At 34.6% G+C, this 239,665-nt stretch overlaps 3 protein-coding genes across 13 annotated transcripts; all 3 read left to right on the top strand.

Moving 5' to 3' along the window:
* Positions 1–30,085: 30,085 nt before the first annotated feature.
* Positions 30,086–35,726, top strand: LOC128550207 (uncharacterized). Its single transcript, XM_053528738.1, has 2 exons — positions 30,086–30,305; positions 30,886–35,726. Exons 1-2 carry the CDS (start codon positions 30,086–30,088, stop codon positions 35,724–35,726), a joined length of 5,061 nt encoding a protein of 1,686 aa, XP_053384713.1.
* A 2,396-nt stretch (positions 35,727–38,122) lies between these two features.
* Positions 38,123–57,652, top strand: LOC123536758 (uncharacterized). Its single transcript, XM_053528994.1, has 6 exons — positions 38,123–38,227; positions 44,058–44,182; positions 44,723–44,837; positions 49,449–49,582; positions 51,810–51,886; positions 55,134–57,652. The coding sequence occupies exons 1-6, from the start codon at positions 38,162–38,164 to the stop codon at positions 55,232–55,234; spliced, it is 618 nt and encodes a 205-aa protein (XP_053384969.1). The 5' UTR covers positions 38,123–38,161; the 3' UTR covers positions 55,235–57,652.
* Positions 57,653–67,855: 10,203 nt separating this feature from the next.
* LOC123537036 (transcription factor Sox-5-like) lies at positions 67,856–232,326 on the top strand. 11 transcript variants are annotated; one of them, XM_053528988.1, is made up of 11 exons: positions 67,856–67,932; positions 81,031–81,174; positions 118,340–118,384; positions 199,811–200,387; positions 205,435–205,480; positions 224,933–225,618; positions 225,793–225,973; positions 226,990–227,160; positions 227,544–227,649; positions 228,146–228,288; positions 228,868–232,326. In XM_053528988.1, the coding sequence occupies exons 4-11, from the start codon at positions 199,815–199,817 to the stop codon at positions 229,209–229,211; spliced, it is 2,250 nt and encodes a 749-aa protein (XP_053384963.1). In that variant the 5' UTR covers positions 67,856–67,932; positions 81,031–81,174; positions 118,340–118,384; positions 199,811–199,814; the 3' UTR covers positions 229,212–232,326. The 11 variants fall into 11 exon arrangements, with proteins under 11 accessions (XP_053384963.1, XP_053384964.1, XP_045176511.2 ...); XM_053528989.1 differs by lacking the exon at positions 67,856–67,932 and adding an exon at positions 72,936–73,063; XM_045320576.2 differs by lacking the exons at positions 67,856–67,932; positions 81,031–81,174 and adding an exon at positions 106,216–106,234.
* The last annotated feature ends 7,339 nt before the right edge of the window (positions 232,327–239,665 follow it).

The raw sequence follows: 239,665 nt of genomic DNA, 5'->3' as shown, positions 1-239,665 counted from the left end.
TTAAGTTTACATGCTTAAAGCTGTCATTTTGCTGACATTGTCTTTACTGAGGACTCATCTGTTGTAAGTTAAAACATAGTTATATTTTTCTTCATTGAAAACATAGTTATAAAAAAACTAAAGCTAGTATGTCTGATGTTTTCTCTCTGGAAACCTAACCAAAAGCCATTGTTACCATTCTGCTTCAGCTATGATGAAGGCGAGTGACATCACTTAACAACAAGAACCAATCTTGCCATTGTCAATTTCAAAATTGTATTTGGAAATAAACCAATCATTTGCAAGGGATACTAGACTGGTTCCCAGTCTTTAATTTTATTGCCATAAACCAAGTGCTATATCATTAAACCAGACTGCCTCATTGTAGGTATGTGGGTTGTAACAAGAGTGCTCAGAGACGTTGGTAAAAGGCAAATTGTTGAGTTCTGATTGGGTATTTCCTCGATCTCTTTTAAAAAAAAATATTTTACAGTTTTGGAGTTACTAATTTGTTAAATATTTTATTCCCAGTATCAGCCAGAGATTCTGTAGGTTAGTATTGATATTGTTAAGAAAAGCTTTGTGAATATCGCAGTATTGGTATGTTCAGGAATGGTGCTGGTATCGCCACCTGAGAAAATTAATTTTCAATTTATTGTGCACAAGTAGTTTGTTCATACTTCAGTAATAAGATTTGCTACTCTTGGTTGATCAATAGAATATTATTTTTATGACCCTGCTTAAACATTTTGTTGCATTTGTCAGTGTGATCGGAAACTTTTTCTTTTAAATAGGTAAATTCTTTTTACAGTGACACATTTACAAAGTTTTTGGTAAAAATGAAATTATTAATGAATTTTTTTTATTATTTGATAAAAATTGTTGACAAATAATTGTTTGTACAACTAATTCTGAAGTCTTGCAATGTTTTTGAGTAGTGAACAAATTCTGCTTGAGTACTGACACATCTTTCGTATTGCTTTTCCACCTCATTTCTCATATGTAAATTGACACAAATTTTTTTAATTCATAAGGAAAGTAGGATGTTGAAAGATTTCTCTCCAGCTGTAGCTCTGTTTAAATTGGTTAATGCTGTTTTATGATTATACTTATATAACAGGAGTAAACCTTTTTTTTCTTCATATAATCAAAGTCTTTTTCAAAGATATATTTTTACTTTATAGATTTGGTCAGTGTTGGTTGAATCTCTGTTACATTACCTAACAGATTCCGGATGAGTGTAAAACATTTTAATGTTGTAATCATGTATAACTGCTCTGTTACAGTTGATATGCTGCTTAACATGATGTAAAACAAGTTAGATATTTTTAGCTCATCTGATTTTTTGAAAAAAAATGATGAGTTATTGTCATCACTTGAGTGGTTGTCGCGCGCGTCGGTGTCGCGTCGGCGTCTGCGTCGGCGTTGCTGTTAAGTTTATGTTTAGGTCAGCTTTCTCTAACTATCAAGCTATGCTTTGAACTGGAATACTTGTTCACCATCATAAGCTGACCTGTATAGCAAGAACATAACTCCATCTGCTTTTGCAAGATTATGCCCTTTGTACTTAGAAAATATCAATTTCTTGTTAAGTTTTATGTTTAGGTCAACTTTTCTCCTAAAGTATCAAAGCTATTGCTTTGAAACTTGAATACTTGTTCACCTCATAAGCAGACCTGTACATCAAGAACATAACCCATCTTGCTTTTTGCAAGATTTATTGCCCCTTTTGGACTTAAAAATCAGTTTCTTGGTTAAGTTTTATGTTTAGGTCAGCTTTTATCCTAAACTATCAAAGCTATTGCTTTAAAACTTGCAACACTTGTTCACCATCATAAGTTGACCTGTATAGCAAGAAACATAACTCTGTCCTGCTTTTTGGCAAGATTTATGGCCCCTTTTGGACTTAGAAAATATCAGATTTCTTGGGTTAATTTTATGTTTAGGTCAAACTTTTTCTCTTAAACTATCAAAGCTATTGCTTTGAAACTTGCAACACTTGTTCACCATCATAAGCAGACCCTGTACAGCAAGCAACATAACTCCATCCTGCTTTTTGCAATAATTATTGCCCCTTTTGGACTTAGAAAATCATTTTCTTGGTTGAGTATTATGTTTAAGTCAACTTTTCTCATAAACTATCAAAGCTATTGCTTTAAAACTTGCAACAGTTTTTCACCATCAGAAGTGGACACTGTACATCAAGAAACATAACTCTATCCTGCTTTTTGCAAGAATGATGGCCCTTTTTAGACTTAGAAAATCATGGGTAGGACAATATTTCTATTACACAAAAAAAATCAGATGAGCGTCAGCACCCGCAAGGCGGTGCTCTTGTTTATATATACTCTTTGTTCAAGTTATAAGGCTTAATACTAGATAAGATTGAAGGAATGTTTCTTCCACCACATTTTAAATGTATTTTACTCATTTTGCAAGACAGTTTTATTAGAAAGAGACATCTTTTTTATAAACTGTTGTAATTTATGTCTTCTTTGGATCTTATGCGGCAACTCATTTATATTTAATTTCATAATTATTTCCAGTAAAGAATGCAAGGTAAAGTTATTCTTGTTAAAAATTTGGAGAACGCAAGGCAAAGTTATTCTTGTTAAAAATTTGAAGAAGTCGAGGCAAAGTTATTATCAAAGTCAAGCAAAGTTATTCTCATTAAAAATTTGGAGAACTGAAGGCAAAGTTATTGTCGTTAAAAAAATTGGAAAAGTCAAGGCAAAGTTATTCCCCTTAGAAATTAGGAGAAGTCAAGGCAAAGTTATTATTGTTAAAAATTTAGAAAAGTCAGTGCTGAATGAATCTGGTATAAAAGTTTGTTTTTTTTTAAAAACTAATAAATTCAAAATGTGGCTTAAGAAACCATTCTCTAAATCTTCTTTAACATTTGATAACTATTATTATGAACTATAATAAGCTCTTATGCAATGTAATTTTGTGATAGAACAATAGATGTATTGTCCCGTATGTTGTTATGTCTGTTATTAAAGTAGGAATGGAGAAATTGTAGAAGAAATACTTATTGTAAAAGCTGTCTTTATAGTATGATCTAAAATGAACCAAGCGTTTGACTGAACATGTTAAACAGGTTTTTTTTTGTTGCAGATCTGTAAATATAAAGTGCTGAACTGTTTTATGAAATCATACTAATTAGGTGTATTTTGATTTATTTGTATCAAAAAGGTAAACTTAAATATGTTTACAAAACTGTAAGATGAAGGACATACAAATGAAGGAAGTTATGATTCTCAGTATGAAGATTAAATTATTAAAGTTGAATTGCCCTTGGTCGAAGAATGTGATTTGAGGCTGCTGTGATAAATAAACTTTTCTATACCAGTGACCAGAAAATAAAGTTTTGTACATCATCTTTCATCATTCATTGCAGCTTGTTCAAATATTTTTGGTCTCATTTTTATGTCTTCCAAAATTGCTAATTTCAGTTACGTTTTAAAAGAACTGCAGTTTTGTTATGACTTAATTCATTGTGTTTAGCTTGTCATATGATTGAAAATATTTAGTTACATCTTGGTTAACACAAACAGCATATTTTGTTGTGATATCTCATGCAACACAGATTTGAAATATGGTAGCAGTGCACCACAAATTTATTTGAAGTAGCAGTACACATGGCAGTAGTACACCACATAACTGACATATAGTAGGAGTGCACCACGTGTTTGAAATGATGTCACATTAAATAGTAGGGGTGCACTTTTTTTATATTTATATTTAGAATGCTGCACATTTGCAGTTATGTGAGTGTGAACCAAATACTTTATATGAAGTTACAGTGCACCATATATACATACTGCTGCAGCAAAGCACTTCTTGGGTTTGCACCAAATATTTTTTTTTTTAAAGCAATAAGAATGTATTGAACTGTTCTTAAATGTGGCTGCAAGTTACCATATTTTTTTAGTTAAAGCAACAGAGCATTTTGTGAGCAAAATGTTTATGACACAAATACACATCGTGCTTTGTTAACTTACCTGATTACCCTGCAGACAAGAATGAACAAATCCCGTAGTGGTGCCATTCGTTTTTTATGAAGTTGATAAAGTCTATGATTCATGCAGATTTTTTGTAAAATCTCGTCCCCATGTCTTATATGCTGTGAGTTATTGTTAATGTTGTATATAGCCATAACCTTGGGATTATAGATTATATAAGTTATTCATTTATTCAGCAAATTATTGCATAAATAATAAATATCAGTGAAAATATATATTCAGTTTGTTTAGTTGTGTTTTAGCTTGACTAATGAAGTATATAGAGAGCGATCCGATTCACCCGGGCGTGCAAACATCTACATCTGTGTCCTCGCCTAGGATAAAGTTTTGATGCACTTAATCTCTCTTATAACTTGACAGATTTGCTTCAAACTTAAAATTGTTATTCCTCATTGTCACCCACACCATATGACACAACGGCTGTAACCCCGCAACAATATGTTTTGTATTATGCCCCCTTTTTAACTTATCTAAACCAAAGGTTCAGGGTGAGCTATTAGGATAGATGGCTGGTCTGTTAACCACAGTTTACATAAACAGCTTATTCTTTGAAACTACTGGTCAGAATTACACCAAACTTGGTTCGAGCCTCTTTTACATCAATGTTTATGCTTTACAGTTGGCGTTTGCAATATGACTTCTTCTCGGCGATATATGACCATTTTGTGTCGATTCGCCTTAAAACCCAACTCACTGGTTCGAGCCTCACTTGGGGCGTTGAATTCATTTAAGGAAGCCATCCAGCCAACTTAAGGAAGGTCAGTGGTTCTACCAAAGTGCCTGCCCGTGATGAAATAATGCATGGAGGGGCACCGAGGATTTTCCTCTATCAAAGCTGAAAAGTCACCATATGACCTATAATTGTGTCGGTGCAACGTTAAACCGAACAAAAACAAAAGGGCCATTGACAACTATCCTGTTAAATTTCTACAATGGACTGGTTCATCATTCAGTCTGGGCAATACCATTTATTATTCGAAGGGATGTTCACTGAACATTTACGGACTGAACAGCGAAAAGTGCAGACCATGATCAGCCTGCACGGACATGCTGGCTGATCTTTGTCTGCATTGGTGGCTTGCTAACGGCAGGCTAAAGGCTAAAGCAGTCACCTTTGTAAAATTCAAGTGTGCTTGTATAATGTAATGGTTTAAGTACAGGGTTAGGTTTATATAAATATCAAGGCACTAACTATTATGGATACAGAATGGTAGGTAATCGAAGTTTCTTTTATATTAGCTCCTATTATATACATGTCTTACACATCGGCATGGACATTTTGAACCTAGGGCAAAATTTTGAACAATTACGGTAGCTGGTCGACCCTGATTTTATACACTCTAGGCTATATACCAATAAAAGAAATTGTTCTTTGTTTCATCTAAAATTCAGCTACTTCAGAACAATTTTGTTACAGTTTCTAGATTTTCACTCCGTCGTAGACCTATTTTCCACAAGATATCCATACATTCGCTTCAAGAAAACGAAAAGAAAAAGGGGTGTTGAATAGTATACAGTGAAATGCAAGTCAACTGAAGTCAGGTACCCTCATATTGCCGCATTTCAGAAAGCGGTCCGCAGAATAAACACCCTACTTTCGTTTTCAAATAAACAACTCGAAAACATGCCAATATTAGCATGAAAAGTGTCCTATTTTATGTAAAATTCATTCCACGAGTGAAATAATGCCCATTTGGCCCCCGATTTACGCGCAAATGCGCGAAAAATGGAAAAATTCGGATCTATTTATTAGGTACTTCTTTCGACTACAGCACATTTTTGACCGAATTACTGCATTATAACCTCTAGCTATTTTGGATTCAGAGAAGATTTTCAAAGTGTCTTATATATAAGCCTATAGTAAGTACATGTCGCACAAGGGCGTGGCCATTTTTGAACCTAGAGCAATAATTTTAATTTGAACAATTATGGTAGAAGGCTTGAACATTATACAGTAGAATTACATTATGAATAAAACTGAATACATAGCACGACGTGCTACGGCAGAAGACATCAAAAGAGCCAACAATGGCGAAAACGCAATACGGAAACCGACTTCGACAAGAAAAGGCAGTGCAAATATTTCAAAATTATGTGCCATTTGTGGGACAATTTACAAACATCAGAAAACGCACTCCAGCACAAAGGTGCTTTTACGAATAAGACCTTCATCGCGCTATAATCACTGAAACACCATGCAAAGAGATTTTACCACATTTCCGAAAATGATTTTAAATGTAATACAATAACTACTAACGCAATAGAACAAGAATCAGAAGCAGCCTACACCCCGGTATGGACTTTTAAAGGAACCCCTAAATTCAGAATCGTGAACGGAACGAAAAACTGGGTAAACAAGTTACCGGAAAAAATGAGGAAACAACAAAACTGCTTATAAATCGCAGTTAAATGTGGAAGATTGTACCTTTGAAGTTAGTGAAAGTACTGTATAACACCCATAACATCACCAAGAAGATCCATGAGTGGCAGCACTTTATGCCTGGACGAAGTAGGTCAGTGTAGTTAATTAACATTGGTAGCATCTATGGCATCTTTATTACAAACAATCTTTATAATGTAAGCAAAGATAAAATAAATAACTGGGTTACCATATGTCTAAAATTCGGACACTAAATCAAATCATAGTTGGCCTAAAGCTTGTTAGTACTCTAGAAGCCACATTTATTGTTGAAACTTTGTCAGAATGTTTGTGTCTATAATATCTAGGCCAAGTTTAAAAACTGGATTACCTGAGGTCAGATACTAGATCACCAGGTCAAATTATAGAGAGAAAAAAAACATTGTTTGTTTTATGTTCTTAAGGTTTAGGAGTATATCATCAAAACACAGAAATATTGGATAAACAAACAACATCTAAAGTTACCAACAATCTACCTGCGTACAGTTCGTTTTCGTAAACATCATGTTTGTAAACATTAAAGACTGCGTTTTGTAACCTAAACTCAGGGTTCCATACTTTAGTGTGTCTTGTATAAGAAACACGTGAGCTCAAGCTAAAACAAAACATAATCAAAAAGTAGAAAGGTCATTTTGTAATTAGAGAAATTTTGGTTTGAATACGTGTAAACACGTATGACCTAGTAATCGAACTGTATAACTGAATACTTAAAATATTCTTGAAAAGTTCCGCTTGATGAATCTTGGTCTGTAGCACTATTTTAAAGTTCTCCTTTCAAATTTATTGAAGTTGGGGCAATTTGTCCCTTTTAGAAGCCACTAAAGATAGAAATATCTCGAAACAACTTCTCAGGAACTGCTTGATGGATTTTCATCAAATTTGGTCAGTAGAATCATTGTTAAGCCCTCCAAATTTACACAAATGGGGATATATGACCTCTTTTAGGGTCCGCTAGAGCTAGAAATAGAAATGCCTTTAAACTACTTCGCTTAGCCTTCTTCAATGTAAGGTCTTCTCTTCTTCTCTTCATTTTATTCAAATTGGGTGATTTAGCCCATGGGGGGGGGGGGGGGGGTGGGGTGCTACTAGAAACTAGTAATGCCTTAAACAACGTTTTCTTATGAAGTGCTCGGTAGATGTTCAGTCATATAAAGTCCTCTGTTAGATTTCTTCAAACAGGTGCACTTGGCTTTACTATTAGCATTTTACATCGTCTGTATATGGAACGCAAAACACAACTTTGAATATTCATTCTCATTTGGCTTTGGTAAATTCTCATTTGGCATACTTGTCATTCGACAGTGCTAACTTATCATTCAGTAGTGCTAACAGGTCTTTCAGCAGTGCTAACTTGTCATTCGGCAGTGCTAATTAACTTATCATTCAACGGTGCTAACTTGTAACTTGTGGTAACTTTTTATTCTGGCATTTGGCAGTGGTACTTGTCATTCGGCAGTGGTAAATTGGCATTTGGCATTCGGCAGTGCTAGCTTGTCATTCGATAGTGATAACTTGTCATTAAGCAGTGATAATTTAATTGTCATTAGGCAATGCTAACTTGATATTCCGCTGTACTAATTTGTCCTTTGGCAGTGGTAACTTATATTCGGCATAACCAACTTGTCATTCGGCAATGCTAACTTGGTTTCAGCTGTACTTATTTGTTACTCGACAGCACTAACTAGTCATTCAGCAATGGTAACTTATCTTACGGCAGTGATTGAGAAAAAGTTAAATAATTTTTCATTAGATGACGAGAAACGAATTTTGAAAAAAAATATTCTCATTTCTCTTAATGCCATTACTTCTAATTTCCAACTCGAGGTATCGGCTTGCCTTCTGTCCTGATTGCCAATACCCTTCACTAGTGTATAAAACATATGTATTTAAATCAAACGCTTGCAAAGTGTTTAAAACAGAAAGTCTTTTTGTTATCAGTCATTCTTTTCTTCATACCACATTTAGCCTTCTATCTTTCTACCAGATTTCACAAAAATCTTGAATTTCAGGATTTTATAACTGTCGCCATAAGAACAGTATTCTTTTTACATTACAGTTAAATATTAAAGGGTCTACATGGCGTTCTCAATATTGCCCTCTCTCTATAAACCAGCTTTTATTGTTCTTTTCCAATTATTGCAAGATCAACTATTTGTCATTGATGTTTGGAGGTCCTTTACAGATGAACGTACGAACATATTTCACATTGCTCTGTATCAATGATGTAAATATCTGCGTCCTTGCCTGTGTCTTTGTACTTGATTTCATGAAATTAAAAGATCACCATTAAAAGTTATTTCTGTAACTACATGTCATAGCACCAAGATGATCGATCACCGGCTGGGTGAACGGATGGACGGACTGACGGAATGATAGAGGGTAAACCAAATTAGAACAGTTCGATGAAACACCATTTGCACGAGAATGAAAACTTAATAGTACTGTCACCAAAGAATGCAAGTGGACATAACAGAGGAAGCATGTAGATGACCACTGACAGAAACTTCATGCATTGGTGATTGTTTCTACACACACTGGGATTGCCTTAAGAAAAGTGACAGAAATATGAAAAAAAAAATAGTTTGGCGTGTTAAAATAGTAGTAGAAGCAGTAGCATGAAAATTATTTTCAGAGAGTATTCACCAAATCTTGGAATGTATTAGAGTTTCTATTTAGATATAAATACAAATAAGAAAAAAATATGAATAAATATTCTTTAGATGCAACCATTTTGGATTAATACGTTAACTCGACCAGATTAAAAACGATCATTCCCGTATTAAGACAAATCATGCTGTGACTCCACATGTTGAGGCTATAAGTTTCCAGCTTCTGGATACAGTTATCCAATGTGAATGTAACAGTAAGAAAGCTTTCAAATTATATAAATTATTTACATTAAAAAGGCAATGAATATTAATGGGAAAATAAGTGGCAGCAAAATTTGACAAACATTCTAAGTGCATATAAAGTCTACGGTGGCATAGAGGGGACATATGAAATCTTTTATTTATCACGTGCTCACGTGTTAGCTAACACGTGCGAACGTGTTAATTAACACGTGCGCACGTGATAACTATCACGATCGCACGTGTTAGCTACCACGTGCGCACGTGATAAATAAAAGATTTCCTATGTGAACGTGACAGCTATCACGTGCGCACGTGATAAATAAAATATTTCCTATGCAAACGTGATAGCTGTCACGTGCGAACGTGTTAGCTACCACGTGCGAACGTGATAGCTAACACGTGCGAACGTGATAGTTATCACGTGCGCACGTGTTAATTAACACGTTCGCACGTGTTAGCTAACACGTGCGCACGCGATAAATAAAATATTTCCTATGTCCCCTCTATGCCACCGTAGTAATGGAAGCATTTTAGTATTTATTTTTCTCGTTGAATCTGTATGTACAGTAGTTTGCTGTTGTATATATCAAAACATTTACATTCGCCCTTTTATTTTCCATTGAAAATTATGACGTTCATTTCGTATGAACAGCAAAAGGAAAGGCGCGAAAGTTACGTCATCGCTGCTTAGTGATAACCGACCGCTGTTTTGACGACGTACGTCCGCGTATAGTCAAGGAGAACGTTCCTTAGATGACGTCGCAGTTGTTCCGTCTGGTGAACAGAATGGCCGGGAAGCTGATTTTAATGTTAAATGCTACAAAATATGTGCAATTTATAATATTATCTTGTTTACAAATGGAAAGGAAATATAATGTAAATATAAGAAATGAAACTATTTTTTTCGGTGTTCATGCGAAATGAACGACAGAATAGGATCGGCAAATTAAACATGAATAGCGATTCATGGATTTGCCGATCCTATTCTGTCGTTCATTTCGCATGAACACTGAAAAAAATCATTTCATTTCTTAACACAGTATGAGTGGATAGAAATTCTAGTTTAATCAAATCTGACACTGCCGGATGTGAGTGTTCTGTTTGTTTATCAAGGATACACTTGATGTAGCGTAGCTAATATAAGCAGATTAATGGAGTTGTACCAGCGAGTATCTATCATTTTACATGCTGGCTAGTAGGATTATGTGGGAACATGACAAGGTACTGGTGTCGAGTTTTGTATCGCAGCTGAATTCTGTATTTAAAAAATTAAGGAGCTGTGTTTCCAAAACGCTCAATCATGCCCCCCAGGTGTATGACCACAGATGTTTTTTAAGGTTTTAGGTTCAAAGGTGAATATCAAATGAGGGTCAAGGTCATCTATATACAGGTTAATACAAGGTTTGTATTAACTAAATTGGGTCATTTATGTGAGCTGTAGGACCAAAAATGTTGTTTCTTCAGGTTAATACAAGATTTGTTGAGTGTGAGTATGAACTAAATTGTTCATTTATGTGGGTTGTAGGACCAAAAATGCTAAAGTTGTTTATTAAGGTTTTAAATCTGAAGGTGAAGGACATGTGATGCTCAAGGTCATCTTTATATGAGTCAGTTTGTAGGTCTTGCCATAAGGATTGTTGAATGTATGAACTAAATCGGGTCATTAATGTGGGCTGTAGGCAATCTGGTTCGTATGGACGGACAAACGTTTTAAGTTTGAAGGTGAAGGTAATATGAGGACCAAGGTCATCTATATATAGATCAGTTTGTAGGTCTTGCCACAAGGGTTGTTGAGTGTGAGTATGAACTAAATAGGATCATTAATGTGGGCTGTAGGCAATCTGGTTCGTACGGACGGACAGACAGTTCAATCGCTATATGACAGGGGGCATTATGTTTGAAGGTGAAGATCATATGAGGGTCAAGGTCATCTATATATAAGTCAGCTTGTAGGTCTTGCAAAAGTGAGTATGAACTAAATCGTGTCATTAATGTGGGTTGTAGGCAGTCTAGTGTGTACGGACGGAAAAAATGGACGGACAATTCAATCTCTAATAAAGAAATATTTTCATATATGTTTACAAAAGCACATTACATTTTTTTATTTGCTTACATACGACAATTATTAAACAACGTGTTTATGTTCTAAACATGTGTTTACAGCTTACACATGTACTCTATTCATAAACAGAAAATATGAAATCACTATGTTAGACAGAAAACGTAGGTACTTACAAAGTATCAAAAGAAATTATACAAAATTAGAGATTTGTAAGTATAACAGTGTATAGGGTGAAAAAAGCGACATTACACAATGAACTACTCTAACACAATTTCTTCTTAACTCTCATTTTTGTGGTATTTTACATTTACATAATTTAAACATCCATAAAATGTGAAATGTCTACCAATACATATGACAAAATACATTAACTATATTTTTGATTCTGTAATATTTCATTTTTGTACTCATCTGATAAGGATAACGCTTTCTGTGACCACTTCTCATACTTTAGTAAGTGGTCCGCTAGCTCAGTCCAATGCCATAGTTCAGCTTTAGTCGTGGTCTGGAGATACGAGACAAAGGCATCCTCGAAATCACTTAAGTTTTCAATTATTTTCATGTAACTGAATGCCCGATTAAATCTCAAATAAGCACACTCTTTCGATAAAACTTTCAATACATTCATTTGGGAAAAATGAAATTGTGGTATTCTTGAGGCCATATGAGATAGTTCCACAATGAATTGTAATTTCAAAGTCCACACATTGTAGCGATACGCGTTCCTTAAAAATCCCCATGCGCTTTTTTCGCCAAGTATGTCTCGTTTAAATTCCGGACATTCTCTCTCACTTGGATATTTGTCTATATCGTCTTTATATTCCATCATTGTTAGGAATCTCACAGATGATTTTGCTGAATTAACTGATGCAATCATTGTATCTAAAATGAAGTGAAGATTTTCATCCATTCGTCTTGTTACGCGACGAAACACTTTCAAATCGTCAATCCCTTCTTGAGTTTTAATACCTAAATTTCTGTGATACTTATACAAATATACACTCGGACAAAAATAAATAGACATTTTTAAGTTGTTAAGATAGGAGTATATGTTGTAGATATATTTTGACTTTTCTATCAACCCATGGTCACCAAGTCGTAAATATTTCTTCAACCTTTTTTGACAAATATACGACTTAAGAATTCTATACTTATTTTTTGGAGTATGAATGCTGTAATCGAAAATGCACATAACTTTTTCTCCATGTTTCTTCAGCATAAAGCGTGTGTATGTTTGGAACAGAAATTGCTTTTCAACAAATGCCGTAACCTTAAAGTAGTTTTGAAACCCTTTAATTGATGTAATATTTAATTCTGGTGGAAGTCGGCTTGCTATATATAATGGCGAAATTAAGTGAATATTCGGGCAAGTAATTACATCATTACCAAAATAGTGCCATATTTTCCTTAAAGTATTCTCCATACCTTGAAGAGCTGCTATATGCACGAAAGAAAATTTCCTTGCCAATTTTGAACATAAAGACGCGGGCTTGATACTTTTGTGATATTTATCGATGATAACTGATGCTATCCTATCCATGTGTTCAGATTTTAATCCAAATATTGTAAGATTGTAACCACTTCTAATAAAGCGAACAAACAAATCATAAGTATCTCCGTACCCCTTCTCTACGGCGCGGGACCATTTACTATAACTAACATTTCGTTCAATTAATTCTGCCAGTAACACTCCATTTTCATTAAGTTTAGTTAGTACAAAATATTTCTTTTTGGAAGGAGTCACTGTCATCTGTAGCAGCTCTGTTATTGGTCGTTTGCTTTCAACGCCTATATCTAGGAGATGCCTGACAAGGTTTTCGTTTTCACCCTGTATTGCTCTCTCAAGAACATTGTAACCTTCTCTGTCCTGACACGAATTGAGCATTGCTATCTTGCGTGAATCATTTGGTAAAAAGTCTTTCAACAGATACACTGTTTTGTTTAGATATAGATTAGCTAGGAAGGTTAATTGTAGATTGATGAAGGCGATTTTGTGGAAAAGACATCGGTATAGCATAGCATCGCAATTATGAAAACAGTCAACAATATCCCTAACCCATTCTTTTGAATCATACAGTTTGAGCATAAGAATTTCAAATGTTAACAGCTCGGTCGAATCAGCCAGAAGAATTTTAGAGACGAACTCTTGGTCTCGCACAATGCGCTTATTAACGAATTTAACGTAAACAGCCACTACCGAAACGTATTTTTTCTCAAGAAGTTGTACCAAATAATCGTCCATCTGGTGTCTCGGTAACAGGCTTTCGGAAAAATTCAGGGCTAATGTTATTGAGAGTTCAATAGGTGACAGGTAATGCTTACATAAATCTATTGTAAATTCTTGGTCTATATTATCAAAATCAAGGACGACCACAGTATGTGATGTTTCTTTTATTTGTGAAGTAGCCCTCTGTAATGGTGTTTCATTCATAGTATCGCTTCTCCGCATCAATCGCACCGACGTTTTGGGATGTTTTTGAAACATGTATAATACCACATGAAAGTGTCCGTTTGTTATCGCATGATGCAAAATATTTCTTTTGTTAGTGTCTATTATTTCGAAATCTTTATGTTCTTTCAAAACCGTTATAACAATCCGACGTACATTAACTTCCGATTCCTCAAAATTATTTGCAAAGGTGTCTTGAACTGAACTATCAAGAGCTGCGAAAGCAACACGTGTTAACATACTTTTTGATGGGTTATGTGTATGTTTCAGTATAAACTTGACTGCTTCAAGTGATCTACACTTGGCTGCGTATTGAAGTGGTGTCATTCCGTTTCTGCATTCTGTATCAAAGTTCGTAATATGACGGTTTATTAAAAACGAGATGATTTTCGTTTGGCCACGACAGGCAGCAGTATGCACAGGCTGACATCCGCTGCCGTCTTTTATATTCCAGTCTATAGAGATATTGGAATTATAAAGTTGATAAATGAACCATATTCGCCCAAACTGTGCCGCAACATGTATGATTGAACAATTCAAGCAACAAGAATAAAGAAGATCTATTTGTTCTCGCTCTTTTTCATTTAGCTGTGCGATGTCTTTAATTTTGGGTGCTTTAGTGCACCTAATATTTTCCCGAAAGTAGCCTTTGCTGACAAAATCTTCTGCGATTTCAATTCTGTTGTACTGAACTGCTGTGAGAAAGGGTGTTCTTCCACCTCTATCCTTGCAATTAATGGCATTGTTAGTGTAATGTGTCAGCAACTGAGAAACCTTAATGTTGTTTAACCGTACAGCAACATGAAGGGCTGTTTCACAGGTTAGATACTGCCAGTCGTCAAATAAAACATAATAACCTCTGTATTCCTGCTTGATATCAGGGACTATTTTTTCACCTTGTATTCTTGATTTGCCCTCTGGCACCCAGTTTAACTGTGAGCTACATGGCTTGCATTCATCTCTCATTCCTGATTCTAGAAGATATGATACCAGTTCATAATTTCCACTTTCTGACGCGAAGTACAGACATGTGCTGTCTGCTATGTTGTTGATATTATCATTTATATATTGAACGACTTTGGTGTGCCCCAGTTTACATGCCAAATGTACTGGCAGCAAATTTAGTCCATTCTTCCTTTCTAAAGGGTAAGGTAAAGCATTTGAATTATCCACGATAAATTTTACAACACTTAGGTGTCCGTTCTGTGCAGCTATATCTAATAATCCATAATCCCAATGTTGTAACTCGAAAGCTATTTGAACTGCTTGATCTAAGTTTATTATGTTATAAAATGATTCAGTTCTGTATGTTACATTCGCACCATATTTCAGTAGTGTTCTAAGAGTTTCAACGTGTCCAAATGTCGCAGCAATAAAAGACGCTGTTCTGTTATATTCATCATGTATGTCCACTTTAGGGAAGTGTTTTAAAAGATGTTCAGTAGCAATTGCGTTATCAAAGCGCTTGGCAAGTCTGTGCAATGGATACTCTTTGTTTTGACAATCTGCATCGGTAAGTTTGTTTTTGAGTGCATTATCAGTTTGTCTTAAATCATACTGAAATTTTGGGGATAAAGAAGCATGAATAACGAATTCAACAATATCTATGCATAAACTGAATCGTGTGTGCATAAGCCAATGGTAGGTTGCAAGTAAGTGGTGACCATCAGACGGGTGTATATGAAAGTTATGATTGTTTGAATTGAGTAACCAAGATTCCAGTGAAAAGTGAAAGAGGTGAATTTTTCCATCAACGTGTTGAAAGAATTGCTCTAAGTTAACCATGATATATTTATATGTATCGTATTCAATCTTAGTCGTGTTTTCAACAACATACCAGATATCCCAGTATGTGAAATCTTCAAAAGATGAAAGAATTATCGATACTACTGTTTTTGTCGGTCTTTTGTAATTTTTGAAATATCTAAGAAATTGTTGTTCGAATAATGCATATACGGTATAGTTTACGGTGCTTAAAATTGGATCTGACCGAAATATTGTTGCAAAAAGAAAATTTGTTTTGCTAATGTCAAAATGATACTTTTCAGACTGGTGGTTTCTATTCCTTCTCAAAAATTGTTCAATATCATGTCTATTTTCCTGTTGACTTGAATTTAGACGAAGTACTTCAAGAGTTGACTGAAATTTTCTACACGTTGGTACATCTCTGCATGATACTAAAAACTTTATCCATCTTGGAAATGTGTCTATGCGATATGCTAACAATTCTGCTAATTGATTTTCTTTATTTAAAGTATCCTCGCATTCGTCTAGACCATCTATGATGATAATTTTGGATTCATTATCGGTAAAGAAAACATCATTTAGCGGAAACCTAAGGCATTGATCGAAGCACCCATAGGGATCCTCTTCACATTCCCTTTCTTCAAAATGACGGATGCACGCCGTGTAACTAAGCTCAACTAATTCTGAAAATCCTGCAATATGATTGTGCAACATGGCGGCAATTCGTCGAATGAAGATATGTGGCCTTTTTGTTATTTCCGAGTCAAAACGACAAACATGGTATGCTATCAGTCGTTCCCGAAGAGAATAGCTGGTATCCGTAGACGTAGCACATATAATACTGGCGGCGATAGCTGATTTACCATATCCCATTTCAGCTAACATCATAACACCATGTTTCGTATTGTTCTTTATCGTCATATTTTGCAATATGTGAAACAACCATTGCCTGCCTTCGAATAATCTGTTGTCAGGGAGATATTTCAACACACGGATATTTTCAGGGAACAGTCGATGACTATCTTCAATCAGACAACCTGCAATCATTCCAATATGTATTAATTCAAGCAGTTTGACCGGTTAAGCCGAAACGTTCACACTGGGAAACCCCTTGTTTATCATATTTGTATTCATGTTCTTTATCATTGCCTCAGTACCGAATCGCATAGCAGTAACATTCGTAAAATGACTAAGTGAAACATAGCTACTAGTGTGAGTGCTCATTTTCTTAGTTAGAGACTTTTTTTCCTATCCGATAATGTTATTCAGCTTGTGAGTTATTCGACAGGGTTTACACATGCATGGACATCAGAAAAATACACATCATATAGAATTAAAGTTTTACCTTCATTTTTATACATATGTTGCAGTGAACTTCCGAACTTATCAGTATTCTTCAGATACACTAAACCTGTTAGTACAGCGATAAGTACTGCAACTGTTGCCAAGCACATTGTTTGCATCCAAACTGAAATGGTCCGTTTTTGCCCGGTTTTGTTGTTTCTAGTTTCTATTCTTTCTAATCTAGCATCTATTTTCTCCAAAGCCCTTTCGATGTTTTTGTCCATACTGTGTTTCTCGAGATATTTTATATCATTCAGAAGTTTAGGGTGGTTTTGAATAACAGATTTGATATTTGCTTGATTAACACATGTATGAAGTTTCTGAAAGTAGTCCCTCGTATCAATATCGTCGATTTTCAACGTGGTGTTGTGAGCTGAATTGTTTCGTATATTTCTTAATAACACAAGTGATTTGCCCATCAAACTCGGAACCTCAGAACATCTCTTCCATATGTGGAATTGCGTGGAAATATCTTTTAAATTGATGGGACGTTGACTCCAATTAGCAGGGAGGTATACTTCTGCAATATTGAGATATGACGTTGGCCATTTCCAGCTCTCCATACTTCTCCATTTAGGTTGGTCTTTAGGCATTTTTTGTTTAAAGAACGTTTTCAGCTCATTCTTCCAGGATATACACGTACGACACCATCTGTAAAAGTGAAAAGTTAATTGATCACATTACAACACACGGTACAATTATGATTCTGGGCTAAGTTTGTTTGTATAAATGCATGACAAATATGGTTTGCAAGAAAGCAAATGACTTGTTCTATTATTTGAATTTATTATGTTGTTTAAAATTGCCATTATTTTTTTTCAATATTGACATCCATTGTACATTTTGTGTGGAATGAAAAAAGCGTTTATTTTCGTATTAACAACATTTGCGTAATAATAGAGAGTTTGAGATTTCAACCTTCGCCTTCCCCTTCAACGTCTCTCATACAGATTTGGGGTAACACGTCACCGATATGCGGGTATTTTATTTATATCAGGCGTTGCTGCTACAGTTTTCCATGTAATATCAAGTAATCCGAAGACTTCTCTTTATTACTATGGGAAATAAAAAGCTTTGTTTCAGCATTCCTGTTTATAAAGTTATTCGATTATCCAAAATATTATAGACTAAATTTGATGCGAAACACTGTCAATAAGTATTAGAATAATGAAGTTTTGTATGGCTAATAATTTTAACTAAATACATTGAGTTGAACCTGGAAGTTTGAAGATATCAACTGATTTTGAGAAGCATTGAGATTTTGTTCAAACTTTAACTTCTACGGCATAAGTGTGTCCCCAAGCGGTATCGATTATACTAGATGGGCCTTTTTGTCGTATGAAGTGAAGTTTTGATATCACTAAAGTCAAAACTTCAGTCTTCTTTCATCTACTCTGTCCACATACTCGGCATCAAAGACTGAAATCTGGATGGAGACAGGGCAGTCATTTTACTTGAAAAATAAAGAATTACACGCGATTATCATTTGGTGGAACATTTTATTTTCACTTCCAGATAAAAACAATCCGTTTCTGTCTGGCAGAAGGGCATTGTGGGTCAGTCCCTCTTTGATTCTTACATTTTACAAAGAAACTCGGTCTTGAAACTCGGTGTAACACCCCCCCCCCCCCCCCCCCCCCTGAAAGTTGGTGTCCCCTAACCGAAATTCCCGGATCTGCACATACTTTACTTATTATTCCTTCTCTTGAGAAGGAATATTATAGTTCAATAAGTCACACTTGACTGAGCTACTGATACCGAAAGCTGTTGTCATTACAAGCTGGCCAATAAAACTCCGTGACCTTAGAAATAACCTCTGACGTTAGACTATTCTTTCCTAATTGAGGCGACTCTCTGACTGAACGCGTTCCGTGGATTACATATTACTAATCCCGAGGATATTATTTCCTCCATTCTTGAGGAAAATAACATACATTCAGTCGACCAGATAGACATGTATCAGCAAATTTAAATGTAAACAACTAAATAGTATCGTTACCTTGAAATGCATAGTTAATATATGAAAACAAACCCCATTGCGACCCTCTAATTATGCGCAACAAATTCACGCATCGAATCGTAAATGATTAACCGGGTCAATGTCTTATTGCCGTATTTACTCTACTGATGCTGTTGACTAGTTTTTCTTAAAGTTTTTTTTCACTTTGAATAGGTACTTTGAACATAGAATTCCTTAAAAGACGCATTTTACTTGTAGACACTCATAAACAATGTACCTGATGAAAATTTAACCTTTTAAAAGATATGTTGATAACATGAGCAATATACACAAGTTATGAATACATTTAACGAGCGAATTGAAACGAATGTAAGATACTCTCGTGATATCCTACGTTTTGACATCATGACACTCTGCATGACTCTGTCCTTTATATTGTATGGTCATGCCTTTTGTGTTTGCTTTATCGCATATATTTAACTTAATTTAAAAGTATTTCGACAAATGCATTTGTAATAGTTAGTGTTTCATATTTTTGTTTGAAAAATATTAACTGCATCATCTTCCAAGAACACCATCAACAATAAAATACGTTGATATGATTATCATTTTTATTTCCTCTCATGTATGGTTTATAATCGTACATTGTATACTGAGATCATTTTATATAAAATCTAAATGTTTGGAACAAAACCAACGAGTTTTTACATTGTTCACAGTGTTTCGCATTTTTATTGCACTAATATCCACGCGATAATTTTATTAACTGATATGTTTTTATTTAATTTTCATTTTTAAAACCTCTTGTAAAAGCTCTGCCCTGTTGGACAATTGAAAAGTAAAACCCCGGGAGTAAGTCCCACCAATGAAAGGTAAAACCCTGGGGTAGGGCCCTGGGGTTAGACCTTCGCATTTTAAAAAGCCACAGCTATGTCCCGGCACTGCGGTGGGAAACTGGAAAGCGATTATTTTAAGTTCAAAATATTCAGGCATTACAATACCGTTTTATACCGTTGATATCAAAATGCACGAAAAGAAAAAAACGATCATAATTACGGATAAATTGAAAGGGCGGATTAAATGAAGTAAGGTTCACTCTAAAGTTTGACATCTCAAGGAATTTTAATCGAACTTCAACTTCATACATTAAGTTCGCAAGAGACGTTAAAGGGGAAGGCGAAGGTTGAAATCTCAAACTCTCTAATATCAAGGACGGCCCTTTCCGCTGCCTTGCACGTGCATTCTAACATTCATACGCGAAAAAAAAAAAAAAAACATTTCTTTCAAAACTGGAGGCCAGACACGATTGTATGATTTTTCTCTGGATTTAACGTTATATTAACCTGACATTTATTTTATCTTACGATACTCGTCGAAAGCAAACCACTATTAAAATGCTATTATTTTTTTTTTGTGCGTTCATACGGGTATAAACCACTTCACTTTGGGACTTCTTCCAAATCATCAAAGAATCGCTAGCGCGATTCATGGATTTGCAAGAAGTCCCAAAGTTAAGTGGTTTATACCTGTATAAACGCACAAATCTTAAACAAACACAGATACATGTCCGAAAATATTTGTACGTACCTACCTGTGCTTATTGAAAATTATTGAAAGGTAGATCTGCTGTTACTTCGTTTTGCACAAATGTCACCTTATAAACAGTTGTGTAAGCTTTCCCAGGCAAATGTGGAATTTGACTTTACTTATAATCCAGATTTTTGAAATGTAGTCACATTCTTCTGTTTAATCATGTTGTTTTCAGAAAAGACAGATGGACAGGTACTCGACAGGTCTCCCCGTATTTGGATTCAGTGTTGTTATATTTTCTGGTCCTTTGGGATCATGGAGCCCATTCAACATATGTGTAATAGAGTTCCGCTTAAGCCGGTGCTAGGGGGCGTGAGAGGTGTTGCACATTTCATTACCTCTCATGAATAGACTCAATCAAACCATGTCTGCTATTATTCTTTTTGGTTGCATTCTTTGCTTCCAAAGGATCTTTTTACAGATTGTATTAAAGTATCATTATTTGTCGCTCTCATGGCTGATATCCACTGCAGAATTAAAGGCGGAAAAACACCTTGATACTTCTCTATATAAAAGCAAGTCCTTACTTGTTATGATCCAGTATTTGCTGACTACATTGTTTTGTGCAGGGTAGCAATGGTCCAAGTTTATTTGAAATCTTCTGATGAACCGAATTTAGTCTCTGCACCGTATAATTTTCTAACGAAGCCCCAACAACACATGTTGCTGCCTGAACACCTTTATGATTTTTATACTCCTTACTTTCTTTTAACTTTTTTAAGTCCTCCATTTGATTTTGAAAATGTGCACTATTTAAATCAATAACCGGTTTAATATCTCACGTAGTTTACAATATTTTGTTGGGCTTGCAAAAACGCATGATAAGCGCATTTAGGGTATTTTTGTTAAAACTTTGCAGAATACTTGTTAGAAAGGTAAACTGCAATATCACTTTGTATTTATTTCGCGTCGGACACTTTTCGAGTTCTCGCAGTTGTCACATTTGATTGTAATTTGCAACGAATGTATTGGTCTTACTTTAACTAAACTACTAGATAAACCAACAACACTGTTGTGCAATCAGCGAGATGATTTTATTACGCGATCTGCATTCATTTAGCATAGATATACTCATCTCAATGAAACATGTATGAAGCATATCACGATCAAAACTGTCATATAAAATCCAATAAATATTTTTAGAAAACAACTGTAAAAGTCTAACAAACTTTGTAACGGGTTCGATCGTATATTCGTCAAAGGAATACTGGCCGCCTGCGTAAAACCCCTTTTTATTTCTTTTTTAATTTAAGAGGAACCATAGAATCCGTGGCATGCACGGAGATCACATTTTAAGTGAATCTCCTCAGACTATTCCTCGGAATATCAAATAACGGACCGTGCTTAGACATGCTTACATACATATTTGTTATCATAAAACATACATATTTGTTATCAAAAAAATTTCATAAAACAAATTTTCGTTCCGAACTTTTGTTAACATAATATTATAACATTATGCTATGTATATCTCATATATCTTACATTATGACATATTTCAATATGCTACTTCGTTTACCTGATACTTTAAGTATTAATTTTGTCTAACATTTTAACTAAAAATGATATATTCTAATATACTCTGAATCTATTATTATGCTTTTTAAACATTGCCCGACATTTTTTTAAAAAACAGATATATTTCAATACGCTCAGTGTGTATGATTATACTTTCAAAAACATGATAAATATCATAAATTGAATTTGAATGCAGATGTTCTCGTAAGAGAAACTCGCTAGAACTGACTCTCGTATAAATACCCATAAAAACCGTAAAGACCGGTTTATGTAATCCGTTACAGTTAGACAAAGGTTCTCCGCTATACGATGTAACGCGGAGAACCAGTAAGTCTAAACTTACAACTGAGTTGTGCCTTCTGGCCAATAATGACACACCTAGTTACATAATTGCCCGAGGGCTTGGGCCATTATGAAACTAGGTGTGCCATTATGGCTAGAAGGCGCAGGTAGCCATGTGTTGACTTTTTTATTATTTACCTTCGCTTCATATTTATCTTTGCATATTTTACAAAACTTTACAGGTATCATTTGTCTCGCTTTTTTCATCAGCAATGCCATCAATTTTTGACAGTGGATCTTAAAATATTCAGCACTCTTTCACTCGCAATAATGACGTTGCTACATGAAGTCAACGTCAGAACGCGCTGACATTCCAGTTACCTGGGGCAATTATGATTATGACGCGTGAGGCACACGGCGTCATTATGGATTCGTCAACAGAGGCCGTATTGACCAATCAAAACGGATTTTTGTTACTATTTATACTAAGGTATAAATGATTAAGCATCTTTTCACCGGCCATAATGACGTTACTTCTCGACGTCAACGTCAGAACGTATTGACATTTTGCTGCTATTTATAGTAAGGTATGTAATAATAAACACCTGAAGTGGCTATTATTGCGACTAAACCTATATTTGCGCGAGGGTATAGTCAGAAAGTTAATGTAATGATAACGCATTTTTTCGTGTTAGGCCTATATAACATCTACAGAATTCCGAGGGATTGGCGGGTGGGACGAGGGTACATATCTATCCTGAGACTGGAGAGAGATTCTGCAAATGTTATAACACGAAACGAGCATGCATTGACGCTATTCACAGGAGTCTGAAATTCTATCAATAGGACTCCAGAAGTCTATCTTTAAAAATAATTTTACCCCTATATATAAAATAAACACTACATGTGGGTAAAAAAAAATTAAGATAGACTACCGGAGTCTTACTGATAGAATTTCAGACTCCCGTGATTTCTTTATATGTAGGGGTAACTGTTTTTAAAGACAGACTTCTTGAGTCTTTTTGATAGAATTTCAGACTCCTGTGCGCTATTCCAGCATAAAATTTATGACAAAAACTATAAAAAAAAAACAATGAATAGATCTACTTTGTCTATCAACGTCACTAAATATCCGTGAAATGCGCGGAAATATCAGCATTGTCTGATCACGTTTTGAATGACCGGAATACGTTTACGTTTTGCCACGTATTGTGTAAAAAGGTGTGTTAACACATAAGGGCCGTACACCACTAAATCCGACTGTTCTTTATTTCATATAAAATCCACTTACTTTATAACGGCTTTTCGACATTTTTCTAGCACATCAGAGACTTATACATGTATTCCCATAAAAAACCATATCGCTACTTTAGAAAAACTAAAAGAAATGGGCGTGTTAACTTTTATATAAAAGAACTAAAGGCCGTTAACTACAACCCGCTGAATTTACTCCTTTTCGCTTCTTTTACGTTAAATTCTTTCGCCGCTATCATGCGATAGGAACATGTTGAATTTTTGACTGCTTATTCTATCACATTCTGTACTAATTTTGATGGTGCATAACAGTGTTTGTTTTTTCCAGTGACTCTTATGTATGTTTTGTATCTGTTTAACTTACTAGTATCTGTGTGTATTTCGTCTTTTATTTGTGTACAGTTATGCATTCCGTATGCACATTCTATACTTATATGTATATGATTCATTAATTCCACGTCGAGTAATTCTTGTTGGCTCCAGTATCAGTCCACTACTGGTTTTCAGGTTAAAGGTTTGCTTGGTTCCGTCCATTCTTTCGTCCTGCCGCAAATCCTTCCCTGGGTTGTATAACTTCCATAGGTCGATTGTCTGCTCAATATCTGTTTTATAGGGCTATATACTATTACAAAAATTTTGTATCCGGATTTTTAGTTTCTACATGCATAGACCAGTTGTCAAATATCTTCACGTTATTCCATAGGTTGAATGTCCGGAGCATGACTTTGTCATTCCTTGAGGGATTTTGAAATATGTTACACAAATGTTTACATAGAAAACGATGTCCCCAGTCTCATTGCTTAAACGTTAAGGTCGCACTTTGGACTCGCCTCTTATGACCGGTTATATAGCAATAGTTCGAGTCTGGAGCAAAATTTTATTCCACATTAAAGTACGACCCAGGAAGGCCCTCAATGTTGCGTTTTGGATTTAAAGAATTGAATTTTGAAGAGGGAAAATTTTTTGTTATTTCAGAATAAGTGTTATAAGTATTCTATTCCTTTCAAACGAGATGTTACGACAGACAAAAAGAAATCTAACATTTACAGGGCTAACAACTATAAAATTCTTTAAACCAGGGCAAAATTGGCCTCTACGGCAAAATAAGCCATGGAATGTTGATTTGATGCTATATGGAGAGACATCTGGTATTTTTGCTCTGACCGTCACTAAGGACCCAGGGAAATAGTTTCATGCATTCATTTTAATTAAAATGTTTATTCTCAGGAATCCTTATAAGTATAACCATAATTAATAACAAATAACAACATACATGTACTAATTCTATTATCAAATCATCAAGGTCAAAACTGTCTTTTGTTATTAAAACAAACAGATTTCACAGGTCATATGTATTCTTGTTCTTAGAGGTTTCTATAGCATGAATAGAAGTGAGTACGAGTATATGAGGAAAAAGATGACCCGGTATTTACAATATTGTTGTTGCAAGACACAAAATATAACATACTGCCTTTTGTGTCAAAAATGAATACAAATAATGGGGTTATGCCTTTAGAGCATCAGTAAGTTGATTTCTAACATCACTGACCATGTTTAAACATAAAAAGTGCAGTCTTGCAACTTTTTGTTAAAAAGTTGAAAAAAAATCTTCAAGGTCATAAATTTAAGTGTAGGTCAAGAAACCGGAAACAAACATTTTTAGGCCTATTTGAAGTTGATACACTATGTGAATACTGATGCCATATGAATTGTGGTTGTAACCCCAGTGGTATTTGAACCGCTGATCTCCAGGTTGAGCAGCCGAAAGCTTACATACTTGACCACCACTCCCCTGGTATCAAATTACATATTTTATTTGGTTAAAACTAACTGACTTGTCTCTCAGATTAGCTTGATCAAGTTATCTGGTTGCTGATCTCCAGGTTGAGCAGCCGAAAGCTTACATACTTGACCACCACTCCCCTTGTATCAAATTACATATTTTATTTGGTTAAAACTAACTGACTTGTCTCTCAGACTAGCTTGATCAAGTTATTTGGTTGCTGCTGGGGACATATTCCAATGAAATGTTATAAGGTCAGATGAAAGATGAAACACGTATAGATTACATTGTTCATGAATTGAGACTTCATGTATCAAGAGGAGGCACATTTAAGATTAATCTGGTCTTGGAACAATATTCATACTATGGCATATCAGTTAAAGTTTCCCTGCATCGTATCTAAGAGATGTGAATACCCCAATACCTATAAAATGGTGAATTATAGATCGTTATATACTAAAAATAGTGAGAAATTAAAACCCCTTTGGAGCCTCAAAAATAACTACCTTAGAACAAATATTTACTTGCTGAAGAAAATATGCGTTAACTATTTAAGACTTCGAAATATCTAAAAAGTTATGTAAAAAAAACTTTAGGGGCCTCAATTTCCAAAATGATTAATGTGATGAACATGATTATTCATATTACAATAAATTTAATCTAACACAGATACACATTTCATCAAAGAATTTAAATCCTATAATATGGAGAAAAAACTAATTTTTTGGGGCCTCACAAAAAAAAAGCGAATTATTTGTTTGCGCCTGGTCGAAAAGAAGAAATGATTACAAATGTTTTGAGGTATGATGTCATATTGTAATAAACAATGCCACCAGGCCTCCTTTGGTAGTCAGGCAACTGTCTACTTGAAAGTGCATGTGAGGAGCTTGCCTCCGATGTTTATTTCAGCCTTAGATAGAAAATACTGTGGACATAACCTTGCTGTTTTTTTTTTTTTTTTTTTTTTTTTTTTTTCCAGAAAATATAGTCATTTATTTTTGCAAATAATAAGATTAAATCTGATACAAAAAAGAGCCCAATTAAACCTTTAGTACAAAAAAAAACTGAATATATCAGTTAACAAAATTTATGCAAACTATAAGTCATATAAAAGTGGATTTTTCCTGGGGAGGGGGGAATTTTTAAGGGTTTTTTTATGTATTAGTATTATCTTTTGTAATATGTTTACTTTAAACACAAAATCAGTCACAGGGTATCAAAGATAATAACTATGCAAGAAAAACGTTTTCTCACACCAGTTACCACGCAGAAGTTGTAAAATGCCACAAATTAAGGGCTATAAATCAAGGGAAGATCACTGAACCATATATTTAACATTCAAACAATATACACAACTAGGCTTGGTATTGGTAACTCCTGTGAAGTTTGGTGGAATTCCAACCAGTGGTATAGGAGAAGTAGACATGAAGAATTTGACAAACCGAAGTTCATGTCTCCTTTGAAAAACATTTAATCAGAACATGGTGATACATCTATGCTTCACACTAATCACTGACAAGGTTTGATAAAGTTCGGCTAAAGTAAGTAGTGTAAACACTGTAAAATGTTACAAATCAAGGGTCGTAACTCTGCTAAAATCACTGAATCGGAACATGCAGATAATATTCATAATAAAACATTTGCATTAATCACTCCTATAAGGTTTGGTGGAATTTAATTCTTTCACATTATATATAAGAGAACAGGCTGAAAGTTCACAGAGCCATAACTCTGCTGAAAAACACCGAACTGAAAGATGCCCCCGATATACACAAGTAAGCTTGGCAATGATCCCTTTTGTGAAGTTTGGTGTAATTCATCCTGGTGGAATTGGTGTAGTTGCCCGGACAAGGTAAATTGCGACAAAGCAAGGGCCATAACTCAACTGAAAACGACTTAACCGGAACATGCCGATGATGCGTATAACTAAGCTTAACACTATGGTGTACGAACTGGTTCAAAACTCTCAGAAAACGCATCTTGCGGTTTATAAAGCGCATCTTGCGGTTTTAAAACTGCAAGATGCGGTTTCTAAACCGCAAGATGCGCTTTTTATAGTTTTGAACCAGTGTGCACGTTCTATTTATAAACCGCATCATGCGGTTCTTTTATCTTCCATTTCCGCCGATGTTACGTTTTTTTAAGATCAGCCAATCAGACTGCCTTTTACATTTTTATCGCGCGAAAAAGCAGTTGGCGCCACATTCTGTTATTAAGGTTTCACAACACTATTTTTTTTTTTTTTTTTGATTTCGCTGTACTGGTATTCCTAAAATCGTATGTTAAATCCCAATCTACTAATACTACAAAGGCTCATAGTATGCAGATATGTTATGTATATCTAAATTTGGCAATTGTTTTTTGTGTAATATCCGTTCTCTTGACGGCCTCTCAATTATAATTAAAAATATATATTCAAGTTAGAATATGGGTCAGAAGTTAATTGGTATCCTTAACGTGGAGCTTACCTTTTTGGTTCAGTCTGAATAGTTTTAATTTTACCAGTATAAAAGACAATATCAGTCTGCCTTACACTAAAATGTTCCGGTCTATCATAGTCTAAATTGCTATAAAGTTAATGTTTGATAGTAATAATTGTTAATTTTTTTACAATATAACATTTTGTTTTCAAATTATAACACTGATCACTCTGGTAAGGTTTGGTGGAAATCCGCTTAATATTATAAGAGCAGTGGCCAAAACATTATAAAATTTGACGAATCAAGAGTCATAACTCCTCTAAAAATCATCAAACCCACAAAATGTTGGCGATATGCACAACCAGGCTTGACAACTATCCCTCTTGTGAAGTTTGGTGTAATTCGTACAGTGGTGTCGCAGGAGGTGCGTGAACAGTGTGTGTGTGTGTGTGTGTGTGTGTGTGTGTGTTCGGGTTAAACGTCATTTTTAACAATTTTTCAGTCGTCTACTTGTAGCAGTGAGCACAATGCCCAACTTTATAGTGCTGCCGTACTGGAATATCGCGACATAGACACGTGACATGATACCCTACCCAGTCACATTATACTGACACCGGGCTGACCAGTCCTAGTACTATCCTCTTAATGTTGAGCGCCAAGCGAGGAAGCTGCTAGTATCCTTTTTTATGTCTTTGGTATGACGCGGCCAGGGATCGAACCCACGACCTCTCGCACTCGACGCGGTCGCTCTACCACTAGGCTATCGGGGCGGTAAGTACGTGAACATACTTTGTAACATACAAACAGACAGACGAACGGACAACATTAAAATTAATCTACCGGTCATATAACACAAACTATGGACCGGGGTCATATAATAATCCGTTCTGTTGTTCCTATCACAACTGTTTGTGCAGTTTATCGAAGTTTAAAACCACACGTTGGCACTGATACCTAATTTCAGAAGGACTTTTTGAATATTTCATAAATTTCATTTTAATATTTAACATATAAAAACGGCAATGAAAGGAAATAGTTCGGATAACGCAGCACTTGTATTGAATATCCCCCTTGACAATGGATTGAACCGTTTATTGATATAGATATTGCACGTCTATAAATTAAAATGGAGGATTTAAAAACGTTAAAAGAAAGCAAGGAATATAAAAATTATAGAGGTGTTCATACAGCTACATGTGTTGTTGGGGCTTCGTTAGAGAATTATACGATGCAGAGTCTAGACTCGGTTCATCAAAAAATTTCTAATAAGCTTGGACGATTGTTACCCTGCACTAAACAATGTAGTCAGCAAATATCGGACCATAACAAGTAAGGACTTGATTTTTTCTCTCTCATTTAGATAATTAAGTATTTACAAATAGTGATTCATACTTTATTTCTGCAGTGGATATCAGCCACATAGTGGATATCAGCCACGATGGTGATAAATAATACTGTTGTATTATGTATTTTTTATTTGATTCTCTATACAAGATTACTACACACGCATGCTTGATATTTTCTTCGCTAACAGTCTTCAGTAAATCTTAGATCTAGCAACAAGTGTTAATATTTTCAGTTATAATCCACGCTCTGCGGCAAGTACGATTCTGTACATGTCAATTAGAGACATACGAAAATAAAACAAGTACCTGTCCGTCTGTCTGTTCTGAATACAGCGCGATTAAACAGAATAATGTAATTTGCTAAAATAAGATGTTTTCTTGTTTATGTATATAGTAAAAAGGAAAGGTTACGTGCCTGTTTATAATGAGATTTGTTTATATATTCTAAAACAAAGCCTAATTGTTAATCCAAATAAAATATGTCATTGAGTAATTTACTTCCTTGTAAAACATATTTTTTTCATATGCATTCATACAAACAAACTTAGCACACATCCATAAATGTGCCGCGAAAGTGATCATTAAACTTCAAAACAAACGTGGACATAATTAACTTTTCACTGTTATAGATGGTGTCATTCGTGTATATCCTGGAAGAATGAGCTGAAAACGTTCCTTAAACAAAAAATGCCTAAAGACCAACCTAAATGGAGAAATATGGAGAGCTGGAAATGGCCAACGTCATATCTCAATATAGCAGAAGTATACCTCCCTGCCAATTGGAGTCAACGTCCCATCAATTTAGCAGATATTTCCACGCAATTCTGTATATGGAAGAGATGTTCTGAGGTCCCGAGTTCGATGGGCAAATCACTTGTGTCATAAAAAAATATACGAAACTATGTAGCTCACAACACCACATTGGAAACCGAAGATAATGATACGAGGGACTACTTTCAGAAACTCTATACATATGTTAATCAAGCAAATATCAAATCTGTTATACAAAACCACCCTAAACTTCTGAATGATATAAAATATCTCGAGAAACACAGTATGGACAAAAACATCGAAAGGGCTTTGGCGAAAATAGATGCTAAATTAGAAGGAATTGAAGCTAGAAACAACACAACCAGACAAGAATGGACCATTTCAGTTTGGAAGCTAACAATATTTGTTGCAATAATAGCTGTGTCAGTAGGTTTGGTGTATATGATGTATATGAGGAAAACTGACAATTTCGGAAGTTCATTAAAACAGAATCATAAAAACGAAGGTAAAATTTTATTTCTGTATGTGGGGTTGTGTCTTGTTTTATGGAACGTCTAGGATTTCATTAAAACAAGCAGAATTGCAATGGGTTTCACACAATATAGGCCTACTATTGTAAATCTGATAAACACGTATGTACCTTTGTCCCTATGCAGACTACATGCGGACAAATATCTGTAGTTCTGTATGTTACTATGGTGTCCGTGGACTGTTGCAATGCGCTTACCCGTTTTTTCAAACAAAACATCGGCATCAGACTGAGCGACCCTGTGGAATAACGCACACTCTGAATAACACCGACAATTTTAAAAACAACCTTTTTATCAACTTCTGAATCGAAACCATGATTGTCAGATAGGAAATAGTCTAACGGAGAAAAGAAGTACTCACACTTGTATGTTTTGTTTAGAAATAAGAAAGTTATTGTCGTTTTTCGAATATTACTGCGATGTGATTCGCCATTGAGGCAAAACTAAATTACACGTATGAATATAAATATGATGGACAAGGGGTCCATCAGTGTGTGTACATTTCGGCTAAACAATTCCGTTTGCTTGAATTAATAGATAATGGCATTATTGCAGGTTGTTTGACTGAAGACAGTCATCGGTTGTTCCCTGAAAGTATCCGTGTGTTTAAATATCTCCCAGACAGCAGTTCATTCGTAGGCAGGCAATGGTTGTTTCACATTCTGCAGAATATGACGACAAAGAACAATACGAAACATGGTGTTATGATGTTAGCTGGAATGGGATATGGTAAATCAGCTATCGCTGCCAATATTATATGTGCTACGTCTAGGGATACCAGCTATAATCTTCGGGAACGACTGATAGCATACCATGTTTGCCGTTTTGACTCGGAAATAACGAAAAAGCCACATATCTTCATTCGACGAATTGCCGCCATGTTGCACAGTCATATTGCAGGATTTTCAGAATTAGTTGAACTTAGTTACACTTCGTGCATCCGTCATTTTGATGAGAGGGAATGTGAAGAGGATCCCTATGGGTGCTTCGATCAGTGCATTAGGTTTCCGCTAATCGATATGTACTTTGCCAATAATGTATCCAAAATTATTATTATAGATGGTTTAGATGAATGCGAGGATACGCTGAATAATGAAAATAAATTAGCAGAATTGTTAACAAATCGCATAAACACATTTCCGAGATGGATAAAGTTGTTGATATCCTGCAGAGATGTACCAGCGTGTAGAAAATTTCAGTCAACACTTGAAATTCTTCGTCTAAATTCGAATCAGCCGGAAAATAGACGTGATATTGAAAAATTTATGAGAAACAATAGAAAAAGTCAGTCTGAAGAATACGTTTTTGACATCAGCAACACAAATTTTCTTTTGGCAACTATATTTCGGTCAGAACAACTTTTAAGCACCGTAAACTGTTCCGTGGATGCATTATTTGAGCAACAATTTCGCAGATATTTCAAAAATTATATACGACCAACAAAAACAATATTATCGATACTTCTGTCATCCTTTAAAGATTTCACATACTGGGATATCTGGTATATTGTTGGAAACACAACTGAAATCGAATACGATACATATGAATATATCATGGGTAGCTTAGAGCAATTCTTTCAAAATGTTGATGGAAAAATTCACCTGTTCCACTACTCGCTAGAATCTTGGCTGTTCAATTCAAACAATCGTAAGTTTGGGATACACTCATCTGATGGTCACCACTTACTTGCAACCTACCATTGGCTTATGCACATACGCTTTAGTTTATGCATAGATATTGTCGAATTCGTTATCCATGCTTCCTTATCACCAAAATTTCAGCATGATTTACAACAAATTGATAATGAAATCAAAAACAAACTTACCGATGCAGATTGTCAAAACAAAGAACATCCATTGCACAGACTTGCCAAGCGCTTTGATAATGCAATCGCTACTGAACATCTTTTAAAATACTTTCCTAAAGTGGACATACTTGATGAATATAACAGAACAGCGTCCTTCATTGCTGCGACATTTGGACACCTTGAAACTCTAAGAACACTATTGAAGTGTGGTGCGAATGTAACATACAGAACTGAATCATTTTATAACATAATTAACTTAGATCAAGCAGTACAAATAGCTTTCGAGTTACACCATTGGGATTATGGATTATTAGATATAGCTGCACAGAACGGACACCTAAATGTTGTAAAATTTATCATGGATTATTCAAATGTTTTATCTTACCCTTTGGAAAGGAAGAACGGACTAAGTTTGCTGCCAGTACATTTGGCATGTAAACTGGGGCACACCCAGATCGTTCGGTATATAAATAATTATAACATGGCAGACAACGCATGTCTTTACTTCGCGTCAGAAAGTGGAAATTATGAACTAGTATCATATCTTCTAGAATCAGGAATGAGAGACGAATGCAGACCATGTAGCTCACAGCTAAACTGGGTGCCAGACGGCAAATCAAGAATCCAAGGTGAAAAAATAGTCACTGATCTAAAAAAGGAATATAGAGGTCATTACGTTTTATTTGACGACTGGCAGCATTTAACCTGTGAAACAGCCCTTCATGTTGCTGTGCGGTTAAATAAGATAAAGATTTCTCAGCTGCTCACAAATCACACTAACAATGCCATTAATTGCAAGGATAGAGGTGGAAGAACCCCCTTTCTGACAGCAGTTCAGTACGACAGAAGAAAAATCGCCGAAGATTTTATCAACAAAGGTTACTTTCGGGAAAATATTAGATGCACTGAAGTACGTAAAATTAAAGACATCGCGCAATTAAATGAAAACGAGCGAGACGAAATAGATCTTTATTCTTGTTGCTTGAATTGTTCCATTCTACATGTTGCGGCACAATTTGGGCGGATATGGTTCATTGATCAACTGTATAATTCCAATGTTTCTATAGACTGGAATATAAAAGACGGTATCGGATGTCAGCCTGTGCATACTGCTGCCTGTCGTGGCCAAACGGAATTTATCTCGTTTTTAATAAACCGTCATATTACGAACTTTGATACAGAATGTGAAAACGGACTGACACCACTTCAGTACGCAGCAAAGTGTATATCACTTGAAACAGTCAAGTTTATACTAAAACATACACATAACCCATCAAAAAGTATGTTAACACGTGTTGCATTCGCAGCTCTCGATAGTTCAGTTCAAGACACATTTGCAAATACTTTTGAGGAATCTGAACTTAATGTACGTCGGTTAGTTACAACGGTTTTGAAAGAACATAAAGATTTCGAAATAATAGACGCTAACAAAAGAAATATTTTGCATCATGCGATAACAAACGGACACTTCCATGTGGTATTATACATGTTTCAAAAAAATCCTAGAACATCGGTGCGATTGATGAAGACAAGCGATACCATGAACGAAACACCATTACAGAGGGCTATTTTACATATAAAGGAAACATCACATACTGTGGTCGTTCCTCCTTTCGATAATATAAACCAGGAATTTACAATAGATTTATGTAAGCATTATCTGTCACCTGTTGAACTCTCAATAACAATAGCCCTGAAATTTTCTGAAAGTCTGATACCGAGACAACAGATGGACAATTTATTGGTACAACTTCTTGAGAAGAATTACGTTTCAGTTGTGGCCGTTTACGTTAAATTTGTTAATAAGCACATTGTGCAAAATCAAGACTTCGTCTCTAAAATTCTTCCGGCTGATTCGACAGAGCTGTTAACATTTGAAATTATTATGCTGAAAATGTATTATTCAAAAGAATGGGTTAGTGATATTGTTGACTGTTTTTATAATTGCGATGCTATACTATACCGATGTCTTTATCACAAAATCGCCTTCATAGATCTACAATTAACCGCCCTAGCTAATATATATCTAAACGAAACAGTATCTCTGTTTAAAGACTTCTTACCACTTGATTCACGCAATTCAGCAATGCTGAGCTTGTGTCAGGACAAAGAAGGTTACAATGTTCTTGAGAGAGCAATACAGGGTGAAAACACAAACCTTGTCAAGCATCTGCTAGATATAGGCGTTGAAAGCAAACGACCAATAACTGAACTGCTACAGATGACAGTGACTCCTTCCAAAAAGAAATACTTTATTCTAACTAAACTTAATGAAAAAGGAGTGTTATTGGCAGAATTAATTGAACAAAATGTTAGTCATAGCAAATGGTTCCGCACCGTAGAGAAGGGGTACAGAGATACTTATAATTTGTTTATTCGCTTTATGGCAAGTGGTTATAATGTTACAACATTTGGATTTAAATCTGAACACATGGATAGGATAGCTTCAGTAATTATCGACAAATATCACAAACGTATAAATCCCACGTCTTTATGTTCGAAATTGGCGAGGAAGTTTTCTTTCGTGCATATAGTAGCTTTGCAAGGTATGGAGAATACTTTAAGGAAAATATGGCACTATTTTGGTGATGATGTTATTACATGTCCGAATATTCACTTAATTTCGCCATTATATATAGCAAGCCGACTTACACCTGAATTAAATCTTGCATCAGTTAAAGAGTTTCAAAACTACTTTAAAGTTACCGCATTTGTTGAAAAACAACTTCTGTTCCAAACATACACTCGCTTTATGCTGAAAAAACATGGAGGGAGAGTTCTGTGCATTTTCGATTACAGCTTGAATATTCCACGAAATATATATAAAATTCTTAAGTCGTATATTTGTCAAAAAAGGTTGAAGAAGTATTTACGCCTTGGTAGTTACTGGTTGAAGGTAAATCTAAAATTTATCTACAATATGTACTCTTATTTAAACAATTTAAAAATGTCTACTTCTTTGTGCGGGAAGGTTAAACGTCACAGAAATCAGGTTATTAGAACTCAAGATGAGGTTGACAAAGTGTTTCGTCGCGTAACAAGACAAATGGATGTAAATCTTCACATCATTTTAGATAAATTTATTGCAGATGTTAATTTAGTAAAATCATATAGAGCAGTGGTGAAAATCTTCATGATCTATAAAGATCATATAGACAAATATCCAAGCGAGAGTGAATGTCCGAAATTTAAACGAGACATACTGGACGAAAGACAAACATGGGGAATTTTAAGGAACGCGTACCGCTACAATGTATGGACGTTAAAATCACATTTCATTGTGGAATTATCTCATATGGCCTCAAGAATACCACATTTTCGTTTTTCCCGAATGGATGTTCTAGAAGCTTTATCGAAAGAGTGCGCTTACTTGAGATTTAATCGGGCATTTAGTTACATCAAAATAATTGAAAACATAAGTGTTTTCGAGGATGCATTTGTCTTATATCTCCAGACCACGACTAAAGCTGAAATATGGCATTGGACTGAGCTAACGGACCACTTAGATAAGTATGTCAGGTGGTCACAGAATGCGTTATCTTTATCAGTTGAGTACCAGTATAAAATGATGCAGAATCGGATAACGTAAACTTGACTGAAGTATGATGACGGTAGACATTACGCATTTTATGAGAGTTTACATTATGTAAATGCGAATTACCACAAAGATTAGATTTAATAAGAAATTGTGTTAGATTAGTTTATTGTGTACTGTTGCTTTTTCACCCTGTACGCTACTTACAAATCTCAAACTTTATGTTTGTTTTGATAATATGTAAATACCCTATGTTTATGTCTAACCCTGTATAGTGATTTCATATTTTCTGTTTATGACATGTGTACGTTGTAAAATAAACTTGCATTTGCAATCAACTTGATGTTTTTTGTGTTCAGTATCAGCCTTACAAACCACTGATATGACACAAATAAACAAAGAGGGTACTCACAATCAGGGATACAAGAGGAGATTGTGTACGTTTGCTTACAAAAAATGAATATGGTGAAATTTCCAAGTTCAATAGTGTATAATGAAAGAGAATTTCTTTATATTTTATCGTTTTTTTTTATTTCCAAATAAATACTCTTACACATTAAAATAGTTGGTAAATACTCTGAAAATAACTTTCATACTTCTGCTACTGATACCATTCTAACACGCCAAAAGATTTGTTTTTATATATTTTTCTCAATTGTAAAACAATATTAACTTTAAAATTATCAGTGTGTGTAGAAACAGGTTCTACACACAAAACAAAATGCATGACGTTTCTGTCAGTAGTCTCTCGACGGTTATGTTGATTTATATGCTTCCTCTGTTTTCTCCACTAAAAACAACAAACTTGCATTCTTTGAAGACATGTCGCCAGTATTATAAACTTTCCGTCCTGACTGATTAAAAGATGGTGTTTCGCCGGAGGATTATAATGGTTTAACCCTTACCGGTCCGTCAGTCCGTCCGTCCGTTCACCTAGCCGGCAATCGATCATCTACTTTCTACATTAACATCATTGTTGGTTCTGTGACAATTAGTAAAAAGGTACAACAAAAAGCGGATCCTACAAAATAACTTTAGGAGTACTATAAAGTATTTAATGAAACCAGGTTCGCAGGTATGGTAATGTGAAACATACGCAAGTTATGTTATGTTGACAATCTGTTCTTACGTTTATTTGTCAAGGACCTCCGAACAGCAACTAGAAATGGTGGATCCTGTAATAACTGTAAAAGTACAGTATATTTATTTTCAAGAAAACTAGTTTATATTTAGATAGAGGGCAATATGAAGAACACATATGCCCTTTAATACAAATGCAATATGGAAAGAATATTCTCATTTTAAACGTTACATCTTGATACATCAGAATTGCAAAATAAACAAAGTAATGAACAAAAAATATTTTGGAGGCTGTTATGGATGCTACTGAGACAAAACAAATAGTAAGTTTCGGATGTTCAAGAATATTGATGTTTTGCACGGACAAATGTGAACATTCGTGCATGTTTTGTATTATAAGATTCTTTCACTGGTTGTAGGTGCAGATGGGATATCCGGCCTCGAGGGTAACTGTTTAGGCGGTAACGAGGAAAATAGGAAGCAAAATAATCATTTTTGACTCGCTTCGTTCAAATGTCCGGTGCATAAGAATTTAATGGAATCATTAAATGAAATTTGACGTGTTACACATGGAGAAAAAATTTAGATATCAGTCGTTCAAAATTATGTTTCTAATCACCTAATTTTCTGAATTTCAAAGCCACCTGAATGGAAAAATTAACTTTCCTAACTGGGAAACTTAGACTGCGAGAAAGTCAGGCAACTAAAATATCCTCACATTATGCAGTTCTGACCAAAGAGTGATGAATTAAAAGAAAACCTAGACTCATGTATTTTGAAAGATGTAGGGAACTATCTAGAATATTATGAATTGTATATTTCAATTGCCATAACTCCAATTAATAAAATCTGTAAAAAAGACTTACAACTAATAATTATTCTTCTCTTTCTTCTTCTTCGTCTAGTTTTGTACTCGGGACACTCTTGAACATTAATGTCGTACAATTCCTACCAAATTCAAAATGATACTTTTGTTTACAATCATATGACGTCTACAATTACATTACCACTAGACCTATATACGTGTAAGTAAGCAATACATAAAATGATTTCGGGCATGTGAAATTGTGAGCAAAACAACGTTTAAAACAAAAACTGCATGTAAAACACGCAATTTAATATAACTGAGGCCCGATAGGGATAGCCGAATTCGTATTTACTAAAGTAGAGTTTATGTTATCAATGGTGCTATAGACACTACTCACTGAGTAATGTTCATGGTGCTCACTATGTTAATGTACAATAAGAAATGTTATCTAGGGTATAGTATAGTATGATTTTCTCTACACATAAAATATAAGTTGTGAAACATAAATTGTGTATTCAGTACGTGACATTCCGTACTCAGGATAACGGGATATATAGAGAGACTGACAAGCCCCTGCGTGACTCAGAAAGTTTGTTTAGACATGGCGGCCCCCACAACAGCAGGACAGGCACGAGAGATAATTGACGACGAATCTCTTGCTGAAGAGGTGACAGAAGTTTCTTTCTCATGTTGTTGTTAGGGTATTTTACTTCATGTCTGATTATGAATCTCAGAGCAGAAAAGAACCACGTAGCTAAACTGCTAATGAAACCTACTGGCTAGCGTCCTACAACCGGACACTTTTGTAATATTTTTCACGATAACTCAGGAAATAGATATATTTAATGGTTGAAATTTCACATGAATGAAGCTAGGTTCTCCTCCCAACTAAAGAGTTAATTTGTTTACTTCTAAAATTAGGTCAAGTAATTTTTCGAGGCCCGAATGAAGGGCCACCAAATCACGTTGTTTTAAGGTCTAACAGTACCATGTTTCCGGACCATATATGGACAGCGAGTCGTCACTTTATTGATTTTCAATTGACGTTCAATATTAATTAAACTTTATTATCAACCAAGGGAACGTAGTCATACTGAGCCATAGAAGTGTTTGAAATACCTCTCTTGAATCGACGATTTGATCGTATCTCTCCCGACTGAATCTTTCAAATTTCACTTTTTTGATAAGAAAATGTGTATTAAAATCATGCACTAAATTATCAAAGTTGTATTTCCCAAGTTTAAGTGTTTACTAAATGTCTCGTCTGCTTACCTCAAATTTGCATGGGTCCTTTAGATTTAATCTCGGGACCTCTCGGAAATACTGCGCATGCGCATCACGCCACTTCCGGCTTCCCCCCGACATGTAAACATGCTTCGTGAGTGCAGAGGAAATGAAATGTAGCATTTATTGTAAAATTCTTAAATTTAACTGTTGTAACTTCGCTATGTTGTTGAAAATCAAGCGTCCATTTGATCGTAAACAGATGAGCAAGGTTAAAGACCGAAATAAAGCATTTACGGGACTGTCCGGTTTGGTGGTCGTCCGGATTTGGTGGTCGCTAGCCAGTAGCCAGAAATTGTGCCAGAAATCTGTCACGATGAAATTCACCTTTTACCTTATAATATTTTTTCCCAATTTATAGAATTAATTACCTATTTTTTCTCCTTAAAATGAAGTATCCAATATGACCGAAACAATATTCACTTAAAACTTAATCTAAATCATCTATGTTAAATTAGTGGAGAAAGACTCAAGCCTCCAACTGGGCTCGAACCTCGGACCCATTGATCCTTAGACGGACACTCAACAACGAAGCAAAAGAATTAACCCAACAGCAAGGCTGTTGGAAATGGCCAAATACACAACACTCCTCCCTCTTTTACCTTTCTGGAGCTGGGCCTCAACTGTACATCCCAACAGTTTCTATCCCGTTACCGCTTCCCAGGCAGCCTAAACCTGCACACCTAATTATCCTCAAGATACAAGATACAAATTTTATTTAAAGTCGGTGTTAATATACCATCACCATTATGGTAAACTAGAGGAGATAAACTCGAGCCTCCAACAGGACTCAGACCCCTTGATCCTAAGGCAGACACTCAACCGCATTGTTGAAGGGTTAACCCAACAGCAAGGCTGTTGGAAGGGAATACCGGATGTTTCCCCCCCAAGACACTTCCCTTAAGACATTTCCCCCCCAAGATATTTCCCCCCCAAGACGTTTCCTCCCAAGACGTTTCCCCCCCAATTTTTAAATAATTTGTTTCTTAAACAATTTCACCTTAATATTAAATCTTGGATTGTATTGAAATAAAGTGTACATTTGTAATAAACTGTAGCAAGTATTTAGTGATATAATTTGGACATTCAAAGAAAAATATAGCTCTTGTTAAGTCAACCTTTTATCCCTTAATTTCATCATTTATTTTGAGATATGGCCTCAATGAATATGGTTAAAAGCTTTCATATATATTGACAAAAATTATTTTTTTACTCCAGTTCCTGTTCTTTATGATTTTTTAATCAATGTTCATAATTTGTTCAAGTCAGATGCAAATTCTCAGATACAAAAATGTGAACTCCCTTAGTTTAGCACTTAAATTATCAAAAGGTCTGATTTACTCCTTTTGATTAAATTAACGCCTGTGATTAAACACACAGGTGTTTAATGGTTACGATATTTATGGCTACAAACCAATTTGCAGGAGATATTTTTTATATTGAATGATTTAGATAAAAGTGTTGGACATTTATGATATAGTCAGCAGGGACACACAGTTAACATGACCCTTATATGTCATACAAAGCAGTGACACAGTCAGAAAATAATAAAAAAAAACATCTTGGTTTATTATTTTATTTGACTTATTTAACATTTTGGGTATGACTTTTCTACAGATGTTTTTACTTCTCTAATCAGTCAGGGATGTAATTGTTTCAAGTTATCACAGTTTATAACCCATCTGAGTTATTGCTTATTCTTTCATAACTTGTTTCAGTTATCATAAAATATTACAAAGCCCTCCTGTGCCAATTCCTCATTTTGAATGAGACTAATCCAATTATTTCCTGAACTTTTATCTTTACAGCTATGTAAAGAATTTTACGCAAGGTTGATAAAGTTTTGACTTAAATTTGCATTTAATATCAGAATGTGCATCTCATAAAAGGTCTCATTCCACCTTTGTGTCTTGTGTCGAAGGACACTACAGTATTGAACTGAGCAACTTTCTTAAAGATTGTGATGCAGAAACATTTTTAAGGAGTATACATAGTGTTCATGTGTTTGATATATATTGCATAGATGAAATGCTCCACAAAAAGCTCATACAGTGTGCTTGTAAATTTATACATGATTGTATGTCTGATGTTGACTTAGTCTAACCAACTTGTCTAATAAACAAGTAGTTTGTCAAGCTATAGACTATTAATAATATCAAAACATTATCAGTATTACCTGCCCTAAAAAGCTTATATTTCATTTCGATAAGCTTTAGGATTCCAGGTTCAATATTGAAGCATTTTCATTGTAAACCTCATATGGAAAGAAGTTCTGATAATTAATGCACTCATTATTCATCTCTATTGTGGAAAACAATACTTATTTTATTTTCTTGCCTATAAATTGTATATATAGTAAACTCTTCCTGGGTTACTTACTCAATTGAAAATATTTGTACTTTATATCATTAAGTATCCTTCATTTTGTTCCAAGATATGACTGCTTAAAATGTATACATAAATTAGTAAGTTACTCACCCTCTAGAGGCCATACTTTTGAATGGATCTTCATGAAAATTGGTCAGAATGTTCATCTTTATGATATCTAGGTCAAGTTCGAAACTCGGTTACATGCAGTCAAATAATAAAAAAACCTTGTGACCTCTCTAGAGGCCATATTTTTCATGGGATCTGTATGAAAGTTGGTCTGAATATTCATCTTGATGATATCTAGGTCAAGTTCGAAACTGGGTCAACTGTGGTTAAAAACTTGGTCAGTAGATCTAAAAATAGAAAAACCTTTTGACCTCTCTAGAGGCCATATTTTTCAATGGATCTTCATGAAAATTGGTCTGAATGTTCACCTTGATGATATCTAGATAAAGTTCGAAACTGGGTCACGTGCGGTCAAAAACTAGGTCAGTAGGTATAAAAATAGAAAAACCTTGTTACCTCTTAGAGGCCATATTTTTCATGAGATCTTCATGAAAATTGGTGAGAATGTTCACCTTGATGATATCTAGGTCAAGTTCAAAACTGGGTCACGTGCCTTCAAAAACTGGGTCATTAGGTCAAATAATAGAAAAACCTTGTGACCTCTCTAGAGGCCATATCTTCATAAAAATTGGTCAGAATTTTTATCTTGATGATATCTAGGTCAAGTTCAAAACTGGGTCACATGAGCTCAGAAACTAGGTCGCTATGTCAAATAATAGAAAAAAAACGACGTCATACTCAGTTCAAAACTGGGTTATGTGGGGACAGGTGAGCGATTCAGGACCACCATGGTCCTCTTGTTTCTTACTTGACCAACTTCCGACCAGCAACTCTAAAATATTCCTCACTGTATGTTTGAGAATGTATCCTTGTTTAACTTTTCATCTTTTACAATGAGCTTCATTGTTGTTTTTTTTAGCTCACCTGTCACATAGTGACAAGGTGAGCTTTTGTGATCGCGCAGCATCCGTTGTCCGTACGTAAACATTTGCTTGTGACCACTCTAGAGGTCACATTTCGTGGGATCTTTATGAAAGTTGGTGAGAATGTTCACCTTGATGATATCTAGGTCAAGTTCGAAACTGGGTCACGTGCGGTCCAAAACTAGGTCAGTAGGTCTAAAAATAGAAAATCCTTGTGACTCCCTAGAGGCCATATTTTTCAATGGATCTTCATGAAACTTGGTCAGAATGTTCATCTTGATGATATCTAAGCCAAGTTTGAAACTGGGTCACGTGCCATCAAAAACTAGGTCAGTAGGTCAAATAATAAAAAAACCTTGTGACCTCTCTAGAGGCCATATTTTTCTTGGGATCTGTTTGAAAGTTGGTCTGATTGTTCATCTTGGTGATATCTAGGTTAAGTTCGAAACTGGGTCAACTGCGATCTAAAACTAGGTCAGTAGGTCTAAAAATAGAAAAACCTTGTGACCTCTCTAGAGGCCATACTTTTGAATGGATCTTCATGAAAATTGGTCAGAATATTCAACTTGATGACATCTAGATCAGATTTGAAACTGGATCATGTGCCGTCAAAAAGTAGGTCAGTAGGACAAATAATAAAAAAAACCTTGTGACCTCTCTAGAGGCCATATTTTTCATGGGATCTGTATGAAAATTGGTCTGAATGTTCATCTTGATGGTATCTAAGTCAAGTTCGAAACTGGGTCAACTGCGGTAAAAAACTAGGTCAGTAGGTCTAAAAATAGAAAAACCTTTTGACCTCTCTAGAGGCCATATTTTTCAATGGATCTTATGAAAATTGGTCTGAATGTTCACCTTGATGATATCTAGATAAATTTTGAAACTGGGTCGCGTGCGGTCAAAAACTAGGTCAGTAGGTATAAAAATAGAAAAACCTTGTGACCTCTCTAAAACCTTGTGACCTCTCAAGAGGCCATATTTTTCATGAGATCTTCATGAAAATTGGTGAGAATGTTCACCTTGATGATATCTAGGTCAAGTTCAAAACTGGGTCACGTGCCTCAAAAACTAGGTCATTAGGTCAAATAATAGAAAAACCTTGTGACCTCTCTAGTGGCCATATTTTTCAATGGATCTTCATGAAAATTGATCAGAATTTTTATCTTAGTGATATCTAGGTCAAGTTCAAAACTGGGTCACATGAGCTTAAAAACTAGGTCACTATGTCAAATAATAGAAAAAACGACGTCATACTCAGTTCAAAACTGGGTCATGTGGGGACAGGTGAGCGATTCAGGACCATCATGGTCCTCTTGTTTTAATAGAAATCGCAAATATTGTAGTTACATAGGTCAGAAATTAAAATTGTTAGTGTATGCTATGGAAAGAAAACATAAGAGACTGTATTGATTAATTAATTGTCTGTTCAATTTGCATTTATTATATGCCCGAAGGGACGTATTATGTTCTGACGCCGGTGTCCCTCTGTCATTTGAGTAGCACATTTCAGACAGCTAGGCATGAATGGTGTCTTCATGGCTGTGAGGTTAAATCACTTGCCGCTAACTTCAAGCCCTGCTTGAATGTAACATTAGGAAGCTATCCAGCTGGTTTGTGGAAAGTCATTGGTTCTACACTAGGGCCTGCCTGTGCCTGACATATTGCTTGTCACTAAAGAATATTTGACACTTTTTTTATATTTTAAATATTACCACATGGGACGTGTAAATGGTACATGGGTTTCTGTGTGATATTGTGTTTATCATTATTTCAGATTCAGATTAGTTTGTTTCAAACATATGTCCCAAATGGAATGTTGATTTTTACATACATGTATTCTTAAAATTATTTCAGAAACTGTTAGAGGAGTTGGAGAATGAGGAGATTCCTGCCTACATTCGTGAAGCCAGACTTCAGACTCTTAAACAACAGGCCAGTCAGTTCAGAAATATGCACGAAAAAGGATATGGTAGATACAGGTACAGTGAAATAGGAATTGCTTAAGGTTGCACATGGATGTGCAAAATGCTTGAGATATTTGGGGTCTCAGGCAGCCTAAAGTTAGTTCAGCTCAATAAAATTGGATGGATCATAAGAATATCGCTCAAATTAGCCTAGATGCTCAAGTTATAGGTGCTCAAGCTAGCAGTATTAATTTCATTGTAGTTATAAACTACTTGTTGCAGAGCTTGTGCATATTTTATGAAAAAATGTAATCCTACATTTTAATTCAAGAAATTTAAAACATATGTATACCATTTGTTCATAAACAAGATTACAAAATTAAGGGAAAAATTACCCTCAAACTTTTCAACAGCTAAAATCATCACGAAATGTGAATATTTTGCAAATTGTTCACATAATTTGCATTAATTTATAGGCTATAGGATAGAGGTTATGAACAGAAATCTTCACCTGTAACAAACCGAAAGAAAGGGAGTATAGCAACTGACTATATAATTTTATTATAATAGAGATTATAAACATATTAATTTATTGAAATTTTTCATCTCTTTCAGTGAATTGGAAAATGAAAAAGATGTGTTGGATCTGACAACAGGTGAAGAGAAGTGTGTGGTCCATTTCTTCCATGAAGACTTTAGAAGATGTGCAATAATTGATACTCATTTAAAGGTATGGTAAAACCTGTATTAGCTTAGCCTAGGATTCAGGCGTTAATATTTTTTGCTTTTTCATTACATACATGCTATTTCATATGTATGAGCAAGTCGCTGTTACTGGTCGTTTAGTTTCTGAAAGTACCAAGTGTTGATTTGCCAAACAGCCAGCTTTGCCTTACAGTTTTTTTTTCATTTTTGAGTCGGCTAAACGATGACATCGTTTTGACGAGTCCTTGCTATCCAGCGATTCTCTAAGTCTAAATGGACCAAATAACACAGTGAAGGGATGTAGTTCCATTAGATTTCTCAAACTTCAAACAGTTCACTGCATGAATGAAGTTAAGTTGTGTGAATTACCTTTGCTATGACCAATATACGATGTAATCTGTCATATTTATGACTTGTAATTGTGCAATACTCGAATGTAACTCATTAAGCATAAATGTGCATTTTATGAATTGCGCAGGCTTACAAAGCTTGCGTAACATCCAGCGAAAGACAAAAAATAGTTCCACAGGGCTCCAGATAAGATGCGAATTAGCGTAAATTACGTATAGAAATAATGCAAATACGCATGTCTAATAATTTCTAAGCGTATAAAAACGTATATAAAATTACAGAAATGCACACAATGCTTTTTTAAAAACAAAATCTGAATCGTCTGGATGCGTTAGGTAACATAGCCGATCCAGATCAGCCTTAATTCTCCCACATTGAACGTATACACGCATCGTAATGATTTCTATAAACTTTGCGTGGGTTTCTACACACAACACATGAATTTTGCAGTCAGTAAACGGATAAATTATCGGAAGAAGAAGCTCTTACTGGTTTGTTTAGTTACTACAGATATTAAAAATGATTTTAATTCTTATTTTTCGAGAAATAAACAAATCGGCGAAACATTAAATTGTTTTTTCTTGTAGTTTTTGAAATCGAAAGTAGATCGTCTATGTTTGGCTGCTTTCACGAAACGAAACAACTTTTTTATGAAAAGATTTAAATAAGAGGTAATTTAACCGTAAACTTCAATGTCAGATACTGCCAATTGCTGCTAAATGTCTTCGTATCATCACAATTTGTAAAATATATTGTTAAAAATGGAGAAAAGTGTAATCGTATCCGGATATAATATTTTGGGTAAATATCGAGCTGTGTTATGAAATTTTAACATTCATGTAACATACATGATAGATATTATTGTAACAGAAATGATTTTAGAATTTATTTTTATTACACCTACATATAATCTATGTCAGACTGGTATTCTAGTCCTGAGGCATGATCTGAAAGTAAAAAGATGAAGTGACAGTCATACTTTGGATATTGTAATACTAGAAAGAATCTAGATCGTAACCTTTCTGGAATCTTGACTGGTTTGGATAATTTGCTTACGATTCAGGTTCGCAAAAAAATGAAACCGTCACCCATTCTGCTTTTCATGATGACACATGGCTTGATTTTTGCAGTCAGTAAGCGGATAAATTATCCCGAGAAAGAGCTCTTACTGATTTGTTTAATTACTACTGATTTTAAAAATGATTTTATTTCTTATTTTTCGAGAAATAAACAAATAGGCGAAACATTAAATTGTATTTTCTTGTAGTTTTTGAAATCGAAAGTAGATCGTCTATGTTAGAGTGCTTTTACGAAACGAAACAATTTTTTTTATGAAATGATTTAAATAATTTAACCGTAAACTTCAATGTCAGATACTGCCAATTGCTGCTAAACTGTCTTCATATCATCACAATTTGTAAAACATATTGTTGAAACTGGAGATTTTGGCGCTATAAAAGAAAGTGTAATCATATCCGGATATAATATTTTGGGTAAATATCGAGCTGTGTTATGAAATTTAAACATTAAAGTAACAGACATGATAGATATTATTGTAACAGAAATGATTCTAGAATTTATTTTTATAATACATACATAGAATCAATATCAGACTTATATTCTACTGCTGAGGCATGACCTGAAAGTAAAAATATGAAGTGACAGTCATTCATACTTTGAATATTGTAATACTAAAAAGAATCTAGAGGTAATATTTAGAAATTGAAACATAAAATTTTCAGTTAGAAATCGCACCAAAGGCTGTATCAAGGGTCTACATTTTCAAAATTTCCTTGTGGTGATACCCCAAACTCTAATTGCAGGAGGGGGTATCCTCCCACACCCCTCCCCCCATATTGCCACTTACAGTTTGATACATTTGCCTTTTTACCACCTGCCACAATGCCCATTTCAAAATCTGACTGCAGTTCAAAGCGGGAAGGAACACCCCTCCCCAAACCCACCCTGCTACCGACCACGTAAAAATGGCTCAAACATTTTTTCAGCCCAGTCTGGGCCTGTCTGTCTACATGAATCAAAATGGATAATTGAAAGTACATAGACTTGGGGACTACTGACATGGTTTTGAAGGGGTTAACAGGTCTGAAATAGAATAAATGATGGTTTTAACTAAAAAAGAACTGCATTTATTAATATTGGTTATCTTTTCCGAAATTGGTAGCTAGTCCGAGTAACTTCTCTTAGTTTCGAATGCGCAATTTTCCTGTCAGTGTAAACATTCATGACACTATATATTGACACTCAGCAACATTTACATATCTTTAAACGCAAAAGAAAGTATACTTTAAATTCACATCCCTTATAATATGATTGAACAATACCTAGCGTGTGACACGGTTATTGCCAGGCCCCTTATCTGTAAAATATCTGAACAGTTCTTTCGTCCATCCGTTACAAATTGTATGTGGCAATCCGCGCTATAAAATTTCAATATATAAATTTTCATATTCAAATTTTATCATGTGCGAATATATACCAGCCGATAATTGCCTGTTTTGGTAATGCCGGAGGCAAATGTTTACTGGAAAAATATTTATAGTCATGGGCAGTATCTTAGTGTCACCTGTCAAATTGTAGTTTGTACTTTTGTGATAGAGCTAAATGCTCAGCGACTGTTGTTGATGCGCTGATGGGGAATCAGCAAAATTGATGAATAACTCCAACTCTGTTTTAAATGTCTTGTATTGAAATCAACACAAATATAAATAACAAATAAATAATGAGTTCCTTCTACAATTAAATCTTGACTTCAAAATTAATGTCCAAACGGTTTTCCATATAAAAGTTTACTTTTTACACAACTACAGGTATTCCTGACATAAATTTCAACTCTGCAGAGATTGTCTCAGTTCTTACTTTCGAGTCCTAATATTTTCTCTTTTTTTTCTTCATTCAAAACCATGCTTTATATAGCATATTATGTTGGCAAGGAAACATATGCCAAAAACATTTCTAAACAAGTATTTAACAAGTATAGACTCTTACAGTGAGAATTAGTCAAGATAAATTTCAGTTTGTATAACAGTTAATCATACATAATCATTATACCAATCAACATTATAATGAGCATAATAGCAATGTTTTTAACACAATAAAAATATACAGTAAAAGCTAAAACATATTAGGTCCAGGTTAAAACATGTCTGTAAATAAGTTAGAAATCTTCTAAGAGGATAATAATAAGTTGTAACAAAATTGGATTTTTCTGAAAATACATATTCTGATAAGATAATTTTGAGAAAATCAAAAATCAAGTAATAATTCCTGTGTTTAACTTTTGAGAAAAATATTGTCACAGAAAACCTTGTGACACTTTCAACATTTTTATTTTTGCGAACCACTCTTCAATTTTAGAGAAATATATTGGGTTTAAATACTTGTATAATGTCAATCAAAGTTTTACTAGGCATTGATTGAATGTCCATTTCATCTATTGTAACAAAATCTCTGTTCAGTTGGGGAAAAAAACTAAAACCAACCTGAAACTGGTAGACTATACTACCAGTACATCAATCATTAGCCGACTCTCAGGCCCTTCAGGCCTTTGATTTTGCATTTGTTTTGTATTTATCTTACACTGATGGTGAAGCAAATACTTCTATCCTAGGAAAAACATTTACATCTATGTTGGTCTATTAAAACTTGATTTGTTACTTCTGTTAACCATGTCTTACAGGTACTGTACGTAAGTTAAATTGTCGTGATTTTCTAAATGCATAACAGAATTACTGAAGCATGGCAGAAAGATGTCTTTAACCCTTACCCTGCTAAATTTCTGTAATGAACTTGTCCATTTTTCAATTTGGACAGTACCATTAACTGTTAAAAGGGGTGATTACATAAAATATACTGACTGAATGGCAAACTGTGCAGATCTTGATCATGATCTACACTGATCGCAAAGGCAGAATCAATCTGTCAAGCATGATAAGGATTAAGGAAAATTACACATACATGTATTTCTTGCGTCTATCCACCAAAGTTGGGATAGTAGCCCTTTTACATCATATGTAAACAAATCTTATGTGTCATATTTCTTATTCGTTATGAGGTGGAATTGACCAACCATTTTCCATTAGTTTTAACACAGAGTTTATTTGTCGCAACCCCTTTCTTATCAAACAATTTTGTTACTTGCTCTGATGATGCTTTAAATTATACTGAAATTAGCTTTAGTCTCTGACCTTGATTAGTTAATACTCTGTCCACGTAACCACTGCTTCTTTTTGGATACTAAATGTTCACTTTTCATTTTCTCTTGCAGGTTTTAACAGAGCAGTATTTTGAGACAAAATTTGCCAAAATAAATGTTGACAAAGCAAAATTTCTTGTGGAAAAATTGAAAATTAGGGTACTTCCAGCAGTGTTATGTTTCAAGAAAGGCATTGTGGTGGACAGGTAAAAATATTGATCTAATATTATATCTTTCTGAGCTGTATTATAATGAAAAGCTTGAAATCTTTTGGGTCCTATTGAGAAATATGTCAAAGCTAAGAATTATTATCTGAGTTGATGGTACTCGTTTCAGCTAAGGGAGTTTTTTAGCTCACCTGAGCCAAAGTCTCATAGTGAGCTTTTATGACCGCTCAATGTCCGTCATCAGTCGTGCGTCATGTGTTGTGCGTCGTGTGGTGGGCAGGTAATTATATCTTCCTAAGCTGTATTATAATGAAAAGCTTGAAATCTTTTGGATCAATTTTGAGTCCTATTGAGAAATGTGTCAAAGCTAAGACCTTTCATCTGAGTTGACGGTACTCTTTTCACACCAATGAATCATAATGGAAATTGGCTTCCTTGGAATGTTGGCCATTCTTGATTATCATAAGTGGCATCTCTATTAACAGCACCTCTCTACAAAGCCAGATACTTCCTTTCCCTTTAGATGGAAATCTTGTCAAATTGAACTTTCCGTAGCAACAGCTTCTCTACAAAGACAGATACTGTGAAATCATTATTATTCGTGGGGGATTAATTTTCGTGGATTTCGTGGTTGAGCTCAACCATGAATTTAAGTCCCAACGAACAAATTATGCCCACGATAATTTTTAATTGTACGCAAAGTCGCCAAAATTGACACCATAGCTGTTCGATCTGATCCGTAGTTGTATGCATGCGGCAGTACTAACCTGCAGCTTTCGTGTAGTTTATGGAATCTCCATCAACGATAAACGTAAGTATGCGTGGAAACAAAACCGACTATTTCATTTAGAAATGTACCCGTGGTTTGTTTATGACATGTTTGTCGAAGTGAAAGTAGATACTAAAGAAAAGAAGTTTGACGTAGCGTCATGTGCCAGCTACACTATAATACGCCTGTTATATGATTTTTACGGCCCCGCTATGCAATGTTTATACACTAGCCTTTATTTTAATGACATGTAGTAAAATAATACGACTTTGGAACTATTAAATATTACATATTAATTGTAAGATTTGTATCCGATGCATTTATACCTAATTCAGATTACACGTTTCTCGGCAGGAAATAACACATGCACAAGTTCAGCAGCTTGTAATTTTAGATGCAGACGCGCATTCCTTTTGCCAAAAAAAAAAAATGGTCGGACCAGTTTATAATAGTTTATGTAAGAACTATTATGATTATACTAGCACTACATTATTTAAATCTTTAATAGTATGTTTTAATTTGCGGTAAAATAAGTAGTTCTTGTTCTTTATATTTGTTTCGATTATGCAAAGAGCTATAAAATAATCTATACTTCTTTGGATTATGAATGCTAATTGTGCAAGGTGCTACGGTTTTGACACTTCTTAATTGGCGCCGACTTTTCTCATTGAATATTTCAGTTCTAAAAAGTTTTACAAATTAGGGTTCATATAATTATAAATAATACAGTCATTAATTGGCACATGATCACTCGCTAATCTCCCGCGGTGTTGATTGCAAATTCGGTAACCATGGTAGCGCTGTTTGACACGTGTAGGTTTCACATGTAAGGACAGAAGTACTAGCAGATCTATTCCTGTGGAAATTATGATTTCTTTTTTATTTTTTATTTTTTTTTTTTTTCAAAAATTGAAAATCCACGAATTTAAGTCCCCACGAAACAGCCGTTTTGGTAAAAACCACGAAATTTCGTGCCGACGAAATTAAATGATTTCACAGTACTGTCTTTCCCCTTGGAAATTTTATCAAAGGAATGACCTCTCATCAACCATCACATTCTAGCCTTTCCTATAGTTTTAGCTGTAGAGACTAAGAGAGGTCACACTGTGATGTACTGAAGTGGTTGCTTGGCAAGAAGATACTCTACTTTTGTTAAAAAAAATTTGAATAATTTTTCATTAATTATTGATTGATAAATGTTCATTCAAGTAACAGAAACTTTTTAGATAGAATCAGTATTGGTTAGAGCAGTTCTGAAAAATGTTTAAAAAAATTCTTTAGTCTTTAGGTGGATTGCTGCAGTGACAGTGCTACAGATATTAATTGAAGACTCATATGTTTAACCCTTATCATGCAGGACACAATTGATTCTGCCTTTGCTACAAGTGTAGATCATGATCAACCTGCACATCCGTGCAGTTTGATTATGACCTGCACTGTTTGCCATTCAGTTAGTACATGTATCTTTTTGTTAATTTTATGTTAACTTTATTGCAGAGTTATTGGCTTTGATGAACTAGGTGGTTCTGACAGCTTTCCTACCTCTGTGTTAGAGAAGCGGCTCGGGTCATCAGGTATGTATTTGGATTTGAATTAACTATCATCAAGGAATTTTTTTTGTCTTGATCAGGATCTGTCTTATATAACATTAGTATCTGATTTTCTAGACAGTAACTTTGGGACTTTTAAGTAAAAGCCCTTTACTGTTTTACCAGTACAAATTTGTTCTACCCATGTCGCCAAGAAGTTCTCCAAATATACAGGGAAATATCCAGAGGTTATACCTTTTATTCGGTCATTATAGAGAAAACTTATGTGGATGGGAATTAATCATATAATCCTTTGTTTGGCATACTGAAGCAGTTTGACTAGAGATGTATTGTGTGGATGGGAATTAATCAGATAGTCCTTTGTTTGGCATACTGAAGCAGTTTGACTAGAGATGAATTGTGTGGATGGGAATTAATCAGATAATCCTTTGTTTGGCATACTGAAGCAGTTTGACTAGAGATGTGTTGTGTGGATGGGAATTAATGGTATAATCCTTTGTTTGGCATACTGAAGCAGTTTGACTAGAGATGTATTGTGTGGATGGGAATTAATGGTATAATCCTTTGTTTGGCATACTGAAGCAGTTTGACTAGAGATGTATTGTGTGGATGGGAATTAATCGTATAATCCTTTGTTTGGCATACTGAAGCTTTTTGACTAGAGGTATATTATGTGGATAAGACTTAAGCACATGACTGTTTGATTGGTATACTGAGAGATGTGTAGGCAGATTGACATTAACCTAAGTGTATTTCTTTGTTGCAGTAGGGGAAACAATCTATTGGTGAGAAAGCAAGCCAAAAAGCAATGCAACATAAATGCTGTATTTATCTTTAGTATTATTGAATGTGTTGTACACGGGCATAAATGCATATTGTCCAGTGCTGTAGCCAGACACAAATTTTAATTGAGGCAGTATAGTGGGGGTCCCCCGGAAAATGTTTTCCCCAGGACGTCTCTGGTGTGTTCTGGAGCACTCTCAGACTGTGTTATAGCACAGTAAAAATCATCCTTTAACCCTATTTATCACAGTTACTTTCATATTTTAAGAAAAAATTATACTGAAAACAAGGATAATTAGGGATTTATCCTAGTCTAATATGGTCGGATACAATCATTTTTGTAATTGAAAGGCAGTAAAATCAGAAAACCATCTGTAAAGGCATACAACAACATGCTTTTTATCAGTTTACTTGTAGTTTATTAGTTTATAGCCCGAGTTTGAGTGGGGGTAGGGGTGGGGGGGGTGGGCAATGTTGAAATACAGATACGAAATGGTGGCCGCGCCCCCTGGAAAAATTTGAAATGCAGGTATGAAATGGTGGCCTGGGGTGCATTTTTATACGCCCGTTTGAAAAACGGGACTTATTTTGGGAACGCCCCTGGCGGGCGGGCGGGCGGCGTCCACAGACCTTGTCCGGAGCATATCTTCTACATGCATGAAGGGATTTTGATGAAACTTGGCACAGTTGTTCACCATCATGAGACGGAGTGTCATGCGCAAGAACCAGGTCCCTAGGTCTAAGGTCAAGGTCACACTTAGAGGTCAAAGGTCAAATTCAAGAATGACTTTGTCCGGACCATATCTTCTTCATGCATAGAGGGATTTTGATGAAAGTTGGCACAATTGTTCATCATCATGAGAAAGAGTGTCATGCGCAAGAACCAGATCCCTAGGTCTAAGGTCAAGGTCACACTTAGAGGTCAAAGGATACAAGAATGAAAACTTTGTCCGGAGCATTTCTTCTTCATGCATAGAGGGATTTTGATATAACTTGGCACAAATGTTCACCACCATGAGGCGGAGTGTCATGCGCAAGAACCAGGTCTCTAGGTCTAAGGTCAAGGTCACACTTAGAGGTCAAAGGATACAAGAATGAAAACCTTGTCCGGAGCATTTCTTCTTCATGCATAGAGGGATTTTGATATAACTTGGCACAAATGTTCACCACCACGAGACGTAGTGTCATGCGCAAGAACCAGGTCCCTAGGTCTAAGGTCAAGGTCACACTTAGAGGCCAAAGGTCAGATACAAGAATGACTTTGTCCGAAGCATTTCTTCTTCATGCATGGAGGGATTTTGATGTAACTTGACACAATTATACACCATCATGAGACGAAGTGTCATGCGCAGTTCCCTTCTTTCGAATTACTTCCCTTTGTTGTTACTATAAATAGCTTATATTGTAACTTTTTCATTACTAGTCGTAGGGAAAAATCGAGACCACTTTTCTGTAGTACAACATGCATGCTACATCCAATTTTGAGGTGTATTTTGACCAGTCTCTACCTGGTAAAGATTTTTGTGAGGACTTACAATTTTTTTTTTTGATTTTTTTTTTTTTTTTTTTTTTTTTTTTTTAAGATTAACTTCCCTTAGTTGTTACTATAAATAACTTATATTGTAACTTTTTTATAATTGACCGTAGGGAAAAACCAAGACCACTTTTTCTGTGGTACAACATAGATGTTACTTTCCAATTTTAGGTGTATTTAAGGTATCTCTACCTGGTAAGGAGTTTTTTGTGGACTTAGAAAAACAAAACACTTAGTTATTACTAAACAACCACAAAATTAAAATTCCATTTGCAAATACAGGTGCTAGAGTAAAGAAATTTGCTGTGACGGGCGTATATTGTGACATTCTTGCACTCTTGTTTGGTCTAAATTTTCAGCTATGGGAGGGGGTTCCTCCCTCATTTTAGTGGGATCAGGGGGCTCATCCCCTGAAAAAAATTTGAATTAAAGATATGAAATGGTGGCCTATGGTTCTTTTTTGGTCTAAATTTGAGGTATGGGAGGGGGTTCCACCCTCATTTTAGTGGGTCGTGGGGCTCTCTTCCTGGAAAAATTTGAAATACAGATACAAAATAGTGGCGTCTGATGTGTTTTGGGGTTGTAATTTGACCAATTATAATAAATAATTGGGTGCAACTTTGAGTAGTATAGGTCACTTCTCAGCCAACTGGGTGGGGGGCGCACAGGCTCCCTAAGCACGGCCCTGGCCTGGCAGCGCTATCAATATGACTGCTAGGATTCCTGCCTCACCTTGCCTCATTGATGTCATGAGGCAAATGATATTCTCATATATTCTAATGATATCAATATACTTTCTTTGAACTTTTATAACTGATTTTTTCATCAGTGTGATAGGCCTACTTTTTACTTTTTTTTGGCTCCTCAAAGTTTTGCCTCAGTTTGGCTATGGCGCTGTTGTCAGTGTGCAGTATTAAACAGTTGCTATATTTTCCAAAACTTTTTATTTTCTAGGTGTCATAGAGTATACAGAGGATGAACCAGAGAAAAAGACAATATTTGGATTCAGTGACACTCGAAAAAATAATGATGACAGCAGTGATGATGATTACTGATCAGTTAATTAATAAATTTATAATTGTGACATACAACTGTGTTATTAAAGAAAACGACTAGGGATATATGTGGATGCAAAGTGTGTAGAGGGGTACATTCAGTAAATTAGTGTACCATGTATTAAAGTGGCATTAGTAAATCCCCCATACAATTCTCTTTAGTACATGAACAAACAAAATCCATTTATTACTGAGTTTTGATATTTCAGTATTGGCCTTGATTTTTCAAAAGGTAGAATTTCCTCCTTTTTGTCGAGCCCGCTTGCGGTGAGCTCGATATAGTCGTCACTTTTGGCGGGTTGGTGTATGTGTGTGCATCCTTCCCATTTTGTCTGGACCATAACTTTGACATGCATTGACCAATCTTATTTATTCCCCCGCCAAAGGCGAAGGGGATATTAGAAATGCTCTCCGTCCGTGCGTCCGTCCGTCCGCAACGATCTTTGTCCGGAGCATAACTCCAAAAGTACTGGAGGGATTTTCTTCAAACGTCATACACTGATAGAACACATTGGGAGGAAGTGCAATGTGCAAGAACAATAACTCTACCTTGCCTATTTTTTGAGTTATTTCCCTTTATCTTATTTTCTTAAAAAATTTTGTCCGGAGCATAACTCCAAAAGTGCTGGAGGGATTTTCTTCAAACTTTATACACTGATAGAACACATTGGGAGGAAGTGCAGTGTGCAAGAACAATAACTCTACCTTGCCTATTTTTTGAGTTATTCCCCTTTATCTTATTTTCTTAAAAAAATTTGTCCGGAGCATAACTCCAAAAGTACTGGAGGGATTTTCTTCAAACTTCATACACTGATAGAACACATTGGGAGGAAGTGCAGTGTGCAAGAACAATAACTCTACCTTGCCTATTTTTTGAGTTATTCCCCTTTATCATATTTTCTTAAAAAAAATTGTCCGAAGCATTTCTTCTTCATGCATGGAGGGATTTTGATGTAACTTGGCACAATTATACACCATCATGAGACGAAGTGTCATGCGCAGTTCCCTTCTTTAGAATTACCTCCCTTTGTTGTTACTTTAAATAGCTTTTATTGTAACTTTTTCATTACTAGTCGTAGGGAAAAATCGAGACCACTTTTCTGTAGTACAACATGCATGCTACATCCAATTTTGAGGTGTATTTTGACCAATCTGTACCTGGTAAAGATTTTTGTGTGGACTTACAATTTTTTTTTTTTTTAAGATTAACTTCCCTTAGTTGTTACTATAAATAACTTATATTGTAACATTTTTATAATTGACCGTATGGAAAAAACAAGACCACTTTTCTGTGGTACAACATGGATGTTACTTTCCAATTTTAGGTGTATTTTAAGATATCTCTACCTGGTAAGGAGTTTTTTGTAGACTTAGAAAAACAAAAGACTTACAATGATTACTAAACAACCACAAAATTAAAATTCCATTTGCAAATACAGCTGCTAGAGTAAAGAAATTTGCTGTGACGGGCATATATTGTGACATTCTGGCACTCGTGTTCCCTGTTAGCTTTCCATTCCTTCTTTTTACAGTAGCCATATAGAAAAACATCATAGCTTTACTGTTCATGAAAATTAATAAAATTTAGCAGTAAACCACCTCACCACTGACTTATTCTTTCTTCCACATCTTTAAAACCCCTGATGCGGACCACAACTAAATGGTTCTTCAAAGCTTTCCCCAAAATTAATACTTACAGACACTATAACTTGCCAGGAACTTTAGCCTTCAATTATAATATGCCCGGCGGGGGGATTGGCCATGTCTAACATGGCTCTTGTTATATTTGGCATGAATGTTTACCGCAATGAGAAGGAGTGTCATGCGCAAACCTCGTGTTCTATCTCAGAGGTCAAGGTAACGGAGGTCAAAGGTCAAATTGAAGTTTTTCTGTACCATAACTTTGACGTGCATGGACCAACCTTGTTTATATTTGGCATGAATGTTAACCTCAATGAGAAGTAGTGTCATGCACACACCCCGTGTTCCTATCTCAAAGGTCAAGATCACAGCTGGAGGTCAAAGGTTAAATTGAAGTTTGTCCGGAGCATTTCTTCATGCATGGTAGGATTTAGATGTAACTTGGCATAAATGTTCACCATTATATGATGGAGTGTCATGCGCAAGAACCAGGTCCCTAGGTCTAAGGTCAAGGTCACACTTACAGGCAAAAGGTGCTGACGGGCTCGACATTCTGTCCGTGGGCATGCAGAATGTATTTCTAGTTTAGAATATTTTCAGAAAGAAAAACTAGAATATTTCTATCTTTGAGTTAGGCCCCATTACTTAAACCTGAAATCTTAGACACCTTATTGAAAACTGTGTTAATGATTGTTTAACATTTGTCATTTTATTTATATTAATATACTGGTACTCATTTTTTTGTACATTTTTGAAAATAAATACAAATTGACTTAATTTTTTCAATGTTTTCTCTGAACTCAACTTACTGTGGATTGCTTTGTGATACATGGTTTATGACATATAGGTCAGTTGCCAAAACAAGGTCAGGTGAGGGATACACTTCCTTCACTCCTCATAATTATATCAGAACCGGCTTTTCCAGAAAGCAGACACAATAGTGATTTAAACTGACCCGAAGCTTTTATCACTCTACGTCAGTTACAGTAAGATGCACGATTTTTAATCCAATAAGTAAATAGCCAACCTTACACACATTCAATCCAGAATTTTATCACTACTACTTGAGTAATCAGTCACCATAAAAGTTAGCCAACACACAAAGCCCGATTTTTTCTAATTTGAAGATATCATTTTTGGGTAGTAAATTACTGTATAACAAATTACATGTAAAACAGTAAAAAAGAATAGCCTCTTTAAAGGTGTTTAAAAATGGATGCAGACCATTGGAGCAGACTGAGGGTAATTTGGAAGGTCTCTTTGTAATGGTTATCTATCTGCATCCAGTAGTTCATAAGAAGAAAATGTTCAAAAGTATTTCTATGTTTAGCTGTAGTGGCCTAAAGGGGAGCCAGATGCTGGCATTGAATAAGTTTGGGAGAGGACTTTCGAATGATGCTACAAACCAGTTGATTAGAAGTTACTTAAAAGTATTTCTATTTCTCACTCAAGTGGCCCCTACAATGGACAGGGTGCTCCCATTTGAAGAGCTTGTAATAATTGACAAACCAAGTTTAATGAAGATCCATAAAGCAGTTCATGAGAAGTTGTTTAAAGGTATTTCTATTTTTAGCATTAGTTACCCTTAAAAGAGGTCAAATGCCCCCATTTTAACAAAATTGGGAGAGGGCCTTATAATAATGCTAAAGACTTAGTTCGATGAAGACCCATCAAGCAGTAGCTGAGAAAAAGTCATTACGAGGTATTTTTTATCAGCTCTAGAGGCCCCTGAAAAAGGCTAGCTGCCCCATTTGAACAAATTTTGGAGCCTGCTGTCCCCATTTGAACACATTTTGGAGCGAGCATTACAATCCTGCTACAGACGAGGTTAAATGAAGATCCAGCTTGCATTTCATGATAAAACATTATATAAATGCCCCAATTTAAATACAACAGCGAGAGAACCTTAAAGTTATGCCACAGACCAAGATCTAGCGCTTCATCATAACAAGAGGGCCAAGATGGCCCTAGGTCGCTCACCTGAGAAACACACCATAACAGTGTAAACATGTTTGACCTAGTGATTTCATGGAAACAAATATTCTGACCATTTTTCATTAAGATTGGACCAAAAATGTGATCTCTTAAGTGTAAACAAGTATCTTCTTCAATTTGACCTAGTGACCTAGTTTTTGAGCCAAGATGACCTACATTCGAATTTGACCAAGGCAATCATTCTGAATAAATTTCATCAACCTCAATTAAAAAATACAGTCTCTATTGCATAGACAAGGTTTTTCTTTAATTTACCTAGTGACCTAGTTATTGACCACAGATGACCCATATTCTAACATGACCTAGATTTCATCAAGGCAATCATTCTGACTAAATTGTATGAATATCCAGTATAAAATGCAGCCCCTATTGCGTACACAAGGTTTTTCTTTAATTTGACCGGGTGACCTAATTTTTGACCCTAGGTGACCCATATTCAAGCTCCACCTTGATTTCATATAGACAAACATTCTGATTAAATTTCATGTAGATCCGGTGTAAAATGCAGCCCCTATTGCATATACAAGCTTTTTTCTTTGATTTGACATAGTGACCTAGTTTTTGACCCTGGATGGCCCATATTCAAATTTATCCTAGATTTTATCAATGCAATCACTCTGACCAAAATTCATGAAGATCAATTGAAAAATACAGCCTCTACCGCATACACAAGGCTTTTCTTTGATTTGACCTAGTGACCTAGTTTTTGATCCCAATGACCCCGTTTTCTAACATGGCCTAGATTTCGTCAAGGTAATCGTTCTGACAAAATTTCATGAAGATCAGTTGAAAAGTATAGCCTCTAACGCATACACAAGGTTTTTCTTTGATTTGACCTAGTGACCTACTTTTTGATCCCAGATAACCCATTTTCAAACCTGGCATAGATTTCATCAAGTTAATCATTATGACAAAATTTCATGAAGATCAGTTGAAAAATACAGCCTCTATTGCATACACAAGGTTTTTCTTTGATTTGACCTAGTGACCTACTTTTTTACCTAAGATAACCCATTTTTGAACTTGGCCTAGATTTCATCAAGCTAATTATTCTGACTAAAATTCATGAAGGTCAATTGAAAAAATGCAGCCTCTACAGCATACAAAAGGTTTTTCTTTTATTTGACCTAGTGACCTAGTTTTTGACCCAAGATGACCGATTTTCGAACTCGATCTAGATTTCATCAAGATAATTATTCTGACAAAATTTCATGAAGATCCGTTGAAAAATACAGCCTCTATCGCATACACAAGGTTTTTTTTATTAGACCTAGTGACCTAGATTTTGACCTCAGATTAATCATTTTCGAACTTGGCCTAGAATTCATCAAGGTAATCATTCTGACAAAATTTCATGAAGATCAGTTGAAAAATACAGCCTCTATCGCATATATACATGCTAAATGTTGACAGACGACAGACATAGGCCGGACATCGAGCGATCATAATATAGCTAAAATGTCATTAAAGAGTATTTCTATTCTTAATTCTACATGTTCTAGTGGCCCCTAAAGGAGACCAAACTGAAGCATTTGAACTAGTCTGGATACCAACTAGATAATCTTTTTGATTTTTTTAATCATTTCTCTTATATATTCCGACCCCGATCTTTCTTGGCTCTGATTATCTGTGTATTGAAAAATTATACAAAATCTGAATAGCCTCGGGTGTTATCTCCTGTGAACAAAACACAGGATCTGAACACAGACTACATTTGAACAAGTTTGATAGAAGACCGTGTTAGGATGCAACTGACCAAGTCTGGTTCGATTCTGACAGTAATTTCAGAAGAGAAGTCATCTCAACACAAGTGTGGACGGACGGACAGACGACGGACAGTGAGCGATCACAATAGCTCAACCCAGGCATTTCCTTTTGAGCGAAAATAAAACGTAACATACCATGTACTCATGTACTCAATGCCCAGTAACAAGAGAAACACCATTAGGGGCTTATGGAAACAGGGTAGAAGAGTAGAAGACAAGTAGGAAAACAGTAAAGTCCCAGCGGGCCTTAAGAACTGCCTACAATAGCCTTTCTCCTATTCCATCGATGATACTAAAATTAATAGAAGAACATGATAACTCTTAAAACAAGCTGAAGACTTAGTTAAAGCACAGGTGTTTGAAGCTTAATCAATAAAATATAATATGCAGGTTAGATCTCTTGAAGAGATCGTAGATGCATATATGTATTGACAAAGCTTCAAGCGCCTGTGGTTAAAGCTTTATTGAAGGTATCGTTTGGGAGATTGCCACTCTGGAACGTTCTAGGTCTGACAGAAGAGTAACACTTGAAAGTAGCCTGTTCCATTGTACGATCCCAAGTGGGGCACCTAGCATCCTTTGTCGTGTGTCTGCATCAAATTTCATTTTATTTACTAGTACAGATTGTGTGGAACACACAAGCGCGATTAGCCAAACACTGAGAGAGGCAAAGCGGGAGAAGAACCTGCCAGTGGTGTGGCTAGACCTGGCCAACGCTTACAGCTCTGTCGGCCACCAGCTGATACACAAGGCTTTGAAACACTACCACGTTCAAGAACACATCCGAGGTATAGTGAAGAGCTACTCCAGCAATATAAGTCTTCGCTTCACCGTTGACAACAACACTACGTCATGGCAGAGGTTAGAAAAGGGGATTGTCACAGGATGTACAGTTTCCTTCATTATGTTCATCATGGGCATGAACCTCGTCATTAAGGCAGGGGACTGGAAACCAGAGACCCGAAAACCTGAGCCAAAAGAGGCTTCATGGATGACCTCACGATCACAACAGAGACACACACCCAATCACAATGGGTGTTGTCGTCTGCACTAGAAGAAATGTTCCCTAGGCCAGGATGAAGTTTAAGCCAAAGAATAGAAAAAGTGGAAACTACAAAGCCCGCTCAACACAACAAATATGAAAATGCTGCAGGCTCGGTTTGATTGAGCCTGTTCACGGACGGTAGTGGAAATGCATGCTACCGTCCACGCTGTTTAGCCCCGGGTTGAGCAGAACTCAACATTTACATAAGCTACAAGTACAAAAACAATTTACGTCAACATTAAATCGCCCCTATTGGATGTACGCACGTACTGAGTGTACTGTATACTGACTAAAGGTTAGGGTAAGGTTTAACATAGGTTTAATAGTGTATATTCAATGCGTGCACGCGTACGCTCAATGCGGCAGATTCAAACAATTTAGAGACATCTGCAGACGTGTTCACACGACGGTGCACATGGAACCTTCAATGATACCCTTGTGTGTGATTCCATGAAAAGCGGCATATGGTTCCCAGTTAAGTAATGGGTTTTCTTTAAACGAGAAAAAATGGACAGAACTAAACAAACTGGAATTTAGAAAGAGGATCTGAGGTTATGGAGCCTGCATATCACAGAAACTGCCAGAAGAAAAAAATAAAAAGCAGGTACCATATCCAAGTCACGAGTGGTAAGCGTGAAGAAGGGTCAAGTATGTAATCAGTTTAAGCTTTCATTACAGGGTGAAGAAATACTATCAACTGCCGACAAACCAATCAAGTGTTTAGGCAAATGGTTTGACGATAGTGGAAGCGGCCACAACTTCACAGTACAAGCAATAAGCATGGTTGAAGACCGGCTGAAAAAGATCGGAAAGACTTGGCTCCCAGGCAAGTCCAAGGCTTGTATCTTTCAGCCTGCTGCCAAGACTCATTTGGCCCTTGTTGATCTACGAGATACCCTCGTCAATAGTGGAGACAATGGAGCGCACTGTCAACCCTCAGTTGCGGAAGTGGTTCGGCTTACCCACTTCCTTCTCCAAAAATGGACTGTACACAACAAGGACAACTGAGGCTACCAATCTTTTCTATCGTTGAAGAATACAAAGTTGGAAATGCGAGACTCATCAATACAGTTACGGAACTCCAAGGACGACAAAATTCGAAATGCAGGCATTGAAGTTTTCGACGACAGGAGATGGTCAGCCAGCAAAGCAATAGAAGATGCAACAAGCCGACTCAGGCATAGCGACGTTGTCGTTGGAACACAGTTACATCCATACAGAGAAGAAAACTTGTTCAGACTGAAGTAAGAAAGGCTGAGGATGAAGTAAGAAGAGTACGTGCAGTACAGATGGGAGGACATGGTCAAATGACCAAGTGGGAGCCCATGGAGAGAGACCTTTCATGACAAGATATCTGGAAGAAGGATACAACTCCATTTCCTCCTCCGATTTATTAATGACAGCCTACCCACTCCAGCAAACCTCTGTAGCTGGGGTTTGTCTGAAGACAGTGTCTGCACTCTCTGTGGCCGTTCTAAATGCTCCTCGGAGCTCATCTTGTCAACCTGCAAAGAAGCTCTAACTCAAGGCAAATATAGATGGCGCCATGACTACGTACTGCGCTAGATTGCCGACACGCTTGAGAAAGCAAGGAAGAAACCAAGATCCCAAACAGGACCAGTCTTTATCAACTTTGTAAGAAAGGGACGCTCAGCTAAGCTTTTATTAACGTTTACTCTTACTTGCTTAGCAGACACAAGCTAGCAAATAAAAGGCAAAGAAGAACATACAGATAGCAGAACAATTTTGTTTATTGTTGACAGGCTGAGCATTTACATAAGTCTGACATCAATTACAGGACTGGTGAATGAATTAAGAAGGCAGTTCCGGAGTACAAGGGCTGCATGTATATCTAAAAGAGCTCTTATCGGCTTTAGTTGATCCTGCAACAGATTAGAATAAAGGAATTTAAAGTAAATGCTTTGTTTTTGAATAAGATCACTCGAAACTGAGGGAGATAAACCAAAAAAGTTTTATAAGTTTCCAGTGCCATCGTTCCAATACGCCATATATGCAGAAAGGGTGATTTTGCTATCAATTAAAGTTCAGTAAAGCATGACGTATAGTCGTCATAAACAAATCTACGTTATCTTGCCTGTATATTCTCTATTTTCCTAGTGTTACTTTCTGAGCAGAAATGCCATAACAGAGGTCAAAATGCGAAAATGGACAAAACAAAGCAGAGAAAAGTAGTAGAACAAGAGGGTCATGATGACCCTGGATCGCTCACCAGAGTAATATGTTTCAAATGTCAAACTGATGATTTTAGAAATTTTTTGGAAAATTTTCCGATGTACAATCAAGTAACCCCTGGGGCGGGGCCAATTTTACCCCGGGGGTCATGATTTGAACAAATTTGTAAAAGTCGACTAGGCAATGTTACATATCGAATATCTAAGATCTAGGCCTTCTGGTTTATTTTTAAGCAAATTTATGAAGATTTCCCTATGTACAATAAAGTAACCCCTGGGGCTGGGTCAATTTGACCCTGGGGGGTCAAGATTTGAACAAATTTTGTAGAGGTCCACTAGGCAATGCTACATGTCGAATATCTAAGCTCTAGGCATTCTGGTTTATTTTTAGAAAATATTGAAGATTTTTCTATGTACAACCAAATAACCCCATGGGGCGGGGCCAATTTGACCCCGGGGGTCATGATTTGAAGAAATTTTGTAGAGGTCTACTAGGCAATGCTACATGTCAAATATCTAAGATCTAGGCCTTCTGGTTTATTTTTAGAAATTTTTTGAAGATTTTCCTATGTAAAATCAAGTGACCCCTGGGGCGGGGTCAATTTTGACCCTGGGGTCATGATTTGAATAAATGTTGTAGAGGTCCACTAGGCAATGCTACATGTGAAATATCTAAGCTCTAGGCCTTCTGGTTTATTTTAAGAAATTTTTTGAAGATTTTCATATGTAAAATCGAGCGACCCCTAGGGCGGGGTCAATTTTGACCCCGGGGGTCATGAGTTGAACAACTTTAGTAGAGGTCTACTAGGCAATGCTACATGTCAAATATCTAAGCTCTAGGGCTTCTGCTTTTTGAGAAGAAGATTTTTTAAGGTTTTCCTATGTAAAATCAAGTGACCCCTGGGGCGGGGTCAATTTGGATCCTGGGGGTCTGATTTGAAAAAATGTTGTAGAGGTCCACTAGGCAATGCTACATGTGAAATATCTAAGACCTAGGCCTTCTGCTTTATTTTTAGAAATTTTTTGAAGATTTTCCTATGTAAAATCAAGTGACCCCTGGGGTGGGGTCAATTTTGACCCCGGAGTCATGATTTGAACAACTTTAGTAGAGGTCCACTAGGCAATGCTACATGTCAAATATCTAAGGTCTAGGGCTTCTGGTTTTCGAGAAGAAGATTTTTTAAGATTTTTCTATGTAAAATCAAGTGACCCCTGGGGCGGGGGTCAATTTTGACCCCGGGGTCATGATTTGAACAAATTTGGTAGAGGTCCACTAGGCAATGCTTCACACCAAATATCTAAGCTCTAGGCTTCTGGTTTTTTAGAAGAAGATTTTTAAAGTTTTTCCTTTCGGTTGCCATGGCAACCAGAGTTCTGCATGGAATTCAATTCTTTGAACAATTTTTAGAGAAGACCATCCAAGGAACATCCCTGTGAAGTTTCATCAAAATTGGCCTGTTAGTTTAGGAGGAGATGTTGTTTAAAGGAAAGTGTGGACGGACGGACGGACGGACGCCGGACGGACGGACGGACGCCGGACGGTGAGTGATCACAATAGCTCACCCTGAGCACTTTGTGCTCTGGTGAGCTAATAAAAATGTGGAAACTCCCCAGTTCGCCAAAAGCGACAAAATTGAAAACGTGTTAGGTTTGATTTGATTGAGCCTTTTCATGGACGACAATGGACGTACATGCTACCGTCCACACCCTCTAACATTGTATTGAGCAGAACTCAAAATTTGCACTTGTTACAAGTTTCAAAAACAATAAAGTGACATCTACAGCCTCTGTAATTTACCTGCGTTTCAAGACTTTCATTTGTTTTGCAGTTTTCTTGCAAGAGCTACCAATGTAACAGTCAAAAGTAAGTTTAAAATAATGTTAACGCCAAATAACAATCTCCTCATGTGTGGGGGTTTATTTTCTAGTTATATTATCTGGCGTCATGTTACATTATTTCATAATCTGGGGAGGTAAAAAAATATTGTCACCTGCATGGTTGTACTGCTTACGTTTGTAGACAAAGCAATCTGACTACTTGATTTTCTAACCTAAGCGTAGCGTAGATATCATGATGTAGATCTAGCTCTACTTTAGTCAGATTGTAGACAAAGTTGATCATGTAGCACATCAATTGCAAATATAGGGAGCGCTTATATACCAAAACGATGGTTCTGTATCCGATTCCTACAGCAAACAGCAAATGTAGTGTGGATCATAGGAAAAAATTATCATATTTTGCAATGAGTTACCTCCCTTTGAAAAATATTCGCCATTTGTACTACGTTGGGTCTGCAGCGCGACTCTCAGTTACATGGGAGTAAATGATTAACCTTGATTATGTTAGCCGTTGTTGATGCTTTTGTCAAAATAAAGTCATTAATTCACTGTTATATCACTGCAGCAATTATATAGTAGATATAATTATGAATATTTTCCATTATAGGTGACGAAGAGTCTCGTGAGTTACCTCCCATCAGAGAAAATTCTTCTATACGCCGTAGTGATGGTCAAAGTTTCATACTACCTTTTTATCATATTTTTAGTTTTCATATACTGTGAAATCATGAATATTCGTGGGGCACTAATTTTCGTGGTTTAGTTAATCCACGAAATTTAATCTCAGTGAACAAGTAAAATTGCCATTCATTTTATGTTCAAAAGTTGGGCTAGACTTTAGAATCTGTCCGTAGCTATTCTCGTTATTTGGGCATTCTTTTATTTATCGATATGGTAGCATGGATATATTTTCCTCGCCAGGTTTAGAAAATGCGGGGGGTGTGGGGGGCAGCAGCCCCCCAATTATGAAATATACAAACTAAAAAAGCCTTACCTTTATTTAAACCATACAGGTACTGGACATTGCAAATTATGCAGATTTTACCTACGGACAGATTCTAAAAGTGCTCCAAAAGTTGAAATCCACGAATTCATATCCACACAAAATTGTCGTTTTTACTAAAATTACGAAGTTTCGTGCCCACGAAATTAAATGATTTTACAGTATCTTCTATTTGCACAAATTTGTAGGGGTGGTGTTAGAGGAATTGGCGAAGATGTAAGTTACTTTGATAGGGGCAAAAGAAACAAAATTAGGACTAAAACAAATAACTTTTGTTTGGTGATGGACTGTTGTTGCAGGGGTAAGGCAATGTGTGGATAAGGTAGGCCTGTGCTCAGTCCTTATATGAATTTTTTTATGGGGAATCCCCACCCCAACTCGCGTAACCCCTTTGCATGAAAGTGATATAACATTCATTTAGAGTCAAAGCTCAATTTTGCAATAACTATCATATCATATTTTGCGGAAATTAATTGGAAATGCAAGTTTGAAAAATTATTATTACCTACCTTCGTTTGGGTTGTGCAATGAAGACCGATTGGAAATAAATGAATTCAAAAGCTGCATGTAGTTTTAAAGTTTGCCTTTCGGTTCAGATTTTGGAAATTTCCAATGTAAACCAGATAGATCTGTTTCATTGAAATACAACAGGAAAAAAGCTTTGAATACTTTTATAATTGCAACAATTTACAAAATTACAAAATTTTATAAAAATCGATGAAACATGTTTCTAACAGTGTTCTAGGTCTATAAAATTTTTTTCATACTGTTTATAAATCTCTTTAAACCTGAAAGTGAAAAATGTCTTAACATGCTTAATGGCTTTTTTTCCCAAGATAACTCTTGAATGTTCATAAATATGTAGTATCAATATTATTCTCCCTTTGTTTTAGTTGGCATGGTTAAAAAAATTAAGCTGAAGAGGAGGGAATGGAGCATTTATTACAAAGATATCAGGTTGATTAGTTAGAAATAATGTAATTCAGTTTTAAAAAGTCTTCAGTTTGGCTGCCAAAAGAAACAGCCGTGAACATTAATCATTGATAATATCATAATGCTTGTACTTATATTTAACAGTAAGGTTTCATTACAGTGATTGTATTTCAAGAACTTAATGCACATTTGTAAATGCATTTCCAACTTCAGGTGAGGACTTCTACAAGAGTTGAGGCAGGAAGAATAACAATGGCAGGCAGACAAAAAAAAGCAGAAGTATGGTAAAATTATAGTATTAGAAAATTTGAATATAATACAAAATACAAAAGAAACTTTTTTTTTAATTGTTACACTTCAGTTTATACTTTAGAATATACATCTCTAGAAAGATCTTCACCAAATTTGGTCTGTAGCATCCTTACATGGATCTCTCTCAGATTTGTTTAAATAGTACAACAACACTCCTTTTTTAGAGGGCCGTCAGAGCTAAAAATAGAAAGAAAAAACATTTAAATGACTTCTGTTCATGAACAATTTCATTGTTATTACAAAATACAAGAAGTACCTGTTAGTAGAAACTATAATTATTTTAAAATACTAGACCTATTTAGTTTGAATGATAATGCATTCATCATACAATTTTGAAATTGAACAAGTTATAAATCTTACATTTTTTCCTGATTTTTCGACGTTGTACAAATGTAATTTTAAACGCTTTTTGATTTTATTTATCTTCATATAAATATTATCTAATATCATTTGCATGTATCAAGGGTGTATTCAGAAGCATTTATACAAATAAATAACTTAATACAATTTGAAATTGGTTGTATTTAGTGGTAGATAGGCGTAAAAAGTCTAAATTTTTTATATCAATATTTATCTAAAATATATCTGTTTGATGAGCCATTCCTAAGTAATATAATTTGATTTATGCTTCTTACTTGTTTGTTTTTTTTTCTCTGTTTTTTTTTTCTGCATACAAACACTAATAGGAAATTAGCAAAAACTAGCTCTTGTACTTAAGACCTATAAAATATATTGATTATTGATCATTTTTATTATGTCTCTCTTTTTATTTTGTCTCCCTACAAATGAGGAAATACATAAATTTTGTCTTGCTTGTCTCTGTCTGTTTGTCCTTATGTCACAAAAGTCTACTATTCTGAAATTACTAGTTAGATTTCAATCAAATTTTGTATAAAGGTTCAGTACCAAGGTATTTTCCGTTTTAATTAGTCTTGATAGTGTTAATTTGAATAAAACTTTTCTAGACTGCTTCTCCACTACTACTTATGGGATTTCAAAGAAATTAGAGAAGAATGATCAAAACCAAATAAAATCTATACGAAGACCCTTTGAAACAATAAAAACATCCACGCTTAGCTACAACTTATTGCATATATAAAAATGGAATAGACTCCATAATTCCAAATGATCAGAAAATATAACAAAGCAAGTGCTGGGAGACAAGTCTTGTATTGCATATTCTCAAGGCTTACAGTTGAATAATTTTTAGCTCGACTATTCGAAGAATATAGCTATTATACTCACCCTGGCGTCGGCATCACACCTTGGTTAAGTTTTTGCATGCAAGTACATACAGCTATCATTTAAAGGCATATAGCTTTGAAACTGATTTATTCTTTTTCTAGTCAATTACCAACCTCACTGGGTCAAGTTCCATAACTCTAACATGTATTTTGAGCAAATTATGCCCCCTTTTGGACTTAGAAAATTCTGGTTAAAGTTTTACATGCAAGTTACTATCTCCAAAACTACTACAGATATTAAATTGAAACTTCACATGTGTCTTTGGGGTTATAAAACTAGTTGATAACACCAAGTCCCATAACTCTGACATGTATTTTGGGCAAATTATGCCCCCTTTCGACTTAGAAAATCCTGGTTAAAGTTTTGCGTGCAAGTACATACAGCTATTACCAAAAGGCATATAGCTTTGAAACTTATTTATTCTTTTTCTAGATCAATTACCTACCTCACTGGGTCAAGTTCCATAACTCTGACATGTATTTTGGCCAAATTATGCCCCCTTTTGGACTTAGAAAATTCTGGTTAAAGTTTTGCGTGCAAGTACATACAGCTATTACTTAAAGGCATATAGATTTGAAACTTATTTTTTCTTTTTCTACATCAATTACCTACCTCACTGGGTCAAGTCCCATAACTCTGTCATGTATTTTGGGCAAATTATGCCCCATTTTGGACTTAGAAAATCCTGGTTAAAGTTTTACATGCAAGTAACTATCTCCAAAACTACTACAGATATTAAATTGAAACTTCACATGTGTCTTCGGGGTTATAAAACTAGTTGATAGCACCAAGTCCCATAACTCTGACATGTATTTTGGGCAAATTATGCCCCCTTTTGGACTTGGAAAATCCTGGTTAAAGTTTTGCGTGCAAGTACATACAGCTATTACCAAAAGGCATATAGCTTTGAAACTTATTTATTCTTTTTCTAGGTCAATTACCAATCTCACTGGGTCAAGTTCCATAACTCTTAACATGTATTTTGAGCAAATTATGCCCCCTTTTGGACTTAGAAAATTCTGGTTAAAGTTTTACATGCAAGTTACTATCCCCAAAACTAATGCAGATATTGAATTGAAACTTAACATGTTTCTTCGGGGTTATAAAACTAGTTGATAGCATCTCAAGTCCCATAACTCTGATATGTATTTTGGTCAAATTATGTCCCCTTTCGAACTTAAAACTCATTTGATATTTAACATTTTGGGTAATAATTTCCTGCTTCTGTGACAATATTTCGAATAGTCGAGCTTGGCTGTCTTACGGACAGCTCTTGTTAAGTTAAGTGTTTTCTCACATACATGTACATATGACAGTGTACAATATTATCTCACATACATGTACATATGAAACTGTACAGAATATTTTTACAAGCTCAAATCAAACTTATGGCATTATCTCACATGAACAAGGGGAATAGTTAAGGTGGCTGACTTTGAATCACTTGCCCCTCACTGATGTGGGTTCAAGCCTGGCTTGTAGAATTCTTTACTTGACAAAGCTATCCAGTTGGCTTACGGAAGGTCACTTGTTCTACCCAGGTGCCTGCCTGTTATCGGAGGGGCTCCTGGGGTCTTCCTCCACCATCAAAAGCTGGAATGTCACCATGTGCCCGATAATTGTGTAAGGGTGATGTTAAATGCAGCAAAAAAAAGCAACATAACATGAACATAAAACTGGACAGTATTATCTCACATACATTCAAGTATAAAACTGTACAGAGTTATCTCACATACATGCTCATTTGGACTGTACATTATTATCTCACATACACATATTAAACTGTACAGTATCACCTCACATACATGCATGATGTAAACTGTACAGTATTATCTCCTATACATGCAATCTTGATCTCACATAATCATATGTACATATAATTATACTGTACAGTATTATCTCCTATACATGCAATCTTGATCTCACATAATCATATGTACATATACTGTACAGTATTATCTCACATTAAATGATATTCTAGTATGGCTAACAATGCTTTAATCATCACAATGATGTTATGTTGACGTCACGTCAATGTGATATTTAGCGCCATGTACGCATCAAGAAATAGCGCTTTTAATTTTCATGAAATATTTTACTTAATAACATGTTTGAAACGAAATGTCACATTGCACAAATTTTTTGATCAATTTATACACATACTGAATTAGTTATTAGCTTTGCTGAATAATTCGCAATAATTTTCGCTCGAACTGAATTCTGCCGTAAGACGTATTACCGTTTCCGGTCCTGGCGTGTTTTAACAAATACCTACTACTGGCGCCATGCTTGTGCGAAGAAACAGTTCCATCATATTTGATGTACATTTTACAATAAAGAACATATTAGAATCGAAATAATTTATAGCAAAAGAGTGCTTTATCACTATTTATATACTCAGGCAGTTTTACGTCGTCCGAAATAATTTCACTTGGGCTGTGTCCTCATGAAATTATTACGCCCATCGTGTATAAATAGTGATAAAGCACTGTTTTGCTATAAATTATTTCTTAAATCAAATGATATATGAACAGGTAAAAGTCACTGTATTATCTTTCATGACTGCAAATATAAAGCTGTTCAGCATTTATAAATCTTAACAGTGCTATATTATGTATGCACATATAACTATATTATATCTCATACATGCATGGCATAAATAAAGCTGTTTGTATTACATCATAAATGTACACATGTGAATAGTTAAAATATTCCTTCATATTCATACATGGATGTAGCATGACATGTATTTCTTAGACATTCTCATATAATTATCATAGGCATTATTTCACAGTCATACACATTATTTATAGCATTATCTCATGCAGACAGAGATACAACTATAATTTTTTATCACATTATCTCACAGACCTACATATAATAATTTATGGCAACATCTCGCACTGATATACACATTTAGTAATTTATGTCATTATCTCACGACATAGACATTTAATCAATTATGGCATTATCTCACAGACGTACACATATCATTTCACAAAAATACACATATAACCATTTATGGCAATATCTTACTTTGACTTACACATATAATCATTTATGACTTACTCATAATAATCATTATAGACATATACATATAATCTTTTATGGCATTATCTCACAGACATACTCATGTAATCATTACAGACATTCACATGTAAACATTTATGACATTTTCTCACAGACACACATATACTGTATATGTTCATTTATGGCAATATCTCACGCAGACGTGCTCATATAATTTTTTTGCGATGTCACATCCACAGTAACATTTTAACATTTTTTTGAAGTGTTTCCTCACAGATATTTACCTGCGATTTTAAGATCAGTTTGAAAAATACTATCTTGTCTCAAATAAGATTTTGCTAAAACCGAAATTCCTAAAGTGGTCTTTGTCACCATATTTTTGATAAGACATCTGAAATCTGGGCTACAATTAAGTCTATTGTTGAAGTTAACAAATCTGGGGGTATTGTTTACCTTAACGTTTATAGAGACTGATATTAAGAAATGGGTCTAACAACGAAATGCCATTTCAACCATGGTGATGTTGGTCGGGCTTTTATCTTAAATGTATTGTTAAAACTTATGTTTACTTTTCAAGAGTCGCGATTCAATACTTAAAATCTTTTGTTTTGCTAAAGATAATCGTACAAAGGGCCATGTTTAGTTTTGTGATATCAGTTACGTTAATGCCATTGTGTAGTATTTATTAAAAGTGTTTGTTATAAAACGAGATATGAAATGATTTTAATTCTGGCATCGGGCTCGTTTTGAGAATGACATGTAAATCCAATTTTTAGTTTTTAAGCCAATTATTTGAGCACCGCAGGATTATCTACTCAAGATCGTGTCGTATGTACTTCTTTTTTTTGATTTACTTGTGGAATTTAAAGAAAAGAGTGCATTTTTTTAGATTATTTTAAAATGTGTTTGTCACAGGTTACAGGCAGCAATCTGTTTTAATGTTGTTTTTAATGCAGGAATTTATTAAAATCTTAGATAGAAAAGAAATGAGAAGAGAACAAATGTTAGGTTATAGATGCATTTAGTTCATTGTAAATTAAGTTCTTTTCTGTTACGTTTAGAAATTAGTCAGTACAACACAACCTTAGTGTCATAATTTTAGGTAAAAAAATCTCTTATCATATTGTTGGCATGGGATTATAGATTTTCATCAGTCCGTTCATATGTCTATGTAAGCAGGCATCCATCTTAAAAGAGAAGAAATTTAATGGGCCATATTCTTTTGGTTACAAATCTTTTATTTTTGTACCCCTAGATACAAAGTATATGGGGACTATATTTGAAGTCACATGTTGCTTGGTCCATAATTATGTCTATCCTTCCATTTTATCTGCTTCGAAATTTTTCATAAAACTACTTAACTAGCATCAGTTGTTATCCTCATCAAGGCAACATGCAGAGTGCACAACTCAAGTCACTAAGTGTAAAGTCAAGGTCACATTTGGAGGTCAAAGGTCAAGTAGCTCTAATTCTTTCCTACTCTGTATTGTCTAAACGGCTTGGAAGAGTTTATCAAAACTAACATCAATCGTATACCTCACCGAGACAATGTGCAGAGTGTACAAGTCAGGTCACTAGGTTCAAGGTGAAGATCACACTTGGAATTCAGTGGTCAAATAGCTTAAGTTTGTGTTCACTTCATGTCTTCTAAACCGCTTGGAAGATTTTCATAAAACTAACATCATTTGTTTACCTCATTAAGATGTCATTCAGTTCGCGTAATCCAGGTAAATAGGTTTACGGTCAAGGTCACACTTAGTTGTCAAAAATCTAATAGCTTCAATTTGTGTCGGCTCCATATCTTCTTAACCATTGGAAGGATCTTCACAAAATTATCATCATTTGTTAACCTTATCAAGACAACTTGCAAAGTATACAACCCAGGTAACAATGTCCAAGGTTAAGGTCACACTTGAAGGTCCAAGGTCATATCACAACAGTTTACTTTCCTTATATCAAAGCGGCATGTTGGGTGTTAATTTCCTTTAGTGATAGCTCTAGTTTTCAGTATACTTTATATATTGACAGCTTGTTTGGAAAGGATGTTTGTTAAGTGAACACATTTTAGGGTTTATTTTAAAGTTTTATTTTTGCCACTTGGAAGTGTTTATGTGAAGAATTTGTAATCTTTACATTGTTGTATTGTCACCATGCCATTTATATCTGTAAAAAGGCACAACTTAAAAAGCAACATTGCTTTGATTGTGTTCTATGCTTCCAAAGGATCTTCTTATAGACTTCATGCTAGAATGCACGGGAAGGTTATGAATATATAAATGCATGCATTGCATTTTAATTGGTATTCTAGGGTATTATATAACATACCATTTATTATAAGTTTTAGTGACTTTGTCTGTCATTTTTTAAGGCGGTGTCTGTAATTATTTTAAGGCGATAAATACTTTCTCACATTTGTATTTACAGAACTGTGTGAAGATTTTGAAGTTACCTGGTATAAGCTGATAAAATTCATATTTCATAAGTGATTAAACATTTCATTAGCAATCATGAATTATTGAGGAAACAAATTTACACCATCAAGAAGCTGTTTTAAGTGAAATAAAGAAAGTTTAATACCAAAGGCCTTAGATCAAAGTAAAGTGGGTGCTTAAACTTCAAAAAAACTAAACTATTATGCAAAATGCATTAGAGATTTATTGTTCGAGAAGTCTGATGAAAATAAGAATTTATATTAATTCTTTGCAATGCTTAAGGCCAGTGGTGTCTTGTGCCAAAAATAAAAAAGACCAGGGCTGTAGACACTGACTTCACGAATGGCAGAATTCAATTTCCCATTAGTTTGTTTATAGTATAGCTAGATGAAATTTTGCCGAGATATCTTAAGCTGATAAGTGCAGATTCATACAAATTTTCATTTAAGTCTGTAATAGTTTAACAGTGACAGAGCACAAATTTTGGCACTCAGCATTAAGGGGATAGTGCTAGGACTGGTCAGCCCGGTGTCAGTATAATGTGACTGGGTGGGGTATCATGCCATGTGTCTACGGCCTGATATTCCAGTGAGGCAGCACTATAAAGTTGGGCATTGTGCTCATTGCTACAAGTAGACACCGTCGTTCATATGACTGAAAAATTGTTGAGAAAGATGTTAAACCCGAACACGCACGCACGCACACACACACACACACATTTTGCATTTTGAAGCCTTAATTTTACATTGTAGACTTTATTGATGTGCATGTTGTTTATGCCCCCACTTTTTGGGGGGGAGGGCATATAGATTTGCTCTTGTCCATCCGTCCTTCTGAGAATGTTGTGTCGCACCTAGCTCCAAAAGTATTTGACGTAGAATCACAAAACTTTACACGAATGTTGGTCAGCATGTGTAGTTGTGCACCTGGGGTTTCGCGTCTGGATTCATTCAGTCATGTAGAAATTACGGCCCCTGACTTTGTAAAAATTGGTCATTTTAGTGTTGTGTTGCGCCTAGCTCCAAAAGTATATGACATAGAGTCACAAAACTTTACAGGAATGTTGGTCAGCATGTGTAGTTGTGCACCTGGGGTTTCGCATCCGGATTCATCCAGTCATGTAGGAGTTATGGCCCCTGACTTAGTAAAAAATTGTCATTTTAATGTTGTGTCGCACCTAGCTCCAAAAGTATTTGACGTAGAGTCACAAAACTTTACAGGAATGTTGGTCAGCATGTGCAGTTGTGCACCTGGGGTTTCGCATCTGGATTCATTCAGTCATGTAGGAGTTATAGCCCCTGACTTAGTTAAAAATTGGTCTTTTTAATGTTGTGTCGTGCGTAGCTCCAAAAGTATTTGACCTAGAGTCACCAAAGTTTACAGGAATGTTGGTCAGCATGTGCAGTTGTGCACCTGGGGTTTTGCGTCCAGATTCATTCAGTCGTGTAGGAGTTATGGCCCCCTGACTTAGTTAAAAATTGGTCATTTTAATGTTGTGTTGCGTGTAGCTCCAAAAGTATTTGACCTAGAGTCACCAAAGTTTACAGGAATGTTGGTCAGCATGTGCAGTTGTGCACCTGGGGTTTTGCGTCCGGATTCATTCAGTATTGTAGGAGTTACGGCCCCTGACCTGGGAAAAAATTGTCATTTTAATGTCATGTAGTGGGGGCATCTGTGTCCCATGGACACATTTCTAGTTTATGCAGTTGTTAGAATTTTTATGCCCCCACTTTGGGGGGGGGGGCATATAGATTTGCTCTTGTCCGTCCGTCCTTCCGTCCGTCCGTCTGTCCGTCCGTCCTTCCGAAAATGTTGTGTCGCGCGTAGCTCTGAAAGTATTTGACGTAGAGTCACAAAACTTTACAGGAATGTTGGTCAGCATGTGTAGTTGTGCACCTGGGGTTTCGCGTCCGGATTCATTCAGTCGTGTAGAAGTTATGGCCCATGACTTTGTAAAAATTGGTCATTTTAATGTTGTGTCGTGCCTAGCTCCAAAAATATATGACCTAGAGTCACAAAACTTTACAGGCATGTTGGTCAGCATGTGTAGTTGTGCACCTGGGGTTTTGCGTCCGGATTAATCCAGACATGTAGGAGTTATGGCCCCTGACTTAGTAAAAAATTGGTCATTTTAATGTTGTGTCGCGCATAGCTCCAAAAGTATTTGACCTAGAATCACCAAAGTTTACAGGAATGTTGGTCAGCATGTGTAGTTGTGCACCTGGGGTTTCGCGTCCGGATTCATTCAGTCATGTAGCAGTTATGGCCCCTGACTTTGTAAAAATTGGTCATTTTAATGTTGTGTCGTGCCTAGCTCCAAAAGTATATGACCTAGAGTCACAAAACTTTACAGGCATGTTGGTCAGCATGTGTAGTTGTGCACCTGGGGTTTCGCGTCCGGATTCATCCAGTCATGTAGGAGTTATGGCCCCTGACTTAGTAAAAAATTGGTCATTTTAATGTTGTGTCGTGCATAGCCCCAAAAGTATTTGACCTAGAATCACCAAAGTTTACAGGAATGTTGGTCAGCATGTGTAGTTGTACACCTGGGGTTTCGCATCCGGATTCATTCAGTATTGTAGGAGTTCTGGCCCCTGACTAATGTCATGTAATGGGGGCATCTGTGTCCCATGGACACATTTCTAGTTTTCTCTGCAAAAATTCTCTGAAAAAGGCTTCAAACTTCATTTTACTAGTTGAATATCGCATTTCATATTTGATATAATTAACAATGACACAGTTGTGGTTTTTCATCAGTTGTGTGAATAACGATATTTCACAGGGTGACCAGTTCCTAAATCAGTGTCTTTATAGAAATAATTCATGTGGTGTCAAACATTTGACCAAGATATTATAATATTATAATCATAATTATACATGTCTTATAAGCAACCCCCAACCTCCCAAACAAATTCTATGCAAAAGTTAAAGACTTGACAAAACACTGGGATGTTTTGAGTGTGAGCTTTCGGTAGCTCTCTGTCCGATGATTTTAGGTATTCAAGCCACTGGGTATCTGTTTGTCTCTACTAACCCTTATCATGCTGGACACGATTGATCCTGCAAATTGCTACCAGTGTAGATCATGATCAGCCTGCAATTCATGATCTGCACTGTTCGCCATTTAGTCAGTATCATTTTGGTAATCACCCCTTTTAACAGTTAATGGTACTGTCTAAATTGAAAGATGGACAAGTTCATTATAGAAATTTAGCAGGATAAGGGTTAAAGTACATAGTACAAAAACGTGAAACTGGAAGTTTATGTCCCCATCTATGACGCAGGATTATCTTGATTGTCAAAAAACTCGAGTTCATTACAATTGAGCATATGCTTTTATCTTTCTATTGAAATTTAAGGAAGTTGAAATTGAAAAAGGGAAGAAAATGGCATAAATGTGGTAGTTTTCAACAGTCTTGTTTTAGATTTTATTGCAAATTTATAAGATAACATCTTACAACTGAAGTTGCTTGGACTGAATGTAGTTGGCTGCTAATACCGTTGTAGTGGTAAGGAATTTTAGATTGTAGTCAAGTTCTGTCCCTGCTGGTTCCTGGACCTCTTGCTAATATTGTTGTAATGGTAAGGAATATTAGGGATTGTGGTCAAGTTCTGGCCTTGCTGGTTCCTGGACCTCTTGCTAATATTGTTGTAATGGTAAGGAATATTGGGGATTGTGGTCAAGTTCTGTCCCTGCTGGTTCCTGGACCTCTTTGCTAATACCATTGTAATGGTAAGGGATTGCGGTCAAGTTCTGTCCTTGCTGGTTCCTGGACCTCTTGCTAATACCATTGTAATGGTAAGGAATTTAGGGATTGTGGTCAAGTTCTGTCCTTGCTGGTTCCTGGACCTCTTGCTAATACCATTGTAATGGTAAGGGATTTAGGGATTGTGGTCAAGTTCTGTCCTTGCTGGTTCCTGGACCTCTTGCTAATACCATTGTAATGGTAAGGAATTTAGGGATTGTGGTCCAATTCTGTCCCTGCTGGTTCCTAGACTTCTTGCTAATACCATTGTATTGGTAAGTAATTTTAGGGATTGTGGTCAAATTCTATCTGTACTGAAAACCAAATATATTGTGCTGTTGCCTGGCCTTATGTGAACAAAATATTTTCTGGCACAGTCGAGTTTGGTTTGATAATGAAACTTGTCATTAATATCTAAATAACATGGTACAGTAGAAACTATTTCTTAGTGTAGTCATAGCGATATTGCAGAGTGCTGTGGTTTTAGAGAGTGCCATAGGCCCAGCACCTCTGTCTTCAACTCTCAAGGTTTCTGTTGGGGTTACCTCACCCTTAGTTCAGAGCTCATACTCTACCATGGGAACACAGGGACTATTTGTCCCATAGCTGGGGGTCTGTTCGTAGGCATCAGAGCGTGTCCACATACCAGTGGGCCTGGCATGCCACATGTCTTGGGGCAGACCTCCTCTGCAGTTCTGCCTGAGGCTGCAAGGTGTTCAGTTACTGTGTGGCGCCATCTGGGTGGCACTGCAAAAGGGCTTGTCTGCAGAGAGGCTATGTACTGGCAGGAAGGACTTACGCACTTGGCTTCTTTTTCACCAGATGGCTAGTATCGGCGGAAGGTGACAAGCACACATCACACAGCACACTTGATGCATCAACAGACCAATGCCACACTATTTCTAAGTGACTATTTAGTACTGACAGTCAGTCTCAGCTGGAATTTAATATTGAAGTTCTAGTAAAATTTGCTGTCAAAGTTTCAATATCAAACTTGGCTAAATTTTATGAACAAGAGACCAGACGTCAAATGGCCCCTGAAACACTGTGTCTGATTTCTATAACATTTGATATTTTTGAATAGGATTTTGATGTTTGTTAGATTTCAGGTTTTATGGCATTGTTCAACCATATTTGAGCCACGCCATGAGAAAACCAACATAGTGAGTTTTGCAACCTGCATGGATCCAGACCAGCCTGCGCAGTCTGGTCAGGATCCATGCTGTTTGCTAACAGTTTCTTTAATTGCAATAGACTTTGAAAGCGAACAGCATGGATCCTGACCAGACTGCGCAGATGCGCGCAGTCTGGTCAGGATACAGCCTGCACAGTCTGGTCAGGATCCATGCTGTTTGCTAACAGTTTCTTTAATTGCAATAGACTTTGAAAGCGAACAGCATGGATCCTGACCAGATTGCGCAGATGCGCGCAGTCTGGTCAGGATCCATTCTGCGCAGGCTGGTCTGGATCCATGCTGGTCGCAAACCCACTATGTTGGTTTTCTCATGGCGCAGCTCATTTCTATTTTGTCATGACTGCCCTGTCCTGGATTCTTTACCCAAACTGGTATGATCTCTGCCAATAACTGACAACTTCTCTGCTTTAATCGGAGGCGGAAGATGAATGACTTCAAACATAGTGTCATTTTTTCAAATAATTCTGGTCAATATATGCCTTATCTGGATTAAACTGGCAACTTTTAATTCATATATACCTTTGTAACTTAAATTAAAAAGTTGTTAGAAGAAAAAATATTTTTGGATGTTAATTTAAAGATGACCCGACTCTGAGTGGCTTTGCTTTTGAATATATTTTCATTATTAAACATGCCTTATTTCATCTAACATCACAGAATGTTGTATACGGTTAACAGTATGAAAATATCACATTTTCATATTTTGAAGACATGGGGCTATTTTGAGTGGCAGAAGCATATTAAAGTTTAACCTTTATGTATGAAAAGATATCTTGAAAATGTTATTTGTATGCTAATCAGTCTCCGTGCAGTGAATCCTAAATATTGTAATTTTTACGATTAACAATACCGGCGCAACAAGTATCCTTTTAATAATAACAAAAAAATAGATTTAATAACAAAAATCAATTCATCTTTTGTGGAACCTCCCGTTTGGTGAAATGTATAAGTTTTAATGCTATTGTATTCAATTATTGAATGTGAAATTTGTTATAATTCACCTTTACGTTTTATTATAAGTTATAGAGACGAAGTTAATTGAAAGTATTTGTGCTGTCTTTCCGTCAGACGAACAATTTTTGAATGATAATTATATTTATCTCAATCAATATTCCGATGTTGTGCGAATAAAATAATATTTTATTGTAGTGGGTGAGAAAATTGCTAATACTTGCGACGCTCTATTTTACGTGCCAACAAGATACTTACGGTTTAAATAGGCTAAAATAGGCTAACAAATTATAATACGAAGAAAAAAGTACAAGGCTCGGCATCCATGCACGATTTGAAGACGCTGTTGTTATTATTATGTATAGATGCTATCGCATTTTCTTCATATACCCGTAACAACGTATTATGGCCTGTTAATGTTCGGTAAACCTCAATAAAAGTGAAATATTTGTTATTGTTGTATTTTAATAGGGTACAGAAGGAGATGCGGAGAAGCCCCCGTTTCAGTCTGTGGTGATACATTTGATTGGATACTAGAAAAAATAATACAAGTCCATCGAGGCAGTATCTTTGAGGCTTTGATGTAGCTTTGGCAGTGCAGTGAAAGGGAATAAGGTAGGAGTTAATTATGTATTTTTATTTTCAAAAAATGGAGAGAAAAATTAGTTGAAAGGAAAAATTTGGAAGATAGCAACTTGCTTGATGAATATTGGAATCAAATTGCATAGGGGATTAAAAAGTGAAGTCACATTATAGACGTTTTCAGTTGCTTCTGTCTTTGTTACTTCTTAAAGTTCTTGATATGCAACCTAGAAGGTTTGTAAGTAGAAAAAAGTCCGTAATGACAAAATATTGTTGATTTGACAGTAGATCTGAAATATCCATTGTTAAACAAATAATCACTGATCACAATATGTGGATAAAAACATTGTACAAATAAATTAGGAAAACATTTACATGTAGTTGAATGGATAAATATAAACATTTAAAAAAACACACCTGCACTATTTGTACTGACAGTGATCTTTCAGTAAATAAACTGAAAATATTTTCTGAAATATGGTGCACTCTTGTTAAATTCGCATATTGATTCTGCCTTTGCGACCATTGTAGAACATGATCAGCCTGCACATCCATGCAGTCTGATCAAGATCTGCACTATTCGCCATTCAGTCAGTTTATTTTCCTTTTAACAATTAATGGTACTGTCCATCTTTCAATTGAAAGATGGACAAGTTCATTATAAGAATTTAGCAGGGTAAGGGTTAAACATGTTTATATTAATTAAACTGCTTGACTGCTGCATTTTGCACAATGATTAGTAATTGTTTTGGTATCAAAAGGCTAACTTTCAAAAGGTTAACTATAGACAAAGGTTTATTGAAATATAACTGACATATTTGTATCCTAAAACACTGATGCTAGAAATAATCAGCCTAACCATCTAAATATTTTACCTTCAGCCAGCTGGCAGCAAGTGATTCTGCCTTTGCGACCAGTGCAGACCAGTCCGTGCAGGCTAATCATGGTCTGCACTGTTTGCTTTTCAGTCAGTAAATTTGCAGTGAACACCCGTCCGAATAATAAATGGTATTTCCCAAATCGAATGATGGACCAGTCCATTTTAGAAATTTAGCAGAGTAAAGGTTAACCACCATTATCATTATTTTACTGTCTAAGATTCATCATCATTTTCATCATCATCATCAGCAGCAGCATTTTGATAGGTTGTAAGTGTATAAAAATTATGTAGTACTTACAAACTTATAATTAATTCTAGGGCAACAATTGTTTATTGTTATCACACTAGTTACCAAAAACCAGGTAATAGCTGGTAACTATGGACAGATCCAGGAATTTGTGATAGAAGGGGCAGGTTTGGGACCCCTTTGAAAACTTTAAGCAGATACACCTCAGCTTGTTCCCAGGCCAGTTTTTGAGCAATAATGGCGAGCTGATTTAAATTTCCAAAAACAGGCATTACAGGGATGAGCTTTTCCAAGTAATACTGATATTATTAGTACATATATAATACAAGTTTTAAGTGAAGTGGCAATGAGTAAAACAATCTGTCAAAATAAATAAGACTTCCATTTTATGGTTGCAGTAAATGTATCTTTTACAATTTAGTGGAGGTACGTGCAGGGTTTGCCCCCCCCCCCCCCCCCCACCTCTCTGAGGACTTTTATGGTAACTGTTGATCTTATTAAGAAAAAACTTTAGTTTTGCAATTATATGGTAAAATCATGATGGTTATCCTCCTTCAGTTTCAGTAAATTTCGGATTTTTCATCAATGTCATTAAAACCATTGTCGTCTATCGAGATATTCTACTGTGAGGGGAGGAATATTCTCATTGGTTGTTGAATCTTCTTCGTTTTCTTCTTGAGTGGTTTAACACCTCCCAAAGTTGATGAGACCTGCATTTTATAACTTAGAATAGAGGAATGCTTAATCTTGTGAAGGAGTTTCAATTGAAATTGTTTCTTCACTGTCGAAAAAATAACACATAAAAAGAAATTTCAATTTCTTTGGAAAGAATAAAAAATTCATAACCAAGGTGCCATTCTATAGTATGTGGCAAATCAAGCAGAAGTTTATAGGCTATCCAATCTATTTTAATACCCAGTTACAATCGAGTGACTTTTCAAAGGATTAATTCAAAATTAACTGCCAATCAGTCTATAAATCTTAATATAGCAGGGAAGTTGATGCATCACTGAAGTTTTGACAGCTATTGTTGTGGCGAAGAGTTGCGGCATCTGTGCCGTGAAAGGTTAAAAACCTTACATATATTTTATCTGTTGTAGTTTTATATGTATCGGCTTGTTTACAGTCAGACCTGTTGATTCAAGACCATCTTTCGGAAATTTAAAAAAGTGGTCTTTTTTTAACAGGTGATCTCTTATTACCAATGAAATCTGTACAATTTGTAGGTAAATGGGATGAAACAAGGATGACCATTCAAGGCAGGGCTTTTATACAAAAGTGGCCTTTGATATACAGTGAAACACAACTCGCTTGAGCATTGATGGCTCGAGCTTCATGGCTGACTTGGGCAATTTATGTAGGCCTGTGCCATTTTTATGCCCCCCTTCAAAGAAGAGGGGGTATATAGTTTTTCTATATATTTTTTGTGTTTGGATCGCTCAAAACTCCAGATAACATTTTTCTAATCTCCTTTAAGTGATCCTTGTTTTACTGTATTTTTATACTGTCTAAATTGTTTAGCTCAGTTAGTATGAAAGTTTAATGTGAATTATATCACTTTTGTAGGCATCCAAGAAAAGCAAAGTATCACTTAGCCTTTAAGGAGACAAACCTTGAACCTACTGGAGTTTGAGGTTTCAGCAGTCTGTTCTTTATTACATTTCATTATCTGTCCTTTTATAATTTTACCATATCATACAAGTTTTCTGACTTTGAATCACTTGCCTCTCGCCGATGCAGGTTCACAACCATTTGGGGTGTAGAATTCTTTATGGGTGGAAGCCATCTATCTGGCTTACAGAAGGGCATTTCTACCCAGGTGTCTGCCCATACCTGACACTATGACTGGTGGGGCACATTGGCTCTTCTTTCACTATCAGAAGCAGTCAGGTTGCCATAGGACATAAACTGAATCAATGTGTCTCGAAACCTGATGAAAATAAATGCATGTGTATTATTAGTTTGTCATGGACCAAACAGAAGAAACTTGCTGACTGAAGAGTTTCAATTAGGCTTAGTCTGCATAAATAAGTTTTCCAAAACCACTGGTAGGATTTCAGTCCAATGATCAGTACCACACCAAGTTGGCATAGATTACCCTTGGCTTCTTGGACTTTAGAATCAGCTGCTGTTTCCTGGAGTCCTCCAGAAAAAAAGTTCTCCAAAGCCATTGGTTGGATTTCTATCAAAAGTTGGCATGTCCTCATGTTTTGCAGTATTAAATGGCTACTTTTAGAGGTTCAGCTTTCTTTAAAACATTCTTTAATGTTCTTTCAACCTATGTAATTAATGCCTACATTTCACTAAAAAACATATCTCAGAATGACATAGACTTTGAGTTTATACTTTTTTTTTTAAACTTGATTTTTAACAAAATCTTACTGATTGAGAAAAGTCTTGATATGGATGTCTCATGTAAGCCTGGCATAGCCCCAGTGTGGGGTTTAAACTAGTGATTCCAGCATCTTTACCAATATAGAACAGTTCCATACAAAACTCTTCACAAGGGAGTCAAAATAGATACATTCTGATATATATCAATAACATTTCAGAAGCATAGACATATTATATGATAATATGATGTATGATGTTTTTATTGGCAATAAATTCAGAAATGATAAACCTGACAGGCAATAATGTCTCAATTTTCAGTAATTTAGTTGACAGCTTGTGAAAGAAACTTTTGCACTGTATCTGCAAATCACTTTCTTGCAATAGCAGATGGAGTTACATTTACACTTTGTACAATATTTTTTACTTTGAATTCATTTATTTCAACTAATTTTCAAAAAAAAATGTTAGCGTTTAAAGTGGTACTTTTCTTGTTCTGGAGACCCACTTTCCATATTAGCATTCAAGATCAGGGCTTGTTGCTGGGGATAGGAATTAATATACAGCGGAGCATTAAATTCTGCAAAATCAAAAAATTTCTAATTTTAATTTATACTAGCAATAGAAATTTTATTCTGTCAGTCAGGATATTAATTGTGTATGCTTATACTTAAAACATCCTTTACCTCTTTCTTATTCTAAATAAGAATTAGACAGTATTAATTTTCCTCTTTTCCAGTCTGCAGTCTTAGGTAATGGATTTTAACAGAAATAAAAAGTTCAATAAATATGCAGGAAATTTGAGGTTTTACCCAAGTGATTTGCTGTGTCGTACAAATGATTGAATTTTGTTATTATGGTGCAGTATAATAATAACCAATTGCTTTAACCTTTAGCCTGCTGGCGGCAAGTGATTCTGCCTTTGTGACCAATGCAGACCAAGATCAGCCTGCACATCCATGCAGGCTGATCATGGTCTGCACTGTTCCCATTCAGTCAGTACCTTTTTGGTAAGCACCCCTTTTAACAGTTAATGGTACTGTCCAAATTGAAAGATGGACAAGTTCATTATAGAAATTAAGCAGGGTAAGGGTTTTACTACATTGTAGTTAGATTTCAAGGTTAAGCAAGAACAGATTTCAAAAGTTTGTCCATTTCAGTATACAAAATTTATATCATTGGAAGCGACTAGGCTTATGTTTAAAAAGATAAAATCTTATAGAAAATTCATTGGAAGCAAAGAACGCAACCAAGCAGCAGTGCGGCAGACTAAGTTTGACTGAGTCTGTTCATGAGAGGTAATGAACTGTGCATCAGCCTCTCATGCCTCCTAGCTCAGACTTAAAGGAGAATGCTTTAACACTGATCTCCATGATTTCAAAGGACCAGAAAATATTACAACACTGAGTTCTAAGACATGATTATTCATATTTTGTTGATGTTTTAACAGATCCGGATGTGGCAAATAATGAAGTGCTTAATTTGTTTGTTCATGATCGAAAAGCTACTTTATATTATCGAAGATGGATTTGTTTTCCTGCTAAGCTATTTGTACTTTAATAAGATTGTTTTTCAATGAAGTGTACTTTAATAAGATTGTTTTTCAATGAAGTCTGTAGTCATGATTTTGATGAATGTGTTAACTGATACATTTCGACCTATGTTTAGAAGACCACATGTGAACAGAGACCACCTCTCCTTGCATTTTTAACAATTGTGGTGTACTGTGAAATCATCAATTTTTTCACAGATTCCATAGATGAGTGGATCCACCAAATTTGATAATAAAAAAACAAACAAGTAAAACTCCCATTTATACGGTGTACGACGGACTCTCACCATCGTACTGCCGTGTTATCACCATCGCACTGTCGCACTTCACCATTGTACTGTCGCGCTTCAACATTGTACCTTCGCGTTCACAGGGAGCAGGTGCTGGCCCTAAAGGAACACCGTACATTTATTTTATGTTAAAATATGGAATTCCATGAAGTTGTATCTTTATGACCAAAACCACTAAATTTAGTGTTTATGAAATTAATTGATTTCAGATAATTTAACCTGTGAATAAATACAGTCGAAACTCGGTATCTCAAACTCGTTTACCTCGAAATTCGGCTTAAGTCGAAGAAATTTTCAAGTCCCGTCAAATTTCCTTCTTTATATATGTAATTCGACTCCAGTTACGTCAAAATTTGACTTACCGAGACTTCGGATGTGTCGAAAGAGTTTTCCAGTCCCGTCAATAAAATTCAAGTGCATTGTAACCTCGGTAAGTCGAAGTGAGAAAAATATGCGATAAAGTTTAACACATGTCATTGTGAATGTGGCTGGTTTCTAACACATGTCCATGTTTATTGCCTTGCCAGAACGCCGTGATGCCGACATATCAAAGGTGCTGCGAATATCAAAGTGAAATGATGTCATACCTGTTTGCATGTGCCATTAGATTTCTTTTAATCAGCGGTCATTTGTTTTTGTGACGTTATGAAAATTGCTTAAAATTTAAACTAAATAATTAATTAGTTTGAACAGTTGGGATCTTTCATAAAGATTAATTAGAGGTAATCGCGATGAGACTGTATAAAAATAGCTTCTTTGGAGAAAGGACCATCCGTTCAAAATGCCAGGTCGAAATGCTATCAATCCTTCGGGAGCTCTGATTATGTTAAAAATAAAATGCAAAGTGTAATAAAATTTATAACCATTTTGTGTATCGCCTTAAAAGATTTATTGCAAGGTATACTATACTTATAGTGTTCCCAAATAGCTGGAGATTAAAAAATGTGTTGGATCCAACTTTTTAGCTCACCTGTCACAAGGTGACAAGGTGAGCTTTTGTGATCGCGTGGTGTCCGTCGTCCGTCCGTCCGTAAACTTTTGCTTGTGACCACTCTAGAGGTCACATTTTTCATGGGATCTTTATGAAAGTTGGTCAGAATGTTCATCTTGATGATATCTAGGTCAAGTTCGAAACTGGGTCACGTGCCTTCAAAAACTAGGTCAGTAGGTCTAAAAATAGAAAAACCTTGTGACCTCTCTAGAGGCCATATATTTCACAAGATCTTCATGAAACTTGGTCAGAATGTTCATCTTGATGATATCTAGGTCAAGTTCGAAACTGGGTCACGTGCCATCAAAAACTAGGTCAGTAGGTCTAAAAATAGAAAAACCTTGTGACCTCTCTAGAGGCCATATATTTCACAAGATCTTCATGAAAATTGGTCAGAACGTTCACCTTGATAATATCTAGGTCAAGTTCGAAACTGGGTCACGTGCCATCAAAAACTAGGTCAGTAGGTCAAATAATAGAAAAACCTTGTGACCTCTCTAGAGGCCATATTTTTCATGGGATCTGTATGAAAGTTGGTCTGAATGTTCATCTTGATAATATCTAGATAAAGTTCGAAACTGGGTCATGTGCGGTCAAAAACTAGGTCAGTAGGTCTAAAAATAGAAAAACCTTGTGACCTCTCTAGAGGCCATATATTTCATGAGATCTTCATGAAAATTGGTCAGAATGTTCACCTTGATGATATCTAGGTCAAGTTTGAAAGTGTGTCACGTGCCATCAAAAACTAGGTCAGTAGGTCAAATAATAGAAAAACCTTGTGACCTCTCTAAAGGCCATATTTTTCATGGGATCTGTATGAAAATTGGTCTGAATGTTCATCTTGATGATATCTAGGTCAAGTTTGAAAGTGGGTCACGTGCCTTCAAAAACTAGGTCAGTAGGTCAAATAATAGAAAAACCTTGTGACCTCTTTAAAGGCCATATTTTTCATGGGATCTGTATGAAAATTGGTCTGAATGTTCATCTTGATGATATCTAGGTCAAGTTTGAAACAGGGTCATGTGCGGTCAAAAACTAGGTCATTAGGTCTAAAAATAGAAAAACCTTGTGACCTCTCTAGAGACCATACTTGTGAATGGGTCTCCATAAGAATTGGTCAGAATGTTCACCTTGATGATATCTAGGTCAAGTTTGAAACTGTGTCACGTGCCATAAAAAACTAGGTCAGTAGGTCAAATAATAAAAAAACCTTGTGACCTCTCTAGAGGCCATACTTTTCATGGCATCTGTATGAAAGTTGGTCTGATTGTTCATCTTGATGATATCTAGGTCAAGTTTGAAACTGGGTCAACTGCGGTCAAAAACTAGGTCAGTAGGTCTAAAATTATTAAAATCTTTTGACCTCTCTAGAGACCATATATTTCAATGGATCTTCATGAAAATTGGTCAGAATTTTTATCTTGATAATATCTAGGTCAAGTTCAAAACTGGGTCACATGAGCTGAAAAACTAGGTCACTATGTCAAATAATAGAAAAAAACGACGTCATACTCAAAACTGGGTCATGTGGGAAGAGGTGAGCGATTCAGGACCATCATGGTCCTCTTGTTTTCATCATTTCGTCAATATACGTCCCTCCTCTTAACTCAAATTTCGGTTATCTCGAAATAAAAAGCACGGTCCCTTGAAATTCGAGATACCGAGTTTCGACTGTACTACCTTTTAGCTCTTCGAAGTTTGCACTTGACTGTAAATATAAATTTATACAAATCATGATTATTTGCGAATCTTGTAAAACCCATGACTCCAGGGATTTTATTCCTAAGTTCTTTGCAATTATTTAAGCATGATATACCTGATGCACCTCATTTCCGCATAATGGTATCCGCCTGCTAAGCTCAATAGGGAGAGCGCAGATCTATGGATTGCAGGATTGTGTGTTCAATCCCAAGTGAGGCATTTGTTCTCCTTGACGACTGATAAAAGACATTGTGTCTGAAAAATATCTTCCTCCACCTTTGACTCACATGGGGAAGTTATCAGTTACTCATGGAGAACAGGTTAGCATTGGTACACAATCCAGGAAAACTGGTTAGGTTAACTTCGTGCCATAACATAACTGAAGGCTCAAAACTCATTGCAAACAAACAAACAGAATATTTCCGATATACAATGAAAGAGGAGCAAAGACAGAAGTTAAAACTTTTTTTGAAATCGGCAAAATCAGCATTGCAATCTGACTATAAATTATTTGAATAACAAAGTGTTTGAATTATATTTGTGTTCCTTTGATGTTGTTTTTCTGGTACAAACCTACCTTAGCAACTTGAATTATATTCCGTTTGATTTATTTCTGATCGTTTTGTAATATGAAATCAACAGTGATGTTGCATTGCTCCAATGTTTTCTATTCCATTGCCTCACTGTGATGAATAAATTGAGCTTAGCATAAACATTGTTTGAAAAATATTCTCATTTTTGATCTCGGGAAGTTAATACATACTGTGAAATACAAGTATCATTTTTTTTGTTGAGACGGAAGATTTATACCTTCTAACAGATTTATTTCTTCTGTATATTGTTACATTGCAAGAGATTTGCAGTAGAATATATAAAAAGCAAATTTAGCATAAAAGCAGTTGTTTGTAGAAGATTCATTGACAGGTTATACAGAAAATGTAACTTTAGCCTTGAAGTATCAATAGAAAGTAAATAAGAAGTATTGTTGTATAACATTATATAGCATTATATTCTACCCTTATTTTTTTTTCTATTTCCAAAACTGTATTAAAGTTGAATTAGGTATTACTGCAAAGATTTTGTAGCAATGTATTTTACAGTGTTTTTTTTTCATTTTCATTTTTTTTTTTAAATTTCTATATATATTTTACACATATTTACAAAAAAATTCTTGTGATTTTAGAAAATGTCTAGTCCGTATTTCAAATGCTCTAAAAACCGGTACTGGTGTCATACAGAAGGCATGGTCGTGACTCCAGTTGTGCTCGAACCCACGACCTCCGGGTTGAGCAGCAAACACCTTAACCACCAGACCTTTTCTCTACTTCAGTGAAATCTGAAGATATGAAATAGTTCTCTGAGTACAGAGAGAAAAAAAATGATAAGGATATCTGCTACAAAATGTTACAATAAACTTCATTACTTTAACAACAAAACAATGTATTACGGTGGCAGGATTTTACAAAAGCAACATGATTAACTAATAACAATAGCGCTATACAATTCTGTCTCCTTTGACGATTCTTATAGAAGCAAAGAAAGGCAAAATCGACAATGCAACAAGATGGTGCAGTAATCCAACGATATGAATACCTATTGTCCTCAACGATCGCCGAACAATGCGTACATATTGTCCACAAAAACTTTGCTTTCTGGTAAAGTGTTTGAAGAATTTAGAAAAAAAGCAGTATTCACGAATAACTTGGCATTGACGTAAAAGGATTTTCGAAGCTAGAGACTGGGACTTTTAGTGTTTTTTTCTGGTTGATTTATGACATAATGATTTCAGGTATTTGTTATTACTTCGATTTTAGATTTATTTTTTATCAAAATGTACGAATATATAGTTTGTTCCAGTAAGTATAAAATTAGTTCAAGAACTACTTTTTGAGCAGTTTTCTTTTTTGTTTTTTGCATGAGAGGTTTTGTGCATATATCTGTTACCACATGAAATAAATTAAGGAACAATTTTAAAACTGCCCATAAGAAATTTCATAGTACATTAATTTTTATGTCAAGATTTTGGAGGTATTTAGTTTAATGGTAACATTTCCTTTTTTCCTTTTAAATAACATTCTTAGCTTTGTTTTTTCATTGTGATCAAATATGATAAACACTATTTGTATATTTTGAAAAAAGTATTTGACAAAACTTGTTGTATGTTTCTATTTAATTGTCAGTAAAACATCAACCATTTTGCAACAAGAACAAAGTTTATTGAAGGATGATGTTATTATGCACTTACGTTTTATTTTTGGATTGAAAGTTTTCCATTGTAATGAAACAAAACTTGTGTCTTGCAAGGTCTGTAGAACGCTATAGGGGCATATGAAGACAATGAAAATAAAATGATGTAAGAATTAATATGCTTGGTCAAAGATATTTAAAATGGAACAGATCTGAAACTCCCATAAGATTACAGAGCAAATCTCATGACAACCAAATGAGAAGATGCTTTCATCACAAGGTACCAAATAATTATCAGAGGTGTTTGATACTTGTATCAGGGTGATGAGAACTATTTTATTCAGTATGTTGTTGCCTGTTTTCTTTAGGTTTAATGCCGTTTTTAGTTCCCTACCACTGGAACAACGGAGGGGACTATAGGAATGCCCTCCATCTGTCTGTCTGTCTGTCCTTCATCTGTACTTCATCCGTCCGCAAATCTGGATCCTGCAATAACCCAAAAAGTATTCAAGCTAGGTTCATAAAACTTGATGCGTGAATAGAGGTCAATGTAGACTATGCACATACATGATTTATGCTTGTAGGTCAAGGTCAAGGTCACTGTTGAAGGTCAAGTAAAAATTGTTTCTGCTCCATAATTTTTATGTGCATTGATAGATAATCTTAGTGCTACACACAAACATTCCCCATGATGAGACAATATATCAACACATGATCTATGCTTTTCGGTTAAAGGTCAAAGTCACCGGTAGGGAACTTCTGTATTGCCGCTACAATACTTGGACACTTGTTTCAATAGTTTTTCAGTTATGAAACAGCCAGCATTTAAGACACAATTTCTTCTATCAAATCATCAAATAGAGCTTCATCCAAGGATTAAACTTATGACCCAACAGTCTGTTGATCTGCACTTTCCCTAATTGGTAGGGCATTAGTATTAATTATCCATTGTCATAGAAGGATAGTTAAAATTTTAAGGCAGAGTCAATATTATTTATTCTCCTCATCCTTGCATATTATGGTATGGAGGAGAGCAATGGTTTGGTGGTTAGGGTGTTTAGCTGCTCTGTTTTGGAGGTTGCAGGTTCAAATCCTGTCTGGTCACAACTCATTATAGGACATAGGAAATAGGTACTTGTCTTTCCATGTAATAGTCTCACAAAGGGCTCGATATGCTTGAAGCTTTCATTGTAGTTGACTTGTAATAAATATGACTTACTAAACATAACCGACAACCTTGAGACATAAATCATATAAACTGAAGCAACATTTTGTTCAAAATATAAAAAAGATACATACAGAATGCACAACACAAAAATTTTTAATTTTAATTTTGAATAAGAGATGCACTTTAAAATTCATAAATACAATAATACATTATTATTTTTGCCGCCAAGCTCATAAGATGACATCTTCCCATTATAAATATGACTGTTGTATAATTTCACACAACATTTCACCCAAATAATCACTTGGGGCTTTTATTGTACCCGTAATAATGATGCTTTTAAATAATAAAACCTAGTTTCGCGATCAGTACGAGTGTACACCCTTTATTCATTATTTTGTAATGCATTTCTTGTTTTATTTTCGTTTGAAAAAACTTGCCACTTACTTTTAGCACAACTGATAGGATATTTGGTAATGGCTAAAAAATCAAACCAAAAACATATAGTTTAACTTTCTCTGAAACATAAGATTGCATTTCATTATTTTTGTCGTTGAAAGCATCAAAACTTTGATTTTAGGCTTATTATTTTAAGTAGGTAAGATGTCTGGTTCCGATAAAATTTGGTTATGTGGTTGTAATAGATGGAAGTACGGTTCCAGTAAATGATCTGGTTCCCATAAATGGCAGTTGGTAAGATGTCTGGTTTCTTAACATGGAAGTAGGGAAGCTGTCTGCCTTCTATAAATGGGAGTAGGGAAGATGTCTGGTTCTAATGAATCGAAGTTGGGAAGGTCTCTGGTTCCCGAAAGATTTAGAAGTATCAGAGATGTCTGGTTCCCACCATATGAAATATGGAAGATGTCTGCTCTTCATAAATGGAAGAAGAGAAGTTGTCTGTTTCCATAGAATGGATCTTCATACACATTAACACAAAAAGTAGACAGTGTGCTTATGCAGACAGAACTTTATACATCAAAACTTCAAATCTGAGACTTTACACATTTGGTAGAAATACAGTTAAAAAACATTTGTGTAGTTTCATTATTGAAAATTATTTTGGCATTAACACAGAAAAATAGCGATGTTAAGAATATTAATTTATCTAACCAGAGCCTAGAATTGGAACTGCCATGTATAATGGCAACAGTAAATTGACCTCCACACCGTTTCTACATAATATAATGTTTTCTCTGATATGTTATTTTCAATGCATGACATGGGACAATATTCATAAAACCACGCACTCTTAAGCACAGTGATATTGTACTGCTGTCACCCTGCAAACATTGAACCCAGCAGTGCCTCGGTTGTTGAGCTTCCACCTCACATGTGAGAATTCTGGAAAATGCCATCACAGGGCCAGGTCATTCTAAACACTTTATGAAAGGGATTATGCCTTGCCCTCAGCATTAAAAGGATAGTTCTAGGACTAGTCTGCATAGTGTCAGTATGATGAGTATGAAATGACAGAGTGGGGTATTAGGTATTATGTAATGTTCATGTCTCTGCATTGTTATATTGCAATAAGGCACACAGCGAGGCAACACCATTAAACTGGGCATTGTGCTTAGTGCTACAAATATTGTTAAAAACTCACACATACAAACATGCATGTACACGCAAAAGGTACTAAAGTAAGCACTGTTATTATTATAAATTGCTTTATCCTGTATAAAACTTAGGAGTGAGCTTTAATAAACTAAGCTAGTGCCAGTTCTGACAGCCCTATAACCTTGGCATTGCTGACTGGGATTGTGTTCACTGCAGGATTGTGGCTTGAGGTTTTTATACACCCATTATTGTGGTATATAGACCATGATTTATACCATAGATACATTATTTTTGAAAGTTTGGTAAATGGCCCATAAACAGATTATTCTTTTGTTGCTGGCCATAGTTTATTGTGCTGATTTGATGACTTGGTGGGTAAAAGTGAATTTTTTAGTTAATCATGTTGTGAACTTAATGTCCTTTTTTTCTTCTTGAATGCCTGTTATAATGACGTTCTGTAATGCATGGAATATTAATTTGTGATTATTGTTAGAGAAAAATTCAATATCACATTTTGATAGGTATTTAAATTGGAGGTTTGGAATAGTTTCGGTTGCTTAAACTAGTGCTTTTAAATTATTAAATTGTTTGAGGTATTGAATAAATTATTATTATATTCATCATACACACAGAAACAAAATTGTATATACATTTCAAAAAACAGTTTACCGTGTTGGCCTTGATTACAGTTAAACTTTAAGGTAACTCGGGCTTAACTACATTACTTTAAAGCTCACCTTAACAAAAGTTTTAGTCATCTGTTGCCTTTTGTCTGGCATTAGCTTTTAATTATGAACAAAAACTCCTCATGAACAGCATGATGGATCTTCATCAAACTTGGTTGGAAGTATCCTTGCATAGACTTCTCTCAGGTTTGGTCATGTGATTCTGTCATTGTTAACATTTTACTAAAACATCTTTTTGAAACGACTGATCAGAATTACACCAAACTTGGTCTGTAGCATCCTTATAGGGTCTTCTCCCTATTTTGTTCAGTTGGATATGCTAGGCTGCTTTTAGGGATAACAAGAGCTAAAAATAGAAAAATCTTTATAACAACTTCTTCTCATGAACCACTATCACTATTATATAGTATTCTTGTAAGGTCCTCTCCCATATTTGTTTAAATAGTTCTGTTTTGTCCCTGTTAGCAGATACCATAGCTAAAAATAGATAAATCTTCTAACAATATCTTCTCAAGAACTACTGGTCCCATATTTGTTTAAATGGTTCTGTTTTGTCCCTGTTAGGGGTTGACAGAGCTAAAACTCTTTTAACTCTTTTAACATCATCTTCTCAACTACTGGATGAATCTTAACCAAGCTTGTTAGCCTTGTAAAGTTAGCCTGTTGGTGGCTAGTGATTCTGTCTTTGCGACAATTGCAGACCAAGATTCGTGCAGGCAGATCATGGTCTGCACTGTTTGCTATTCAGTCAGTAAGTTATCATATTGAATGATGGACCAGTCCATTTTAGAAGTTTAGCAGACTAAAAGTTTATGTTCTTCAAACAATTCTACATGAGCTTAACATAGATTAACATTTACACAACTTTTTCACACAAACCATTTGATGGTTTTACATCAAATTCGATCAGTAGAATCCTTGCAAGGTCTTCTTTCAGATTTGGACAAATGGTTCTGCTTGCTCCTGTTTAGGGAGTTATAAGTTCGGTAACGTTTTTAGCTCACCTGAGCACAAAGTGCTCAAAGGTGAGCTTTTGTGATCGCCCTGTGTCCGTCGTCCGTCATCAACAATTTGACTGTTAACACTCTAGAGGTCACAATTTTGGCCCAATCTTAATGAAACTTGGTCAGAATGTTACCCTCAATAAAATCTTGGACGAGTTCGATATTGGGTCATCTGGGGTCAAAAACTAGGTCACCAGGTCAAATCAAAGGAAAAGCTTGTTAACACTCTAGAGGTCACAATTTTGGCCCAATCTTAATGAAACCTGGTCAGAATATTACCCTCAATAAAATCTTGGACGAGTTTGATATTGGGTCATCTTGGGTCAAAAACTAGGTCATCAGGTCAAATCAAAGGAAAAGCTTGTGAACACTCTAGAGGTCACAGTTTTGGCCCAATGTTAATGAAACTTGGTCAGAATATTACTCTCAATAAAATCTTGGACGAGTTTGATATTGGGTCATCTGGGTCAAAAACTAGGTCACCAGGTCAAATCAAAGGAAAAGCTTGTTAACACTCTAGAGGTCACAATTTTGGCCCAATGTTAATGAAACTTGGTCAGAATGTTATCCTCAATAAAATATTGGACGATTTCAGTATTGGATTATCTGGGGTCAAAAACTAGGTCACCAGGTCAAATCAAAGAAAAAGCTTTTTAACACTGTAGAGGCCACATTTATGACTGTATCTTCATGAATCTTGGTCAGAATGTTAATCTTGATGGTTTCAAGGTCCAGTTTGAATCTGGGTCATGTAGAATCAAAAACTAGGTCACCAGGTCAAATCAAAGGAAAAGCTAGTTAACACTGTAGAGGCCACATTTATGACCATATCTTAATGAGACTTGGTCAGAATGTTGATCTTGATGATCTATAGGTCGAGTTCAGATCTGGGTCAGGTGGGGTGAAAAACTAGGTCACAAGGTGAAATCAAAGAAAAAGCTTGTTAACACTCTAGAGGCCACATTTATGACTATCTCTTCATGAAACTTGGTCAGAATGTTAATCTTGATGATCTTTAGATCAAGTTCGAATCTGGGTCATGTGGGGTCAAAAACTAGGGCACTGGGTCAAATTAAAGGAAAAGCTAGTTAACACTTTAGAGATCACATTTATGACGATATCTTTATGAAATTTGGTCTGAATGTTAATCTTGATGATCTTTAGGTCAATAGGTCAGATAATCATTTCATGAACCACTTGATGGATCATCACCAAATCTTGTTTGTAGTATCCTTGTAATATCCTTTCTTAAATTTTTTCTGCTTGGCTGCTTTTAGAGACCATCAGAGCTAAAAATAGAAATATCTTTAAGCTACTTCTTCTCATAAACCACTCCATAGATCTTTTCCTAACTTGTTCTGTAGCAACCTGGTAATGTCGACAATCGAGTTTGTTCAAATGGTTCCACTTCATACTTTTAGGGGTTGCAAGAACTAAAAATAGTTAAACCTTTAAGTATCTTCTTCTAATGAACCAAATCAACTTATACATTCTTGTTAAATAGGGCTGGTTTTGTATTGTTCTACAATTTTCAGAAGCAAAGATATAGTTCCTAGTTTGATGGTCTTTGAAAAATTATGTTTATGCAAGAGTGTCTCCTATCAAAGAATCTCATTATTTTACTGAGCTTCACCTTGAGAATATTTCTGGTGAAAATATGATACAGTTAATGACAGAGAAATAAGTGTTCCAGATTGTCAGAAATTAAATATTATTAGATCAAAAATTAATGGCCATTTTCAGGTTAGCGGCTATGTCTTGTTTTTCAAAAAGGCTGTCAGGACATTCCATTCAAGCAGTTCAGCAACAACCACTTTTAACCTTTAGCCTGATTCTGCCTTTGCAGCCAGTGCAGGCTCATCTTTGTCTGCATTGTTCGCTGCTCAGTCATTAAATTTTCAGTGAACACCCCTTTGAATAATAAATGGTGCTGCCCAGACTGGATGATAGACCAGTCCATCTTAGAAATTTAGCAGGGTAAAGGTTAAGCAGCAGCCTCCTAATATTGAACACAACCTCAGGTCAGCAACAGCCTCTATTATGCAATAAATTTTATTATGCAACAACCTGTTCTAAACAACCTTTGTAAAGCAACAACCTCTTTTAAGCAATAACCTGTATTATGCGGCAGACTCTGTTATGCAGCAACCTGTATTATCCAAAAACCTCTACGAAATTACAGCCTCTGTTAGGCAACAATTGTATTCTCTTGACTGGCAACTTAGCAAGGAATTTTGAGGACATAAATCAAAGCGGTGATATCTACCACCAGGAAATATATGCAGATGGCACCTTTTTGCTTTTAGGTCATTGGAACACAATAATTATAAGTAGACACTTCTATCATGTGCTCCACAAACAATCAGAATTGTAAGTTCTTGATTTAGCAAAAAAAAAGTATTTCTAAGAAATGAGTAACAATAAAAAACGAAAGAGGAAAATCTCTTAAATGTAGTGAAGAAGTAGGATGCATTGAATCATCATTGTTAATCAGGGAAAATAAAATGGTGCACTTTTCTGGGAAGTAAATCTGTCAAGAGAAACAATAACCCACTGGGTATGTTTTATGGGTATAACATGTGCATTTTTGATCACCAGAGGAAGTGTGCCCTGTGGTAGATAAATGAGCAATACATCTGTAAATGATACTATCAAACTTATTGTTCCATTTGGGAGGTCTGAAATAAGCTTTCAGCCTGCTTCTGCCAGAATTTTGTACTTTATAGTGTGCTTTAGAATGGCAAAACCAACATTTTGATTTATTGAAATATGTTCTTGTTTATATTTTTGTTTTGACTGTAGGTATATTGAGACATATCCTACTGGCTCTGGAGAAAGCTTCCATGTCCACACCTTGGGTGAATTTTTGATGCAGTTATCACTTTAGGCAACAGAAAATTAGTTGTGATTCCAGCAGGTATACAAAGTTTGATTCCATACCTCATGTTTTTATTTCGATGTAAATGAGATGTGAAACCAAAATTTGTATTCCTGTTTGGCGCCGTATAACCTATACTGTGTTGGTGTGCCGTAAAATAAACCCCCCCCCAAAAAAAAAAATTGAAATAAATAAAGTGCTCAAAAATTATTTTGTAGTCATAAATAGTAGAACATGTTCTGTGTATCTAAACCTTATATCAAGATAATGGTCTTACTTTCAGGGGCCTCCGTGGCCGAGGTCGCTGACTTCAAATCACTTGCCCCTCATCAATGTGGGTTCGAGCCTCACTTGGGGCATTGAATTCTTCATGTGAGGAAGTCATCCAGCTGGCTTACGGAAGGTTGGTGGTTCTACTCGGGTACCCGCTCGTGATGAAATAATGCATGGAGGGGCACCTGGGGTCTTCCTCCACCATAAAAGCTGGAAAGTCGCCATATGACCTATAATTGTGTCGGTGCGACGTTAAACCCAACAAAAAAAAAAAAAGGTCTTACTTTCAGAAAATCACCAGATTTTCCAGTTTAAAGAATGTATTTGATGGATTGTGATATGAAAGAAAAACAGATTAATAATATATGACAATATTAGAGTAACATTACATACATTATTTCGCATGCATTGACTAGCTGTTCCAAGGTTAGCATTCAGCAGTTTTGCATGCATTGACTAGTTGTTCCAAGGTTAGCATTCAGCAGTTTTGCATGCATTGACCAACTGTTCCAAGGTTAGCCTTCAGCAGTTTTGCATGCATTGACTAGCTATTCCAAGGTTAGCATTCAGCAGTTTTGCATGCATTGACAGTTGTTCCAAGGTTAGCATGCATTGACTGGCTAATCCAAAGTTGGCATTCGTCAGTTTTGCATGCATTGACTAGTTGTTCCAAGGTTAGCATTCAGCAATTTTGCATGTATTGACTAGCTATTCCAAGGTTAGCCTTCAGCAGTTTTGCATGCATTGACTAGCTATTCCAAGGTTAGCCTTCAGCAGTTTTGCATGCATTGACTAGCTATTCCAAGGTTAGCCTTCAGCAGTTTTGCATGCATTGACTAGCTATTCCAAGGTTAGCATTCAGTAGTTTTGCATGCTTTGACTGGCTAATCCAAAGTTAGCATTCATCAGTTTTGCATGCATTGACCAACTATTCCAAGGTTAGCATTCAGCAGTTTGCATGCTTGACTACTGTCCAAGTTAGCATTCACAGTTTGCATCATTGACGTATCTAGGTTAGCATTCAGCAGTTTTGCATGCACTGACTAGTTATTCCTAGGTTAGCATTCAGCAGTTTTGCATGCATTGACTAGTTGATCCAAGGTTAGCATTCAGCAGTTTTGCATGCATTGACTAGTTGTTCCAAGGTTAGCATTCAGCAGTTTTGCATGCTTTGACTGGCTATTCCAAGGTTACCATTCAGCAGTTTTGCATGCATTGACTAGTTGTTCTAAGGTTAGCATTCAGCAGTTTTGCATGCATTGACCAACTATTCCTAGGTTAGCATTCAGAAGTTTTGCATGCATTGACTAGGTATCCCAAGGTCAGCATTCAGCAATTTTGCATGCTTTGACTGGCTATGCCAAGGTTAGCATTCAGCAGTTTTGCATACATTGCCTAGCTGTTCAAAGGTAAGCATTTAGCAGTTTTGCATGCATTGACTAGTTGTTCCAAGGTTAGCATTCAGCAGTTCTGCATGCATTGTAAGTGCTTATTGTGCTAGATATATGTGCTTCATACTTGTAGTAAGTATCATGTGCTTTATACTTGTAATTAGTTATTGTGCTATGTAGATATACTTTATTCTTGTAGTTTGTTATTGTACTGGATATATGGTGCTTTATACTTGTAACTGGATCTTGTGCTGGGCATATGTAATTGGTTATTGTGCTTGGTATATGTAATTAGTTATTGTGCTGGGCATCTGTAATTGGTTATTGTTCTGGGCATATGTAATTGGTTATTGTGCAGAGTAAATTTAATTGGTTATTTTGTGCTATATTTAATTGGTTATTTTGTGCTGGACATGTTTAATTGGTTATTGTGCAGGGCATATGTAATTGGTTATTGTGCTGGGCATATGTAATTGGTTATTGCTTGATATATGTAATTGGTTATTGTGCTGGGTATATGTAATTGTAATTGGTTATTGTGCTAGGTATGTGTTATTGTAATTAGTTATATTGCAGGGTATATGTAAGGGTATATGTGTGTTTACTAGACATTGTTTGTTGCAAAAGATATCTGTCTCATGGCGATAAATTTATGTTATTGGTTAACACTGGTATGATACAATTAGTCAGTTATGTACACTGTACAGGTATAAGCTAAATGTTACATTGCACCAAAAGTTTGATTAATGATTGTAGCCCACATAGTTATAAGTAAATCTTTGATGTTTTTTTCTGTAGTTGCTGATTAGATTTAAATGATTCATATTTGAACAAGACTATTAAAAATATAACTGACAGGAGCCTGACTTTATAAGCTTGCTGTTGACAATTTTTCTACAATATCAGCCCTTAGCCTGCTGGCGGCAAGTGGTTTTGCCTTTGCAGCCAGTGCAGACCAAGACCAACCTGCACATCCGTGCAGGCTGATCATGGTCTGCACTGTTCGCTATTCAGTCATTAAAGTTTCAGTGAACACCCCTTTGAATAATAAGTGGTACTGCCCAAACTGCATGATGAACCAATCCATTTTGGAAATTTAGCGAGTAAAGGTTAGGGAGGATTTTGGAAAATACTTGATACTGTGAACCCATTTTATTTTATGGGCATGAAATTTAAGGTTTGGGCCTGGACAGCTTCCGAGTATGTCCTGAAAACATGATCTCTTGGGTTTCATATTTAGATGAAAAAAAAAGAATGGGATGTTTATTTGTTTATTTGGATTTAATTTTGTGAAGTGATGCAACCATGAACTTCACGATGAAGTGCACGAAAATAAAGTTCCCAACAAATAATATTAATTTCATGGTATAGGAGCATATATTTTGATGATTTATGACACTAGAAACTCTTTTAATGAAATATAGCTTCAGGATTTTTAATAATACCAAAGAATAGAGCATTGTATTTCAGATTTTGAAAATGTTTGCATTGATCTTGTTTTTTTACATATTATACAAGGGCAGTATTTATTACTTTATGCAGAGATAAAATACAATTTGAACTTTTTATTATTTGCCCTGACAAAGGCTACATCATCGTTATAAAACCATTTTTCTTATCATAAAACACACAAATGTTGTAGGCAGGGCCGTTGTTGAAGTTTCAAGTGCTAGTTACATAATTATTTCTTTCTTTTGCAAATAGTACATCAGATATATTATTCATGACACAATGAAATTTCAAGTGTTTGAATTGTAAGAAACGGAAATTTTCACAATACTATGGCTCGATTTGTGAGACAGCAAATTTTATACGAGACAATAAGTGCTTATAACAATGATACATTCAATTGTATTTTGCGAAAGACCGAGACCTAGAATTGGAAAAAAAATTTTTCGCAGTTGTTATTTTGGATCGAATATGATGAATGGTAACACAATAAGAATCAGATGTCAAAAGAATAATTTATTAACTCAATCCCATCTTGAGGGGACAGAATAGAAAGGAAAACTGGGGTGAATTGTCCCAAAAATTGAATTTTTTTTATATTGTTAAGTTTGGTTTAAAGCCAGCACGAAGTTAAATATTACTTTTAATGTCAATATTCACTGTATTATAATTATTAACGAACTGAATACTCTTGTGAAGCAGATTGTGTTGAAATTTGTATGATAGTGAATTTTTTCATTGTGATTAATTGAAAGTTGAATTAATACTGAATTAAGAATATTATCCATATTCTGTTTAATTCCTTATTTAAGAGGGCCTTTGTGGCCGAGGGGTTAAGGTCGCTGACTTTGAAGCAGACCAAGGTCATGGTCTGTACTGGTTGCTGTTCATTTAGTAATTTTTCAGAGAATACCCCTTTGAATAATAAATGGTATTGTCCAAACTGAAAGATGGACAAATTCATTACCGTATTTTGTTGTGTATAGGTCGCGGTAATGTATAGTCCGCATCTAATTTTTGCTCTGGAAATGGTCGGAAAATTTAAGTTCTAGCGTATTAGTCGCAGTTAACTTTCGGATTTTTTCCCCCGCAATATTTAATATTTACCGGCAAAAAAGTTATGGCGGCGGCCATATTGATGCCGCGGACTGAATTATTATCAAAACCTGATTGGTGGAAATCGGACAGTGTTATTTTCGATCCCAACCAACAGTAGTATCAGTAACAGACTACATCAAAGAAAAGCAGCTTTTTGACACTAATTGGCAGCAGACGGTTTGCGTTTACATTCTGTAATTATGCAAGTTTAAATGTGAATTGTTTGCACAGCAATTATAACACCTTTCCGCGTCATGTAATTAACCGCGTTCTTTTGATTCTGAGATTAACAAAATATCTCTTTTTGGATTTTTTTCTTTTATTTAAAAATCAAAAGTAAAAAAATATCTTTTAAGTTTTTTAATACGCAAAGAATTAGTATAAACAATGTTTGGAATGGATGACGGATCTGTCTGGATTTTATCCAACCCGGAGTACATGTCAATGGCGTCCAGTAAAACGAAAGTAGAAACAAACGTAATTGAAATTGCAAAAACATCTTTGAATTAAAGTAATTCGTAATTTTAATAGTCTGTATGGGTTATTTACGATATATTTTATTGAAAGTAACCGCTATTGGTTGAAACGCCGCCGATATTGATATTTTTTATCCATTTTGTTCGTTCGTAACAGATGCACGTAATTTTGCGAGAGCTGCGGTCAGAAAATTGGCCCGAAAAAAACTCTGCTGGCAATGTTCTGTCGTATAGGTCGCAGGAACTTTTTCAGACAGCAAAATGGGTAGAAAAAGTGCGACCTATACACACCAAAATACGGTATATAAATTTAGCAGGGTAAGGGTTTAACTTATATCAGTGTGACTTCACTGTTACAATACCTATTAGGAATCATTATGCTGATATGTTTTGTTGGAGTTTTTTTATGTAACTATTTCTGAAATATATTTTTTTATTACATGGATGAATAAATTACTTATTGCTTACGTGATGAAGTAATTGTTGAAATGCAAACGTAAGATGCTCATTACTTTGAAAACAGTAATTATCAGACAGTAAATTATATTTCATGCTGATAAGTGTCACTTAACAAAAGAGTATAGGAATACATTAATCACTCTTCAAATAAAATATTTTTTACATCATAAATTACAAGCTTACGAAATTATGATCATTTTAACGATACCAGGTATATTATTGCCACAAATGAAGGAATGCTGTTTTTGTAATGATTGCAACTGATTTGTGACAGACATGATTGTTGCCAAAAATAGAGCAATATCAATCAAAACGTCACATTTTTAGAAATTTCACTTTTCTAACTTTCATTTATGGTAAGGATGAAAGTAAATTATTGTATGGCTTAAGAATGAATTTAAGATTCAAAGGAAACAGATGGTGCTTTAAGAGGGAATACTTGAAGATGTTACATGAGAACTGCAATACTATACAGAGTAACAGTTCTTAAAACTCATAAAAACTATAAATTCTACCACTTTTAAAAATTTTTTTATATCAATAAAGAAGGAATTTACTGTTTTATTGTCTTGTTGATTAAAACATGTTTCGCAAAATGGCCTACTTTTGGCTATTCCAGTTTACTCTGTCCGTTTATGCCTAAGAAAAAAAGTTCCAGATTATAAGCATCCCTTCCTGGTGTAATTTCGAATGTGTTAGAATTGAAATTGATTTTAGTTTTGTAAGCTTTGTTGGCAAATAAGACATGTTGTTTTTCGTTTTGTTCAGATGTGTTGTAATTAATCACTCGGCCTTCGTGATTAGATTACTATGCATCTGAACTCAAAACCATGTTTTATTTGCCAACAAAAGCATGCAAAATTACTTTAGGTTTGTGAATTAAGCTGATATTTCACATGAATGATGTGACCATTTTGCATCAAATTTTTACTTTGTTACTGTTATATATCTTTGAGAATACACAAAACTTAGTGTTTCCCCAAAAACTAGCTGAATCATTTTGATTAAGGTACATAGGTAGGTAGGTAGGTAGATAAGTTAAGGTTGGTAAGGTAAGGTAAGGTAAGGTTAGGTAGAATGGTAGGTTAGGTAACATAACATAACATAACGTAAGGTAAGGTAAGGTAGTTCAAGTAAGGTAAGCAAATGTAGTTAACGACAAGGTACAATATATCACATATATCTCACTTAAGTATTACGACACTAACAAATAACAACAACATATACTTAAACCGTTTAGTAGACTAGCCACTAGACTGATAATAAATATATTTCTACATTTTTCCCTTTTTTTCATGAATTCAATTTCATAGAGACAAAAGCCAGTCTATTTTAGAGATTTTCACAGAGGAATGATGTTGAAATTATGATATTGGACATAGGATATAGACTGACTCAGTTCACTACATTTAATCATAAAAGTGTAAAAAGATATATCATAGTCTAGGAGCTAGTCTAACCATTTAGCACTTACACAGAATCATATATACAGTTGAAACTGGCTATCTTGAATTCCAGAATGTATGCTTGTTTGGTGAAAGGTCAAGGTCACTTGATATTTAAGTAAATATAGTTTTTGTTTGCCTTGAAGCGTTTCTAGTCCTAAAACTGTTTCCAGCAACACTAACAAAGTTTTCCACCGGTAGGGGACTTCTGTATTGCCATTGCAACTTGTTTATTACCTCCTTTTTATTATATAATGTTGATAAAAGCATTAAAATTAATGCTATCAAACCTTTAATTTGGATAATAGCTCAATCTGGTGTGAACATAAAACTAATGTGTTATAGGATATTAATTAACTGGTAATATTTGTCATACAAAACCAGCGGCTTTGCCTGTCTAGTCAGACCGTGGACAATAGACGTAGGTAGTTAAAATTAGCACAGCATCCCTGTTGTGTTCAATTTAATTTCAAAGTTGGGTAACTTTCTGAAGCCCTCACCTTGAGTCTATTGTAAAAATGCTTATGTAATCTATAATACAATCTTGTGTGTAAAAAAATTTGTCTGTTTTTAACACGACAAATAATAGCCTTTGTTGCCGCTTAAAAGTCAGCTGATGAAAAATTTAATACAATGTCAACATCAAAGGGATTCTGATGAAAATATGATTGATGTTTTCTCTAACAATGTTACGCGCTTGGGAGACTTATTAGAATACATATATTATATTCTCTATCACTGTTACTGTTAAGCATCGTAACAAAACTTGTTTAATGATTCTGAAATTTGATTAAAACTCACAGGGAAATGACAGTTTTCACAGGGTGGAGTTTCGGCGGAGGTGTAATTTTGCCGAGATGCGCCCGATCACCAAGTATGTCAGTTTTCTCCGTATACAATATTCAACAATGCATTCATATTTTGACAGCGATATTATTATTAAAGAAGAGACTGCATTATAGATAGAGTAGGAAGATCTGTTTTAATGCATTCGATGTTAATATGAATTTGTTTGGATATCAGATTTTCATGGGTAAGATTAATAAACGTTAAAATTTGTCAAAATGTAATTTACATCTTTATTATAATCAAACAATTGTGGTGTTTGAAATTTTTTGTATTTTCGTACGTCTGATACTTGATTGAACATGAAGAATACGAACGATACAGACATGTCGAGATTTAGCGATACGAGAAGTTAAAATAAGCATTTAATAACATGTTGTTAAATGGATTTTTCACTGTTGTTAGTTTTAGGGTAGATAACGAAGGTTTTGTTCAAGGTTTTTGTTCAGTGACAAGTTTTAAAATGTTACTGTTAAAAGTATTTTCTTCCTTTCTAAGTAAATTTTATGAAGTTTCGTTAATAATAATACACCTGTAAAATACCCATTTATTCTTCAAATTTTACATTAGCGTAGCCTTTACCCTGCTAAGTTTCTATAATGAACTTGTCCATCTTTCAGTTTGGATAATACCATTAACTGTAAAAAGGGATGCTTACATAAAAGATACTGACTGAATGGCGAACAGTGCAGATCTTGATCAGACTGCATGGATGTGCAGGCTGATCATGATCTACACTGGTCACAAAGGCAGAATCAATCATGTCCAGCATGATAGGGGTTAGAGATGTATATGTAACTTCTTATAGAATTAATATTATGTGTTACAAACAGTCGCGTAGTTTTAATTGCTTAGAAATGTTGCATAGGAAATAGTGTGGTCTAGGGGACCAAACATAATGCTCTCTCAAAAAATGTTGATATTCGTCTAAGCGTATTTTTAATTGCTGTCCAGGGGAAAAAATCTAGATCCGTTAAACAACATACTTCAATGTGCCTGTGTCTAAAATGCTTGTAGGAAGCTACACCAATGAAAAAATAATGTGAGCCGTGCCATGGGAAAACTAACATAGTGGGTTTGCGGATCCAGGTCAGGATCCATGCTGTTCGCTAACAGTTTCTCTAATTGCAGTAAACGTTAAAAGTGAACAGCATGGATCCTGACCAGACTGGGCGGATGCGCAGCCTGGTCTGGATCCATGCTGGTCACAAACCCACTATGTTGGTTTTCTCATGGCGCGGCTCATGTATTGTGTTGAAATAGGGCAAGCTTAAACCGGATTGCCGAGATACGAAAAAATCTGCAATGTTTGCTGAACACAAGAGCTAGGACATCAGAGTACAATTTGGCACAAAAATGGACTATAAGTTTATAAATAAAAAGGACATAAAGCCCTTTATTTACTGTTATAATCTTTAATCATTAACAAGAATTAAGGACTTCAATTTTGCTTCTGTTAAGCAATTGGTAGATTAGAAGGCAGTTTGAAGATTAAAAATCATTAATAGAAGAAAAGATAATTCCTTCCTACCATTAAAGCAACTCTTCATAAATTAACCCTTACCCTGCTAAGTTTTTATAATGAACTTGTCCATCTTTTAGTTTGGACAGTACCATTAACTGTTAAAAGGGGTGCTTACGATAATCACGATTCCACCAAATTCCCTCAAGATCACCACAGTTCGATACCACGACCCACATGCTCACCACACTTCTCTCAAATCGTGAACATCGTGACTAAGTGTAAACGCAGCATAAGGATGATAAAAAACGTGTTTTTGCGCTTTTGGAATCAAACGCAATTTTCAGGCCAAAACTAATTTTCATCAGAACTAGACTTATACACATCTAATGATACCTAGGTGTTCTTCCATATTTTTGCAAATAATTGACCAATTTTCGCGAAATATTATGACTTCATTAATGTAATAGATAGTATATAACTAGACTAGTTTATAGTATTTTATATTTTTCAATACAAAACATTAGCACAACTATGAAATGTCACTTTAAATTGCATTGTAAATATATGAATTATTTTTTAAATTTCTCAATTTGCGACAATGAAGTGATCTATTGTGCAATGATGAGAGAATTAATTTTGACATTGGGATGCCATATACGACCCTGAGCAATACAATGAAGAATAAAGAACATTTATGTCCAAATGACGACATTGTTCACCACCATTTCTTATCTTAATTTTTTTATCAGTCAGTTGTCCGTATCAAATGACATTATCCAATGTCGTTTTTTGACAAAATGGTTAAGTACGCAATAATTATAAAAGTTTTCAAAAATTTTGGCATTGTTCAGCGAGGATATAAAAAATAGATAAAGCGTATGAAGGATTGTTATCCACAGATATTCAGTGATTAATTTAGACATTATAACTCTAAACGTACTGGGGTCTTTCGATTGTCAGTTTTCATTCAAGTGTTCTCCTTATTGGCCCAAAGTTTATGACAATTGCAGGAGAATCGTTTCATCTAAGAAAGGAATGGCTGTTTTTTTTGTTAAATTTCAAGTGAAGAATGAAGAAATTAAGTGCCATTAGCCCACAGGTACATTTTTTTTCATGGACAAACTTGGCAATTTATTACTCCTGAAGTCCTTTTATTTCAAAATAGATCATTTGTTCACTTGAAAACTAAATAATGCCTTACAAAAAAAACGTAAATGATAATGTGAAGAGATTTGACTTGGAATATAAATTTTGCGGACCACTTCAAAATATCTTTATCGTATCTTCTTTTGATTTTAACATAAAACTGCCTATGTCCTATGTTATATGATGGTACTTGGTCTTCTTCAGACAAAATATGACTTTGTCCCAAACATACTGAAAACATATTTTTGTATGTGTGTTAATATGTGCTATTAATTTTATACATTTGTCTTTTTCATACATAAATACTGTACATGTAACAAGAGCTGCATGAAAACAGCATGCTGGACTTTTTGAGAACATTACATCATGCATCTATGGAGTTATACTGCTTCTGCCTCCCATCTTTTCATCACCAACTTGTGTCTTCTATGTTTCTTTTTAGCTCACCTGTCACGTAATGACAAAGTGAGCTTTTGTGATCGTCCATCAGCGTCCGTCCACAATGTCTTGTGAACACGATAGAGACCACATTTTGCAATTGATTTTAATGAAACTTGTATTGGCATAATGTCTCGGTTACTTTCGAAAACTGGTCAGATTCCAACATGGGTTCCCGAGTTATGGCCCCTTAAAGGATCAAAATTTGCTATTTTGGCTTGTGAACATGGTAGAGACCACATTCTCAATTGATTTGAATCAAACTTGCACACAACTTGTTTTGGCATAATATCTGAGTACCTTTCAAAAACTGGCCAGATCCCATGAAATGTTCCAGAGTTTTGGCCCCTTAAATGGCCAAAATTTGCTATTTTAGCTTTAACAGCCATATATGGTTTGATTTGATACAAACTTGCAAAATATCTTTTGTAACAATAGATCTTGGATTCCATGATGAATCTGTCAGATCCAATCATAGGTTCCAGAGTCATGGCCCCTGATTGACCCCCGAAAGAGCCAAAATTTGTTAATTTTTACCTTGTGAACACCATAGAAGTGACGTTTTACATTCCATTTAAACCACACATAAACACAACTTCAGTCACAATAAGATCTCTGTTCCTTTTTAAAACTGGCTCGATTCCATCATGGGTTCTAGAGTTTCTGCCCCAGAAAGGGGCAAAATTGACACCTACATAAACTGTCTGTAAGACAACACATGGAACAGTCTATATGACCACCACATAAACTGTCTGTAAGAAGACACATGAAACAACCTACATGACCCCTACATAAACTACATGGAACAATCTATATGACCACTACATAAACTGTCTGTAAGAAGACACATGAAACAACCTACATGACCCCTACATAAACTACATGGAACAATCTGTATGACCACTACATAAACTGTCTGTAAGACGACACGTGCAACAATCTATATGACCCCTACCTAAACTACATGGAACAATCCATATGACCACTACATGAACTGTCTGTAAGAAAAAACATGGAACAATCTATATGACAACTACATAAACTGTCTGTAAGACGACACATGGAACAATCTATATGACCCCTACACAAACTACATGAAACAATCTATATGACCACCACATGAACTGTCTGTAAGACGACACGTGGAACAATCTATATGACCCCTACACAAACTACATGAAACAATCTATATGACCACTACATAAACTGTCTGTAAGACGACACATGAAACAATCTATATGACCCCTACACAAACTACATGAAACAATCTATATGACCACTACATGAACTGTCTGTAAGAAAAAACATGGAACAATCTATATGACAACTACATAAACTGTCTGTAAGACGACACATGAAACAACCTATATGACCCCTACACAAACTACATGAAACAATCTATATGACCACTACATGAACTGTCTGTAAGACGACACATGGAACAATCTATATGACAACTACACAAACTACATGAAACAATCCATATGACCACTACATGAACAGTCTGTAAGAAAAAACATTGAACAGTCTATATGACCCCTACCTAAACTACATGGAACAATCTATATGACCACTACATAAACTGTCTGTAAGACAACACATGGAACAATCTATATGACCACTACATAAACTACATGGAACAATCCATATGACCCCTACCTAAACTACATGGAACAATCCATATGACCACTACATGAACTGTCTGTAAGAAAAAACATGGAACAATCTATATGACAACTACATAAACTGTCTGTAAGACGACACGTGGAACAATCTATATGACCCCTACCTAAACTACATGGAACAATCCATATGACCACTACATAAACTGTCTGTAAGACAAAACATGGAACAATCCATATGACCACTACATAAACTGTCTGTAAGACAACGCATGGAACAGTCTATATGACAACTACATAAACTGTCTGTAAGATGACACGTGGAACAATCTATATGACCCCTACATAAACTACATGGAACAATCTATATGACCACTACATAAGCTGTCTGTAAGACAACACATGGAACAATCTGTATGACCACTACATTAACTGTCTGTAAGAAGACACATGAAACAACCTATATGAACCTACACAAACTACATGGTACAATCTATATGACCACTACATGAACTGTCTGTAAGAAGACACATGGAACAATCTATATGACCACTACATGAACTGTCTGTAATGTGACACATGGAACAATCTATATGACCCCTACGTAAACTGTCTGTAAGAAGACACATGGAACAATCTATATGACCACTACATGAACTGCCTGTAAGACAAACATGAACAATCATATGACCTTAACTGTCTGTAGTGAACATGGAACAATCTATGACCTAATGAACGTCTGTAAGACCTTGACAATCATGACCACTACATGATGTCGAATGTGACACATGGAACAATCTATATGACCCCTACGTAAACTGTCTGTAAGAAGACACATGGAACAATCTATATGACCACTACATGAACTGCCTGTAAGACAAAACATGGAACAATCTATATGACCCCTTCATAAACTGTCTGTAATGTGACACATGGAACAATCTATATGACCCCTACATGAACTGTCTGTAAGAAGACACATGGAACAATCTATATGACCCCTACCTAAACTACATGGAACAATCTATATGACCACTACATGAACTGTCTGTAAAACAACACATGGAACAGTCTGTATGACCACTACCTAAACTGTCTGTAAGAAGACACGTGAAACAACCTGTATGACCCCTATATAAACTACATTGAACAGTCTGTATGACCACTACCTAAACTGTCTGTAAGAAGACACATGGAATAACCTGTATAACCCCTACATAAACTACATGGAACAACCTATATGACCCCTACATAAACTACATGGAACAATCTATATGACCACTACATAAACTGTCTGTAAGACAACACATGGAACAATCTATATGACCCATACATAAACTGTCTTTAAGAAGACACATGGAACAATCTTTATGACCTCTTCATAAAAGTCTGTAATGTGACACATGGAACAATCTATATGACCACTACATGAACTGTCTGTAAGACAAAACATGGAACAATCTATATGACCACTACATAAACTGTCTGTAAGACAACACATGGAACAATCTATATGACCCCTACATAAACTGTCTTTAAGAAGACACATGGAACAATCTATATGACCCCTACATAAAAGTCTGTAATGTGACACATGGAACAATCTATATGACCACTACATGAACTGTCTGTAAGACAAAACATGGAACAATCTATATGACCACTACATAAACTGTCTGATAAGACAACCACATAGGAACACCATCAATCTATATGACCCTACATAAACTGTCTTAAGAAGACACATGGAACAATCTATATGACCCCTTCATAAAAGTCTGTAATGTGACACATGGAACAATCTATATGACCCCTACATAAACTGTCTGTAAGACAACACATGGAACAATCTATATGACCCCTACATAAACTGTCTGTAAGACAACACATGGAACAATCTGTATGACCACTACATAAACTGTCTGTAAGAAGACACATGGAACAATCTATATGACCCCTACATAAACTGTCTTTAAGAAGACACATGGAACAATCTATATGACCCCTACATAAAAGTCTGTAATGTGACACATGGAACAATCTATATTACCCCTACATAAACTGTCTGTAAGACAACACATGGAACAATCTATATGACCCCTACATTAACTGTCTGTAAGACAACACATGAAACAATCTATATGACCACTACATAAACTGTCTGTAAGACAACACATGGAACAATCTATATGACCACTACATAAACTGTCTGTAAGACAACACATGGAACAATCTATATGACCCATACATAAACTGTCTGTAAGAAGACACATGGAACAATCTTTATGACCCCTACATAAAAGTCTGTAATGTGACACATGGAACAATCTATATGACCACTACATGAACTGTCTGTAAGACAAAACATGGAACAATCTATATGACCACTACATAAACTGTCTGTAAGACAACACATGGAACAATCTATATGACCCCTACATAAACTGTCTTTAAGAAGACACATGGAACAATCTATATGACCCCTACATAAACTGTCTGTAATGTGACACATGGAACAATCTATATGACCACTGCATGAACTGTCTGTATGACAAACATGGAACAATTATATGACCACTACATGAACTGTCTGTAGACAAACAGGAACAATCTATATGACACTACATAAACTGTCTGTAAGACAACAATGGAACAATCTATATGACCCCTACATAAACTGTCTTTAAGAAGCAATGAACAATCTTATTGACCCAATAAAAGTCTTAATAGTGACACATGAACATCTATATGACCCTACATTAAACAGTCTGTAAGACAAAACATGGTACAATCTATATGGGCCCCGAATAAAAGGTCTGTAAGACAACACATGGAAACCATCTGTATGACCACTACCATATTTAAAAGTCTGCAAGAAGACATGTACAATTATTACCCCTAATTTAAATGTCTTAAGGAAGTGGAACATGAATCAATTATATGCCACATCAATTAAAGTCTGTTGGACACATGGAACAAACTATAATACCCCTACAAAATGTCTGAAGACAACACATTGGAACAATATATGACCCCTAACATTAATCTGTCTGTAAGACAACACATGGAACACATATATACCAACATAAAACGTCTGTAGACAACAATGGAAATTTATATGACACTACATTAAATGGTCGTATACCACTATTGGAACAATCTATATGGACCACTACATAAACTGTCTGTAATATACACATAGGAAACAAACTGTTGATTCCTCATAAAAACTGTTATGAAAAGACACTGGAATAATTATCTTATTGACCCGATAATAAATGCTGTAAGAAGACACATGGTATACATTGTATAATGACCTATATAAACTTTATGGAACAATCTATATGACCCTACAGAAACGCTGTAAGGAACAACAACATGGAACAATCTATATGACTACTTAAACTGTCTTAAGATCACAATGGAGACAATCTAAATGAACATAATAAACTGTCTTTAAAACAACATGGAATAGTCTATATGACCACTACATAACTGCGTAAGACAACACATGGATCCAATTTTATGACCCACTTATTACTGTCTGTACTTGTGACCCCATAGAATTAAATATTTGAATGATCCCTACATAAATGTCGTGAAGACAAACATGGAACAATCTATATGACCCCTACATATAAGTGTCTTTAGAGACACATGGAACAGTGTCATTTGACCACTACATAAACTGTCTGTAAGACAACACATGGAACAATCTATATGAACCCCTACACAAAACTGTCTGTAATGTGACACATAGAACAATCTGTATGATCCCTACATAAACTGTCTATAAGAAGACACATGAAACAATCTATATGACCCCTATATAAACTGTCTGTAATGTGACAAATGGAACAATCTATATGACCCCTACATAAACTGTCTGCAAGAAGACACATGGAACAATCTATATGACCCCTACATAAACTGTCTTTAAGAAGACACATGGAACAATCTATATGACCCCTACATAAAAGTCTGTAATGTGACACATGGAACAATCTATATTACCCCTACATAAACTGTCTGTAAGACAACACATGGAACAATCTATATGACCCCTACATTAACTGTCTGTAAGACAACACATGGAACAATCTATATGACCACTACATAAACTGTCTGTAAGACAACACATGGAACAATCTATATGACCACTACATAAACTGTCTGTAAGACAACACATGGAACAATCTATATGACCACTACATAAACTGTCTGTAATGTGACACATAGAACAATCTGTATGATCCCTACATAAACTGTCTATAAGAAGACACATGGAATAATCTATATGACCACTACATAAACTGTCTGTAAGAAGACACATGGAACAATGTATAATGACCCCTACATAAACTTTATGGAACAATCTATATGACCCCTACATAAACTGTCTGTAAGACAACACATGGAACAATCTATATGACCACTACATAAACTGTCTGTAAGACAACACATGGAACAATCTAAATGACCACTACATAAACTGTCTTTAAGTCAACACATGGAACAGTCTATATGACCACTACATAAACTGCCTGTAAGACAACACATGGACCAATTTATATGACCACTACATAAACTGTCTGTAATGTGACACATAGAACAATTTGAATGATCCCTACATAAACTGTCTGTAAGACAAAACATGGAACAATCTATATGACCCCTACATAAAGTGTCTTTAAGACGACACATGGAACAGTGTCATATGACCACTACATAAACTGTCTGTAAGACAACACATGGAACAATCTATATGACCCCTACACAAACTGTCTGTAATGTGACACATAGAACAATCTGTATGATCCCTACATAAACTGTCTATAAGAAGACACATGAAACAATCTATATGACCCCTATATAAACTGTCTGTAATGTGACAAATGGAACAATCTATATGACCCCTACATAAACTGTCTGTAAGAAGACACATGGAACAATCTATATGACCCCTACATAAACTGTCTGTAATGTGACAAATGGAACAATCTATATGACCCCTACATAAACTGTCTGTAAGAATACACATGCAACAATCTATATGACCACTACATGAACTGGCTGTAAGACAACACATGGAACAATCTATATGACCACTACATAAACTGTCTTTAAGAAGACACATGGAACAACCTGTATGACCCCTACATAAACTGTCTGTAGTGGTCATATAGATTGTTCCATGTGTCTTTTTACAGACAGTTTATGTAGTGATCATACTGATTGTTCCATGTGTCACATTACATACAGTTTATGAAGGGACATATAGATGGTTCCATGTAGTTATTGTATGGTTCATATAGATTGTTCCATGTGGTTTAAGTAAGGGTCTTATAGACTGATCCATGTAGTTAATGTAGGGGTCTTATAGATTGTTCCATGTAGTTTATGTAGGGTCTTATAGATTGTTTCATGTAGTTTATGTAGGGTTCATATAGATTGTTCCATGTAATTTATGAGGGTCTTACAGATTATTCCCATGTAATTAATTTAATTCAGCGGAAATGTGGAATGATATGATTTTGATATGGCAAAATCATCAGAGTTTTTAAAGCAGTTAGGCAGACAGCAGTTATTTCACAAACAAAACTCTCAAGGGCCCAATTTGTTTGAATGACTTTAACACTTGTTCTTTGCTAAGAATATTAGCTCGCACTTATCACATTTGAATCATGATTCTATCGTATGGAATTGACTTAATTCTTTGGGACCTATCTACCCATATATCTCTCCAACTTCAAAAGCGTAGACAACAGTAATATTTATATTTGATATATTTTAGATGGTCGGTTCCCTTTATTGTAACAGGTGCTAGCACATTGGGGAGCCACTCTAACAGCTGTGATCTAATAATAACTAAAATATGGGTAATAGAAATCTTGATTTCAGTGTAAAAAATTAGTGACAAAACCTCTGTGAAATCAATCTACTCTTTGTTCTTGCTGATAAGTAAGCTAGAAAATGAAATATGTTATCTTTGCCCTTGAAAACTTTGAGTCTTTTTCAGTTTTATTTTGTGAGCATTTTATGGGCAAGAGGGGAGAGGAGGGAGCAAGTGGGAGAAGCAAAAAGAGGAGAGGGAGACAATATAGTATGCTTCGAGAGTGTCTATGTTATGATGGTAGACAATGGGAATGGAGAAAAAAAATGTCTCTTGCTAAAAACAAACAAAATTGGTGTTTTTATGCCCTCCCTTGGGGGCGGCATATAGTAATTGCAGCAGTTGTCTATCTATTGTTCTTTTGTCCCGAGTTTGTTTCTGGTCTGTAGCTTTGTCACCCATCAAGAGATTTTAATATTACTTTGCAGAAATGTTCCCCTTAATGTGATGATATGTCATGTGCAAGACCTGGACCCCTAACTCATAGGTCAAGGTCACACTTGGAGATTAATGGTTAACAGGGCTTTTTTCCAGTATGGTCTGTAAATCAACCTTCCAGCAAGAGATTTTAATATTTTTTTGCACAAATGTTCCCCATGTCATGCACAAATATTTCTCATAATGAGACAACTTGTCATACAAAACACCCAGACCCCTACCTCAAAGATCAAGGTCACACTCAGTGGTCAAAGGTCAATAGGGTTTTTTCCCTGTCCAGTCCATAACATACAGGTTATAAAAAAAATTGACCAAACATTTGCCGAGATAAAACTTATCAGTTACCACTTCCATTCAAATGAAGCAATATGTGGGTGGGGGGAGATGAAGCAATATGTGGGTGGGGGGAGTGGGGCATGCACTTTTTCAAAAGCAGTTTACGATCTGTTTTTTTTTTTGTATTTAATAATATATTGTACAGTGATTTGTTTTACAAAACCGCAATCTTTTAAACTGCAGAGAACATTATTCAGTCATGCTTGCTATCTCGAGATATAAATTCTGTCTTATTAAAACCTGTTATGATATGCGGAGCTTCATTAACCAAATACTTAATGATATTTGCATTACATATCTGTTGCAATTATTTTCCATTAAAATACTTTGCAATGTAGGTAATTTCTCAACTGATAGCCTGTTATCACACTATGTGAAGTGCTGTGCATGCTGATATCTTAAGCACAAAAAAATCGGCACACTATTCTGTACAAGAACATAGTTACAAAGCAATGAGTGGGAGACAAAAAATTTAAAGTCCACTCATTCACATTTTGGAATGAAAGTTTTGAATATCTTCTTTAATGCGTACCATAGATCTATCACAAACTGAATGATAACTGGTATTACATTTTTACTAAAAGTTGATAATGACCATCTAGAATGTTTCACTCCCTTTCTAATCCACATTTTTTGTACTTTACCTAGATTCTTAGTGAAATAAGTTCACAAGTTTTACAATTTTTGCAAGGTCTTAATTTTGACAAAAAAATATGAAGTAGTTGCTTTAATTGACAAAATACTGATCATTTAGGATACACTGTCAGTAGTGGATCAGTATAAACATCCTTATTAAGTAATATTTACAACTGTCATTTCAGTAAATAGATATAAATATGTTTGGTAAGACCCTGGTGCAGGAGCTATTGATGCTCGTGTCAAACCTGGTGTTACCACTATTAATGTTGTTATAAACTATACATTTAAACTTCTGTTTCTGTTACTTTGTTTCAGATTGATTTTGGGAAAGTTTGATTAATGGGACAGATTCTACACTAGGTAAGCAACAAGTGAAATGACAGGTTTGGTTATATGTTTTAAGTGAATGACTTAGGAGAAAATAGCTTTGAATGCTAGGAACCAGTCTCTTCTGACCATAATTTCTGTCATGTCTGTGATTTTAGATACTTGTTGATTATAGTTTAAAGTTACATAAAATCCAAATTCATATTTGAAAATAAGAACAGTTTACTTCAAATTATCTGTGTAAACATGAAACTAGAAACAGTACTGTGTATTAGGTCACCTAGTACATGTATAGCTAAGCACGGTATAAATGAGTACTACCACTAAAAGAACTGGAAGTCTTTTTTTTGCCCCCGAAGGGAGGCATATAGTTTTTGAACTGTCTGTCGGTCTGTCCTCAATTTTCGTGTCCGGTCCATATCTTTGTCATCGATGGATGGATTTTCAAATAACTTGGCATGAATGTGTACCACAGTAATACGACATGTCACGCGCAAGACCCAGGTTCGTAGCTCAAAGGTCAAGGTCACACTTAGACGTTAAAGGTCATTTTTCATGAAAGTGCATTCGTGTCCAGTCCATATCTTTGTCATCCATGGATGGATTTTCAAATAACTTGGCATGAATGTGTACCACAGTAAGACGACGTGTCACGCGCAAGACCCAGGTCCGTAGCTCAAAGGTCAAGGTCACACTTGGACGTTAAAGGTCATATTTCATGAAAGTGCATTGATGGGCGTGTCCGGTCCATATCTTTGTCATCCATGCATGGATTTTAAAATTATTGGGCATGAATGTGTACCACAGTAAGACGACGTGTCGCGCGCAAGTCCCAGGTCCGTAGGTCAAAGGTCCTAAACTCGAACATCGGCGATAACTATTCATTCAAAGTGCCATCGGGGGCATGTGTCATCCTATGGAGACAGCTCTTGTTAATAAATGAAATATTATACTGACAATTAATTGTGGATGCAGTTCTACAAACACAGTCAAGTTAAATTCATCTGATGAGGATATTTTACTTCTAAAGTATTTTTTAAAAAATGAACTATTTTAGTGAAAGATATGCGTTAGATATCTTTAAGACATGTTTAAGGGCTAAAGCATTGAGACTGTGTAAAAATGCTAATGGTTGTTAAGGAGACACTTTAAAGCTTCTTGTTTAAACAGACTTTTATATAAAGTACATACCTGACACTGAAAGAGCAAAAAAAAGTGTAAAATGTTCGTTAAAACCGGTTGCTTAAAAAATGCTATTGTTTGAGTCAGAAAGCTTGTATTTTGTCATTATGTTAAACATGTTCAGTTCTGCAGAAATACAATTCAATGTGCAAATCCTTTAGAGCTTAACTTGAAAGTTAATTTTGAAGTTCAAAGATTCGTCTTGAAAAATTGCCTACTTATCGTTCAAGAACGAATAAACGTAAGTGCGTGCAATGCAAAAAACTTAGATTGTCTGCGTTGAGTACCATTGTAAATCAAAACTTTTCATAATAAAATGAATTCAATTGTACTTAGAAATATAAAGCAATAAAGTATATAGACAGATCAGTTGAGTTTTAAACAAGAAGTTCCATTGTCTCGCTGAGTGGGTAAAGTGTTTTGTTCGAGATAAAACAATGTTATTGTTGACTTTTTCAATCCTACATTTCTTTAGTGTGTTGACACATCAAACACAGTTGAGTAGTAATAGCGAAATCTTGTGCTGTAACTAGGGGTGGCGGGATATAATACTGCCGTTATTGCGCGGTCATGTTAAGCGATAACAAATCTTCGAGCTCTTTTTTGGTCTCAATTGTCTATCTTGCTGACCTTTTTGTGTTTATTCTTTTCTGATGTACAGTTACATTAGTTTAAGATTGAGCTGAAGTAAGTTTTAAATAAAAGTGAATATTTGTACAAAAGAGGCAGGTTTAGCATGTCACAATCTAAAGTTTGCCTTTTGTTACTACAACCCTATTTATGTGATTATGTTGTTTAACCCTTAGCCTGCTAAATTTCTACAATGGACTGGTCCATCATTTAATTTGGGCAATACCATTTATTATTCAAAGGGGTGTTCACTGAAAATTTACTGACTGAATAGCGAACAGTGCAGACCATGATCAGCCTGCACGGACGTGCAGGCTGATCTTGGTCTACACTGGTCGCAAAGACAGAATCAGTTGCTGCCAGCAGGCTAAAGGTTAAAGATATCCAGTGCTAATTTTTCATCTCGAGATATTTTCTTGAAATGTAGAAAATCCTCTTCAAATGTATTTAACTTTACTAAATGTATTATTTATTATGTATTTACAGCTATATTCATAATTGAATGTCATGCAGTAACATATTCATTTGTTAAAAAAAACTTCCAGTTTATTTAGTGGTAGTACAAATTTATACAGGATTATGCCTTACATGTACTAAGTGTTTACTATTCTAAACCTAATGCTTAGTACTGTTTATACAAAATAAACTTGTAAATTTTATGTTTACATAAACTTTATTTAATAATTTGTCATATTTTCAAATATGAAATTTGAGTCTAGTATACCTTTAATAGCGGGAAATAACCAGAAAGTTAAAAATAAGGTGCACGAATCTTAATGTCAGAGTCAAGAGCTTCTTTGTATTAGGTTCTATTTCAAATTTAATGCAGCAAATTTTAAGAATAGCTTGATATAGGTGGACGTAATTCTTGAATACACAAAACAAATGCGTTATCAATTTTTCGAAATGTTTGAAATTAAGATATGGCTTGTGTCTAGACGTCAGGCTATCTAACAATGAAAGTCATTTAAGGGTTTTAGAGTATGAGTGGTCGTGAACGGGGAACAACAGAAACAAGGGGCTTATCCTCCGGCATTCCCTAATCTCCGTGCACACAATCATATCCTCAATCCTGGTTGGGAAAAATGTCCGCAGAAAATCCGTAGAAATCTCTAATAGGTCAATACGGGTGTAGATTAGAAGAAAATGGATAGTGTATCAGAGATAATGTTTTGTTATGTTAAATTGTTAGAGAAGAATGTACAAGATAAGTTTTATTTCACTTGGCACGATTGTTATTTTTGAAATGATATGGCAGTTGTATAAGTGATGATGAATTTATTGTAATACGTCAGTTTGATATAGTTCTATGAATGGGAGTTATCAGTATAGTTAAAGATAGTTAAAATCACAGCACTCGTTTGGAATTATAGTGTAAACAATGAACAACCGGTGAGTGGAAGTTAAAGTAATGACTTGTTTTATTTAATTGTTTTAAAACAGTACAATTCCATTTTGTGAGAATTGTGTTTTGTTGTTTGTGATGTATCACAGTTTCAGACTGACTTAAAAAAATTATTTTTCTGAAGAATATTTTTATTTTAATATTATATATTTACTTTCTAAATCTTTACCATGTACATACTATCTCTTCTATTAAAGACATCAGTTCATTAGTTCCAGAACTTAACCTCTCTGCTTGATTTATTAGATGTATTAGGGAAACCCCAAATGCACTATGTTGAAAGATTTTGACAAATGAATGCACTTAATGTATTCTTACATTTATTTCTGTTTCTTTTACAATAACCAGACCTGCTATATACAGCTCTCTTCTTTCTGGCTACTTCATATAATGATTGCTTATCTCTAGATTATCTCCCTTTATCTGTTACAGTGAAGAGCTCTCCAAGCTTCTGTTCAACACTGATGACAGCAAACGACATTAAGGAGATATCATTTTTGATCTCATTGTTTTCATTCTTATTTATGCTGTTAGAGAAATGTATTCAGTGTTTTCATTTAAAACTTTTACACCAATTTTAGAAATTATAAATCCTAGTTTGATGCAAACTCACCTTCTTTATTCACCATAGCTTTTTTTTTACCAGGCCATCTAAAGCATTTGAATAATGAAAAAAAAAACACAGTAAATTTTCATTTGATAAGGACAGACCCACGCAAGGACATTACTCCACATTTTCAGTGGGCATATTGTGGTAACCAGTCGGTACAGTAGCAATTTCTCTAATCATGCTGACTATTGTTTGTTAGATAACAATACTGGTTACCATACAAATCCCAAGTGTTCAATTTAGGTATCAACCCCATTGACATTGTCTAGTGTCATATCTAGAAGTGAAATGTTTTATCTGCCAACCAAAGTAGTCCAGGGATCTTAAGACATTGTTACACTGATATGCTGCGTTTTGAAGCCTTTTTTATGTCATCAGGTTTTTTTTTATTTGACAATTCACGATTAAATTTATTTAAAGTATAATGCTCATTTTATCTTAAATGATTGGAATTGAATTACAATGTTTTACACAAACTGTTGTTTGGTGTTGTCTGCTTTTGCATAAAAAATATTTTTTTTTTTTTCAGAGATTCTATTTAAAGAATTAATTACGCATTTAGCAGATTCTGCACTAGGTCACATACGCCTTTATTTGACACTTGTATTGTCTGGTTTGCGCACTTGTAAATGTAGTGATACTTATAATGGTGTAACAAGGTCAGGGAGTCTTACGTTGTGACATCTGACGGTACTATTGACACGTTCCTGTACTTGACAATGGTATTGGAAAAATGCGGGTGTGAATTCGAGTAATTTCCTTAGTAGAAAATGATTCTATTAATTCAAACAGTAGGATGAACTTAGCGTTCTTAATGAGTTAATCGGTTAGGGATAACTCATTTCATTACACCAGACAATAAAGATACATTGATCATTTGTGAAAAATACACGATTTTGCTGTAATCTGCATTGAATAAAGCATTTTTCTGTCATGAGTCAAAAAATGAAAATACATTTGGTACTGTATTAAGAGAATTATATTGCTTTACTTTTTGAAAACACCCAAACTTCCTTCAAATGTTAACAATTTTAAAATCAGTTCTAACATTTTCATTCTTAATCTTTAATTTTATTTTCTTTTTAACTTGAAAAGAAAAAATTATATGTGCCAGTATGATATGATTTCATCAAGTTCGATAAAAAGGTCAGAAGATCACACAGTCACGTGTCAACTGTTTAAAAATCAGAATAATTTATATTTTACGAAAAAATCACTTAATTTAGTCACTTTCTACATTTGTTGTAGTTTCATTTGTTAAAATTCCCTTGACGGTTGTTTGTATCGGTCGCAATCAGTTCGCGCATTTCTGCCTATTTTGTCTCGAATAATACTGAACTTCACTTGTTTAATCGAACAACGCCAAACAATATTGTCAACGAATTCAATTTCCAGATAACAATGCCCTGTGCATTGAGACAGGGCTAAATAACAAAAAACTTTTTAATCCCCGGCGATTTCTCTATTGTGATCAGCCACATTGATATTTTCATAATCAAAAAAAACAATATTTCCAATCTAGGGAAAAATACGAGCAGGGATATTCCATTTTCTTCCATTGAATATAAGAATGTAATAAAATAGTGAGGCTTTATTCTACAGTCTTCAAACAAAATATTGGACGCACTTCACCTCGGCTGTTGAGAAAAAGGTCAGAATCATTATTCCGAGAACAATACGGGGATTTGCTTTTTACAATGCGCTAATAAAGTCATCAGCGTCTATTGTGTGTAAAATCATTACATTTCTATTAGCGACACATGCTGCTTTTAATAATAGACCCAAAAGTAATAGCTTTTGGTACGTTTCCGATTGGTTAGAGTTTCGATTTCAAAAAACGGCATTGTGGGATGAATGACATTATACATTGTGCGATTTAATCCATTTAGACTGAAAAATTGTGAGGACTGTATTAAAATTTACCTCTCACTGTCAAAAGCCCAAACAAATGAATCACTTTCTAATATGGTATTTTGATACGTAATCCTGTTCGCACTTCCTACGCTCAATAGTTTTATAAAAAGAAAAAAAGGCCACCCAAAATGACAAACACTTTGTATATAATATTATTTGTATATCATTAAGATTGAAATTTTACCTTCCGATATTATCAATATCCGATGTGTTATTTTTTATTTTAGATTTAACGACTAGGATAAAATTACTATTGATGTGACTGCTGCTTTCATGCTTTTTTCTTGTGACCTTTGTTGATTCCTATTAACTTTGTTATGTAACTTTGACACAAAAGTGATTTTTAGACAGATGAACTATGAGAAGAACCTGTCTCTTCCCTGTTACACTTGGCTGTGTGGAGAGTGTCTTGTTTCTTCCTTACAGCAGATAGCTGTGCATTTCCCCTACTGCAGTTAGCTGTGTAGACAACTACTTGCATTCCCCCTACAACTGTTAGCTGTGTGGCTAGTTTCTTGCAATCCCCCTACCACAATTAGCTGTGTGGAGAGTTTCTTGAAATTCCCCTACCACAGTTATCTGTGTGGAGAGTTTCTTGCATTTCTCCTACTATTGTTATCTGTGTGGAAAGCGTCTTGCATTTCCCCTACAACAGTTAGCCTCTTACATTTCCCCAACCACATTTAGCTTTGTTGAGAGCTTCTTGCATTTCCCCAGCCACAGTTACTTGCATTTCCCCTGCAGATTCTTTTACCAAAGTTGCTTGCATTTCACCAGCCACAGTTGTTTGCATTTCCCCTGTGGATTCTTTTGCCACAGTTGCTTGCATTTCCCCTGCCACAGTTGCTTGCATTTTCCCTGCCAAAGTTGCTGGCATTTCCCCTGCCACAGTTAGCAGTGTGAAGACTTTCTTGCATTTCTTCTTCCAGTTAGCTGTGTGAAGAGCTTCTCATACTTTCGTTTATACCCAAGGATGTGTGGAGAGCTTCTTCACAAGTTATGGTATACAATGATAAACTGCTAGAACAAATATTGCATTTGGGTTGTGCATAGGGAAGTAGTCACCAATTATCATGATATTTAATAAGTAAATTTTGTATAGTCAATATATCAGTAAGTGAATCATGATGAAACTAAAAAGTCTTTTTATTTAGATACTGGCGCTTTGTATTTGGTAATATGAGAATGTTTAAGAATATTTAAAGATGGTTCAGCCATACCTGTAATTTACATATAATATTAATAACTTTTCTGCCATAAACTATTTTTTGAATGTGACTCATATTTGAACAAAAGGGCGATACAGAGAAGATACAGAATGTGTTAACAGATATAAGGTGTCTTTATTCCGATATAAGAAGGAAGAAAATAGATGGATGAAAATAAATAAGTGTTAGGAACGGGGGATAAAGAATGATCCCAGGATCAAAGGTTACATGTCGAACAGCTCGTGTTCACAAGCCTCTGACATCTATTTGCTATTGTCATTTTTGGATGCTTTATCAAAGTCTGCGTTAATATTTGCATTTCTCTAATTGTTCTTCTCCGCAAATATTGTTGGACTGTCCATTGACAGGCCGAATTGATTGATTTACGATACAATAAGTTGTTTTTCTCGGCTGACAAAAGACAAGGAGAAGTCTGCCTGGCGATGCTTGCTTGACACCAATCCTACAAGATCAGACATTGATATGTCAGTTTGGAGTCAGCTCTTGGCAAATTGCTGCTGATTTAACTATTTTGGAGATTGTCTTCGATACATTTAAGATCAGTAGAAATGTTTCACAATGACGTCTTACTCGGGGAATAAATGGTGACAGTGTTTCCTTGTTTAATTTGATAACATATTAGCCCTGCCCATGTTTTTTTGCCAAAACGAAAACCACAAGAAAAAAAACCCAAAGTTTTGTTTTATGTTAAGGGGTATTACAATAATATTTGACTCTCCAAAAAATAAATTCATCAACTGTTATAGCTGACATCTTATTAAAAACATTCTGATAGCAATTTTTTTTCACTGAAGTACTGCGCGGAGAAGCACAACTTGACTTTTATCGCAGTTTTTCTTCAGCTTTTTTCTATGTAATTGTTCTAAAGACTTCCTTCTTGGATTCTATGTGAAAAACAGAATGTAGGTATAGTTATAATTAATGTCAAACACTTCAAGCACAGAGCTCCTTGTGCACTTGGGGCATAATTGCTCGTGCATTTGAAGATTGTCATTGAAACATTATAACAATTGAATTGTTGAGTTAATAAGTTGAATAGAGCTCATTATTTTGAGTATTAAGGAAACAGCTTATCATGATATATCCGTTTAGGTGTGAAGTGCTCTGCGATATTCTGAGTCTGGGAGCCCCAGAACGTGTGAAAATACTTAAGCATCGGAGCCCTTTGGTTGTGCTTGATTTTTCTTGAATGAAATACCAAAGCCACAGAAAACAACAAATCAGAAGTACTTGAAGATAATTGTTTATTTCGTAATGAATAATTCTTTCTCAAGGACATTTGGGTAAAAAAACACGATGATAATAATATTTTTGTAAATATGAAGGCGTAGGAGTACAGGGCAATCTCTTTAAGTTTGTTTTACAAAGACTGTTCCTGCAAGAACTGGTCAGCTTTTGAAAAATATTATGCCTTTTGTAGGGGGGTATTTTTTTAGAAGTGCTGTATACTAAAAACAATGACAGTTGTATAATGCATGGCATGTATGATATAGTTGATAGTAATAGTGCACAAGTCAGTAACGTTATTCCAGAAAATACCACTAGTCTTTTTTGTTCACCTGAGAATTGGGGGGGGGGTATGCAATTAAATCAGCCTATTAAAAGTATAACCATTATATATACACAAGTCTACCTTGCCTCAGTAGTTAAAGAGCATTTAGCCACAGAGTAATTGTCTGACCTTCATTTTTGTGAGCTTGAATCTCAATGTTTCCTTTAACACGGGTGGTAAACGCGCAATCCAATTCCCAGTGGGAATACGCTAAAAATGGGTTGCGCGACTTCCGGTGCTGGTGTTGCGCATCAATATATACAAAATCGAGGTAGGTGGGTTTTTGCTTTTTTTAAAATGACACATTTACGAGTGCTTTCGAAAAAAAAAGCAAAATGCTATTCGACACAAAAATGAATAAACATCATATGTGTGAAATACCAACTTATTAATTTAAGACTCAGCTCTGTTATCGAGAAAACTCTGCTGGCTCGAACTGTCAAAAAAGTATGGAATCATGAAAAATGCAAATTTTCTAACTCTTGTGCCTTCTTTCTGGAAATGTGACACTTGTAATGATCAAGCACGTGTAAAACAGTCATGAATATTACATACACTTGAATGAAATGTTGCTTTTGGGGGAAAGATTGGCAAAAAATAATCGGGAATGGGGTTGCGCCCCGGGAATGGAGTTGCGTGTATACATTATATACATTATGATGTATACGAGCAACTCCATTCCCGGTGCGCAACCCCATTCCCGATTATTTTTTTTTCAATTATGTCCCCGTAAGCAGGATTTGAAGCAAATAATTTTGATATTTGTTACTTCATATCAGTTGAGTTATCATATAAAGCATCAGATGTCCTCAGATTAGGCATATGAGGTCAGAAACTTTCATTTTTGTTGATTTCATACTTTTTTCACGCTTCGTGTCGCCTGAGTTTTTGTGATAATAGAGCCGAATCATAAATCACAAACCAGATATTTTACACATATGATGTATTATCATAGTTGTGTCAAATAGCATTTTGCTTTTTTCAAGAAAATTTATTCTTGTCTCATACTAAGCAAAATCATAACTTCACATACCTCAATTTCGTCCTTTTTTATGCGCAACACCAGCACCGGACGTTGCGCAACCCATTTTAAGCGTATTCCCGGCAGGAATTGGATTGTGCGTTTACCACCCGTGTTTAAGTGTAATTTTCACATTTTTCATTTTTAGCAATTTTAGGTAATTTTGTCATATTACATGAATTGTGCTGTTTGAATTCAGTACTCCTTGTAGTATATTTTATTGAAACAAAATAATAGTACAAATAATGTTTTAAATCAATATAATATTAAAATGATAAATCTATAATAAATATTGTAACTCTAGTTTTATTCTTGAAAAACTTGAAATCATCATCCACACAGGTATCAAACCCATATCACCCAACTCAAACATCAAGAGGGTCTCTCTGCCCACCAAGTTAGCTAAAAGCCCTTTAGAATAAAACTGCCTTTTTGCTTATGTTATTAAAATTGCATTGAAATTTGAACACTAGCTGTAAACATTGTTGTTAGAATGAAAGAATGTGTTTTATTAGGTTTTAAGTCATTATGACACTATTTAGTTGATAACTTTAATGGTGGAAGGAAGACTACCTGGCCCCTCTAGGTATTATTTCAGCTGCATGGGGCCGGTGTTCTGCACCCTAAGAGGATGGCCTCCACACATCATGACCTGAGTGAGACTCGAGCCCAGCGATGCAATAGGGAAGTGATTTAAAGTAAGCGACCACAAAACCCCTTGAATGGAAGTACAGAAGCTTAGTAGTTATTTTAGTCTGAAATTGCGAAAAACAATAGAGCAAATTAAGGGGAGGCTTTGTTATCAAGTTATGGTAAAAATTAGAATAATAGAGCATCACTATTGTTAGTGATAACGTCAAAGTGGGATCACGTTCAGCTCAAAATATGGCAGGGAAATCGAGAAAATTCTTAGAAAAACTGGCAGCATTGTCTAGTGGTGATTGGAAAAGATTTTTTTATCAAAATTGGATAATTGCACGACTAATTGTATGCTAATTGAACTGTCTGTTTCGGAGATTTACCAGTCATTTTGATGTCGTGTGACTGATTTGTACGAAAGTTTTGTTAGTTAGACATGCAGAAAAAAATGGAACTGAGTGGGATTTGTTTTGAGTTTAGTTAAAGGAACAATCAGAATTAGCTAAGCTGTGTAATGGAGCTTGCAGGACATAGCAAGTTATTTCCCTTGTTACATATAAATACTACTGCCAGTAATTTGAATTTAAATAAGTTGTCTTGATATAGATATATAAATATTTAAACAGAAGCTCATTTAATTATTTAGGTGATCTTTTTTATTAATTTAGATTTAGTTATTCTAGTAATTGTGATGTTATTGTTTTGGTCAAATAAATGTATGGCAAAAACTGAATCCCAATTTGAATTGTTTTCAAAAGAAGATAAGATTGTACTTCTTTGTAAAGAGATTTTATATTCCATCTGCATTTTATTTACATAAAATACAATGTATTTTACGACACATATGAGCAGTATAATTGTTATACGAGAGAACGATTTCGTAATTGAAAATTCCCGAACAAAACCCTGTCAGTCTCGAGTGATTAACAGCGTGACTTTTAAATTAACCTGTGCATTATTTAGATGATAAAAATCTTTATATTCATAGATTGTCATATCATTCTTTAAATTATACATTCAACGAGGTATTGTTAACGCTGCAGTAAGGTATAATTGTTACGACAAGTGGGAAATAAGACGCTACCATATTGTCCTCGGCTGGAATACAGAGACCGTCTTGTACGGCAAACAATAATCATTGTGTCGCAGTTTCTGGTGTATGATTTCAATTATAACTTTGGCAATCCTTTTGTTGTGAGAAGGTGGTGCCGATTCAATTGTCAAAACGTTTTCTTTATGTTATCACAAACAAATTTTAATGAAATATAGCCCTGTATTGTCCTGATTGCATAATATGATGATGCGAATTCTGATGTGAAATTTCGCAAAATTTGTAAAGAATGAATTTATATGATAATTTTGCAAAAATAATTTTTTTTTTTTAAAGATTTCAATCTGGACTCGACATCTGTAATATCAATCCTTCACTAAAATGATTCCATCAAAACGCATAAAGATTCTCTGTTCCAAAATGTTTTTTGTAATTTATAAAGTTGAAAATAATGCTATATTGTAATTTCTTTATTTGATAAGTATGACATAAAATACAGTGTCAATAATTGTTTAATTTCTTTTTCACAAAACAAGTATTTTTAATGAAGAAGTCATATGAAACCTAAGTGGGCAGACACACACTAAAATGACGAGCCCTTGAACATATCGGTTTCTCAATTCCTGAGACTGTCCTTGTTTAAATAATACATAATGTATGGCGTTTGTGATCTTTTGTCAGTTTTAAAGTTTGATCTTATTTTTCAATTGTTTGCTATAATATATTGTTTTCATGACAGCATTATTCTGAGGTGTGTCCAGGGGTGCTGATGGGAACATTTTTTCAACAACAAAAAAATGTAGATACATTAGTATAACGGATAAAGAAATTTTCACAAGTTGTCCATTTTGATACTTTTACAAATATTCTTGAGAATACTGTGTGATATATAAATAAAATATGTCTGCATCCATGATTTTCTTTAAACCTTTGTATTGACGCACATGCCAGTTTCAGTCTTTCTAGTTTTGTCTGAGTAACCCCCAGGTCCTACATGGCATGAGAAAACACCAGGGAAAAGGCTCAGGCTGTCCACCTGTGCTTTGTGACAATGAAATGTAATCAGATCTTTAAGAACCCTCGGAAAGCATAGAATGTAACCAAACAAAATTATGTGCAACACACCTAACAATGGTTCATAGATTCATTCAGCTGCAAATAAACTGTGTGTAAATGTTTGAAACAATGTTAGTATAAAACTAAGAGAAAGAACAGTACTTTTTAAGCCAGGACTTTTTGACCTTTCTGCCTAAGAAAGCACCTGCCATTCCTGTGTAAAACTTAGTCTTACTTTTTAACATTTTATGGTAGATAAAAAGTACAGCACCCCTTCCAGAGAGCGAAATCCTTCAAGAGGGAACTTTAAACGTTTACCTGATTATCTCTCTGTCTGATCAAGTAGTTGGTATTGTCCACAGGAAGCAACGTCCTTACGATATTGTTTAACTGTCTACTTATGTATTTTAGAGATTTAAATAGACGCTTAATTCAAAATGTAAATTTGTTTAAGTTGGATGACAATAGTGTTAAGTGCAGGCTTGTGAACTTTAATTTTTCACTCTTTATTTGGAAATAATTTGTTTGATATCATTATCGCAAGGCCAACCCAACCGCTAGCTGTAATCGAATATCAGCACAGACAATCAAAATGGGCCGCGGTTCTTGAGTCCCTGAATTAAATGTCGCAACAACAATCTATTATCGTCAACGTATACAACACAATTGTCAAAGCTTGTATTTACTCACTCGAGTTTCTTGTTTCATATCGTCGAGCCCTATCTCTACGCTGATGACAAGAAATTAATGCTTCCTTAAATATTCGACAGTCACTTGACCAAGTTAAAAAAAGGAAAAATTATTGTACTCGAAAATATAATCGTAGAACAGCGTGTCATTTCTGCTAAGTTTGATTAACTGCTTCAGGAGCATAATTTATGCTTTATTGAACAAATGTTATATAATTATTAATACTGCAGCACCGGGATGGACTTGTGTTAATTATACATTTGTTATTAATGCAGATGAGATTTCTTTGATATTTGAAAGACATTCTAGAAAAAAAATTGAAGTGACTTTAACCCATTTAGATAAAAAGGATTTTTTTGTTTGGTTTTAACTCGATTTCATCTGATTGCTATGGAAACCATTTCATCATTAATTATGGAAGTTAAAGGTATGTTGAATTATTTCAATTTTTTTATTTTAGTTGTTCTTTTGTTGTTTAGTTTCAGTGTTTGTTGTAAGTAATAGTGTCAGACTCATTGGTAGAGCTAAAAATAGTACATGCATCTTTACGGGTAAAAGTGGGTGTGGCTTAGAAGAGACAATTATCTTAATTTATTTATTTTATTGAAAAATTCTTAAGTTTGTTTATGGTACAGAAATGTTTAAATTAAACCACAAATCTCTTTAATAAAGCGTGAATAAATTGCCATTTAATTGTACTCATAAAATAACGAAACTGAATACGACTAAATATAAATATTTTGTCAGCACTGTTTTGACGTCTTAATTTTAATAAATTTTATGGACTGTGATATAGCTGGCGAGTATCTAACAATTTTGTTTTACTATTATTCACTGGCGATAACATTATTTTTCGAGATATTGAAATTCTTTGAAGTTTGGTGTTGTATTACCGCAAGTCTGCAGTCGCTAATTTACATATATCTAAAGTAGATTTGATTCTAATCAACACAATTTTGGACAAAATGAATTTATTCGTCAAAAAATTAAGAAAAGAGCTTCTTTTTTAGGGGAAGAAAATAAAATTATTGTCAGGGAGCCAGTTTTCTTCAATTCTCTCCATGTTTGATGTGAGTTATGAACTACCCAGTTTTATTGCTGTAAAATTTTTATAGAGTGTCTTTTTACAGAGGTTTGAATAAAGAAATAGGTGGATGAATAGCATCAGTGCGATTTTATGCCCATTTATATTGGCTTAATTTACTAACTGCAGGGATCAGCTATTAAACGCCAATAACTTGCAGTTTCAAAAAGGGATTTCAGTATGATATTAATATTGTCTATCAATTGTGGTTTTCTTGATTGCTTTAAGAAATATGTACTATTTGGTAGAGAACATGCTTATAAACAGAAAAAAACATTGGAAGCAGTTCGTTTTGAATAATTAGATGATGGAATTTTATGTTTGTGTAAGTATTTTTTTTTCTTATTATCATCAGTTTAATATTTTTTTAAAAAAATGTGATTAATAGTTGACAAGTTATAATGTTTATAAAGCATATGAACTTTGAGTATGAGATGTGTGGGTTAATGTTGCCAGATACAGTGTATTTTTAGTCCCAAAAAGTTGAGAGTTGCCCCTTTTTAAGACAATTGAAAGATGCCTTTCACAGATATATTTTTGCAGATTTTATAAGAATATGAAATTTTATACTTAAAACAAAAAAAAAAGGTAATTCATTTTTATTTTATTTTTTTTAAGAAAGGTGGGTGGGGGTGGGGGAGAGAGGTGGAGTGGCTTAAGGTTTGGCAAAAAACAATTGTCATGAAGTTAGACATCTTTCTAAAATACTTGAATATTTGAGTTATTGAATTAATAGGAGTTGTCCCCCTTTGCCTGTACGGATATCCATCATTAAAAAAATTCTTCAAATAAATCACAGAGATAAAATCAAAATGAACACTTGACTTTTTCCCTAGTAAAATCCTCTAAATGTTTTCACAATTTATCATCAGAAACAACAAAATTATTATTATAGTCGATAAAAACACTGCAGGGGCTTTCGAATATAAAAAGATGGACACAAAATTATAAGAGAAGGCCGCCTTTTTAATCAACGATTTACTGATAATAGGAAACTTGAATAAGATCATATAAAAATCCTTCTCTTTTGAATCATATATGAATATCAGACCGGCAAGATTTCTAAGTGAAAACAGTTGCTTCGAATTTGATCGATCTAAGATATGTGACAATATAATATATGTTTATTGCTGGCTGTTATACTCCCTATATTTTCTTTTTGAAGAGTGATTAGCTGATTATTTTTCTGTCGAAATTAGTCGAGGTATTAGGGTACGTTTCATAAGCGTCCGATTGATGTTAAATAATTCTGTATTAATGAGAGCTAACGTTGCACAAGATCATTTGCACTGGAAGCAGGTGCCGGAGTCATTATCGCTCGTAAAGTTCCGAAATAAAGTTTATAATGAATATTATACCCACGGGCTATTGTGTTGTTTCAGCTATAGACTTATTAATATATAAGCACAAAAAAAAGAAAGAAAAAAGTTACCTTTTGTTACTATTTTTTACCGGCATAATGATAATGCACCTGACTGTATTATTCAAAGGTATTGTGCAGTTAGATTGTTAGAATTAGAAAACCATCTTTACAATGTAATAAAAATGCTTTTTGTATGAAGCAAGGAAAACAATACAGATTAATATACCAAGAGTTTAGGTCGGTCTACAAGACTTTTACAGTGAAAAATAGACTAATAAGTGGTGGTTCAGGCACTTATTTCATTTTAAAAAGCCGAAGATGGCACTAAAGGTTACTAAGACTAACTTGAAAAACAAAATTTTGAAAATTCAGACTTTAAAAAAAGCATATGATACAAAAGTATAAAAAAAACCCAAGCTTTGAGAATCAGTGGAACATTTTCATAATCTAAAACATAAAATGAGCCGTGCCATGAGAAAACCAACATAGTGGCTTTGCGACCAGCATGGATCCAGACCAGCCTGCGCATCCGCGCAGTCTGGTCAGGATCCATGCTGTTCGCTTTTAAAGCCTATTAGGATTGGAGAAACTGTTAGTGAACAGCATGGATCCTGACCAGACTGCGCAGATGCGCAGGCTGGTCTGGATCCATGCTGGTCGCAAAGCCACTATGTTGGTTTTCCCATGGCACGGCTCAAATGAAGTTGATAGTGGGGCCACTCGCCCATCCAAGTCGTTGGGTCTTCTAGTTAAGTGTAACATTTCTCCATATGCTGATATTTTAAGAATATTAAAGCTATAGTCTTTTCTGTTTTATATAAATCATAAATTTCTTATTGTATTTGGTGTTCTATTATTAGTTATTGAGATGAAGTATGCAATCATAGGTCAACAAAATTGTTATGACAACGGGGGAAAGGGGCCAAAGTCATGATAATAATGCTGCTTAGTGATAATGTGCCGATATTTTTACGACACACACACACACACATTCTCGGAGAACATTCCTTAGGCGATGTCACAGTTATTCTGTCAGGGGGACAGACAGACCAGGAAGCAGCATCTAAATTTTAATACAACAAAATAGGAGCAATTTATGAAAGAAAAAAAATGTTCACAAATTTAGAAGTATCATGTAAATAATTATAAAAAAATTAAATAATTATTTTTGGAATTCATGCGGAAATTGTTGGAATTCTTGCGGAATGAATTCCAAAAAATGAATACATTTCTTAAATGAATAAAACAGTTAACATAAAATCATGTACATTGTGAATGAACATGATTATGTCAACATCCTTGTTACGCGCTAATCACTTATTTATCATGTAACAATGTAGTTAGATTGTAAGATAGTAATTTTATCTAAAATAATGACTGATAATTTTATCCGACATGTGTAATTTTTCATGTAAACTTATTGTTCATGATAAATATTCACGTCAACGTTTCTTATAGTATCATTAGAAATTGAATTACAAAATTATCCCAATTATGTATTTTTTCAACTGAAATCTTATATACAATATGGTTGCTGGGCTTTTTTGAAAAAAAAATAAATATTTTTTTTGGAAGCCTCTTGTAATTTAAAAACTAATGTGACAGTAAGCCAGCAAATGGACTACAAAACCGAAAGTACAGTTGTGAGAAAAGGTGATAAAGGAACTAGAACAAAACACTTGAATGAAATTATCACTAGAAACAGTGATTTTATCTATTGTTAGATCAACACTTTTATCAGTTTTAGTAGAATGGTAACTAAAATCAAACTTGATAAATGTGGTTGTTGTTGTAGGAGGATCGACAATGGAATCAGATATGATGATGGTAAGACTTTCTGACTGTCTTGTTGATTGAAATGTTTGATGTTGTCATGGACATTCATTTTTAAGCATGTTCAAATGTCTTTTTCTACTTAAATATCATTTCTTTTCTTCTTTTCTGAAGAACATATATGCAAATTTATTTCTTTCTGTTCGTGTCTGAGATTCTATTCAGATTCTATGTCACTTCAAGGTCAATGTCATACTTAGGGGTCAATGGTCATATGATTTTGTTTTGTGTCCGCTCTTGAACTGCTTGAAGGATTTCAGAGAAACTTGGCACAAATGTTCACTACATCGAGATGACGTGCAGAGCTCATGTTTCGGATGGTTCGCTTCAAGGTCAAGGTTACATACCACCGAAAAGGGGACAAGAATGTATTATGTAACACTGAGAGAGAGGCAGAAATACATTATTTACCACAGAGAGAGAGAAAAGCCATAGAACAAAATCAGATTTGTTAATATAATCTACTATATATTTTTTTTTTATGTATTCATATTTCATTTATGTTTATGAAAAGTTTTATTTTGTATTTTGATCTGGATATAACTTGATTTTATATTTCATTGTCTCTTGTTCTATTGAAATGCTAGAAAAATGCGCATCATAAATTGACAGTAATTAAACTTTATGTCGGTGAAATCATAATTCTTCTTTCAATTTCGTATTAATTATTGTTCCCGTAATATAATTTCAGTTTCATAAATGATATTAAATTGGAAAAAACTAGGCAAAAGATGGCATTATATGAACCCAAAGATGGCATTATATGAACCCAAAGAGATGTATTATTAGCACACAAATCATTCAAATGACAAAACTGATTCTTTAGAAAGCTTTGTGACAGTTGAATATAATGTCATAACTTCATTTTAATTATTTCTTGAGTTATGTCTTGTGCATTTAAATTGATTTGAAAGATGAATAAATAAATTTCATATTGTTTGAGACCAAACAAAACAGCCATGACACAATGTTTATTAATTTTCATATTGTTGATTTATTTATTTGTTATTTAGACTTTAGTATTTCAATAAAGCGCTATACAGAACAGTTTGGTTATTGCATAAGCAAAGTAGTTGAATATAAATTGAAAAAGTCAAAGCATGCCATTTCGTTTCTGGGTCCTTAATTTTATGCCTTTTCATGTAAAATCTAATTAAAAGTTTTTTTTCTGCAGGAGCCAGAAAGAGTATACTCATAGAAGAGTACATTCATTCTTTGTTCGTGCATTGTTCAACTGTTGTATATGAAATGAGAAATTAATAAATTTTATGAAATAAGTTATTATTAACAAATAATCAAGGCCTTCGAGTGGTTTGTCGGCTGCTTTACCATGGTTCAGTGTTCAGATGCGTAGGAATGGAACCACGAGGGTATTAGCCCGAGTGGTTATATAAATACTGAAGCATCTGAAGGATAAAAGTTTGAGGAGTAATGTATCGGATGTCATGCGACAGTTTGACGTCATAATGCTCTCTTACCAGTTCACGTGTCAACCGTTGTTTATCACAGAATATACAGAGCTTGATTTCCTTCTTTGTTTAACTGGAAATCAAATCGAGCCATGTTAGAATGTTTTATATATACTTCACATGAGAACAAAATAGTAAAGAAATTGTAGAAAATTTGTCTCTATATAAAATTATATATCTTTCATTTAGGGGCACATTTTCCCATGAAGCCATCTGTTTTATTTCTGCTTCCATGGAATTATCATTCATACTTCAAACAATGTTGCAATATTTACTTTGAGACTGTTGTTCCTTCCACATATGTTTTTATAATCTGAAATCCTATATTCTTGTCCAATGTATTTTTTGTTTCTTTTGCACAAACATTTGACTTTAACACCAATCTGTAGAACTACTTTTCTTTTGATAACTGCTCATAAAAGTTCCAGAAAATAGTTCCCAGCCTCCAAGCCTCCTATTGTTATGGAGTGTTAAATGTCTCTTAATGAGCCATTTAAAAGCATTTGAGCAGACTTAGGGATAACAAAACAGTAGGATTTCTATTTTGTCTTAGGTTCAAATGGCAGTATTGTCTTTGAACAAGAGACAGTATTAGTTTTTACACCAAAATGGCCTGCTGGGCAGCAGACAAGAGGTTGATAATGAGAACCATTGTAAATGATCCAATGCTGCCTAAGTCAGAACAGAACCTGCTGAAGCTGTTCCCTCCTATTCAATAAACTTCAAAGATTTTCTGAGAAATAAACTGCCTTTTTACTACCAAAACATGTTTCAAACAAAACTATTCTTATAGAAAGGTACTTCCTGTTTAGTGAATAGAGACTTTAACAATGTGAGGTCTGTACATAAAAGACTCCTTGCTTTCTGAAAAATGTTTGTTCATATTTCAATACTGCTCTCTAATTTCATTTAGTCAACTTGTGCCGTTGAATAATATTAATATTTAACATCTTGTGTTGCCTTTTTGCAGTGTCTGACTTGCACTTAACTTTACACAATCTGATTGACTTTTGCCCTTGTTTAGTGGCTCCTTTACAGTTGATCTTTACCATGGCTGATTTGCTGTTGATGTTGCACAGAACCTGATTGTTTTTTCTTCATGTAAAGTGGCTGATTTGCTCTTGGTGTTACACAGAACTTAACTGGCTTTTGTACATGTATAGAGACTGTTCCACAGAGCTTGGTTGACTTCTGTTCATGTAAAGTGGCTCATTTGCTCTTGGTTTTCCACAGAGCCAGGTTGGCTTTTGTTCATGTATAGTGGCTGATTTGCTCTTTGTGTTACACAGAACTTAACTGGCTTTTGTACATATGTAGAGACTATTCCACGGAGCTTGGTTGACTTTTCTTCATGTAAAGTGGCTGATTTGCTCTTCTCTTGGTGTTCCACAGAGCTTGGTTGACTTCTCTTCATGTAAAGTGGCTTATTTGCTCTTCTCTTGGTGTTCCACAGAACTTGGTTGGCTTTTGTTCATGTAAAAGTGGGCTTATTTTTTGCTCTCTCTCTTGGTGTTCCAACAGAGCTTGGTTGACTTCTCTTCATGTAAAGTGGCTTATTTGCTCTTCTCTTGGTGTTCCACAGAGCTTGGTTGACTTTTCTTCATGTAAAGTGGCTTATTTGCTCTTCTCTTGGTGTTCCACAGAACTTGGTTGGCTTTTGTTCATGTAAAGTGGCTGATTTGCTCTTCTCTTGGTGTTCCACAGAGCTTGGTTGACTTCTCTTCATGTAAAGTGGCTTATTTGCTCTTCTCTTGGTGTTCCACAGAACTTGGTTGGCTTTTGTTCATGTAAAGTGGCTGATTTGCTCTTCTCTTGGTTTTCCACAGAGCCAGGTTGGCTTTTGTTCATGTATAGTGGCTGATTTGCACTTTGGGTTACACAGAACTTAACTGGCTTTTGTACATATGTAGAGACTATTCCACGGAGCTTGGTTGACTTTTCTTCATGTAAAGTGGCTGATTTGCTCTTCTCTTGGTGTTCCACAGAGCTTGGTTGACTTCTCTTCATGTAAAGTGGCTTATTTGCTCTTCTCTTGGTGTTCCACAGAGCTTGGTTGGCTTTTGTTCATGTAAAGTGGCTGATTTTCTCTTCTCTTTGTGTTCCAGAGCTTGGTTAACTTTTCTTCATGTAAAGTTGCTGATTTGCTCCTCTTGGTGTTCCACAGAGCTTGATTGGCTTTTGTTTATGTATAGTGGCTGATTTGCTCTTCTCTTGGTGTTCCACAGAGCTTGGTTAACTTTTCTTCATGTAAAGTGGCTGATTTGCTCTCTCTTGGTGTTCCACAGAGCTTGGTTGGCTTTTGTTCATGTATAGTGGCTGATTTGCTCTTCTCTTGGTGTTCCACAGAGCTTGGTTGACTTCTCTTCATGTAAAGTGGCTTATTTGCTCTTCTCTTGGTGTTCCACAGAGCGTGGTTGGCTTTTGTTCATGTAAAGTGGCTGATTTTCTCTTCTCTTTGTGTTCCAGAGCTTGGTTAACTTTTCTTCATGTAAAGTTGCTGATTTGCTCCTCTTGGTGTTCCACAGAGCTTGATTGGCTTTTGTTTATGTATAGTGGCTGATTTGCTCTTCTCTTGGTGTTCCACAGAGCTTGGTTAACTTTTCTTCATGTAAAGTGGCTGATTTGCTCTCTCTTGGTGTTCCACAGAGCTTGGTTGGCTTTTGTTCATGCATAGTGGCTGATTTTCTCTTCTCTTGGTGTTCCACAGAGCTTGGTTAACTTTTCTTCATGTAAAGTGGCTGATTTGCTTTCTCTTGGTGTTCCACAGAGCTTGGTTGGCTTTTGTTTATGTATAGTGGCTGATTTTCTCTTCTCTTGGTGTTCCACAGAGCTTGGTTGACTTTTCTTCATGTAAAGTGGCTGATTTGTTCTTCTCTTGGTGTTCCACAGAGCTTGATTGGCTTTTGTTTATGTATAGTGGCTGATTTGCTTTTCTCTTGGTGTTCCACAGAGCTTGGTTGGCTTTTGTTCATGTATAGTGGCTGATTTTCTCTTCTCTTGGTGTTCCACAGAGCTTGGTTAACTTTTCTTCATGTAAAGTGGCTGATTTGTTCTTCTCTTCATGTTCCACAGAGCTTGGTTGGCTTTTGTTCATGTGAAGTGGCTGATTTGCTCTTCTCTTGATGTTCCACAGAGCTTGGTTGACTTTTCTTCATGTAAAGTAGCTGATTTGCTCTTCTCTTGATTTTCCACAGAGCTTGGTTGATTTTTCTTCATGTATAGTGGCTGATTTGCTCTTTTCTTGATGTTCCACAGAGCTTGGTTGATTTTTCTTCATGTAAAGTGGCTGATTTGCTCTTTTCTTGGTGTTCCATAGAGCTTAGTTGGCTTTTGTTCATATAAAGTGGTTGATTTGCTCTTGGAACTTAATTGGCTTTTGTACGTGTATAGATACTGATTTGCTCTTGGTGTTCCACAGAGCTTGGAAGGTTTTTGTTCATGTAAAGTGGCTGATTTGCTCTGCTCTTGGTGATCCACAGAGCTTGTTTGGCTTTTGTTCATGTATAGTGGCTGATTTGCTCTTCTCTTGATGATCCACAGAGCTTGTTTGGCTTTTGTTCATGTATAGTGGCTGATTTGCTCTGCTCTTGGTGATCCACAGAGCTTGTTTGGCTTTTGTTCATGTATAGTGGCTGATTTGCTCTTGGTTTTCCATAGAACTTGGTTGGCTTTTATTCATATAAAGTGGCTGATGTGCTCTTGGTGGTAAACAGAACTTAATTGGCTTTAGTACATGTATAGAGGCTGATTTACTCTTGGTGTCCCATAGAGCTTGGTTGTCTTTTGTACATGTGTAGAGACTGTTCCACAGAGCTTGGTTCACTTTTGTCTATGTAAAGTGGCTTATTTGCTCTTCTCTTGGTTAATTGGCTTTTGTTCATTTAAAATGGCTGATTCGCTCTTGGTGTTCCACAGAACCTGATTAGCTTGTGTGCATGTAAAGTGGCTGATTTGCTCTTGGTGTTCCACAGAACCTGATTGACTTTTGTTCATTTAAAGTGGCTGATTTGCTCTTGGTGTTCCACAGAACCTGATTAGCTTGTGTGCATGTAAAGTGGCTGATTTGCTCTTGGTGTTCCACAGAACCTGATTGGCTTGTGTTCATGTGAAGTGGCTGATTTGTTCTTGGTGTTCCATAGAGCTTGATTGGCTTTTGTTCATTTTAAGTGGCTGATTTGCTCTTGGTGTTCCACAGAGCTTGATTGGCGTTTGTTCATTTAAAGTGGCTGATTTGCACTTGGTGTTCCACAGAGCTTGATTGACTTTCCATGTATAGTGGCTGATTTGCTCTTGGTGTTCCACAAATCCTAACTAGCTTTTGTCATAATTTAGTGGCTGATTTGATGTTACACAGCACTTGATTTTCCTTTCACCTTGCACAATGTCTAAATGGCCTTCCACAGTGCATGAATTGCTCTTGACCTTACAATGTGCCTGATTACCTTTTCCTTTGCACAATGTCTGATTTTATTTCACTGTGCAGTTGTTGATTTGTTCTTGACTGTTGACTTTTGTCCTTGCTCTGTTGTTGATTTTGCCCTTTACCTTACACAGTGCCATATTTGCCATAGCTGCTAAATGGCCTATGTTCTTTGACTCCATTTGATTTACTGATGCTTTTGTATGTTTGTCTTTTAATGTCATATAGAGTTTCTAAAAGATAAATGTCATTGAACAATATCTGACTGGCTTTTGACCTCATTCTTTACCTGATTATGGTACTTCCTTGTTTGCTTCATTCCCTGTGTCTCTTTCTTAGGGCAAATATATACCCAGTATTATATTCCTCTAACCACATCCTGGTTTCCTAAAGGAATGAAATCTGTAAATACTCAACATGACATTGTTTATTGTTTTATTTTCTTTACAATGCAGCCAGACCTAGGGCATCTGACAATCAGACATGCATGCATGCTGGGGACTTTTGGTGAACCAGTTATGATTTATATGACAGTGAGTTTATCTGCATTGATAAACATTAAAGACAAATGTCTTCACTAAAACAAAATGCAATTATTTCCTGCTGATTATGAGAGAGAACTGATATGATAAAACAAATTAAAGGGCTTTTAGTTATGGAGAGAATAGGAGGGGGCTGCTTCTGTATCTCTTGATGTATTGTGGGCAGATGAAAGCCAGGGGAACAAAAGGCAGGTCAGGGCCTCCAAATTAAACTTTCATGATGAAAGATATGAAAGAAAATGTTTCATAAATCATAGGTAGATAATCATTAGAAGCATGTGCTAAAGTTGTTTTTATAAGAATGCATACTTTGTCTGTGCATGTTTTTTTAGTAAATGCATGATTGTTTTTCATGTTTTCATGAGAAAACTGCATGAAAGTAACAATTAGTCTTGATTTATGGTTTGTATGCAAAGGCTTTTGAAAGAAAAGTTTTTTTATCTAGACAGTAATGAACAGTAGATTTGCTTGAAATTAGAATGGCTGAAAGTTGACTTAAAGTTTTACATAAACCTCTAACAGGTATTTGTTATTTCCTGTGCTTAAGACATGTAAAACATAGTTTTTCCTTTTCTCCACCTATTGGCAGCCTTGAAAATAATACAGTATAGATGTATGGTTTTGTTTTTATTGTTTATCAGTAGGTATCAATTATGATTATCATTAATAAATACCTGATGAACCCCCATGCTTCTCTAAACACAGTCTGTTTGATTTGGCAGAGGAAAAACCTTGGATAACTGCATTTCAACTTGATACTGACTGGTTCAAAGTTTGTTTGCATTTCTTCTGACAGCAGGAATAATGATTGTGGAACCAGTCTTTGATCCCAGTTGATGGAAGTTTGAAATAACAGAACAAAGCTGCTGTATGATGGCTGTAACTAATGGTTATTGTTTTAGCTGGGGATGATAATGCTCCATGGCTTCTGTATAAAATGGTTTATTTTCAATGACCCAAATCAAATTGGGATGCCCTGTGAACCCTGAAGATTAGATTGCAATATTGTAGCCTTTGTTCAAATTCCCCAAGTGATTCATTGTCATGTTTATTATCTCTAACAATATCTGGATAGCTCATTTTATTTGAAAGTAATTGTTCTAAGAAAACAGAAGAATTCAATTGTAAACAATGCTGCTCTTTGATCGGGGATCATTTTTGCCAAAATGAAAGACAAGGCTTTGCTCGTTTGGAGAGTTATTGCACAAACCTATGTCTGCAGATTTGATTTGTTTTGTCATTTTTGGACTGAAATTTTGAACTTTGATGCAAGAAGATATTATCTAATATGAAATCATGAAACAAGTGTAGTTAGTTTTCCTCATAATATTTTTTAAATGCTACTGTCTTTGAAGATGGCTCTGGGTTAATTTGATTGTAGGGATAGTAAGCAGCAATCTGAAGATTTTTAAGCTCACCTGAGCCATTGAAACTATAAAAAAAGATAAAAAATTATATCCATTTATTTATCTCACATGTTTATATAGTGTAAGGAGTATTTTTAATGTTAATAAAGTTATCATCCCCTGATGCTTAATCCTCCAGTTTTGACATTGAATTTTATCTTTATATCATTACCAAAGACAGCAATTTGAGTCATAACTAAAAAAATCTTTCTTACACAGTATCCAAAATATAATGTCAAGTTTGTACCATTTTCCAAATTATTTTCTGCCTTTTTTTTTCCAGATATATAAATAACCAGTAAATGTAGCAGTCATTCATTGTGCCCGATGAGCTGAGTAAAGAGGTGGAAAACCACTCTATGATAATCAGGGTAGAGCGAGTTTTACTAGATTGCAATGCACTCTTCGTTCATCAGAGTAGAGCGAGTTTTACTGGAATGCAATCTACTCTTATGTTTATCAGAGTAGAGCAAGTTTTACTGGAATGCAGTCCAGTCTTACGTTTATCAGAGTAGAGCAAGTTTTACTGGATTGCAATGCACTCTTATGTTTATCAGAGTAGAGCAAATTTTACTGGATTGCAATGCACTCTTATGTTTATCAGAGTAGAGCAAGTTTTACTGGATTGCAATGCACTTTTATGTTTATCAGAGTAGAGCAAGTTTTACTGGAATGCAATCTACTCTTATGTTTATTAGAGTAGAGAAAGTTTACCTGAATGCAATCCATAAATCATTATGTCGAAAATGGCACTGAAACAGTGTGTAAAGTTGAGGTGAGCGGCATTGGCTTAGTCGTACCTCAAGCTTGAAGTTGCAATAACAAAACAAGATGAAATTTCTAACAGAAACAAAAAAAAAAGATTTGTTGACTCCAGGAATTTTGAAGATACATGGAATATTATGACCCAAGATTGCAAGTTTAATGTTAAGTCAACAAAACTGGTATGCTTTGAGAAGATAGAGCCGAATTATCAGTAACTCGCAGACACAGAGCTTAGATTGAGTTACAGTTTATTATATACATAAATTGAAAACTGGTTACATTCAAAATTGCTCCAAGAATGTCAGATATTCAGTAGCATGCATTTGTCATAAGAAGTTGGAAAGAAATTTTTTATAATGTGTCGGGGTTTATCAAGTTCAGAAATTTGACACGGTAATGTCATTACATATAACTGCTAATAAAATAGGTAAAGCCGTTTTTGCTTCTTTTAATCAGAATAAATTTTCTTGAAAAACTAAATTTATGATACAAACTGCCTTTTATTATTATATATCGTATACTTCAGTAGATGATTTCCTTGGAGTCTTTTTCATTATATTAATAAATCAGCATAAGAAAGGTTTTATGGGCAATGTTAATTAACACATGTACCAAAAAAAAAGAAGATCGGTCTTTGTCAAGAAAACATTCTATTGAACCTACAATTACTTACCTATGCCTAAATAACACGCTATCATAGAACAATGAGCTAATTAATGATATAATCAAGGTGGCGTATATATATTCTTCAAAGGTTCAGAAAATTATATAAACTGTTAAAAGCTGAAAATTTGCGGATGCTAATAATTAACGGCCTCGTAGTGATCTTTGATGTTTTTTATTTTTTTCACGATGTTAATCCGGCTGAATCATAGAATTCTGTAGGCTACGTGTAATATCGGGTAATAACGCAAATTTCATAACGATTATGTATTTTCATGATAATTACTCATTCTGTGTTGAAGATTACTGCTAATGCTTTCTTTTCTTTTACAAAGAACCTATTGTATCCACGGCAATGCCTGGAAGCATTTCCTGTGCCTTGAACCTAGCATCAGATAAGTTTTATGCCATCCGGTACACTTGCGACTTAATATCGCTGGTAAATCAGAAAAAAAAAATTAAAAAGGCATTTAAGTATATTATTATTAAATACCCTTTTAAATGGTTTTGACATCATTGTCACTCAAACAAAAATGAAAAATGAAACTTTATTTTTTTTGCATAAACTTAGATTGATGCTGAAGAACTAACAGAAGATGAGAAGATACTAAGAAATGCAAGTGTGTTTAATAAAATCAGTCTTGTATCTTTGAGCAAGTTATATTGATTTTGAATTGTAAGGAAAGAAGATGGCTCAGTTTCTGATCTTTGCTTGACATGTTTGGCTCAACAGATTGCTCAAGACTTTGCTCAAATTTTCTTTCTTGTGAAAGTCAGTTTTATGCCCTATGCACCTATGTCCATAAATTTAAGACACACATCCGAACCTTCTTCATTGTTTTTTTGTTTGGGGGACCTTTTTTTGTCATTGCTGTGGACACACCAGAAAGTATTGTGAAAAATCTTATTGTAATTACTTTTTTTACTAATTAGAGAATGTAATTCTAAATATGTTCATTCATAAAAATGTTCTTGTTGTTACTTTTCTTGATATTTAGGAATATCAATTTTTATGGCAAATGATGTATCAGTATTTGCAAAAGTCTAGTATCCTTTCAACAGTCTAACACTGTTCCATTTGCAGGCTCTCCTTTCTTGCACAATGGCATAAGAGATTGATTTCACTCCTGGGTCCAGAGACCATGTTCACATATCATCACCTAATTGTTGATGACATTTATAAATTGATCAGGACCTGATCTGGTCAATGAAAATCTGACCGTTGACCCTAATGACCTTAATGACGGCCATCTTGCACCAATCAGCCATGAGGTATTGTCTAATTCAATTACCCTTCTCCAGTCTATGACATGCCACTGGGTTTGCTGAAGTGCTGGCTGAAATTATAAAAGGGAGTAGACATTGATAAAGTGGGGAGCATTCATTGGAGCATTATGTAAGAAATAGGAAAATGAAAAATTATTTCAATGTCTGGTTTTTATCAATTTTCTATTTACGCAACTGATATTAATTACTCTTCACTACAGCATTGTGAGAAGTTAGAATGAAACTAACAAGACAAGTAAATTAATGGAAGATGACTTGATTTGAAACGTTGATAGAGTACATCCCCTTCAGTGCCAGCGTTTTCATTCTTTCTGTTGTTTTTTGAGAAAAAATACTAGCGCATTTGCACCTGAGGTAGATTTAAACTTTGGCATGTCTTCCTATTATTTCGTATTTGTCATGAAAGAAAAATACTTTACTGTCGAGAAATTAATCTTTTTAACAATCCTTGAGAAAATACAAAACACATGTTTTGGTACCTTCTCTAATTTAATTTCATCTTAATTTTGCAGGAACCATAAACCTAATTGTACCGTGATTGCATGTGGTTGCTTTTATAATGACAAAAAGTGGAGAAAAAAAAACTTCTTTAGCAGGTTATTAATATTTTTAACATGGGCAGAAGTTATTATTTCGTATTTTTAATTTCAAATATTTGAATTTTTTATTAAGTAATAATGTGATTTCTTGCTCTCTTTCTTGTGAAAAAAAAATATATACAAAAAAAAACATATTAGCGAAATGAAAAGTAATTAAGAATAGCTCCATTCATATGAAGTCTTTTTGCAGAACAAACAAATTCCTTTGTAAAATTAAACAGCAATTTTATTAAGAAAAAATCAAAGAAACAAATAATACATTATAGCTTTTAATTGTAAATATAAAGTTTGCAATTAATTAGTTTTACTGTGATGTTTTTACCAGAAGGCAGTTATACTTTCGCAGAGGCATAATCACATTATGTTCATAGCAAGCACCTAGAAAACCCAGATTTTGTTTCACAAAATAATAATGGTACCAGTCAAGCATCAAGGTTAGATGAGTGTAAAATATAACAAGTCCAAGCACCCAGGTAACCCAGATTTAGTTCCAGTGTGTAATAAGGCTACCAGACCATCATTGTCATCAAGTAGGCCAGTGACACAAAAAGGGAGTTCTGGGAAATTATTTGCTCAGATTTTTAATCCTGCAAAAACAATCAGCTGTCAAAAATTTATTCCCAACATGAAAAAAAAGAAATATTCAGGAAAGAACAATCTCTCATACAAGGCTGTTACATGGTCCAAATGGACCACCAGCATTGATTCAGAAGTTTTCATAAAATTCTAGTGCTGTGGAAGGGGTTTTAATCTGGTACTGTCTGTTTATTTTAATTTCAAAGATAGTTTTGCAGGATAGTAACTGTTGTATCAGAATGGTTGTTATTGTTGAAGCACAGTTTCATAGAATGGTAACAGTTTTAGCCAAGAACATTTAATCAAAATGGCTGCTATTGTACAGAAGCCAAGAACTTAGAATGGTACCATTGTAGCTAAGAACTGAGGACGGTATCCATTGTGGCCAGGAACATTGAGTGAACATGGCTGCAGTTTGCCTGGTAAACCATTGTAGATTGTTTAAGTGCAGTTTGGAAGAAGGTACCAGAACAGTATATAAATAATTCTACTTTTGTTTAAGTGCAGTTTGACAGATTGTTACCATTGTTGCCAAGAACATTGTATCAAAATTGCCGTCATTTCTTAAATGCAGAGTGATTGAAGGGTATCCATTGCTGAAAAAAAAAGCATTCTATCTAAATAGCTACTTTTGCCTAAGTGCAGTTTGATTTGCAGCGGTAGTGGATCAAAATGCTGCTGGTTTTTTTTTTTCAGTGCAGGTAGTGAAGAATATTGTTTCAAAATGGTTACTATTGCTAAAATGCAGTTTGATAGAATGGAAAGAACATTCTGTCAAGACGGCTTCAAAATGGTCGATGTTGTTTCAGTGCAGTTTGATAGAATGGTAACCTTTGTAGTAAAGAACATTGTATCAAGATGTCTAATACTGTTCCATTGCAATTTGACAGAATGGTAACCATTAAAAAAAAAAGAACATTGTATCAAATTGGCTAAAGATTGTTTAAGTGCAGTTTGACAGAAAGGTAGCCATTTGTATAGAACATTTTATCAAAATGGCTACTACTATTCTAGTGCAATTTGACAGACTGGTAACCATTTTACAAAAGTAAATTGTATCAAAATTGTTACTATTAAGTGCAGTTTGAGAGAATGGTAACCATTTTAAAAAAGAATATTGTTTCAAAATGGCTACTGTTGTTAAGGAGCAGTTTGATAGAATGGTATTGTTTCTGGATGGCTACTAGTGCAGTTTGACAGAATGGTAACTGTTGTAGAAAAGTACAGTGTATCAGAATGGCTGCTATTTCAGTGCAATTTGACAGAATGGTAACCTTTGTAGTAAAGAACATTGTATCAAGATGGCTACTGTTGTTCCAGTGCAGTTTGACAGAATGGTAACCTTTGTAGTAAAGAACATTGCATCAAAATGACTGCTATTGTTCCAGTACAGTTTGACAGAATGGTAACCATTGTAGTAAAGAACATTGCATCAAGATCCAGTGCAGTTTGACAGAATGGTAACCATTGTAGTAAAGAACATTGTATCAAGATGGCTACTGTTGTTCCAGTGCATTTTGGCAGAATGGTGACTTTTGTAGTAAAGAATATTGTATCAAAATGACTGCTATTGTTCCAGTGCATTTTGACAGAATGTTAACCATTGTAGTAAAGAACATTGTATCAAGATGGCTACTGTTGTTCCAGTGCATTTTGACAGACTGGTAACCATTTGTAAAGAACATTGTATCAAGATGGCTATTGTTGTTCCAGTGCATTTTGACAGACTGGTAACCATTTGTAAAGAACATTGCATCAAGATGGCTACATTTGTTTCAGTGCAATTTGATAGAATGGAACCATTGTAGTAAAGAACATTGCATCAAGATGGCTACTTTTATTCCAATGCAATTTGGCAGAATGGTAACCATTGCAGTAAAGAACATTATGTCAAGATGGCTACTGTTATTCCAGTGCAGTTTGACAGAATGTTAACCGCTGTAGAAAAGAATATTGTATCAAGATGGCTACTGTTGTTTCAGTGCAATTTGACAGACTGGTAACCATTTGTAAAGAACATTGCCTCAAGATGGCTACTGTTGTTCCAGTGCAATTTGACAGAATGGTAACCATTGTAGTAAAGAACATTGCATCAAGATGGCTACTGTTGTTCCAGTGCAATTTGACAGAATTTTAACCAGTGTAGTAAAGAACATTGCATTAAGATGGCTGCTATTGTTCCAGTGCAGTTTGACAGAACGGTAACCATTGTAGTAAAGAACATTGCATCAAGATGGCTGCTATTGTTCCAGTGCAGTTTGACAGAATGGTAACCATTTGAAAAGAACATTGCATCAAGATGGCTGCTATTGTTCCAGTGCAGTTTGGCAGAATGGTAACCATTTGTAAAGAACATTGCATCAAGATGGCTGCTTTTGTTACAGTGCAGTTTGACAGAATGATAACCATTGTAGTAAAGAACATTGCATCAAGATGGCTGCTATTGTTCCAGTGCAGTTTGACAGAATGGTAAACATTTTTAAAGAACATTGGCTAAAGATGGTTGCTATTGTTCCAGTGCAGTTTGACAGAATGGTAAACATTTTTAAAGAACATTGGCTAAAGATGGTTGCTATTGTTCCAGTGCAGTTTGACAGAATGGTAACCATGGTAGTGAAGAACATTGCATCAAGATGGCTGCCATTGTTCCAATGCAGTTTGACAGAAACCATTTGTAAAGAACATTGCATCAAGATGGCTGCCATTGTTCCAGTGCAGTTTGAGAGAATGGTAACCATTTGTAAAGAACATTGCATCAAAATGGCTGCTATTGTTCCAGTACGGTTTGACAGAATGGTAACCATTGTAGTAAAGAACATTGCATCAAAATGGTTGCTATTGTTCCAGTGCAGTTTGACTGAATGGTAACCATTGTTGTAAAGAACATTGCATCAAGATGGCTACTATTGTTCCAGTACGGTTTGACAGAATGGTAACCATTGTAGTAAAGAACATTGCATCAAAATGGTTGCTATTGTTCCAGTGCAGTTTGACAGAATGGTAACCATTGTTGTAAAGAACATTGCATCAAGATGGCTACTTTTGTTCCAGTGCAATTTGACAGAATGGTAACCATTTGTAAAGAACATTGCATCAAGTTGGCTGCTATTGTTCCAGTACAGTTTGACAGAATGGTAACCATTGTAGTAAAGAACATTGCATCAAAATGGTTGCTATTGTTCCAGTGCAGTTTGACAGAATGGTAACCATTGTTGTAAAGAACATTGCATGAAGATGGCTACTATTGTTCTAGTGCAGTTTGACAAAATGGTAACCATTTGTAAAGATGGCTACTATTACTAAAGTGCAGTTTGACAGAATGGAGACCATTGTAGCCAAAAATTTATATAAATAGTTTGACATTCCGGAATGGTAGCCAAGAACATTAAATGGCTGCTATTGTTTTAAATGCAGTTTGACAGAAAGGCTTTGCAGTCTGCTTCAGCTATCATTTCTTTCATTTTAGTGGCTTAGGAAAGGAATATTTTTAATATCTTCTTAAATAGAAGTAATTCTTTGTTAGCTTTATAAACCTTTTCCAGGCACGGTGTTTTTTTCCTAAATGCTGAACAAACATCAGTTATTATAATGAAGTCACAGATGAAGATGCTGATGGATATAAGATTTTTTGCTTCTAGTACAACATTGGTTTGTTTATTTTGGGATAATTTTTCATATAACGAAAAGCACTTTAATTTGTATTATTTCTAGTCGTTATACTTGAGTGTGTCTTTCATCTTTGCAATTTTCGTTGTTTCTTGTTAAAACCATAAGACATGAAGCGAGAATTTCTAATACGATTTTTCTGCCTCACAAAGCCCCCCAAATGTTTACACAACTGTGAAATGTCTTTTTGCATAGCATATTGTGATATAACGATGTGGCAATTTTGAAAAGAATGTATTTCTCAGCGCTATTAAGTTTCAGAACAAAAGGTTTGCGTGTTTTGTTTCTGGTGAGTATACTCACAAAATATGACAGTAAATCGTTTGTTATTACAAAATCCGTCTAGAAGGTTTCACACTCCATTTACAAAGAAAAATTACTTTTCACAAATTAGTTTTCATTATAAGCATTACATTTTTTTGCCTGCCTTTGTTGTTGCTTGCCTGTGTTGTCTTATAGCTTATGTTTTCATCATTACTATATAACCAAATTATAGTTTTTTCAGCTCTTTTGCTTGTATTCTAGACTATGGGGCTCCCAATAGCAGTATACTGTTTGTAACTATTGTAGAACATTCCGCAGCGGAAGTGGAAAAATTGAATTTGTATATACCATTAAATTTAATTTCCATTAAGTACTACTTAATGAAGATAATTAAGTCTTTGTCTGAGAAAAGGCAAGGTAAGTAAAAATATAGTGGTTGTCATTTTTTTTATGTAGGTTGGGAACTGTTTAGTCATATACATTAAAACACATTTATGATATTTATTAGGCTAATCTTCTAATTCATTTACATTTTCATTCTGAAGGAAGTGGAGTGCAGCCAGTAACATTCAGATAAATAATACACTGACTTTTGACTGCTGTAGAATAATATATTTAAAGAAATTTAAAGTTCTTTCTAATATTTATAAGTTATGAGATTTTTATCGAGATATATGCATGAGTCCTGCAGCGGATATGTTGCGAGATTTTAGGAGCACAATATTATTCTTTGAAAGAATGAGACACTCAGTTACAAATCTAATAATTTTTTTATTACATCTGCATCTACACAGATTATTAATTTATAAATGATATGAACTTGTTCTTAAGCCAGAGTAAAATTGAAAGTGAACTTTTAAATATGACAATACACATGACACTGATCTCACAAATGACGGCACCCACCCGATATGAAATTTTAATGTCAATATTGAAAAAATATTGACATTTTGGGTTCCATTGTAACATTACAGAGTTAATAAATGAGTATGTAATAATCTTTATTTTAATGAAGCTGAGAAAAAATATTGTAAGTGAACTTTATCAAGTTCAGAAATTTTAAAAAAGCATTAGAAACTTTTCCAGGCTGTCACATATCAAAAACATGGGTGTTAATAATTTTACTTATTTATCGACAGGAGTCAAAACAGCGATTTTTCATTCAGTGTGAATCTTTAAAAAAAATCACTCACATAAAAATGTGCAAAAACCTTTAAAATAATACAGAACATTGTTGTTTTAAGAAATATTTTACAGTGCATTATGGGAATGATTTATGATGCAAAGTGCCCTCTTGTGGTTGTGGTAAAGGGAGATAACAAGTTAGATATGTGCTTATTTTGAAGTAATGAGAATTTCTACTTGTAGTTATTGTTTACTGTCAAGAATGTTTATGATTTTTTTAGCCATAATCTTGATGAGTTGTCATCATGCGGGGAAGGGGGGTTAGTTCTTCAAGACAGTACAAGAAACACATGCTGCATTTTGCAGTTTGCTTAAATAATAAGCAGTACGCTTGCACCAAGTGTTTCATAATACTTATTCTAAAATAGTTTATTTCAGCAAATGTTAGTATAATCAAAGAACTCAGTGCTGATTCAAAGGAAAAAAAATCCCATGGAAATTTGACATAATATTACAAGAGATCAGTTTTTGGGTTCCTTAGGCAGGTTTTCAAAAGGGTTCTTGGGGGACATACTCCCTGAGAAACTTAAGGAGTCTTTAAATACATGTGAATCAAGTGCAGCACACTGACAAATATTTGATATTTAGCACATACATAATTATTGTAATTCTCAGCTGTCCCAGATGTCAGCCTTTTTACTTTCATATATTTGTAATACATTTTTAGCTCGACTATTCATAGAATAGTAGAGCTATTGGACTCTCCCATGCGTCTGCGTCCCCGTCGGCATCCGCGTCGGCGTCTGCGTCGGCGTCCCGATTTGGTTAAGTTTTTGTATGTAAGCTGGTATCTCAGCAACCACTTGTGGGAATGGATTGAAACTTCACACACTTATTCACTGTGATAAACTAACTTACATTGCACAGGTTTCATAACTCTGTTTTGCTTTTTTACAAAATTATGCCCCTTTTTTGACTTAGAAATTTTTGGTTAAGGTTTTGTATGTAAGCTGGTATCTCAGTACTCACTAATGGGAATGGATTGAAACTTCACACACTTGTTCACTGTCATGATCTGACATGCACAAAGTAGGTCCCATAACTCTATTTTGCTTTTTAACAAAATTATGCCCCTTTTTCAACATAGAAATTTTTGCTTAAGTTTTTGTATGTAAGCTGGTATCTCAGTATCCACTAATGGGAAAGGATTGAAACTTCACACACTTGTTCACTGTCATGATATGACATGCAGTGCAAAGGGTCAATAACTCAACTTCGCATTTTACAAAATTATGCCCCTTTTTCAACTTAGGAGTTTTTGGTTAAATTCTTATATGTAAGCTGGTATCTCAGTACCCACTTACGGGAATGGATTGAAACTTCATACACTTGTCCACTGTCATGAGCTCACAAGCACTATGCAGGTTCCATAACCCTATTTTGCTTTTTTTACTAAATTATGCCCCTTTTTCGACTTTCTTATTCATTCAATCGACAAGGCTGTTGAATAATCGAGCGTTGCTGTCCTCCGACAGCTCTTGTTTTTTGTGATGCAAGCCAACATTTAAAAAAAAAATACTAAGATCTTTGAGGGCATGGACAATTATGCCAGACAGATTTCAGAGGAGGTATCTACTGGATCACCACACTCCTTCCTCAAGGTCTACCTATGCATTAAAAGGTTTAAACTGAAAACCGATATGTACATAAAAAAATGAATCAATTTCTATGAGAAAAAATTTGTTTAAAAAATATAATAAGATAAAATCATTTAGATTTTCTTCTGTAGTTCCGGTAGTAATATTTTCTCCTTATAAAGGGAGGTAATAATATTTGCACTAGACAAATAAACAATTTCTGAAACAAAAACAGGAGAAAAGAAACTCCTGTGCATCTTTAATTTTGTAAGATCAACAATTATACAAAATATTATTTCAAAATGCTTAAAAGAAAAAATAATACAAAGAAAATTAAGGTGTTATTTTAATGTGAACACGTCCTGTAGATGTTTGCTTCAGATTTTAATACCTAAATTTTAAGTTGCAATTTTACAGACACCTATCATTATGTAACATGGTATTTATAGTACCATAAATGTCTTTTGTTGCAACTTTTTGATTTTAGATAAAAATTTAAGTTGTTTCACTTACAAAATGCATTAAGTTATACATTTTTTGTGAATCTGTTTGAGAATTATCAAGCATAATGGTTTTAAAAAATCCAGCCCTTGTCTGATCGAACATGATTTACGCACTTTAATGAGTTTTGAATACATCAGATTTGAAAGTGATAATGTATTTAAAATTTTTCCTGTTACAATATGCCCTTTAATGCAGTACCAATAGTTATGAAATAATAATTGTGTGTGAATTTTATGAGGTTTGTCATAAATTCAGAAAGAAACAAGGCAATAAAGATTATTAATAAGTAATTTTATGCTACCATATTTACTTCAATGAGTGCCTCTGTGATAATTTCAATTTATGCCTTTATTTACCTCATTTTGATGTATCCAATAATGCTTTCTTCAATTTACACCACTGTACTTAAGTCAGTTCCAGTTACTTTGCTTACTTTAGTTATTCTGCTGCATTTTCAGTAATTTCAACTTCTTGCATTCTTTAATCTGTATCCCATCACTTCAGTTCAGCTGCCTGGTTTTACATCAGTTTATGCCACCTTAATTTGATTTACTTTAGATTGTGTCACCATGCTTACTTAAGTTTCATTTCACAGAACTTTCCTATATACTTTTGTATTTAACTTATAAAAAAATTGCCATATAAAAAAATTGCCATGCTCCTTACTTTCTTGTTCCATATGACTTTCCTCCTTTTGTTCCTCATTTTGTGCAACTTTCTAATATGGCCTAGTTTAGTTTAGCTAACTTCAGTGTGTGCCATTGTTTATTTTAATTTGTACTACTGCATTACTTCATGTTGTGCCACATTGACTACTTCATTTTGTGGTGCCTGACTGACTTCAGTTTGTGCTGCCTTGTTTACTTCAATTTGTGCCGCATGGCTCACTTAAATTTCTGCTTTGTGGCTTACATCAGTTTGTGACACCTTGATTACTTCAGTCTGTGCTACATGACTTATATCACTTTGTGCTGCCTGGCTTACTTAGGTTTATGCTATCTGGCTTACATTAATTTGTGCACCTTGCTTACTTTAATCTGTGACACTGCATTTTCCTCAGTTTGTGCTACAAGTCTACTTCAACTTGTGCCTCTTTTCTTATTCCAGTTTGTACTGTCTTGATTGCTTTAAATTATGCAGTTATGCCAACCTGCTTACTATAAATTGTGCCACTGCATTTACTTCAGTTTTTTTCCACAGTACTTGACTTTATTTTATGCTACTACAATTACTACAGTTTGTGCAATGTTCCTAGCTTTATTTTCAGTTCACCTGATTCAAAAGTTCAGGATAAGCTATTAGTAAAAGTGGATGATCCAGCATTTATGTCAGCCTTCATCTGTTAACTGTTTACAATTTACAGAAATATCTTCTCTTCTAAGCTCCTCTATCAAGTTTGGTCCTACGCTTCTCTTGGCCCCTTCTGGGGCCACCTGTGAGCTAAAAGTAGAAAAAGTTTTAAACATCTTCTCATGAACCACTTGCTCAATCAAAACAAATCCTTAGCATCCAAGTTAGTTTCCCTTTAAATGTTTGTTCAAATGGTTCCTCTTGGCCCCTTTCATTGACTGCAAGAGCTTAAAATAGAGATGTCTTTAAACAACTTCTTCTCATGAACCACTGGATTGAAGGTCACCAAACTTAGTCTGTAGCATCCTTGTAAGGCCATTTGTTAAGTTTGTTCAAATGATTCTCTGCTTGAATCCTTTTATTTCCACTCTCAATTTGTTCAAATGGTTCTGCTTGACACTGCTTGAGATACAGGCAGAGCTAAACATAAAGTCATCTTTCAACAACTTCTTATGAACTGCTTGATGTTATCTTTCATTATACAGTGTTTTATGATATATATTTAAGGACAAACATTCAGTATCAGGTGAGTGAGGTAGGGCCATCATGATCCTCTTGTTCAGTTTTTATTACCATTAATTTGTATTAACTTGCTTATTTCAGTTTGTGCCACTTGCTGAAAATATATCTGCTGGCTATATTTCATTATAAATACATCTTGATATGAAATCTGTGTATGTTCAGACTCACACTTAAGGGAGACTGATGACAAGTATTTATCCATGATTTACTTCCCTTTAATGGATTGTTGCTGTCAGGAAAATCTTTAAAAGAACAAAAGTCTATCAACGGAACTTTGAAAACCAAAATCATTTAGATGCAATTAATATTGAACAAAGTAGTCTACACTAAAACTAATGTTGCCAGATTGTAATGTGAGAGTAAGTAATATGTTAATATGTGCCAAAAATGTTTTATTGAAAATTGGCGCACATTTTGAAATAATTACGATGGTATCTTACTGTTATCATTTGTACAATTAAAAGGCTTTACTCCATGTCTGCAAAACCATTTGTCTGTGTCGAGAAAAAAAATCCCAAAGTGTGTTTTCAATGTGCTTTTAATCATCTTATAAAGACGTATGGATTTTCTCACTTAATTGTCTAAATGAAATATAAGAGGGAAGTTTAGTAAAAAAAAAAAAATGCTACATTTTGTTTTGTACTTTTAATCACATAATAATTTTTTCTGAGACAGCTTTTCTTGTCAGAGAGAACATAATTATATATATAATTTCGCAAAAATTTAGCAAAATGTGTTTAACCTTTAGCATGCTAGGTAAATTGTCGTCTGCTGGAAATGTCGTCTGCTAAAATTGTTAATTTCATTCAATTTGCTCCAAAATTGGAAGAAATATTGTCAGAGTAGCAAACAGCTTGGAACCTGATCAGACGCCGATTTAATCGGCGTCTGATCTGGTTCCAAGCTGTTTGCAAAGGCTGTTAAATTCGCCCGCAGCAGGCTAAGGGTTAAAGACTCATAATGCCTTTGTTTAAATGTGGCTGCCACATTTTCCATTACGAACATGAAATACATTAATTTCTTGTTAAATCCTATTTCTGATAATTACTTTCTTTAACATTTGTTAAAGGTTTGAATGTTGCTGAATATACTAGAATGTTAAATTGAATCTATTGTTTTTTTTTTACCTCCCTTTATGGCTCTGACTACAACAGTTTGTGTGCAATATTAAAAGTAGTGCTTTTCTAACCATATAAGTACACAAAACATCTGTTTGGAAAGCTGTTTCATCTGTTTTTTAGCTCATCTGATTTTTTGAAAAAAAATGATGAGTTATTGTCATCACTTGAGCGGTTGTCGGCGTCGGCGTCGGCGTCGGCGTTGCCTGGTTAAGTTTTATGTTTAGGTCAGCTTTTCTCCTAAACTATCAAAGCTATTGCTTTGAAACTTGGAATACTTGTTCACCATCATAAGCTGACCCTGTATAGCAAGAAACATAACTCCATCTTGATTTTTGCAAGATTTATGGCCCCTTTTGTACCTAGAAAATATCAGATTTCTTGGTTAAGTTTTATGTTTAGGTCAACTTTTCTCCTAAACTATCAAAGCTATTGCTTTGAAACTTGGAATACTTGTTCACCATCATAAGCAGACCCTGTACATCAAGAAACATAACTCCATCTTGCTTTTTGCAAGAATTATTGCCCCTTTTGGACTTAGAAAATCAGTTTTCTTGGTTAAGTTTTATGTTTAGGTCAGCTTTTCTCCTAAACTGTCAAAGCTATTGCTTTAAAACTTGCAACACTTGTTCACCATCATAAGTTGACCCTGTACAGCAAGAGACATAACTCCATCCTGCTTTTTGCAAGATTTATGGCCCTTTTTGGACTTAGAAAATATCAGATTTCTTGGTTAAGTTTTATGTTTAGGTCAACTTTTTCTCTTAAACTATCAATGCTATTGCTTTGAAACTTGCAACACTTGTTCACCATCATAAGCTGACCCTGTACAGCAAGCAACATAACTCCATCCTGCTTTTTGCAATAATTATTGCCCCTTGTGGACTTAGAAAATCATTTTCTTGGTTGAGTATTATGTTTAAGTCAACTTTTCTCATAAACTATCAAAGCTATTGCTTTAAAACTTGCAACAGTTTTTCACCATCATAAGTGGACACTGAACTTCAAGAAACATAACTCTATCCTGCTTTTTGCAAGAATGATGGCCCTTTTTAGACTTAGAAAATCATGGGTAGGACAATATTTCTATTACACAAAAAAAAATCAGATGAGCGTCAGCACCCGCAAGGCGGTGCTCTTGTTTTTAAGAATTATGGACCTTTAATACATAAAATTGTACACATATTTAAATATTAACTGTTTTTTCTTTTATAAAACATGATATCTAGCATAGAGCAAGACATTGTCCCGGAGCATTTGATCATATTTGGTACTTATTAACAAATATTTAAAAAGCTGAGAAAGTTTTTTAATGAATTTTGAAATATTGTTTCAAAAGTTGGCCAATATACAGTGCCTAGAGTACCTTCTACAAAGCTTTGTTATATTTTAAAATCAAAATTCGCTTAAAATTTGCTTTAATTCAAATCATAAACTTTGTAAATGACTGTACTGTAATGACTTAATTGATCTTGACAGAGTTCATTTACCACTTTAACCCTTAGCCTGCTGGCGGCAGATGATTCTGCCTTTGCGACCAGTGCAGACCAAGATCAGCCTGCACATCCGTGCAGTCTGATCATGGTCTGCACTGTTCGCTATTCAGTCAGTAAATTTTCAGTGAAAACCCTTTGAGCAATAAGTGGTACTGTCCAAATTGAAAGATGGACCAGTCCATTATAGAAATATAGCAGGTTAAGGGTTAAGACTTTCAAGATGCTGTTGAACTGAAAAAGAGTTAGAAAAAATATGGAATCTCAAAGTATAATGCTTACCACTTCTAAATTAAGATTATGGTACCAATAAAAGCTATCTCAAAAGTTAAAAGCATTGCTCTTCAGTCTTTCACAACACTTGCTCTCCCTAAATCATTTGTTACAGTGTTTTGTGATATACACTCTATTTAGATATAATAAATCTCATTTGTTATGACTTTTGCAGCTTTTCCAGAAATGTTTGATATTGTCATTTGTGATTATTACAGATTCCTGAAGATTTGGGCTTATTAATAAATATTAGTGGAGACCCAGTCTAAACTCAGAAACCTCTACATACCATGCTGTCTCGAAAAAGATTATATTTTACATTTTCTTGTCTGTGAAACAGTAATAAATGACTTTTGCTTATTCTGTCAGAACAATTTATGTAATTTAATTTTCTTGACACTCAAAAGATTTTTATCCAGTTTCTTTCTCTTGGAAAGTGAGTGATAAATTGCAGAGCATCTCCTCCGTTGTCATAATATTTGTTTAGAGGGAAAGATTTAAATTGTTTTAGAAATATACTGAATTTTAGTGACTTATCTCTTACAGTTTGTTTCCCTCCTTTTTCACATTTTGTCTAATTGAAAATAAGGGAGATCAATTGTTTGCGCTATTCCTCATCAGTGTTTGTATTGTCTTGATTTTTGTCCTTATTACCGAAAAGGTCTTTGTCATCTTTCTTGCCTCTGTTTTCATCTAAGTCTTTGTTGTCTTGATTTTCCCATTTTTCATCAAAGTCTTCTTCATGTAGATTGTCCTAAATGTTTTCATTAAAGTCATTTTCATGAAGATTGCCCTTGTTTTTATCAAAGTCTTTTTCATCTAGACTGTCCTGCTGGTCATTTTAGCCTTTGTCATGTAGATTGTCCTTGCTCTCATCAAGTATTGCTGCATTGTTCTTGTCAAAGCATTACCATTGTCCACATCAAAATCTTTGTCTTGTAGATTGGTCTTGGTCTCGTTAAGTATTGCTTTATTGCCCATGATCTCTTCAAAGTATTACCGTGGTCCACATCAAAATCTTTGTCTTGTAGATTGTTTTTGGTCTCATCAGTGTCTTTGTCACCAGTTCTTTATTGTCATTACTGTCCTGCTTCTCCTTACTCTGTGTTGCCTAGAGTCTTCTTATTGTTATTATCTGAGTTGTTGCTGTTTCATTGAATATTCTTGTTCTTACCAGACTATGTTATACATTGTTTGTCCATCAACTAATCTGTGTCAGTGTCATAGGGATTGGCTGTTTTAGGGTTTTCCATGGGGTTTTGTTGACTTGAGTTGGTTGAATCTTCAGTGTGTATTCTTGTATGCCTTATTCTAGCCTTAACAGTTGTCCCTTTTCAGTTTTTGCAGTCATGTGTGTAACTTGGACAATATTTGTAGCATCACCATAAGATTTTTTTTTACAATGGCAGATAATTATTTAAGTGCACCCTATGCATTTGTCTGAGAAGTTAAACTCAATTGCATTTGTCTGTGTCCTTAACCTTTTATGGATTTCCCACTGATTTTGACTTTGATCTTGTTTCCAAGTCTATTAGTGAATCATCTGAGGCTTCTAAAATGTAAAACTCTTTGAGATAGATCACCTTTTCACATGGAGTTTTCCAACCTTTGGTGCAAGACTCTTATCGCCAAGAAGAAAATTAAAATTGGTATGAAAACCATGAAAGATTCACTGTCTAGATATTTACTTCTTGATCATATTTGATGAAGCACTTGATAATAAAAGAAGATAATAATGATTAGTAATTAATTAATTATAATTGAAACGAAAAAAATGCATTTGATGCATTCTAGGTGCAGTCGTATTTGAGAAATTTTAATGACATGTTGTAGTGCAGACACTGAATGTTAAAGAAGTGCTAGAAGCTCCCCAGGTGGGCCCACCCCGACTTCACCGATTGTTGGAATTGATAGAACCAAAATTTACTATCTGTAATCTTGTTTTTTATTCATTCACAGAAATAGTTGCACCTCTTGGTTCAACCTATTTCCCATGAAGAACAAAAACGTCTGAAGATTGTTCTGTTGTGCATCAATGAATGGAATCCCATTTTTATCATTTATCTTGCCACGTTAATTGTTGCTTCATGTTTTACTTTAGATCACAAAACTGTATATCAGAGACCTATCAACAGTGTATCAGACGAGATTCAGACTTTGGGAACCAAAATGTAACACATTTTCATTGTTATTGTCAAACTGGCAGAACTGCCTTCTTCCCAGAACACAATTTAATGATGCCGCTATTTTTATAGTACAATTTATGGAATTGGAATATTTAGTAAGATATAACTTCCGTCAGCTTATGTTTTATTACTGGTTGGTTGTTTCTGAGCACAAATTTGAAATTGACCAATGGAGAAGTTGCATTTTAGACTGGTCTCATAACACTTTCTGTAAGACAGTAAATATTCACCTCAAAGCAGAATTTAACACTTTTTGGTTGGACTATAATGATTATTGTATGTTGTAAAAAAATTCTTTTGTCAATATGTCCTGAAAAATGTTTTGTTTTTAATTGCCATTCAAAGTAATTTTGAAATTTTAATTTATGCTATTATTTGATAGGGATATTGTAGGGCAATTTTTTTTTTTTTGGTGTTCATGCATAATATGTAAACTGTGCCAAATCAAAAGCACACATTGAATAATCCCTAAAGGAGCTTTATGTTAAATAAGTTAAAGGTAGGATTTACACATGCATGAACACCAGAAAAAATTAACTAAATCCTTACAATTCCATGTTAACCTGTTTCCACACCAGCTTTCCTGTTTTAAATTTTGTTTATCACATTGGAAAATATGAAATCAATTTTTATGCCCCCACTTTGGGGGGGGGCATATAGATTTGCTCTTGTCCGTCCGTCCGTCCTTCCGAAAATGTTGTGTCGCGCGTAGCTCTGAAAGTATTTGACGTAGAGTCACAAAACTTTACAGGAATGTTGGTCAGCATGTGTAGTTGTGCACCTGGGGTTTCGCGTCCGGATTCATTCAGTCATGTAGAAGTTATGGCCCCTGACTTTGTAAAAATTTGTCATTTTAATGTTGTGTCGTGCCTAGCTCCAAAAGTATATGACCTAGAGTCACAAAACTTTACAGGAATGTTGGTCAGCATGTGTAGTTGTGCACCTGGGGTTTCGCGTCCGGATTCATCCAGACATGTAGGAGTTATGGCCCCTGACTTAGTAAAAAATTGGTTATTTTAATGTTGTGTCGCGCATAGCTCCAAAAGTATTTGACCTAGAATCACCAAAGTTTACAGGAATGTTGGTCAGCATGTGTAGTTGTGCACCTGGGGTTTCACGTCCGGATGCATGCAGTCATGTAGAAGTTATGGCCCCTGACTTTGTAAAAATTGGTCATTTTAATGTTGTGTCGTGCCTCACTCCAAAAGTATATGACCTAGAGTCACAAAACTTTACAGGAATGTTGGTCAGCATGTGTAGTTGTGCACCTGGGGTTTCGCTTCCGGATTCATCCAGTCATGTAGGAGTTATGGCCCCTGACTTAGTAAAAAATTGGTCATTTGAATGTTGTGTTGCGCATAGCCCCAAAAGTATTTGACCTAGAATCACCAAAGTTTACAGGAATGTTGGTCAGCATGTGTAGTTGTGCACCTGGGGTTTCGCATCCGGATTCATTCAGTATTGTAGGAGTTCTGGCCCCTTACTAATGTCATGTAGTGGGGGCATCTGTGTCCCATGGACACATTTCTAGTTTTTATTAAATTTTAAATCAAACCCCTCATCATCGGATAGGGAATGATCTAACTAAGAGAACGAGTACTCACACTTGTATGTTTCATTCAGAAATAAAAAGTTATTGCTGTTTTTCGAATATTACTGATACTAGTTTCGGCATTGAAGCAACACTGAAATACCCACAGGGGTACAAAAATGATGTATAAACGTCTCAGCTAAACCAGTCAGATTTCTGGAATTAATATAGGTATTGGAATTATGTCTCCCACTACACAGTGGTGTGGGAGGCATATTGATTTACTCCAGTCTGTGTGAGTGTGTGTGTCTGTGTGTGTGTCTGTCACAAAGCTTGTCCGCACTCTAAGTCGAACATTTCTCATCCAATTTTCACCAAACTTGAACAAAATGTGTTTGACCATGAGACCTCGGCCAGATTTGATGACTAGCCAAATCAGTTCAGGCATTTTGGAGTTACTGCCCTTGAATTATCGAAAAATCGGCCTTTTTACTCTTGTCCGCACTCTAAGTCGAACATTTCTCATCCAATCTTCACCAAACTTGAACAAAATATGTTTGACCACAAGACCTCGGCCAAGTTCGATAACTAGCCAAATTGGTCCAGGCATTTTGGAGTTACGGCCCTTGAATTATCGAAAAATTGGCAGTTTTACTCTTGTACGCTCTCTAAGTCGAACATTTCTCATCCAATCTTCACCAAACTTGAACAAAATGTGTTTGACCATGAGACCTCGGCCAGGTTTGATAACTAGCCAAATCGGTCTAGGCATTTTGGAGTTACGGCCCTTGAATTACCGAAAAATCCGCCTTTTTACTCTTGTCCGCTCTCTAAATCCAACATTTCTCATCCAATCTTCAATAAACTTGAACAAAATGCGTTTGGCCATAAGACTTTAGCAAAGTTCGATAACTAGCCAAATCCTCCCAAGCACTTTTGATTTATGGCCCTTGAATTTCTGATTGGATCCACTCATCCAGACCATATAATTGGATCCACTTGTCTAAACCATTTAGAGAAACTAGACATTTTTCATAGGGGCAGTTGTGGGAGACATGCGCTTTTCTCAAAAGCATCTCTAGTTATTATAATGCTTTGCATTACTCAGGGCTTGTTCTGGAAAAGTTTTAAAATGAAGAAAATGTGACTCCTGTTCCAGAATTCAAATAAACTTGATGGGGGTCAAAAAGTTTATTGAGCTCCAATATGAAATAAATGTAATAAAACAAGTATTGCTGTAGCATTACAAGAGGAATTCTCTAACACAGCTGTTAATGAAATAGATGCCTTCAACATGTAATATATACCTGCATTAAACTTGTTTGGAAATTGTGAAAACCATAAAATGATTAAAGATAAAACAAGCCCCTGATTAAAACTTTGGCATTTAGGAGATTTCCAGGATTTTTGTTTCATAGCAAATATGTGTTGAGCTTCTAATTTGTTGAAATTAAAACAAAATGGTTAAGATTATTTTAAGCAATAAAATTAAGCCTTGCTTCTTGATAGAAGTATAAACTAAACATGTATTAGGCTTTCTGTTTCAAAACAAAAGACGAAGGAATAATTGAATTCCTGAGTTTTGAGATAATTGTGGGAATTGCAAGACAGAAAATCTGGAGTGCCAGTGTTCTGTATGGAACTCTGCATGTGTATAAATAAACAGGACTTAGGGAAAACAAAGCTTTGCGCTAATAAGAAAACCATAACTATTAAATCGTCCCATTTTCCCACAATTTTCTGAAAGTACAAGGGTAAACAACAGAAAAACCACTCCTGAACCTGTTTGTTAGGGGCCATTATCTAATGACGCTCTTGGACCTTAATTTTGTTAATATCCATTCCATTAAAGTATATATGTATAGGACACTCATAATTTACAGGATAATAATCTAAATGAGTTGTTTTATAGGCAATTTTGGAAAACACTTCTTGACTTTTTTGCTCTGTTTCGTGTGCGAAGTGTCAGACAATTTTGGAAAAAGTGGAAATTTTAGCTGAAACATGGGGTATGTGTTTAAGTTAATGTCTTTTATGAAATGATATTTCTGAATGGAACTGCCAAAATCACCAAAGTTTTTATTTATTTTTATTTTTTTCGAAACTTCAGTTTTTGTGATATATTCATCAGTTGCAGCAAATGCCATAGATAAAAAGAGTTACTAATTGTTATATCTTGTTAACTATCAGCCGGGCCTTCAGTAATCCAGAATCAGTCAATCAACCTCATAACTTTTTCCTTGGCAAATAAGCTCTAAAATATAGATTTAAATTACACCATTGGTTCACGATTTTGTCTAATGTGGTTTACTTTATGAGGTAAGTGATCTTGGTGGTTTTAATCTCATATGAAGTTCAAAGCTGCTTTTCTAATGTTTTTGCTCTCAGCTAGATTGTTTCCTGTGGTTGTAGGTACATAATGAGATATTGGAACCATTTCTTGTTCTAAGGTTTATAAAACAATGTTTAGGAACCAGTCTATGAAAATTCAGCATTTTGATTGGTCAGTTTCATAATTGTATTCAAAAACAGATAATCAGATGCTTGACAGTTTTTAGACTGGGTGCTAAAGTTTCATTACTTGAAAATGAGTTGTTTTTTTTCTCTTCAATATTATAATCATCAAGTGTTGTCCCAACGGTGTTCTTGGTTCCAGATTAGTCTTAAAATGCATTTGATTGGTTAATTTGAACAATATTTTGAAATTGGCCAATGGCAAGGCTGCATTTGAAGACTGGTCTCCAAACTCAGGTTTGTGATCCAGGACTTTCTTAGCTTTCAGATGGTCATGAGACAGAGACATCTAAATAGGAATGAGTGTCTCAAAATGTCACAGAAAACAGTTAGCCTAACCAAGGATCAAACCCAATACCCAGGATTTAGTCAGATGAGCCTTAAAGCCATGAAGGCATTAATTTTATTCAGTAATTTCCCAGTAATTGTGGATATTCTCATAAAGACAATGATAAAACAGAATGATAATTGCTTCTTTTCAGACAATTGAAATTAAATGCAATGGTTATAATTAAGAAAACACATAATTATAAAAAATGAAAATATTTGGTATTATTTTCACCAGAAGGCACAAGCTTTTGCTTGCCGAGAGAATGGTAGCATTGTGTTTCTGAGATTAATATTATCTGTTATCATTGGTGTTTATTGCATTTCTATTGTTTTATCATTTACATTATGTAGCTGTATGGGGTATAATTGTTATTTGTCTGGACCAATTAATGTCTACACTTTGTGGCTGTGCCATGTCTTTGCTCCAAGGAAGAGCGCTACTTTTACATTAAGAATAAGCATTATTGCAGTGAAATTTGGTGCACAGGTGCAATATTATTTCAAACTAGATATCAGTTTGCTTTTACAATTAAATCCTTATTTTCTGTTGCATGAAATATTCATACACATTCTTGTGTCATTTTTGATGATTTTATAGATACTACATAATAATTACTGATGTTGGGAACTGGAAGAGTCAACAGCTTAGGCCTAACTTCATCAGACCATCCACAGTGATTGGTGCTGAGGAATTTAGCAATTCTTCATAGTGTAATGATTCAGCCACTGAAATCTTACAACTGTTAATCAGCTTAACAATTCTTATCTCCCCCACCCCCCACCCCCACCCCCACCCCTCTTGCTCAGTACTTAGTAGGCCTTAAAGTCCCATCAGATCTGTTACTTCTCATTAATTACCTCACTGAATTATTTTTCTGAATATTTCTGAAACACATCTGAACATAAATTTAATCCTGTCTGAAGAATATTTAGCAGTCTGAATATTGTCTGAACAGAGAGTTTATGTTCTGAACATTTCTGAATTTTCCTGAACTTACTGAAATATATCTGAAAGATTCTGAAATGTATTCAGATAGTTTTTCTTAAGTTTTACTGAAATGTTTCTGATATATTAAGAAATGAATTCAAATTTTTTCAGAAGATGAATTTTCTGAACTGTAAAAGTTGTTTGACAAATGACTTTGAAATTAAAAAAAAACAAACTTTCATTCTTTCATCATCTAGCTATGAAGGGTTATAACCATAAAAACCTCTTCTGCAGAAATAGTCATGGTAAATAAATATATAGGAAGCACCTGACTCCTTTTATCTGCATACTTATCTCTTATCACACTTCTATTGTAAAATCATTTTGCCATTTTTTGCAGGAATTGTGTCACAACTGATTGTTATTAGTGTTGGTGATGCCAGTAGCTTTTTTCTCGGAGCGCTATCTCGAGTAGTGCCGACAAGATCAGCCCGCTGTCACTTGGGTTATCTACGTTTTTATTGTTGTACAAGTATTTTTATGCTTGTGTCTTGGCCAATTAGTGTCCTATTTTGTCATGTGGAACATTTGTAAAGGCATGTGTTTATGTCATTAATCATTCTATATTGTTCTTTCACTTTTTTCTCAGTAAATATTTGATGTTGATTGTTTTAAAAGGGTTGCTGAAGTCTGAAGCACTGTCCTTCAAATGCAGGTGGATGTTCAGTGCAGGTTACGTAAGAAAAACATTTTAAAAATCTTCTTAAAGTTTTGATACTGAGGACCCCAAAAACATTTGAGCTGTTGAAAATTATTACAGCCATAAAATGGGATGTATAATAAGCACTTCTGTATAATATGCATCCCTTGTTTCAGAATAAAATTCTGGGAAAAAGGTCAGTTTTGAGAAATATTTAATTTTGGACATTTGTTAACAAACATTTTGTCTCAGTTTTGAAAACTATGAAAACATTGGTATAATAATACACCCTGAATTTCAGCCTAGTCCCAGGACGTTAACCTTTATCATGCTGGGCACTACTGATTCTGCCTTGGCCACCAGTGTAGATCATGATCACCCTGCACATCCATGCAGTCTGATCATGATCTGCACTGTTCACCATTCAGTTAGTGTACTTTGGTAAGCACCCCATTACAGTTAATGGTACTGTCCAAATTGAAAGATAGACAAGCTCATTATCGAAGTTTAGCAGGGTAAGGGTTAAAAATATGTGTTTTACCTGGGAATCTACCGTATGGTTACAATTTATGTGTAGCATGTCCGCATTATTTGAGCCGTGCCATGAGAAAACCAACACAGTGGCTTTGCGACCAGCATGGATCCAGACCAGCCTGCGCATCCGCGCAGTCTGGTCAGGCTCCATGCTGTTCGCTTTCAAAGCCTATTGGAATTGGAGAAACTGTTAGCGAACAGCATGGAGCCTGACCAGACTGCGCGGATGCGCAGGCTGGTCTGGATCCATGCTGGTCGCATACCCACTATGTTGGTTTTCCCATGGCACGGCTCATTTGTATGTTAGTGAATACTAATTTCACAACAGTGTAATATTGAAACTGCAGGTCCTCTGGAACTTCTTTGTCAAAGGTTTTTGGTTGTTTTTGAACTGGCCATCTACAAGGCTGCATTCCAGTGTCTGTATTGTAAGATTTGCCATGAAAATTTATTGCTGGATTAATATTATCTGAGAAAATACATTAAGCAAAAGGTACATCAATTACAACACTGATTTTTCACTGACTGTCAAGACATCTCATATGTATTTCAACATCATAAATTGCATGTATAAAATATTTTATTTGAAATTGGCCATATGTCTTTACACATTCTCAAGCCATTTTGTTGTCAAACAGTTTCATCTGTTGCAATTTTTGACACCAAGTTGACATGGGATCTGTGTACCTAAATGCATGAAGAGCTAGTACAAGTCAAAATAAAATGAAAAAAAAAAATCTCTGAAAAAAAAGAATCTATGCCATATAGACGATATATATCTCCATCCAATGACATTATCTCTTCACCTTGGTGAGTTTTTAAATCTATCAAATAGTATCAGCACAACAGTAAATTCTTGTCCCTGTTTTGAGAAAGCACAGATAAAGATTGTTTCAATTTCTGGGTAATGACTTTACTGACATACAAACATGGCTGATTGATTGTGTTTGTAAATCTATGCCTAACTGGGTGAGAACCGATGAGGAAAACCTGCTGCTCTTCCCCCCATTATTGTGGCATTGTGGCAGTAGTCTGATTGCATTTTAATTTTCCCCCTCTTTGGAATAGAAACATTTGACATTTTGACACTTTGGTAAGAGAAAATTTGGCTCTTCTTGTGCATAATGTCTCTGATGACTTAAGATTTGATCTTTGCTTTGTATTGATATTCTGGAATAGTACTCACAATTTAGAGTAATTGCCGAAAAATTAACTTCTTCCATTATTGCTAAATCATGTGTTTAAACTTTCTTGTACAGTGGCCAGATTTGGCTGTGGCACTGAGTAGAAGTGTCATACTGTCTCCCTGTGGACAATGATACAATGCATGATGTTGATGTGTTAGAATAGAACTTATGACTGAGTTCCATGTTTCCCTTGCTCTTTACCATATATCTTTATCATTTTCCTGAGTATCCCCTTTGGTATAAATTGCCAATTAACCTATTTTTTACACTGATTTATTATCTAGATACACAATGGTCAATTTATTTTCTGCCACCTATTACCAGTTAATAGGTACAGTCGGTTGCATAAGTTCATCTCCCCTTCCTGTATTTTGAAACGGGAGATTGTAAATTAGAGTTGCTTGGCTCTCAAATTGCATCTAATATAAACAATCGAGAGCTGCCGCTGTCTTTCTTGTGTCTTTGAACAATATACAAAAGGCTCCACTATAAACATGTGCTTATTGTAAAGTTTATGTAATTTTTGTGTGCAGATTCCAGATGTTCCAGGTTGTATTTTTGAACTATGTTCATTGTTTTGAAATCTGGTGCATGAGATTTGCGGGTTTTATGCAAAAGGATGAAATTTTTCCTTTATTTCCTGGTACGATTGAAATTTGATACCTGGTCTGTCATTCCCAAAGTCACTGTCAACATATGTCGCATCATGTAACTACTCTTTTAATTCTGTATGTTTTCTTAGCTGATGCATGGATTTTTCATGAACAAAATGACTTTTTCATATAAAGAAAAACAAACTGTAACATGCAGTATTTATTTAAGCAAAGTTTTTTAAAGTAAATCGATATCATAAAGATAGAAGAAATTAAGATGGAATTTTGAGCTGATAAATCCCGGAACTCATAAAGGAACAGAAGTGTGTATAGTTGGGTTTAGAATTGTAAGAACAGGCTAAGGCATAAGTACATGTTGTTAATGAAATTGAAAACAAACAAAAAATATTATTGATAAAAAAGTATTGTGAACTAATTTGATATAATACAGTGCATTACAGGAATGTGTAACGACTGACACTGAAAAATAGTTTTAGATATTAAAATCTGGTGCACGAGATTGCAGTTTGAAAATTTTCATAACTTTGCAGATTTTAACATTTTATTCAAAGAGCAAAATATTAAGACCATTTTACAAATATAATATACAAATATTTTGCCTATATGGGCTCAGCAGCTGAAAAAAAACCCAACAAAACAGAATGGCATTAGTCCAGAAAACAATATCTTGTATCAGTAGCCTTGCTAGCCTCATGTCTTTGAGTAGATGACTGCAGAAGCCATTCAATTACAGACAACTATAAACACAATCAGTATTTGATTGCTTGACAGGTGATTACGGAAATTGAAACCGCCTTCTGTTGTTGTGGTATAGCCTATTGTAGATAATATAATGCCATGGTTTTTCCTCAATACAAAGATTGTTTGTATATGAACCCACTATTTATTGCTGCCGTCTGCTCTTCACTTCTTTGCCTCTTGTAGCTTTTTGTGCGCTTTATTCACTTTGTTCTCGAGCAGTTCTTTTCCTTGGGAAAATCGTCTTGTAATTCTTTCAAGAAGTCTTTCTAAGAAGTCTTAAAATGAAATGATTGTACGAAATAACAAAACGATTGTACGATATTGTTTTCTCTGACTTTCTTAGAGTTGTTCTAATGAAATAATTGTACGATATTGTTCGACTGAAGCATTATGTGTTCTTTTTGCTTCCCTGTCCGTAAGGTGTTGTATGTAAGGTATTAGCGGAAAAAGTTTCGACTTTTTGTTCTTAAGGAGATTGTTGAGTGGTTTCACCGGTTCCCAGCAATAAAATTCACGTTGAAGGCTAATTGTGAAAATGTTGCATGTACGTGTAAAATATAGAAAGAATTACAATAATTGTTTTACAGTCAACCTTCGGTATTTAGCATTTGAGTGATTCATACATTGCTTAAGCTAGATAAGAGGTTTTGGTGTAAAAATATAAGTTTACATGTCTTTTATTTGATCATCCGAATTCAAGTCATATGTAAAAGCCGTTTTGAACTCTCGGTTAAACAGTTAAATGCCAGAATAGAAGCCTTCATTGACCGAGTGGTTGAATTGGTTAATTTTGACTCCTTACCCATCACAGCTGTTGGTTCTTCTCACACTTCATTATAGGGTGAAGCTCATGCTATAGCTAGCAGGATCTCAGTACTGGTAGGATCTCACGACTGGACTGGACCGTTCACTTGAATGATTTGCAGAGGAACACTTGACACAAGCTGTGTTTCAAAAAAAAAAAAGCTCACATCTCTGATTATGGTCTCATGTTATCTCTATGTAAAACAGCTTTTCTTGCTGTGTGTCCAAATCAGCACCTTTGCAAACCATTTAGCTGTGTCTCATACATCATATAGGATATGAGTGTCATTTCAGCAGCATTTATAGAAGGTAAAGTGCATTTACTGACATGAAACCAAGATAAAGCGAAGTTCTGCTTTATGACAGTTGGACTGCATGAAACATTAATTGGAATATCCCCTGGTGGTGTAAATGATTTTGACCTATATCTCACTGTTGCTGTTGTAAAAGAAAAAAAGTCTCAAAGAAAGAAACTGGAATTGGCAAAAAGGTCATGGAGAAAGAACAGCTGTCAGCACTACCAAAGGCAAAATAATGAAAGAATAATTGAAATAATGAGTTTGTTTCCTGGAAAAACTGGTACTGATGCCATTATTATATCAAGGTGGTGCCTACATGACCCCAGAGAGCCATGAATGGCCACTTACATATTTGGTGGCAACCACCTTAAACAGTAGACCTATGCTGTCTTTGTACAACCTTGGAATCTTTATCTGAAAGATTTTTGTAAGTTCCATCAAGCTTTGTTCTACTAAGATCAGGGTTGGCGCATGTATCGGGACATTACAGCATGTGCAAGAGTGTGAAAGAAAAAGGTGAACTGCCATTTTTCATTCCAAGTTCATGATTCTGCAGTCTTAAATTTATCACCTTGAAATGATTTTCTCTGTAATAAATTACGGATTTATTGTAGAAATAAGTCTTTCCTAATGGAGTTTAATTGTGAAACTAAATCTTCTAGACCAAACAATTAAAGACCTGCTTATCACATTATTTAGACGGTAATTTGGCATTTTCATGGGGCTTGCTGCCTATTCTATATCATGTGCAATCATATTTGATAAGTATCTAAATCCCCGTTTTCTTGAGTAAACATGACCAAGGGGGGAGTGTGGGATCTCGAGGATCTCATGGGTCTCCAGTTTCTAAACATAATATACATATTGTTATGGCATTACATTATGGCACCTTCGTTAAGATATCTGTAGATTAAACATGACAGCATAGTGATGGGATACTGCTATGCTTGTAATGAATATTCCACTGTTCTATGTATAACAAATAAAAGGACTGTTGTTCTTGGAAATAGCCCAACAATGATGAAATGTCAAAACATTTTCTAAGGTGAGGCAGGGTGCTGGTGACCTGTTATGTCTCAGAATTTGTATAATCTGCCTTACTGTTGCCCATGGTCACAGATGGAATGTCAAAGAAATCCAAGTTCACCATTGTGCATGCATGCCTCATGCAATGCTGTGCCAGTTTTGTAGATTGATTTGAAGCTCTGAGACTAAATACATCTAGTTACTTGTAAGATGTTATTTTCTTGCAGCTCTGTTATTGCTCGATCTCCACAGAGTTTGATGGAACCTTTGCATGAATATGCATTTGACAGCGGCAGAAATTTTGGCAACATTTTATTAGTATAACTTTGCTTCATACAAAGTTAAGGAACTTTAAATGTTGATGAGTATGGGCCCTGATAATCGACTCCATTGAAGGCAATTAAAAGTAACTTGCTACTCTGATAGGTGACCAAAGAGGAGGAAATCGACCATATATGAAACCATAACTCTGTCTGGAATATCTTTGATGAAATTACCTCCCTTCTATGCAGATTGCTCACAGTAATAAATGATGTAGAGAGGAAATGAAAAGTTTAAAAAACATAACTCTTTCTTGAGTAATTACTAAAATTTTGCTCATTATGCAGCATCTTGTAAGACATTATTAAAGAGAAAGTTTTAATTCGGCATAATATTTTCAAAATTATTTTATTCTGCTTTGATGTAATCTAAAGTTCCATTGGATATTTGATATTATAATCAATTAAAATATCATTTTCTGTGCCTTTGAAGAATCTATTAGTTTTTCAAAATTTCCAGTTTTTTCCAAGTGTTTGTAGTCAATTTGTAATTACTATAATAAATGAAACCATTTATTTTTATTAGCTTTTCGAGAACATCATGATTTGTACCTGTTCACCTATTTTTATCGAAGGCAATCTGCTTTACTGACCATATAATTTTGTCTAAAGTGCGGCTCATGAAATGAAAAATGTTTCTAGAATATTAGCTAAAGGTAATATTTTTCATTTGATAATCCCACCTGCACACCTTATAACACAAACGGATCACCCCCTAGTCCAAAACTCCCAAGATCTGCATGCCCGATAATATTTAAACTTAAACCTCGGAAAACAGCAGCTGCGAGGACCGATACTTTGATGTACGATTTATGTACATTGCATCAAGAACAAAAATCTTCGGCACCCCTGCTATGAAGAACTGAAATAATTATTATAGCTTATCATTTTTCAGGGTTATTTTGCCATTTTTATATTTTGTAAGGAAACAGGTGCACGGGTATTAGCTTCATTTCTTTGGAAAATCTTCGAAAAATCTTGGTTTCCGAACAAATAAATTGTTTCAAGTCGAATCTAATGGTATGTTCCCTGAACCTGTCTTTAGGGTAATTAATCAACGATATCAAGAAAATAGCTCCGGAAAATGATTAATGCTAATCTTGAACACTTGTGGCTTAATTATGTGCTAATCTTGACCTTTTGGAGAATTTTGATGTATTTGTTTTTACTCCCAGCCTTAGTTATTTTCGATTCGGTAATTAATCTTGTTTCATTGGAAAAGAAAAGCTTATTTGTGGCCCTCTGTACATAACAGCAATACTTCATTCTTCTGTGATTTGTTTAGGGAATCTTTTATAACTGAAAAAAAAAATGTTTTTGACGCATTTTTCTCCTAAAGACATTTTTTATCGAGAGGCGTTGCCTCCGTTCATGTGTTTTGTTTTTGTCCAGAATCCAAAATAAGAATTATGCAAATGTTGACCTAGACCAATGATCTAAGCTTGTCTCATATTTGGTCATGTTGTATAAAATACCCATTAGAACCAAAAAAATATTTAGCCAAAGTTCTGCAAATCTTTATTTCACCAGCAAAAGTTCTCTTTTTTTTTCTAAGCATCCTTGCATTGTTGTTGACTGATTTACCACACAAAGTAGATGTAATCAGAAAGATAGAAAAGGACTTTATATAAGAAGCCAAACGATTTTTATTTTTATGCAAAAATAAATTAATATTAACTTGTATTTCTGGTTTAACATATCTAAGAAATCTGGTATCCAGTAGCAGAGGCATTCAGTAAGTAGTTAGCAATGTCCAGACAGGTCTGATGACAGGTAGGTATCAGATGAAAGTGACCAGAGAGACTGAGGCCTATCAGCAAGGTGATTAGTGAAATGGATTATATGAGATAATACACCTGATCTTTCTGTTTGATGCCATCCATGTTCCTAGGTTATAAAATTGAATTTGGAGACTAGTCTAAAACCTCTAGCATCTGATTGGCTGCTTCTTAACACAGTTTTGAAATTGACCAATGGCAAAGTGAGATTCATAAACTGGTCTCAAAACTTAGTCCTGTACTTTTTGGCAAAGACTCCCATACAGAGGATGTGGAACGTCCTAATCCAAAATAAAAGCGTATTTAAACTTTCTACAAGGAATTATTTCAGATATTTGCAGCAATTAAGAAGAAACAATTGTTCTTTCATTGTCATAAGTTACTTAATGTAATTGATAATGAACTTTTATAAGATACCTGTTTTAGTTGAAAAGTAATTACACATTTTAAGCTTTAAATTTTCTTCCTTATTTATCTATAGTTCCATGTGGCTTTGGGCCGACTACTTGTGCATGAAAACAAATGGAACCACTATCTCACCCTTGCATGATTGTAGGGTCTGAAAACTTCATTTGCTATATCTCCATAACTGCAGCATGCAAGAACAAAAGTTGTAAATGAGAGTCATGAAACCAAAATATTAAGCCCTGTTTGGGGCTGTGTAACCTGAATTGTGTTGGAGCACTTTAAAACCCATATCCAAATTATTTACCTACAAAACATTGCTGATAATTTTTAATAGAAGCTTCTTTGTCATAATTATGTAATCAAATTAGAACTAAAACAATTATGGAACTGAAGTGAAGTGTGCCTTAATATCAGGCATGTAATCTTCAATCTTTCCTAATCATGCCACTGACAGCTCACACCTCTGTTCTCTTATATCTGATCTATTTGACCATTAGCTTACCATAATGGTCAATCACCCACACCATTGGTCAGATTTCATAATTGACCAAGACTAGATAAGACACCTGATAAGCCAAAGCCTACTGGGCAGCATATCTTAGGTAACCTAATTTCACCAGGAGGATAGGTGTTTTGACAGAAGCAAGGACGATTAACAAAATGATTAAGTCATACAAGACAAAGAATTTTATGATCTATTAAATGATGCTTGATTTATTATTAAAGACATTTTTTATTGTCATGGAGCATATAAATGCTTAATTAAATGAAAACAAATCACATCCTTATTTAAAGAAATGCTTTTTTTTTTTTTTCAAAAAGAAAGGTTTACTGGAGGAAACATCAATTTCAAAACCATTTCTTTATTGTTACATACAGCATGTTTTGAGTTGGCAGTATTTTCTTTACCTTATCATCAAATCATAAATTACTTAGAAAATAAAGTTCCATCGTCCAACTGTTTGGAACCTGAAGCTTGTAGATTTCTTCCTATGTTTATCTTAACATGCAGTTTGTGCATTTCTCGGAAAGTAGCAGGTATGAAAACAATGCCATTTAGACACCCAGTAATGTGTTGTTATTGCCGGAACAATCAGCGGAATGGATGTAAAGTATGATAGAAATGTGAGATAGATCAAAACATTTCTCACCTCTGGCCAAGCTCAGGTTGGTATACTTAGCGGTTGCAGGATTTTGTTTTGATGGATGAAAGTGAGCTTGACCAAAAATATAGTTTTTCAGTCTTGTGCTTGTTTGTTCTTTTTTGTCAATAATGTTTAGACTGTGACCCAGTTAAGTTATTTTTTTTAAAGACATCCATTTTACAGATTCTAGGAGTGTTTCAGCTTCTTTCCTTTCTAATACAGGCCCAATGTTATTACTGACATGTTGCAATGTATAAGTAGAAAAGTTTGCAATAAGGAAATATTCTTGAATTTCACAAATTCAAGAAATTTTGGAGAACAAATAGCCGGCATAAATTTCCAATGACATAGTAACATTATGAGACTTGTCTCAAATCTAAAGTTGCAGCAGGTATTTTAAACTCAGCTTCTAACCATTAGTAGACCCAGTCCGCCTTGCAAAACCTCTATCAGTTTAGCTTTCTTTTTTCTTTTCCAGTAGGGTACAGCGCCATTTGCTTGTTTATTGTCATAATGTGCTAAAATCTTGTGTGCTTTATCATACTTCCGCAGATTCAAACAAAAATATTTGAGACAGTTGAACACAATGGTCAATAGAAGACACAGACAATTTTAAGTCACAACACAAGGACAGTATTCCTTGATGTAAATACCAAAATTAAACTTACATCTTTCCATTTACAACCGTTACAATGTGTCTGGGTTTGCAGTATATGCAGCTCTTGTTCAGTTTCCAGTAATTCTTTTTTCTTTAACCTTTTATTGTTCCTTTGCAAAATCTTTCAGAAGTTTGCAGGCTTATATTAATAGGCAAAGTTGCAGTGGAAGTATCCTGGGATTAGAATGTTGCAGGATAGTATAATAGCCTTTTGGTTGTGCTTCAGTAACAGACAAGAAACTTCAGCCCAAGGAATTGATGAGATAATGGACTGGTTGATTGGAAATAATGCTAACAAGTGAATGGCTATCAACAGGTGCTCTGCTAATTGACTGGCAGTAATTAACTACAATGGCCATAGTGTATCTGCACATTAGAGATACAGTTAACCCTATCATATATCTTTGCTTACCTCAATGACTGCTCTGTGAATTTTCATTAATTTTCTTTTGTGCTCCAGCATTTTGTCCAGTAAATTTTTGGAATGCTGTTCCATAGTTGTATATTTTGTGGGAGTTCTTTATAGCTCAGTGGTTAGTATACTGGCTTCACAAGCTGTAGGTTGTGGATTCAACTGCATCTGAGGTTAAACGATTCACATAAAATTGCTAATAGATATATGGTTGTGACTTCAAATCGCAGTCTTAAATCAGGGAAAATTCTGTAATTAGAGCATCTTCTGTATCTAAAATTAAAATGACTAATATATTTCTAGTGGAGTTGCTGATATGGGCAACTGGTGGCTATTATGAATAAAGTTGGGTGTAATTTATCTATTGACACTGACATTCTAATAATGCCCTTTACTTCCAAGCATTTGCAACCATCTCAGTAGCCTGGTGGTTACTAAAGTACAGTCACCTGGAGTGTAGGAGGTTGTGGGTTAGGTCCCTGGCCACATCATACCAAAGACATGAAAATTTTTACTTATCACTATCTTGCTTAGAGCTCAGCATTAAGAAGATAGTTTTAGGACTGGTCAGCCCGGTGTCAGTATAATGTGCATATCACATTTAACTGCATAATGTTCCATTGTAGCAGTGCTATAAAGTTGGGCATTGTGCTTGCTGCTACAAGTAAACACAACCATTTATATTACTGAAAAATTGTATGAAAATGTTAAAACCGAACACACACATACTTCAAGCATTTGCCTGAAACTTCATTGTAATATTCCAAACAACTTCTTCCACACAATTACTTACCGTTTAAATGCTGTATTAATAGCAATTTTTTTTCTGTACTACTTAACAAAAAGAAATAAAACCTTTTTACGAGGAAGCACTTTTTTTCCCAGGAAAAAAAAACAATTGATGACCTTCAAAAGTAACATTTCACTTTGTTGAGAGAATATTTTTATTGCAGACAGATGCAATACAATATCAGAAAATTTGGAAACAAGTGCTCTCGGAGCTATTTCCGAAAATAATTCGAACAGGATGCTTTTGTTTTCGAAAATAATAGAATCTCGCTAATTACCGCTGTTAAGCCTAAATCTGAAACGAAACGAACAAAAATTAGGGTAGTAGAGATAGATTGAGAATGCAAAGGAGTGCTTCTGGTTTTTTGGTGTTATAAGTCGCAATAAAGATTATTATAAAGCAGGTTATTGACTTTAATGAGTTGTTAACGGAAATAGACTGATTTTCATTTTTTTTTTGCTGTTTTATGAGCGATTTGTAGTCAACCTTATCGAAAAATAATTTACTTTTGATTAAGATGAAGAAGTGGACTGGCCCCTAGACTATAATATATCATAAAATTATATTTACATTGCAGTATGGTGAATTTAGCAAGTCAATATACTACATCAAAATTATATGAAAAATTGTAACATCATCACTCTAAGGCCGTAGAAACTATATTGAGTCAGTGTTCTTTACTGGACAACATTTCTAAACTGTGAAATCCAGTTGATTTTAGGTATAAAATTTTGTGATTTTCAGCATATAGTACTTTTTCCTGAGGACTTCAGTTTTAAAATAAAAAAAGAGGAAAATTTACGTATTTGTGCAGATTTAATTTCATTGATTGACACAACCACAAAACCCACGAAAAGTAGTCCCTCACGAGTATAACTGATTTTCCATTATCCAGAAACATTCTATAAAATGATTATGTTTGATATTTTAAAGCTCTGCCACTCCAGGAAGCCCCATCAACACACTGCAAAGTAACTGATTTTATTCCAAGCAAGCCATTTTCTGTTGCCATGATATTGCATCTTTATTTCAATACTGCAGTTTCAAAGTGCCGGTAAATATACTGAGGTTTATTATGGTAAGGTGCAAAGGTCTTAATTTTGCCATTCTTCTTACATTTTTTCAATATTAGACAAATTATTCGGCACATGCAGTGATAAATCTTTTGCCAGAGGTTACAAATTACAGATTTTAATAGAGTTACTTCTGTTAAAGAATTTGACAGCCAATCATCTACGATTTCCCAATAGTTTAGACCTCAGCTTGCTTCGTCTATATTTTCCTGGTCACAGATTAGTATTCAGCAGACTGTGTATGGAGACATTGTTGTTTAATATTATTGACGGTTTCATATTCACTGACTGTCTGTTTGCAAGTATAAGTGAAAATTCAAATTGACACAAACGGTAACCAGTCTATGAGATGGAAGAAGAAAGGATGCCGGCCAGAATCAGGCATGTTGGATTTGATCTCTATCAACGAGACATTCAATCTACAGAGGCAGAGTAAGGACTCTGACCAAATTCAGGTATCTAAGCAGCACATTGAGGCACTAAAAGATTAATGACAAAGTTAAATATTTCCAAGATTGTCCATAAACAATCTGTAGACATCACATCACCCATTTTACTGCTAATATATACCAAATTGATGGAAACTTTAGATCTTTTGCTGGACATGAGATTAATCACCAGATACAAGCACAAAACAAGTGTCAGACACTTGACCAAAGTGGTCAAAACAAGAGATTGACCATTAAGATGGCCAAAAAGAGATGACCACTATAGATACAGAAGTAGACATGTTTACAGTTAGATGCATGTGATAAGCAACTCCAAGTGGTTGAAGACACTTGCACAAAGATGATGGTTTCTGACATTTATCCACTTCTGAAAGGTACCATTACTGTCAGTGTTTTATTGTTGGTATAGCAACATTTGTTTTTGTCAGAAAATGAGAATTACTTACAGTTTGAAGTGCTGTCAACTTGAGGCTTGGAGAGAAGTTCGCTGTTCCGTAATTTTTTTCCAGTTTTTCTGAGATTTTTTCATTATTTTTTTTATTTTTTTTTGTCTTGATAGGTTTTATGAAAAATATTATCTCAGAACAGTTTCCTACACATAAATCATAAAAGCAATTTAATTAAAGTTAGAAGTTTATTTCAAGAAAATTACATTTCATAAATGCTCTACTGCTATTGAAATTTCATCAAAATTAATAAGATATAAAAAAAAGTAAAGATATTAAATAAGGCCATACAAACTTTTTTTAAGTCCAGTCCGTCCTTTGATGAATGATGCATTCAGTTAGGGCCTGATAGTTTGAAAGTAGTTCTTGTGGAAAATGTCATGTTAAGGCTTTTCAGTAGGAGAGAAAAAAATCACAGTGTCGTAGAAAGTGGGAAAAAAGATTACATAAAACACTTCCCTAATAGTAACAATAGCATTGTAAAGAATTGTTGTGGAATAGACACTTCCACATTTTCACAGTAATACATGTTCAGAGTAAAATTCTTTGGACAAAAAAATCTTGGTCTATTCTGAAGTTTTGAGATGTTGATCATTAATAATCATATTCACATTAGTGTTTTAGATTATATATTCTAATTTGTTATGTTTCATTTTTATGAAATTAATTGATTCTTTGTGTGCCATGTTGTTGACCTGAATGTAAGGAATATACCAACAAAAATACTTTATCATATAAAGAACTGAGTAATCTTAGCTTGGCCTCACTAATTACTTCTGAATATTGTCCATAGTTAATCCAGATTTCTACATATTCTTCCATGAACAAAATATATAAATTCAATATAGTGCCTAAGCTTGGCCTAACTAGTTGCTACTGAGTACTACTCATTGTAAGAGAGATTGATTCTTCATAACACCAATAAAAATGTGCTTTCTTCCAATATCAAAACATCACGTACAAACAACCCATTAAAATGCCTAAGCTTGGCCTAACTAGTTGCTACTGAATACTGCTCATTGTAAAAGAGATGTATTGTTCTTAGCTCCGCCCACTTGCTGGAAGAGCTCTACAAGTCGCTGTTGTCGAGTGCAGCTCTCTGATTGGATAATGAGTATTGGACTGGAGCAGCGTCTGTGGGCACGATTGTTTTGTTGTGGTGAAATGATTTGATAACCTGTGAGAGAACCTGTAGGGTACTGTGACTGCTTTTCTCCAAGACACACATTGATTATTGTTCTCTATAACTTGCTATATTTTACTGCTGTGCAAATATGTTGGAAATATATAGCGATATTATGAGGTAATTTCACTTAGAAATTTTCCTTAGTTATAGCTGTGCGTTTTTATTTATTGTGATTTATATTACATATTTTATATAATACAGTGTAGTTTATAATTTTATTGTAGGATGATTGGCTCATGATTATGGAACTTTAGCACTTTTTGGCAAAACTACTGACAAAAAAAAAAAAAGAATATAAATAATGACAAATATTTCAAAAATTGAAATTTTCCTTGTAAAAAGTTAGCGTGACTGACAAAATAAATAAATAAATAATTTTTTTCAGGTAGTTGTTAAAAGATGTTAGGATCCATTTTGAGTTCTAAAATTTATCTGTCCTGGGCTGATAGCAAAAATCATTCAAAATAGTATTTACATTTTCATTTTTTTTTGTGTGTGTGCATGGAAAATTTTAACTGATTATTTCTTTGCATGTGTTTACATATAATATATCATATGCATTTCTTTTTTCTTTGAATTGTTTTTTTACCAAAGGCGCTGGCAACAACCAGAGAGAACGCATGCATGTCTTCTCAGAAATTTTGTTTACTTAATTAAAAGCACTTCACTGGGTTCATACAAGATTGGGAAGCTGAAATCATTCAATTTGGATCACAAAGGATTTATTTTCTTCAGTGACAACACAATATGAACCTGTCAAAAAATTGAGAAATGCAATAAAATGATGCTTTACGCTGAAAATGCTTGAAATAAGACTGTAATATCAGATCGATTCAAGGGACAAAAATTTAACACAATTTATAAATGGTCTTACAGTCTCGATTAATCTTTGCATGAAGTATAAACTTATCCTTTAAAATTAATAAAAATCAAGAGTTTTTGCAAGGACTAATTATTGTGGTGATATAATAAGAAAGTGAAATTATTGAAAATTTATCTCTTGCGAATATTTCTGCTTTGATGCGAAAATAATTGTATAATAATGAAATATAAACTGCATAGTAATGAAATATTAACTTAATGCTACCAAATTTTTGTCACAAAAATATTATGTAGAAATATTGATAAAGGATTTGATAAAGTGCCTCATTTGTGTTTGTACAAAATCTTCAAAATTTCATCTGTAATAGAGAATAGAGCTCTTAAGGAAATTCCATAGAAAGGGGAAAAATATGCATAAATAAACAGGTTTGTAAAGTAAAGATTTACAAACTTAATCAAGAGAAAATTCCACATTTTTTACATTCTTCAGGTAATCTTAGAAAAATTTTGATTTACAAAGTTCCTTCAATTTGTTACCCTAGTGAATATATAAAACTAACAGTATGTTCTCCATCATGGAATATTTATGAAACATGTACAATTTGCATGTCAATTTGTTAATTTTTCTTATCATAGATGCTGCCATTCTTTGAGAGGTTCCTTGTATCACCCAAATCAATCTGAATCTGTCAGACAATTATCTCTGCCCTGTAACAATTATCATGAACACTTCCGTCACCTCGAAATCTATCATTATAATATATTTCACTTTTTATCTTCTGACTTCTTCCTAATGCTTTCTATTCCCAAAAAGCATGAAATTGGAAAAAAAGCATCTGGCTGATCATGATTTTGATTAATTTTACTTTTTCATACAAAGAAGCGAAGTGGAGGTTTTAATCTGTTTTATATCCTCACTGTTTGTAAATATTTGATTACTTTTTCTACACCTATCGAATCTGTCATATAAATTAGTTCCAGTCAATGCTTGTAATGTTTTTGCAAATATCTAAACAGTTTTAAAGATATGTATTTATTTTAGAATGATCATCGTCTTTTAAATTGCTTAGATTTCTGTGGTTACTAACCCAAGGAGTCAGTTTTGGCTTCCAGATTTTAAAACACAGTTTTAAGACCAGTCTGTAAATTCAAGTATTTGATTGGTTGTTCCTGAACACAGACTGATTACATAGACCAGTAACTAAGTTGCATTCTGGGATTGTTCTTCATGGTCTGTACGATCAGTTAAATATCTTCAGGAGATGATATCTGTAACTTGTTTATAGTCGAATTTTCAAATTGTTTAGTGCATAATACACTGGAACTGCTCAGCTTTTCCATCTGGGAAAGAAAACAGCCTTGGCCACAACCTTTCAGACAACCTTTCAGAATTCATTTGGCAACAGTGTTTCCCAGGATATGCTTAAAAATGGGCTAAATGTCTTAAATTACAATTGAATTTTAATCTAAAAAGAGCTAAATATGTTTGTAATAGTTTTCTTCTGGTGCACTTCAGACACCATAAAGTATCTAAGACAAACTTTATAAGGACATAAAGCATAAACCTTCTAACAGCATACAAAGATTTAGGCAGATAGCACCTCTTTGCTCTTTGCCCATAAACTTTAGGATGGAAGATGCAAGGGAAATAGCAAAATGCTCCTTCGTGCAAACCAAGTGGGAAAAATAAGGAAAATGGCCAAGAATTTTTTGAGTCAGCCCTGGTGCTGGAGCCACCTGTGCTCATGCGAGCACCTCTTTGCTTTTTGCCCTCAAACTTTAGGATGGAAGTTGCAAGGGAAATAACAAAACGCTCTTTCGCGCAACCCATACGGGAAACATAAGAAAAAATGGCCAAGAATTTTTTGTCAGCCCTTGTGCTGCAGCCACCTATGCTCATGTAAGCAGTGTTTCACTGTAAAATATTTTAATTAACTTGGTTTTTATTCACAGATCAGCACTTCAAAGCATATTCCTTTATATTGAAATAGTGCTTTTTGCACACTGTAAAATATATTTTAATTCGTATAAAAGCATGGAAGCTTACTACAGATTATTAGCGAATTATCATCAAATGTAGACAATACCTATAAATTTCAATTTGCCGGTGTAAAACTTAGTGAAATTAATAGATCTTGCATTTAAAAGCTCATTTAAACATGCATTAAAACTTGACATACATTTCATGGGGTATAAATACCAGTTGTATTTCTAATAAAACTGTATTTAATTTAGATTAGAAGCCATGTGAGTGTTGTTTTTAATGATCCAAGATAAGAAAATGCTGCTTTTAACATCTACCTTGCTAAATTTCTAAAATGGACTGGTCCATCATTCAATTTAAGCAGTTCCACTTATGATTCAAAGGGGTGTTCGTCTTAATAGTGAACAGTGCAGACCATGATCAGATGTGCAGGCTGATCATGATGTACACTTGTCGCAAAGGCAGAATCAGTTTTGTCTAGCATGATAAGGGTTAAATGATTACAGTCCATGAAAAGAGAAGACGTAAGTTTTGTTTAGGAATTTAGCAGTTGTTTTTTAAACTTATATAATGTAGCAAATTTGTTCACCTTATCACACTCCAAATGTTAAAGCTACTAGTAAATGGGAAATTTGAAGTGAGATCTTATAGTTAGTAATTGTAGTACAGTCAAACTTTCATTATCTTGAACTCGTCGGGATGCCAAAGAACTTGTTCAAGATATCGGTAGTCTGAGCCATCGAACAATACACATTACACAGAGATTTTGCCGGAACCTGACCATGAGTTAGAGTGAAGGGTGGCATTTGAATTATCCGGGTTCGAGCAAATGAAGTTTGACTGTATTTATTATTATTCTAACCTTGCAACTGTTTGCAATTTTTATTTTTCACATGTATTATTTGTATAGATCCATGAAATAATAGTGGTCAGATTTACCTTTTCAGAAACAAAATTCTGCAAAATTAAATAGCTTAGAGCGAAACTGGTCTATCTGCTTCTATTTTTATATACAGATAGACCAGTTACGCTCTAAGCCCTCAAAATTGTCTTGCACTTCCCTGTATAACTCAATATTTCTCAGAAATGGAGATATTGTCAAAAATTGGATTAAATTTACAGTAAATAATAATGTTCAGGGTATTTATAAAACATGTTTAACATTGAATATATATTAAATAATGCACACACTTCTGTTATAATGTTTTGTTGTCTGATAAACAATACTGTCTGCCAAAAAAAATGCATTTGATTGAATTAACTCCCTTTGTTAGCTAGACACCCGAAGTTTTTGTCATTTTTACTGGCACCATTTACATTTCCTCTGGTACCGAGAATGCCAAATACATTTTTTCTCCTTGTGTTCATTTCATTTGTGATCTTTTCTCCGATAGACAGATACGTGCCGATTATACTGAATAAAACTCCGACACGATTAATGTCAACGTTCCTTCCATCATCATAAAAATTGAGCGCATTAAATGTTCAGGGAGTCCAGTCTCGAACTAATTGTGAAAGGTTTCAATATGCCACAATTGTCAGCCTTTATCAGATGGAAGTTTCGCAGAATTGAAATCACAGAAAAAAAAACGTCTTCTCCTTGTTAAAGACGGCATGTCAATTACAAGTGTTTTTGGCATATTGTTTAAATAGCCTATTAAAGACTGAGCTGTGTGTATCCAAAACACTTTATTCAAGAATTTTTTGCTCATGTCTTCGGAGGGATGTGCAGAGTCAAGTATGGAATGATAAGTTCCTAGAGGGTAAATGTTTCTGTGTTACTACATCAAAGTGATGAAATATTATTGTAGAACTATTTTTTAGGCCAATAAGTAAATGCGTTTTTCACATAAAAAAACATCATTTTGAAACAACCCTGGGGTTAATTTCAAAACAATCCCACATTTATGTTGATGAAGTATTTTGTCATAAAGCATGGCTTATCAGATGGAGTGGCGAAACAAAGCATGCGTCATGCATTTAAATAGCTCACAATTCATTCAAATGCACTCAAGAACAACTGCTGACGCTGCAGGCTATAGCAGCCAGAATGGCTTATCAGTGCTTTGTGTGATGAAGGGGTTGGCTCACCCCGCAGCCTGGGTAGGGATGTTTTAAGTACTTTTAGCTTGTGCATTTTGTTGTTTTTAATGAAAGAAATATGACTGGGCTGCCACTATGATTAAACAAAAGAGGCAGGAAATGTCTTGCAGTGTTTTATAGCTTAAAGTATTTGTTGAAATTTGTACTTTTTGTATTTTTGATAAATAGGAAGCTTTGTTTTATTGCTAGGTACATGTGTACTCAGAATGAGTTAATTCATGTCTGCATGATTTTTAATCATCTTTTGAGTCAATCCAATTACACAGTAATTAAATTGTTGTAGCTTCCGGAGGTTTTTGTTTTATTTTTTCTTCTTCGACAGGGAATTCGTATCTTAGTTGTTTCACTTGCAGAGAAATCCTTAGACAATAAAACAAGAACAGGTTATTGTAGAGATGAAAAATAAACTGAATTTTAGACTTTGATACAAAAGAAGCTTTCAGTGATAAAATTTTGCCTTATAGCTTTTGACGAGATCAGTTTTTCAGATTCATGTTTTTATCAATAGTTATTTTCATATTTCTGATTGATAATTGCTACATAACCAGTAATACTTTGAAATGGCAATACACAATGCTTCCTACTGGCAATAGACCCACTTTCAAAAGACAATGCTCCCTACTGGCAATAGACCCACTTTCAAAAGACAATGCTTCCTACTGGCAATAGACACTTGGCAAAAGACAGTGTTTCCTACTGGCAATAGACACACAAGCAAAAGACATTGCTTCCTACTGGCAATAGACATACTGACAATAGACAAGCATCCTACTGGCAATAGACACACTGATAAAAGACAGTTCTTTCTACTGGTAATAGACACACTTACAAAAGACAATGCATCCTACAGGCAATAGACTATGCTTCATCACATTTGCTTGCAATTGACAATGCTTCTTACTTGTAATAAATGTAGTGGTAATAGTCTTTTCTTCCCACTGACAATAGATATACTTGCAAAAGACATGGTAATTTATAGGATAATTGCCTCCTGTGGACAATAGACCTGCTGGCAATAGACAAAACATCCTACTGGCAACAGACAGTTCTGCATAGGAAATAGACCATGCGTCTTACTAGCAGTGTATCCTGTTGTTGATGATTACTGGCAATGGACAATACCTCTTATTGGCAGTGGACAATAGTTGTTTCCAACTGGCAATTATAATTCAGTGCTTCCTAATGACAATATAGTCAGTGCTCCTTACTGGCAATGTCTTCTTCTGACAATAGACATACTGGCAATGGACAATTGATGTTTTCTCTGCAGCTGGCAATAGGCAGTGTATACATAAAACTAGTTTATTTTGGCTGTAAACTGACAAATGTTTCTATGTGTCATATCAGAAATAAGCTCTGAATCATCTGTAGCTGGTAGGGACTCTCATTCAGGTAAAAAAAATCTGATATGGAGATTTGAGCATCCAAAATGCTGTTACTTCCTGTTTAGATGGTATATCTTAGAGAACACAGCCTTCTTCTTGGAAAACAATGGCTCTGTTGTTTTTCCAGTTGGTATCTTTACTATAAATCTTTATATATCCTCTAGAAACCGTCTATAAACAAAACTTAAAACAATTATGGCTGATTTCCAAGTACCATTTCAAAGGGAATGAATCATTATCAGAGCAGGAATTATGATTTAGTGGGCGTTTAATGTTGACAATTGCGTTGATATGCCGATTTGTTGAAAATATGTTTTATTGTGGCAGAGATTTTTCTGTGAAGCAATGCTGAGTGCTATAGTTTATGGTGTATTGTTTACCCTTAGGAAATTTGCAAAACTTATAAAACTTTATATTAAGTCTACAAAAAATGCAATTATTTAGCTAATAAAGTGTTCTTTGAACTATCACATATATCTTAAGACTTGCATCTTATATGTTTCTTAATTAGTCCAGAATTTTCAGTTCATAAACAAATATCTGACCCTAAAATTGAAAAAAACATGATACATAGTGTTTTGTTTGTTTTGACTGCTAAGAAAGACAAAAGTTTTGTTCCTGTAACAGGATAAAGGGAAGCTGTATGCAATAACAGGATATGGGACAGCAGTCTGTATTGGTAAGCATGCAGAATAACAGGATATATGGTCTGCATTGGGAATAAAATAACAGGGTACAGGGTGACTTTCTGCATTGATAAGCCAGTAAAATAACAGGATATTGCTGGGAGACTGTCTTGTGTTGGTAAGAAAGTGAAATAACAGGATATAGTGAGTACAGAAGACTGTGAAACTCGAGTTTCTGACAATTCTCAATGCTCTCAACAAAGAGAGAAAAAAATTCATGGAAGAAAAAAAACAAAACAGAAAGGAAGCTGTGTATATGATAAACGTAGCACAAACACAGATGATTATATCGAAATAACCGTAAACCTGTAACCTAAGAGACCGTAAAAGAGCAGTAAAGTCAACAACATGATGGCTCATGCCAAATGATGTCTTCCTCACGCAGAAATACAATACCTTTGCCAGCAAAAAAACTGTGCGGTATAAATATGCCCGAACCATCGTAAATTCACCAAAGTTTTATTAATATTGTGAATTATAAAATATCGCCAGATGTTTTTAGTTTCACAGAATTTCCATTTAACTTACACATCATGTCTGCTGGTAAAGTCATTAAATGGACAAGAATAAAACACTGGTGTCTTTGTCCTTCTCATGGGAATGGCTTATTATAGGTCTTGTCAATCTTTTAAAGCTACTTTAAGTTCCACTTTCCTGAGAGGAAAAATAAAGTTATCTCAGAATGTGTTGTATATTTGCAAACCTATGACCTTTGTTAAAAAAGAAACTTTCTGATATAAGAAGTTTTGCAAAGTATCTATTTAAGGCAGTTGACCCATATGGACACTCTGCAATTTCCATGCGATTACATATTCGTGATAAGCATTTCGGCATTCGCCTGACGTAAAATAGCTCCTCATACATTGCGTAAAAAAATACCGGAAAATGCAGAAATAGCATACAGAGAATATGTATTCGCATGGAAATTGCAGAGTGTCCATATGGGTCAACCACCTTAAATAGATATTTTGCAAAACTTAGAAAACAGAGAATATGTAATTTGCTGATTGTTATTACTTTGCACTAACTTAAAGTAAATAAATAATGATACAAAATGAAATATTCATGCAGGTATTTTCATTTTTGCTGTTTTTACAATAAAATAAAGACATCAATTTTTTTTCCGTATTGACATACCAATTTCATATCAGCTGTGTGACATCATTTTAATACGCGTCTTCGCAGTAAAAAGTTCATTGAGGGAGATATGTTCAGTTTTACATGGGTTTAAGAACAAATTGATATCAATTGCATAATGATAATCAATGTAGATGCGATTGTTAGTTTCACATCAAGAAATATGAACACGATCATTTGCAGAAAAATATTGCGAATGAAAATTCCAACAATATCTTGGCTGCTGAACTTGTGCGTATTTCTCAATACAAATCTAATAATTTATAAAATATCTACTCAAGATGCAACAATATTAATTACATTCCATATGGGGTTTTGCAGAATACCTCAACTCTTTCATTTCACAATGCGAGATCATTTAACTTCCTTACGTTATACCTAAACATCAGAGACTCTCTTAATTTTGTCTAAAACTGCTTGTTTCATGTATCATCGTGTAGCAATCAAAGTGACATATTAGGAGACATGTTCAGCTAAAGACATCACAATGAATTCCTCTTGATGTGATCAAGAGAAAACATGCCATTACAAAAGGCGCGTCTCATTACGGGCACATAAAAGACGTTAATGTTTACTCCACTGATTGTCAGAATTGTCTTTTCTTGACGGCACTTCCTGTCATTTACAGCTCGGTAAATCACTTGACAATCGGGAGTTCAATTTAAACTTGTCACAATATCCACTTTCTCGTGCATTTAATGGTAGTGTCTGGCTGGCAGAATGAAGTGTTTCCCCGGCAACAATGGCGGCGACAAAATAGCTCAGATTATTGTCTTCTCGGCTGTTCTTCATACTGATATCAAAAGGTGGGTAAAATTCTTAGCAGAAGTCGCAGAACGGGTTAAAATGGAAAGGTTTTAGATGATTTTTCTGTGAAAAGGGAGGTAATTAAATAATTATGTAAGTAAAAGGTTTTCTCAGTCAATAGTGCATTAAACAATAACTTACAAAAAAAAAACAACATGACAATAAGTATAATTTTCCATTTTCAGAAAAAAGATTTAAGATGTTTCTGTTAAGTTAAAAATGAAAATATAAATACAATAATTATAGGTATGAAATATGAAAGTATCACTTTTAAAAGTAGTTTTTTAATTAGAAAAATGCCTTCAAGTTTTTATTACATTCCTTTAATGAACTGTTTTTTCTCCTTAAATGCCGCAAGTAGGCCTTCTTGTTAAATGTTTCAGCATGTTGGCTGGCAGATACATTTTCTTGTCTCTTTAATAACCATGACAAAAAGTCCGGGAGTATTATACACAATGTGACAGAACAATTAAGAGCTAACACCTCCTTTGTCAAGATAATATAACAATGTGAAGATACAGGCTTACAGGGCACACTCTGGTGGCTTGTCATTAATGGTGAAATTTCTCCCTTGTGACAGCTATGTGGCTACTAGTTTCCACTTTCAAATCTGTTCTTTTTCATTCAATCCTGAGTTCACTCATTCAGTGATCAGTCATTCTCTCTTTCATTTTAATATTCTGTCTGTCTTTCCTGTTCTTTCCATCAGGATGCTTCCTTTCTTTCTTTCAGTTTGAATCTTTTTGATGCTTTCTCTCTATTTCTTTCATTTGTTCTTTTGTATACAACTTGGTGTTTTTTATGCTTACTTTTCTTGTGTCTACTTTCTTCATTCTATCTTCTGTATTGATACAAATTATGATACTGATGATGAAGATGATGTTGGTGGTGGTGGTGATGATGATGATGGCAATGATGATGTTGATGTAAATGTTAATGATGACAATTATACAAAGATGAGGAAGAATGTGGTGATACTGCCACTTCTGTCGCTGTCGATGATAGAGGCATACATGAATATCTGTTTTTTTTCACCGACATTGTGTAAAACCCTAAAAACTGAAGAAAAATGAGACCAAACAAAAATATGTAGAAACAAAGAAAAACAACACTGTTACATAATAAAAGAAAATACATATATTGCTAGAAGGCCAGGTGTGAGTTTCCTTTAATCTTTTGCCTACATTTGTCTTCTTATGTCTTTGTTGTAGATGGAAAATACATCTTGTATTTTGATTTTCACATCTTACAAGCATTTTATGGTTAATCATGGTGCATTTTACACCTGCGAAGAAAAATCATTATTGTTCTTATATTGAACTATTTTTTGGACATGAAGATGATTCGATCAGGAAAAGCAGACATACAAATGATTTGTTTAGTAAGTTTTTTTTTTGCAATTTTTTGTCAGATATTTTGCCTTCTAATTTCCGTAAGATTTGCAGGTACTTAAATATAATTAATATTACAGATTATTTTTCAGAGACGTGATTTAATCTTGCATGAAACATACAGGAAATAGAATTGTTGGAAATTGTTACGTACGTAGATAATTAAATGAAATTGAAAAAAAAATAGATGACGTATTGAATAAAGTAACAACTGCTGTCAAAGTCATTACGATTGTTTTTCTGTCATAATTTAGATTAGACTTTTTACATGTTCAAGTTACGAAATCTGATTGAAGTCGCTAATCAGATGAACTCATTTTGCTATATTTAACGTATAATGTTGTTGACAAGTGTGATTCTATCATTGATTGTTTCATTTTACGTCGTCTTTTGTTGAAATTAGTCTTTATCGCGGCTTGTCTTTTAGATGTCATCTTTATTGTTCATTACGACCCTTTAAACAGATTGATTTTCTACTAATGGCCTTCCTGTATTTGATTCGTTAAAACAATCAGTGCAATGTATTTTCGATGAGTATCGTGCCCATTAGGGACCTGAAATGCGTTATATATAGGATGAGTCCTTGTTACCTAACGATACTATTTCATGTCAGGAGTCGTCGAGACAATAGTAAAATCGACCAATCAAGTACATATCGGATATTGTCACCTGTGTTTCACGAGGCGAGTTTCCTGAGAATAAAGCGCCCTCTAATTAAGTTAACTATAATGAGTAAAACCGATACAAAGTTATCATTTCTTCTTTTCTCCTCATTGTAATAATGGTAATATAAGATTTCAAAAAAGGACAATTTGTTCATTAATACCATCTTAAAAGACGGAGCTGACAAAATTCTGTAATTTGCGCTCGTTTTATTTGATAATTTCTAACTGATTAAATACTTTGTCTTTTCATTAATTTATATTTCATAGACAGGCTTATAATTAGTTATGTAATAACCAGTTTAAGCGCTTATGAAATTTTTATCTTTTTTTAAACGAATTTCATAATTTTAAGGATTTGATGGTGGTATTGATTCTGAAAGAAAATGAAGGATTTTTGCTTGTGATAATTGAAGACATAAGTGCTATTTCTAGCAAATTATGTTAAATTTCTAGTTGTACTAAAGCTGCTTATTCCTTAATAAATCTTTACCTTGCTATATATCTAAAATGGACTGATCCATCATTCAATTTGGGCAGTACCACTTATTATTTGAAGGAAAATTTACTGACTGAACAGCAAACAGTGCAGTCCATGATCAGCCTGCACGTCTGTGCAGGCTGATTTTGGTCTGCACTGCTCGCAAAGGCAAAACCACTTGCCACCAGCAGGCTAAAGGTTAATTTGATCAAATTTCTTTTGAAGTTTTTAGAACTCACAATTTAGAAAAATGTGTATAGGAAGCAAAATTATTAAATTGTTTTTATCAAAAAAAAAGAACAAATTATAAATTAAAAGCGCTTTTTCCAGTCTGCATTCCAGCCGACCATCATATTGCAATTAAAGGACAATACCATGGCAACAGACTGAAAAAAAGAAGTGTTTTTTTTTTGTAGCCAGCATCAGTTTGATTCTTTTTTGTTGAAAAGTATTTTTGCCCAGCTAAGGCTGATGTTGTACGGGTATATACAGGGTATTGTTTTAAAAGTTGCATGTTTCGCATAATCATTAACGTTATTTTAATAATGTGGTAAGATGCTAACTTTTGACAATGTCAATTGTTACTTCTTAAGAACCCGATGTGATCATAACCCTTACAATTTCGTTACAATAGACAATTATAATGTAGCCTTTCGAGGATGAAATTACTCGTACAAATGTCGCGGATAAAATCTGCTACAAGAGCAAAAGATAAAACGTTAATGATAGGTGAGCTCGAAATGAGCATTGTCAACGAGCAGAGGGCGTTGATTTGATAATGCCTCTTGATGAATCGAATTTACTCAGTTACCTTTTTAAGTGAAATGAACAATAAGACATCGGTAACACAACACTTTACTGTCTATAAACAAGGTATAAAGACATCGGGGGACAATACCGGAAAACTGTCACTGGCAACAAACAATAAGAATAGGGGTTTTTTATGAATGAAATTTAGACTTAAGTGAATGGGTAACATTGTCCCTTTAGCTTTTTCTGATTTAATGAAGATGTCCAAATTGTCCTTGCTTACCTTTTTTACACTAACTGAAAGGATTGTGTTAGTAATTTTTGTGTTCTACTTAAACAGACTTTTTTTTTTGACAGTTATTTCATTATCAGAAGTTAGGTCTTAAATTTTACTCAGCAAAGCCCACATTTTCTTTCATGCGGCCCAGACTTGTTGCATTCTTTCTTTGAAAAAAAAAAGGACTCAGTGTGTAAAAGAATAAAATATTGACTTGTTTACAACTAACTTACTAACTTTTTGTATGTATGAGCCATTAAGTCAGTACAAAAATGAAGATGAAATTTTGTCATATTTCCCTCAGGGCGTGCTATTTCAAAGTAATTATTTTCTGTATAATTACAGTTAAAAACAAGGAAATCTTACTAAATCTTTGACAACTTGTGTATTGAAAATGATTAATGGTCCCTTGTTGAACTGTCAATATTTTAAGCATAAAATATCATTTTTTTTCTACACTTACCTTGAGAATTTATCAAAGTTCTTAAAATTAACATTGTTTTTAAAACTGTAGAGCAGCATGAGTTTAAGTGTTTTTGAAATTATTTTGATATTTCAAAATGGTGTAAAAAATGTTTATGAAAAACATTTTCTCCTAGGATGAACAAATTTTAATAGACTGGTCCCCATGTTATAAACTGTGTTTGGAGACCAGTCTCAGATCTCTAGCATCTGATTGGCTGACCAAATATAAGTTCAGAGACTGGTCTTCAAGTTTTATAATGGGGGACAAGCCAAAACAAAGACAAACGTGCATGATTTGACAAATTTCCATATCTGTGAAATCTGAGGTCTAGTAGGGTGTTCCATGTTTGTACACAATTTAGACTTGGCTTGGTCATTTTGGCACCATTTTCAATTGTTTACTGGTCTTGGTGTATAACAATTACTGCCTGTTTTCTGCACAGACTAATAATTTACCATTTTAAGTGGAGTTCAGTGGGCAAAAATAATATATCTGTTGGCGTAGCCATTGACCTTTCTTTACAATGAAATATGAGAAGTTTCTTCTGTGACCCCTAATTCAGTCAAAACTTAGTGTCATTAAGTTTTTGTCTTGGATTTTAACATCACACCCATACAATTATAGGTCATATGGGGACTGTCCAGCTTTTCATTTCATGGTGGAGGAAGACCCCAGGACTGGTGCCCTTCCTAACATTATCTCAAGCACAGATGAGCACCTGAGTAGAACCACCAACCTTCAGTGCACGAAAGGTTTCTGTACCCCAAGTACCGGTATGGTTTCAAACCCACATCTGTGAGTGGCAAGAGAACCAAAATCAGCAACCTTAACCACTCAGCAACAGAGACCCCTGGTGTCATGAAAGGTTCCCTGATAGCTGCAAAATTCAAAATGTGTGTATCTATTATTTCCTGAAATATTCAAGTTTATTTTCAAAGCATCATTTAAATAAACAACACGTTTATTGAAAATTGACCTACAAGAAGAATATGAATTGTACTGTTTGAGGTAAAAAAGAAACGTATTTGTCAAAAAACTTTTAAAATCAAAACTACTTAAAAACATAATGTCTGTTTCATAATAAATAAAAGATGATAAAGAACTGAAAAAAATGCAAATGGGCTAAACAACGAATAATGACCATTTTGTCTCGTCGTATTGCGCAAACTTTGATGGCTAACAAAACATTAACCATAAATTTTAAAAAGGCTTTCATCAAAATGCATCTTTAGATAGAAATTAACAATACCCATCAAAATACAAATTGTTCTACCCACAATTCACCAGTTCAGACGATAAAACGACAATGGAATCCCATTATAACTGGTGTTTTGCACAGAAACAGATTTTTCATTTTCTGTCATGTTTCTATATATTGTATGAAAGCTGGAAAAAACAAGACAAAAGATGACGAAAAAGAACTACAATAGACAATTCCTTGTCTATTAAAAGCAGTTATTTGGTCTGATTGTTACGCCAAGAAAAGAACATCTGACGCAGTGTACTATTGCGCAAGTTGAAGAATAGAATGCTGAAGATCTCGTAAACTACGTAGCTACAATAAATACTATAGGCTTTTGATGGGATTTTTAATACATTTTACAAAAGTTAAACAGTTTTGTTCAATAACTTTTTTCAGATGGACATTGATGTCATACGAAAAATATAATTCATATCACCCACTTAATGTACTGAAACTTGCGTTCAATCACGTTAGCAAAAATGACATTTAAGTCGACACGTTCCAAATTTAGTTAATTGTTTTATTACCTAATAAATTAAGCATGAATTCAAAGAATATGAATTACCATCTAATTGCGGCATGATTTATTTTCAGTGTAATTGCTTTTTATAGTTTATTTTAAATGCTCAATTTTAATTGTTTATGATTAATTAATTTTAAGACATTTAATAGTACCAAATCAGTCTGGTTTTCAAATGAAACCAAAACACGAAACACTAATATTGAGTGCTATCATCGGTTATTAGCAATAAGCGGTAATTCAGCACGAAATATTGCTTAAAACTTCAACATTTATGTCACATTTCGATCCAGTTTTATTTTTTTTCATCAAGTATCTTTATTTATAGGTCCCTTTCACAATAATTCATTGAAATTCATATAGCTTATTTTCGATAAAAGGGATTATTATTTTTATATAAAGATTGGAGAAAATCCTGTAATGGTTGGAAAGTTTTGTGAAAAGCATCCTTTGTGGATATTGTCACTTGTTTTCACTTGTTTATTGACTGTTTACTTGTTGTTCAGTTTATCATTATGAGGATGCGGAAGGGGTCCGTGTTTTGTCATTTTCATCGTCATTCTTTTTCATATTTTTTCTCTCAGTCATTATGAGGGTATGGCAGGAGGCTTTGTCATTTTCATCTTCATTCTTTTTTAACCCTTACCCTGCATAATTTCTATAATGAACTTGTTCATCTTCCAATTTGGACAGTACCATTAACTGTTAAAAGGGGTGCTTACCAAAAAGATACAGACTGAATAGCAAACAGTGCAGATCATGATCAGACTGCACAGATGTGCAGGCTGATCATGATCTACCATGATCGCAAAGGCAGAATTAATCGTTTCCAGCATGGTAAGGGTTAAGAGAGTAAGGAAGGAGTATGTGTCTTGTCATTTTCATGTCTTTCTTTTTTTCCGAACTTGATGTCCAATTCATAATTATGAGGTACAGAAGGTGTCTGTATTTTGTCATTTTCATCTTGTTTGATTTCAAATTTATTGCATAAAATGTTGTTTAAATTTGCATATAAGTGAAATATATCAGTACTTCTGGATCTTCTGCCTGTACAAAACTGGTTCTCTGCCAATTAAGGACAACTTCTCCACAAGAACACCAGCAGTAGTGTATAGAGGGTGACTGAATTTACATGTTGTGTTTGTTTAAACAAAATTTCATGGAGATAACTTTCCATACATGTAGATTAAACTCATTTGCTAAGTGACTCAAAGGTGCTGATTTTTTTAAATTGATATAAGTGTTTAAAAGGTAAGACTCAATGAAACTTCAGTAAAAATTGTTAAAAGCAGAGAGGGTAAATTTCAGACTGGCCATGCAGTTGCAAATTTTCTGTTCGATATATAAATTTAGGGAAGGGCCTCAGGAACTCAGTGTGAGGAATTGCCATTATGATGTAGCAGTCATGCATCAAAATTTCATTAAATCAATTTAGAAGCTCAGCAAAAGTGTTCTCAGTTTGAAAATACAATAGTCGGAAGGCTCATTATGCAACTACAATAGAGTGGGTGGGGTGGCGAGGATGGACTAGTCCCTTTTTGATGAATTACCCGTATATGAATATAATCCCATAGAAATTTTAATATAATAAGATGAAACTATTCTCTCTTTGATATGTGTTGATATGAATGTGCAGTTTTATGTTGAAAATAAGAAGGAAAGAAATTGTTTGAGAATCGAAAATATTGTTTGCGATATAATGTGAATTTGATAACTATTATATAAGGAATGTCATGTTAATACTAATTTTAATACCAGGTAAGGATGTTTCATAAAATGAAATATGTTTGTATTTTGAGGAAAAGGAAATATGAAAAAAAAATCTACAAAAGTCTTTATATAATTGTGGTTTCAATAATTTAATGTGCGTAATTTTGTTTTCCTGCCTTTTCCAAAAATCAAAAGAAGTAAGGTGTTTACTTTTTTATTTTACTTTCTCAAATTCAGTTTAACTTGTAGTGGTTATTAACTTTACAAAAAGAAATTAATTTTAGAGGTCATCTGAAGTCGTTGCTTTCAGAAAAGTAATTCATGAATAATGCTGAAACTAGTCTGAATATTTGATCTTTCATCGCACAAAATACATCATGAATGGTTGATCCATCACTTTAGTCAGTCTCTGAATTATTTTATAATGAGAAATTGAAAGTTAATTGATAGTTAATTGCGTTACATATTTCTTACTTGTCTAAGATAATATCGATGACAGATACTTGTCAACTTACTCGACATATTATTACAAGATTAGATGAGAATAGCGGGGAGAAATCCGTTATTATGTTCGTCATAATTATTTCAATTAGCCAAAAGGCATCAACAATGATAGAGCTGGTGACAATCGTCCACAGCAACGGCCTCGGGTGATAAAAATACGAACAAGAACAGAATATAACGGAAGTAATGGGCAATAATTAAAATGATTTCCTTAGTTTTTGTCAAACATTTTTTAATGTTTATTTCATTCAAATTTAATTGTAATATTGAAACAAACAACATAAAAAAATAGACAGAGAAAGATTTGATAATATGTCTGATTGGTGCGTGTGACTTTTTATCAGTTTGTGGAATTTTGAAGAAAAAATATTTTAGTAGTTTGGAATTAAATATTATTAAATATTAAAGGTATGCTTTGCTTAGAAGTTGCCTAATTTGGATTTTATGTAGAATAATATGTAAGATTATTATTTTTAAGAGTTTTTTGTTGTTGATAAAAATTAACAACAAAATTTCTTTGATTTTATCAAAGAACAAAAGACATGTGCCAAGTATCAGTTCTTGTATATAAATTTACTGTTTGCAGATTGTTTGAAATAGTTTAGAAAAATTTAAATAATATCTGTTTATTAAACATTGAAATATATGTTACCTTGATAAAGTCATCTGTTCATATAAATATTGAATGTTTTACCGTCATTCCAAAGACATTAAAATGCTCTTACACATTGAATATTATAAATATTTAAGTAATAAACATCTACAGTTTAAGAGATATTTGGGCTATGTTTACAGGGCCTACGTAAATTATCATATGCAGATCGGCTTGTTAAAATATTTTATGGTTCCTTATCGCACAGATTCTCAGGAACTACGTAAGTCGTTTTGAGAAAAAACGCACATATTTACAATAATTTGACAATTGCTTCTTTATTTTACAGACGATTTTTATCTGTGATTATCAACATCGCAGACTCGTATATTCTGTGGACGTGCAATATTTTACAGTTTTTATGAATCAAGTTTTGCAATGCTTCGTGACAATAATGGAACGCTTGTTTGACAAACCGCAGTTTTGTTTCATGAATAATAGTTTTCTTAGGAAAAAGTTGAATGACTGTCAAACTGAATCATGGTAAAAATATATATTTCTCAGTGTTTTAGAAAAAAAAAGGGTTAATCTAGCTGCCATGAAGGAATTGTTGAAATTGTATCAAAATTGAGAGGAAAAAAATTGTGCATGAAGTAAAGACATGACATAGCCCTTAAAAATGATAATGCATGTCTTTCAGTCATGAAATGCAAGCATTCTTTAGAGAAAGACCCATGCATATGTTGATTATGTATTATTTAACGGTTTTGCAGTGTTAGGAAAAGGACCATGACAAAAAATAAGTTATGTTATAAGACCATAGTATTTTGGCGCACCTGTATTATATTTCCTGTACTTGTTTTTCAGTAATAATTTTAATATGTGCATAACATGAAATGAAACCAAACATTGAAATTAATTTCTGTGTTTTTGTACTTTCAGGAGCATGTCTTCAAAGCGTAAAAATACGCCAACCAAACTGCCTCGAGACGACGTCGTAAATGAACGACCAATCTACAACAGCTTACCTCAAGATCAGCACAATTATAATTACGATCGGGACATAGATTATCAGTCTCCATTACATATTGTTGAAAATCACGAAAATTTCAACGGAATCGACAACCAAGATTCCGACTGTAGTAACGATCGTGATCGCCCTAAAAACAAGAAACAGAGAATTCTGCAGAGCATTCGTAACAGTTCAGATTCTGATTCCGATCCAGAAAATAATTTCCATTTGAATAATAACACAACAAAGCCCGGGTTTGGGTTGCACAAAAAATCCATGGAAAGTGTTCTTCGCCGACTTAACACGCACAAGCCAGAGAGTGCATCGGAGCGTGAATATTTGGACAAATGTCTAAAGATGACTACGCATGAAACAACAGACATGCAGCTTTTCTCAAATATACAACAATTGCTCAGTGACCAGACAGCACAGGATAAAGAAAAGAAACTCGGGGAAATGATTGCTCAGTTACAGAACATTAAAGAAAGTATACGCAAGGAAAAACAGGTATAGTCCTAACTCCTATTTTGTCGCAATCGAGCTTAAAAAAAAAAAAATTACATGTATACCTGCCAATTCAGTTTGGATACTTTAATAAATACAGTCATGTATGTTGTATGATGTTCATTGGACCTGCAGAATTCTTAATATAAAATAAAGGGCTTGCTCAAAGTTTTTCGTATGACCCAGATTTCTTGAAGTAGGAACTCGCTGTAATGCAAGTGGTATTGTGTAGGGACAACTGCAAATTTTTGCTGGCCGGTTTACATCTTACCATTGCTGGTAGTTAAAATTATATTCTGGAACATTCTTGAAAGTTAAACCAGCTATTAAATATGATGCTGAAACTATATTGTAGAACTTAATCAAATATTCTTCCTCAAAATTTGATAGTCTTTTAAATAATATTTATTATCTGTAAATAAATTTCTAGGACTCCAGGTTAGAAGGTTAGAAGAAATTTAATTGGATGAAATTGCAAGTCTGCAATTTTATCAGTATCAGAAGCAGACAAATAAAATACCAGAGAATTAAAATCAAATGCCTACTTGATTGGCTTATCTTAAGAATTGTTCCTGATACTTGAAATGCTTGATTTTCATTTTAAAAGAAACTTGTATGATTATGGACATTTTTCAAATGAATGCTTTTCATGGTTGCCATCCTGGCTAGATCTTGCAATGTTTTCCCTGATAGGTTTAATTTCCTCTATCTTTTTTACTGTGGGTAAGTTGTACATTACTTGATAGAACAAGTTATGTTCAGTTGTTGCTTGTTTGAATATAAAAAAGTAACAGTTTTAATCACAAATGTCCTATTTACGGCATAGTATTACAATAAAATAAAGAGAACCTGTTTGAATGCTATTAGTATTGTTATCAAATTGTTAATTAAAATGTTCCATTGCTTTCACAAATGGTGGGCAAAATTCTTATTTCTTTTATGGCACAAATTGAGTACTATCAATCAGATGTAGAGTTACAATGGAGTTTGAATCCCCACAAATGCCCATGACTGTTGTTGGAAGGCCTTAAAACAAAAAGCAATTCACAAAAGTATTTTCCCACGAAAATCAGAAAGGAAAGAAAAAAACACAACAAAACAGTTAAACTGACACAAATTGCCAAACAATGTGAAATGCAGCCATTGAAATGATTGCATTGGAATTATCACAGTTTCGTGAATCTTATGGCACACCTGTAAATGAGCCAGAACACCTGAGGTCCTAGCTTCAATTAAGAAACCACCGTCAAAGTGGCGATAATGTAGATACAACTGCCTCCACTGCCAATCAGATAGCCTCACAGAAATCATAGAACATTTTTGATTTTGATTTTAGTTTTTGTTAATTAAATATATTTTAGTTTGCTTATTATGAAAGTTTGAAATAGTTTGAAGCTTTTCAATTCAGTATTAAGTCCATTTAGAAGGAATATCCAGTTCTTGGGTCATATGCAAAGGCATTTTTATGAGGGTTTTTACTGAAATGCTTTTCATGAAATTATTACAAGATAGAGTTAAAGTTGCAATGTATGAGTTACAGTTTAGGGTACGATATGTTTATATAAGTTACAGTTTTTGTTACATTTTGAACTTGTTTTTGAGCTAATACATCCAGCTTGTTAAAATTAAACCTTCTTGAATTATACCTTTTAATAAGGGCAGTAACTTATAGAGAATTCATGTTGTCTTTCCTTGTATTTGCTTCTAACGAAAAAGCTCAACATAAGCCTTGTATTACATAGGAAAATGGTGACAAATTTGCATGAACTTCTTGTACATAGACCACCTAGCATAGAATTTTTTTTAATGGATAAGTGCATCAATGTAAAGAAGAACTGAAGTGACTAATTATGCTATGTTATCAATTGATCAAGAGTTCTTTTTTTTTTCTGCAGACAGATTTATCACAGTACTTAGTAATTGCGACTATTTGGTTTGTAATTATCAGAAATTAACACCCTCTTATAAAGATTGAAGAAAATCTGTAACTGAAATAAGCTGCTTATAAGAAATGAGCCTTAATATTTCATTCACATTTTTTTTTTTTTTTTTTTTTTTGTAAGCGATCAATACAGAATAAATTTAAAGGTGGTTAATCAAATTCTGATCAAGCATCTGATTTGTTGGAAAGTTTAACAAGGATCATGTAGAAGAATTATTTGAGATTTAAAATTTATTGATGAGAAAATTGGCTCTGATTCTTGATTGGCATTCCGGGTCATCTTGGGTATTTAATGACTGATCCCTAAATTAATGGTGATAGCTACTAACTTCTCCCTGTCTTTGTTTCAAATTAGGCACATGTGGAGATGATTTTAAATTTTCAGTTCCCTCTGGGATAATTTTGTATGCTATTAATAAGGGGTCCTAATTTGATTTGATTTAATGATGTTTCTATAGAAGCTTAATTGTAACAAATAGCCCCTAACAAAATTTTATTGAAGCACTGGGAGAAAAAGAGAGAGAAAAAAAGACACAAGTTGGAACTTCAAATTACATAATTTATAATGCAAAGTTTTTTAAATGTTTTTAAGCTGCAACAGTGGTCAGTTTGAAGGTTGTGGGTTCAGGCCCCACTGGGGGCCAGGACAGCACCTTCCTCCAGCCAAAATAAATTGGTATGAACCTTAATGATTGGAATGATTTTTCACCTTTTCATTTCTGGCTATATATAATTCAGAATTTAATAAAATAACAAGAAATTTACAGCTTATTATATAATTTTCGAAGAATTTGCGTTTTCAGTAAGGCAATACTGTTAGCAGCATTTGAATAATTAAGTTATCTCGGGGATTTATTCTCAAAAATTTGATAATCAGTTTCGGGGAGCAGTTTTTTCAACTGCATAATTCAAAGAATGAGAAATTGTTGCTAGGGTTCATCTACTTGAAACAATTTCTGTCAAATTTATCATATCATGTCTGCCATTATTGTATTATTACGTATCATCTTGGCATATTCCGTTACATTGTTGGAATCGGTAAAAGATTATACCGTATCCTTACACCTAATCAACCCGCAGATAAAATGGCTTATATTTACCGAAATGGAGGATGTGTGGTTAAATTTTTTTTTGGCAATGAAACGAAATTTTGATAACATTCAAACAGTGTTTGCTGATTACACTGTTATTGTAGTTCCAAAATAAAATAGTAACATTCTTGTATATACATATCAGTTTGACGTTTTTAAGATACCCTGTACTGCAAAAAAAGAGAGAAATTTTTGGCGTTTATATGTAATAGTGACATTTTGTTCAGTTTTCGAAACTGCAGTGAAGTCTGCTTTGCAGAAACTTAAAGAAATTGCTAATGTTACAGTTAAAAACTAAAAAAAAATTGAAATGCATAAACTAAGGTAGTCAGCTATTCAAAGGAGGTAACTCCTGAAGCTATCTAAATTTTACGTAATTACGTCCCTTTACTAATTAAATAAAGAACTTCCAAAATACTTCGTATGAATGATTTTAAACCCCATATTGGAACCAAATAATGTCCAGAAGCATTTTATACTCCTCCATTTTTCATATGAAGAAGTTGTTACTGTCTTGTAAAGAACTGCAATTGTAATTTTCATTTATGCACAACTACAAATGTGACAAGCCACCATTACAATATGGCAGAAAAAAGAAAGTTCACTGTAATGAAAATTTTTACATAAAACTGTCATTAATATAATTGCGCTGTAATAATAAAATATCGGGTTTTGTTGTTTCATTATTGCTGTGTCAGCAAAATATGCAGATTTATGTTTTGTTATGACTTATTTGTGATAATATACTGCTAAAAAACCAACACCTTCTAATTATTGTTGCAATCACTTAAATTGGTGCAGCATTATTTCTATGTGTTATAAATCATTTTTTATCACTGCGAAGTTTTTGTTCATTACTTGACATCATTTCAACCATATGGGACCTTTACACATGGGATGGCTCGATGTGATTTTTCATTATCTTTTGCTAATGAAATATTCTCTTTATGATTATTTTACCCCATTTTGGAGCTTTTAAATGAGTTTAAAAAAAAAAAATTTGCAAAAAATGCTAAAACTCATTGTGAAACACATTTAAATGTTGAAAGTATGTCTTTAATTTCTAGCAACACTATTTTTTGTGATTTTGATGGAAAAAAATTTAGAATCCAGTTGGGGGTCCGATATGAAGACTGATTTATTTGTTGCGGGTGATAAAATGAAGAAATTGTATAGTTTTACGATAATGTTGTCAGTTTTAATATTTGTGTAATAAGTAGAAATCACGGAAAGGCGAGAGCTGACAGGTTAATGTAAACCAGAAGCTTTGTTTCTCCACTTGGAAAAGTTCCGGAAAAGTCCGGAAACTGTGGAGGGGGCAAACGGTACAATACAATTTGATGAAAATTCTGGTTTGAATAATGTGACCAAAATACCTTTATATCAATATTCTTTTTTTTTAAACAATCACCATTTATCATTATTGTTGGATATAAGCATTCTGTTTTGTGTCGAGTTAATTGCAGAAGATATTCTGTTTAGTGTAACAGTTTCTAAGAATATGTTTCATGCATTTGCAGAATTGTTATCACCTATATTCAGTGTGAATTGAAAACAAACAGTTGCTGAAACTCAAATAATTTGACCTTCTGTTGTGACCTTGACTTTAGATGGACACAGTTGGAACATTGGTTCCCTGGATATATAGTAAAGTTTAGTAAATATCTGTCAAGGGGTTGAGAACTTAACCCTTACCCTGCTAAATTTCTATAATGAACTTGTCCATCTTTTAATTTGGACAGTATAATTGACAGTTAAAAGGGGTGCTTACCAAAAAGATACTGACTGAATAGCGAACAGTGCAGATCATGATCAGATTGCACGGATGTGCAGGCTGTCATTATGATCTACACTGGTCGCAAAGGCAGAATTAGTCATGTCCAGCATGCTATTAAGGAGCAAAACTTTTCAATTGTGACCTTGAACTTGGACTGAGACTTTAATACTCAAACTAGTTACAAAGTTAGATTTTCCCATTTTAAAATACCTTTGTAAAATTTAGTGTTTGTGTTTTCAGAGTTCTGAAGAAAGGTCCCCAAGTCCTGAAGAGAGAAAACATGAAGGTAAGATTAAGAAATAATTTATGTAAAATTACATAAAAGAGCTCTTTTAGATAATTGATTTATAGGAGAGTTAAAATTTATAGTAAGATGAAATTACAGATTTTGAAACACTATACCAAGTTTCAGTAGTAAGGCATAAACTCAAAGCATCTTTTTATTTAGCATTGTTGTGTACTTCACAGCAAATTACAACAAAAAAGTCAGAAAAACATTTTTCCATTGTATAATAACAAAATGTGAATCACATGTGTACTATGTACTTCAGCAATCGGAGGTAGGTACTTAATTTTTTCTCAGAAGCCACAAAATTTACATTAAAAAACAGCTAATAAAAGATTTTAAGCACTCTTTATACTATAAAATGTGAACTTGTTCTGGATGGAGATATAAAAAGGTTATCGCTAATCACTCGAGATTATCTACGTTTATCTCTCTCTGTTGTTCCTGTAATTCGGGGATTGTTCCTGAAGGATTATGGGTCTTTGTGAAGCAGCAGTCAGTTGGGGTCATAGACCATCAATAGGGGATTACAGCTAATGGAAAATCCTGCTGTTTCTGTTGGCTTTGGGGGATTGGTGAATTTTGTTTGTGCCAGTAAACAGGCTTTACAATGAGTTTTCAGGTGAAAGAGGAAAGAAAGAAAAACATATGATGTTCTGTATTAACATGATTTATTTATTTATTTTGTATGCAAAATAAAAATGATCTTTTTTCCCTTGTATACATAATGGGTATTTTCGGTATTTTTAAGATCTTTTCACATCAGAACATAAATGTCTAAAATTGCCTGCAGCAGACATAATATAGTTTTGGTCTACTATTTTAACTTTTTCCATGAAATGAAAACTGAAAAAAAAGTCTAAAAAGCACCTAACTGCAAGAAAAAATGGCAGTTTTATACTATTGATTAATGCTTTCGACCTTTCAACTGCTGGCCACCCTGAATTAAGGAAATTTGGAAAAATTTGATTATCAGGCACTTGTTGTAATTTGCTGTCTGTCATAAAAGAAAGATTTGCGATAAATTTGCCTCTGAAACTACATTAACCAAACCTAATCTGATGGCCACATTTTATTCTTCAATAGCTTATTATTAAAACCAGTGGTAGATGAATAATTTCTCGGTAGATAACTAATCATGGCCTAAGTCATAAATTCAAATTGTTACATTCTGAGCTACTTAGATATAAGTGCCCGTTAAATCTTGAAGATTATACGAAATGATGGGGGGAAAAGAATAAAGCACCATGGGATAGCAACTTAATGGTACCAGGTTAACAAGGACTTTAGACCCCTTTGTGGGAACTTTTTCTATGTGTTCTGAGAAAAAGAAAAAAATCATAGAAAGGTAATAGTATCTAATTAGCGGAGATGCTAGGTCCTTTTGTGAAAGATTTGTTTCTGTCAGATATTGTGCTTTAATAATTTTTTCCCACTGTTTTATATGATTGCAGCGCTTAGAGTATTAACATTTTTAAGTATTTGCCTCATTCCCGATGAAAACTTTTAATAGTCCTTTAACAGGAATTCCAAAGAAGGGGAAGTGGGTCCATAATACAATGTCATTAGAAATATAAAGGACAGTACTTCTGATCTTAATAAGGGGATACTGGCTTTTCCAGGAATCGGACTTGTCAGAACAATTTAAATAAGCTTTAAACTGATACATCACGATCAAGCTAAAATAAATTAGTACAAAGTTAACTAGTTTTGAATTAATCCAGTTTTAATTAAAATATGATGACACCACTTGGTGCAAAACAAAATGCTTCACACAAGTTTGATTTACTCATTTTTCCGTCAAGAAATTTCCACTAGCTTTGCACTTTTTCTCAGGAGTGTGAACGAATAGTTTGCTGCTCAGGAAAAATTCATTCACAAGACATAGAAAGCGTTGTATGTAATAACAATAATTTCCCACAATGCAGCAGTAAGTGTATAATTTACCGGCTCATTGCATTTTCGCGTCTGTTTGGGATTTTTGAGTACGTTCACTGTTACGCTTGCATGTTTCACTCCCAATAACAGGTCAGGTGACCCCTGAACGCCACAAACAACAGGTTTCCTCATTTAATAAAACAGAAAAAATGGAGACAGATACTTATTTTGCTTTTACAGAAATTTTGCAAGAAAATGCAGAATTTTGAAAGTTTTAAAAGATGTTTATCTAAGTGGGTCCTTGCAAGGTTTTGAAATCTTTGGAAATGATGCTAACTATATATTAGGAACCATTTTTTAGTTAAGTGTTAGTTTTCTTTGAAATTTTAGAAGAAAGAAGTGCATTCATTCTTTATAGAAATGAATTGTAAATTGTCTGAAAGGCTCTTGGTCCCTGCCTGTCCTGTTCTGTTCTGTCCTATTCTGTTATGTTATGTTAGGTTTTGTTCTATTCTATTCCATTTTGATGTTGACAGGGAGTGGTCTGTACTACAACATTTTTGTGCAAAATATTCGCTCAGCAAATTCATTTCCAGTCATAAATTCTACAAACAACAACATTATCTTTTAATCATAATAAGCCAGTAATGATAATGTAAAAGACAGAAAGAGCAAGGCAGTTTCAACTTTTCCGTGGCAACATATTTTGACTGTCTGTTCTCGTTTGTCATATTATTCAACACGCAGCAAAGATAAACGTGGCGATGCGCTAATTGGCCGTCACACATTGTCAAGATCTTCATACAACAACGGTAATGATGATTCCTACTGATGGTTATTCATGTTTTCCGTTGTTCTCAAATTAGCAAAATCAGTAAGTTAATCAATTATCTCCCCTTATGAATGGCAGGACAAATGGCGGTGAACAGTTGTTCTTGAGCATTGTTCCAAATCAGTCTGTGAGGCGAAGATTTGTAATTTTTTAAACACACAGACACACACAGAGAAAGAATACAATGTACTTTTATGTTCCATGGTTTTGTAAAAGTACAGTGAAGTTATTTCATGGCACACCCATTATAATGCCTACTGTTTTTCTCCAGACTTTACAACAGGTGAAATTTCCTGCTTCCTCTTCTTAGGACTCACAAACTGTTGACTGAATCTAGGCGCCATGGTATGAAACCTGGTTTGGGAGTCTCAGTTTGGGACCTGTCTCAGAATGGGTCAGTTTCAAGACTGAGCTAAAGATCAGTCAGTCAGATGCTAGAGCTTTAATGACTTTGCCCTCTGACTCCATGCTTTTACAAACTTAAGCCAAATATCATTAAATTTCTTTTGCTCGCTTGGTTTCATATCTATATTTTTTCTTTCAAAACCAATAAATGGACTTCTCAAGCTTTGTGTGGCCTAAAAACACAAGTCGGAATATTGGCACAATCAATTTGGTTTTCTTTTTTTGTGATGAAGGGAATTGTCAGGTATCAGCTTATCTTAACAGAAGAGCCTATTGTTAGTTATTTCAAGTTACGAGAACAATGATTTAGGCGCCAACTCTGTGATAATTCTGATATCTCTATTGGATATAATTGCTGATAAAATCTGACATAAATGCTCCTACTTTTAAGCCATTTGATTTAAAAGAACAAAAGGTGAAGATTTTTATTGACCATGTTATCCATCATTTTCTGTTGCATATAGGCATTAAGTGGGTTAATATTTCAGCTCTTCATCCACCCTGACCAGTTTCATAGAGTCGGTTCTTGTTTGATACAGTCTGCTCCTTAATAAGTCTGGCTACCGACTAGATAATCTCTTCTTTTTTTTTTAAATCATTCTGTTATATATTCTGACTTCATCATCTTGGCAAAGAAAAGGGACATAATTATCCAACATTTGTATAGCCTCAGGAGTTATCTCCTGTGAACAAAACACAGGGTCTGAACACAGACTAGTCCTTAATGTAAGTGGGGAAGTTGTAAGCCACCATTGAAGAAAAAGTTTAAATCAGAACTTTGTTTGAATAAAAAACTGACTACTACCTATAAATACTGCTGTAGAAAACTTGTGTGAAACTTTAACGAAACATTGCAGTCTTGCATCTTTTTAAGCAACTTGCCACAAGTCTACACTGAGCTGGTTAAGTTTCTGCAAAGGTACTGACCAATATCCTACAGGTTATATACTGTTCTGCTACCAGTTAAATTTCTGTCTGAAATAATAATCATTCTCAGAAAACCAAATAGACAAGCAGTTTATTTTATTCATTCTTTTAACAGCTATCATGAAAATTATTCTAGGAGAAATTGTTACGACTGTAGGTAATGCGCTTTTTATTCTGGGGTTATGAAGTTCTAATTCCCCGATTTTCAAAAGATCCTAAATTAAGGCTGTTATAATGAATGAACAGAGTTTCAAACGGTTTCCGGATGAAGTAGTTGCAGCGAATTAATTCCTTTTCATTTTGGAAATTATTTTTCACGGCATTTATTAGTTTTCTTTTCATAATTACTATTATAGCCGATTACACAATTAACAGAACTGAGTGTAATTTTTTACACATTACTTTTCATTTTCTACGAATCCACTTGGAATTAAAGGTGGAACTACAAAATTTTCATTTTTTTCACTCTGATCATTAAAAGTGGGAAATAAAACTATTGTCTTTTATCGGTATCAATTAGACATTAAAGTAATAGGATCAAAGGCGTTTTTAATTGTTTGTTAATTACTTTCGGAGCCAGTCATGCCTTTTGTCAAGTTTGTTGGTGGGTTCGCCTGTTGAATGAAATGTTACTTTATGTTGTTTTCGTAGTTTGCAATCAAGTGGCACAATTATGCGGAAAACAGCAATTTATGTTATTATGTGATGAAGGGGTTTATTAGCTGTTTCACTTATACAGGAGTCAAGAGTTTTCTTTTTTTAAGTGTATTATGGCTGAATATTTCCGCTTCAACAAATACATGCTATTGTCCTAACCACTTCACGCCTAAAGCTTAGCTTATTAATAAAGTAATTACGCCAAATGCTTTTGATTTTGGAAAAAGTTATTCCGAGTATAGGCTGATTATTAAGCTATATGAGTTTTATGTCAACTTTTTTCCCACACAGTGAATATTTTACATCGTTAGTAATAGTAGTTTGATGAGCTTTTACAAGTGTCTTGAGAAAAAAACTCACTTTCATTCAGGAAACTGTCTGGCAGTTGCACACTTGTAATGTATGTAACAGTCTTACTGTTGAAGACGAATTTCATTTAATTAATGTTTTTGTTAATTTTTCACAGGTGAAGCTAAACTGAATTTTTTTTTTTTTGTCATTGTCAAAACTTCCTGTTGTAGGTAAGATACACTCCCATCATATCATTTCTAAAGTATTAAGATTGTTTTTCTTTTCTTTTTGAAATAAATTTCCAGTAATTATTTTGACATACCCTCCGCTCAAAGTGTTCAGATTTAGTAACTGCTAAATTTTTGCTGTGTTTGCTCTTTTCTATTTCTTTTGTATATTTCAAAAGTTCAAAAGCCCTTTCAGTAAATTCATTCTGTTTTCAAATGAATTGTAGTTGACATTTTACATAAAAGGTATCATCTAACTGCTTTATTTCTTATCCATCAAACAGCAATGAAAAAGTATCGTTTCTTGAATTGTTTGTTTGAGACGGTTTGTAAAACAAATGTTGATTTTGAACGATTAACTAATCGTAAAGTCAGGCAATAACTAAAACAGCGGATATTGTTTTAACAAGAGGGTGCTTTTATCTTAACTAGTTTCAATTATCATTAAGATAAGTTTAAAGGTAGATAAAAAGATGACATGTCTTTAACAAAGGAAGTGTGTGTGGCATTGAAGCACGTGTCAGAAGTAAACAAGATCTAATAACTGTTCAAATCGCACCCTTTTTTCATAAGAATGATACCATTTGGTACGAATGAAAAAATCACTATTAATTTTCATTTCAAGTCTATCATATATATTTTCTGTGTAAGATCTAAATTTTTTTTTTTTTTTAAATCTTATAAGCCCTATTATTGTAACTATTTATAAATAAATAAATAGATGATAATTCAGTATATACATTGTTTTACATTGGCAAACTCTTTCTTTCTTTTTTTGCATTTTTGCAGAATGAAACTTTTTTTTCAACAATATAGCATACTCTGAATTCTTCTCAAACTTTTCTTGAAAACATGCACTATTAACATTCCTAATAATAAAATGAAGCTTAGCTAGTGGCAACATAAATTTAAGCGGTATGAACATTTCGATGCAATCCCTTTCTCTTTGTAATTTGTAACATTTACGAGGTTTGAGATTAATTATTGATATTAAGATATAACAAATGGATAGGTTTAAGGCGGAAAATGTGTGAAAACGATGAAATGTGTGAAAACGATGAAATTCCCATGGAACTTTCAATTCATTACCACAATTAACAAAAATAGCAGCTCTGTTGTAAGTACATGTGTTAGTAATTGTTGTGGGGGCTGCATGTTGCTTTTTAAATGTTTTTCTCTTCAGAGAACTATTTTCTGAATGGAGAGTGAGAGATGAGGCAAGAGTTCACTATACAAAGTGTAAAAATGTTCAGATTTCATGGTATACTCAATAAAGAGAAATTTTCTTTGGAAATAAAGTCTTTATTTTGAAATAAGATCGGCCAATAGGGGTCTACCAAGTGATGTAACAACTTTTCTTCTTATACCATACATTATATCACTGGAGTCAGTGACAGGTTGTTGTTTCTGTTTGCTGCTGCTGCTGCTGATGATGAGGATGATGACAATGATAAGTATATAGGAAAGCATTATTTTGAGAAAGTTGCCCAATTAGCACTCATATGCTTATCTACTTCATGGATGATGATGATGTTGATGGAGACAATGATGACGATGATGATTCCTGTTATATGAAGGAAGAGGTAGTTTCAAACTTGTTGAAATTTGACAAAGAATCATACAGTTATCGATTTACAAAAATTTGAATTTTGCTTCCTAAAAACAGTCTGCTTTTTTTGTGATAAAACATCAAAACAATAGGTGTAACATCTCATTTTATGGATAATAGCTGAGTGCATACCTTTGTTTGTGGACTACAAAGAGACAATACAACCTTGTGAGTAATGGTTGCTTGTCCGCACCTTCGGGTTATGGGTCGTCGGGCGACCGCACTTCAAACGCACATTCTTAACAACTGGATGCATGTCAAGGCATTTGAAATAATTGTTATCACTTGTATTGTTGGCTATCTCGAAAAAAATGGATGGGACAAAAAAAGTTGAACAAAAACAAAAGTTTATAGCACTTTATCATGAGAAGGACAGTCGTGTCTGTCATTTAAGTGGAAAAATATTGAATGAAAACGGATTTCTTCAAGGTTGACCAGAAGCATTTGAGAAAGGTTGTACAAATGTGTCGCAGTGGTATTTTACCTTTCAGCCTTGTAAAGAACAATTGAGCGGAAAGGAGCTCAATATGTTAACTTTTAGCTAAAATTTGCAGTATAGAAACAAAAATGAGGAAAAAACGAAGTTTTGATACAATTGATAATTCTTACAAAAAGAACTTTATGCAGACACTGCAATTCATTGATGAAGAAAAAAAATTTTTTTCAGTTTAATTTGTATAAAGCATTTTATACAAAGTTATATTTAAAACATTTTTATCAGGGGTGTTCCTTTTTCTGTCCCTTCATCATCATCATCATCATCATCTTCTTCTTTTTCAGTCATCATCACCTTCTTCTTCATCTTCAATTTTATGTAATTGCTAAAAATACAAAGACTAATAAGATTATCCTCTAAATTGGAGGATTATGGGAGATTATGCATGATAACTGGTATCATCATCTACACTAATCCTGATAAAAGTACTGTGATTGAAAATAAATCAAATTAAAATCATCTATTTAATTCTTTGATATCTGATGTACCAACATATCTACCAGTCAGACATTGTCAAATCTTATTACATCAACACCAGGAAAAGATAGTGTTAATGACTTTTATGTAAATAAAATAATAAGCTTTTGAATATATTAAAATTGTTGACAATGTTTGTTTATCTTGAAGTGCACTTCATTACATAATCTATTGTATTTTGACATTCATGTAGCATTGTCCAGAAATTACCAGTGTCCACTTCATGGTCATAACTTCATCCAAGTGGCCATCTTAAGAGTGTCATGGTCAGTTTGAAGTGGCCAGAAAGTGTTGATGGTCATCTGATTTCAAGTGGCCAGAGTTGTTGACTATTTGCCTTAAAGTGACCATTGGTCATCAGAATCTTCATATTGTACCCTGAGGAACAAAAAAAAGCACCAGGGTATTGTCACAGAGGTGTGAACTCCACAGGTCACCTGTTTGTTCCTGGGCTGGATATAGGCTTTGCAGGGGGTGGAGAGTTGTAGGTCATTGTTTACAAAGATGTATGTCATATTGTTCTTATCATAGAAAACAGGAATAAATGTGATAACAATCAAGTCACACATACATCACACTTAGGTGTTAGGTTATTGTTAAAAATGTTCCTGATGTGACATAGAAAGATGCATTAGTATTGATTAGTTATCTCCCTTTATTAATCCATAATATCTTGTTTTTTATTACTTTGGGTGGGGAATGGGGGTAGCAGGGTGTGTGGGGGGGGGGGGGGGAAGGTAAAATATTAAAGATAGGTCTGTAAAAAGTATGAAAGTTCTGCTAAGTATGTTGTGATGTATTTATTACATTTAAATATTCTTTACTAAAATACATTTTAATAGATTTATTTCCGTTACAAAATAACATTATTTTAAAAATTTAGCCTTATTTGTTTGCAAACTACATTTTTTTTCAGGTGTTCCATAATGCATGCAGAATGATTTTCCTTAAAATCTTAGATGAATAGAAAAAATGGACTCATGTATTCATCATAGAAATAAAAAGACAATAGACAAATGGCCATCCTATTGTTAGCAGGGTGTTAAAATCACAGACCCCTTTTGTGCTCCCTACAAAGTTGACAGGGGTCATATTAGATTGTTCTCCCTCCAGATTTAAACTGATAGGGGGTCCTTTATTTGTTTGTTTGATCTCTTATTGGATTACTGTCACAATTAGGGGCTACACAAGATACTACCAAGATAAGGGACAGAGAATTGTTATTTTTGTAATAAAGTATGGTCAAAATAAAAATTGATAACACAAAATGCATACTGAAGCTTTTTTAAAAAGCAGTATTCTTGTTTTGGGGTTTTTATAAGGGGACAAAGTGATTGCAACATCAAAGAGCACTAATATTATTTCAGTTAATAACAACAGCATGGTCATGTTAGTAACACAGCAACAAGATATATCATAAAGTTGACACCTTAGTGTGACATGTGTCACCTGCTGTGGTGCCTGCTTTTGTTTTCTGGTATTGTTTTCTGAACTATTTCACAATTTTATGATACCTGGAAAGATTGTAAATCATTAAAATGTGACCAAAGCAAAAAGAAAAGTATTTTCCAGCTCACAACTTTGAATATTTGAAGTTTGAAGAAAAAAAAAACAACTATATTTTACTTTAAGAGAACAGCTATTTCTTTGAAAGAAATATTTTCTTTCATTTAAAAAAAAAAAGGAATTATGTAATAATGTGAGTCTATCTGAATTGGTATACACTTGTCTATAAGCCAAACCCAGTACTATATTTAGCCATGTTTTTTTTTCTACTTTTATGAATGAATCCTTGACCAAATTCTATATCATTTGATGTTATAAGAAAAGCACTTACTTAAGAAAAGCATGCGTTACATTGACAACATCTTTAAATGCTTGTGTACAATTAAAGAAGTAATTGAAGAAACACGGTAACAAAAAGCAGTTATTTAACTTATGTCAACTGTTTCCTTCCTGAAGAGATCCTTTTGGTGCTTGTGATTACGATCAACTGTCAAGTTCACAGTATCCATTCCATTAAGTTAAAATAGGTTTTCCTTGGTGTGTGGGTGGGTCTGTTTGTTTGTTGTTTTTTTTATAATAAAAAAAGAAAGGAAAAAGTTTCATACCAAACTACTTGTGAATAGAGACATGTAGAAATGTGCAGTACTTTTACATAATTATCTTTTTGAATAGGTGAAAAGAAACATTTTTCTGCTTTTCATTTTCTCTGGATTTTTTTGTTGTACAGAAATATTAAGTAAAAATGCCATTATTAAACAATGAGTATTCTGATTTATTTTTTTCTTCATTTAAAACATGTAATTTCCAAATTTTGAGAAAAAGATGTGATAAGAAAACTGACACCATGTGGAACAGATTATTATCACTTGTCTGTAATATGTCACCATATTGTAGGGTAGGGGTCACACAGGGATACCTGGGGTCACCCAGCTAATCCACTTAGCTTGTTAATTGGTTAACAAACATCTATTGTTGCCACGATTTATTTAGTGTCTCTCCTTGTCATCTTGGAGAAGTGGGCGGGGCTTAACCAAGAGGGTATTAAGTACAGACATTTTGTTGGAAGTGGATACAGTTGAGTATTCGACTTTGTAGAATAAGCCTCATTGTTTTGGAGAAACTGTCATAGGATTTTTGTGAAGACTCAAACGATCATTATATGCATTGTGTTTATGATAGATGAGACTTTGCAGTTTGTACTTTCATTTGTAATACGGAGGAAAATATATTTATTCTTTATAAGAATACGGAACTATTCCTACTTGATATAGTAGTGGGGAAAAAATGACATTGTGATTTTACTGTTAGTGGTTTTTTTGTTTACGAAAGTTACGGAGTTTATAGATACTGATTAAAGTTGTAGACAATTCATAAAAATGGTAGCAAACAGGTTTTACGAATACGATCAGCAGCAGCAACAGCAGCAGCAGTTTTATCAGCCGCAGTATTATCAGCCAATCAAACCTATTCCAACATATTATGGTAAGATTTTAAAGAAAGTTATTCAAAAAAAGTTGTCAAAAAGTTCTTTAGTAAACACTGGAGTACAGTCTTGCAGTTGTACCAGTGTTGTTAAATTTTTTACAATTTACTGTTGAAACTTGCTGGATATATGATTAAGGTTTTAGTTGAAGAAGCATTTCAGATAAATAATCATTATTGTGAAATATTTTTTTTATTTATAAGAGTCATAATGAAGGGTCATAGAGAACCAAAACTAGTTGATCTAAAAATAAATACAGTAAAACCTATCAGGCATGTTGTCCTTCTATTTTAATTAATTCTTTGTTAAAAGAGTCTTGTTAAAGTAATCATTAGAGCTGCTTGAGCTTCTGTAACTTTTACTGGGCAACCCAATTAGTATTACAGAATGATTTGAATCTTATCATAATTGCAAATTTGTATATCAGTAACAATACCTGTCAGAAGCTAACTGTTTAGTCTACTGGGATGCAGTAAGTGGTGTCAAATCAGTCAGATCTGTGTAAGATTATGCTAACTAAATGTAGATGGTTATCTCCCCTTTGTGGACATAGATTTCTAATGATCTATTTGTGCTCATGTCATATTATTTGTCATGTAAATACAAGATATAAAGATACAACAGGAAGACATGAAAAACAAACACTTTCTCTGTAAATTACTTGTAAGATGCAGCATGTTGTTAAGAGTTATCTCCCTTTATTATCTTCCATCAGGGTTCAGTGTTTTATTTGCTAATTATGATAAAAGATTATCTGTGTTAGGACACAATTAGTAATGCTGTCAGAATATTTAGACACAAATACTGATTAAGGTAATACATGGGTTGTGTATCTTGTTACCTATCAAGGCATTTTCATGAAACTTCTATATCCCTATTAAAGAAAAAGAGGGGGAAAAATTGTTGAAAAGAAGAGTATAGTGGGGCAGTTTTTTTTTTAGTACAATTAGAATTTTTGAATTATTTTTGTAATATTCTTCAATATGTCTTTGAATAGAAATCTGTTTTATTGTTATAGAACGATGGAAACCAGCGAGAGGGTAATTTGTTGCATCACTTTGAAGTGTTTTTCTGTAGTAGTTAATAAGTTGCACAACTGGTTTTCTAATCCATTCTTAAACTGTATATATAAGATAAAATGGTTTAGAAATTAGGAGAGACCTCTATCACAAAATAGCACTTAAATTTTGCACTTGCATAAAACACAAAAAGAGAGATTTACAAAGTAAGATTTTTTAATGCACTGTGTTGTTTGAATTGCATAGCTTTAGTAAGATTAGAATAAAAGGTTTTAAGTACATTTATTTATATATTCTATATTATACAGAATTATAGAGGAGCTATTTCAAAAGCACTGTTCCCCTCCCCTACCCCTTCCCCCACACAGAGGCACCAGCACACCAATCAAACATGTCAAAACAGGAAGAATACCTCAGAGACCACAATACCATAACAACAGTTTTACCTGAAGAAAATTTTGAAAATTCTTTGACAGTTTTATTGGCACACAAAGGTTTATTGTTTTTCAAAAATATTAATTGAAACACTTGAGTTTAGGGTATGTCAATAAGTCATAAAAAAGTGTCTTCCTGCTCTCAAATCTAGGTACAGAATAGAGAAAATGTAGACATATCAGCTAAGAGCTTTAATTATTATCTAATTAAGATGTCATTAAACTGCCAAAGACTCAAGTATATTAATAACATAGCCATTAATTCTGCTAGTGACAGGCCAAAGTTTAAGTGAATATTTCAATAGTTTGTAAGTCTTGAACTGATAAGCCTTTTGACATTTGTGGGGAATTTATTTTTTTCCCCATTTATTTCTAATTAAGGAAGAAAGTGCTTCCGAATGTTTCAGTTTGGGGGGAAATTTTCTGGCTTGACATAAAAAATAATTAAGTCTTTTTAATTTCGTTTCGACAAAAAAGTACTTTACTGTATATCTGATAAGTACAAGTATAGATCAGAAACTGGATTCAAATGCCTTGAAAAAAAAAATTAACCCTTACCCTGCTAAATTTCTATAATGAATTTAAACTGTTAAAAGAGGTGCTGACCAAAAGGATACTGACTGAATGGCAAACAGTTGCAGGTCATGATCAGACTGCATGGATGTGCAGGCTGATCATGATCTGCACTGGTCGCAAAGGCAGAATCGATTGTGTCCAGCATGATAATAGGGTTAAGACTTAGAAGTAGTTAAAAAACACGTTTATAACATTTTGTGAAGTTGATTAGAAAACTAAATTTCATAAGATAATGATTTAACAATTCAAAATTTGCTGGATTTAAACAAAATTTCAAGACAATTAACTGGTTTAGATATGAATCAATTAACTGATAAGTTTAAGTTGGTTTTAACCAGCATCAAGCACTTGTATAAGACAATGGATGTATTTGTTTTACATCACGAGATCTTTATTGTTGTCATTTGAAGTTCAATTGTTTGATATAATCAGGGAAAAACAAAAGATTTCTCTTGTCCATTGTTCTTATCAAGTGTCATTTTCCTGTGCTATTATGTCTTGTGTCTAGTTTTAAACAAATTCTTTTCGAACTGTCACTAAAGTTGAAATCAGAATACTTAACATTCCTGGTAAAAAAAAGCTGCCCTTTGTTTTCAATCGCTGAAACAATGGGGATAGTATTTAAACCACTTTGATTAAAAGAATTTTTTAAAATAGAAGGCATTGTTTCAAATGAAACGTTTTATTGTTGTGGGGGAAAAAGTGCACCATGATATGAGTCAGAAGAAGACATTTTTCCGCTTAGTTGTTGAGGATTTCTCAGAGATGTTTAACCCTTAGCCTGCTAAATTCCTAAAATGGACTGGTCCATCATTCAGTTTGGGCAGTACCATTTAGTATTTGAAGGGGTGTTCAATGAAAATTTACCGACTGAATAGCGAACAGTGCAGACCATGATCAGACTGCGTGGATGTGCATGCTAATCTTGGTCTGCACTGGTCACAAAGGCAGAATCACTTGCTGCCAGCAGGCTAAAGGTTAACTGATAATTCTTGCTTCAGCTGAACAGGGTCATCTGTGTTTTTCTTTTTTTGTTTTTTTTTTTAATTATGGTTTGTTAAAATGATGTCATATTGAAGGTTTTCAGTCTGTCCTAAAGAAAAAATGTAAGAAAACTATTCAAAATGGATTTGTATCCATGGTAATAAAAAAAAACAACTGAAAATCTCAGATGTTTAAGATTATGTTACTAACTAGCTGTTTCTTGTTTCACCTTTGCTATGAAATATGAAGGAAAAATAAGAGGATGAATAAATAAAAATTGATAATTGCCCGAAAAAAATGAAAAATTTATTTAAAAAGTGCATGCATTTCTGTTTTTGGTTATTTCTTAGAAATAAAAGACATAAAGAAACAATAAAAAATCTCAACTTGTAGTGGAAAAAATGAAAATAAATGGAATTAATTGGCAAAATATGGCTGAGTTTTTGTTTTAGAATAATCTACATTAACTAGACATTGATATATGAGTATGTCTCCTAACAGACAATTCATGTCAAATTAGATTAAAATTAAAGCATCTGAAAATGAAGAAAAATGAATGAAGATTTTAATCAGATTCTCTGTACTTTATCAGGGAAGATTTATTTTAACTGTTTCATAATTTATCTGTGGAGAGATTCGTGCAGATAGAATTTCACCTGAGTTTTCTAGAGGAGAATAGTGTTTTGTTTAAAACAACAAAAAGCACCAAAAAACAACAGTAGACCACCCCTGTATTGAAATTAATCAGTTAACATTGATTTATAATTATTTTGTCTTATTGGAATACGTGTTATTGCCAGATATTCGAGTATCATCACTTAAAATCTTATTGCTTATCGGGTTTTTTTTAAAAATTTTATATGTAAAGTGTATAAAAATATTTTGAACACCTCAGACAAATCTATATCATTTATTTGGTTCCAAAGTTTGATACAAAAAAGGGGAGATGGAACTTCTTACTAGCTATCATTTATGCTTTAGAATGGTGTTAGAATGTGAAGATTCTCCACTGCTGAAAACATCTGGGAGCCAAATGTTGGAAAGATTTTTTATAGGAATTTTGATACAGTGCTTGTGGTTTCAATTTAGTATTTGGTGTCAATTAGAACCTGGCAACTATCAATCTTTGCTCTGAAATGAATTCTTTATTAATGGATTACATGCTTTGAATGAAACTATCCCAGTTTTTTCCCTCACTTTGTTACCTGGATTGGCATTAGCTTTCATAAATCTACAGAAATTTTGTTGTTTTATTAAATATTGAAGGTTTTGTTAGATTAAGTTGGAGTTAAGTCCCTTGGTTACACTTGAATGAGGCTCAGGCAGGGCTATTTTCACTCCAAGTCAATTCAAACTGATGGGTTAATAAATTTGAGGTTGACCACTGTGTTGTTAAAATACATAGTTCAATTAAACAGTGTTAACGGCTTTTTTCTTTGTCATTTAAGTGTTAATCTGACATTTTACTGAATATTTATGTGCAAGCAAACTACAATTAAAATCTGTTTAGCCTGCAGTCAAGTACAAACTATATGTCTTTCAAAATTTCATATTTCCTTTGAAATTTTAGATTTGTTTTATTCTTTATTGTAAGGATGAATTTACTTCCAAATCGTAAACCTGTCTTCAATTTTTTTTCCAGTTCTTAGCATTTAACAACTTTTAAATGGTTCTAGAAATAAGCAAATTTCTGGTTGAAAATTAGCAAAAAGTGATGCGATCAAGAATTGTTACTGAAGGAGAGAAAAAAAAAACAAATGAAAATTTCTGTGTGCGTTATTTTGAAGTTAATTGCTCTTCAGAAAAAAAGGAGCGAAAACAAATCTTCGATTTTCATGGTAGAGATCTATGAAAATGAAAACATCCGCTAGTTTACCATTACATAAGACAAAGCTGGCTTGGCATACATATGGTGAAAATTATGAAAATGTCAAAATTCGTCAGTATACATAAAATCAGCATTTAATTTTATCTTTGTACTGGAATTCGCAGTTTTATAAACAGGTTTTAGTACAACTGTCAGCTGCTCCGAGGAGATAAACATCCATTCTTATCTCCGTATTTCATAATGGCTTAGCACACAAAAAGGTTTCTCGGAGTTTCAAAAATTGTTTAGAAGACATTTTCGCCATGGAAATTGCATATTCATTTTCATACGCTTCTATGATAATGATCTGATATCTTATAATAAATGCAGAAAATGTTAAGGAAATTAAGTGCATAAATATTATTTGTGCAAAAAAAATGCATGAATTCGGTAAAAGCAGAAAATGCTTTCAGGTGTTTAAGTATGAGAAGTTACAAAAAAATGGCACTGAAAATAGGGGTTCAGGAAGAACTTCCTGCTCAAAGAAAGAGACTGTTTAACTTTTTTGTGTCGGCTGCAACATTTTTAAAAGCTCCGGCATTTAATGTTTGAAACATAATCATAATCGCAATTTATGTATTTAGCGCCCTGCTGTATGTAAAGCAACTTTGGACATGTTTTTCATGAAAAGGTAGTGTAGTCTGTGTTCAGACACAGGAGATAACCCCTAAGGTTATTCAAATTTGATATAATTATGTGCCTTTTCTTCCCAAAACATTAGATAATCAGACCAAAGAAATAGTGGTCAGATTCTTCAACCATTTCACTCGTTATTATAAAAAAAAAATGGAATACCACAATATTAGTTTTCTTTGAACACTATAAAATAATACTATATTGTATACGTAACAGTGATAATGAGCCTGCATATCTTTTGCTTGAAACTGGAAATTTCACGAAGCCTCTGGTTTAAAATGTTCCTAGAGAACTTCTGTTTTGATTTATGAATAAATTTGCATCAAAGCAGATAGTTTATGAGGTAAAGTACACCCCTTTATAACCTGTTCGTATTTGATGGAACATAATGAGCAGAAAAACGTACACAAGTTATAATCTGTTACAATAAGTATCAGAATGGGCTTTCCTTGTTTTATTAATTTGATTAATAAAAACCATTATTACTTGGAGCCTGCTTGGCCAGGTATGGCAGAAAATAATTTGCAGTAAATTTTTGTACCGTTGTGTTTCGTCTGTATTTATGGTATTGTTCTGGTACGTGACCGTGTTTCCTCTAAGAGCATGCGTTTTTATATTGTCTGAACTTCAGTAAATAAATTATGACTTTTATGTATTAATGAGTCAGTTTCATCTGATTTATTAAATGAATAGGTTCCAAGTATGCATGTATTTAGAATTTATTATGCATTAGAAAAAAAGATGGGTGTAATTCATTCTAATGTTTCTGTAAGCTGTTTCCCTCGGAAAAAACGAAAATTGTTCACATTCTGTGTTAACAGCTGCAGTTAACAAAAGATTTCAAAACAAGCACAAAGAAATATATAACGTCTTTTAAAACAGCGTGAAAACGACATAACGTAGATAGAAATTATGATTAATGATGACCCAGATCAGCGATTATCTTTTAGGATGATGAAAGAGCGCCACACAATAGGGCCCCTGGCTTTGTTTTCCATTTGAAATAATATAACGTAGATAAACGCACCACGGGATGCTGGGATATATAATACGGAGAAACTGTCGGTGCTGACTTGAACAGTTTATGAGAATTATGAAAAAAAATGAAAATGTTAAAAATGTGCCTCTGTTACATTTGATAACGAACTGTTATGGGATATTAGCGGAAAGAGGGTTTTACTCAGGGGGGTAACAAAAATGTTTTCAGTTGATATCATCCGCCATAAAGACATAGATCTTTGTTGAAAAAAACTGATTAGCGTCTCGGTGATTCTAAAATTGTCGGAAGAGCCTTGAATAATGTTATACCTACTGTGTTGTACAATGTAATTGTATTTACAAGAAAATGATCTGTTTTCTATAGATTTTATATACACTTGATACTTGCGTCTGCAAAACAAGTGTGGAAATGTTTGATATGTGTCACCTTGAAAAGTACAGATTTTGATTTTTACATGCACAAAATTTGAAAAAAAGATTTTTTTTTTTGAAAAATTTATGAGAAAAAGGTTTTTCTGCACTATCAATAACATTTTTCTCATCAAAGATTTCCAGTTGCCATAACAATATTTCACACGATTCATTGAAGATAAATAGATGTTTTGACGGAGGTTACCCCTGCAGTTTGTATTTTGTTGCTGTGTTAACAAGTTTGGGACTCGTACATCAATCAACTTTCGCTTATTATTAATCACCAATCAGCTTGTTGCGGTGCTGTGTGTGATGCGAAGATAAAAGATACGTCTCTCTTTTTTTTTATCGTCAAAATCGTTATTACATTTTAGGATAAATGCACGAGATAACAGACTCATTGTGCTCTTCAAAACTTAAAGAAATAAAGCGCTTAATTTGTATTTTGTGTCAGAATGGAATCTTTAGATATTTTCGGTTGTCATTTGGTCTGATTAAACAAATGAATTGTCGGCAAAATACGACCCCGAGAGAAATTGGGAATCAATCATATTTGTGTCCTAATGGACAAACTACAAATCTTTTGTAATTTGCTCATTTTAGTGGGATAGCATTTTGTGATAAATGGTTAAATGTGAGATTAATACTCTCCTATGCATTATCATCTTCTTTAAGTTTTTTGTAAGAATTTTTTTTTTCGGGCATTTTTTTGGCTATTCAGGAGCAAGAAGGATTTTAGGAAAGCTGCTCGGCTCAGTTATATTTACATATAAGTTGTCACTTTCATTCCTACAATAAAAATAACTCAAGTGCTGATGTTAAACTGTTAGCAAGTAAAATAGAAATTTTGTCAAGACTATTTTCAATTTTCAGAAAACTATTCCATTTACCCAGGATCTTAAATACCCATGCATTGGTTGAGATATGTCTATAGGAAGAAAAACATACGTTAAAAAGGAATACCAAAAATTTTAGAGACATTATAGCAACAATCTGAAGGAATATAAATAGAAGACCACCCTTTAAATGAGGTTTAACACACACACTTAAAATCCTGTTCAGTAATTTCATTTTTTATGAGGCCGGTAATTAAAATCTTCCTTCTTGGAATATGACAATAATTAGAATTTCTGACGTTTACTCATCATTTTCAAATGCAACTTGAAATTATTAAAAACACTTGAGAAATATTTACATTTTATAGTTCTAGTTCATATTCTTTTTTTCAAGAATGATGGGTAATTCCGAAATGTAAAAATGGTATTTTTTGGTGTTTCAGGAATCCTATCTCTGCTCATTATACTCCAAAATTGTAATTGGCATAATTGGTTTGTTATTCTTCAGCAATTGTATGGGTGCTAAAACTGTCTCATTATTTTGCTTAAGATTTATTGATACTCCTGCAAATGATAGTAATATACAGTCTCCCCACCCGCTAATGGTTTTCATTGTTGGTTTTTTTTGTTGGCGTTTTTTTCCCTCAAAAAATTTGAGTTGAAGGAAGTGTAATAGGAATTGATTGATTGATGGTGGTCGGGGCTTAAGGCATGGGAAATAGAAAAATGTATTGCTGTTTTTTCTTTAAAGTACAACATATTTGTTGAATAGATAGATGCTTTGATACAAGGATCATTATTTTAAGTAAATTTAGATGTTGTCTCTCGCAAAATTCTATCTTGTGAGGTTTTTAAATCAATCTTTTGATGGTGAAATAATTATATTCTCTCCTGTTTTTCAGTCCCATCTCATATGACACTACCATCAAGGATGTCACCCCTGACAACGTCTGCGTTCCAAGTCGACACAAAGCAGCATTCATCGCCACCATATACCACCTCGCCATACCATTTGTCGCCAGTGACACATTCCAGCCCCCTACCTTCGGACCACCACTCGACGCCATCACCTCGTCATGAAAACTCCATGACCAGTCCATCAGGACACATGCCTCATACACCAATGTGGCTGGGTACTCCAAGAGACACTAGGGAACCGAGAGATGCTGCCCCCACTGACCAAGATGGCCCACTGAATCTTTCAAAACCAAGAAATGATACCCCGAAAAGGGAGAGAACTGAGGAGCATTATAGTTACCAGCATCACTTCGACCGATCAGAGAAGGTTGCAACCCCACCTCCAGCCCATAGCAACCATCGTATGAATGTTAACACAACCTGCAGCAGTAGTAGCAGCCACAATGCTAGTGTCAGTTCACCACCTGTACCATCAACACCACCAAAAGTTTCAATGGCTGAAAATCCATCTCCGCTCTTCCCAAGTGTGCGACCTCCCTTTCTGCCACCACAGTATAGTCCATTCCTGGGTCTAGCCAGTCACCTGCCTGTCTCCGTCCTCAACAACAACTTCAGCGCTCACTCCTACCTGATGAATGGTGGAAAACTTCCAAGCTTGGACTCCGATAAGGTAATTAAAACATTAAGTTCGATGTTTTTTTACCACTTTTATTACATTTACCTTTGATGATAACCATGTTTTCAACTGCAATAAAAAACAAACAAAAAATTTAATGTCAGAGTCAAACAAAAATCAAGTTTCATAAAGAAAAAACAGTTAAAATGGTTTCTTTTACTTTTCTAGGAAAGTATGGTACATGAGGCTCTGGCACGACAGTATGCTGCAGCTCAACACTCTGCCCACGGACCTCCAGTGTTTCCTGGTTTTGGACTGTCTATGTATCCTGGTGCATCTCATCTCTCTCCACACAGCATGGCCAAGGATCGTAATGAACCACTAAGGGCTGACAACACTTCACCAAACTGTAAGTATACCACCAAGAGTAGTCCCCCTTAGTTGTAAAAAAGTATATTTTCCTTCTTCCTAGTTGAATACGGATGTGACATTAAAAGCATTTGAAAAAAGGAAGAGACAGTATCCTTGTAAATGCTTGAAATGAGAAACACCCCTAATTGTGTAATTTAAATAATACATTGTATGTTTTCTCCTGATTAGACAATGTTTGAGAAATAATGTTTTCGAATGAGACTATCACGTTTGATTATAAAGTAAGGCTTCATTTGAAATGTTATGGTACTTCCATTCTTTCGTAAATTATTGCCTCGAAACATTTTCGCTGATTTTTTTATTTCTGATGGCTACACACAATAAACAGACACACTGAAAAAAAATTTTGTCTTGTTTTATGCGGTGTTAAATTTTAAATTCACGTACACATATTTCAAATTCTAACAAAATTTTATATTACAATCAGTGGAAAAAAATATCACATAAAGATAATAACATCAGTTTCTCAACTAATGAAAACAGATTTGTAAACATTGTTGAAAAAAAACAATGGCTCTATAATATTTCTTATACTGCCGCTCAACTTGAGATATCGGGATATGTTATGATTTTGAATGTTAAAATTTTTACAGTGGGAGTATAACAATTACACACCACTTGACGTTATTAAAATGGGGAAATTTAACAGTAGGGGATTGGTAAGATGCAAGAACAGAAAATTAAAAGCAGGCTCTCAATTTGTTAACATGAATAAAACTGATTGTTACTACTCGTGCACACAATATTTCTTTGTTTTCTCATTAAGAAATTTGAATACTTCCCAGGCGAGTAAAAATCACATCGTAAAAAAACGTTAGCACACAAAACAAGAAAAGGAAATTTCAAGAGTTTACACATGTATTATGCTGTTAACAATATTCTTTTATAATTGTGTTGAAGTGCAATTATAAATAAATTAAGGCCATAATTATGTAACATTTGTTTTTTTCCAAGCACTTTGTTTAATTTTGTAACTTTTATTTTTCCTTCCAGCTAAAATGTTTGGCGCCAAAATCATCCGAGCACAGAAAGAGAAACAAGATATGAATAAGCCGCATGTAAAGCGACCAATGAACGCGTTTATGGTTTGGGCGCGTGAAGAACGGAGGAAAATACTCAAAGCATGTCCAGATATGCACAACTCAAACATAAGTAAAATATTAGGTAAGTTGATTAAATATTTTACTGTAATATTAGGATTGAATTATCAATTTTAGTTAATTTCAGGAGTAAATTGGAGTACACAGCACCTTGCCAAAACTACTTTTTCAATGCTGTCACCATAGGATGTTGCATACTTCTGCCAGCTGCTTTTTCATTAATATATAGCTTTCTACTGATATAAAAAGTTTAAATTATGATTTATTGAAAATATTGGTAAAATAGTGTGAATTTAAACAATGGTTTAATTGCTTATTTTAATATTACCCTGCATTATACTGAAAATTCTTAGATAATCACATGAAATTGCAGCTTATTTTAATGAAAAGTACTTGTACCTGTCATTTTGAAAATAGATAGATGATATATTATGTGTATTGTTTCAGGTGCCAAGTGGAAGGCCATGACCAACGCAGAGAAGCAGCCCTACTATGAGGAACAGTCCCGTCTCAGTAAACTCCACATGGAAAAACACCCCGACTACAGATACAGGTACAGTCTAATGTTTATTTTACTGAAACGTGAAACTGTCTAACAGAAGATCAGTGGTTTTACCAATGTGCATTCTTTAGGCTGAAAATGCTGCGAAAGACACCAACTGCATTCAAAAGTTTCATTTTGTTTATTTAGTTTTATTTAGAGTCACATTGACACAATTTAGTCCTACGGTGACTTTTCCAGCTTTTGATGCTGGAGGGAGACCCTGGGTGCCCCTCTTAGCAACCTTCAGTAGGCCAGCTAGACGGCTTTCTCACATGCAGAAAGTCACCATAATTATGTCAGTATGACAAAATTGCCTTTATTTTCCTCGGTCAATATTTCTATTTATGCAGTCCACATAATATCATCATTTTGTTATGCAGTGTTTGGTGGCAGTTTACGTGTACAAAAATAGCATTTTTATACTCCTCACTTATTGTTACCCAGTTTATCAACTAATTAAATCATCTAGGTGGTTTATATTTTACACTGAAAATTGTCTTTACAGACCTCGTCCAAAGAGAACATGTATTGTGGATGGAAAGAAACTACGAATTTCTGAGTACAAAAATTTGATGCGTTCCAGAAGACAGGACATTCGTCGTGTCTGGTACGGAGACTCTGGGACCACATATGTGGAGGGATTGCTCAGTAAGTCTTACCTATTGTTACATCATTTGAGCCGCGCCATGAGAAAACCAACATAATGGGTTTGCGACCAGCATGGATTCAGACCAGCCTGCGCATCCGCGCAGTCTGGTCAGGATCCATGCTGTTCGCTTTTAAACCCTATTGGAATTGGAGAAACTGTTAGCGAACAGCATGAATCCTGACCAGACTGCGCGGATGCGCAGGCTGGTCTGGATCCATGCTGGTTGCAAACCCACTATGTTGATTTTCTCATGGCATGGCTCATTTCATTAATCTTCTTCTGTCATGTCTTGTAATTAGGTATAAAATCAGATGTTTTGGCAATGTTTGCTGTTTGCTATTTTAAAACTAGAAGTGCTGTTTGAGGCAGAGTTTTTGTGATATTAGGCCAGTTGTGAAATATAGAAGACTTTAATACAACACCAGCTCTCTGGCGAGTATTTATTTTAGGAAGTACAACATGTACACTGGGCAATAATATATCTCTCACCAGAATTGAAATTTCAAACAAGAATCTAATTAATGTCCTTTCATGGTAAAAAGTTATACAAAGGTAACGGATAAAATGTTCTATTTCAGATTCAAATGGTCAAGGTGTTCCAAGTTCTTCAAGTTCAGGGTACGATTCTTCGCGGTTGATGTCTCCGTCAGAAATGGCATCAAGTTTAAATCAGGAAAATGGTCACAATAGCAGGGAACATACTGCCAATGGCAACAGTGATCATAGTGACGCAGAAGATGTAAGCATGCTTGATCAGGATCAGGCAGATGCTCGTCTCCATAGTGACGAGGATAATCTTAGTGACGATCTTGACCAAGCAGACGACAATAGTATGGATGCCTCATACAGTAACCATAGTAACTTAAATGACTCAGATTTTGCTAATGGAAATGGACCAGAATTACAACAAGTTTCAACATAGTTATTAACATTGTAAACTTGGACAAAGTCCTGAAAAAAACAACTTCTGTTAGGCTTGAAGGCCTTTATTATTTGTGAGAAGGTTGTGTGGTGCTAAAAGTGTAAAACGCTAGTTGTGAATTACGTCTAAACTAATAAAAAAGAGGCTGAAAAATATGCGATGGCAAAGCATTGAATGAGATGCAGAGGAGATGAGAAGGAACATAGTATATAAATTTAGAGAATCTGTCTGGTACCAGTCCAGCTTGATCGGAGTATGACTGTGAAGTTTGGGGTTTCCGACAAATAGCTGGTTGCTATTGTAGTGTTGTACAGAACTATTATAAATTCACAAATATGTTCAGTTGTTAAGAATTTTGTTAGTTAGATGGCATTGATTGTATATGTTTTTGTTATTTACTTATATGTCTCAGAAAAAATATATGTACAGTACTCAAATTAGGCATTGCTTATAGTAGACGATGGATAAGCCATCCAGCCTGGCTAACTCTCATGATATATATGTTGATTTTGTTTTTTGTACTTAAATGTGCTGTATTGAACAAATGTCCTAATGTAATGAGATTGTTTTTCTGTACTGGAAATCCACAATGTTGTTACCTTGCTTAGAAATCCTAAATGTTACTAGTATGTTGACTTTTGTCATATCAGGGAAACTAAAATGACAGAAAATTACTATATTTGTAATATATATATATATATAGTAAGCAACTTTCATTTCTTCATCTTCTGATAGCATCTACTTCAGTTCTATAAATAATTCCGATCCCAAAATCATTTTTGGATATATAGATTAAATGCATCATGTGTGTATGTCATGTATATGTCCAATTCTAGAGAACGAGAAATCTTTTTTTGTCTACAGTTAAGGAGTTCTAATATTAAATGTTTAAAATCTGTTTTGAGAATTTTTCAAATCTAGTGTGACGTTGAAAACAGCCAGTAGTCTTTCAAGTCTGTGCATTTACTGAAACTGTCCGTCAGTTAATAGTTGAAAGAAAGTGGATTCTATTTAATTAATTATCCACAATTTTCCATTTTGTTTTTCACAAAGCATTTTCAGAAAATCGTAAGATTTTTTCTTTATTGTATTAGCGCTATTGGCCTTATTATGAAATTTTGCATGTTAAAATTTTAGATATTTATCCCTTTATTTTGTTTAATTACACCATATATTTAAGCAGCTAAGTAGAATCCACTTTCATTTAATGAAGTTTAGTGCCATTAAAACTGATGTGTTCACTTTGAAATGAATTGTAAATTGTATAAAACGCATGGAAAACATGGTTACATTTAATATGCTCAAAAGGTTATATATATATATATATCACGCAAAATAATATTTGATACATTTTTTTTTTTGTTTTTGAGTAAATGACAAACTTTTTCAACAGAAGTGCCATATTGTGTGTCAAAATTTTGAACATGTTCTGTTAACTGTTACATTATTAACTTTGGTTAATTTTACACATAAAAGTTTCTAGTCATGCCCAGAAAAATTCACTTGATACCTTTACCAGAATTATACAAGAAAAAAAAATATGGTTCAGAATCATATTTTCGGTATGGGAAAATGGTTATATTTGCAAATATTACAAACTTAAATGATAGCCCAAGATAAAACTGAAATCCAGAAGGCAAGTTTTGTTTTTATCCTTTCCTGTTCAGAACATCCAAAAATTGAAATCCCTTTGCAGATATTTGTATGTGTTAATGATGTCAGTAAATTGTTTCTTTCATGATATATATTGAATCAGTAAACGCAAATAAGTGACCACCAAGGTTAAAAAATGAAATTGGAAACCAGTCTGAAACTCCAGCATCTGATTGGTTGTTTCTGAGCACAAATCTGAAACTGACCAATGGCAAGACTGCATTTTGAGACTGGTCCCAGGTGTTCTTAAATGGCATGTTTTACATGATCTCACCTCCTGTGAATCAGACATTTTTGCTTACTGACTGAGCTTAGGTATAATAGCAACTACATTTTATGGAAAAAGAATGTAACTTAGTGAAATACCAGAATTTTACACTTTTTTTCAACGAACAAAGCTGGTGTGGACAAACTAGGTGTTTATTTTCACTTGCTATATTTTAGGTTAATATTTTGTACAATACAGTTTTTAGACACTTGTCACAATTTTGTGATAGCTTTACATGTGAAAGAGTTATAATCGGGTAAATTTAATATTAGAATTAGACATTGATATTTTTTAGATGAAAATGTTTTTGAATGTATAGTGTCCCTTTTAAAATACTGTGAAATTTACACTAGTTTATATATATAGATGTTAGATTGTAAATTAATGGGAGATTTCGGCTGGTAAATAAGCTAGATTAATACTTTAGACCTGCAGAAAACCTAACTTTATTTCTTACATTGGAAATTAACAACAAACCATGAAGTTATTAGTCCATGAAAGAAATAAGTTAGGTTTTCAGACAGCACTTTGAACTAATCCATGACAAAATTACCCATAATGCCTTGCTTCTAGTCTGCTTGTTATTTGACATATGTCCCTTGGTAGTCCATGTGAATGGCATTTAAATGCATTAACTGACATTCTTAAAAGCTGTTTTTAGTTTCCCTACCTTCTCACAGTTGTATCTTTGGTCAAATTCTGGCCACAAATAGAACGATGGATTCATCAATAGTTTTAAACACGTTCTAATAGATTAGCTGTCATACAGTTTAACAATCTTGAACAAATGAAAATTTTAATTAATTCAATTGCATATACAATATAAAGCATTGAAATGTATTTTGCCAGAATTACAAAACCAAATTGTGTCGAAAGGTTTCATTTCGGTTGTATAAATTTCATTTAATGACTTCACATTACCGAACTTTATTCCTATCATTTTATTACAACAAACCAGTTCTGAAACATGTCAGTTTCTAATTACAACTAGTAGTGATATATGACAGTCACTTGAAATTCCACATATAGTTGTCTATTGTGACCATTAGGATAAGAAATTATGTTCATTTTTTTGTTTATTTTCTATATGTTTAGACTCCTATATAAAGTTTAGCTGCAGCTGCTGATGTTAAATATTCTATTGTTACTTATCAGTTATAGAAATATGTCTATTAAAATACTGACAAAAATATATATACACAGTTTTGTTGTCTATGTAAATCACTATTACAAATTGCCAAACCCTAAGTTTGTGCAATGACTTGTCTGTGGTATTGAACTTGCTTTAACAGCCACCTGTATTAGGCAGCCACTTGCCATAATCAACCAGTTAGCCAGCTTCCTACACAGATATTTTGTTATAATTTCAACTTTTCTTAAGCAGACACCTGTCTTAACATTTAACCTGCTGGCAGCAAGTGATTCTGCCTTTGGGACCAGTGCAGACCAAGATCAGCTTGCATGTCCGTGCAGGCTGATCATGGTCCGCACTGTTCGCTATTCAGTCGGTAAATTTTCAGTGAGCATCCCTTTGAAAAGTAAGTAGTACTGCCCAAATTGAATGATGGACCATTTTAGAAATTTAGCAGGATAAAGGCTAAGCAACAGATTATCTTGCATCCTTGGCTGGTTGCTAAATGGAAGTTTGAATGTATTTAGCAATTTGACGCTCCTGGAAAGGCAAGCTTGAAGTTGCCACTTTGTCTGTCCCTAATGCAATTATTGTCTGTAATATTTCTCTGCAACCACTGGCTGCAATTGAGCAGAGCTTCATAGAAAGCTTTTCTCTTAAGAGGAGATGAGCATATTATCTGCCCTTTGATTATTCAACATAAGTATACTACCTGTATAGCACCATTTCTTGTCCGGAATATTCCTCAGCAACCACTTGCAGTGAAAGTTCATATGAAGCGTTATTCTAAAATGGAGTTTTGCATTATCATCTTCACGTTTCGGTCTTTTGATGAATTTCTGATGAAAGTTATTGCCCTTTGATTATTCAACATTAGTATACTACAGCACTATTTCATGTCCAGAGTATTCCTAAGTGGTTGCATATTGAAAGTATCTCACTGATGCTTGTCACTGAGTTATTGCGTTGATTATCAACATTAGTATATACATGCACTATTCATGTCCAGTGTATTCCTAAGTGGTTGCATATTATCCTCACTGATGCCTTGTTACTGAGTTATTGCCTTGATTACTCGACATTAGTATACTACAGCACTATTTCATGTCCAGAGTATTCCTAAGTGGTTGCATATTATCCTCACTGATGCCTTGTTACTGAGTTATTGCCCTTTGATTACTCGACATTAGTATACTACAGCACTATTTCATGTCCAGAGTATTCCTAAGTGGTTGCATATTATCCTCACTGATGCCTTGTCACTGAGTTATTGCCCTTTGATTACTCGACATTGGTATACTACAGCACTATTTCATGTCATGAGTATTCCTAAGTGGTTGCATATTATCATCACTGTGTTATTGCCCTTTTATTATTCAACATGTTAAAAAACACTGAATGATTTGCAAGTATGTGCTTGACAATTGATTAAAAAGTCTTTAGTATTTTATTAAATGAGATTAAAAATAAACTTTTAAATTAACAGATTTTTTTTCAAGTTTTAACAGTCAAACATTGAATATAGACAAGTCAGTATCATAAACTATGGACCTGAGGTTTATATAAGGAATCTTGTAATGATATGATATTGTTAGCAACTGCTGCAAGGTTATTCAACAAGAAAAGTACTAGTTCGAGCTTTATTATTAATTTCCTAGCATTGACTGAATCTTGTAGGCTCAAATGCTCTTCTGATTGTGGTTCAAGAGCGTTTTAGAATGCATGTATGAAATACTACAAATGTTATAGTCGTTAAGTTATCTTTAACCTCATGACCCCTAAAACGATGAGAGTTATATTACCTTCTGACCGTAGGCAATGATGTTCTGAAGTTTGATGAAAGAAGACCCAGGTATTCTCCATTTGAAGATTTTAGTTCACCTTTGTCAGTCTCAAGGTCTCTGTGGTCACTGGCAATCATCCGGAAATCATCCTGAGAAGTTTGACCACAATAGGCGTAATCATTCTCTAATTATTGGATGGGCCGCATGCAGCCGACCTATGAAGTTTGACCATGCTCAAGCGTTCTCCAATTATTGGTCAAAACAGTTTTCAGTCCCAATGACCACAACAGTCTTAAAGGCTCATAATGCCTTTGTTTAAAATGTGGCTGTCACAAGTTTCCGTTATGAACATAAAATACAGTAATTTTGTGTTAAATCCTATTTCTAGTAATTACTCTTCGTTCGCCCTACACTGTCAGACCGTGGCATGCAGTAGCCTCGATGAAACTTGTGGTTTGCCGCAGATCCGCAATACCTCCATATAGTTTCTGTTGGATTGAGGTATCTATTGGCCAAGGCGCAGCTCGCTCCTGGTCATGCCTTTTACATTTTTGGAGTATCTGATCCGTAGTCTGATCTTCCCCACCACATGGACAGGTTTGTGATGGTGCCAGACTGTATTTCTTGTACATGTGAGCATTGAGCTTGTGCCCTGAGCGAAGCTTGACCAGCATCACTTGTTCAGACCGATCAAGGAGATGAAACGATTTTCCTCTATCTTTGGTCTCGTTAGTGCCTTGATGGTGACTTTCTCCTTGTAGCTGTTGTTGGTTGTTCTGACTAAGCTCCTAGCTGAGCCAGTTGGTCTGCCTCTTCATTGCCTGCATGTCCACAATGGGATGGAATCCACTGAAGTGCTACTTTGCAGCTGATACTCAGGCTCTGCATTCTCCTGACTAGCTGTTGAGCTTTATTGTTGACCAGAGCTTCCATGAGACAGTGCATCTGTGAGAAAGACGGCTGAGGAGCTTTCTCCTACCGAGTCTTCAGTCATTGAGACGCCCTTCATGAGTGCTTCAGTCTACGCCTTGTAATTGCTGCAGTGTTTTCCTGTGGCTGCATGTAGTGTTTCTCTCTTGCCAGATGGGTATAGAATGAAAACTCCTGCTCCTCCATCTTTGATGGCACATGTTGCTGATCCATCTATATAGAGTCCATGTTTCCGGAGGAAAGTCTTCATTGATCAAAACTAGTGTGAGGCTCTTCATACCTTCATCCTCTTGTTTCCCGCGGTCAAGATGAGGAACAGCAAGTCTCACAGTCACTGAAGACAGAGCATTCACTATAGGGTTTATAATGTCTTCGCTATCTAGGGGAGTCGTTGGTATGTTCAGCTCAGTTTCGAACTCTTGATTGAGTTTCTTTGCCTCGTGAACAGAGCTGCTTGGGCCGATTTTTGGTGTAGCCATCCAACTTAGCTTTCATTGGATGGTCTTGAAAAGACCTGAACTTCTCTGCTTAAGCAGGACCTTTACATGTCTCCTGTCTTGTAACGACTGTGTACCTGTTGGCTTCTCCATGAAGGAGATTGGTGTAGACTATGTAGCACCTGTCATGATCCGCAATGCTTGGTTTTGAACCATGTCTACAGCATGTTGGTTAGTTTTGGCAGTAGTGGACCAGGCAATTGAACTTTACTCTAAATGGGGTCTCACTGTTCCCATATATACTGTCTTGGGTATGTGCTCATTTGCTCCCCGCATTATTTCAACAAGTTTACGCATCATGGTAAGCTTCCTACGGCCCTTCCCATCTGCTTGACTAATGTGGGGTCTCCAGGTAAGCCGTTTGTCAAACGTCACTCCAAGGTATGTTGCCTTATCTGCTTCAGTCAGCGAAGTATTTCCATCTTGATTTTACCCGCCCTCTGCTTTGACGACAGGGAGAATAGTGTGGTGAACGATTTCTCTGTACTGATCGCGACACACCTATCCTCAGCCCAAGCTGAAAGCTTGTTGATGGCTTCTTACATCCTGTTTGTGACTGTTGTGGCATGTTCCTCTTTGTACCATAACATCAGGTCGTCAGCGTAGAGTTCAGTCTTAACTCCTTTCGGTAGTTCAGACACCAGGTCATTGATGAAAATCAGGAAGAGTGTAGGGGATAAGACTCCACCTTGCGGGACACCATGACGCAACAGGAACTTCCTACTGCTGGCATGTTCTAAGCTGACTCTTGCCCTTCTGTTGTAGAGGTATGACTTAATTCACCTCAGCATGTGACCTCCTACTCCACTCCTCATCAGTTTGACGAGGAGTCCGTCAGTCGAACGCTCCTTGCAGATCGGATCAATCAATGCTGTAAGCACGAGTTTCTGCTGTTAGAAGGCGTCCTCTATCTCTTACGATAGGTAAGTGATCTGGTCCTTAGTGGAGCGGCATTATCTGAAGCCGGCTTGTTTTGTTGCGAGTAGGTTGTTAGTCTCCGTGTACCACTTCAGACGTGCATTCACAATCCTCTCCATGGTCTTTCAAACACAACTGGTTAGACTGATTGGATGATAGCTTGCAGCCTTCTTTGGATCCTTCCCTTTCTTATGGACTCTTTTCATATCTGTGGAAGTAGTCCTTGTGTCCAGCTGTAGTTGTAAATTTCCAGGAGTTTGCAAATTGCTGCAGTGCCTCAGCATTTCATTTGTGACTCCATCTGGTCCACGAGACTTCTTTGTCTTAAGCTGCCCGAGAGCTGTCTGTGGCTCATGTAGTTTAAGACTCTGTTTCATGCATTCTGTCTGCCTTTCTTTTTTTTTTATCTCTTCGGGCTTCCCTTTGCCGTTCTCTGTTGATGGGGACGTTAGAAACTTCTTTATAGTTGGAGGCAAAAGTGTTTGCCGCTTGTTTACCCGTCAACAGTTCACCATTCCCTTCCAAAGTTGTTGAGCCTCTCCCTGTGTCTTCCTCTTTCAGCTGTCTCGTCAATCTACATAGCTTCTGACCATCTCGCTCTAGGTTGAGAGAGGCTGTTTTGTTTCTCCAACTCTTCCTCTGTGCTTCCAGTTTGTGTATGAGGAATTTGGCCATGGTTCGCTGTAGAGAAAGGTTACTTTCTTGTGAGGGATTGTTTTCTGCTTCCTCCCTGGCTTCTGATAGCTTTGCCTCTAGATTCTCCAACTCATCACTCCAATAGGGCTAATAGTCATTGTTGCAGATCTAATAGTTTAGTTACTGGCGTTGAAGTCTTTGACAACCCGGCTGATGTCTTTACCTTCCACCCTGATGTCTTTACAGAGCTCATCACTCAGACTTTGGTAAAAGGTCCATCTGGCCTTCTTGTAGTTCCATCTGGGGATGTTGGGTGAAGAAGAGGCTATATGGTACATAGTAAGATGGACAGGGTGATAGTCGCTACCGCCTAGTTGCTCATCAACTTCCCTTTTGATATGTCCGTGTATGTCATCAGTACATGCAAGGTCAGGTATTGGCGTTGTTCACCGGCTTCTGGAGTAAAAGGTTGGGGGATCGTCCGGCTTGTTGATAAGGTAAAGCTTGTTATCATCTTGCCAGGTCTCCACTTCCTCTCCACGTTTATCCAGGTGGTCATACCCCCATCTTTGTGAGTGACTGTTAAAGTCTCCTGCAATAATGAACTTGGTTTCATCAGTTGCAGCTTTGTCCAGGGACAGAGCTCTGTCTCTTGGAGAGGTTTCAAGTTGAACTCGTTCTTTCTGAGGCTCAGAACTTGGAACTCGGAGTCATCCATATGCATGTTGGTCTGGACAGCACTGATGTTGTTCCTGACCAATGTCATGATGCCTCCTCTTCGTCTGCCAATTCTGTCACAGCGAAAATACTGGTATCTTCTGACTTTGAAGGATTTCTCTGGTTGCGGGTGAGTTTCCTGAATGCTACAGACATTGATATCTTTCTCATGGAGGATATACTCAAGTTCAGCCTTCTTGTTGAAGACACTCTCCGCATTCCAATGCATCAACCTGAAAGGCTGATGCTGATTGGTTCTCCTCCTTGATATGTTACTCCTTCTTCTCTTTGCATGTTGTGGATCGAGGCTCAGACCCCGGCACTGAATCAACAGACAGCACATCACACTTGACGCATCAACAGACGAATGCCACACTACTTTCTTTAACATTTGTCAAAGGTTTGAATATTGCTGAGTATACTAGAGTGTTTCATTGAATCTATTGTTTTTATTACCTCCCTTTATGGCTCTAGTTAAAACACTTCATGTGCAATATTAAAAGTAGTGACTTTCTAACCATGTAAGTAGGCATAACATATATTTGGAAAGCTGTTTCATCTTTTTTAACATGAGAATTTTAAGCATTATGGGCCTTTAAATACCGGTAAGCATTACTTGTTGGAATCCGTTTTCAGATTCAAGGTCACAGTGAAATGAAATGTGGGTCAATCGCTTGCCACAGGCAGTCATCATATGAAAGTTGACCACAGTAAGTTCACACTTTTTTACTTAATGACTGGAAATCATTTTCAGTTTTAAGGTCACTGTGATCTTGACTTACTTAATATGATTTTGACCATCTACTGACCACAGGCAGGCAGACCTATGAAATTTCATCATTTTATGCCTAAAAAAACTTTGACTATACAAGAATAAGGAGGCTATTGCACTTGCCCTGGCATCAACATCTCCGTTGGTTAAAGTTTTTATGCTCTCCGGAGTGGAAACATATATTCACCGCTTTCTTGTCTGTCTGTCCTGCAATTCTTGTCCAAAACATTCACTCCAATTCAGCAAAACTTCATAAGAAGCTTGTCTTCCAAGAAGAGATGTACATACTACAAGGAATTTTCTGCATAAAAAGAGCGGTTAAATGACAGTGCACTTGCCTATTTGAACCCGATCCGCCTAATACTAGCTTACAGACAAAAGCTTTAGCAAAATCTTTCAAAGTTGCAAAAGGTGCATAATTATGACAAACTGTAAGTCAGTAATATGAAATGTCATGTGAGGTCATCCCATGATGGTAAAGACCTATGAAGAATCAGAAAATGTTTGGTATTTCCAAAAAACTTGCTTACATGCAAAACTTTCAAAAACTGTCTATGTTAAAGGGGCATAAATTTTGATAAAAGTCATGCTGGAGTTACATAACTTGCAATGTTAAGCCATTTCATCATGCTAAAGTCATGTGTGAAGTTTGAATGCATTTGGCCGAGTACTTTTTGAGAAACATGTTAATATGCAAAATTTTAACTAACAAGGGGCATAATTTTGACAAAATAAAACCTAGAATTATGTAGATTTTAGGTTGTTCTGTATGGTCATCTCATGGTCATCTCATGATATAGAAAACACGTGTTTAGTTTGAAAGCACTAGCCTTGTAGTTTTTTTAGAAACCTGCATACATTAAACTTTAACCTAATATTTTAAGTTCAAAAGAGGCATCATTTTGAAAAATGCTAACCAGAGGTACGTTACTTTGAGGTAATCTTTTGATGCAGTAGACGTGTGTTAAGTTTAAAAGCATTAAAGCCTAGTAGATTTATGGGCAGGGCAATGCTAACAAGAGCTGTCGCTGGAAATAGCGCACTAGACTGCTTCGATGCCAGAAAGTGAAATAGGGTATATCAAAAAAGGGTTTAATGACTCCAATATTGATGATAATATTGGACAATAGTTTAAGTTCGAGTCAAA

Source organism: Mercenaria mercenaria, chromosome 17 (assembly GCF_021730395.1).
Source record: "Mercenaria mercenaria strain notata chromosome 17, MADL_Memer_1, whole genome shotgun sequence".
In the NCBI taxonomy this organism is placed as follows: domain Eukaryota; kingdom Metazoa; phylum Mollusca; class Bivalvia; order Venerida; family Veneridae; genus Mercenaria; species Mercenaria mercenaria.
Note: the sequence above shows the minus strand (reverse complement) of the source record. Positions and strands in the feature narration are given on the sequence as shown.

What these genes read in the sequence shown, in the direction of transcription:
- LOC128550207 (XM_053528738.1), top strand. Translation starts at nt 30,086, where the DNA reads ATGGACAAAAACATCGAAAGGGCTTTGGCGAAAATAGATGCTAAATTA. An exon ending in ACAGAATCATAAAAACGAAG is followed by an intron (nt 30,306 to 30,885) that starts GTAAAATTTTAT and finishes GCATTATTGCAG; the next exon opens with GTTGTTTGACTGAAGACAGT.
- LOC123536758 (XM_053528994.1), top strand. Translation starts at nt 38,162, where the DNA reads ATGGCGGCCCCCACAACAGCAGGACAGGCACGAGAGATAATTGACGAC. An exon ending in TAATTGATACTCATTTAAAG is followed by an intron (nt 44,838 to 49,448) that starts GTATGGTAAAAC and finishes TTTCTCTTGCAG; the next exon opens with GTTTTAACAGAGCAGTATTT. An exon ending in GAAGCGGCTCGGGTCATCAG is followed by an intron (nt 51,887 to 55,133) that starts GTATGTATTTGG and finishes TTTATTTTCTAG; the next exon opens with GTGTCATAGAGTATACAGAG.
- LOC123537036 (XM_053528984.1), top strand. Translation starts at nt 181,437, where the DNA reads ATGTTGGAAATATATAGCGATATTATGAG. An exon ending in ATATATAGCGATATTATGAG is followed by an intron (nt 181,466 to 199,810) that starts GTAATTTCACTT and finishes TTGTACTTTCAG; the next exon opens with GAGCATGTCTTCAAAGCGTA. An exon ending in ATATGTGGAGGGATTGCTCA is followed by an intron (nt 228,289 to 228,867) that starts GTAAGTCTTACC and finishes GTTCTATTTCAG; the next exon opens with ATTCAAATGGTCAAGGTGTT.